The sequence below is a fragment of the Dipodomys merriami genome, unplaced genomic scaffold (assembly GCF_024711535.1).
Source record: "Dipodomys merriami isolate MVZ:Mamm:240054 unplaced genomic scaffold, mDipMer1.0.p SCAF_91, whole genome shotgun sequence".
NCBI lineage: Eukaryota > Metazoa > Chordata > Mammalia > Rodentia > Heteromyidae > Dipodomys > Dipodomys merriami.
The window spans coordinates 1,920,028-2,208,385 of NW_027206524.1; the positions used below are offsets into that span (position 1 = coordinate 1,920,028).

The window sequence follows — 288,358 nt, forward strand, 5'->3', positions numbered from 1 at the left end:
GCGCTCTACCAATTGAGCTACAACGCCACTTCCAGTTTTCTGGATGTTTATTGGAGATCGGAGTCTCATGGTCTCTCCTGCCCCGGCTGGCTTTGAACTGCGATCCTCAGATCTCAGCCTCCTGAGTAGCCACCAGCGCCCGGCATGCCCTGGTTCTTAACTTTAAGGAAGAATACTAGGTCTTTCCACTCAGAGTGCCCTATCTAGACTATATGCTCCTGAACAGATTTTTGTTAGTAAAATGGCATTTTGCTTTCCATTGGGTACCCTTTCCTTTATGTTCATCTCTTTGGGTTAGTACCCAGGGTAAGATTTGGGTACCAAGAATCTAGTCTGAGCTGCATGATTATCAATGTGAACTGCAAAACATTAGCCAACCTGTGATGCCACAATCTTTTTGGACTCTACACAAAAGAACAGAGTAGGGTCAATTTGCCCTTGATAATAACCTCTCGTCTCTCAGCAGTGTTTTGGCTGAGTCCCTGAACTCTATCCTCAGAGGAGAAGGGAGAAAGTTACTTTCTACAGAGTCCTAGAGAGAGCAGAGACGAAGAGCACAGAGCAGAGGTACAGAGAAAGGGGACGTTGTTAAGAAATGCTATGAACTTTTTTGGCAGGAAGCTATCACTTGAACACTGAGTTTCATTATCGCTTTACAATGTGCACAGAGGGAACACATTTGTACTGTCACCTTCGGGGCAGAGAATAAGCGACCGTTTTATCAGCACCTGTGACGCTCCACTGCCGACTCTTTCTCCAGAAAAGCTGTTGCATTTTGATAGACTATCAATCTTAGCTCCTGGGCAATTGACTTCCACCTATGCTGATGTGGAAAATCAATCTTGATTTCCAGAAGGCAGAGCAACTGCTACCAAAGGTCGCGCACAACAATGGTAGGTGCTTTTCCTTAGGAGTGTGAAGAGAACTTCTGCTGGCCTTGCATGAATTTATCTCTCTGTGGTGCCTGTAGCTTCTCTGCTGGCCAATTCAGGAGAAGGAAAAATGGACTCCAACCCACTGACGGTGGGAACGTCACCACAGAAAGACTATCCGTTTTTAAAGGTTATAGCAGAGGTTAACTTGAACTTCAAATTATGGAAAATTAGACTATTTCAAGTTTCTTATGTATCTGTCATGGATTCTGCCTAAAGCCAAGTTCAGCTCTCTTGCTCATGCTGATTTCGAACAATAGACCCATCATTGCATCACAGTGCTTATAATCAACCAAGCCTCATCCTTCATGCAATCCAATTTCTGTCATTTTCCCCTAGCTTCTCCCTATTTTCCCAGTTTTGCTTTCTCTCTGGTGAAATCATAATCCAGAATTATACTTAAGATCATTGAGATATCTTGCTTAAAGAATTAATACACCAAAGTCAGGTGCCTGTGGCTCACATCTCTAATCCTCCCTACTCAGGAAGCTGCAATATGAGGATCGTGGTTCAAAGTCAGCCCAGACAGAAAGTCTGTGAACTCTTATCTTCAATAAACTACATCCTCTCCCCACCCCCACCCCCCAAAAAAAGCCAGAGGCAGAGCTATGGCTTAAATGGTAGAATGCTAGCCTTGAGCAAAAGCAGCTTAAGGATAGTGCCCTGGCCCTGAGTTCAAGCCCCAGAATTGATACACATGTATGCGTATGCATACACACATGCATGCATACACACATGCACAAAGACATCCTAAACTAAGACACTTGCTCAATGCCCCATCGAAGGCCTATTTTGTGCCAGGTATTTCTCCTTACATGCCAAGTGAGGGATATATATATCTATATATCTATATATATGTATATCCCATTTAATTGTGAAACTTTTCAAGGCTTATAAAGGTCAATTGTGTTGGTCAAAGTGATACATCAAATACTTGACAGGTCAGAATTTGAGCAAGGATCTGGAGATACCAAATGCCATTGTTACCCATCCTACAACAATGATGTCCCTTCCCTGCATCCCTATTGCTCTTTCTAAAAAGCTCCACAAAATCTCCACCGGCTCCTCCATCCATGACTCAAGTTCTCTGTCTTCCATTAATATAAACTCAGACTAACATCTGTATGACCATCTTTAACCAAACATCTGCACAAGAGTGCCTTCACTAATGAAATTTCATTTCCTCACAGTAGTGGGGGCTGGAAAGTCCAAAGTCTAGGTACCAGCAGGGTGGTTTGATGAAGGCTTTCCTCTTGGGTTGAGGACAGCTGCTTTTGTTCTTCCCGTGTGCTCATATCCCTTTCCTCAATTCTTGCACACACACAGAGAATAGCTCCGTGTCTCTCCTTATATGGACACTGATTCCTTCAGTTCCCAGCCCACGCCCCCTAGCACAGCTAACAATAATGACTGCTTTACAGATCCCATTTCTGCCAGGGGATCAGAATTGGATGTTTGTATTTCGAGGACACAGAAATTTTGAATCCAGAACATAAAGTAGCCCAGACAGTTGCATTCCTCTCCTCCCTGTAAGGATGCTTTCCAGCTGAAAAGTCAATCTACAGACTCCCAAGGCCTTGTCACACCTGGTACATTTTCTCCCCTTTCCACCATTGTTTTCTTACAACTCTGTAGCTTTGGAAACCATTTCCCCACAGTGTCCTAATCAGATCCTACTCATCCTGTGAAGCCAAGCTTAGCCCCACATTTCCCTGAGAGTTTTTCTGTTTTTTCATGGTTCTTCTGATCTCCAATGATTTTTTTCTTGCTCAGAACTCTAGAAGCATCTACTATCTGCACACATGACTAGATACAGAGCATGCAGATGAGCTCCCAATATGTAGCCTTCCTGGGGTGCATCTTACCCACCAAACTGCACTGCCTACAGAGCATGTATCTGGAAAACGCCGTGTTTCTTGAGAAATGTGACTAGTGATTCCCTAAAGTATACATTCTGTACTTCTAGGACTTGCTCCTTCTGTTGTGGTATGCATTTCACAGACTATCATGAGGCTCACATCTATCAAGCCTCTTGGCATTCTCTTTCCCAAGTCCAATTCATCTCGAATTTTACCTCCTCTGTTCCAGTCTACTTACTCTCTTCCTTTCTTCTTCACACATCTGGAATACAGTCTCTAGTTATTCACAAGTCTCTCTGTGATGCCATTTTCTATTACAAGCTTTAATGCATGGTTTAGCTCTTTATTTCAGATCGTCTGGTTCACAAACTGGGATGTGTTCTAGCTGCTAGATTGTTGCTAGATTATGAATTCCGCATGATCTTTGTGTGTTCACTGCCACACGGGCTCTGCTTCACAGAGACGTGTCGCCTGGTTGAACATCCTCCCTGTCATTTCACTCTTCATCTCCAAGTTCTGTGATGTGCACATTGCTCATTTTAGCATCACATTTCCACTTGTCTGGCTCATTGCAAAGATCTAAGATCAATTCTCTAATTCTAAGTCTCAGTCGTGCTTTGCCAAACTCCTTCAAACTCTTTTTCCACCACTGCCTCACTGTTCCAAGCAAGCCTGACTATTTCTTACCTAAGGGAGGCCACCCTGCATCCTCAATTGGATGTCTGAATCTCTGCTGTTTCAAGCAGGAAGGTTGCATATGTATGACAAAAACAATCCCGTTATAGTGAAACGTGACAAGACAACATAAGCAATAAGAACAAAACAACAAAGAGGGTATGTCTGATGTATGTTTCTTGATAACTTAATTAGGAAATGTCCCAATTGAGATCTGGCTCATAAATCCAGCCCTCATACCAGCCAGAGCAGTTACATTTTACATAAGGATGCAGACATAAAGCAAGCATGTTTGATGGAAAGTATGCAGAACATTCTTTAAACCATGTTGGAATAATACACAACTCCTCCCTCCCTCTCCCAGCCCCCCCTCCCACCAAGTTTCTCCTGTTTTGTAATTGGAAACCAGATGAAATAGTTGGCCTGAGTCCGAGACATACTGTTTTATAAAGTAACTTAAAATAACTAGCATCATTCCACTCAGAAAATTCTCCAAGTATCAAGGTCAGGTGAGCCAGAAGCTAGGATCGGGCCAAATAAGAGTACAGATTCATGTCAGGAATTGTGGTCTTGTTCCATGTTGCATGTGGCTCAAAAACCTGACTGCTACTTTTTCTCAGGGCACAACATAGGCCACGATGCGAGTTGCCACAAATACTCATGATTAAATTCATTTGTGTCCTCCTCATGGTTGAGAAATCAAACCTCCCCGTGGTCCCTCCCTCTTTTCCCCACCCCCACACATCAGACACCTGTGCAGGGCAGAGAACTCCCACCTGGGCCATATTAGCCAGGAGTTGATGATGGGAATATTTGTTCTCATTTCCTGCATTCAAGGCCAGGATGAAGAACTAAAGGCTTAGCCAATTAGACTCCTTAGGAAAGTGCTTGCTAAGGGGACAGGAGTTCATGGAAATGTTGCCTGTGATAAAGTTCTTTAATAAAACCATTATTTTGTAGGTTTTAGTAAAACCATGTTATCCTCAGAGATAAAAGGCCATGGAATCTTTAAATTGCCGAAATTCTGAGAAGTGTTCACATTTTGATCCTCCCCTTAGATTTTCATTACGGTAATGTAAATGTAAACTCTTGTCCTATCTATGTAGAGACTGTCTCAAATGGATCAACCAGGAAGTCCCCAAAATGTACTTGTAATTTCTTTGGATTTTGGAGCCATTTCTCCCATAGAAACAGGGTATCCTGTGGCAATTTAAGTCTCAGGAGCCCGCAATGACTGAGGGTAAATTGGATAGATTAAGACTGAAAATGACTGAGCATAAATTGGAAAGATTAAGACTGAGAACCTTGAACAGCACTAGACCTAGCCTTAGTTTGGCACAAAGCCTCTATGTCTGAACCAGAAATCATGAAGAGGCTGAGCCTAGGGGCTCATGAGAGGAGATCTCAGATCTAATGGTGGAGCTAGAAAAGGCTTAACAAAAGCAGGTGTGTTGCAGAGACACTGCTATTACGTAATAATATCTCAGGTGCTTGAAATTTCACCCTGAGAGGGACTCATCCACTCTTTCTCTTTCTTCCCAAGTGATTTAAAAAAAAAATAGGGCCTTTGAAATATTTTCTGTCTGGGTGAACTTAGCTATCTTTCTGGTATTTATGTTCTTTTAGATGTCATAAAGAAATACTCCAATCTGCAAGTCATAATAAATATAATTTAGTGGGTACAGAGTAACATTCTAGTACTTAGTAGCTAATGTGACTATTACAATTCTGCTTTCACCCACTGAACTGAGTAAGAATCTGGAAACGTAGGCATTTTTTACAGCAGGCCCTGCTGCTGTAGTATTTCTTTAAGCCAAATGCTCTGGGTGCTAAATGAGAGTACAGGTAGCCCTGGATAAAAAACAAGAAAGCCACGGGGAGTGAGTGCCAAATGGCTACGGTGCCGCCAGCCAAGGCAACTCAGCCTTGTGCTTTGAGCGACCCTCAGGAAACCAAAGTTCCAGGACAGAGCAGCTAGCACCTGCCCTAGCAGGGCACTGAGGGGACCCCGGAATATCACCTTGCCTTTCACAGGCCACTACCTCTTTCTTTTGCCTGGCAGATGGCTTAATGCCTGGTTGTGGGCCTATCACTTGGGAGTGGGGTGGAGTGGGGTGGGGTGGAGGGGAAGGTGGGGGAGGGTAGGGGAGGTGGGGGGGTGGGGAGAGACCATATTGGAAAACCTGTTTATACTGGCCAGTGCCCTGTTTGTTTGGGCTCCAGGATTTGCCCATTACTCTGGTGCTAGGAGCCCCACTTTCTCCTCTGCACGGGAGTGGGGCATGGCCTCTGGGGCAGCGGAGGAGAGGTCACAAACGCAATGTCCCATCAGGTCAGAAAACAAACTTGAAGATGTTTACTCACCGCCTCTAAGCAGGGACGTGGTGTGCGGGGGGAGAGCATTTCTCCCTGGCAGCTCCAGGCCAGGAGATTGAGGCAGGAGGAGGAGGAGGAGGGCTGGGTGTGGCCGTCCAGGCTCTCGGGAGACTGGGCGGGGCCACACTGTCATTTCAAGTGCAATCACCTGAATAGTCCAAGGAAAGCAGCTGGAAACCCGGGGCAGGCAGCTAGGCTGGAAGATGCCTCCAAGTTGTTTCCTCTGACCACACACACACACACACAAGCTTGGGCTTCCTGAATGGCTTGGGGTGTCCACCTGGTAAGCTGTGAAGGGCCACTGAGCCTTTCAGGTACAGACCTAGTTAAGGTTGTTTTCAAACTGGATGCACATCTTAAGAATTCCCTCCACCTGTGTAAGGCCGGGCAGCCTCTTCAAATCACAGGCTCCAGCAGGCAGAGGTCAGGCCCCAGAGGACAGGGTGCTGTCCAGAACCCTCACCCTCCCCAAGCAGCCCATCACTGAGATCCCGTGTGAGATGGAGCGGGAATGGTAACCTTGTCTATTTGTCTTTCACGATCTCGCCTCTCCCTTCAACCCCTGTGCCGTCCAGGGCCATCTTCTGCAGGCCAAAATTCAGTGCCATGGATATTTCAGCTTACTCTGTCTGACAGGCTCAACAAAGCTATCCTATGAATAAAACTCTTGATTCCTGGTTGGCATGCACCAAGGAGTTCTGGAAAAGACAACTGTTTTCTGTCTCGCTTGGTGACCACTGCTCCCTTCCCTTCCCTTCCCTCCCCTCCCCTCCCCTCTCCTTCCCTTCCCTCCTCTCCCCTCCTCTCCCCTTCCCTCCTTTCTCCTCTAACAACATTCTCTCTCTCTTTTTTCTTTCTTATGAAATTCAGAGCTTTGCAATTGCTAGGTAAGCCATCTACTATTGGAGCTATATGCCTTGCCACTTAGCTTTTAGTTTTTTAGGAAGTGTCTCAGTAACTTTGGCTAGTGCTAGCCTCAACCTATCATCTTCCTGTCTCTGCCTCCCAAGTAGCTTCCAAGCTCCCCTGCCCCCACTACATTTTCACTACTGATGACAGAAACACACCTGGCACATGTGCTGACCATGGCAACAGACAGTCTGTTGCTTTTGGGGGAAAGAGAGCAAGGTTGGGCTTCTGTATAGAACAACTGGGCTCTAATTCTGCCATTCCTTCAGGTGTGGCTGGAAACAATATCTCATCTCACTGGACTTCAGTTTCATTATCTGACATAGATGTCTCAATACTAGTTCCAACTATCACTATATTATCATTTGGATCAAATTAGATAACAAGTGAGGATATATTTCTAAAACAGAAGCAAACAAGGAATTATAGTGTTGACCATCAATATAAAATTATTCCGTGGTCTCTGCTTGTTCTGAAGACAAATGCCATGCTGCTCCCCACTGTATGTCAGCTACTTCCCCAAAGGATACATTGACCTTTTGGATACAGTTTTCTATTTCTTGGTTGACTGCATCCTCTGTGTCTTGCCTTACCAGCAGTGATCAGCTTCAAGCATGGTGTATAAACTCCAAACTGTGTGTATTTCTTGAGTATATGTTGTCATCAATTAATCCATGTTTGCTGAATGTATTAGACATTTTCCTAATGCCTGAGAATGCAAAGATGACCAAGTCCCAGTCCCTAAACTCCAGAAAAAATAGACAGTTCACAAAGAATATTCTCAAGAGCTGTAGTGGGAATAGCTTCTTCATTTCCATCCACACTCCATTGGGTAGAAGCCAGAACACACAATCCCAATACAGCAATAAACGGAAATGGAGTGCTCTTCTCCTATGTCTAGAAGAAAGAAAAACGAGACAATGTGCTGAACACTTAGCATTGTCTGTGCCAGATGATGGTCTAATAAACTTCACATTGACTATGGTATGTATAAAATATTAAAGGAGCAGATGGGCTGCAGTGATCCAACTATGTGGAAGGTTGGCGGTGGAGCTTGGGAGTTGTGTGCATGGATGGAGACAGGAGAGCTGAGGGCATAGACGGATGGAGGAGAGGAAGGCCATGTTCCATCAGGGACCAGTGAGGACTGCTAGCCAAGCTACTGAAACTTCTAGGAAGAGAGTGAGCTTCTTAAGTTGAATTCCATGGTTGTATGATAAATGGCCAAGGGTCAAACTCGAAAGATTGATGTGGGGGCTGATTTCTGAGGTCCTTCAATGCCCTATGAGACCTGAACCCACTTTCTTCCATGCCACGAGAAGCTAGATAAGGTTTTTAATGAGGAATTTTGGAATTAAAGAACAAAGAATCTCCCGCTGGTGACAGAACACAGAGGAAATTGTAGAGTGGGAGAATCATTAAGACATGAGCTGTACCCACAGGTTTCAAGCATAACTAACTGCATGCTAGAATTTCACGAGAGGATTTGCAGTACTAGGGTTTTGACTTCATCTTCCTTTTTTGGGGGGTGGGGTGGGTATCACAATTTCAAATGTTCCCCCTGAAAGAGCTGACATGCACTTTCCCTTAACAGGGTCATCCAAGATGGGGGGGGGATGTTCTGGAAATTCCAAGAGCAGATGGGATCCAGATATTCTTGCAGTGTTCTTTTTCTCTTGGATAATCCTAAACATGTTGTGCTTGGCCCCCTGGATGGTTCTTGCTACCATATTCTCCTGACATCGCAGCCCCTGAACACACCGTCAGCTCCAAATGATTCCCAGTCTCCATGTTTACCATCTGGTCTGGAAGGTCTCTTCTCAGCAGCTACACCCATCTGTGAGTTGAGGGAATTCTGCTCTCTCCAGGGCAGTGCCTCCAGTGCCTTCCTGAGCATTACATAGCTTTAAAATAATGAAATCTCCTAAGCCACTGTCATCTCATATGGGAATCTAGACTGCATGGTGCCACACGGTATCAAGTTTTACCCTGTAGCATCCCCACCCCCCCTGCCAAGCTGATCACTGGCTGAGGTAACAGAAGACTTTGTTTTCTCAGTGCCACCTTCCTTGCTACCCACTCCTTGTGCAGTGCAAGGCACACGGTATCTGCCCAGAACAAGCATCTTCAGGTTCCTTACAGTAAATATGCAAATGAAAATGCAATCATGTCTAGGTTGCAGGGTTCTTTTCTCCATGAACACATCAGCCTCTTGCAAGTGTCTCTTAGGTTTTGTGCTCTCTTTGCAAGTATAGAGGGAGACCTGAACAAAACATGCCAGAAACAAAACATGGTCTCTAAATCTCTTCCCTAAATTTTGAATGATTCTCAGAGAGCTGATCGCTTATACAAGAACCAGCACCTCCAGCACGGCCAGGGGCTGCAGACTTTCCAGCTGTGTGCCAGCGTTCACTAGCTTGTGACTGTGTTGTCACTTTTCCCTGGTGCGTTTCCCATCTTGGGGGGAAATTCTCGAACTGCAGATGTAACAAGGCCTGAGTTCTGGTGAGGTAGCTCAAGGCTGCTGGTGTATTCAGTGGTGGGAGATCAGCTGCCGTGATGAACAGCTGGGAAGGAACCTGCTAGATTTTTGATTCTGGTGATCAACAAGTTATGGGTCTTCAAGTCCCAAGTCTTGAGAAAACATGAGTGGAATACAAAGAGGTGACATCACACTTAACAGCTTTTGCAATCTTTCAACATGGTTTTCAAGGCAAAAGCATTTCCATTTCACAGGAACACAGAAGCTGTCAAGTGTGAAGTCTGGTGTTCTCATTTGCATATCAGTGTCAGCATGCTTTTCCAGCCTCAGCTCTTCTGAACTCTGCAGTTTTAGGTAGAATAAAGAAAAGGCGGAGGGAGCTATGTGCTTTTCCAGCTTTGTATAAATTGTACCCGAGAGGTGCTAACAAGTAGAGATTTCTCCCTTTACCCTAAGCTTGATGTGACTTGAAATGAAATAGTAAGAGTTTACAGCAAGCAGAACTATGGCTGCACATTCACTTAGCCCCCTTCCAAATAGCACCTGATTGCTTAGTTGTGGGTTGGCTCTAATTAGTTTTTCTCTCTCATTTCAAATGCATATGTTACAGATTCAGTGATGTTAACTGGAAGAGACTTCCCAGATCTCCTCATCTAGGGTGTCTCCATTAATGACTCACCACCATCTGTGTGGCCACAAAGCCAGTTACTGCTGCCAACTCCGCTGTCCTCCAAGTGCCCTGGCTGACATGGCCTCCCGTGCCAGCTGGAGGGAGGCATGGGTCAGCAGGGGCCATGTCTCACAGCCACATCTACCACCACCGCCTGCCTCATGGTGAATAGCTCTGGGGACATGGAATCTCTACAGCTTTGATTACAAAAAGGCCCATTGTCTTTTGATTGCTGTTTTAATGGGAAGAAGACCTGAGGCTTGGGTAAGGCTTGTCTGAGGGTTTATGAAAAGCTGGCAATGGAGTCAAGATGTATACCTATGTCTCTGAGTCTGTGTGTGTGTGTGTGTGTGTGTGTGTGTATGTGTGTGTATGCCAGTACTGCGGTTGGAACTCAGGACCCAGGCACTGTCCCTGAGCTTTATTGGGGGCTCAAGGCTAGTGCTCTACTACTTGAACCACAATTCCACTTTTGGCTTTTTAGTGGTTAACTGGAGATCAGAATCTTTTGGGTTTTCTTTCTTGAGCTGGCTTTGAACCATAATTATCAGGCTTCAGCCTACTGAGTAGCTAGGGTTACAGGTGTGAGCTCCTAGAACTAGGCAGGTCTCTTTTGCATTCCACATACAGTGGCCTTGGGCAGCTGTCATGTTATTCATTGCCTCAAGTCTGAGGATATAGCACTGACTGAGAAAGAGACAGAATTCTGCCTTCAGAGCACTTACACTCCAGTGACAAATACGTGTAAGAGTCATAAGTAATTACCATGAATGGTGAAGAGTGTTATCTTAGTTGAAACGACCTTGTCCTCATCTATTCAATTAGAAAAAAAGAAAGCATGCCAGTATATGTTCCTCTATGGACATTCAAAATATCCAGTTAATGAAATTCAGTCCCAGTGACTCAAGTGTCAAGCTAGAGCATGATTTGATTCATTGCTTAATTAACTCTGTTGACCGGACATATTTTATTTACCACATTGTATTACGCATTAGGAGCTCGAAGATAAGAAAGGCTCCCTCCTGGAGAAGGCGCAGACAGGACAGGGTCACATGAAAGGAGGATGGAAGGCTGACAGCACTATTGAAACATCTGTCCAGCAGGGCTGACCAAGAGGACTTCAGGAGATAGTGGCATTCAGCTGGACTTTGAAAGCTAAGGTGTTGAGCTGTGTGTGACTAGGACTTCAAACCAGTGACCAGCACAAACAAACTCTGGGTGTCTTGATGGCCTTCAGTGCTGATGGCTGATGTGCATTCTATTGTTCTACATCCAACTGTACATATTCCGCAACTAAGGCTATGTCTTCTTCTCAAACATCTGCGTAATGTAGCATAGCATTCAAAGGCACAGGTCCCCAAACCAGACTTTCTGGGTTTCAGCTGTTGAAACTTTTTAGCGTTGAGGTCTAAAATATTCTCTCTCGTCATTTTTTTCTCCTCTTTAAAATGAACATGATAAAAGAACTCTTACAGAGTTAAGAGAATTAATGCTACCAAGTATTTGGAACTATTTCTACTCAAGACATTATAGCTATTATTGCTTGGGCCATGTGACAGCCGTATTAAATACTTTGCACTCCCTTTGTTCACCCAGGATATCTGCCACCGTGTCTTCTTCCTGACGTCTTGAAGGACAAGGCTCTATGTGGAGGTCATGGGTCAGTCACTCTACTCTGCAGAGGGAAGGGAAGATGTGTTCTTTGTTGCTTGAAAATTGTGTGCATCTGCTGCAGGAGATAGACTGCCATTTCTACATCAGTTTACTATTTTCTCCAACATCTACTTATCATGTATGAAATCTCCGATGAAGATCAGACAGGATGATGAAACATCTGATAACTGGATTCTCTTCCATGGGGTTGTCAACTTCCTTATATCCCAGGTCTTCAGCTACTGATTCTTTTCAAATAAAATTTTACCATAATCATTTGCCTGTCTATCAGTTAAAGATTAGGTCTAAATATTTGAGGTGTGATTTCAAATAAATTCATAATTTTGGAGAGAATAAATAGCCTTTCATTAGGAGTTTAAGTTCAATGCAAAAAGACTGGCTGACTGTGAAAATACTGACAGCTAAACACAGTTGTATTTCAACAGCAATGCAGAGACAGTATTCTTAAAGGATACACTCTATCTGAAGAGATAACCTTGCTTTGTGCTTCCCTGAAAGGTAACTAGTTTATTTTCCTTAAAATAGTGTGTACTATCTCACAGAAAAATCGCAACTGTGTTTATAGGATGATTTTCAAGAGGGACCTTGTTTGAAACAGGGATGAATTACATTAACAAGTAGTAAAAATGATTAAAGGACTCACACACATATATTTTTTAAACACAAGCCTTGTAGTTCTGAAGGGAGGTTTAAAATCATGTTTTGTTGAACAGATAAACAACTTTAGTGTTCAATACTATTCTTCCATTTTCTAAACTGCTCTTCCAATTTTTAGGGGTGACCTTGAACACACACAGCTTAACAAAGAGGTGATAAAGTCAGATCTTTCCCTCTCTTCCCCCCCATCCCTTTCCTTCTACACCCCCCTCCTCCCCAGACAGATGGAAGGATGTTGACATGCTTAAAAAAAGTTAAGCCCAGGGCTGGGATGTAACTCAGTGGCAAAACAATTACCTAGCAAGTGTACTATCCTGGGTTCAATACCTAGTACCCAAAAAGAAAAGACAAAAAAAAAGTTAAGCTAGGTGTGCATTGCTCAGGTGTATAACCTTAGCAACTCAGGAGGCTGAGATCTGAGCATCAGGGTTTGAATCCAGCCTGGGCGCAGAAAAGTCCTGTGAGACTCTTATCTCCAGTTAACCACCAGAAAACCAGAGTGAAGTTCAAGTGGTAGACTGCTAGCCTTGTGCAAGAGCTCAGGGACAGCACCTGGGCCCTGAGTTCAAGTCCTGTGATTGACCAAAAAAGTTACAGTAAAAACAAACAAAAACAAATAAAAGGCAAGGGGTAACAAGTTAGACAAGAAATGTAATCACTACTTTACTTATATAACCTTAGCGCGCATGCCCCCCTCCCCCGCCCACCCCAGTTCATTACTTTAACAATAAATTTGTTTAAAAATACCCCAAGAAAGTCTTGCCTTTAAAATCACTGGGACTCCCAAAGTTTGATTTTTCCTATTCATCTCACTCTTATGTCTTGAATCCCATTTCCTGACCTTCAGATCTATTCATGGGGTCGCTGACACAAGATTTGTCATACGCTCTTTGGTGTTTGTGCTTCGCAGTTGTGATGTCAAACTACAGTTTGTTCAGGTGATTATGAGTTTCGAAGTCCAGAGAATAAGGATGGGCTGTGGAGACAGGAGGAGGGCAGCTGCACAGGAAGGGCCTCAGATCCTGAGTCTCTATGGCCACTGTAGACTTTACCTCCTGGTTAACTTCATCAACGAATCCCTCTTTTAAACATGAGCTTTGTTTAATACAAAGGAGAGAAAAATTCAGCATTCCTGTCAATTCAGTGTCATCATGACATAGCTACTGAACATCCAACTTCTGTAAGTTGCTAGATACTACAATAGGACTGCTATATTTTTGAGGTGAGGTGCTTTATATTCTGTGCATATTCTGCTAAGTGTATATATATATATATATATATATATAATGTATTACAGAGACAGGATTTTTTTGATTAGATTCAGAGAATAAAACTTGCTTAATCTTAGTTATCTCAAAGCTTTTGCAATATGAAAAGAAAAAACCCCAAGAAATTATATCATAGAATTTATGAGTTTAGCTGAATTGAATCCGGAATGTATCATATCTACATTAATTTTTAACAGCCTATTATGGAGGATTCTCGAAGTTTAAAGTAATAAGCTGGGTTTATCCACACCTCCTTAATTTTTATCACTTCAGTGACATTATTAGCTCACTGAAATATCAATTAATCAGGGAATATATATCGTGATGGTTCATTGGCTTTTCTGGTTAATTGTAGGTTAAGGAGAAAATGGTTTGTGCATCAAGACATACTGAAATTGTTACTAAACTTTTTCCTTTTTATGATATAATGTATTCAAAATTCAACAAATAAGGTTAAGAGATTGCTCTCCTGTCAGCTAGGTATGATACTGGATTCAGATACTGGATACAGACCCAGAAATCTTTCTGTCCCAAAGTCAGACAGATGGCTCTGCTTTGTGACGCAGGGGGCAGGAGGTTTGCTAGGGCAGCTCATAGTCTATGCCTGAGGATACCAACCCAGAGGCCTCTGCTCAGATCATAAACTAAGAAAGGACTTTTCAAAGAAAGAGAAACACCATGCTGGATGAAGCAAAATTGTATTCAGTGATAATTCAGCCTATCTGAAGCTCAGTAAGGAAAACCAAGAATTGGTAAGAGGTAAAAGAAAAAAGTTACCAAATGTGGTCTTTAATGACCACAGGGCTTCCTTGCTTAAGGAAGTGATCTAATCAAGTTTGTATCTTTGAGAGACCTCTTAGGTAGCTTTGCAAGTGATTGGTGAGGAAAGGATAAAAACAGGAGGGAGAAGAATCAAGGGATGTGGTGGCAACTTGGCCAAAAGACAAGAGGACCCAGAGTAGCTGGGGATGGAAAGGTAGGAGAGGAGAAATCTCTTATTGTCCAGCAGTTTCTAAAGTGTGTCCCAAATCCAGCACCATCTGAAAACTTGATAGGAATGCAAATGATCTGGTGACATCTTAGATGTATTAAGTCAGAGCATGCTGGGGTAGGGACCAGCATCACCAGATTTTTGGGTAATTCTGACACATCTTAAAGTCTAGAAACTAGGGCCCTAGATTGGGATATAGGATTTCTAGATGACTTGGTATTAGGAGAAAAGGAAATAGGTGTCTTGAGTAACTGCTTACAAACTGAACCACTAATGACTGAGTCACTTCATTAAATGTTTCTTAGGATCTTTACAGAAACCAGGATAATCAGAAGCTTGTATATAATTTAAAAACATATTTAACAATAATCTCCTAGCCTTCTGACACACACATTAATTAGCTCTTGTCCACAGCATTCTACCAATGACTTCCAAATGTTGAGTCCAGTAGTCATCTTTAAATGGCACCATGTGTTTTTAAACGATGGGGAATGATGGAAGAGGTGATAGATTAAGATGCAGTGTACTAATAAATGGACTTGTCCAACTATTTAAAGATAACAGAAAAATTTTTAATAGATAAGGATCAAAACCTCTGCGGATAGAGCCCAGTACTCCATGTAATAATCTTTGTAGGTTTGAGAACCCTGCATCTTATCTCACTACCTTCTTTCCAATGTCCTGAAGGTCCTTTACATTAGCCAAACAAATATGAAACTCGAGGGAAGAGGAACTACTTTTATTAAGGTCAGCCTCTTGGGACAGAGAGCCAGGTAGAGAATGATGGAGAAAGCATCTAGTTATACAAATACAAGCAAGACACTCAGCACAATCCCATTCAGCAAGACACCCGGCACAATCCCATTCTATCTAGTTTTCTGCCATCACACTGCTCAGTTATGTTGGTTTCTCATTGTCCACTGAGTTCTTCATGAAGGCTACCTGACATACAACTCAACCCTTGAGTCTCATTTCTGTCTATCCTTAGTCTCTTTTTGCTTTACTCTCATTTCCTGACTATAAATACAATCTCCAAATACCAACAACCTGCCAGAGCAGATCTCATCAATGAGTCACAGCTTCTGTATTTGTGAATTTGCCTATGTTTATAGTAGGCTTTGCACAAATCAATAAGCAGTGTCTTTGCAGTCATTCAGAGTCATGTGTAGGGCTTTGACAAATTAGAAACACACATTCTGAGCAAATGTCAATCATTGTATCTTATTTCAGCTTTTGTACTGTACACAAGGGTTGTTAGATGATGCATTTAGTACTGTTCTATCATATTTCTGTACTTTTTGGTGGTGATTTTGCTAAAGCAAATCACCCTGTTAGCTGCTCAGTGGGGGAAAGTGTGCATTTGATCTTGAATGATCCCCTTGTCTACCAAATGGTGGGTAGATCTGGTGAGAAAGAGGAGTAGGTCAGTCATAGGGAAAATAGGACTAGAAGAAGAAAAAACACATGTGACTTCAACCACAACGAGACTGTGAAATATGAAGAGACTTTGTATTGCACATGTTATCTGAAATGCAAATTGAATGCAACAATAGCATTAATTAATTAATTAATTGATTTTTGGACACTAAACCTAACAAACAGTATCTAACAATTTAAAATAATTAGAAAGTCAGATAATTTAGTAAGAAATGAAGATTTCTTAAGTTGCTGCTTCTATATATTAACCTTCATTATGGACTAAGCCCCATCACCTTTCATATGATCTCCTTAAGAGTTTGGGAACACTTCTATGGAAATGACATTTGTTTTTAAAAGATACTGATTGATTTGTACAAGTTAGAAATACAAGTTAATAGCAAGAAAAAGTCTTAAATCAAGCATTTAGCTATATCTCCACTGAGGTCTAACTATTTTATTTGAGACCTTTCAATATGCTATGTTAAATTTTGAAGGCCTGTAGAATCTTTAATTTGATCTTTAAAAACAACAGAATCTGAGCAAATGTCAACAAAATCAGTGAATTAAAATATTCTATCTTTAGCCTATTTGACCAGGCCTATCAATAAACAAAAATGTATTTCCTAGGATTTTAGGTGTGAATAGTAATCTATGAGTTTTAATTTAATATTCTTACAGGTCCCTAGGAACATATGAGCCATCTGGACATCTGTTGAGTTATTCTACACACACACACACATACACACACACACACACACACACACACACACACACACACACACACACACACACACACGCACGCACAAATGCACTATTTAAGAAATGAAATAAAACTCACAATAGATTTGCACTAAAATCCTGTTTATGTATAGTTATGTTTTACACAAAACTTGTTTTGAAAATTAGCTATTATACACAGAATTACTGCATCTCTCCCCTACATGGTTTATGCACACATTAGTATTTCTTGTCACTGAACACAGATAACTCTACTTCTGTTTCCTGAACTGCTAAGTTCAAATGGCAGTAATTCACTCAATACTTTACTGTTTTTATTAATGTCTAACCTTTCTATCTGAGGTATCTTGATGCACTATGCTAAGTTCTAAAAGCCCATGTAGTAGTTATTCTTTGTTTAAAATATATTAAATAATTTTAAGTATTTGTCACAGGAATTAGCATTTAACAAATCAGTTTACGAACACAATGCATCTTGATTGATGCATCCCTATGATCAATGTTCCCAGCCCTCCCAACCCAATTCCTTCCCTCAATTTTCTTACTGTCATAAGGAGATGCATTGAGTATTATGACTGCCTGCAACCCCTTTCCTCTTTTCATTTGTATACCCCTTCTTTCAAATAGTCATTATTCTTGATCTTTAGAAACAATACAATTTGAGCAAATGTCAATGAAATGCATACATTAAAAATAGTCATTCAGATACATCAATATCTCTAGTAGGATGATAATAATGATTAAACTAAAAGCAACAGCAACATTTCTTGCAGCTAGAAGACCTCTCTTGTGCTCTGTGCTCACTCACAAAAAGGTAAGTCAAACGCTAGAGAGTAAATGTGATGCCATAATAGTCTCCCTGACCTAGTGTTAGCAGAGGGTGTCAATCTGGAAGGGAGAAGAGGGAGGAGGGACAAATGGAAATGATTTCAGATCCCAAGGAAGGGAGAGCGAGGCAACACTCTGACATGGGCAACATCAGAGGTGAATGTAATTCATTCTAAGTCCTGTGGGGGAAAATACAAATGCAAAGTCAACAGCAGCAGCAAAATCACAAAACCCAAGTCCTATCTCACAGCATGCCTGCAAGGTGGGAAGAGGCAGGAGCCCGTGCCCGGGGATCAGGTGCTCAGCATTCCAGCTCTTAGGAAATGAAGCTCAGAAATCATCAGATCTTGGCATTCTCAAAGACTCGGATGTATCTGTGAAAGTACTTTTATAATATTGTACACCTTTTACAACTACAATTGAGTACTAAATAATAGAGTCATTTTGTTCAAAAGCAATATTTATTTTTCATGAAGATAAGAGACATATTACATTTGCTATAGAAAAAGCCATGAGAGGAAAAGGCTGCATGTTACTGATACGACAAAAAAAAAAAAAACCATAAAAACTTCACTTCTGAAAGTGTTCTTCCCTGTAAGGAGATATTGCATAAAGGCATTATTCCATGTGACTGAGCTGTGCACTAATGTGGATTTAATAGGGTTTGTTTAGAAATGAAATTTGTACAATGGCTTTTTTTTATGCCTTTGATGGCAACGAAAACAGATTTATTGGCTACGTGTTAGAAGTATGATAGACAACTGATAACCAAGGGAGAAGTTTTAATAAAACACTCAGAAAAGGAACACAAAAGTGAGTGGATGATGTCTGTTTATATTTCAGCTAATAAATACAAAGTAAAGAGAGGGCTTCAATTGAGAACCGTTCTGGTTATTGCAGTCTGGAAGGCTTATTGAAAGTTGAGTAGAACACTAGTTTGTCACAGTTAGAGCTGTGATGTGAGCTGTACAAACCAGTGAGTGACGAGGATGTTCAGGAAACTGATATTTTCACAGGAAACTTACAAGTGGCCAGGAAGGGGAAGAGTGGTTCCTGATTACTAGTGTCTGCCTGGGCTATTTCTGAGTGTGCTCTGTGATTCTAGAGAATTAAAACAATGGAGTATTTAATTTGAACACTCATGCCCTGAGTAAAATCACCAGACACTTTTGGAGAAGCTTTATAAGGTCTATATCAATAAACACAAGTTTCTCATCCCTAAGAGCTGAGAAGAAATAAGCTACTCAAGTATAGTTAGTTTTGGAGGTGAGAACATCAAACCTAGCCATTTAAGTGGTTTGGGGGCCGTTCACCTGGACATCAAAGATTTAACCAGCCCAGGTGTATATATCAGGCAAACAAGCATGTTTTGGTCAGTAGAATCCTGGACTCACAAAGAAGGCAAAAATGTAGTTCCCAGTAAGCCCCTGGCTCTGTTGGTTTCAGTGTTTCCCCTTACGCTTCTTACTACACAGAATGATGAATCACTTCCTACTTCAGGAATCAGTCTCTTTACAATAGACATGAAGGAGCCAGAGAGGAAAATTTCCTCTAAATATCAATAATTAATGCAAAGCAGTTTACTAGTAGGAGACCAGGGTCTTGCTTGGGCTTCTACCTTGGAGAGCTGAAAGCACCACAGATTTGAAAAAGAGCCCCCCTGATCTGATTTCACTTGCTTTAGAAACAGGAATTCTGAATGGTGAGTGAGTCTGTGATTAGGGATTTTACATCAATAAAATTTGGTGGTTCTATTACTGCACAGAAGCTTTCAGGCTATAAATAATCCATTGTGGCTTGCCAACAAAAAATGCTATTGTAAGTCCATGTGTACATACAGAGGAGACAGGAACATAAAGACAAAAATGCATGAAATTACCAGCACAGTTTAGAAGAGTTTAAACCCATTATTAAATATGGATTCTACCAAATATCTCGTCTAATTTCCAGTTATGTTGATATTTTAATGCTTTATTTTTTTGTTTTATTTTTACTGTCCAAAACTTACAATCAATATCAGTTTAAAAGATATATCCATAATCCCCAGGACATTCTTGAAAGGATTTGTTTTTGTGGAGAAATTTTGGAAAGCAAAAACTAACATCCATAATTCTGTTCTAACTTATATATCATTTCTTGATGGATCATAATAATGAACCTTCTGAGGTTTCTTTTAGAGATGAATATTAAATGAATTAGGATGCATAAAAAGAAAACTTAAAATGACTTTAAAACTCTTATCATGTTATTGTGGCACCATTTTAGAGACAGGCAATTGTGGTCCATGCTGGTAGGTATGTAGTGCATCTTATGGGAAAAATGGTTGTATATTTACCCTTTCCCAGAAACCATGCTTTTCCTTTCTTATAATTAAGGCATATATATATAAGAAAAGCTCATCTTTTGATTCCTTATGTGCAAGACACTCTCTTTAAGAGATCAAGAACAAAAATGCAGTTTGAAAATTTACCTTCTGAATTTCCTTAAGATTAGTTTGGTGTATTTAACACATCCCTTATTTTGGCAAATTATCAAGGTTGTAAATAATTCAACTATATGGTCATACATACTAAATAAACCATTTGATCTATTTACACGCAGGCATGGATATATAGCGGTACTGCGTATACATATATATCCTCATATACTATCATTAAATGCAACGCTAGATTCTTGGATACAGACGTTAATACACCTTTCTACTTGCCATGGCACTAACAAAGCTAGGTTGCCTTGGCAACCACTTGTATTTCATTGCATTGCAGGCAGCTAGCAAGTTTGGCTGTTGGGGGGAAAGGGGTCCCTTTACCGCATCCTCTTTAAACTAAAGTTTCTTCCAGGCTTAATGTAAGGATGTTGTTGTTCTTTTATCGAGGCGGTCTTGAGCTGCAGATGCAATCACATCGTTCATGGTGATCCAACTGGATGTCCACCAGAGCCATGTTCTTAGCTCTGCCCCTCCTCTTGAAAAGGCCAGGCTCAAACCTCAAAACCTAAGACAAGAAGTAGAATTCCTGTTAGAAAACTCTTGGAATGTAATTCAGTTGGATGACATCTAGTCATCCCTTCCCTAAAAACTGTTTCTTAACCCTTTGATAAACTCTGGTATCTCAGCTTGATTTTCACTAAGTGCTGTTCCACATATATTATTCCTCTTCTGATCAAAGCATGGGTTTAGAAAGCACATTATTGCCTTAGACAAGGCAATTTTATCAGTATGAACTCAGCACTGGATCATGGTAAAGAATTTTGCCCTGAGAGGTCTTTAGTGGCCATAAATAAATGACAATATATTCCTGTTCTTGTTTGCTTGTGAAGGCATATAATGCCTTTGGCAATTCGAAAGAGATCAAGCTTCATTAAAATCTTTGCTCATAATAACTCTGTGTCAACATACCATTTCTTTGGTCAGTAAATATATCCTTAATTTTTTACTTAGTATACCAACATCATTTCTTAAATTTAAAGTACTGAGAGCAGTGTGGCATTTGATTCTTCTGGCTCCTCTATTCTCTCCTGCTGCCCACCTATAGAAAACAATAACGGGTATTTTTCAATGAAGACCTAAGTAACCAACTCACTAAATAAACAATGTATTGCATTTAGGGATTTCAAATAACCTTGCTCATGGCAGATATAACATCCCTAACTCTACCACATTTGCTATGAGTGTTTTAGAAAAGATAGGGAGTGGATTCCCTACCTAAAGCTTTGCTGAGAAATTTTCCAAAAATAAATATAGCCACTATTGTCCAAGGCAACCTGCATGTAACCAGATTTAGGTGATGGAGGATGCAAGAAAGGAGAATGATTTCTAAGAAGCTGAGCATGTGATAAATCTGCTTTGTTTAAATAAGTCCATCATCAAGGCCTAGCCATTTTCATGACTGGCATCTGTAAAATCAGCACTCAGTGGATTTGCTTTCACATTTGATGGCAAACAAAAGCGAGTGCTTTGGGGGTGAAAGCAAAAGCCTGAGCAGGTTTTTGTAACCGGCTTGATTGTTCAGGGATTTTCCCTATGTTTTATATTAAGCAACGTGAGCACAGTATATATGTGTTTTGCTGATAAGAAGAGAAAAATGAATTCGCAGACACTTTTCCCAGACAAGACAGGAAAGCACTATTTGGACGAAGTGGAAATTGGACTGCTTTGCTGGTTGATCACAGCACTGATGTTCAAAGCTTTCAGACCATGTAATAGTCTTAGGTTCAGGTACACAGCATTGAAAAGAGGAAGAAAGCAGGGCTGATTTGAGGGAGCATGGAAAGTTAAAAGAAAAATGAAAAGCTTTTCATCAGAGGAAGCAAACTAGTGGTTTATGGGTTATCTGGTCAGCTTTAAAGGGAAGGAACCACTGAATTAATTATAACAGCTGAAGGAAACTTGCTAATAGGTACCATCAAGAAATCCTTTCTTATTTGCTAAGCTATGATTCACAGCTGCAAACACACAGGGAAAGATAAAAGCACTGAGGGGCAGTCAGCCATTTCTTAGCACCTATGGGTGAAAATGGAATTCACTCCCCACCCTGGAAAAGTCATGTAAAGCTAGGCAAAGTTGACCTCTATTACAGGGAGTGACTGGGCCACTGGTGTATTTTATACACACCACTGTACAAAACAAGGGATGCTCAGTTTTGCAAATTACCATATCACCAAAGATATTTAACTACAGTTACTTGCCTTGTTGCCAATAAACCACTGAATGAATCATTGACATAAGCTGTTATACTAATAAAACAATACCAAGCAGAAAAGCTATCTGCTGAGTCGGGCTCTTGTTTATTGGGAATATAAAAAAGGTTGTTAAGGCCTTGTAACAGTTTCCAAATTAATGGCTGACATAGGAACACAAGCAGGCATTTCAGGGAAAATGCACTGTATAAACCTGAATCACTACGTGTTTATTTAAGATGCTATCCAAACTCTAAAACAGGCGGCATTCATTACATACACATAAAAAAAGAAACATGATTCTTAGTTTTGCTTCTATTCTGATTTCTCTCATGTGCAAAAAAAGAGAAAACCCTAAACAGAGTCAAGATTTTTAAGCGATGGTTACTGCAAGTAAACGCATTTGGAGAAAGGATAACCTGTTATCTCCCTGGGTTACAACCCAGCTGCAGGTGGCAGTCTAAACAGAGGCTGAGCCCTGTGACTAAAGGGCCAATGGGAGTCTTAACATACAACACTCAATAAAGTAGCTACTAGTCTTGCGTGGGACTTTCCATCCCCATTGGTTGAAATTAAATAAAATGAAAAAGTTCAGCTTTTCCTTGCATCATGTATATTTCCCTCAGTCCATAGTCACAGGTTGCTAACAAATGCCACTCGAGACAGTGCAGGTAAGGCAGCATTCATTCTGTTACTACAAGAAGTTCCACTGGATGATGCAAGTGGCTAAAACGTTGTGACAAAATTCCTGGAAGGCAGGCCAGGGAAGATTCACTCCTATCATTCTCTCTCTGCTGCCTCCTAATGGGTTAACTGTTAACTAAGACTATGTCTGTAGCCTGGGGACTAAAGGAAAAATAGATATTATGTTAAAAGGTTACCATACTTCTAGGGGATATCCATTTCCCTGTCCACTATGCATTGCCAAGGTTAGACGAGACCTAAACTAATAGTACCCACGAATAGTCTACACAAAACATTTTCTGAAGCCTGTCTAAAAACAACCATAACCCAAAGAATCTTTCAGAATGGTAGAAGCTGCTCCATAGATTTCTCTTGCCATCTATCAATCACCCTTCTCCTCCAGGTTGTAGGATTTTCTCACTTTTCCCTGAAGCAGGATAAACGAGACTTCCTGTGATGGTACCCTGCCTGTGCCCTAGAGTCTTGGAGGATCCTGGGACAGGAGAGCCGGCTGAACACACAAGGGCCTTGTGGTATTTCTCCTGACTTACCTGGAGCTCACATTTCTATCTACCATCATCAAACCCACTACAGAGAAAACACTCAGGATGAACTTCATTTCCCAAGGAAAGGTCTTGTGCCACAGAAAGTGTATAAACAAATTCAGATTTTTCTCTTAGTTGTCTGACTTTTGTTATGGGGGCCTCAGATATTTTACCTCGATAGAACAATGGCTGAAAATAGGTTAAGAGGGAACTTACAACCTTTTGAGAGCAAGAAATAATAATGCATAGTGCTACTGCATTATTGTGTCAGTCGCTGGCAGAAGATGCCTGACCTGTGAAAGAGCAGGGTGTTAGCTTCATTAGGAGTGCTCTGATTTGCCAGCTTTTAGTTCCCTCCCCTCACAGAGAAATATGTGTGGCGAAGCACGCAGGCTTGTTATGCGACAAGTTCTTGTTATTCCCTTAAGGGTGTCATCTCTCCTAGAAACTCATTTCACATATCATCAACTGCAACCCGGGGGCTGGAAAGCTGCTTTTTCATCTTTCAGAGGTAAGGAGACAGAAATAGGAAGAAGAGAATAAAGCACTAGAATTTTTTTCCTCGTGAGATTAAGCTCAAGCAACACCCCCGATGCTAGAGATGGGCTAACCCTTCTGCTGTATCCATGGAGGGGGTTGGTGTCAGCAGACAGTGATAAGTTGACACATTTCAAGGGAGTTTCAGGAGTCTAGGGAACTCTGGCTGGAGTGCTTGTGGCAGGTGTGCAATGACTGACTGAGTGATCCATGCTGCTCTGTCTTGTGTCTGGCATTCGGCAGAATGATTTTGTATAGAGCTTCGCATAGGCCTAAGAGTAAAAACATTATGAACACATGTTTTAAAGAGATGCTTTAGGGTGCACTTTCCAGAGGATGGCAACATTTTATACCACTCATGACTGAACAAAGAAACAAAAGATTTTTTTCCCTCTAGATACTAATTATGAACAGAAACCTATTGTGTACAGAGACAAGAAAGGAGCTTAGAGAAGGAAGGTGGCTGGGTCCTTCAACCTTCATCAGAGGTAACTGGGAAACTAGGAGGCAAGCATCTTTTGGGGCATAGGATAAACTTTTCTCTTTCTACTATAAGGAATTTAAAAACATGCTGAAACTTCTGTCTGAGCACAGAGTCAAGATAAAAATAAAACACTCCACAAATACATCAAAGGCTTGAGCTTGGAGGTCGTTCCCCAGTTATTACTGGTTGAGATCTTGTCACTTCCTGATTATTTCATTCTGCATTTATCCTTGGAGTACCGTTCAACATGACAAAACTGAGGTTCTTCCAATCTAGAGTTCATCAGTTCATGCAAAAATAAAACACAATGAACACAGATGATAGCATTCTCTAGATATGGAAACAGCTTTCTTCCTTTGAAAACAGTGGGCCAGTGTAAGCAATTCTTATGAAAAGAAAATAACATTTCAGGGAGTTTTGAAGACTATGCCCCCATCTAAGGTGGGCCTGGAATTTGTGTCATGACCTTCTGCATTTTCCAGATTGAAAACATCAGTTCTGATGGACCATTTTCGTATAACCCCCAAGTTACCTCTTACTAATGTATTGTTTTCAGGAATAAAAGAGACATTTTTGTCTCTTTTTAGGTTTTTGCCATAATCCAAAAGCCTTTTCCAAAGGTCAGTTTTACAGAAGTGGAGGACTTAATTTAGAACTATCTGACTTCTCCTTCTACTGGGTCTTGATGGAAAAGCAACTTGAACAATAGTTCCTAATAATAATGTCTGCTTCAAGTTATAACATACATTTTAAAGATATTTCTATATATGTCATATCTTACAAGGCACACTTCATTGGGATTATTCTGTGTGATGATATTCAGGGCATCCCTGGAAGGGGTTACCTGGTATAATACCTTAGCCTCGTTTGGTATATTTGAAAACTGAGTCTCTAACATGAGTTGCTATCATCATGTACTTCCTACAATCAGCAAGGAATGGCAATGTCAGGAGCAGCGCCAACTCCTCTAAATCCTGTACTGTCTTAGATGCTCAGTAAGTTGGTATATATGTCAACAGAAAGAGCGTAGGATGTCTAGGGATTAGAACTCAGATTCTGGAAGGAGCAGCAGCAAGTTCAGGCCCTGGCTCTGTAATGTACTGACAATGTCTTGCTGTCACCTTGTTGATTGTTCCAGGAACTAACCGACTCATCTACAGAGAGAAGCAGAAGAGTAAGCTAAGAGCACTGCTAAGTGAGCTAATGGTACTTACCGTACAGTGTAGCGCCTAGTAAACACTCACACAAAATCTGCTTTCTTTTCTTCAAGGCTGCTGTTCTTAAGTTTTGTCCCTCAACTTTTATATGTATTTTATTCATTTTTTGATAACACCAGAGCTAATTATTCAGGTAGCATTATTTAGGAAAAGTAAATTCCAAAAAACCCAAATGAAAACAAACAAAAATCTACCTAAACATTTTAGAGAATATTTAAAGGTCTCTGACAGTTTTGATTCTGATATCTTTACTATGTTTACTTTTAAAAAATGATTTCAGTGAATTAAAATTTGGCCCTTAATAACATCTTAAAGTAATATAAACTTGCACTCATAAATCCTATTGCTGGGTACTGGCGGCTCATATTTATAATCCTAGCTACTCAGAAGGCTGAGATGTGAGGATTGTGGCTCAGTTCAAAGCCAGCCCAGGCAGGAAAGTCTCTGAGACTCATCTCCAATTAAACACACACACACACACACACACACACACACACACACACACACACACACACACACACACACACACACTTTCTAGAAAGAGGTCAACTAAACTAAAAAACTATTGTATCGTTCATGAGGTTCTACATTGTAACAAGACTCTTGTCTCATGTGGTATACTGTGAGGATGAAAACAAGGAGCTCTTTCTTCAGGATGGAATTACCCTTTCCCTAGGACATTGAGCTTGGGGAGAATTCTAGTCTCCTAGTCACCCCCCTGGCTGGATGTCCTCGTGATATGGATGACCTCTTTTACAGACTCTGACATAGACAATTGAGCTGCCCGCTCAGGAGGGCTGACTGCAGCCCTGGGACACAGGATCCCCGGGCGACGTACCTCATGATACTTCTTCACCGTCTTCCCTGAATTGCATGTGCAGGATTTCCAGTTGTTGGCGCCTGATCCACAGCCACAGTTTCCTCCGCAGCGCTGCACGAGCAGGCAGCGTGGGAAGAAGACCACGCTGGACAGCTTCAGCTCCTCTCTGAGGTTGACGGAGTAATTCCTGGGGGTGCAGCTGTAACGCTTGACGTCATCGTTGAGTCTGTCCAGGTCCACTGTGGACAAATGCACACATAGCTGTGTAAGCAGATGCAAGTGTGAGCAGAGATGCCCAGCATGTGACCTCTGGGATGCAGTGGGAAGAGTTTGTTGGGACAAATTCAGCCCAAGAGTTATAATCTGGCATTTTGTGATGGGGCCTCAAAGGTGGGAAACCTAATTTCTCTTTAAATCCTACCTGCCCTTCAAAAATAACAATAAGAATCTTTGGTTAAAATTAGTGTCTTTGCTTAAGTTTCCTGGTACCTATTTTTATTTTTCCATTGGGGGAAAATGACTTTAGACAAGAAATGGAAACATTTGGTAATGTAAAATGATTGTCTTTTATCTTAAAATACCACATAAATTGCTGCTTGGTTCTAAATTAATTCTGAATCTAAGCCATTACTGAAGTACAACTTGAATTATATCAGAGCTACATTAGAGACAATCGCTCTAATGAACATACTTGACAATGGGATTTGGTTTTTTGGGTTGTTTTTTTTTTGACGGTTATGGGACTTGAACTCAGGGCTTGGGCATTGTCCCTGAGCTCTTTTGCTCAGGGCTAGGGTTCTACCACTTTCAGCCACAGTTTCACTTATGGGTTTTGAGTATTTAATTGGAGATCAGAGTCTCACAGGGACTTTTAATGTCTAGGCTGGCTTCGAACTGCAATCCTCAGATCTCAGCCTCCTGAGTAGCTAGGATTACTACAGGCATGAGCCACCAGCATTCAGTGACAATGGTAAATATGAAGAAGGCAAAAGTGCTAGTTTCATTTAACTCCAAAGGCCACCAAAGTCTTACTGGAAATGGCAGTGCTGTGAGCACAGTGCACATTAGTGTGTCAGGTCCTAGGTAGCCGTGCTTCACTGCGGCTAGGTGCTTGAATTCTGCTGAAAGCTATAGATTTCTCATCATGGCTCTGTCTACTCTCAGCTGCAAAGTTATTTAACAGCTCTGACCCTCTGTGTCCTCATGTATAACATAAATATTTGAAGGGTTGAAATGAGTGTGTGTGGAACTTAATTAATGCTGACTACTTTCACTCATCTTGACTCTTGGGTCCCTCCACCTTTGTTTTCTTTCCTCTTAATTGTTAATCTATAGTTAGTTCTTTTTCTCTTTTGGCTATGTCTTACATAAAAGATTATCAAGGAATGTGGTTAATGAGACTATTATGAGTTAAGGATGTTCTACTCAAACGGCAGAGCTAACACGAATATGCTTGAGTGAAATTTGTATTGTTGTTATATAAATTATGTTTTAAAATAACGTTATCAAATCTACCCAACCATCAACCTATTTGGCCTGGAAAGCCACTGACTGGTGCCCACTCACAGGACTATGTTCTCACTAGACTGCAGTTACAAGAAAGCCCTTGGCCGGCACAGGTTTTGCCACCAAGTAATTCTCTCCATGCCAATCTCGGCCACTCCAGGAGGACTACCACAGATACCAGGAAATTATTGTCACATTTACTCTGGCCCCAGTAAGTGCCTTAGTCTTAAACCAAAGCTTCTTCAGGAGCAGGAAGGCGTGGACTCTGTTGACACCAGTCAAAGGCCAAAAATCCTGTCAGTAAAATGCACGGAGAAAAAAATGGAAGGAAAAGGCACAAGTGTGGTCTGAGTCCATTAAGCTCTGATAATAAGAAAATACCATTGAGAGTAAGAAAGAGAACGACCATGGGGCCAGGTGACCCCCTGCAGTAGAGCATCCACTCAATAGCAGCAGTCCCGGGCGCCGCCTCCCAACTGTGGCTGTGTTTTGATTCTCAAGGGCAGGGGTTTGTCCCTATCTGTTCTATGCTGAGCCCAGGATGCTGAACAGACTGAATAAATGCTAAATAATCACTGTGCATAATTTATTGCTGTTTTTTTCTTCCTTTGTCAAGGCACGTCATAAGTTTAGCTACAATCAATCCAGATTTAAATTGAATGAACTCTGTCTTGGGAAAGGAACCATTTTATTGCTGCTAAAGCTCTGGAAAATAACTGCAAGCCAAGCAGGAAGGATTACATAAATGGATTAAGAAGTGCAGCCATCATCTATTACAAGTGTCACCTTGAGATAAATACTGATGCTGGCCTGTGCATTACTGGGCTGGTGGACAGGGCTGATGCAGCAGGCCAAACCTGCTGCTTGTGATAATGAGAGTGCATTTGTTTAACTCGGGGGTGTAAAGAGGTACAATTAGCAAGAAAGGACAACGGTGCATGCGTGTGGAGGCAGAGGGACCAGAACGAAGTACCAGTAGTAAGTTTCTGCTTCTGGTTGGGCCTCTGCTAGGCATTTTCATTTGTGACTATAGTTGGTTGTTCCTCAACCTTTTAAGAGACTAACCCAGAAGATGAGTAAATAGCAAAACAAGGATTAAAGTCTTTCCCCCTCCATCAAACAGAACTGAGGCGTGGTGGGACTCCCACTGCAGCAATATCACCCGGTGCCGTTGGCTTTGCTACAGGGTGTTAAACTGAAGCTAAATGTTGAATGTCTGCCTCCTTATCTTCAGGATGTATTCCAGCCAAATTACAATATGTCTTTCCTACAGGAACCAAGTTAAACTACCAAGTCCCCCAACAAACCAAACAAGGCAAACATGACTCAGTCTCCTTGAAACCAAGCTCCTCACACTGTGTAACTGTCTTACTGACAAGCTCTGGTTACTTCTCCTTCTTAGCCCCTACAAAGAGATTCACAATGCTGTCAGTTTTCTGCATCGACTCACTGGGGGGACGAAGGACGGCTGTGAATTCCAGTTGCCCTGCTGATCAGGGGATTGAAACCACCAAGGTACCCAACTTAGAACTTGAACTAAAAGGTTCCTCAGACTGGATGCAAATGAATTCAAAGCACGAGTACAGATGTTCTGCAAGGGCCTTTGAATTTCCAGTCAGAGAAGAATGACTAGACAGCTCAGCAGAGCGGGGAGCCAGACAGGGGGCTGAGCAGCAATTAAGGCTTCCGGTGTTGCTCCGGTTGGAAGGTCTCTGTCTGGTGTGAGGCTTTGGGGAGGGAGCCAGCCACGTCCAGGGAGAAAAGCTGCACTTTACATCCCTCCTTCAGTCTCCGTGGCTGAGCATTACAGACCAGAAAAGGGTGTTCCAAGTTTGATTCAAAGGCCCATTAATTTCATTTCATTTCCCTTCAGCACACCCAGGTGGACAGAACATTATAGTATACTATCATCTTCACTGTCCTTTTGGATTTAAGTCCCGTTTCTTTTCCTAGACCTTTGATTGTATGGAGAATGCTCTGTGGAGAATCCACTTCTGGTCACAATGGTCCAGGGTGAGTCGGCACACAGTGCACAGGAAACATCATTTCTTCTGTGGCTCCACCCCTGGCATGCAAGCCCAACCTCAGGCTGTTTCGTCTGTGCTAGGAATTCTGGGATTGAAGAACCAGGGATCTGAGTTTTTAAAAATCTAGAATGAGAGCACAGGGCGGGGACCTGAATGGGCACCCTGGCTCAGTTTCTAATAGTTTAGGTCTTAGGTTCTGGGAGGGACAGTCAGCTTGGTCTTCTTGATCCTCTCTATGAGATTACCAGAACTGGAACAGTGGAAAGTTCTTCTCCTATAAGACTGCATGAAATCTCATAAGTGCTAAGAGTTGCCCTGACTTTTACACTGGCCTTTGAGAAGTTTAGGGAAAAACTGGTCCACAGCTTCTCACTCACTGATCTGTACAGTTCTTGGTAGCAGTGCAGTCTTAATCATCTTTATCTCTCCTCACATAGTACCTAACTGCCCCTCCCCCCAATAGAGGGCTGAATGAAACTTAAGATCCTTTCTACTAAAACCACTGATTTTCAATAATGAGAGGCAGATGTTGCCAAAAATAAAGATAGATCTGTGTCCGATTTCTTTGAAAGGAGTAAGAATTCAACCTGATTGCATCAAGGAAAATGACCAATTTTTCAGTTTAGGTTTTCACAGCATAAGGAGGGAGAAGTAATTCTGAATAGTATTCAGAACGTGCTCTTATCTCCAGCCTTCCCTGGGGTATAGTGTAGAACAAAAATGATAACAGTGGGAAACTCGGGTTCTAGAACCAGCTCTATCGAAGATGGACTATGGTTCACAAAGATGACTGGCATGAAGACCCCGGGGAGCTAGAAGAGGGCCTTGGAGCAGGCGGCCTGACTTCAAGAAGGCTGCGTCTCACATACATATCTCAGGGTACAAAGGGAAGTGTTCTGGTCATCTGGGGAACTTGGCCCCATAATCTGTGATGGAAGTGCTAACTACTGCAGTGTGAAATACTAGATTTATGACACTTGATGGGGTGGGAGGTGAGGAATTTATGAATGATTGTATTTTTCTACCGAGCTACTAGGGGATCTCTGATGTTTTCAAGGCTCATAAATTTCCAGGAAGAGTCTGTTCATCTTTGTGGGCTTTATAATCTCAGTGTGATTTTTTTAGGTCCCTTCTTCTCTAAATCCCAGAGAAAATATTTCTGCAATTCAACTTCAATTTGGAGGTTCAAATAAATCTGGAAATAGCAATTATCTTATAGTTGTTAAGGTGGGAATGTTAGGATATTTTAAATTTAAAAATAATGAAATACCCTAAATTTCCTAACTCCATATATCTCCAAATGGAAATATTTGCCACTTGAATTTATGAAAATTAAGCTAAGTCACAGTGAATGCTCATGAACAGAGTGCTAATTTTCAAAGGTTAAAAAAAGATTGTGAAGCACATTAACTAAAGCATAGTATATTCAGGAGAGGGTTCCAATAGTGTAACTCCTTTAAACAAGTAACTTAGCGTTTAACAAAATGATATTGGGAAGCTGGAGCATGTGTTGTTGGGACGGGAGTAGCTAGATGGGGAGAGGTAGGGTTAGAAAATGCAGTTATGGGGCTGGGAAGGTGGCTCAGTGGTAGAGCACTTGCCTTGCATGCATGAGACCCTGGGTTCGATTCCTCAGCACCACATAAGCAAAAAAAAAAAAAGCTGGAAGTGGCACTGTGGCTCAAGTGGTAGAGCGCTAGCCTTGAGCTGAAGAGCTGAGGGACAGCGCCCAGGCCCAGAGTTCAGGCCCCATGTCCGGACCCCCCAAAAAATGCGGTTATAAGATTCAATGTACATATGTGAAAATGGAATTAGGTAAACTGAGGAGGGGGGTGGTGTTAGATGGGAGAGAATGATGACAGGGTGACACTGACCAAGCTGTATTGCACTCACAAACTGACTGGTTACACTGAAACCCCTTTGTACAACTACTTAAAGATAATACAAAAAAATAAGCAAATTAAAAAAATTATGAAGGGAGGGATGGTGGGAGAAAAATGAAGGAGTGGGCAACAATGTTTGACAAGAAGTGTACTCATTACCTTACCTATGTAACTGTAACCTCTGTACAACACCTTTACAACAAAATAAAATACAATTTTAAACAAATGTGGTTTTTTAAAAAAAAAAAACCAAAACAATGTGAAGCAATGGAGATATGGAAATTTTCTGAGCACCTACTATGCACCCAGAACTGTGGTGCAGTGTTTTCAGAAAAATCAAGTCTCGTTGGTCTTATAACAAACCTCCCTCTTAGCTATTACTATTCTAGTGTTGCAAATGTGGAAACTGAGAGATCAAGGGTTAGATAACTTAAAGTCACTTACAACAAAATAAAATACAATTTTAAACAAATGTGGTTTTTTAAAAAAAAACCAAAACAATGTGAAGCAATGGAGATATGGAAATTTTCTGAGCACCTACTATGCACCCAGAACTGTGGTGCAGTGTTTTCAGAAAAATCAAGTCTCGTTGGTCTTATAACAAACCTCCCTCTTAGCTATTACTATTCTAGTGTTGCAAATGTGGAAACTGAGAGATCAAGGGTTAGATAACTTAAAGTCACTTGTCATTCAGTAGACACTCAGAAAGTACATGCTGGAAACCACTGAATGACTGAATGAATAACTGGAGGAGGATTAGAACTGATGGCAGGTGACACCATCACATGACGAGAGTGCCAAGAATTCTTGGGACTCAGTCCCAAGGGACTGAGGGAAGTCAAGTATGAAAGAAAGGAAGAAAACCAGTCAGGGGCAAGGCTTTTACCTCTCTCCTTTAAGACTAGTGTTTGAGCACTGAGTTCCCTCCACGTGGGCTTGCAAAGAACAAAGCCAAGTGTAGGCCATGGTTCTCTCCTCCCGAAATGAATTCAGAATTTGCTTCTTTTTCTGTAAAAATGAGAAGTAGAGTGCTCTCCTGCCAAGAAATTGATCAAGCTTGAATGAGGTTAAGAGTATTTGAAACACAGGTCCAAATCCTGGCTCTCAGTAGGTATGCTCCAGATTATTGTTGCCCCAAGTAAGACAGATGAATAAGGAGAGCCTAGAAGAAGACGCTGAGATTCTACAATGGGTCATCATCAAGGAATGAGAGGTCAGAGCCTTCTTGATATAAGGCAAAGGGCCATGAGTGCTCAGTGTAATTTCATGGGACATAACATCATCCTTTGCAAGTAAAGACATCTCAGCACCTGCAGTTCCTGAATGGATGCATGCTCTTGGACCAGGGCACTGTCTCCTTAACCCCAATGGGGCAGAAGACACAGGAAGCACACACCCCATTCCAAGCTGTGGAAAACACATGTTCTCTCACCTAGATACTAATAGCAATCTGTGTCTTTCCATGGCCAAATGGATTTTTCCTGTTGATTTATGTTTGTGTGAGAGGCCTAGACCTGGATGGGAGGAATCACTCTGAGGCTGAGAGGGGGTTTTGCACATCTCCAACCTCAACTAGGAGAGTAGAGGTGGCATCAACACTTGGAGAAGAACAACAAAAATAGCAACAACTGAATGTGTTCTTGTTTCTCCAAATGTTGCTTGTGGCCTCATGGAAATGTGTTTTCAGTAATACCTGCTCGCAGACAGAGTTAGAGGGGAAATCTAGAGAATTACAAACCATATAGGTCTTAAACAGTGGCTAACATCTTAAGAAAAAAACCCAAACCCAGGCTTAGTTGCGGGAACATCCAGTGAGCAAGATGGTGCCATAGAGTTTAAGGGTGAACAGGATCCTGGAGAAGTTTAGAACTTGGCAGTTACTTTGTAAACTGTTAATGAGTGTACTGATTATGCAGATACTTAAATGCGACAGTATTTGGATACTGTGTATGAGGATCTCCAGATTGCTGATGGCTATTTCAGAACCTCACGGAGGAGGGCAAAGGAACTCCGGGAAGTATCCTAGCTTTGTGCAGATGTTTGTAGGCAACTCAAGAAATAATAGTAGCTATCACTCATTAAGGGTTGACCAGGTATTAGAAGTTCTACCATCTAATCCTAACACATCTCTGCAATATTGATATAATTACAGGCATTTTACAGAATGCATTAATAAAGATCAAGGGTATGTAAGTGAAATCTCCAAAGCTCCTGTTCTAGGATTTGAGCCCTAATTTTATCACATTTGCTTGACTACAAATAGTTTATGCTCTTTCCCCAATAGTTTCTTTCTTGCTTTCTTTTTTCCCTTTCTCTCTCTTTTCCTTCCTCCCTCCCTTCTTTCTTTCCTTCCTTCCTTCCTCCTTCCTTTCCTCTCCTTCTCCCTTCCTACCTCCCTTGCAGCAATACTGCTGAACTCAGGGCTTGAACTCAAGGCTTGCCACTCTACCACTTGAGCCACACCATCAATCTTTGTTTACATTTGCTATTTTCCAGTTATTCTTTATGCCTTGGCCAGCTTAGGCTGCAATCTTCTAACTGTGCTTCTCTATGTTGCTGGGGATGGATGGCAGGAATGTATACTGTAGCTGACCATTGTGCTTTCCACTGTAGCTGGTGTGATAGGTGTGTGGCATCCTTGTGCTCAGCCATTAAGATATAGTCTCATGAACTTTTATACCCAAACAACTGTCTCTGAATCACTGCCTCACAGCTAGCTCAGATTAGAGGCACCCAGTTACATTCTTCTTTCTTTGATTTTTTTTCCTTATCCAGTTTATGGCAACAATTTTAATACTGCTAAAACTTTGGTGCATACTGCATGGTTCAGGAAACCCAATGAAGCTGATTCTCTTCTAATAATAGAAATTAGAGAAGCAAATCCACGGTGATTTGATGTCCCCAATACTACTGTTTGTTTAATTTACTAAGAGGTAGCTGCAGAGGGCTGATAGCATAGACTGACCTAATTCAGTGCTGGTGTCAGTCAAGAGCTTTTGAAAAATTCTCACCAATGTATCAAATAAGCAGACAGAGAAAGTTTTCAAGCCCTCAGTTTCCAAATAATGTTCATGCCTTAATACATTCAGATATTATTTCCTGAACTCTAAATCATTTTCATAAAAGGAAAAGTACACAATGCAGTGGCATGACAAAGAAACAGTAATACATGACTAACTTTTAAAAGAAGGTATCCTGAACTAAGGGAAATAAAAATCACTTCATTTATTCTTCAGTTTCTTATGTCATGTATTTACCTATAAATAATTTGCAAGCCAGAGATAAATGGTTAAGCTCCTGAAGCAAAACTGGAAATAAAGAAGATTGGCATGAGAGCCTCAAAATTGGATGAATGACTGCCTTAGAGTTACACCATCTAACCATTTAGAGGCTACACATTATTATTAATTAATTTCAAACATTATTGTTGGTAATTAGAGTCAAAATATTTATTACATCCAGTTGTAGAATGTTGAATTTTTTTAAAAAGAGAAGTACTGTTATTTTGGGCATTATATAGCTTCAATGGACAATTCTTTGAAAATTTTGTGGGGTCTTGTTTGTTTTGTAGAACTGGGGTCTGAACTCAAGGCCTCACACTTGCTAGACAGGTTCCCTACCACATGAGCCTTTGTCAATCTTTTTGGCCTTAGTTGTTGTTGTTGTTATTATTATTATTATTTTGTCAATTGTGGGCCTGACTCTGGGCTTGGGCGCTGTCCCTCAGCTCTTCAGGTCAAGGCTAACGCTCTACCACTTGAGTCACAGCACCACTTCCAGCTTTTTCTGCTTATGTGGTTCTGGGGAGTCGAACCCAGGGCCTCATGCATGCAAGGCAAGCACTCTACCACGGAGCCACCTTCCCAGCCCCTTTTAGTTATTAAAGTACAGCCTCACATTTATGCCCTGGCTGGCCTGGCCTGGACTGCAGTCCTCCTGTTTACCCTTTCCGCGTGTCTGGAATGACAGGCATGCACTCACACACTCCAGCTTTTTATTGATTGAAATAATACCTCACAAACTTTCAGCCTAGACTCATCTCAAAACTGCAAGCCGCTCAGTCTCAGCCTCTGGACAAGCCAGGATCACATACATATTTTTATTAACAGTTTAAAGTGATTAGTGTGACTCAGTAATTTTACTCTTTTATTTTTCCTGCCAGTCCTAGGGCTTGAACTCAGGGCCTGGGCAATGTCCCAGAATCTCTTTGTGCTCAAAGCTAGTACTCTACCATTTGAACCACAGAACATCTTCTGGCTTTTTCTGGGTAGTTTACTGGAGATAAGAGTCTCACTTTTTCTGCCCCCCACCGGCTTCAAACTGTGATCCTCAGACCTCAGCCTCCTGAGTAGCAAAGATGACAGGCGTGAGCCACAGGCATCCAGTGATTTTGCTCATATTTAATCACAAACCTTAAACTGTGAAATCAGCCTTCCTCCCCATTAGTGTTGGATTTTTCTATGGCAAATGTGTTATCATCTATAGTCAAGTTCTCTTGGAAGAAGCAAAGTACTAAATTTCCGTTACATTGTTACTCTCCATAAATCTCTCAGCTAATGTTCAGTATGGTTGGCTCAGGGGTGATTACTTCATGATAAATGTTGAGTTACGTGTTATGAACTGGATGAACTATATGTTCTCCCTCAAGTTCATACTATATACTTTCAAAGAGTTATAGTTTAAACTTAGTTAAATTACAGTGGTCATACCATGAGTTAGGTGGTAATTACGCAACTTCTAGCAAGAACATCCATATAATTTTACATAATTTTGTACAAATTTGTCGTATTCAATATTATACTCCTTAGAAAAATAAATAAAAATTGAACTTAAAGGATTTTTTTCCTTTTATTATGAATCTTTGATGTTGAAAGCATGAAGCTGAAATGAATATAGAAACTGAGTTTAGGAACTGTTGTTATCTACAGACTTTGATTGTACACACTCCCCTTTCCCCCTACTCTCCAGGAAACTGATAGCTGGATATACTTATTTGTCGTATTATCTTTAACTCAGAAGCTTTTACAGACAAGTTTGAGCTTCTCTGCTACTTCTGAATTTTAAAAAAAGACCATCTCTGGTCCTTGAATAATCTGTCTTTCTCTCATCTCCTCAATTTCTACTGTCCCCTTGCTTCTCATTTTTAACTCTCCTCTTGAGGAGAACTAAAAACTCACACCACCTATTCTCCCTTGCACCAAGGAAAAAGCAGAAGCATATAAACGATTTCTGGCTTGTGATGTAAGCTCTTCAGCCAGTTTATCTGTGCTTTAGGGTTCATAAAATCATGCGCCTTATCTATTCATATTTAACTATATTCTTTTGATTCTTGATCCTTGGAAAAATACCCCCTTTTGATCTGTCTGGACAAGCCAGAGGAAAGTATGTTCAATAGATTAACAAATGAAAATAATTTTTCTATACAGACTCATTCACCTATCAGCATGCAGATGATGTGTTAGAGATCATTTATTTAGAGATCTTTTAAAGTTTATGCTTCTCTGATGCCTAACAGTTTCCATTAGCCCTGATTTTCTGTTTTCAGTCTTTAGTTGCTGTTACCTTCTTCAAATATCGGGCTACAAGCCATATGTCCATGTTTTCAAGTTCCAAAAGAGAAAACAGCGGCTGAAATATCAAACCTGATTTATCTTGCCTTTGTGAAACATCCGGGTAGCTTACCCGCAGTAGAGAGACAAACAATTAAACCAGTGCATTTATACAAGTACAGGACTATGGGGACTTGACAGTGAGTAGAAATGGTACGAATCTGTTTCTGAGATTAAGAAATAGAACCTAAGCCAACAGAGGGGAGAGATGATGTTTACTTTGTTACAAACATCAAGTAGAATGTCACCTGGAATGCTCTTCAAAGGTTATTTCAGAAACCCTCTCTCTTTTGTTGGTTGTGAAGCTTGAATTCAGGAACGCTTTTCTCGAGCTTTCCAGCTCAAGTCTAGCATCCTACCACGTTGAGCCACAGCTCCACTTCTAGTTTTCTGGTGATTATTTGGAGATAAGAGTCTCATGGACTTTCCTGCTTGGGCTGGCTTCAAACTGAGATCCTGAGACCTCAGCCTCCTGAGTAGCTAGGATTATAGGTATGAACCTTCAGTGCCCTGCCAAAGACATTCTTAATATAGCCATTTTCCTTGGTCACGCAGTGGGCTTCTGTAAACTTTAGAGATATACCAAGCTTGGGGGGTGGTTAGCTCAGTGGCATATGCAAGACCCTGGGTTTGATCCTGAGCACTGTAAGACAGGCGGACAGACTGACTGAAACTTTACAATTGCAGGATTAATACCTTCCATGCTACAAATATTAGCTGAACACTCAAAATATATTTGAAACGGTGTCTAATGCTAGAGATACAGAATGAACAATCTAAGCCAGAGGCTACTTCAAAAAGTAAAAATGTAAATACCATTAATGTCTCAGCCCTACTTCCCAAAGATCCCGAATCAAAGTATCTAGGTGTCTGTAGATTTCCAATGTTCTCATGTCATTAAATATCTAGTTGGAATTAAGACCCAACTTAGAACATCCTGGAGCACATATTCCCTAAAAGAAAGCACAGGGGTAGAATAACAGTACGGCTGGGCCTAGGGTGCTCCTAACTCTGCCTGAGGTATGGGTGTACCACAGAGACAGGACAAGGCATGAGGAGGCTCCAGCACAGCATCCGTGCTGGGCTATTTCAGAACTGCACACGGTCACAGATTGCTAACGATTCTTACACAGGTCATATGGCAGGTGCTCTTGGGAGTTCCATGAACAACCCCCAGAGTGAGTACTGCTACACACACACACACACACACACACACACACACACACACAATGAGGAGACAAAGACTTAGGATCAACTGACTTTCAAAACACAAAACTTGAAGGTTAAGTTTTGAATACGGGCTTCCTGTTTCTAACACAACAGGGAAAATTGACTTCAGTAATTTTTAAGTTTTAGTATTTCCAGAAAAGAGATGCCAAGGAAAGCCACTGTCATGACTAATGCTAACTTGAGGGTTTAGAATTTGTTGCTTGTTTGTCCAGTATCAATTTTAGTATTTTCCTGGAGTTGACAAAATGTGAATATTTGACTTCCTTTCAAGTTGACCTGGTAGAGACCTAAATTCAGCAATGCCTTACAGGAAAGCAATTTCTTCTTTGAACCAAATCCAACTTGAGCCCTGAGGAGGTTAATTTTGAGCGCTGGTGACCTGGAGATGGCTGGTCTCAGTAACGTCAGGGCCTCCGTGACCCCTTTGTCCTCCCTTAGCTGTACATTCTAAGTGTACAAAATTTATGACCTAAGCCACAAGCAGACGGCCCAGGGAGAAGTCTATTAATTAGTCATTTGAGCTCAACATTTCCACTGGTTGTGCTAAAGCAGCCTACATTCAGCTATTTGTAAAGCACTCTTGATATTATGAAATGTGGGAAACAGGCATAACTTAGCTAACTGCCTTCCCAACTGTGGAGGAGAGCCAGCCTTGGAGGCTTGCTGGAGAAAGGTTAGTAACGAAGCTTAGCCAATGATTTGAGGTCTGCATTCAAATAGATACTCTCAGCCTAAGAATGTATCATCCTGATGCATTCCTCTGATATTTATTTATTTTTATTGTGAAAATACCGTACAGAGGGGTTACAATTACTTGACCAAGGCAATGAGTATAGTTCCTATCAAGCATGGTTGCCTACGCCTTTGTTTCCCCTTCCCATCCCTTCCCATCTACCCCTCCCTTCCCTGCCCCTTCTTCTCCCCACCCCCCCACCCCGCGCCAAAGTTGTTAAGTTCATTTTTCAACATAACTTCTTGTACATTTCATTATTGCAATGGGTCCACCTGTATCCCTATTTAAACAATTTGTTTTTTCCCTTCCCCTCCACAAATTACACCAACATCAAATACAGTGAAAGCAGGGGTTATACCGTGGGGGAGGGACATACAAAGCAATAAAGAAATCATCTTATAAATATGTTACAAACAATAGCAAGAAAAAAAACCATTTGAGTCAAGAGTTTCAGTCTTACTGTTTCCCCTCATGATGTTTTCTGTCTTGCATTTTCCTCTCAATGTATTTTCTCCCAAACTTTCAGTTAAACACACACTCTTGTACGCTCCAAACTGTGCCATGCCTAACTTTCCTCTCCACTGGGACATGTGCCTCCCAAGCCCAGGAACCACCCAGAAACCAAGTGCATAAAAGATTTGGATTAAAAGATAATGTAAAATGAACAACAAATGGGAAAATCTGAACCCTTGCCAGAGTCTTGTAACTTCTAACCAAGGTCAATACTGACAGTCATGGACTCAGCCGACTGTCATGTCTATCCGAGAGGCACAGCCCACACTGCACAAGCACAAGGGCTGTAGGCCAAGAACCTAGACTCTCATTTCTCCCACTGTTAACTAGCCAGGCAGCTTTGAACAAGTTAGTTATCCTCTGACTTTGGTTCCCTCTGTTATCGGGGCTAATAATGCTTTGTTTGCCAAGAAGATAAGGAGCCGGTCCAGGTGCTTTCATGACCTCTCCACACATACTGTGACAGATTGGACCAAATCTTCCTTTGTCATATGCAGATGACAAAGCCTGGGTTCCATATAGAGATGAATTTGAAAGTGCTGTGGAACATATTGTGGTAACAGATTGACAGTAATGATCTGATTTGAGTGAATCAAACGTATCATACTGCCAATCTTTATTATTACTGTTGACACTACTTACACAGAACCACCGAGCCTCTGTTTCTTACCTTTTGACTTCCGGCCATAGTAGAGCCTGCCTCGATATTGAGGAAGGTCCACATATAAGTTCTCAAGATCTTCTTGCCACGACTCTGGGTTGAAGTACTTGAGCACATCTTCCACAGTATCAAACTGTGCGACTGTTTTGTCCAGAGCATCCGCAGTGAGATTGGGGTCCGTTACTGATGGGGAGTTATAGGATACCCCCTAAGAGTGACATACAGCTCAGTGTACTCAGAAAAAGCAAGTCAAACAACTATACGCAGACTTCTGATTACAAGACATCACCCGGGTAAATACAATGCAAAAGCAATCTGACATTGTCTGGCCATATTCCTAAATAGGAGCAATTAATTAATAAAAGATTAGACAACCTATTTTGGAAGTCAAAGCCATGCAGACCATCAAACTTTCAGTCCATCTAAACTGAAATCATTAAAAAAGATATAGGCTGAGTGGAAATATGAAAATGAACTCCTCTCATTTCCTGGCGTAAGGTCCCAGATCATTCATCTATCAACTAATAATGGTGAGAATTAAAATTCTGAACTTCTTCCAAGCATGTTTGGAGAATTCAATCCATTCTCGCACATAGCCTCTGTGTTCCCATTTATAGGTCACCTCGCATTGCAGATGTTGTTTGAACAGTGTTTAACTCTACTCTGGAGACATTTTGATAAAATTTGGCACTTTAACCAACTTATTTACTGTCAACAAGGATAATTAGCCATGAAGCTGGCTCTCTTGACTTAAGAGTGCATGATTCACATGGGAAGCATATTAAAAGAAAAAAAGCCTGCCTGTTGCTAGTGATCCCAGTTGCCATTAAAATAGTCTTAGAATATTCTTTCAGTGGGGAGCATGGCACCATTGAAATAGTGGAAAGGATTATATATTTTGCCATGGAAATAAACCCCAGTAAGGTTTCCAAGCACTTACCTCACTAACCCTTGCACAATCTAGAAGTAAATGAGCCATGATTCAAACATCTCTGTAAAAATTCATGACCCATTAAGAAGGAAATAGAGAGCACATAGTCTCAAATGATTTCTAAATGTCATTAAAGAAATTGCCAAACAAATAAGATCCCCCCCCAAGGGCAAATATCTCCTATCACTAAGAAAAGAATGGAAATTAATGAAAACTTACTTTTCCAAAACCTAACTGCAGAATCCTATTGAGAAATAAATAATATACATTTATAGAGCCTCAGATTGCAAAGCTCACGAGTGAGAATGTCACTCCTGGACTGTGCTTTCTCCATTTAACCAGCCAAAGTCCAGAGATAAGTAAGTGACTCCAAGATCACTTGTTCTTACAGGGATGTGCCCTCTTCAGCCCCAAAGCCCAAAAGCATTAATTTAATCTACCACTGGTATAACATAAGGGATAGTTTTCATATAGGCTCTGCAGGGGAGGGAAGTAAGAAAAGATGGAAGTAGGGGAACAGGATGGAGGCATGGTAGAATGATTAATGTGTCTACCCAGGTGCCTTTCCCTTCCCTCTCCTCCCTTCCCCTAGAAATCATACATCTAATTTTCAGCCAACCTTGTCAGAATAAGTAAACACCTCATCCTGACTTAACTTTTCTTTGATGCCATCTACATTACCAACATGAATCTATGTTATATTCTGCACAGTTGTAACCAGATAATTATTTATCTGGCCATGTGTTCTATGTCAGGTATTCCTGAAGAGTTTAGGAATTTAATTATAGTACAAGCCATGATAAATGCGTCATCCTCTACAGTCCTTGGTGATAATGACATAGCTGCAGCCATATTTGTTCTTTTTGTTCTTGATAGGCCAGCTCTGTGATCTGTCTCTCTCACTCACGCTATCTTCCTCTAAACTCCGAGGTTTTTCAAGTTGTGGAAGTCCTTTGAAAATGCACAAGTTAACAGCTTTTTGTGGGATATTCAGGAAGTGATTTTCAATTTGCTCACTTGAACGAGAACCAATGAATCAGTTCCCTACGTTGCAAAGTCCTTTTGTGGGAATGCTCTGCTGTGTAACTGACAAATACATAAACCTTCTGTCTAGCCCAAGTTCCTACCATGGGATACTGGTAATTCCTTAAAATTATTCTGAAACACAGGCTGTGTCATATAATCCCCCATAACCTGAAAGAAATGGACAGATTCATCATGTTTGAGATCTGGTCCTTCAGAGGCTGATCTTGGCTATTCTGTCAGTTTGATTCACTGGTAATGGTATCATAAATTACTTACGGAGATAGGGCTTGTGACTGATTCCCAGTTGTTCTCTGAGGCTGCTACCGGTTGGAAATCTTTCTAGAAGGAAAAGAAACATGGAAGTTAGTCAATCATCTGTTCAACTCATCATGCAGATTCTTCCAAATAAGTGATAGCAGAAATTGGGCTAGCATTCTTTTTGAACAGGTTACCAGTTGTCTTAAGCATCTCTCTTTAACAACCATGCTCACTTCATTCCAGACCTGGACCACTGCAGGCTAAGAGAGCTGTTTGAAATTTAACTTGGCCATCTACTGATGTGTGACCTCGGGCGACCTCCTTATCTGTTCAAAGTCATTGCCTTCCTCATCTGTCACATGCTGGGATGTTTAAATTACAGGGCTGTTTCAAGAACCGAATGCACTAATTATGTAATTATAACTGGCACTTAATACAGAACTTCGTACAGAGTAATAATAACAATTATCATTATTGATGTCCTTTTGGTTTCAAGTAGATTTTATATCATGTTCAATGCTGCCTTCTGTTACTCCACAATATGGGTAATCTTTTCAAAGATAAAACTAACTTCCGAAGGCTGTTCCTGATTCTATCAAACAATGTCAGGAAGACTGGCAGGAGGAAGAAAGTGCCTGTGGTGGTGAAAAAGTCTAGCCATTTGATGCATCCAGTGAAGAATAGAGCTGGCAAAGTCATCTCAGACTAGCTGAGAGCTGAAAGGATTTGAGATAGCCGTAGACCTCACAGAAAGAAATTTCTTCCTAAAGGCAAACCTGTCTCCATTATGTATGTGACTTTCATGATAATCACTCCAGTTAAAAAACTTAATGAGGAGGAGAGCTGATTCTACTTTTTTTAAAAAACAGGTCACAGATGGCTTCTTGTCCTTGCTAAAATAAATTACCTTGGTCAATTTTTCACAGCCTGGCCAGTGAGTTGTAGATATTTTGTGATGATACAGAGAAATAATGAGCACTCAAATCTGACAGCTTATTTACCCAAGTATACTCATGAAATATGAACTACGTATCAGCTCTAAATTTCATTACCATTTTGAGGAGCTAGAAGAGCATTCGTTAATTGCTCATGATGAGACTGGTTTATATATAAATGCCTGTTTTGAAGAAAATTTGAGCTGTTTTCCAAGAGAGCACAGAGTGGGGTTCATGGAATGAACCTGTATTTAAAACCAGCTATCCACCATGATTCTCACTCAACCTCAGGGAAATACCGTCTTCGTACTCTGCAAGAAAGAGTGTATGAAAAGGGCTATGATTCCCACACTGGAGGGTGCGAGTGAACAATACAGGCTGGCATTTGTGTATCTTCAAAAGGAGGATAAGCAGGTGAGACTGGGGTGGAGGCAAAGGAGCCAGTGCTTTTCCTTGTCTAAGTATCAGTGGGAGGAGGATACATGGCAGGTGTATTAGTGCATTTCCCATCACTGTGATAAAACACCTGAAGGTGAGTGAGAGGGAGAGATCTCATTATCATGACACCAGAAGCCACAGGGTTGGGACCCTAGAAGAACTACATTACCCTAGTGTCCTAATGATCCTACACTAGGCCCCGTCATTTGAAGGTTCTATTAATGCTGCCACATGGAGGATCAAACATCAAACATATGAGCCATTGTGTTTCACACAGTATACACACAAATCACTGTACCAGGTACCATAATGGCACAAGAAACTCCTAGGTCATACAATTTTCATTTCACTTGTTCATATACTATTTGTTAATTACTTTCAATTTCAGAGGCTACTTTCTAAGCTGAGATTGAATCACAAGGAAATAAGAAGCTACTTCTTCTTCAAGGATTTCAAAATGTAAACCAATTATTAAAAAGCAGACTCAATAAACCCATGCAGATGCCCAGATACCAGCCTTATCAGTATAATGGAAGTTGGTACACAACTGTACCTGGAGAAGGGATGGGGTTGGGAAATTTTTGTGATTTTTTAAAAAAATCTTTTTATTTTATTTTATTGTAAAGATGCTTTAAAAATTTTGTTTTTGAGTAAAGTCTTGGAAGCACATGTTTAATCATGGGAAAAGTGGAGGAAAAGAAAGTTGTTTAGAAAATGTGAGAAGAAACAAGTTCCCAGAGATGATTGTGAATCCTGTTAAACATTCTCCTATGTGAGAATGGACCTCATGAGCAAGATTGGAACTGTGGTCCTCATATCACTGTAGCTGGCTTGGAGAATGTTTGCCTGGGGAAGTAAAGATGGAACCATGTTCAAGGTGGGAGTCAACCCAACCATAGACAAGGCATGGAGACAAGTCTTAATGAAAATACTGTGAGAACATCCTCTAAAGGACATTGTTACTGCAATACTCACTATAAACCATGACATGAGGCAAAAATATGTATTTTGAGTATTAAAAACTTATGTGTAAGTACCCAGACAAATGTCACACAAAGCAAATCTAGCTTCTTCACTGATTGACTACCACAATACTAGCCAGAAACTTTAATAGAAACAAATGATGAAGGGTGTCATTAAATCCCAAGTAAAAATATAACTTTATCTTCACTTAGTAGCATGAATATTAGACTTTTAAAAGAAGCTGTCTTTCTTTTATGTTACTTCACATCTCGCCATTCTTTATAAATGACATATTTAAAAGGATCTTATAGAAATAATATTCCTTATGACACCAAGGTTTTAGCTCTAAAAGAAACTCAACATAGGAAGGAAATGTAACAATTTAATTCTAAATATATCTTCAGTGTGATCACCTCTCACTCTTTCTACTGTAGCTTTCCAAGTCCAAAAATAGCAGCATTTTCTCCAGTCCCCTATTAGCTTTTACCCTAAAGTCCACATTCCTCACGGCAGCTAGAATCATCTTTTGTATCCTTAAATGAAATCATTTCTGTCTTCTCCTTAAAAGTCTCCAATACCTTTCCATTGTTCTGTGTCTCTCCTTGTAAGGGCTGACTACTACCTGCTTCTGTAGCTTCATCTTCTGGTATCAGGCTTTGATTCGACATTCTACATTTCCACCAATTCCATATGGCTGGACTGGCCGCCTTCTCTCAAATATTGTGCTCCGCTTTTGCTCACCTTAGGGTTAACCCCATGCTATTCCCTTCCTCAAATGTTCCAAGGATTGGCTCCTCATAATTTTTTCTTCAAATATCTAGAGAATTTCCCTTGAGCATTCCACTTAAAATAGCCACATAGTTGATCACTTTATCTACTTAACTGCTTAATTTTATAAAGTTATTCTCTGAAAGGATCTTTTGTTTCTTTGATTATTTCTTTTCCCATTGAGGAGGCAGAGACATTGTTCCCTTGTTTTCTTCTGTAACTCAAGTTCCTAGCTGGGCTTTTGGTACACACTCTAAATTCTCTACTTTCCAGTGTACATACAAGAATGGTCCGAGTCCATTCTGATGGATTGATGCCTATATCCTATTGTGTTATATAATTTAAATATCACCCTGGTTAGACTGCTTACTTTTTCAAGCTCCATGTTACTGAAAGACAATATTTCCTTTTTCATGGGTGCTTTTAACAAAGCAGTGTCCTTACCACTGCTTTAAGACAAACAATGAACAATGAATAATCATTTCAAATAAGTGAAAACATTCCAGCATATAAAGAACACATTTGCTGTTAAAGGAAACTCACATGCTCTGTAAGTCATGTCCAATTTTTTGAAGGAGAGACTCTTGGCTAAGAATTTGGTGTGTGCCTAGTTATTGATTCCCTTATCTGATGCTCTAGTACTACAGAACCTTCCATCCTAAGATAAAGGAACTGATGCTTGCATCTAGGGGATCTTTAAAACTGTGGTATTGTGTATCTTACTGCACTTTATAGATGGCACCCTGGGAGTTGAGTGATTTTCCTAGACAGGTGAGCCATCTGAAGCTGAGAGGCACATGAATTGTCCAAAGTAATTATCACTGGGATCAGGACTAGAGCTCCTAGCTTCTGGGCATCTTGTAGTCCTATGGTTTTTTTTTTTTTTCAATCCAGCAAATAATGTTATATAACATTATATAATTGTAGGCATCTTAGCCCACATTGCCTTATTCTAATAAGAACTAATTTGAATCACTAAGTAATTTCTTAACTTACATGTTCACATTAAACTAGTTAACTATATTTTTGGCAATTAGAATCCCTATTTGGTATGTTAGAATGAAATCCACTCTCTCATTCTCTGTATTTTACTATTTGGAATAGTTTTGAACCTATACATATGAGTCTCAGGATGCATAGTTTGGTTTATATGAGAAAAGTCTGATGTACTAGAAAATTAGGGAGGTATCTAAAAATAAAATCTTGAAGTAGTACATGAAAATAAAGATAAATATATGAGTCTAGTGAAGAGCCTTCTTAAGCACAAATGCTATGTCAGAAAATAAAAAAGTCAAAACATCTTGCATATATAAACATGTTGTATAAATCTTAATGATACCAAAACCAAAATTTAAAAATACCCTGCAACAGATATAACAGGAAATAAGTAACATGACTAAAATAAAATGAGCTCCTATAGATCAAAAGGCAACGGAAGTGTTCTATATTATATAGTTTTACTAGGAAAATGTATCTATCAATCTGTCTGTCAAAATTGATGTTAACACTGAATGATAATTTTATTATCTTTTTGTTTCTATGTCCTAAAAGTGTCATAATGAATATATTTTAATATGAAAATGGTAAAATTTTAAAGCAGCAATTAAAAGTGTATGTTATCACATTTAGAGCCTTTTGTTATTATATTATGTATTAAATGGTGTCACCCATGTATTACCTATTGGAAAATAAAAGCCTCCTCATAAAAATGCTAGTCATCAATTATCCAAAGAGAGAATATAAAATATTCTAGAACAATGACCCTTGGCTCCATCTAATGCACCAATGTTTTTTAATGTCTTTAAAAACCACCATGAACTCAAGGTTAGACAGGTACCAGTTTGTCAGGCTCTATTTGACTACAATTTATTCCCACAGACTGAGAGATGATAAAATAAGTAGCATTTTAGTATATTGGTAATGAATGTTTTCAATAATCAACTCTGCTGGTAAAGATTCAGATGCAAATGAAAATGTTCATTTTCATAAGGGAAATCTCCAGACATCCCTTCCTTGCTGTTGGTTCCTTGGGCCTATCTGAGGGAACAGGTGGAACAGACAAAAAAAAACCCACCGGAGCAAGTCAGCACATGTTTAACCATGAGTGCCTCAATGGATGTCCAAGGGGATCCCTCCCTTGTTCTTTGACAGCAGAACCAGGGACTCCTGTCTTTGGAGACAGCTGCTGCAGGGGCAACATCCGGAACATTTGGGATGATTAGCTGTACCACCTGTTCGTGGGTCTCACAGAGGGTGGCTGTTCATTTTTATCCTAGGTGATTATGCTGCATTTGAGTAGATGAGCCATAAACTATTCATTGCTAGAGGGATGTATTCTATCATCACTTAAAACATAGACATTACTTGAAAAACTGTTTAAACCTTCAACCAAAACAATCTAAGCTCATGCTTAGAGGTGTTTCTTTTGCAATTTGAAATATAAAGGTTGTTTGGATTCATAAGATAATATTTAACAAATACACTGTTAACACTATTCTTCAGTGATCTCTTGGTCTGTTCATGACCCATTCAAGGAAATTCAAGTAACTATGTGTGTGAGCCTGTGCCCTGGTCATTTCTTAGAGGAGATTCATTAGATCAAGGCTTAGTCTCTGAACTGTCCTACTGTCTATATGGGTAGAATAAAGCCAGTGTTTAGAAACACAAGATCAGACTCTGATTTAACCAAACTCTTATTTTGTTACTGCTACATCATCAATCAAGCTCTTCTATTAATAATATGAGAATGGTCTTGGCAGGAGGCCGAATAGTTTTGCCAAAATATTTAATGCAAAGATAACAAGAGTCCAAGTTAATCTGAGTAACCAAACTCAAAGTCATATTCAAATGTAAAGAATCTGCCAGTAAAATGTAATAAATTGTGATTCTTAGACTAGAAACTTAGGTATGAGTCATGTTATTGGGAAAATATCATTAAATAAGTATCTTTAATGATAATTTCTTTCATAAATAAGACATGCTTATAGATTTTCACTGGTTTGAGTTAATTCTTATCATATGTATAATTTTATCATGTATAATTACTAACAATAAAGTACAATATTTTAACCTACAACTTCTAGGATTCATCAACTAATCGATGCTAATGTTGATTTATTTATTTAGGGTCCAGTCATGGGGCCTGAACTCTGGGCCTGGGCGCTGTCCCTCAGCTCTTCAGCTCAAGGCTAGCACTCTGATACTTGAGACACAGCGCCACTTCTAGCTTTTTTCTTTGTGCTTATGTGGTGCTGAGGAATCGAACACAGGGCCTCATGTATGCAAGGCAAGCGCTCTACCACTGAGCCACCTTCCCAGCCCTTGATTTATTTTTTGTGGTACTGGGGTTTGAATTTAGGGCTTTGTGCTTACCAAGCAGGCTCTCTACACCTTCAGCCATCCCTCCCCCAGCCCTTTTTCTTTAGTTATTATTCACACAGGCCTCAGTTCATGTCTAAGTCAGCCAGTACTGTGGTCACCCTATATGTCTTTCTCATTTAGCGGGGATTACTAACTTGACCACAAGGGTCAGCTTTTCTTGGTTGAGATAGGATCTCCAGAATTTTTTTTTCCCTTAGGCTGGCTCAAATAATGATTTTCCTGGTTGCTGCCTCCTGGGTAGCTGGGATACAGACATGAGTCACTGTGCCTAGCCTAAGCTATTGTTGGAAATTTGTCACTACAGCTTTGAGGAGACATTTGATATCTGGTAGTTTCTTATTGCTTGAGACTGAACTTAGTCATTAGCTAAGATTATGGCAAATGCTAGCTCCTTGTATAAAGAAGAAATTTTCCTCCACAAAGCTGAGAAGAGGTCATTAGAAGGGCCACAGGAACAATACTTGAAGGCTAAAGGAGTGTTTTCAGGTAGAGAGAGGGTATCTATTTAAATGAGAAAATAAAAATGCTATGTAGTTATTGCTTATGCGCCACAGAAGAAAATAAAGGTCCTAGTGAGGAGAGATGGATGGACACGAAGTTTGGTTAACATCTACCTTTGCCATATGATGAAGTCCTATTATGGGTTGTGCAGGGAAATTAGCAAAAGACAACCACCCTAACATCTTCGATCACACGTGCAATCACACGTCTCTACAATATTGAAATGGTTGGTCAGTTACCTAGAATTGAGAGAACTCTATTTTGCAGCAATGGGTTCTACATGTGGACATGGAATTTTTGTTGGGCTATGTAGAAAACCCTTTCTGTATGTTTTCTCACTCATCATTCCCTATAGTAGCTTTAAAAGACAAGAAGGTGGAGAGATAGAATGCTTAAATGATTTTTTCCTCATGAAAGTGAGCCTGATTATTAAGAATCTCCACAGATAGCAGTGCCTGAGGCTGATTCTACTCTGTCAGCTTTGCTGAACTCTTCTCCTTGTCATTTGTAAGGAATCTATTTTATAGGACAAACAAATCCCCCTTGATTTGTGTTAAGTACATGCTTTCCTAAATTTCTTAGCTGAATTTCAAAATGAACATGTGGTTCAGTTCACCAGAAGCCTGAAAATGATTAAAGATTGTACTTTTGATAAGAAGAAGCTACTCTTAAAGCCTATTTACCCTACCAAGCTAAAATGGATGGGCGAGGAAATTATTCTGCTAACTTAGGAAAATTACAAGTTTATAATGGAAAGAAGATGAAATACTGGCCTGGATTACTCATGTTTTCATTTCCTTGAAATTTTATTTCCTAAGCATAATGCCTGGTACTTAATAAGCACTCTTTTCGCTTTGCATGCTTAATTTTTATTACTGAATTTGAGAAAAGAAACCTTTTCTTTTTTTGGGGGGTGTGGGTAGGGATACAATGCTAGGGATTGAACTCAGGGCCTTCCTTGTTCATGCTAGGCAAGTGCTATGCCACTGAGCTATACTCCTAGCCCCAGGAAATCCTGTTTCATGACCAGAATTCAGCAAACCCTGTCATGACTGTGCTGAAATTCATACTCCTAAGAACAGTTAAATTTCTTCATACTTGAGTGATGTTATATAAACAGATTACCCTTGATGTGGCCAAAAGCTAGCTACATTATTAAAACTAACATTAGAGAAAATGGAAATTACAAACAGTATGAAGATTAAGGCCAGTTACCAAAATCCCTTAGCTAAAATCATTATCTCCATAAACTCCAGTTATTCCATTGCTAATTAAAACTTGTAAGATTTGACTTTAAAGAGAAAATACCACTTGAAGTCCAAAAACAACAAAAACCTAATAAACATAGCATGCATAGTTCCCAGAAGAAAAGGATTTATTAAATGTTACTCAGGCTAAGTGAAACTTTCCTAAGGTAAAAGGGAAAGCCTTGTAAGGGAATCATGAGGGGAGCCAACCACAAAGCATTCCAGTACAATTTCGTTCTTTATACAAATGAATGCTGAAAAAGCAGAGCACTGTGTCCTCTACACGTTCATTCCTACCCTCACATCCATCCATCAGAGCTGGCACCCAGCACAACTGTCATTGGCACTGCAGGCTGAACACTCAACAGCTCTGTGAATATGCTAGAACCACCTAAATGACATCAGCAGTTCATTTAAAGTACTTTCGCTTGATCTGGTCATTTTCCTTAGGAGATTTCTAGATGTGGTTAAATTAGCGACATAGTGAATATAAAGTTCGAAAGGAACATAAAACATTCAGAACCTTGGACCTCACTCCTCTGGTCACAGGTGAGACTACTATGTTTGTGACCTCAATGTTCTTGGGTCCATTTCCCACTCAACTAGCAAAGAATCCAAGCCCTTGCCCAGTTTCAGATCTCAAAAGCAGGCTTGGACTTTGGTCCATTAGCTTGAGCTTGTTGGAGCTGAGCACAAAGCACAGCTCAGGTCTTATTCTGATAAGAGCTGGTTTATCTTGGCACTGTTACCAAACTCTACGGTTAAGACCAGTGACAGAGACCTCCAGGGAGCAAATGTGACTCAACCCACGTAACTTCCTCATCTCTCATGGATAAACAACTCAAAAATCTGCTTCTGAATAGGCTAACGGGCTGTTAAGTGAGTCTATACTTGGAATCCTAATAGTACGTGTTTTGGGGTGTTGAAAATTCCCTTTTACTTTTAGTTATCATCAGGTACCAGTAGCTTCCTGTTCTTTTGCCTGTCATTGTATTAGTGATTCTTATCAGCAGGTGTATGCTATGCTTTGCATAGCAAAAATTAAAACCCTCATTTGGTTCTTCTTTGCTTCTTCCTACACTTTTTTCATACTATCCCATGCTATGAACTTAAGAGAATGCAAATTCACTGCTGTATTCATCTAAGCCCAATATAATTACAAAGATAATTTTGCTGCCAACAAAAAAGTAGAGTGCATCTCAAACACAGTAGGAAAATACTCTAGGGTTGGACCAAACTATTGCTTCTCTGTACTAGATCAGGACCTTCCAGAGTGGACTGTGTTGTTTCAAAGGCCCATGGATTGACTGAGATGTTTCTTGGACAGTTTTTATTGTCTTCTTCTTCTTTCCTTTTTTTCTTTCCTTTTTCTTGTTCTCTTTTTCCTTCTCCTTGACAGCCTCATGTCTGGCTTGTAAACATTTCTTTTTCTGGTGATCCTTTTTTAAGAATAGGGTCTGACTTGCTCAGCTAGTTTGCTTGTACTCTTTCCCTTAAGCCATGCCTACAGCTTGGGTTTTTGCTTATTGTTTAGAGATGGAATCTCATGGACTTTTCTCTTCTAGCTGGCTTTGAACGATGATTCTGTGATCATCATTCATGATCTCAGCCTCTTGAGTAGCTAGGATTATGGGCATGATCACTGGCACTTTGCTTTTATCCATTTCTGTATGTTCAGTATAGTCTAGTAGCTGGAAGAGATCATGCAAATAATCAGTTAAAAAGTTTTGTTCACTATTTAAGATTCTTGAGTGACCAAAGTATGTCTCTTGACAAGGCAATGGATGATGCATAGATACACAGGAAGGAGAGATTCCTGGGGGAATGCAGTATCTTAAGTTAGTTCTGTTTCCCCACTCATCATTCTCTTTTACCTGCACAAATTTTATGTCCTTAATGGTTTATCATTATCTCAACGACTTTGTGTACCTATAAAAAAAAAGTCGAAATTTATTTTTACAGTTCTGGTGACTGAAGTTGAAGATCAGAATGTCCGTACGATTGAGTTTGGTTGAGGATTCTCTTCCTGGTTTGTGAATAGACAGCTGGCCATGGCAGGGAGGCATCCTTTCTCTGGGCCTTTTCTCACAGATACATCCTAAAAGGGGGCTCCCTTCTCATGCCATAAACGTCTACTGAAGGCCCTATAGGTAAATACCATAAGATTCATTCATTTCTGAACTTGTTTCCACGTGTGTGTCAGTTCATTAGAATGTAAGATCTTTGAGAATGGGGTGTTTTTAGCTTTCTCACAGCTACAACAGGATCTGCTACCAAAAATTCAATTAAGTACGTCAGTGATATAAAAAGGACTCATTGGATTACTGTGAAGACCAAATGAGATGACTTCATTTGAAGCCATAGCTCATTAACTGTGATACTGTTGGTGTGAATAAACATCTGTGAATAAATAAATAAATAATCCAAACTTATAGAAATAAGTGCTCTGTTGGGCCCACAAGCAAAGTACTGTAGATCTACTCAGGAAATAATGACTTAACCCATTAACAGAGGCTGGTATTGACAGTTGAATGATATTCAGGGATTTTAGCAGTTTGGAGGGCAGGAAGGTGAAGAGGAGAATGTGCATATGTGTGTCATGTGCTCAAAAGACAAGGAAGAAACTGAGGCTGACAAGACAGGAATAGGGCAGATTACTAGGCTTGGCTTTGTTGTGAAGTGGACCCTGAGATGGGGCCCAAGCTGGTATGATTCCATTTTGAGCTTTGCTTTGGTTTTAGGGATTTTAGACTCGACAGGCTACTTCCCCGAATGAAAAAAATGCATCTGGTCCCCCTCCCCCTAATAACCTAACACACCCTTGATTGTTGAGTTAAAGTTGTAATCTGGCTCAAACTGGTGATACCTCTTGCTTACAGTAAACCCCACCTTTTGTTTATGGTAAACTCCGCCTTTTGCCCACCAAGAGGTAGACTCCACCTTACCCGCTCAATTTGCATGCCATTTTAAACCAAGGTGATAGGCTGGTTTAAACAGCCATTACAGACAAACTGTAACCTCATTGGCCACTTGGGTGTGTTCTGGCATAACTGTACAGTCCTTTGTGTGTGTTACCATCCCATTGGGCTCAACCTCATGGATTTTGCCCTTAAAAACCAATGTACGTGGGCAGCTCCGGGTTGCAGTATCAGCTCCCGAGCCTGTGCTGCAGCCCTGACCGGTCAGTGGAGGAACCTTCTCAATAAAGTTGCTTCTTTGTTAACAACTTTGTTGTGGTGGGCTCTGTCACTCTGGACACGCCTGCCTGAGTAGGGGTCTTCCTACTACAGCTGTTCCTATTTCTTTCCACTCATTTAACATATTTATGGAATTGTATTATTTCTAATTATATGTTTGAAGGTGTTGAGGACAAAAGAAATAATCTCCAGGTCACTGATGTCATGGCCCTCTTCTTGACCATCCTTTGCTGCACAGAGGAAGCCAATCATTCTCAAGTGTTGTCCGTGTCACTGGAAGATCCAGGGCCTGTAGCCCAGGTCTCCGAAATACAACACTGCAGAGCATGTTCACATTAGGGAACTAGTTATTTAATACAGCCGCATTGTCCACTTATGCATTCATTTGTTGCATTAAAATACACCACCAAAAATGACTGGAGGATGGAAGGGAAGGAGGAATGGACAGAGGAAGGGAAGGAGAGAAGGAAGGGGAGAAAGAGAAAGGGAGGATGGGAGGGAGGGAAGAAAGAGTAAGGAAGGAATGAAAACTAAGGACATCTTTATCATTTTGATTGTGGTGAACTTAAATCAGATAATGGATTTCCTAGAATACAAACAGTAAACCACAGACAGTTATTCTGAGGCCTGAGAGAAGGAGAAAATGCTGAAGACAACAAATGCAGTGCCCTTGGTTTAAGAAAATGTTTTTGAAATGTCCATAATCTCAGGCAATCTAGATTTAGGAGTCAGTCTTTATTTTGGTAATCAAATCCTTGAAATGATAATAACGTTTTCCACTCGAGTACATTTAGTCCTTTCTATCCCTCAGCAGGGTACAAAATTACCTTTTTTTCTTCAAAGAAGAGTGCAAAGGTTTCCCTGATCAGAGAATGCAGTAGATGAGAATTCCTTAAGTACTTTATGATGACCCCTGAGGTTGGTCAGCAGGAACTGAATTGGTAGGATTACTAGAAGCTATAGCTCAGCCTAGCAGGGATCATAAAGATGCTTGAATACATAAGGCCCTGGATAGTTTTCATCAGAAGATCTCTAAGTACAAGCCAACAAAAGCAAATCCCATGCCTTTAAATGAGGAGCAGAGAAGATAGAAGCACTCACTGTCACTCACCTGGCTGAACCAGGACCGCCTCAGCTTTGCTTGGTAGGAGACACTGATAATGAAGGAGTTAAAGCATTTTTTTTAAAGTGGCTTTTGGGGGGCAGAACATTCAGAAACAAATTCTACTGACTGTGACTTTAGACAAGGATAACTCTATGCTTGAGATTTCTGGTGTGTAAATGGAGAAAACAGCTTTTTTTCCCAACAGATTTGAAGATCAGGTAACTTGTGAAACTAACCCAGAAAAATCCTCAAGACCACTTCTCAACAGTGGCTTCACGTAATGGTGTGTACCTATGCCTATTATTCTAAACTCTGTGGGAGGCTGGAATTGGGAGGGTTGCAATTCTAGTCCAGCCCAGTAGAAAAGTCCACAATACTCCATCTAAGGGAAGAAACTGAGCAACTGATTGCCTGTCTAACAATTGTAAGACTCTGAGTTCTAACACCATACTAACCAAACCAAACCAAACCAATACCAGAGGCCTCAATCCAGACACTGAATTCCAGTCCACAAGCTCTGTCTACATTCATCTGTGAGAAGCCAGAGGAACATCCTAACAATTAAGATTCCTCTTTACCAGCCATGTTCAAAGCATTATTTTAAAAGCAATAATGAACATATAATGCATTACTACATTATCTTTCCTTTTCCATAGAAGACTAAGTTACAGTTCACACAGCAATATTTTATTATCATCAGAAGTGGTCAGCAAGGTGGCACTCGAAACTGTCTTAAATCCAACTGCTGTGTATAATGCTCTCTTGAATTGTATTCAAATTAGATGCCAAGTTTTGCACAGCTTGCTATGTACTTCCATATAAATGGAATACTTATGTACAGTTATAATAATGTAATCGGAGTTGAAACCCTTGTCTCCATACAGACAAGAATTCAGCAGCTGTAAGGGAGAGGCTGGATAAAGTCAATGGCCCAGTTCCTACCCCTCTGTGCTCAAATTCTAACCTCAGGCCTCTCAGTCTTAATGTGACAGTCCTTGCCCTGGAGAGGTCTTCAGTGAACTCCTGTCAGAATGATTGACAGGCTCATAGGAGTACTTTTCAGCCAAAGAAACACCTGCATTGAGCAAAATAGAAAAGCATGACCCTCCACTGAATTCTTGATGTCCAGCTCAGGGGCTGGGAAGTTCCTTCACTGAGAAGACTGCCCAGGAAGCGGTGGCCACATGTCCGGCTGCTCTCAGTTCCTCAGCAAGCTGATACCCTGAGCGCCCCGGCCAGGAGCATTCACCCATCCTCAGAGCGAAGCAGGAAAACATCATGAGCTGTCTCATCATGAACGACACAGACAACTAGGCCATAACACTTAGTGTTAAAACAAAGCCAAAAACTAGTTAGCTCAGCTCAAAGCCCTCTAATTAGAATCACTTTGTCTCCAGCTCTGTGTGGGAAGCCTCCTGATGTGTTATGGAGGAGAGGATAAAGGACTAAATGGAAAAGGAGAGAAGAAAGATAGTTCAGAAGAAGTAATAGTGGATTTAACCAGTGTTAAGTGATGCTGAGTTAGGGTACATAGACACTTGGTACTTCCTGTGGTTTTTATTTGTTTTTGCTCATTTTTCCTCAAATAGGTCTAGACAACCACTACAGATATGTTCAGCCTGATGCATATATTGGATTTTATCAGCATAAATAAAAGAAAAACACCCCCAATAATCCTGTGTGGACAGTGGAAGATACTATCTTATTTTAAGAGCCACAGCAGCAACAAAACACCATAAACTTTAAAAGAAGATAAGAATATAAGGTAACAAGAATCTCTGCTCTCAAGAGAACACTGCATTATCTTCTGCCAACTTGGTAGTTTACTGATGGAATCTGAAGCTGATGATTTATTGTAAATGGTAAAGAATATTGCTTTTGGGAGCTCTTTTATCCTGGACTCCATATTCTCCACAAAAATAAACAGGAAACTTTAAATTGGATTTCTGACAGTGCTTGAGTGTTTTCAGTCTGAAATCTATTAAGTAGATTAATTTTAAAATGGGGCACCATAACCACAATATTACTTCTGAGATGCTACTGATTTGTTTTGTGATGCCTTTCCACCCCCCCTGAATCGTTACAGTCATAACCCCAACATCCTTGGAGCCTTCACTGATGGATGGCTCTCCATTTTTCTGGTAGAACTAAGGCTTCATTCCCATCAGAAAACAGGAAAGTAAGACCTCTCTCTCCAAGATACCGAATGAGAGCCTCTTCTCTGCTAGGCAGAACAAACACAGAAGTGAGCAACCTCCTTCCAGCTTCATTCCGGTACTTATAAACCTTGGAAATTTGTAATAGGTGGTGTATTCATCCAAGAGTTATGAAAGGAATGCCACTCAAAGGTGGCCAACACTACCATTTCACATGCATTCTTTTAGAGATATTGCAGGCATCACAGGTATCTCATAGGTAGTCATTTCTTCGGAAACGTAGGTCACTCACTTACCATGCATGCATTCACTTCGTGTTGTTGCAGCTACCAAAGTCCAGATTTCTTCCCTGTGTTCACTAAACATTATGGCATCTGGGCTTTTAAATTTGTTTCTGTCTCTTGCTGCCATTAATCTGATGGTGTTAGGGTCCATGCCTTTGGTTTGCAGGTTCTCTTTTGACTCAAATATATTCTTCACATACTCTAGCAATTCGCTCTTGACCTGAGATCTTAAATGCAGTCCACTCTAGATCAAACCTTGCATGTGCCTGTATGCTTGTGAATTCTGCTCTGCCATTCCTCCCCTCCACCCCACCAAACCCTTCACCAATCCCACTGGGCTCCATGCTTGGAGAGCTCGCAGTCCATCATGAGAGCCTTCTCTTACCACTGTTCTCCAGGTGTTTCGCTCTGCTGTTGTGGCCACCCTGCAGAAGCCCTGGAGCAACCTCATCCCCAGCACGTGGACAACTCACCTCAACTCCTGAGAAGGAAGTTACAAGCCCAGCACACTATGTTGCCTCTCTTTCCTGAGTCTTTACCTCTACTTTTGCTTGTTTGTCTCTTCCAGTTTTAGAAAATTGTTTACATCTAGACCTTCAAAAGTATATCCTTGATTCTAATCTTCTCTCCAGGCAGTGTTTCAAAAAGAAAAAGAAATGGTAGCCCCTTTGTGTTTGCATTTTGAAGTACTTCACTCTTCTTGTTGGCTGCAATCCTGAGTCAGTCTTTATCCCCTAGCCGCATGGTTTTTACTCCCCTAGGCTGATGGAAAAACTCATTAAGATCTGTAACAGCCTCTGAATGGCCAAAGCCAGTGAATCCCTCCTAGACATTGCTTTATGTGACCTTTGTCTCATATTTAACATCCTTGATGACTCCCTGGTTGACCATCTCTCCATTTGGCTTTTGTGATATTATGTTCTGCTGATCTTTCTCTCTTTCCCCCTCCCTACCCCCCATTACCTCTTCAACTATTTCTTCTCTGTATTCATTTCTTTTAATGCATTTTCAAGTAATGTCTACAAGGAATTCTGAGGCTCCATACTTGGCACCTGAGTCGATTCATTGAGTACTTTGGCTTGTACAATTATTTATACATGAGTGAATGCTGACTCTACATTCTAGGCCAGGAAATGTTTGTTGAGAAGCAGATTATTCTGCCAAATTCCCTCTGGCTGCTTTTTCCCACTGGATGTCTTATAAGCTCCCAAAACCCAAAGTGTCCAACATGTTACTTATCAATTTTCCAACAAAACCTGCTCCTTCCCTTGTGTCCCCTTTCCTAGAGAAATACCATCACATTCATCTGTGGGTGTGGGATACACCAGCAGTCATGCAGAAACATCCTCCAATTGGTCACTAAATCCATCCCATTATACTTTCTTAATCCTTAAAACCCATGTCCTCAAACCTACGTCTTGACCCAAGTTTATCACATCTCTTCTGGATTGCTCTGAAAGTTTGCTAAGTGGTCTATGTTCATTCTTGGCTCACTGCTATCTCTTCTCCATTGACTGGCTGTTATTGATCTTCAAAAGCCAAAGTGAAGCAGAAAGCAATAAACTATCCATCTACAGCCCAAATTCCTCAAAGGATTTGAATCGTCTTAGTCCTTTGATAAATGCATTAAAATCTCCATAATCTGGCTCTTGTCTTGTTCCCTAATACCATGTCCATGCAGACACTTAGTCCATAGTATTTCAGAATGATTTCATAGGTTAATAACATTCTTAAATTTATACAGGCTGTTTTCTTTTGCAGGGCACTTTCTCCTAGCTCTTTCCCATTCTGCTACTAACTCTTTCTCATTAGTTAGAACACAAATGCAATCACTTCCTTTGATGAGCATCATTAGGTATGATAAAGATGTTCCCTTCCTCTATGGGACATTGAGATTTTTTATACTTTTTACAGAGGGAAGAAAGGACAATACTCTGGTCTGAACTCAGGGCACTGTGCTTACAAGGCAGGTGCTCTACTATTTCAGTTACACCTCAAGCCACTTTTGCTCTGATTAATTTTAAGGTGCAGTTTTATTTTATTTTATGTTTTGGGCTGGGCCAGCTTGTACTCAATCCTTTATTTAAGCTTCTTACATAGCTGGGATGAAAACTCTGTGCCACAGAGGTCATATTTTCCTGTTGATTTAGGCCTTATGAGCTTTGGTGCCTGGCTTGGAACCATGATTCTCATCTCTTAGCCTCCTAAGAATATGGAACTAAGTATGAGCCACAGGTGCCCAGACAAGACTTTTATAGCTCTTCAGTAACTTTCAAGCTACATTTTTTGACAACACTTTTATTAGTATGAACTAGCTATAGGGGAGGATTCATTGTGATATTTTCTTATAAGCATGCAATTTATCCTGATCAAATTTAGTCCTACTATTACTTTTCCTCATTCGCCACCATCAATTCTTAAAACAATGTTGATTTTATACATATACTTTGAACACATATAGAATATCTGACCATATGTGCTCCATTTTCCCTCTCTATTGTTCTTCCTCCCTCCCACTGATACCCAGTCTCCCCAAAGAGTCTGTTGTACTTTCCTGTCATTCAATATCTTTAGTGTATATTAACTAGATAATAGGTTGTACCATGGTGTTTAACACACAGACACCAATACAATGTCTGGGATATAACAGATTCTCAATAATGCCTTCAAGAATAAATGGGCTCTGAGGGAACACTGTGACACTTGCCATCCTCAAATTCTTAATAAAAACCCATTATCACCAGGTGCCAGTGGCTCATGCCTGTAATCCTAGCTACTCAGGAGGCTGAGATCTGAGGATCATGGTTCAAAGCCAGCCTGAGCAGAAAAGTTTGTGCGACATTTCTTCAACAATCTACTCAGAAAAAGCCAGAAATGGGTCTGTAGCTCAAGTGGTAGAGAAGCAGCCTTGAGCACAAAGAGGCTAAAGGACAGTACCCAGGCACTGAGTTCAAGCCCCAGGACTGGCAAAAAATAAAAACAAAAACCATTATCATCTGAAAATATAATTAGTAAATTTAAATATCATATTTCCATGTGGTTAACTCAATTCATTTCCTATCACTGGCTTGAAGTTAAAGGTTGGACTATGTGTTAATATCATTTCTATTCTTACACATTTCTAAATGTGTGACAATGAAGGTTCTGTGAAACCACTTTCTTGTTGACCCCTTCCCCCACAGTTAGCATTTAGTTTTATCTCAAAAATGTTTTACCTCTTGGTAAACTGTTGAGATGTCACCCTAACATGAATGCTAAGAGGGTCATGTAGCAGGTTAGTAATTCCATTATTTTAAGGCTGTGTGAAAAGATATTTTCTCTACGATCATGTTCATTGCTATCTCATATTTATTCCTTCAGGGGAATACAGTATTAAAATTTAGATGCTACAATGATTCTCTTTAGCTCAGCTCTATTAACAGAATCAATGTCTTTTGGTTTATGATGAAAAAATATAGACTCTAATAGAAATAAAATCCCCTGACAAAATGACATGCTGTTTATAATCATACTAGTTCTAGGGGTAAAGAAAACTAAAGTTTAAATGATACTAAAATAAAAGATCATCTTAGCAGATAGAAGAAATTTATATTTATAAATAAAGACTTAGGACAAATGAAGAAAAGAGGTGGGAAATGCAGTCAAGAATCCAATGTGTATCCCATAAAACTAAGAAGAAAGGAAAGGTGAATAGGGGAGGGATGGGTAAGAATGTAAAGGGGGTGAAATTGATCAAGATATATTCTATTTATAAACTGCTTTGTTAAATGGAAACTCCTTTGTACAACTACTTAAAGATAATAAAACAAAGTCTTACGAATTGGAAAGTAGAGTTTCCCTGACATAGATGATCATGTTCAATCAATGGGAAGATACAGAGATGTTTATGCTAAGTATATACACATTAAACTTCAGAAAGGATAAAATACTTGCCTTATGAAGTTTTTTAGTAGCTTCAATAATTTGTGTAATGCACATGTATGGGGTAGTTGTGGGAATAGATTTACTGGGATATTTTAGATATTCTTTATATGGAAATGTTGGTATTACAGTGGATATAGACCATTTGAGAGCTGAGAGATTATAGAAATTAGTGAAACAGCTTCTGTAAGGATCAATAATAGATATAAAATGGCTATTATAGCATATCAGCTATACCACGGTTAAAAGCAAATGAATCTTACAAAAAAAAAAGATGTCTTAGCTTCCTTAGTAACATTGAACGTAGATATGTAACTGCTCTATTAGAAATTTCAAAAGAAAAAAGTTCTGCTTTGAAATATAGCAAGTGATTAAGAGCTACAAGGGAAATGTTAAAACATCTCAAAGGCATCAAAAAAGCCACTGTAGTTTGAAAGTGGAAATCAATTGTTGACCTGTGAAGTACATTGATAAGATGGGAACCAGATGATCAAATCATCCTGCAAGTACAATATAAGATGTTGACAAATGAAGAGAAGCTACAGAAAAGCTGATCGATTAACAGGCTTGGTAGAAAGGACTTAGGAGATAAGATCATAAAAGCTCATTGACTAAAATATTAAATACTTGGTGTACAAGTCTATGTAACATTTTTTTTTAGAATGTGACTTAGGTTATATGATACAAATTGCTCAGATTTCCAAATACATCACCATGAAGGGAGGGAATTGTTTACTATGCTCCCTGGGGGCATAACTAGGAGTCAGGGCATGAAATTGAATAAGAGAAAATGTAGGTTCCATATCTACAAAGTTTTCCCAAGAGTGATATCTATTAAACTTTAGAATAGCCTCGCAAGGAAAGAAGTGGAAAAGTCATCCTCTAAGTCATTTCACACAAGAGTGAACAAAGTATTCAAAGATATACCTGTGCAAAGAAACCAGCCTAGCTGCCTGGATGACGAGCATGATGAATGACCCAGCGGAGCTTTTGGTGTCTGCAGTTAGCACCATCTTTACTGTGCGCATACAGTCATGTCACCGTTTTGGCTGTAAGGTAATCACTTCAGTCTTTCTTTTTATTTTGTACAAGTCTTTTAGAAAGTGTGGGAAGGAGTGACACTGTTCAACAAGAAATGTATTCATTATCTGACTTATGTAACTGTAACTTCTTTGTACATCACCTTCACAATCGCAATTAAAAAAAGGAGAAGCTCAGGGACAGTGCCTAGGCCAAGAGTTGAAGACCCAGAACATCCACAAAACAAAACAAAACAAAATCAGTTTGCTAGGCACCAGTGGCTCACCCTGTAGAAATCCTAACAACTCAGGAGGCTGAGATTTGAGGATCGTGGTTCGAACCCAGCCTGGGCAGAAAAGTCCCTGGGAGACTCTTCTCTCTGATTACCCACTCAAAAATGGGAAGGGAGCTGCGGCTCAAAGCAGTAGAGTGCTAGCCTTGAGCAAAAGAGCTCAAGGACAGTGCCCAGGCCCTAAGTTCAAGCCCTATGACCACGACCACCAACAACAAAAAGCATAATTTGAATTGCAAGTCCAAAATGGGAGATGAAGGACATTAACCTATGTATCCAACAGGTTAAAATAATTTTGCACATAAATGCATCTATTTTAAAGTGAGGAAGAAACCAGTTATAAAACACTAATGATGACCATATCCAATAAAAAGAAATACAGGGGTATTGAGGAAGATGGCGGAGGTGCAGCTGGGGTCTAACTAAGATCTCTCCAAGAAACCAGTTTTTGCAGCATTCCAGTGAAAAGTCCATGGCTGGAGAATCATACCAGCTGAGCCATAAAAGTACAGAGATTCTGTCCGGAGAGGAAAAATTCAGGCAGCCTGCTTAAGAAGACAAATTGAGCACACGCTGGTATCAGTGTCGCTGGCTAGAAGGAGCAAGAACCAACGTTCCTGGCACAGAGCACATGGCTTTCCACTCACCGCAGCATGAACTGGATGACTGGGAGAGAAACCCGCATCCTGCAGGCCACAGAAGGGCGCCGAGCTCTGAGCTGTAGTTATAAAGAACTGCTTGGTAATGGCACATAAACAGGCCTGAGGACCAATGGAATAGAATTGAAGACCCAGACATGATTCCACAGACTTGTGAAATCTTTGATAAGGGAGCCACAATTATCAGATGGAAGAAAAACAGCCTCTTCAACAAGTGGTGCTCACAGAATTGGCTGTACACATGTAGAAAACTAAAATTAGATCCTTATATAACACCCTGTACCAGAATCAACCCCAAATGGATCAAAGACTTCGAGGTAAGAGGGGATACCCTGAAAATACTACAGGAAGGGATAAGGGATGCACTAGGGCTCCTTTGCACAGGTCAGAACTTCCTAAATAAAGATCCAGATACATAACACAACAAAGAAAGACTGGATAAACGGGATCACATTAAACTGCAGAGCTTCTTTATGGCAAAGGACATAGCTAGAAAGAGAAATAGAAAGATTGGGAGATCTTCACTAACCATAAAACAGACAAGAGCCTTATATCAAAAATATATCTAGAGCCAGGCACCGGTGGCTCACGCCTGTAATCCTAGCTGAGATCTGAGGGAAGCTGAGATCTGAGGATCATGGTTCAAAGTAAGCCTGGGCAGGGAAGTCCCTGAGACTCTTACCTCCAATAAACTACCAGAAAACTGGAAGTGGTGCTATAGATATACATATATATATATATGTATACATATATATGGTGCTATATATATAGTGGTGCTATATATATATATATATGGTGCTATATATATAGTGGTGCTAGATAGATAGATAGATAGATAGATAGATCTATATCTATATATCTATATATCTAGAGCTCAAAAAATGAACTTCTAATGAAACAAATGCTTAAAGAAACCACCTCATGAATAAGTAGGCTAAAGAATTAATTATTTCCTCTGGAGAGGAAATAAGAATAGCCATTGGATACATGAAGAAATGTTCAATATCTCTGGCCATAAAAGAAATGCAAATCAAAACCTCATTGAGATTCCACCTTATCCCAGTTAGAATGGCAATTATCAAGAAAACAAATAATAGATGCTGGCAGGGGATGTGGCCAAAAGGGATGGCTACTACACTGTTGGTGCGAAAGCAAACTTGTTCAGCCACTCTGGAAAGCAGTTTGGAGGTTCCTCAAAAGACTAAACATAAAACTCCCCTACGATCCACCAACGCTGCTCTTGGGCATTTACCAAAATGATCACAATAAGGCCACAGTAAAGATACCAGCACAACTATGTGCATTGCAGCATTATTTACCATGGCTAAGATATGGAACTGACCCAGATATCCTTCATTACAAGAATGGATCAAGAAAATGTGGTATGTATAGACAATGGAATTCTATGCTTCTATCAGAAAGAATGACATTGCTCCATTCATAAGAAAATGGGAAGACTTGGAAAAAACCCATATTAAGTGAAGTAAGCCAGACCCAAAGAAACATAGGGTCCATGGTTTCCCTGATTTGTAACAATTAATATATGTGAAAGATAGTCCTAGCAGAGGATCACAATAGCTCATATGACCATATAAAAGATTGCTAATTGAAATGATCTTCAACATATGGAAACAAGAGGTTTTTTTTGTTGTTGTTGTTGATGATGATACTGTTTTTAATGTACTGATGATTTTTTCCTTCCTTCCTTCCTTCCTTCCTTCCTTCCTTCCTTCCTTCCTTCCTTCCTTCCTTCCTTTCTCCCTCTCTCCCTCCCTCCCTTCCTTCTTTTGGCTTATTATCCCCTGTAGTCACTGTGCTGGATTCTGGTAGCCTGTCTCTTGAATATACGTTTATCTGATTTGGGGAAGGGAAGGGGAATAACAAAATGGTGAAACAAAGGATGAAGGATGAACCAATGCAGCAGCGATACTCACAAGATGCTGAGTTGGAAATGAACTCTACAACCTGGGGGTGCGGAGAGTAGGAGGAGGAATTGAGAGAAAAAGGAGAGAAGAGGTAACAATGTTTGATAAGAAATGTACTCATTTCTTATGCAACCGTAACCCCTCCTACATTACTTTTACAACAAAATAAAATAAAATTTTAAAAAGAAATATCTCACTGTTTTGAAATGCAAAATATCTTTATTTCCTAACAAGTATGAAAATAATAATGTACAAATTCAAGACTATGAACTTCTAGAGTATGGAATAAAGAGATTTTATTCTTTTTAAAAATGTCATTTAGTTTATAAATCTTTTGATCTTTGCCTAAAATATATTTTAGGCAGATCACATTTCTAGTTTGTATACTGAGCTCAGAAGATAACTGTTCTGAGAAAAAAAAGGCAAAGAACAGAGTTCATGTTTTCATCTTCTTTATAACATTTCTTAAAATGTAAACATCCATCTCAAACTGGTGGCCTTTGAATGGTGATGGGAAGAATGGAAACTTCCAGATTTTATTTCTGCTATGAATTAGGACTTTATTTTACTATAAATTTTTTTTTGCTAGGAATCTTTCCTTTTATTCACTCACCATTATACAATTTCTCCATATTTTATTGAAAACCGTTATTTTACTTATGAGCATTTATTAATAGCAATTTTCCTTTTATGAGAAATGAATTAAAAACAATATTCATAAAGGGAAGATATATTTGAGACTCCATACACTAAAAACAGCTGCTTGATTATTTACATAAAATTTAGAACTGATGCACATATATGAAATAAAATAGCTAGATGAAAATTTTTTAGATTTCAACCACTGCCAAAGCACAAGAACCTTGCACATTATCTCTGTGTAAACGTTAATATTTCAGCCCATGGTAAGTTGCCTCCTACTCCGAAATGACTATATCAACACTTTAGTTGCAATATGGACCACACGCCAGATACTTGTTTAATCCTATCAACTTCACATGACCCACTTAGCAAATATTAACAAGACGATAACAAGCATGTTTACAGAACATGTTTACAGTGGATCCTGAGAAAGGGCTAAAAGAAGAGACAGTGGTGGAATGGGGGAAGGGTTGTGGGTTGTTCAGATTTCTCTCTATATTGCCCTACATTATAAAATCTGGGTCCCTTCCCTCATTGTTTAAATCCTAGTAGGTCATTCCATTCATCTATTCATTCCTGATCTGCATTTCCCCTTCAGCTTCTGTCTCTAAAACACTCTAGGAAGTCACAAGGTTACCTTTGAGCAGTTTAACGTGTACAAATGGCTGAGAGCAGGGTTTTTCAAATTCTGCAATACTGACACGGTGTGTGGCACAGTTTCTTTGCTGAGGTGGGGCAGTAGTCACCTGGACAACCCTGAATGTTGATTACAGTTCCTGATCTCCACCTATGGGATGCCAAAGCATCCCTCTTTCTATTGTCACAGCCAAAAGGATGTTTCTCAATTGATTCAGTATCTTGGGCTGAGGAGGGAGAAAATCACCAGTGGTCCATGAGACTTTTTATCTCCAATTAACCACCCCAAACCTAGAAGTAGCGCTGAGGCTCAGGTGCTAGAGTGCCAGCCTGAATTGGAGAAAGCTCAAAAACAGAGCCCGGGCCTTAGTTCCAGCCCCAGGATTGTTGCTGTCATGCACACCCACACCCACACCCACAACCCTTCCCCACCCCCCACTCACTGTGGCTAACTAAGGCCCAGTCCAAACAACAGAAGGAAGTCATCACCCAAACTGAGTGCTGAGGAGCCATTAACACAAAGGTTATTCAGTTATTCCAATTTGGGAAAGGAGATTGGTACTGTATAGCAAGTACTTAGGGAAAAATTCTAAAACTCACCTCAGCTCCCTGAAGGGAGGGTCTTGGAGATGGCACTGAAAGAGAGCCTTTTCTAAATAATGAAAATTAATTCATTAAAGGGAGGGAAGAAAGTGGACAAGCTGTAAGGATGCTGCTGCTTTGTTTTTCCTATTCCCTGGACACAGCAAAGCATGAATATCGTCTTTCACATTGGACCACCTGGGTATTTCCTCTACTGATGGCCCACATAGGCATTCAATTCATAGAATACATGAAATAAGCCACTGCTTGATGTGAAGATGTTGCAGAATGAAGAGCGTTAATTAAGAGGTCTGTTTCCACAGGACTTAAATATGCATAATAGATGTGGAAGTATCCATTGTCCTGAACCCTCCAGGTTACTGAGATGTTTAGGGAATTAGGAAACACCCTGTGAACAGGGTGTTCACAAAGGCTGCTGGAACAAACACATGAAGTCATGTAGGAAATTTAGACTGAGTAACTGTCTCCTTGCTCCCATCCTACTGATGTCATTGTTTTTGAAGTGAGCCTAGTCTAGTGGCAAAAACCTAACTGTCATAAAAACAGGTCTTCTGAGTTTAAGTGTCATGGAAGCCATGAAGCGTGTAGCAAATATAAACTTGAGATAGAACTGTCAGAGGAGCGGACGAACTCAGGGGCAAGGGCTTCTGTATAAAGAATTCCTATTAAGGAAGAACACTCTTAATGTTGGCATACAATAGAATTTTGCATGCTCTTTCTCCTAAGAGAGTCTGATTCAGTCATCTAGGCTTAGTTCTGGCATGTAGAATTAAAAATATATCTTACGTGGTTAAAAAAAAAAGGAATCCCTTTGGTTAACACATCATTTTCCTGGAATTGTGTTGCCATCTGATGTCAATTTTACTCTACAGTTGGAGCCTGAACTGCCTTTGGGCAACTTTCTTCCAGGTTTTATTGCTTTGAAATGCAAGTAGGCCGGGATGAGTGCGGTATCAGCCAATGACATTTTGTTCTCTTCACTTGGAATGAAGGATTTACCCACAAATCCATTGGGTCAGTATTGCTTTTTCTGTTAATCATCCTCAGACGATGTCATCTTTTCCTGAGTACAAATGTTCTTCCTTTTCACTCCTTTCACAAACTCCCTTTGCTTTTCCAATCTAGCTGATCCCTCCTCTGTCTCCTTGACTGTCTAGAGGTTAGGTTTTAAGTCTTATCTGTATGCTCAGGACCTAGGTTGGAACCTGGCCTAGAGACAGACCTACAAAAAACTGGAAGTGGCGCTGTGGTTCAAGTGGTAGAGCACTAGCCTTGAGCTGAAGAGCTGAGGGACAGCGCCCGGCCCAGACATGAAGTCCCATGACTGACAAAAAAAAAAAAAGTTTACAGAGTAGTAAGTGACTGGATTATTAGAGAAGAAATTCATAGGCCAAGGGACACACAAGATCTGCTGTCCTTTTGATTGCTGAGTGAGGAACTTTTGGGTGGAGTGATGTACAGGTGTGGTGGGCAGGTCTGCAGATGACGGCCAGAGAAAACAGGCCATGGAAATCCAATTTACCTTGCTGTTTTGCCTGCAATTGATTTTCATATAGATTCCATGCACCCACAGACCCACATTTACACATATATTTCTTACACAAGGACACAGGGACTACTCTTAGAAAAAGCTCAAAAGAAAATGCAATTAATACAGTTGGCTCATTGTAACTTTAAATCGAAATTAGGTGCTGGCCTTCAGAAATTTCTTGGCTAGCACTTCATATTTACATTTTTTTAGCAATTAAAAATGACCTCTCTTGGGCTGGGAAGGTGGCTCAGTGGTAGAGCACTTGCCTTGCATGCCTGAAGCCCTGGGTTCGATTCCTCAGCACCACATAAGCAAAAAGAAAAAAGCCGGAAGTGGCGCTATGGCTCAAGTGGTAAAGTGCTAGCCTTGAGCTGAAGAGCTGAGGGACAGCGCCCAGGCCCAGAGTTCAGGCCCCACGACCAGACCCCTCCCCCCCCACCAATGACCTCTCTTGGCTAAACGAAATCATCCATGTTAATTATATTCATATTTCCCTTTTACTTTTATAAACATTCTTATTGTATGGATTAAGATCCTAAGAAGTTTTAAGTTCCTTTTTTCTTTGTAAAAATACCAGGGTTATTCATTCAGGGGAAAAAAAAAAGAAAATACCAGAATATCATGGGAGTCCTTGGGACCTAGAACAACTATTCACATCAGAGATCTAGTTTATCTTTGAGCCAAAGGAGTTTATTAAGGACTATTTGCACAGGTTTTTTAAAAGAAGGATATGGACACTGAACACCTTTTTACAGCAGTGACACCAAGGAAATTTTCAAATACAAACTTAACTATGAACATTGGAATCTTAATATGAAAGGTTCAATTCAAGAAATACTCATTAGCAGTTCAAAAAGGGCTCATGGAGGCACAGCACATGTAAGGTAGCAGAGCTGGGTGAGTATATCTAGTTAGGATTTTAGTCTCTGGTCTTCCCAGCACTGCTTCTGACTTGGAACTGGATTCACCTTGAATAACAGCTGTTAAATAGAGGATCTTAGTCTGAGGGTCTCCCCAGTGTTTAGCTGGTTCCATGCAGTTTTTGAAGGATCTTAGATAGGTACATTGCAATCTTACCCTTAATGGGATAGTGTGAGGACACGGGGTGTTAGGTTGCTAATTAAGTCATGCAAATGGAGTTTTTGTGAATGGGATTAGGGCCCTTGTGAGAGCCATGCCAGGAAGATCTCTCACCCTCTTTCCCTCATGAAGTCTGCCATTGGTAACTCAGAAGAGAGTCCTCACCAGAGCCATGCTCAGAACTAGATCTCAGATTTCCAGACTCCAGAACTTGCATAATACATTTTGATCACTTACAAGCCACTCGTTCTATGGTACTTTGTTACAGTGGCCAGAACGAAGGCAGATACTTAACTTGATTTTAGTCATCCGAAACCTTTAACGTTACCTGTGATAATAGTTCCATCTTTCACACACAGATTATGTACTGAAGCCATATAGTTTATAGGCAATCCTCAAGCAGCTTGATGGTATGAGGGAATCCTTCACAAATGAAGAAATATGTGGGAATATTCAAGAGGGGAATTATGGAAGTAATTTCCCCCCTGTTCCTTTTCTGTATTTTATAGAAATCATCTGGCATATGCATATATTATTTTTGCTTTGAAAACCCTTAATATTTATGAGGGATAACAATCTGGATGCTCAACAGAAAAGTGTTTATATATTTTAAGTCTTAAGTACAACAGTATTTCTGGAGCAAATATGACATCGGCATGCAGAGGAGGACTTGGGTTCTTGAGGAAGTATGTTTGGGATCTTCCAGGGATTTTAGGTGTGGAATCCTGAGGTGGTGGGGCTGTGGAGGAGAAGGCTGGACTGAAGAATACACTCACAAAAAAGGGAGGCTTGCAGATAGATACTAGTCTGGGGTCAGAACATGAAAAGTTCTGAGTGTTAGAGTAAGATATCTGAAGAGATTTCCTTAGGAAAATAGAAGTCATTCACCATTTTTTTCAGCTGGAAAATGTAACTGCTGCTCTAACTTTAGTTGACAGCCATGTGTAGGACAGACTGAAATAAAGGTAAGGGAGATAGGAGGCAGACCACAGGACATGATTAGATGATTAACAGGGTCCAGTCAAGCAGTGATGATAACTTGGTTATTCATTCATGTAGTTTCACCCCTATACACACATTCACACACACACACACACACACACACACACACACACACACACACACACACACACACACACGATTCCATCCCTTTTACTCTCACTTTTTTGACATATACATGTGTGTGTTGTATTGTATTATATATGTATGTGGCTGTCTGGGTCCAATTTTCAATCACAAGGAAAGAGTCACTTTGAATCTGTAGCTCCATTTTCTCATAGGTGAAAGCAAGAATCTTGAACAAGGGCCAGCCTTAATCTGTCACATTCTTTCTGATAAAGAGAACATTAAGGACAGTTGTTTTCGAGGCTGGAGGAGTTTCATCTACGGGATTGATTTCTGCTTCCTGACTGGCATCTCTCCAAAGTTCAAGGGATCTTTAACTTCCAGTCAAAACAGGTGATTACTCTAGAGTACACAGCAGGTCAGCTAGGTCTCCGTAGAACCAGAGTAGATACGATTGAGCTGCCAAAGAATGTTACCAAATGCAACTGCTTGAAAACTAAGATACAGGATCACTACGTCCTGGTCCCATGTGGGCACCAAGCCCCGTGTTTGCATTCCCAGCCAGAAAACTCTTCTTTCTGTATGAGTACCTCAACCCACAAGTACAGCAATATGGGAAAATAATTTGGGAATCCTTCTTTATGTATTTCTTCCCTTTTGCTATTTCTCCATTCTCCTGTCTTCCTTGATTCTTGTCCTCTTTTCCATGTTTTTCTTGGGCTGCCAGCTTCTGGCACTGACTGTGGGAAGGGTCACATTTCTCTCCCACTTCCTGGGTTCACCTGCTAAGCACTACTCTGCTTGGCACCTACCACCTTGCCAGCTCTCCTTGTCTAGTGATTTGCAATCAAATCTGTGATCTCCCATGCAGGCAGTAGAAAAGCAGTGTGCCCATGGCCTCAAATCCTTTGGTCTGAATTTGCATTACAGTTAGCACATCCCTATTCATTTTGGCTTTTTGTTCCAGCTAAATTTCATCTCTAGTCTTGCTAGGGACTCCTGAGCTTTGGCATTTCTTGGACCCACCTTGATAGAACTATTTTTTCTCCCTTTATAATCCTGTTTTATAATCAATATTTTATAATCAGTATTGCCATAGAATGCAGGCTGGCCCTGAGCTCATGATTCTCCTACATCAGCCTCCCAAGGGCTGGGATTAAAGGTATGCACAACCATACCCATTTCAATAACTATTTTGGAATTCTTTTGGCTTGTTACAACTCTCTTCTACAGGTTAGGATAAAAAAGATGGTGACTGGTTAGCACCCTCAGCCTGCAATGAATTAGTACATGGGATATTCTTGCATTTTGTCTTTATTTAGGCTACACCCCTTGTAGAATGCTCCTCTTTTTCTGACTCGGCCCAGCAGCCCCCTTCTTAATGAGGTTAGACGCCTTTCTTCCTTATGCTACAAATACTACACAGAATTTTGTAATTGTGGTCCTATCTTCCTCCACCTGCCAATTCTTTCTAGTATATTAATTGTCAGCAACATTTGTCCAATTCATAGCATTAGGGAGAGAGAATTGTTGAAGTACTAGTTGTCACTGGCCTATCTTCCACATGCAAGACATTTTCTAATACAGTTAAGCAGCTTTAATCTCCTTCATCGTTCCTCACTGGCTTCATCTTCCAAAAGATTAATCCCCCAAAAGCACAGGTAGAGAGAAGAGGTTATATGGAGGTTATATTATATCATCTAACATCACCACATCTTTCTGCTTCTCAAGGATAAAAGTTTACTTGTCACATGTCTATATAATTAAACACAAGATAAACAGGATACTAGGCTTTCCAAGTGTCACTGAACACATCCCTCTCAAAGCTGGAAATGTGTTTACTCAGCACATGGGGGAGTTATTTGCTCATGTGGTTAGCAAAAGGGGTTTATGAGGAAAATTAATTACAATAGTAAAGTACTATTCCAAACACTGCTGTTTTAGAAAGGACTAAGTCTACATGCAAGGAGACATTCCCATACATAGGAAAGGTTTGTGTGGTTCTGACTCCACCTATGGACCCATAGATACCTTGGATGAGATTGGGGATGGGCATTTCTTGAAATGTTATTGCCATCTGGATGGTCTTAGTTTTCTTTGAAGCTGGCATGCAGCTTTTCATTGTCAGGGATGGCACACGTGCATAAGCTCTGTGGCCACAGGCTGTGGCTCTGTGTCCCCTTTAAAAAGTTACCTGACCTGAAATTCATTGCCTCCCTTTGACAATAAGAGGGTTGGCATAGCGACTGGATGCCTACAATGTCACAGCTCTATTTTCCCTCTGCCAGTCTCCACGGGACACTTACCTCCTGCGTAGCTCAGTAGCAGATTGAGCTACATTAGGCCTACATTAAATACCTTGTACATCGTGCCTCATAATCTAATCCTGACACTGATTCAGAGCATTATATTCTCTTATGATTCCTTCACCATTGTTCCTTTATGCTGGATTTAAATGATCATTGCTTTCAAGACTGCACCTACAACAAATCCTAAGTTCTATAATGGACGTTTGCTCCTCTGTGTGTAATGTTTCCCTTAGCCCATGGCATGCAGCAGGTGCAAAGTAAAAGGATGTTGCATGATACACTGACACGAATACATGACTGGGCAGAGCCAAGCAATATTATCAGTGTATTTCATCTATATAATTTTTTTGTAAGTGCAGATTATTGAGCCCTGGGCCTGGTACATACTAGGTTAGTATTCTACAACTCAAGCTGTAGCTCCAGCCCTTTCAGTTTCATTTTTTGTCTGAGACAGGGTCTTCATTTAGACTGGCTTCAACTTGCAATCCTCCTGCCTCAGCCTCCTGAGTTACTGGGATTACAAGCATGCATCATCAGGCGCAACCCACTTAAATTTTGGTTTCTCCCTATTCTCTTTTTTTTTTTTTTTTTTTTTAATTTTTTTATTGTAAAGATTCTATACAGAGGGTTACAGTTACATGAGTGAGGTAAAGAGTACACTTCCACTTCCTCTTGAACATTGTTACCCCCTCCATTGTTTTCCTCCTACTGTCCCCTCCCTCCCTCCCTTCCCCAAGGTTCTTTTTTTTTTTTTTTGATTGTGATTAAGTGATTACTTAATTTCCGGAAATTCACAGTATTGTGGAATAATGATGCTCGTTTAAAGTCACAAGTTCATTCTAACTTTCCTGGAGCAAATTGTCTATCACAGTCTGTAATATATAACGGTGTTCATATGTTATATACCATACACGTGATCAGCAGCATGGGGATATTTAGTAGTGGTTCAACCAGATGAGTGGGAGTTCTTTGTTTCTTAAGTCCTGTTAGTTTTGTCTTATCACCTAACATTTTGGATTTATCATCCGCTTATCAGGGAGACCATGTACTGTTTGTCTCTTCGTTCTTGGCTTACCTCGCTCAACATGATTCCTTCTAGCTCCATCCATTTCCCTGCAAATGCCATTATTTTGTCATTTCTAATGGCTGCATAATATTCCATTGTGTATAGATACCACAATTTTTGGATCCATTCATCTGTGGTGGGGCATCTAGGTTGTTTCCATATCCTAGCTATTGTGAACAGTGCTGCAATAAACATGGAGGTGCACGTGTCCTTGTATATTGGTTCCTGTTGTTCAGGGTAGATGTCTAGAAGTGGTATGACTGGGTCATAAGGGAGGTCAATCTTTAGCTTTCTAAGGACCCTCCAGACTGCTTTCCAAAGTGGTTGTATGAGTGTACATTCCCACCAGCAGTGTAATAGCGTTCCTCGTTCTCCACATCCCCTCCAGCATTTGTCGTTGGCTGATTTGTGGATGTGGGACATTCTGACTGGGGTAAGGTGGTATCTCAGGGTTGTCTTTATTTGCATTTCCTTCACCACCAGGGATGATGAACATTTCCTCATGTGTTTCTTTGCCATTTTTATTTCTTCATTTGAGAAGTCCCTCTTTAGTTCCCTTGCCCATTTAGTAATTGGTTTGTTAGGTTTGGGAGGGATTAGTTTCTTGAGTTCCCTGTATATACAGGATGTTAACCCCTTGTCTGATATATTGCTGGTAAATATTTTTTCCCAATTAGTTGGTTGTCTTTCTAGCTTGGTTGCGATAGCTTTATCTGTGCAGAAGCTTTTTATTTTAAGGTAGTCCCATTTGTTGAGTCTCTCTCCAATTTGTTGTGACCCTGGGACTCTGTTCAGGAAGTTCCTTCCTGTGCCTATTAGTTCAAGTGTCTCTCCTACTCTGTCCTGCAGTAGTTTCAGAGATTCAGGTTTAATGTTAAGGTCTTTAATCCATTTTGAGTTGATGTTGGTGCATGGTGATAGGCTGGGGTCCACTTTTAGTTTTCTGCATGTGGCTGCCCAGTTTTCCCAGCACCAGCGGTTGAAGAGGCTGTGTTTCTTCCATTGTATGTCTTTGGCTCCTTTGTCGAATATCAGCTGGCTGTAGGCCTGTGGATTTATTTCTGGATCTTCTATTCTGTTCCATTGGTCTTCGGGTCTGTTTTTGTGCCAGTACCATGCTGTCTTTGTTATTATAGCTCTGTAGTAGAGTTTGAAGTTCGGCATGGATAGCCCTCCCATATTGTCTTTATCCCCTAGAATTGTTTTGGCTATTCTAGGTCTTTTGTTGTTCCATATGAATTTTTGGACTGTTTTCTGTATTTCAGAGATGTACGTCATTGGGATTTTAATAGGAATTGCGTTGAATTTGTATATTAGTTTTGGAAGTATTACCATCTTTACTATATTAAGTCGGCCTATCCAGGAGCATGGGAGGTCTTTCCATTTCCTAGTGTCTTCTGCAATTTCTTTCTTTAACTTTTTATAGTTCTCATTAAATAGTTCTTTTACATCTTTGGTTAGGTTAATTCCTAAATATTTTATTTTTCGGGAGGTTATTGTGAATGGGGTTGCTCCCTTTATTTCCCTCTCTTCCTGTACATTATCAGTGTATAGGAAGGCAACTGATTTTTGTGGGTTTATTTTGTATCCTGCTATTTTGCCAAAGTGATTTATGATTTCTAAGAGTTTGGGGATGGAGTTTTTGGGATCTTGGAGGTATAGTATCATGTCGTCTGCAAAAAGGGATAGTTTAACTTCTTCTTTTCCTATGCGGATCCCTTTAATGTCTTTTTCTTGCCTTATTGCCCTGGCTAAGGGTTCTAGGACTATATTGAAGAGGAGTGGAGACAGTGGGCATCCTTGCCTTGTTCCTGATTTTAGGAGAATTGGTTGTAGCTTTTCCCCATTAAGTATAATATTGGCTATTGGTCTGTCATAAATGGCTTTTATTGTTTTTAGAAATGTTCCTTCTATTCCTATTTTCTCCAGAGCTTTTGCATGAATGAATGTTGAATTTTGTCAAAGGCCTTTTCTGCATCTGTAGCGATAATCATGTGATTCTTGACCTTGGCTCTGTTGATATGTTGGATTACATTTATTGACTTACGTATGTTAAACCATCCCTGTGTCTCTGGGATGAAGCCTACCTGGTCATAGTGAATTATTTTTTTTATGTGTTTCTGGATTCTGTTAGCTAGAATCTTGTTAAGGATCTTTGCATCTGTGTTCATCAAGGAGATTGGCCTGTAATTCTCCTTTTTGGTTGGGTCTTTGCCTGGTTTGGGGATGAGTGTGATATTGGCTTCGTAGAATGAGTTTGGGATAGCTCCTTCCTTCTCTGTTTCTCTGAAGAGCTTGAGGAGTATGGGTATTAGTTCTTGTTTGAAGGTCTTATAGAATTCTGCTGTGAATCCATCTGGTCCTGGGCTTGTTTTTGTTGGAAGACTTTTGATAGCTTCCTGTATCTCATTATAGGATATTGGCTTATTTAATTGGTTAACTTCTTCTTTGCTCAGTTTGGGCAACTTGTATTTCTCTAAAAATGCATCCATTTCTGCCCGATTTTCTTCCTTTAGAGAGTATAGCTTTTGAAAGTAGTCTGTTAGAATTGTTTGGATATCTTGGGTACGTGTGGTGATGTTTCCCGTGGCATCCCTAATCCTATTAATATGGGTTTCCTCTCTTCTTTTTTTAATTAATCTAGCCAATGGGCCATCAATTTTGTTTATTTTTTCAAAGAACCAGCTTTTTGTTTGGTTTATTTTGGTTATGGTTTTCTGATTTTCTAATTGGTTAATCTCTGCTTTTAATTTGGTTATCTGGCTTCTTCTAGTAGCTTTAGGTCCCATTTTTTCCTGTTTTTCTAGCTGTTTTAATTGCAACATGAGATTATTTACTTGGTCTGTCTCCATTCTCTTGATGTGGGCACTGAGGGCAATAAATTTGCCCCTCAGGACTGCTTTTGCTGTGTCCCACAAGTTTCTTTGTGAGGTGTTTTCATTTTCATTGAGTTGTAGGAAATGCTTTATTTCTTCTCTGATCTCTTCTTTTATCCAGGCATTGTTAAGGAGTGTGCTGTTCAATTTCCATGTATTGGAGAAATTTCTGCGGTATGCTTTGTTATTGAGAGCTAGCTTGATTCCACTGTGGTCAGATAGGATACAGGGGATTATGTCGATCCCTTTGTATTTGCTTAAGTTCCTTGCATGAACTATGATATGGTCTATTTTGGAGAAAGTTCCGTGAGCTGCTGAGAAGAATGTGTACTGTGTTGTTTTAGGGTGAAATACTCGGTAGATGTCAGTTAATTCCGCTTGCAGTATGGCCTCTCTTAATTCGGTAGCTTCTTTGCCAATCCTCTGGTTGGTAGACCTGTCCTTTGGTGAGAGTGGTGTGTTAAAGTCTCCTAGTATTATCGTATTGGGATCTATTTTATTCTGTAAGTTTGAGAGCATTTGTTTGACATATCTGGGTGCACCAATATTTGGGGCATATAAGTTGATGATGGTTATATCCTCCTCTTGGATTGTTCCCTTTATTAATATGTAGTGTCCGTCCTTGTCTTTCTGTACTGATTTTAATGAAAAGTTTATTTTGTCAGATATCAGGATAGCTACACCTGCTTTCTTACTGGGGGCGTTTGATTGGTAGATCCTTTTCCACCCCTTCACTCTGAGTTTGTTTGTATGTTTGGCTGAGAGGTGGGTCTCCTGAAGGCAACAGATGGATGGGTCTTGTTTTCTTATCCAGTCCTCAGTTCGTTTTCTTTTAATTGGCGAATTCAGCCCATTTATATTAAGAGAAAGTATAGAGAGATGCATTGTTGTCCCTGCCATTCCGTTTTCCTAAGTTTTTCTTTTTTCCTTTCCTCCTGTGCTTGCTCAGTTAGACTTTGAGTAACGCCTGTTTGGGGCAGGCCCCAGTTCCTGGCTGCTTTCTTCAGGTTGTGTCCCCCCTCTTAGAATTCTTTGTAATGCTGGCTTAATGTTTATGTATTCATTTAGTTTTTCTTTGCTATTAAAAGTTTTCAGTTCTCCATCAAATGTGAATGCTAGCTTTGCCGGGTAGATCAGTCTGGGTTGGCAGTTATTGGCTCTCAGGGCTCGTATGGTGCTTTCCCAGGCTTTTCTTGCATTCATTGTTTGTGTGGAGAGATCTGCAGTAATCCTTATTTTTTTCCCATTGTAGTATAGCTCCTTCTTCATTTTTGCTGCATGCAGGATTGTTTCCTTATTATTCAGATCTATCATTTTTACTATAATGTGTCTAGAAGTGTTTCTCCTGGGGTCTTGCTTGTTGGGTGTTCGATAAGCTTTTGTGATGTAGTTAAGATGGTCGTTTTTGAGGTGGGGAAAATTTTCATTGATTATATTGTTAAATAGGTGGTGCATTCCCTTGCTCTGGAATTCCTCACCTTCGTCCACTCCAATTATGCGAAGGTTAAATTTTTTAGCATTATCTGCTTGCTCTTGAATATCCCTTTGGTTTAATTTGAGTGTTTTTTCCATATCTGTCACTTTTTGGTCCAGTTGGTGTATTCTGTCTTCTGTATCTGACACTCGACCTTCCATTTCATTCACTCTGTTGACAGTGGCTTCTATTGTGGTTTGCATGGAGGAAATGGATCCCTTTATGGATTCAATGTTGGTTCTCAGAGTACTGATCTCACCTCTCAATGAGGTATGCATTACCTCTAATTTGGCGTTTATCTCACTTCTTACTGAGGTTTGTGCAGCTTCTATTTTTGCATGCATCTCTTGTTTGATACCCTGTATCTCTTTGGATAGTTCATCCTTGTGCTCTTTCAATTTCTGATCAATTTCTCGCTTTATTTCTTGAGTCATTGCCTCCAGCAACCCTTGGAAGTAGCCTTTGTCTTCCATTCCTGCTTTGCTCCCACTGGGGCTCTCCCCTGTGTGGCTGCTGGCTTTTGAGGTGAGCTTGCTGTCCTGGGTGGTAGTAAACCTTGTGATTTTTCTCTGTGATTTTCGCATGGAGGTTCAGGAGACTGCTCTTCAATTTTGTTTTGGTGTGTCTGTCTTTGCTTGGTTGCTGATTCTGTATTGGTAGAGAGAGTCTGTGCCTGATCTGGGTTCTGTTGGGAGCCTATTTCCAGCTGCTATTCTGACTTACTTAGGATTCTCAGCTCTCTGCTGTAGATTGCTGGCAGTTCCCGCCTTTGGAAGGGTTGAGCAGCCTAGACTGCTTGTGTTTGCTCCTACGGGTGCTCTTGTGAAGAACAGATGCTCTGGATGCACTCTCCCAAATGCTGGAGTCTGCTATGGGCTCCTGATGTGTTTTTGTTTGTTTGTTTTGGGCTGGTTGTGGGCTTGAACTCTAGGTTTGGGTGCTGTCCCTCAGCTTTTCAGCTCAAGGCTGGCACCCTACCGTTTGAGCCACAGCACCACTTCTGACCCTTTTTGCTTTTGTGATGCTGAGGAATCAGATCCAGGGCCTCATACATCCAAGACTATCACTCTATTGCTGAGCCGCCTTAACAGTCTGAGCTCCTGCTTACTATCAGGTGCTGGCAGCCTGTGTTGCCCAATTCCCAGTCTAGGGTATATGGGTGGAGTTTTGGTGGGGTTTGGGCTTCTCTTGTCCTGGGCCTCCAGGTCTTTTGTTGTCACAGGCGTGCTTCCCGGGGGAGTGTTGTTTCCTGGTTTTCTCCCCTCTGTTGAGGCGTATGCTCAGCTTTTTACTTCAATTGGGAGGAGTTGGTTGTGTTGTTCAGGCGCTGGATCCCCGGGCCTGGTTCCAGCCCCAGCCTGGAGTGCGCTTGTTAGGCCTGTGCTGATGTGTATACCACCTAGGTTATGCAGCCTGGAGCGCACTCGTTAGGCCTGTGCTGATGTGTATACCACCTAGGTTATACAGCCTGGGGGACACAGTTCAAATTTCTTCTACTGTTGGTAGTCTTGACCCAAGGGCGCTGTTCCTGGCTTGGGCATTTAAGCTCCCTTCCAGGGGTGCTCTTGCTCTAGCCTGGCCAGCTGAGTGTGCTCCACGGGCTGGTGGAGCTCTCAAACAGTTCCCAGTTTTAGTGGGTCCTGTGGTCCGGGTGTTGGGGTAGGGAGTCTAGGTCAGGGTCTGGGGATTCCCTCCAGCTCTGGTCTCCCTTGAGGGATACACTTCCCCTGTGGGGTACTCACCCTGGAGCTGGTTGTTTCTGTGTGGTGTAGGTCGTCAGTTGTTGTTGCAATCCGGGCTGGGTTGGGCGGTGGTGGCTCTGTGTGATTCTTTTCTGTCTCTGCCTCTGTCGAAGCTGTCGGGTCAAGAGTGTCCCCGCTCAGACAGCTTCTTCGCGGTACCTCTGGGGCCCGAGTGACCCCGCCGGGTCGTTGCGATCGTGATTGGGCGGGCGGGTGGGTGGTCTGCAGACAGTTCCCTTTGCGCGCTGCTGGCGGTTTTGGCGGGATGGAACCTCCTCTCTGCTCGGGTGGAGAGTGCCGGGTCGTTGCGATCGCGATCGGGCGGGCGCGCTGCTGGTGCCGAGCGGCTTTGGCGGGATGGAGCCTCTCTGCTCAGGTGGAGAGTGAGGGGTGGGGGTGGGATCCTCGTGGAGACTCCCGGCTGGTAGGCTTCTCTGTTCCTGGCAATCCGCTGTTCTGTAAACCAGTACCTGGTGATCTGAAAGTGGCCCCCTGTGTCTCTGCTGTGTCTCTTGGGGCTCCAGCAGCCCCCGCCGGGCCGGCTGGCCGGCGGCTTGGCGCGCTGCCGCGCGGCCAGTAAAGGTTGGGGGAGGGGTCTTCGCTTTTCTTCTGAAATTCTTCTTTTCCTCTGTTTCTTTTTTGTTATTCTCCTCTGGTTTTTCTCTGAGTGTTCGTCTTTTTGTTGTTGTCGGTCTCTTGGGGGGATTAAGCGTTGGAGCTCGAACTCTCTTTTTGGTTGGAGAGAGCTGTGGCGTTTCCCTACTGCCCCGTCGCCATCTTGGTCCCCCCTCCCTCCCTATTCTCTTAACAATTTACCTACACTCTCCTTTCCTCACCAGAGAAGCACAATTTCTTTATTCCCTTCACTCATTTGCTTGGAAACCTACCTACTTTGAATATGTGTGCATGCGCAGGCACACGTGCGCGCGCGCACACACACACACACACACACACACACCTGTGTTTGAAAAGGAACAATCTGATGAAAAAACTGATTCACTCAATCTCCCCAAAGAAAGTACTAATCAATCAAGATAGTCTTTGTAATTGGTCACATTTTAGATCACCTTTCTTATAAAATGCTATAAGACAAGACTGATGATAAGAACGCATGCTTTTAATAGTATCCATCAAAGTTTCCAGGCTTGCTTGGCTGCCACATCATCCACTTGGGGATATTGCAACTTACCCCTCCCCATCTTGTTCTGCAGCCCCACTGTATGGCTGGGTTTTCCTCTGTGCCTCTGGTTTTCTCTCTATGAACCCACTGTTTAGTGTCTTCTTGATATATATATATGTATATATAATATATATACATATATACATATATATACGTATATATACATATGTGTATATACACATACACATAGCATCAAGACTAATTATAACTATGTTAGTTTACCTAAGTATTAAGAAACTTAAGAAATAAGGTACTGAGATAAGGGTAAGCAAACTTCCTCACACTTAAGAGTCAGCTATGGTTCTGTTTCCGCCCTTCTGTCTCCCTCTTCAGCAGCCGGAATGCCAAGGCAAGAGCAGCACTAATACAGAGAAGGTATCTTCTGTTTTAGCTTTTTCTGTTATAGCCTCTTCTGTTTCTCATCATTTTCTCATTTTTTGCTTAATGTACTCTTCTCTCCTCAGTTTGCATGGTAGGTTCCTGCTGGTATTTCAGGCCTCAGTTGTAATTTTGCATCTGCTAATCTTTCTTCTTTTAGGGACTGTAGTGGATGTGTTCTGGTCACTCTCCATCATTTGCTCTCTTTTATCAGCCATTATTGAGGTTCACACAATCTATGTTGGTGCAAACACTGTACATCCCTGCTTGCATGTTTCTGTTTCCTTGCATTACCATGAGGATTTCCAAGGGCAGATCTGTCTACCTTCAGCCTGTCTTCTTCAGCGTTGTATCTTTGGATTGATGGACATGCCTTGTCTGGTAGACAAGAGGTGTTTATGAAACAGCTCGTATAACTCCCTAGCTTCCTAGGAGAATCTGTAGTGGGAATCAGCACACACACTTTGACAGTCTTGGTTCTTTATACAGTTCTGGCTGAAGTGGCCAGAAAACTAGGGAGCATTCAGAATGTTCAATAACTTTCAGGTGATTGTGAAAATCAGGATTGAGTTTTCACACATCTCAGAGAAAAGTGCAGGAGTTCTTATTTGCTATAGTATGCTGAGAACTCAGCTGGGAGAATGAGATTGAATTGCCCACATTTACTTTGTGAGTGATACTTTTGTTTCCCCCCTAATGGAAGTGTTAGGTGAGCAGAATTAGAATCTGAAATATTATTTTAATTAAGAACCTTACGATGCCCAACTCCTAGAATGTCCTATGTCCATTCTCCTCTTCTTTCTCCCTCCAGCTTCTTCCTCTTCTCTTCTACTTTCTCCTTTTTCTATCTTAAGTAGCTATATTTATACCTAACCATATATGTGAGTTTTAATCTCAATGGAAATCTTACTTGTACTATTTTAAGTTAATTCTGCACACCTAGTTAAGCAATCTGTAAATTGTTTTTTTTCCTAAGCAAAAACTGGGAAGTCTTAATACTAGGTATTAGCAAACTTCAATTTGCAAAATAAACCTAATCTTATTAATAAAACAAGGATATTTTTCAAGTAAATTGGTTTATTTTTATATTTTATAAAATTTACCTGTTAAGTACATACAACAGATCTAAATACTGCTCTGTAAAATAGAAGTTCTTTTGATTATTAGGTTGTAAAATAAAATGTTCTTACCTGAAGAAATGTCGAATTATGGGCAGAGTACACACACACATGTGCTTATACACCCAGAAAAACAAAAAACTGGGCTATTTTTAGAAACCCACCAAACTTACCTGTTACTCAATATGTTAACAATCATACAAGTGAAAATGAAAACAATATTCGGGGTCTTTTATTGTTCCATATGAATTTTTGGATTGCCTCTTCTATTTCCTTGAAGAATGAGGTTGGAATTTTGATAGGTATCGCATTGAATTTGTAAGATAGCCTTGGGAAGTATTGCCATTTTCATGATGTTGATCTTTCCAATCCAGGAGCATGGGAGGTTTTGCTATTTTCTAAGTTCTGTTTTGGTTTCCTTTTTCAAGTTTTTAAAGTTTTCATCATAGAGGTCCTTCACTTCTTTGGTTAAGTTAATTCCTAGGTATTTTATTTTTTGTGGGGCTATTACGAATGGAGTTGGTTTCCTAATTTCAGCCACACTTTTCTCATTGTTGGCATACAGAAAAACCATTGATTTTAGGGGGTTAATATTATACCCTGCTACTTTGCCAAAGTTTTGAATCAGCTTGAGTAATTTGGGAATGGAGTCTATGGGATTCTTTAAATACAAGATCATGTCATCTGCAAAGAGGGAGAGTTTTATTTCTTCTTTCCCTATTTGGATCCCCTTTATGTTTGCATCTTGTCTTATTGCTGTAGCTAGGCATTCTAATACTAGATTGAAGAGAAGTGGAGTCTTGTTCCTGAGTTAAGAGGAAATGGCTTTAGTTTTTCACCATTAAGTCTAATGCTGGCTGTAGGTTTGTCATATACAGCCTTTATTATATTGAGATATGTTGCATGGATTCCTAATTTTTCCAAAACCTTCATCATAAAGGGGTGTTGGATCTTGTCGAATGCTTTTTCTGCATCTATTGAGATAACCATGTGGTTCTTATCCTTGCTCCTGTTGATGTGATTAATAATATTAATTGATTTGCATATATTGAACCAGCTTTGCATCCCTGAAATGAATCCTGTTTGATCGTGGTGTATGATTTTTTGGATGAATTGTTGAAGTCAATTGGCCAAAATTTTCCCCATTTGTTAGGAAATGGGAAGGCTTGGAAAAAATTATATTAAGTGAAGTAAGCCAAGCCCAAAGAAACATAGGTCCCATGGTTTCTCTTATTTGCAATATCTAGTATATGTATGAGTCAAGCAGAAAAGGTCAGATAATGTGATGTTAGGAAAATGAACCCTTAGATATGTATTTAAATGTTTTTTTTCTTTCATGCATTTGTTTCTAACGCATTTATAAGATTATTTCTTTGTTGCTTTGTATGTCCCTCCCCCACAGTATAACCCCTGCTTTCACTATATTTGATGTCGGTATAATTTGTGGAGAAGAAGGGGAAAAACAAGTCGTTTAAGGATATAGGTGGACCCGTTGCAACAATGAGAAGTACAAGTTGTCATGTCGAAAACGAACTTTGCAACTTTGGTGGGGGGATGGGGAGGACTGGTTGGGGGTCCGGGAAGGGATGTGAAGGATAAACAAAGGAGGAGGCTGCAATGCTTGATAAGAAATGTACTCATTATCTTGTCCATGTAATTGTAACCCCTCTGTACAGTATGTTCACAATAAAAAAAATGAAAAAAGAAAATGAAAACAATAATAGCAGAAAGTATCTTAGTAATCAGTATATTTTAGGCTTAATAGTTTACAAAATGTATCTAGTTTAATCCTCATAACTGCCTCGTCAGGTAGTATTGTCCTCATTTCATAGACAGGAAACAGCCAGTAAAATGCATGATTAAAATGCATAGTGAAAGCTGTTCTTTGCACACTAGCCACTGGGTAGACATTTTCCCAATAAAATAGTTAGTGGTCTTAAAAAAACAAAGAAGAAATGATTTCTAACTATGTAATCATTCTTTTATTCCCCAACAAACATGATCTGCAATAGTAAGAACTAATTTATTTAGATAATCACATCTAGCCACTGTTTGATAACATTATCCATTCTGCTTAATTATGCATCCTGAAGCTATCTATTTCCTCAATAATGTGAAGTTAGAAAAGAAGGCTTAGTAGGGGAGTAAGAAAATGAATTTAGGCAATTCTTCTTAATAGTCATATTTTAAGGGTTGACAACAGTCAGGTGCAAGGCTCCTGTAGACTCTGTAGAGGAACAAGATACTTGCCTTACACCTGCCCTCAAGAAAGTTACCACCATTTATCTAGAAGAGACAGACACAGACATGATTTCTGACAGCATAAAGAGGATCTTCACCATTATTAATTGAGGTTTAACCATGTCCTAGGCACTATGCTAAGTACTTCTGTCTTATAAAAATAGCCACCAATTCGAATTGCAAAACTGTAAAAGCAAAGAAGAGATTTGTCAGTATCATAGCATCAGTGGCTAGTGAAACCCGTGTCTAATATGAAGTATAGGTCTGCCTAATGTGCCAATGCTGCCTGTTCTGGGAAGAGGCCATGACAGGTGCTGGAAGAAGGTAGAGGACTACATCTCAAGCTCACCATACCAGGTTGGAGTATAAGAGTCATTCCTAGCCAAAATGAACTATCTTAATGTTATTCACTAGGCTCCCACAGTCTGTTAGTGTAAAAATCAACTGAAAATAAACACCGTGCATTTCTAAAAGCATATGACCATGGACATGCAGATTTAATTCCAGTGAAGTGAGATCTTATGTTCCTGCATGCCTACTCCATCGGCCTTGGACACCTGACAGTCACTGAGGATGGAAGAGCAGGGATATTCAATAGAGATAGACGTGAAGAAAGGAGGTGAACCTGACCTCTCCGAACTGGTCAAAATGCTGTTTTCCAAGGGCGCCTTGACTCTCTGGAAACTATTCTTCAGCTCAAGTTTCCCTAGAAGCCAACATTCCTTTAATAAGGGGGTTAGAAAACAGCTGCACCTGTCCCCCATAAATTAGTGGCCTTCTCAAAATCACTATTTACGTATACTTTATCAGGGCTTACCATTTTAATACCTTTGTCTTCCTGCCAATTTATGTATCCTACTTTTAGTTTCAAGCTGAATCTGCTGAGTTTATAAATCCTTCATTAAAGTCTCCACATAAAGTGGAGACATGAGCAAAGTAACTTTTTAAACACCATGGCCAAGACATATATGATAATCTATAAGTATTAAGCAAGAGTCATAATTTTGTCCCCAAACCACAGTCTATATATACCTAAGCTCATTTTACCTCTTGAAATCCAGCTACCAAAGTCCTTTGGTCCTTGTTGATCACAGTCAATGCCAGAACCTAAGGGTGATGGTAGGGGGTGGACGCAATGTCCTTTGATAGAACAGAGTGAGAGACCAGTAGGAAAACATACAAAATCCCATTTTCGCTGTATTTGATGTTGGTATAATTTGGGGAGGGAAAGGGAAAAAAACAAATTGTTTAAATAGGGATACAGGTGGACCCATTGCAACAATGAGATGTACAAGGATGCTATGTTGAAAACTGAACTCTACAATTTAGGTGGAGGGCAGAGGTGGTAGGGGGAGGTGGAGGGAAGGGACGGTAGGGGAAACACAAATGAGGAGGCAACAATGCTGGATAAGAAATGTACTCATTACCTTACTCACGTAACTGTAACCCCTCTGTACAGTATTTTCACAATAAAAAACTTATTTAAAAATTATTATGAATATGACATTTCTTTAAGGCACAATGGAATGTACAAGTAGAGGTAAGTGTGTCTGTTTGGGACACCAAATAGTTTACAACCAGACTACAGGAATTGTCCAACATATCAATGAGCAGATTCACTGCTATGAGTGCGCTATAAGCTCCAATGCCTGAAGTCTTCTGCCAAAGGACTTATTTTGCTTTAAAGACATTGTGTTATTGTTATTGCTTCTAATGGATTTATGGGCCACTCCACTTAGTCATAACCAAAGCATCATAGAAAACATATACACTCATACCAACAGTGTTTGATATTTTAAGGGAAAAAGATCTTTCACTAAGCCATTCATCACCATTCTAAGATGTCAAGACTGCTTTGTTCATGAACAATTGAGAACAGATGCATCACTGAACACACTGAAAGGGAAAGAAATGTGAAAAGCAAATGTTCACACTTCAATTTTAGTATTGAGCATCAACGTGTGAGTTTGCAATAATGTCAGTCATACCTGATGGATTATTTTCAAATTAGAACTGGAACCAGTGTTACCATTATTTTGTTTTCATTTGTAATGTTCTGGTGCAGAATCCACTTAGTGTTTAATAGCTCACCATAATGCAAAAGATAATAAAATAAAAAAGAAGCTAGATTTTTCCTGCTCTACATTGAATTCTTAAGAGGAAGATAAAACACAACAAAACAAGAGATATATGCCATTTACAGTTCTGTGCTTGATCTTGGCAGTGATGCTTGACACTAAATGAATGAATGAGCCTTATGTAAAGAGAAATAAAGCTAAGAAATGGATGTAGCAAACCGGAAGCAGGCTCCTGGGTCCTGTGTGGGTTCTTCTTATCTTAAAGATACTTGCTAATTGTAGAGCTCTAGGACTGCAGAGAAATCCTTTCCTAACTTCTGTCACTATTTACACTAAAACCATCAGGACGGTTTCCTGTGATGAAATTTATGAGCAACTTTTTCAAACAAAATGGGGACTATTCATTTTTAGCTTCAATTCTAACTGCCTGTTTTTCACTCATATACCTTCTATTCACTATAGCTGGCTTCAGTTGGATTAAAGCAATTTTATAAATGCCTCACTATAAATCATTTCCTTTTTTCTATTTAATATTCTCACATTCAAGATGCATGGCCAGAGATTGACTTACTAGATCCACAGTGGTATTCATTACAAATAAAGACTTGAATATATTGCCCATAGGGTAGGAACAAAAGAATTAATAAAGTTCATTTACCCTCACGCCACTGTATTTAATCCTAGAAAATAACCTCTTTGTTTCATAGAACCAGAGTCTGCTTTTAATCACAGGGTGGTTTTGCTACTTACCACAAAAGAATAATAAATCTTGAATCCAGGTTTTGCCACAAAGTAGTCATCTGACTTGAATGTTATTTTAATTTGGTTTGTCCTTGATGTGATCCTTGGAGGAACTTCTTTGTGTCCACACCACCGGCCTCTAACAACTGTACTGGTTTCTGATACATCTTCAACTTCCACAAAATCATACCTAGAATAAGTTTGGATAATTAAATTTTGCTGAGAAATTAAAATGTGATTTCTCATGACTTGTCAACTGAAAACTACAGAAACGTTAGGAGGAGTTTCCCAGTTAGGTATCCAAACTTGATTGTCAATCATCTATTCTGAGAGAGCCCTTATATACCCTCAATTATGACTATTCCCAGATGATTAATAATTAAAGTGGGTGGCTTTTTCAGCATCTGGCATAGGAAGTTATCATAGAAAAATTAGCAACTACAATCTGTCTGGCATATTTCAGATATGGCATAAGCTATATACCCAAACATATATTTCATGAAGTTTTCAAACAAAATCCCACTTTGAGTTAATATAGCATATTCAGGATTTCTTGGGACAAACATGATTGATATCTATTTAGCTTTATAATAAGGATAAAAATTCTCATTACAGGGCATACCTGTCTATGGACATGATTTATTCTTTTTGGTAACTATATTTGGAAGCATCACATCATAAAATATGACAGTTTTCATAAAGCAAACTATATAACCTTTAAGGAAAGTTATCTGCTAACCAATATCCAAAATGTCTTGGGGTAGTTACAAGGGGTGTGAATATGCTCAAGATCCTCAACTCACACTCAGTACCCAGCAAGGAGGAAAGCAGCAAAGACATATTTATTCTGTGTGACCATTTAATACTCAAGTTCCCCCACCCATTCCACCCAAACCTATTCCTTCCCACCACATCCCATCATCCCTTCATCCAGTAAGGCATCTTCAATGACAGCTATTTACATCTCTCAGGAATCATTGATTCTATTTTCAGACTCCTCAGGTCTTGGAACATTTTACTACCTGTCATTCTGTTCTGGTCATCAGTATCTCACTGTTCCTCTCTAACTTTCCCCAAATGACTTTAAATATTAAAGTCACAAGCATTCTAGGTGAACAGTGGGCATGCTGGATGAAAAGTGACAGAAATCTCCTATCTTATCATTTTCTGTCAAAATTACCATAAAGAAGCAGCATAAGAAACATCAAGTCTGAATAGGAAGATGGACCACTTTGAATTGGGTAATTTTATCCAGGTGCCCCACAGTCCTTATTGCATTATGAAGAATAATCTAAGGAGTAGGTGAGAAATAAGACATTGTGACTAAATTTCTTTGACAGTGATTTATGTGATTCTCGTGTCTTATGCCTCAGTTTCCTTATGGGTGAAATAAGAAGGTTTATATAATTTTGCCAGCTGGATATCTCTCATGTGCCATGTAAATTACTTTATATTTATATGGTGCTTGGAAGGTGAAAAGCCCTAACAAAGAATCATTATTCAAGCAATAAAATATTACAATGTAAACATCAAGGAGGCTTTGGAACAGATGGTAGCAAATCAATTACATTTCATTTTATACATAATATGTATAAATCATGTTTACTGCACAAAGCTGAATATACTTGAAACTTTGCTAATAAACAATAAGCTATTTTTATTTAAAACTACACATCAGTGTAATTTTAATTCTTGAGTCCAAAAAGCCACCAGAAAGTGGCTTTGTGGCTCAAATGGTAGGGTGCTAGCCCTGAGCACAAAGAAGTTCACAGATAGCACCCAGGACGTGAGTTCAATCCCCAGGACTGCCCCCCCCCCCCACCCAAAACCAAATAGTTTTAGCTGGGTACTTCTGGCTCACACCTGTTATCCTAGCTTCTCAGGAGGCTGAGATCTTGGTGTTGTGGAAAGGGCAGGAAAGATTGTGGGACTCTTTATCTCCAATTAACCACCAGTAAACTGGAAGTGGTGCTGTGGCTCAAAGTGGTAGAGTGCTAGATTTGGGTGGAAAAAGCTTAGGGACAACACTCAGGCCCCGAGTTCAAGCTCCATGACCCATGGCTGACAATAAAAAAGAGCACACTATCATCTTCTCCTGCCCTTCTTCTTGGGGAGTTTAAGGCAGGTCTTGGATCTGTTTCTCTTCTTCCTCCTCATTGCATAAATTTTGGGAACAATTACATTGAAGGAGCAAACCAGAAATGATACTATCCTAACACCTGATCAGAATCTTAGCGCAGTAATGCATTCCCTCCTGTGATTCTGCATATAGCAAGAAAAACATAATAATATATTTGGTGTTTATCTTTGGTCTTTTCCTAAGTCTGTCTGAATTTCTGCGAGATGGGATAAGACATGCTTCTTTTGTTATTCCTAATACACAATGGATGTTGCTATGGTTGATCCTACATAACTTCAGAATGGCATCAGGTCATCAGCCCAAGGTATGAGTAGAGCATTGGGACTTCCAGCCCCACCCCTGAACTTCTGGGGAGAAGGAAGGGTCTGGAGATTGAATGATTACATCAATAATGCTTACATAATAAAACCTCTGTAAGTCCCCCTAACTATGAAGATCAGAGAAGTTCTGGATTAGAGAATGCATCAAGGCTCTTGGCCTGTGACACATTTGGAGAAATGTGCCCTTTCTACTCACTTTGCTTTACTTAGCTCTTTTGTTTGGCTCATTCAGAGTTGCAACCTCTATAATAAACTAGTTGTAGTAAATAATGTGTTGCCTTGAGGTTCATGCATTGTTACAGAAAATCACTGAAGACAAAGAAGAGGTTGTGGGTCTTAGGGGAGGCTTGGAACTTGAAATTGATAGTTTATGTAGTGAGTCTTGGGGGATTGAGCCCTTAAGGGGATCAGATGCTAACACCATCCAAGTAGATGGTCTCAGAATTAAATCCAACAGCAAGGTGCCCAGCAGGTGTTACTGAATTGGTTGATGCAGGGAGACCCCCGCTAGGGGTCAGAATATTCTGTGAGGTACTGACACTGGTGTTTTTCATGTCATCATCTTAAACAGTCTTCAATAGGGTTTTTCTTCTAAACTATGTTTTCTTTTCTTTTTTTTTTTTAGCACAGAAAATTAGTTCTCCTTTTCAAGGTTGAAAAGACACAAGATCAGCTTTCGTTTATTCTCTTTGTAAATATTAACTGGCTCTCTGTGCATGTATTTGTCTCTGCTTTCTGGCATACATTACCCTCTATGGTCCTAGAAAGTAATAGTCACTGCTGTTATTCTCCAAAAAATAGCAACATAATAAAAACTGTCAGCATAATACACATGCAACAAAGGACGATCAAATTTGAGGCACTTTTTATTATTCAAGGGAAAATAAACCTGCTGGAAGGATTTAGCAGTTCAGTAGTTCATTGGCAATGCAGAACAAGTACATGCAGTAAAATATAAAAAGGGAAAAAAAAATCCTCCTTAAGTCTTATACATGATAATTAGGCACGTAAAATGCTGGGCCTGGACAATTCAAAGAGGAGCAGCTTGGACTTTCTCTGAGAAATGTGCTAAGGGATAGGATTATCAGGCCCAGCTTTCATCTTCTACCATGACCCAGAAATGACAGGAAATAGACACCTAAGCAGCACACACACTGTGGGCGCGCCTGCCCTTTCTTCCACTACACACTCGAGGCATAAAGCTAAAATGGTCCTCAGCCATCTCCAGCACTAGTTACACAGGCCCTGTAGCTGAGCTGGGTTCTGTGTTCCCTTGGCCCATGGCAGGCTTTGGCCAGTGTGGTGAGGTGCAGCTCAGTGTGATGGGAATATTATATCTGTCTACCTGTTCACAAAAGCCGCTCTGGGCTTGGAAAAGTCACAGATGTTGACATTCCACCTGGCCTATGGAGTCCAGCAAGGTAACCAGGCCCTATGCAGTACAGTCCATTTGTCTGCTAGGGTGCACACAAGGGTTTTTGATGAAGAAGGGACACATCTTGGGTAGGTCAAAGGGATTAAAAGGAATGTTGTATGGGTTGCTTTAAATTCATCTCTTTTGTTCAACTTTGAACAATATCCTTTAATGGAATTTTTTCCTCACTTACCTACAGATATCATTTTCTGCCTCCTCTAATCCAAACTGATGGTCAAAAGTGAGCTGTATCCTGGTTTTCTCCTGGGAGTGGAGCCGCCAGGTCAGAAGCAGGTTCCTGGGGTAGCTGCTGGGGAAGCGGGGGCTCTGCACGTGGCCGTTGCCTGTCACCTGGATGGTCTCATCTCTTCGGTACAAGTCTGTGAGGTGATTGCCCTCTGTTAGTAGTCACAACTTGTAGAAATTAGTATGTTGCTCCAATTACAGGAAAGCAAAAAAAGAACAATTTATAACACATCACATCACAAAGGACTTTTCTTGACTTTGGTTTACAAATTGAAGAACGAGTGGCAGCCTTCGTGGTAATAAACAATTTGTACCTGTTTTCATCACTTCCTCAAGAATTTCAGGCTGGCCTTCCTTACAACTTTTCATGTATAAAGTTTCCTGTTTTGAAGAATTTCCTATCACTTTAGAGCTAGGATGGACCCCGGGCTTCAATCATGCTAGGTATGATGGCTACTGAGCCATATCCCAGCCCTCTCAATCACTCTTAATAAGCAGGAACCTTAGATGGGAATTAAAATCAGCAAAGAATTTCAAATAGTCCATCCACTTTTCTGTGTAATGTTAATAAAGGAAGCAATTTATTACTCAGAATGTGTAAAACTATATTTCTAGTGACTAGCACTGAAGGTAATCAATAATGTTAAATGAATGAATGATTGGGAAGCAAATGAAAAGAGGAATAGTGTTCAATGGCCATTTGTGTGATACTCAAATGGCATTGTTTAGCTAGTTTCTTTACCACAAAAATGATATTTTTTCTATGTTTTTCTTTCTTAAACAGGCCCATTTCATTTGCATTTTCTGGTTGTTGTGGAATAAAGAGCTTATTAGATCTTTATCCTGGGTTCTTGGGAAGATGCTCCATGCCACTGAGATTTCTCTAGTGGTAAGAATATCTGTTGTCATTGGAGATTCCTTAGGATCACACCTCAGTTTATGCTAATGTGGTGGTTTACTACATCCCTAGATAGTTCCAGCATAGGGGCTATTCATGCCAGAAAAAACAGAATATGGCTAGAGTTAGGGCTTCCAGCCATATGAAATCACTGATCTGCCAAACACTGGCAGGTGGGTGGGATTGAGTATGGACTCCATCTTATTGCCAGTGTTCCAGTCAATCATACCTACATAGGAGAATCCAACAAAAACCCTAGACATAAGGCCTAGAAAAGCTACCTGGTTTGAGATAGATGTACCAGGAAGGCGATGTATCCTGAGGATACAGAAGTGTCACACATGAAACCCTCCAGGTATTACTCCCTGTGTCTCTTCATTTCATTGGTCCTGATTTCGTTCCTTTTTAATACAGTTTTATTGATAAGGATAGTGCTTTCCTGAGTCCTGTCAGTTGCTCTGGCAAATGATTGAATCTGAAGTGTTTGGAAAACTTTTGAATTTGGTTTTTAGTCAGTTGAGGACCCTCAAACGTGCAACTAAAGTCTAAAATGGGGGCAGTGTGTGAGGCCTGTGTCCTTAACCCATCAAATCTGACTGAGTTTAAGTTAGCATGCATTATACAAAATACTATCTTTTCCTAACTCCCGTATTTGTAGTTCTTTGCATTTTACATGTTCGTTTTTTAAGGCTCCATCATAAACAGACCTCAAGCCATAGTCTATTTGTGCGCTCCCACGAAGAATTTACTGAGAGACCTATAATTCAGTGAGCCTGGCAAGCAGGCTGAACTGGTGGGTGGAAAGCTTTGTGGGGTAGGGCTGCAAAGGGTGGCTCTTAAGACTTCTAAAATGAGAGAGGGAGGTTAGACAGGAACTGGCATGTAATACAAACCCTCTTCTTTTCCATGTTGCTGTGGATAAGGAAATGTAAGATTCTTTTCTTTGAAGTCAGTACGTGATGTGTTGCAATTTGATCAGTGAGACTTGGTGTAGGAGAATCATAGGTAGAAAACGGGGGAAGGGGTAAACTGATGAGCTCATATTCCCCCCTCAGGATCATAACACTGGCAAGGTAGTAATGTCACCTGTACCAAGCTCAGCAACCAGACAACCTCACAGCTACTGGAAAACAGTGTTTGCCATTTGACCTTGTACTCTTCTCCCTTGATCTTTCACTGAAAATGTAGCAGGGAAAGTTACTTGTCTGCTCATTGTGTCATAAGGGAGTCTTAGGAAAAGTGTCTGATGGATGTTTACTAGGTTGACCAATGTGAACTACAATTATACCAAAGGCAAAACACACACCTGGGCAATCTAGTCCCACAGCTAATGCTCTACACAGCGTTCTTCCTTTTTAGTTTGAATTTTCTGGAGATTGTTTTAGACTCTAGGCTATCTGGAATACACTTTAACTGTGAGATTACATTGTTTCAATATAATTTATAACTTCATGCCAATTCAGGGCTATTCTTAGCAGAAGAGTTATACAGAGCTACATCCTATCAGGTTAAAGCTGAGATAAATAACAGTATTATACACAAAGTCACATTCCTGAATAAAAGCATTTACTTTAGTGTTCCAATAATAGCTAAGATTCGTGGAACAATGATTATGTGCCAGACACGGAAAACGTATCTTAAAGGAACTATGTCACTTAACTCTTGCAATGACAGTATTCAGTTGCCAATACATTCCTACAAATGAAGTTCTGGGAGTTTGAGACACTTGTGGCTCATGGTACAAAGCCACAATAGAGCCAACGCAGTCTACTACCTTAGGCTACTTTCAGAGCACACAACTTAACCAGAGCTCTGAATAGGCTGAGGGCTACAAAAAAGTAAATGAATCAGTTCCCATTGAAAGAGAATAGTTTCTATGCATGTTTCTATTGCAAGATACGAACATCTTATTTTGTATCTTACAGAAAGAGGTGCTTAGCCTCATAAACTCTGAACTATGCATTTGACTTCAAAAGACTAAAATATAAAGAAGCTAAAATATATTTATCTATTGTGCTCCCAATGCTTTTAAAACCTCCATTCATCCAATAAAATTTTTCCAGAAGCTTTTAAGAATCACTCACTCCGGTGTGGGGGGGGGAGGGGGGTATAATTGGGTGGGGGGAGGGGGGTAAAATTGGGTGGGGGGAGGGGGGAGGCAGGGAAGGGAAGTGAAGGGTAAACAAAGGAGGAGGCTGCAATGCTTGGTAAGAAATGTATGCATTATTCTGCCCATGTAATTGTAGCCCCTCTGTACAGTATGTTCTCAAATAAAATAAAATACAATTTAAAAAAAAAAAAAAAAAAAAAAAAAAAGAATCACTCACTCACTCATCTCTGAAATTAGACCCAATGCCTCCCACAGTGACAGCATCATTGGCATGAACAGGAGTCTGATCAAACTGCAAATTTCTAAGTCCTGTCCCATACTTACTCAATAGAAATGTAAAGATGGAGTATAATGCCACCTGTGTTAACAGGCTGTCCAAGCAATCCTGATGCAGCCTAAATCTTAGGATTTAGGCTGTATATTTGCTACTATCTTGTTTTTTTATCCTCATCTTCCTTGGTTCTGTCACTTCCTTGCTTTAACTCTGTTCCTCATATCTGCTTTTCTATTTCACCCCCTAGACCAGTGGGTGACCTGCCTTGGGATTGATTTTCCCACTGCTGGACTTCGGAACCAACTGTAGGGTATATTGATAGTGCACAATGGCCTACAATAAGGAGCTGCCTGATTCTGAACCCATGGCATTAGACAGATGGGTCTCACCCCTCAGTTTAGCTGTCTTCATTCATGGAGAAGTCATCATTGGTCTCAATGTATTTAGTAATCCAACACACACACACAAAAGAATGCTTATGGGAAATGAAGTGCTTAATAATGGCAGTATTTTATTCTTTTTTCCCTGCTAGACTATGATATTGTCTACAACATCATCACGAAATGTAAAGGGTAAACACTGAGAACAGCATTAGATATACCATGCCATCTTGCTCGTATCGGTTATCTAACCTAAAACTTTAGTAGTATGGGAATTGTAGCAGTTCAGGTTTTTTTTTTTCCTTAGGTACAAGATTATGTAACAGGTTTTTTGTTTTGTTTTCCTAGATGACTGCCAGTGGTTTGACCATGTGTAAGAGGCAAAATGAAACAACAGGGGGACAATAGAATCTGAAGTTTAGGGTTTTCCCTGTGAACAATGGCTTGAGAAGTTCATCTAGAAAAATGATATAGTGAATACTTGCATGCTATTATCTATAGGATGATTTTATTAAAATGGTCAAACACATTGTTTAGGAAAATATTTGTCACCAATTGGAAAATTATTACCTCACATAACTATCCACTTAGCATATTCATTTGTATCGGAGATGCTAGGGAGTAATTAAGTCTTCAAATTTAGACACAATGCACTTCATAATATGTTTCTTTTTTGTAAACTAAACACTTCTCTCTGAGGGTGGTTATATGTAAGAGATAAAAAGAAATTTCTTCAAAAGTTTAATAGAAAAGTAGGAGAAGAAATGATAGCACAGAATATTAAATTCTGAGAGAAAAGTTTATGTCTTGTTTATGTAATGCCAGTCTTTTGCCAGTTTAACTGAAAAGCAGAAAGAAGAAAGCAAGGTAACAAAAGACAACTTAATAAAAAATAAAGTTGTAAAAGGCCTCAGATATTTATTTTGAAGAAACTCAATTCCACTGTAGCCAGTGGGCATGACATTTGTGCAAACACAAATTTAATATGAACATTAAAGAATTATTTTTTGAGAGTTCCATCAAAATGATCCTGCTTGATGTCTGGTTTAGATATTCTCAAATTCTCAAATGACTATCTTTTATATGAGTTATCTCTATCCAGTAATCTATGAGTTCTACCATGACCAGGCCGCACCACACTTTAAAAAGCTGTGATGCCATAGAATTATACATTCCAGGTTATGAAAGAAAAGAACTGTCCACTTAGACTAATATTTCCAGCAAAGTTATCCTGCATAATTTAAAGAGAAATAAAAACCTTCTATGATAAATGGAAATGAAAGAATTCATGACTAACAAACCAATACAGCAGAAGACAGTTAAAAGAATCCTATATACACAGAAGAGTAAGAGAAATGCAACAAAGAAATTCAGGAAAAAATCACCAGATGAGATTAATAAATACAGATTTGAAAAGAAATAAACAAAACAACCCATCACAATGAGAGGAAATACTACATACTTTCAAACACATCTTTCAATATTAACATTGAATTTTAATGTTCTTAATTCTCGAATCAAAAGACAGAAAGTGGCATTTAGATTAAAAATCAATACGTGACCAGCTGTTGTTTATTAAAAATGCATTTCATCCAGGCGTGGATGATTCTCACCTTTAATCCTACCTACTAGGGAGGTTGAGTTCTGAGGATTATGGTTCAAAGCCAATCTGGACAGGAAAGTCTGTGAGACTCTTAGCTCCAATTAATCACCAAAAAGCTGGAGGTGAAGCTGTGGCTCAAAAGGTAGAGTGCTAGCCTTGAGCACCCAGGCACAATGCTCAGGCAATGAGTTCAAGCCCAGGACTGGCAAAAAAGAAAAAAGAAAAGAAAAAAGAAAAAAGAAGATTTCCTTGACAAAGTCAAACATTGGCTGCTGGGGATGAAAGAAGGATGGGAAATATTTTCTAAGCATATGGACCCCAAAAGCTACACTCAGATGTGATTAAACATACTTCAAATTAAAATTAGTAAAAACATCCAAGGCTATTTCATATTAAAGATAACAATGTGTTAACAGAAAAGAACAGTTGTTAACGTAAGTACACCAAATATTGGCACATTCAATTTCATTAAACAAGCACTACTGGACTTACAAGCATAGATAGATCTCAACACAATAATGGTATGGGATTTCAATGCTCCACTTCAAAAATTAAAAAAAATAAATAAAAAATAAAAAAAGGAAACTTCATAAATTAGCACTATAGATGAAATGGATTTAGCCAACATCTACAGAATATTTCATCTAAGAGCTGAACAACGTAAATTCTTTTCAGAAGTCCATGGAACTTTTTCTAAAATAGGTCATATTTTAGGACACAAAGCCAGCCCTAGCAAATACAAGAACATTGAAATAATCTCTTGTATTCTATCAAACCACAATAAAAGAAGTAATCGATAACAAACGAAAATACAGAACATAATCAAACACATGAAGACTGAACAATTCATTGTCAAATGACCAGTGGCTCCTCTAAAAAAATAAGAGGGAGAGATTCTTCGAATCAATTGAAAATGAAAACACGCTTTACAGGAACCTCCAGGATACAGCAAAGGCATTGCTAAGAGGAAAGTTTAGCGCTATGGCTGCCTATACCAAGAAAGCAGAGGTATCTCAAATAACTAGCCTAATGATGTACCTCGAGCTCCTAGAAAAACAAAAGCAAGCCAAACCCTGAATTAGCAGGTAAAAAGAAATAATGGAGTAGGAGATAAATCAAGAAAATGGAAATTAAAAACAATGCAAAAATTACTGAAACAAAAGCTTGTTCTATAAAAAGATAAGTAGGATTGATAAATCTTTAGCAAACTGATTAAAAGAAGGCAAGAAAAGACCCAAATCAATACAGAGATAGACAAGGGGATATCACAAGCAATAAGATACAGGAGAGCATTAGGGAATACCTTAAAAACTTATGTTCAAATAACCTGAAAATGTAGAAGATGGATAATTTTCTAGACATATTTGTCCTATGAAAGTTGAACCAAGAAGATATAAACCACTTAACTAAGTTTATAAGAAGCATGGAGAGTAAAGCAGTAATAAAGACGCTCCCAACAAAGCAAAACTTACGACTGTGTGAATTCATAACAGAATTCCATGAGATCATAAATGAAGAATCAATATAAATGTGCCTTGAAGTATTCCACAAAAATAGAAAGAGAAGAAAACATGCCAAACTCATTCTGTTGCTCTGATAACTAAACCAAATATGAAAATAACAAAAAACAAAAGTGCAGAGCATCTCCATTGATGAATACAGATGCAAATATTCTCAATAGAAAAATAAATTCAAAGTATATCAAAGATCTTAATGTAAGATCTGAAAATTGAAAACTACAATAGGCAAACATAGGAGAAGCACTGGAAAATATAGTCATGGGCAATTATTTCTTAAAGAAGATTCTAACTGCTCATGAAATAAGAGCAAAACATGGACAAACTATAGTCAATCAAACTAAAAGCTTCTGTACATCAAAAAACAATTATCAGCCAGGTGCCGGTGGCTCACGCCTGTAATCCTAGCTACTCAAGAGGCTGAGATCTGAGGATTGTGGTTCAAAACCAGCCCAAGCAGGAAAGTCTGTGAGACTCTTAACCACCAAAACCCGTAATGGCTATGTAGCTTATGTGGCAGAGCACTTACCTTGAGCTGAAGAGCTCAGGGACAGCGCCCAAGCCAGAGTTCAAGCCCCATGACTAATAGAAAAAACATTACCAGGATAGAGTCACATATAATGGGAAAAACTCTATTAGCCATTCACCAAATAAAGTATATCTAGAAAACATGAAGAGCTCAAAAAAAATTAAATAGCTACCATCTACCATGAAGGAAATACAAATCAAAACTGCCCCAAGGTTCCCAGTTACAATAGTTATTAAGAAAACAAGTTGGGCTGGGATGTAGCTCAGTGGCAAAAGGCGTGCCAAGCAAGTGCAAGGTCCTGGGTTTGAAAGACAAAGAAGGAAACAACAGCAAGGGATGGTGAGGTTGTGGGAAAAAGGAATGCTTGTACCATTGTTGGTAGAAATGTTCAAGTGCAACTACTATGGAAATTAGGTACAGATATTCATTAAAACCTAAAAACAGACCTACCTTATGACCCTGCCATACCATTCATGGACATAGACCTGAAAGATTAAAAACAAAATACAAGAGGATATCATGAAATCCTTGTTTATCCAGCTCCATTCATAATAGGTAAGCTGTAGCATCAGTGTAGTTACCTATCAGCCATTAAATGGGTAAATAAAATGTAATATACACACATACACTCACACACAAACACTCACATACACACACTATGGAGTATTATTCAGCCACAAATCAGAATGAAATTATGTCATCTGCAAGAAAATGTATGGAACTGGTTATCATATTGAGATGAAAAAGCCAGGCTCAAGAGGCAATATATGATCTGTTGTTCCCTCATATGCAGAACATAGACTTAAAATGATGATGGTGAGGGAGGGGCTGGGAAGATGGCTCAGTGGTAGAGCGCTTGCCTTGCATGCCTGAGGTCCTGGGTTCGATTCCTCAGCACCACATAAGCAAAAAGAAAAAAGCCGGAAGTGGCACTGTGGCTCGTGGTAGAGCGCTAGCCTTGAGCTGAAGAGCTGAAGGACAGAGCCCAGGCCCAGAGTTCGGGCCTCACGACCCACAAAAAAAAAAAAAAAAAAAAAAAAAAACTAAAAAAACCCAACAACAACAACAACAAAAATGATGATGGTGATAATTAGTAAGGATATAATAATCAAATAATAAATAATGGAGAACTATCTAGAGGTAGAACAGCAGGTGGGAAGAAACATAGGGTACTGGGGGAATTAAGAAGGCAGAGCACTTAATATACAAAGAAATATATTAAGATACAGTAAGAAAACCCACCAAAGGCTACTTGAAAAAAGCAGGGGAGAAAGGTGGGGAGTTAGGGAATATAACAATAGTGTTTTGAACTTGTTCAAAGGACACTATCTCTCTTAGAAACACAACAAAACTCCCTTGTACTATTAATCTATGCTAATTAAGCAAATGGCCCAGAAAGAAATATATGAACAAGACTACAGTAAGAGCAGGAGAATTTGCTATTGTGTTTGAAGTCTGTTCTCAGGTTTATTATAATTGATTATTATTGAGCAACACTTGAAATCAGGTGATTAACTACCCACATGTTCTCAACTTATGCAAATATCTGAGACTAGAAATCTGAGGAAGCTTAGTTCTCTACTTTGCAAATGCATCTATTATTATGATTGTTGTTGATTTCATATTATTATTATCATTCACCTTTCCAATGACTTTTGTACTCTCCTTCAACAAATAAAGTATTGTATAGAAGAGTATCCTAGGATGAAAAACAGTACGTCAAGTGGTGAGACATGCTGTAGTGTATTGTTGAACAGACATAAAAGAAACTTGAAATAGTTGTCGAACAAAAAGAAAGTAGGACAAGAAATCCCTAATTTCAAAATGAATAGGTCAGTTTGTGAAATGATGCCTAAAATACTCTAAATTGAATTTAATTAGGTAATTTTATATGAATTATCTCCTAACTTAAAAAGTACAAGGTTGTGGTCGCACCATGTGAACTGGTACCAGTAAAAAAATTAGAATTTAATAATGTTAGTTTAAAGATCAGCATGAAAACTCATTTGACATTTTTCTTCCTCAGTGTTTGCTAAGACTCTGAAGCTTGCAATCAGTGAACTAAATTCCTTTTGTGACTACTAAATGGGACAATCTTCGTTTACCATGTTACTTGCAGCATTGTTTGCATAACCAAGATAGGGAATTGTCGAAGGCGAATGGATCTAGAAAATGTGGTATATATATACACATTGGAATTCTACACTTCCATCAGAAAGAATGATATTGTACCATTTGTAAGAAAATGGAAAGACTTGGAAAAAATTTTATTAAACCAAGTAAGCCAGACCCAAGGAAACATAGGATACATGTTTTCCCTCATTTGTTGTAACTAGAATGTGTCTATAAATCTACAAGTAAACACACTGGGTGGCAAAAGACAAAAAAAATTCCCTTGGACAATCATAAATTATACAGGGCTCTAGGCATTCAAACAGTGAGCCAAAGAAGGATATGCATAGGAGAAAATCACCAAAGCTCAACAGCTATGTGTATATGATCATATAAAATAAAGTTTATTGAAATGAACTCCAAGAAATGGAAGCATTTTTTTGTTATTTTGCTGTTTGTTTTTGTTTTTTTTCTCCCTTGTCGTTGTTTTTGTCTTCTGTGCCTTTTGTTTTGTATGTAAGTATACTGTTTGGGAGAAGGATGGGGGAAACACAGAAATGGTAGAACAAAGGGTGAACAAATGCAGTAGTGACCCTCACTACACACTCTGTTGAAAATGAACTATATAACTTGGGAAGGAGAGTCAGGAGGGAAAAACTGAAAGAAAGTGTGGGAAAGGGTAATAGTGTTCAAAAAGAAATGTACTCATTACTTATGAAATTGTAACCTTTCTGTACATTACCTATATAATAATAATTAAAAAAAAGAATTTTTGGATTGCAACTAATACATTCCCTGCAAAAACTAGTTTTCCAATAGCTCACATTAGCTTTCTCCAAACAGCATTTACCAGTGCTCAATCTATGGCCTACTTTTAAGCAACTCAAGTTGAACAAACACATGTCATTCATCTAGAATCCTCCATTTTTACTACCAATTTTATGTCTGAACTACAGAGTCCAAAATCTCCATAGAAGCACATTCTTTCTCCATTGATCAATTCTTGAAGGGGAACTGTCAAGAAGTACTTGCTACCTAAGTCTTACCACAATTCTGCACCGAGGGGCCTTTCCATTTATCTGCACAGCACTCTGTTTAATCAACCCACTGATCTTGTAGGGTAATTTTGGCAGTCAAGGAAGAGAACCAAGCTGAAAAGTGACTTAAGCCACATGGAAAAACATGCACCACAGGAAGTCAGAGATAGACATTTCTGGGGTTGGTTCATGCCAGACACTGCCAGGCAAAGGTCTCTGGGTATGTTGGTTGCTGTCTCAAAACCTTCCAACATACTATGTGGTTATAACCACATAGAATGTAAAACATTATGCTTTTTTTCTCAAAGGTTTAGGGCTTTCTTCTTCCAGATATCCAAACATGAAAACTATAGAACAACTACTACCCAAAGGGGAAAAAATATACACAATCCTTAGATTTGGCAACTGTAGCCAAAGTCTGTGGTAGCTCACTGAATAAAATGGCTACAGTTTATAGGGTAGCAGGGTCTCTTGGGTAAAATGTTCCACTTCTTATAGTTTGGTATACAATTAAAAATCTGCTCTAACTATGACCTTGAGTGTCTTTTGGAAAAAGGTATAATTAAATAACCCAAATCTCTAGTAAGATAACAGCTGCAAGACAAGCAACAAAAGTGCTTTCTGAGCAGTGTTTTATTTACATCTTCCTGAACTAGAAACATCTTGGCTCTGATGCATGTCAAACAGAATGTCAGCCAGCCTGTCTTTGCAAGGAGCTGCTGATCTCAAAGGCTGCAGTAATTTCTGTTATTGGTTTTGTAATTCAAGTGAAGTTTCTCTCTTTCACTGTATTTACCAAATACACGGAATCAACCTAGACCTGCTATTTCTATGCAACATTTAAGAACTGTTGGTTTTGTGCATGTGTGTGTGGGGGGGAGAGGTAGAGGGCCATGTTTCCTACTTTTGAATATAAAAGCATATTATTGATTTAATTTTAAGAAACTGCACATCTTTTTAAAAAAACATATTATGTAACTATTAAGTTTATGTAAGTAGCAGGTACAGACCCATATGTTCAGATTTTTTCTCTGCCAATAAACTCCTATTGCATCTATTTATTTTCAAGAGGAAGTTACAGTGTGGTTAAAAAGCCAACTGCATCTCATCTGTACTCTTGAATTTTTTATGAAGCATAATTCTCCTGTTATGTCTAAAAGCCAAATTCCAAATGAAGTTACCACAACCTGTGTCTCCATCATTAGCTACATTTTAATATATGAACATCGTTCATTTAATTGAAATGGTGTACCAATGTGGGAAACAATGACTTCACATGGACTCTAAACATTCCCCCCAAATCTTTTGCTCTTCACAACCTTTTGTAAACTTAAACCTGTGTGCCATGTGTGTAATGGCTCCAAGGAAAGAAGTCATCTGACTGAAGAGTGGCTTTCTGTCATTCCACCGAGCATTATGGTTCTATAAAATACACATTTGGACATTATTGTCAACAAGATGTTTTTACTTCATACCACAGAAAAAGATGATCGAATGGGAAAAATGAGTTAGTGTGTAAACTAGGGTGAAGGATGAGGGTAAACAGGGTAGAGAAGCATGAAATGGTCAGTATACCTCATGTACATCTATAAAAATGGAACAATGATACCTGTGGGGATTTGGTTGGGGAAAGGGGTGAAGGAGAGTGATAGAGAAGGTGAGACTTGATCAAGGTACATTTTATGTACAGGTGAACATTTCAGAGTGAATTCTTCTTGCACAACTATTAAGGCTGGTAAAACATTAATATCTTCAGTTAAATGCTTCAAGAATACATCTGAAGGTGATATAGTTCAATGAACTTGATACTTTTGTTCTGTGATTATTGTATTTCAAGTCATTTTGCACATGGTCTGTATGAATGTTTCTTCATGGTATCACAGTACACTGACAGAATTGCGTGCACTAACTCTCTCTAATATTTGCTATGTTCAAAACAAGGAGAAACACAGGCCTGTCAAAAATGTGCATACAAATTATCTATATGCACACATAAGTGTCAAATTTATATAACCCCTACTGAAGTACTGACCACAAGAATTTGTGACCGAGTATAGAATGTGTCTTACCAGCCTTACACGGTACAATTTGCCTTAGGAGCCTAAGTGACTGGTGCTTTAAGTTAAGTCCCCAAATCCGTAGCAGGTGAATTTCTCAGACATAAACAAGATCCCACCACGAGGATATTTTAAAATGTGAGCCTACAGAGAAAAGAAATAAAAGTTTTAAAGTAGGAAATGGAACCTAAGTATACACAAAGTACTTATCCTTAAAAAATTGATTCCAAATTTATTATACATTCTAATTTTATATATGTTTACTTATATGCATGATTATACTAATATTGCCCGCCTATGGCAATGGTTGAATTGTGAAACATGTAGAGTTAGGAAATCTTGATCCAAGAACCAAGATTTTTGACAAGATGGTGGAAGGTGCAAATCCACTGTGATAGTCAGTAAACATTTACATGCATTATTTGAAATTCTAGAAGAAATTATTGAAGAAAACCAAACACAATACAATGTAACTCCCTCCACTCTGCCAAATAGCATAAGGAATTCTTATTCTTCCTCAGAAGCGGATCTGAGAGAGGGATATGGATGTAGCTTGCCTTTCTCTGGTACTGAGACAAAAGTAAGACTTGAGAGCTGTCCCTGGAGTGTGGTATGGAACAACCAGTGACTGAGGATGTCTGAGAGAACTCCCTAGGGTGCTGAAACCAAGACACAAAGACAGCCCCTCCCCCACAGCCCTCCCGAGGAAGAGACGAGAAGTTGTCAGCATTTATAGAACATAAATGTGGGCCTCGAGAGATTTGGCCCAGCAGAGCCGTAGTGTCTGCTCACAAAGTTGTAGTGCTGTTCATTCACTGGTACTGTCTCCCAGACAATGGAGAACAGCAGTCAAGTCTATTAAATTGGTTTTTCTATTCTTCCCTTTCCTCTTGGACTTGCTCATATCACCTGATAGCAGCAGGGTGGCTCCCATATGCTCTGTGTGCATAGACAGCATGTGATGAGGCTGGGGTAAGTGGAGTTGTGTTCCTGATTTTCCTGCTATTGCTTTGCTTTTTCCATAATCCTTGCCAATATGAAAGAAGTCTGCTCCGTGGCTATGCCTTCAAAGGGTCAGAGACTAAAAGTCTCAGAAGTATGGTTCATTTATATATATATATATATATATATATATATATATATATATATATAAATGAACCATATATATATATACACACACACACACACACACACCAGTATGAACCATACATATACATATACATATACATATACATATACATATACATATACATATATGCATTGGGAAAGGCAGAAAAATATTTGAAATTCTCTTCGGATTTTTTTAACTGACTCATTTATAGACTATCTGTCATTTTAAAGTAAGTTATGCCTTAATATACACAGTTTAAGTACATACAAATTGAGTTTGAGTTTGAAAAATAAATTCATAAGGCATATGATCAAAAAAGATTGAGGTTCCTGTCTAAGAGACTCCAACTGTTTTCTCAGGGTCATAGGACCAGTGACCTTGATCAAAGTCCCAGTTCTTTGAGGGACTGTATAGGTAGATGGCTGCCAGACTATCTAGAGGAAAATCCTATGGCATCCTCATTAAACCACTGGTTCCTAAAGAGTCTGAGCTCTACTCTCAGTATTGGATGTGCTCATCTCTGTCACTTTCTTCGCAGTGCCATATGGAATGAGGCTCTTTGTTCTAACAATCATCTGCGGGTGATTGGGACATATCAGCTCCAACAGTAATAGCAGCTCTAATCTGACTTAACAGGAAACACTTTTTCATTGCTGGGAATAAGTCTTTTTACTATGTTCTTTTTCCATTTCTCAATAGCTACAGGCATCTTATTAGCAGGGACCTGGCTATTTTCTCTTTAATTTTCAAGAAGACTGCTTCATCACTTTTGAAGGACATGTCATCCTGGTTTTGATTTGGTAAGCAAGTCTTGCTACCTACTGTCCAGAGCATCCTGGAAAGCAAAGATGAAGGGTGGAGTGACAGCTCTAACAGCACAACTGCATCTACTCCAAGTCACCGAGGAGTTTACAATTTAATCTACGTTTCATTTAAGATTTGCCAATCCCAGTCTTTCTTCTTATTAATGGTTTTTACCCATAAAAGAAAAATAACTGATTTTGTTAGAGTGCCTTGCTACTTACAAGACTACAAAGTACTGATTGGATCTACAACTAAATCCTATGGAAAATAAATTGTTGTCATCACCACCATTTCACATAAGAGGATAATGAAGCTCAGAGAATTGATGCTTTGTCCAAGGGCATTCAGGTCAGAAACAAATCCACAGAATTTAAGCTATACCTTTCTGACTTTAAAGACACAATAGGCTTTATCATTTATCTGTGTCCAGTTTTGGTCAACCTACTGGGGTGTGCTGAGAACACCTTTTCCAGAATATTTTGATAGAATATTGCCATTTTATACAAGGAGAGAATAACACATATTTGTTGCATTTTTCCACTCATCTTTAAAGATTCCTGTATTTTGTTGACTATTTTTTTGGTCACAAGGGCAGATTGGGACTTTTGAAGAATGAATCTCATGTTTTGGGGGTGAGCACTGATTACTACAGAGCCTATTAGATTGAAAGCATAGCATTATGAATCTGTTTTTTTTCCCCCCAAGGGAGCTACCTTATCTCTAGAATTGCTCCAGTTATTTAAGATGAAAAATTCTATTCAATAAAGAAAGATCTTTCCGATAAGAAGCAGGGCAGAAACCTGTGAGGACTGATGAATAAATTTGCTACATTTCAATTTCTGCATATACACATCACTCCTACTTGATTTGATCACTGTTTCTTTGTTTTCAAAATGGTTCCCGATAAGGTGGATATTCCTGCTTGCTTTAAACTTTCTATAAAAAATAGCTCCTGAGCCCAATTCTAATATCAACTATGCTAACTTTGATAGAGCTTTACTTTTTGATGTCAATCTAGTACTTGTGTATTTCATGTAGTATAAATAGTAATTTACGATTATGCTTAGAACATCAGGTCCAATGTCTCTTAGCCACAGGCACAGGGACCCACAACAGCTCTGCATTCTGGATAAAAACACTGCTGGGAGTGCCTGAAATAAAATCAAGGCTTTGTTTAAAGTTATAGTGTTTTGAAGGTTTTTTTTTTAAAGGCATTGCAGAGGCATAAAACTCAAAAACAGTTTTGTTAGGGTTGCCTGAGACATTTTGTTCCATTTCATTTATAGTTTGCAAAGAAAAAAAATCAATAATGTTATCTTTTTCTCCCTCAATGTCATAAATTGGGTCTCTGATTTTGAAAGCCAGCATACGCGGTGACTCTGATTAGTTCTTTTACTCGGGGGGCTTCAAAGAGAGACGTCAATGAACAAGCTTCAGTGAATGATTTTTACCAATCTAAAGTAAACAAGAGCCTGTCATTGGTTAAGCACATGTTCTGAGCTGGGTGAAACAGAATATTCCTAAGTGGAATGGAAAGGATAATGGAACATAGATGGGTAAGAGAGTTCTACATCTAGTAAGAGAGTTCTACATCTCCAAGAACAGAGACAATCCACAAAAACTTTCTACAGCCATTCTAATCACATAAAGGAAACGCTGTGGACCCGTGTAAGTTGGATGGTCTAAGCATTCTCTTGATATGTAGACTACTACATTTAATTTTTCTGAGAAAAATAGAAGGTGAATTAACTCATCTTTTAATTATGATCTAAAAAATGAAACTTTTGTTTATCAGGCTTTGTTTTTCATTTTCACGGTTGGAATATAATTAAATTCTATAGACAGATGGGCTAAAGCCACACTAATTACCACAACAATCAGTTAACTCAGATGCTATTTAGAATAGAGAAAGCTATATAAACAACAATCTGGAAATTTTATCTTTTATGAGACAGTTGTAAAAATATCATCTATCATGCTTATAATTCCTGAAATATCCAAATGACCATGTTCTTGTGGTATAATGAGCTTTTTTTGTTTATTTGAGATCTTTCAATTTACCTCAGTCCTGCCATGAAATGAAAACAAAGATGATGTATTTCCATATATTACCATACACTACCTATTGAAGCAGAGGTCCACGGCTGGAGGCACAGGGCCCTTCCTGTTTGGGGCAGATGCATGCCATTTCTCCATGCCCTAATGTAACAGAAGGTGAGGTTTGTGGACAACATGAAAACTGATTGCTTTAAGAGACTATTCTATTATATCATTGAGAATATGTAGCACCCTTAACACTTTAAATTAACATATGACATCCAGTAAATATTTACATTCATATTGAGTATCCAAAAAGATTTGTAAGGATACCAGCTAGAGCCTCTTTCTATTTTCCATTAAAATGTTCCCACAGGTTGGAGAATAGCAGAAGCTACGATGGAAGGGCACAGTTAGGAAATCTTCATTTTGCTAAAACAGTGACAGTGTACTGAGAAAAAGCTACCCACATTTCAATTCAGGACCCTACAAAATGTTGCTGTATTTCAATCATTGGAAATAAACATAGCAGACCAATATGAACTAAATTCTCAGCTCAATTATATACATATATTTATATATTTATTTTGCTAGTGTTACTAGGGTGTTTAAACTTCAAAGTCTGATGATAACAAGCCTTTTCATTTTTAATATATCCATTAATTTAATGTATCAATTAAACAACTATATTGAAGTACATACTCATTTATGAATGCTGTGGCACCACTTATTTTATGACTATAAAGAAATAAACATGGGAAATACTTGTTTAACCTAAAAGTACAATTTGAAAAATTCTGAAAATCTCAAGTGATAGCTTAATTGTATAGTAAGTATTGATCACACTTGAAAAGTGACATGAAACCATATTTAAAGGAAAGAATCTCAACAGGGCAACAAAAATATCTATGCCTAACATGTAATTATTGAATATATTTCATAATGATATTTATTTACATGTTTTTCACAAAATAAATTCCAAATTTATTGTTTCATAAAGCAATAGGCAGCATTTTAAATACCAACTGACTCTAAGTGGGATCAGCAATGATCTTATTCTTTTTTATTGTTACATTAAGTTTTTAGAATGAGATAAATTATAAAAGGTATTACTGAAGGTTTACTCCACAAAATAACTTTAGAGTTACTTACTTAGCTAGTGTGAAATCACTGCCAACTCTTCTATTTTCTGGGTATTTAGGCTATACAATGAGAATCGATTTTCTAAGTGATAGCCCTGAGACTTCCAGGAATCTCACTTATCAAAGAAAGATTCAATTATGTTCTCATATTGCACTTACCCAGGAGGGAAAGTCTGGGAATATATTTAAAGAACTCCTCAAGAGAACTTTCCACAACCTTCAGTTATCTAGATTAACCCACCCAGACCATTCCTAACCCCCTTTCATCAATTTCCTGTGCTATAGGGATTAACGGCCTAACACAATGCTTATTTAAGCAATATTTGTAGGTGCTACCAATGATCCCCTGGTCTATTACAGCCTCAGGTAAGTGCTCAATTAAAATTGTGAGTTAAGAGAATTATATTTATGAATTATACTTGTGGCATTTGAAATACTAGCAGTGTTGAGGAAATGAAAGAATCAAACAATACACAAAACAGAAGTACGGAACAGCCCCAGGAGACTGTCTGTCTTTTCAGACTCTAGCTGTTTTTCAACAGAGGTTGAAGGCCTGGGTGGATAGCTTGATCACAGGGTCTGAAGGATTCCTGACAGTTCTGCTATACTATGATTTATAGAGTGATGAGAATAAATTGACCAGATCCTGAGGCGTTTTGATTTCCAGCATGTGCTCATAGTAAAAAAACAAGTAAAGGGCTGGGAAGGTGGCTCAGTGGTAGAGCGCTTGCCTTGCATGCCAGAGGCCCTGGGTTTGATTCCTCAGCACCACATAAGCAAAAAGAAAAAAGCCAGAAGTGGCGCTGTGGCTCAAGTGGTAGAGCGCTAGCCTTGAGCTGAAGAGCTGAGGGACAGCGCCCAGGCCCAGAGTTCAGGCCCCACGACCGGACTCAAAAAAAAACAAAAAAACAAGTAAAATAGTAAAAAGGACATAAACATAAACTACCACAAAAATAGACAAATAATTATAGAAAGATAAAAAGTATCACATGAAGTTTGATTATGTTCAGTATTCAGGCAATAGGAATATGGAAAAGAGACGCTTATTTTTCTTAATAAAAGCCCTCAATTTTTGGTTTGCCAGAGAAAAAGCTTATGCCACAAAAATAATTTCATCTCATAGTGAAACAACAAAACAAAAACCCTAGTATTATCTCCCTAACTTAATGTGGTTTTAGGAACAAACTGTGCAAAACTCCTTGGAAAATTAGAGAGAGAAATACTGGGTTCCCAGCTGTTCTTTAGCAGAGTAGTTTGAGTGTGATGTCTGACATCACAGGAGAAACAATTATTGATCTCTGAGGAAATGATGACTAGGATGCTAAGAACCACAGAAACAACTATATGACTTAATTGTTCAACCAAAGAATGATTTATATCTCTGTAACTAGTGAAAATAGCTTGAAATAATTATTGCTTGTCTATAGGAAAATTCTGGGCCACATCCCCCATTTTAAATAAAACCTTCAGTATTACAAACTGGCCTTTCCAAGCTTTAACCATCTTGAGCTTTTGTTTCTAAAACACCACCACACTCAGACATGGCAAACTCCACGTTACATTCTAAGTCCAGTTCTTTCTGGAAGCTTTTTACTGCCCCACAACCCTTCCCACCTTCTAATTTCTCCCATGCTGTGCAGCCTGCTAGTGTGGTGCAGTTAAAAAATCTCCCCAATGTGTGTATTTGTGTGTGCATGTGCGTGTGCACATACTTTTAACAGATCATAGCACTTTTAACAGCACAGACTGCATTTAACCTTAGTCATGTCTGAATCCCTAGAACCCAGCACATGCTTCACATGTACTTGGAATTCAGATAACATTTCTAACAAAAATAATGGGGATATGGCAACCAGGTGATAATTAAAGCAGTAAGTGAGACATAATTTTTCATTTGAGAAAGACACATGAGAAGCAGGAGTCAGAATAACTGTAGACAGATGCCGTATCCTATCCTCTTCTAGGCAAATGTGCAGCCCTTCCAAAACACTAAACCTAATCCACAATGAAAGCCCCTCTAATTATGGAGGAGGTTCTGGCAGAGAACATTGTTGATCTCTTGGTTCATGACTATCTTTTTGGTTCACATCTGGGAGGAGTCAGTGAGCCAGGGGCTGTGGGCTCTGTCCAGAGCAATCACTTTATGAAATATAGGAAAAATAATGGGAACTTAAGGATTTCCCTTTAAGTTAGTTAAATGAAAATTAAAGCCAAAACAAGTACCTGCCCGAAATCTCTTCCATTTCTCTTCCTTTCTCATTTCCCCCTTTCCTTTCTTCCCCCAACCCTCGTCTTCCTGTTTCTTAAATTCTTACTCACCATACATAAACTCCTTAGATTCCTAAGTGACATTTTATAAATGGATTCAAATAGCTTTCTTCTTCTTTCTACACCACAACTAAAATCCACATGCAAGTGTTTCCTATTGCATTGAACATTTCATCTTTCTGGCCTTGTCTAGAAAGGTTGTCTTTGAATACACAACTCCATTTGCCTGAATGAGTCTCACCACTGCTCATCCAGAAAAATTCATCCTCCATTGCACAACTGTTCTCCTCTTTGGAGAAGTATCTTATCAAACAGGGTCTGTACATGTACTTAGCTTCAGCATTGTGCTTGTTCTATATACACGTTTATCCTTTCACAGAATGTGAGATCCCCAAGGGCTGGCATCAAGTTCAACAAATCTTTCCTAATAAGAACCTAGCATAGCACTTGTCATGGTGGATATAAGCTCTTCTTGTTTCATGAATAAGTAAAAGTACACAGCATACAGCCCCAAAATGAACAAAATGAATTTTGACATGTTGTTGAGGAGGACTTGAATGATATTTTTCAGATCTGGTGTCAAGTGGGTCTTGAATGGCTTGCCTTGGAATCTAACAGTCTGTTTTCATGGGAACAACCTTCTAAGTTCCAACAGCACACATAAAAAAGAGCCTATGACCTCCAAGTTCCATGTGCCCTGTGGCTGGCACTGAGGCTGGGAGAAAGCCTCGGGACTGGTGAGCAGCTAAGGCCCTCTGAGATCAACCCTGCAGGACATAACCCCGTGGGGAAGGAACAGCCAGGCTATCAGGAGCAACCAGCCCAGTCAGCCAGTGAACCACACCCATGCTCCCGGCCCACCTGGCTTTCCTGGGCCCGTGTCATGCTGATCACGGTGTACTGCGTACGGAGGGACCTCTCTGAGCGAACTTTCTCCCTCCATGTCGCCCCTGACTTTGAGCTCTGCAACTTCCGAGTCCTCTGTGAGATCGAGTCTGGAGTCCCTGCTGAAGAGAGCCAGATCATCTACCTGGAGAGACTCCTGGTGGATGACCACTGCTCCCTGGGCTCCTATGGCCTCAAAGATGGAGACGTTGTCGTATTACTTCAGAAGGATAATATGGGACACCGGCCTCTGGGAAGGGCTCCAAATCACCACCATCACCATCATCATCATCATCACATGGAGTTCGGTGGGCTTGCCACACCCGGGCCCTCCACGGCCCGGCAGCGGGCGCCATCCGCCCAGCTGTCCCACGGCTTGGCGTCTGGGGAGAAGGTAGGTTCCGCTTCAGGTCTAAACAGCCCTGCCTTGATTCGCAGCATGCTGCTCTCCAATCCCCATGACCTGTCCCTGCTGAAGGAGCGCAACCCCGTCCTGGCAGATGCTCTGCTCAGCGGCAACCTGGACACCTTTGCTCGGGTCTTGAGGGAGCAGCAGAGGGAGATAGCCTTGAGGGAGCAAGAGAGGCTTCGGCTCTACACGGCTGATCCCTTTGATCGGGAAGCTCAGGCCAAAATAGAAGAAGAGATTCGGCAGCAGAATATCGAAGAAAACATGACCATCGCCATGGAGGAGGCCCCCGAGAGCTTTGGACAGGTGGCGATGCTCTACATCCACTGCAAAGTGAACGGGCTCCCTCTGAAGGCATTTGTGGACTCGGGCGCTCAGATGACCATCATGAGCCAGGCGTGTGCTGAGAGATGCAACATCATAAGGCTGATGGACCGACGCTGGGCTGGAGTTGCCAAGGGGGTGGGCATACAGAGGATTATGGGCCGCATTCATCTAGCTCAGATTCAAATAGAAGGCGATTTCTTACAATGTTCTTTCTCTATACTTGAAGAGCAGCCCATGGACATCCTCTTAGGGCTAGATATGCTCAGGAGACATCAGTGTTCCATAGATTTGAAGAAAAATGTGCTGGTGATTGGCACCACTGGCACACAGACTTCCTTCCTTCCCGAGGCAGAGGTTCCAGTGTGTGGTATGTTAAGTAGTAATGAGGACGAAGAGTCTTCGCACAAGGAAGTAGCAGAAAAGATTAAACATTCAGTCATGGATTCAGGACGGAAAAAGCACTGAAGCAGGATTACAGATATGTCACCATCAGGTCCCAGGAAATTATTAGACACGAACTCACTGGCAGTGTAATCATTAAACACATCTGTAACAGCTGAGTTCTCAGATGGGTCAGTGTGTAAATCAGATGGCTCTTGTGGGTCCCTTATCCACTCCCATTCAGAAATCACTGACCCTCAATGGGAAGGCTCTGGAAACCGGTGGGCTTCCAGATACCCCTTAAGGAGGAAAGCCAGACTCCTGTAAGATTATAGGGAGGCCCGTCCAAGTAATCGCCATTTTGCAACAAAATGATGAAAGCCACTGCTGCAGACTTTATAAGGCATCTATAGAAAACAGTTTTACAAAAGCACTAACCTATTTGTTAGTTGAGTAAGGATCTTGCTGTGTGACCCAGGACATCCTCAAACTCATTTTCCTGTCTCTGTCTCCTGAGTGCTAAGATTACGAACATGTGCACCATGCCCGGGTAATAGGTTTTATTTTATATGCCTATTTTCACAGATTGTATTTTCTTTGGGATAAGTATGAAAAATGGCGGAGCAATTATAGTCTCAAACTGATTAATGCTTACAAATATCTATTTGGGGCAGCATGAGGGTTCATTTCCTCATATTTTAGTTCTTTCTTTCTCCTATAATCATGCTCACTACAACCCCTCCCTAACGGTCATTTTTGACATAGTTGAGAGTAGTTTTCTCCTCCATTGTTATTCTGTTTCCTGAACTCAGAGAAAATACAGTTATAAAACAAGCAGCGAATTAGACTTTCTTAAATTATGGCAACCTTTGGTAGCTTAGTGATTTTATGAGAGTGGGAGGTGGGGCAGCAGCAATCCCAGACACACACCTATTTTGACATTTCAGTTAATGCTTAATACAAAAGTGTTCATTGGCAAAATCAATTTGAAAACTTCATAATAGGAATAGCTATAAGGCCTCATTCAGAAATGTGATCCATTCTGGGAACCGAAATGATGAGTTATAGCCCCCAGTTAAAATACCTAATAAAAATGGTCAAGTGCCTGAGACCATCAGAAACAGGGGAAAAAATCTTTCAGGACAGTAACTCATCAAGACTTTACTAAACAACCAGATTCAAAGTTAAGAAAAAGATGCTCTGGTGAATAATGTTGTTAAACAAAGTTGTGCTTGTAGCTTTAGTAGGGCCTTGTTTGTGATCGTTCGGGTTAATGCCCAAAAGTGGGATTGCAGGGTGGTAAGGAAGCTCTATGTGTAGTCTTTTGAGGAACCTCCATACTGCTTTCCAAAGTGGTTGAACAAGTGTAAATTAACAATGCAGTAGGGTTCCCTTTTGGCCACATCCCCTCCAGCATCTGTTGTTATTAGAGTTCTTATTACAGCCATTCTAACTGGGGTGAAGTGGAATCTCAATGTTGTTTTGACTTGCATTTCATAACCAAGATATGGAACCAACCCTGATGCCCCTCAGTAGATGACTGGATCAAGAAAATGTGATATATATAAAAATATATGTATATATATATGAATTCTATGCCTGCATCAGAAAGAATGATACCGCATCATTTGTTAGGGAATGGAAAGACTTGAAAAAAATTATATTAAGTGAAGTAAGCCAGACCCAAAGAAACATAGGTCCCATGGTTTCCCTTATTTGCAATAACTAGTATATGTCTTGAATATTCTTACCAGACAAGCAGAAAAGGTCAAAAGCTATGTACATATGCCCATATAAGACGATGCTAAGTGAAATGAATCCCAAGATAGGGACACAAGAAGGTTATATCTTTGTCGCTGTTGTTTTTAATGTACTATGTGATTTTTGGTTTCTTTTGTAGGTTCTTCCCTCATGGTATAACCCCTGTTTACACCATATTTGTATATACACTGCTTCCTGTACATACATTCTTTCTAATTTGGAAAGGGGAAGGGAAATAAAAAAATGTTGAAACATGGATACAGGTTGACCCACTGTAACAAGGAGATGTACAAGACACTATGTTGAAAACGAACTTTACAACTTGGGGCTGGGGAGGAGTTGGGGAGGTAGGGAGGGAAGGTAGGGGGAAAACAAAGGAGGGGGTAACAATGCTCGATAGGTAATGTACTCATTACTTTACTCATGTAACTGTAACTCCTCTGTACAGTATCTTTACAATAAAAAAATCTTAAAAAAGAAACAGATGCTCTGATCTTAGATCTTTATTACTTAGATGAATCACTGATGAATTGTTTCAAAGCAGGAAACCAGTTTTCAAGTGCTAAAACTACATTATGATCAAGGACATGTTTTAAGTTACTCTAATTCCAAACAATATCCAAAGCCACTTGAGGAATTCCTAAAAACTACCAACAACAAAAAGTCCTCTTTTGAGAGCCAGGCGCTGGTGGCTCATGCCTATAATCTTAGCTACTAAGAAGGCTAAATTTTGAAGATCAAGGTTCAAAGCCAGCCTAGTCAGGAAAGTCTGTGAGACTCTTATCTTCATAAACTACTCAGAAAAACCCAGAACTGGTGATGTGACTCAAGTAGTAGAGCACTAGCCTTGAGTACAAAGAGGCTCAGGGACAGAGCCCAGACCCTGAGTTCAAGGCCCAGGACCACTCTGTGTGTGTGTGTGTGTGTGTGTGTGTGTGTGTGTGTGTGTGTGTGTGTGTGTGTGTGTGTGTGTGTGTGTGTGTGTGTGTGTGTGTGTGTGTGTGTGTGTGTGTGTGTGTGTGTGTGTGTGTGTGTGTGTGTGTGTGTGTGTGTGTGTGCGCGCGCAGTGGGGAGTCCTCTTTTCTAACCTCTAATTTGTTTTGATTCCTCATGACACTCCCACCCACATTCTAAAGAGAGCCATTTCTTTCAGTCCAGACTCCATTGGTTCACCTTCCGCTTGCCTGCCTGCCTGCCTGCCTGCCTGCCTGCCTGCCTGCCTGCCTGCCTGCCTGCTTTCTTTCTTTCTTTCTTTCTTTCTTTCTTTCTTTCTTTCTTTCTTTCTTTCTTTCTTTCTTTCTTTCTTTCTTTCTTTCTTTCCTTCTTTCTTTCTTTTTTTTCTTTCTTTCTTCCTTTCTTTCTTTCTTCCTTCCTTTCTTTCTTTCTTCCTTTCTTTCTTTCCTCCCTCCCTCCCTCCCTTTCTCCCTCCTTCCATCCTTCCTTCTTTATTTTTTTAATTACTGTAAATGTTAAGTACAAAGGCATTATAGTTCCATAAGTCAGGTAAAGAGTACATTTCTTTTTGGCAATGTCACCCCTTCCCTCCTTCCCTCCCCCCCCCCAGTTTTTCTTTCCCATCCCCACCCACAACCTATATAGTTTATTTTCAACACAGTGTCTAGTGAGTACCACTACTGAAGTAGTTCAACCTTTGTCTCACCATTTCTGGGTTCCTCTTCCTTACAGTCATTCTCATATTCACCCTCCCAAGTCTTTTGTACATTTGTTTCAAGGTTGATATACAATAGAGGTGCTGAAATGGCCAAATGGCCAGACTTTTTCCACTACTTTGTTATCTCAATAAGCACTCAAGACAAATGCAAGGAATAAATGGAAAACATACAGAGGAAAGCTAGCGATAAGAAAAGCACCTATGAATATATAGAAATTTTGATTTGGAAAAACTCATGACTGGTTTTTAGAAAAACACACAAAATTCTTAGCATATTTTTAAAACATTTGCATATGTCACATAGGATTCCTGAACATCATCTAGTAGTACTTTCAGGATGTATAGTCTATAAAAGTTGGTCTAAAAAAAGTCACAAAATCCTTCAGATAAAAGACAGTTCACCTGATATCAAATGTGACCTGTACTCACATTTCTGAGTGGCCTTGGTGTTTTGGGACAAGTCTTGGGTGTATTTCTGTCTTATTTTGAACTGAAATCTACTATCTCATAACATTGAATAACTTCATCTTCATTCTTTCTCCTGCCAAGAACACAATCCTTTTGGCATGAGGATATCTTTTTTTATAGGAGATCAGTGCTATCTTAAATAATAATTCTTTTTTTGTAGGCTTTCACTTGGTTCTTCAACTTTCTGCATAGGACAAGGTAAACTCTTCTAAAAATTGGACATGTTCTTTGGGACATATTCCAACTTCTAAAATTTTTACTTGAGTAAATGGATAGTTAAATTAAGTGCATATTTATTGAACAGAAAAGGAATGATCTCAAAGAAAAAAATCAATAAACCATGAATGAAGCCATGTTTTTATTAATCTTTTAAATCACTGCCTTATAGATAAACATATTTTTTTAAATTAGCTCATTGGATTTAAAAATCTTAATGCAACCTTATATATGCTTCTCAAAGGTTCCTAATGAATTAAACTTTAGATGTATCAGTTTTGATGAAAAGTAACATCTTTTGCTTGTATTCTATGTAAATAAGTCATGATATAAGAACATTTGGGTATATTAGAACCATTAATCCTCTGAATAAAATTTCAAATAGTTATCAATAATTATCAAATTTCCATTTTAATGGAGATTTGTAAATTTGAAATGTTTGGATAATTCTGGGCATCAAATTTGACTTCAAATCATTCAATTTTCAAAGCTGAATATTTCTTTTATTTACAACACTAAAGTTTACATTGGGACTTACTTTTATACAAATATTCAAATATATAATATGCAATATTATATATAAAAGTATATATAAAAAGTATATACATATACATTTACATAAAAAGATCTGCAACAATATATGAGCCTATGAATATCAGGAAATGTTTTACCCTTTCCTAATCTAGTTCTTTTAAAATTATATTGTTATTTAAAATATTCCTGACATGTAATCTGCTCCTCTGCTCATAAAACCCTGACTGATCTACTGCATCCTCTACTATTTGAGAAATAGTATATTGGAAACTACCAAAATACTTCTATAACAATGACAATAGAGTAGCAGAAATAATACTCACAATATTTATTCACTGAATGCTCATGAGATAGGCACTAAATTACGCTTTTATAAATTTGGAAATGAGTCCAGTATCCAAGATGATTATAAACTTGAAGTAGGATGAGGACAGACTTAAATAACTGAGAACAAACAGGATAGGCATGAAATTATTAATATACTGGTACAAAAGAATGAATTTTAACTTAGAGGTTTTTAAAAGTAAAGCAAGACAGTAAATTCATTTTCAATAAGTATAAAGGGTTCATCACTGACATTGAACAAAACTCTCCTTAAAATTCAGTTTGCTAATATATAGCTTATAAATATCTACCAATGGGAATTTACTCTCTAGAAAATGAACACATCTCCATTTTCTTTATTTGTATTAAATATTTAAACTGTTTAAAATAAGCTATTTAACAAGTCCATGAGGCTATTCATGTCACCTAATTCTCATTTCAATACCCATTTTACCTAAAAGAAAATAACTACTATAATAATAAATGCTGCATTTCTAGACTACAGTAATGCATTCTGCTGTAATGTATAAGAGTGATAATGCTCACACTAAATACAACATACAAGCTTAATCTCTTCCATAAAATTTCTCCTGTTTCTGGGGAGATATCTGCACCCCAAAGAGAAAAGACAAATGGATGTTTACATGTATAAATTCATCTTCACCACAAGTATAAAATGTTACCGTTTTAGTTACAAGAACATTGTGCTTATTTTGGAAACCAATTATAGAAAGGTCTCTTTGGCTCTCTCAACATCCCATAAAAAAAATGTGAGTAAATGATGTGACCTGAGTGATCTAGGACTCATACCAGGAAACTGTTGTGAAGGTATTAATCAATGATAACATTTCCTGGTTATTCTCCTATTTATTCTCTGAGATTATCAAGAGCCCAGACAACCAAGTCAGAGGAAGAAAGTCAAAGATAAGTAGAAAAGGAAGAAAGCAACAACAACGTATTTGGGTTGATATGAAATGGTTCACTCTTTAAGTACTCTTTTAGATGGCAGGTAAGGATAGGGCTAAGATAATGGATTAGTTATGAATCCACAGTAATTTATTATAATTTATGACCATATTCCAGGCAAATCATCATTTAAAATTCACCAATGTCATACCATAACATCAATATTCACTCTGAAATTGTATTCTACCAGAGTTTTTCAACAAAGATTTCTGACAATAAAGATAATAATTTAAAATGATATTCTCATATACTTTATATAGAGATATATAGAAATATATAAAGTACCAGTGTTTTGAATAACTAGGTATTGATAAAAGAGTTAACTTTTTAAAGAGTTTTGTTCCTGTCTTTTGTTATATAGAGAAACAAGGAAATGTAGGCTATAGTCTTAACTTTTACAAAACCTGAAAGCCCAATTAGAAGAACTGGGAGAAACGCAAAATTAAATCGTTAAAAATGCCGGGTGCATGTGGCTCATGCCTGTAATCCTAGCTACTCAGGAGGCTGAGATATGAGGATCATGGTTCAAAGCCAGCCTGGTCAGGAAAGACCATGAGACTGTTACCTCCAATAAACCACTCAGAAAACCAGAAGTGGCACTGTGGCTCAAGTGGTAGAGTGCTGGCCTTGAGCTGAAGAGCTGAGGGACAGGGCCCAGGCCCAGAGTTCAAGCCCCAGGACTGACAAAAAGTAAAAAATAAAAACAGTAACAAAAGAGAAAAAACAAAAGCAAAACAAAAAGTAAAATAGCAAAAAAATCTTGTCTCCATGGAGTTCACTTCAACGAACATCATATTCTATGATCATATGCACATAGCTATTAGGCCTTTGTGATCCTTTCCTAAGAATATCCTCCTTTGGTCTCACTGTGTGAGTTCACTAGACACTTTGTTAAAAATGAACTATACAACTTGTAAGTTGTAGAGGAAGGGTTGGGAGGGAAAAACTGGGAGAAAACAAGGGAAGAGGTGACACTGCTCAAAAAGAAATGTATTCATTACCTGACCTTTACATAACTGCAACCCTTCTGTACTTCTCCTTTACAATAAAAATAAATTAAATACTAAACATAATATTAATCAAAAAGAAAAAGTATATATGTAATCTTGTTGAGCACTGGATGGATCACAGCTCACAGGAGACTGAGAGCTGAGGCCTGAAGTCAGCCTGGGCAGAACAGTCCATGAAATTCTTCTCCAATTTATCACCAAAAAGCTGGAAATGGAGACCTAGGTTTGAGCAAACAAGGAAAAAGAAAAAAAAAGAGAAAAGAAATCCTAGGGACATTGTCTATATCCTGAGTTCAAGCCCCAGGACCATCACACACATGAAATGCACACACACACACACACACACACACACACACACACACACACACACACACACATACACTACACTACACTATATATATATATGTATATACACTATATATGTATATAATACACTTAAACATATACCTACATATATACCTACATATATATATATATGTATATATACACATACATATGTGATATATATATATATATTAAATCATACATATATAATTTAGTGCTGAATCATAAAATACAGAATATGGGGTTGGGAAAACATAGCTGCTCCTCATGGGAGACACCAGAGCATGGCAAGATGTGTTCTCCCAAACCTTAATGACCGCCTGTTATATGGCAGGTCCCAGTTCAGGCTCTGGGTTTCCCCAGTGCAGCTGATTTCTGATATTCATCTGTTGTTGTGAACTCTCAACATACATATTGAACCATCTACCACCTCCTCAAAGTTTGACTTGACTTTAATATCAAAACATGGAATAGATTCAGATGTAGACAGCATTCTCTTTGTCAAATTAGGATAAATATATTCTGGGTTAACAACATGACTGGTACTTATATGTGTTGATTTAAATATAAGCAAAATAACCCCTTAAAACGTTTTTAATATAATAAAGTTGCCAACTATTCCCAGTAAGGACAATATAACTAGGATTTGCATGGGCCAATATCACAATTTCTGAGATTGTTCTTGTTTTTAAAACTGATTATCTCTCATCCTGGTTAACTCTTCAATTCTGGGTGAATGAGAACAGTTGAAAACAGTATTAGACAAAAGGTGAACCAATGCAATAGTAATACTCAAAAGACAATATGTGGGAAATGAACTTTAAAACCTTGGGGGGACATTGCAGGGGAGAGAACGTAGGAGAAAAGGAGGAGGGTAGTAACAATGTTTGACAAGAAATGTACTCACTATCTTACATATATAACTGTAACCCCTCTGTACATCACCTTGACAATAAAATTAAATAAAAAATAGATTTAAATGTAGATTTAAAATGTTATGCTCTTAGGTATGCCGTATACCTCCAAACAAGATGGACATTTAAAATGCCTCAATGATCAATGATCCCCACGACCAACCATGTTCAAATATTTAAAGTAGAATGTCCTGATTTATTTGTATACAATAAATATAGGTATTTAAAATTCACCCACAAACTATTTCTAGAATAGTTATTCATTTTAAAAATTGTAAGAAAATATTTTTAAAGAAATATTTTTAAAAACTTGGAGAATAAGACAGGTAATGGGGTTGTATGTGATCAAAGTATATTGTATACACACGTGAATGTCATGAAGAAAACTATTACGTATACAAATTTTTTGAAAAGCAGTCTATACGTTTTTTCTAGAAAATTCATACTATAGCTGGATTTTTCCAATCTTCTTGGAAATTATATATACAACTGAAAATTTAAACCTGTAAAAATGGGCATCAGATAATGTGGACAGAAGATACTCAAATATAATACTTAAATCACCTATGAATTTGGGTTATCATGCAAAAACATGGTATATACCACATATATCATATATATATACTATGTATATGATATATATATATATGGTATATATATATATATGTTGGTAATGATATACTGAATTCATGTTAAATCCTTGATTTTGGGATTTTAAGGAAATATTTGAACATATAAGCAGAAATTTCAGAAGCAGCACAAATATTGCTCCCTTCTCTTGTATCCATGGAGCTGAGATGTAATGCACAGAAAGTAAGGTATAATGATGCAAAGGAGAGATGTAAAAGACTCACCGTTTTTCAGAAAGAAACAGTCTACAGACCACAAATGATGCCTACTTCCCATTGTATTCATATGAAGAAGTCATGGAGTGAACGAAGGCTGATATGTAATCAACAGAATACAAAGAAGAGCAAAACAAAGGAGTGACATGAAAAGACTCATCCTTTTCAGAAAGAGATGAGCCAATAGACAGCAGGTGATAATCTAGAAATCCTAGGTTCACTAGGTGTCTGGTTGGGAAAGAAGAAGCCTGGAGGCCCATGATCTTTGATATCTCTGTGATATGTGTAAGAAATTCATGGACCAGGAGGCAAGAAGAGGAAGCTGTGAACAAACTGTCATGTTGTCATGACAAAGAGGTCCAAGAAGATCCTAAGGAAAGCAGGTCAGCTACTGACACTGGCATAGTTAATGATGTGGAGACAGCAAACTGGCAAAGCGAGACCTTTGCCTTTTCCCAGAAGGAAGTAAAGCCTATGCCAAGGGGAGCACTCACACTATGCCATCTATGGAACACAAACATACAGAGGACATTTTTGTTGCCAGTTGAGCCAGCTCTGCAGTTCACTGCTTCATAATATTACTTCTAGCATACCTCATTCAAGAGTTTAAAATTAAATGATATTACAAGAATTTTATAGAAATATGTTGGAGCCAGCCCTATAGGCATCTATCAGAAATAAGCTCATAAAGTTAAAACAACAGATGGGCAGTTAGAGCGAAACAGAAGCAAAGATACCCTCTGTTCAAACATTGCCAACTGCCATCACTTGGGTTCTGAGTAATCCACAGAAAGTGATCTCATTGATAGTCCATGGCTATAGGAATTTATGGTCCCATATGGCGTGGTCTATCTTATCAACTCACATGAGATGATGGCTCCTAGGTGTCTGGTCTAAAAATATCGTCATCAGTACAAGAATCAACAGTACTAGCGCTTTCACAGTAAGTAGTTATTAATAAAGGGATCTCTTGAAATTTTGTGAAAAAAAAAATACCCAAACCATTTTGGCTACCTAAACCATTCTCAAGAATTCAGGCTAAATTATATCAAACAATAAGGAAAAAATCCAAAGCAAGAACCATGATGATACACTTTAATGTTCTCCCCACCCTTTGGAAAGACATTTAAGCAAAGTTCAGGTGTGGTGAAGTCCTATAAAGGAGTCATGTGGACGTTTCCGTTTTCCACTGCAGTATAACTTTCCACACTTTCTGAAGGTTTAAAAACTTGGCAGCAACAAAATGGATGTGTTAAAGTCCTTCAGCAAGTTAGTGATTCAGTGTCCTTCAGTGGTGATGCCTCGGAGAGTGGGTGGGGGTGATGGATGGAATGAAATACATTACATCCCGTCACAGTTGGTCGAATGATTACTGCACAGAGCTAAGGTAAATCTGCTATGTCTTTGATGGTGATTAAGGAAGTAATTGATTTATTTCAGTCTGCTAAAATACAAATGCAGAATTCAAGCAGCAAAGTCCTTGTCCACAGGGAGGAAGCACTGGGCTTCGGAAAGGAGGGAGAGTCCATGGCTTGTGAGCAGAAGGGATGCAGAAGATTTGGGTATAAATGCAGGTCTCTGGGATGCTTGATGGTATGAAGACATAGACAGTGTTATCTATCTTTGTCTTTCTTGGCCAAAGAAGAGCAAGAAGTGGAGAGTAGTAAGGCAAATTGAAGGGCTGAGGAAGGAGGTCTCAAACCATGTGGAGAGCAGGAGAGTAAGCCCTGTAGGAAAGATACTGGAACCTGAGACTAGTTTGGAGGGCTCATTTGAGATTCTAGGAAGCAAAATTAAGTGAAACTAGCTGTACCGATACAAAGACCACTAGCCAGGTTTTGACATGGATTTTCCTCCTTCCTTGGCACGTGACCATAGGCAAGGCCACAGAGAACTAGCTGTACTGATAGAAAGACCACTAGCCTGGTTTGACACGCATTCTCCTACTGACTTGCCACGTGACCATACGCAAGGCCACAGACTTCTCTGGGCCTCAGTTTGTTCGCGTGGAGTGAGAAGATCATGGGTCACCCATACTGGGAAACCACAGGCTGGCCTGGTGACTACTGGCACATCAGGTCCAGGGATCATCCATGTTTAGAGTATGGAAGCTTCCTGTTGAACAAATAACAAATAAATACTCAGTTGTACCCAACTCAGAGAGCCATGGGGAAAGGATCATGCCAGAGGCCTCTGAAGTCTAAGACTCTACTTGCAACCTTGGATATCTATCTTTTGGGGAACTAACTTACACTGTAGGATAAAAGCACAACTCCACCTAATTCACCACTGTCAATCCTCATTCTTTTATGCCAACATGTTTTAGGCTGAAAACAGGTCACTAGCCAGGCAAAATGAACCAAAATCGATGTTGCCCTTGTTATTTCTTCAGGCCTCAGAGGTACTAATGAACAGTGAAACAATTTGCAGATTATAGCCAAGGAAAGGAAGAGTGACACGAGTGATCCAGAAATGAAAAATTAGCCCTCTATGATTATGGGAACTATTGGCATTAACTATCATAATAATTATGGCTAAGTACTGCCAGCAACAGTGCCCAAGGGTCACAAACAAAGTTTGGGTCCCAGGTGTCACCACTGCAGTATTTGATAACATCTCAGGACAATAAACTGAGAAAAATTAATTTTAATTGCATTGACCACACAGCCTCCCACATGAACTGAGAATTCGTTGACAAGGACAGGGCAATTATTAAACGTAATATATCAACTTCTATTCAAATGATCAGTGGGGTTCAGCAGCAATTGCTGCAGTAACCTTTCCGGCTGACACCTTCATTAATGATGTGTGAGAGGAAGAGCAGCATGTGAATGGTTTTCAAAGATTACTCTTCCCTGGTAATTGTTCCAAATGGAAACTCCCAGTTGGACAGCAATCACTTCACTAGAAATGAACACATAGGTTCCTGTGAAGAGTTAAAATTCTAGGCAGGCAAATGTCTCCTGAGATAACAGACAGATGGGGAAATTTTTAGGTGAAAGGTTTTAGTAGTAGGATGGTAATCCCTGAAAAATACCTCAATGATTTCACAGTTCTCAAATAGTCTTTATTGGTAAAGGATGTTTGCCAGATATTACAAGCAGTATAACTTCATGTATATGATGTAAACAAAGCACACAAATAGTCAATGTGTTTCCTTTGGGCCTTTAAAAATATTTTTGGTACAAATTCTTAAAGTTTAAAATTTATGTATTATAAAATGGACCACTTGAAAGTGCACAATTCATCAGCAATTAATTTATTCATGACATTTCATGACCAATGTATCTGTCTAGTTTCAAAACATTGTGAACCTGTTTAGCAACTGTTTTATATTCTTTCCCCTCCTGACCACCAGTCTTTTCAGATTCATGCATTTTGGATATTTCATAAAAATAGAATCATACAATCTGTCACCTTTAGTGTTTGGCTTTTTTCACTTAACATGCTTGTAAGACTCCTCTCCACTGAAGCAAACGTCAGTACTTTGCTCCTTCTTGGAACTAAAGCCAATGTGTTTTCAAAGCATGACATGAACTGAGCTCTTAGTTCTGACTAATGACCCATAAAAATCTAGTCTATGCTGACAGATAAAACTTGTAAGAAAAGAAGGATAGAAATGGGCTTATTTAAATAATTTTACTACCAGAAATACTTTATGGAACTGAAGAAGCTACCCTTAAGAAAGCCCTTTCTTTACTTTCATATGACATTTATATTTTTACTGATGAAACACAATAAACATTTATTGATTGCTGATGAGATGGAAGGTTCAGAATTCCCATGCATGCTACCTATGATGTTGAAGATGCTCAGTAAATAAGTCTCATTCATTGAATGAGTTTCAGTAGATAAGAGGGACTATCAAGGTTTTTGTCTAATTGGGCATATATGACTGACAATTCTTTCTACTTTAAGCATCAATTTTGTTGATTCTCAGTTACCATGAATCTGTTTTAAATCAACATCCTCTACATCTAAGTAGAGTCAACAGTGGTTGTTTTGTATGAAATTCCCAGAGCAGACTGAAGAAAATCAGAAAAGATCTTCCATCTCCCTTTTTAAAATCTCTAACATAATCTCCTTCCTTCCCTGATAGTTCATTACTACAAAGACCCTGTTTTGTGTTTTTTTTTAACTGTGGATTTTTTTTTTAGAATTTTTATATTTTTATTCATTGCCAGGAAAAGAATGAAATCATTTATGGTAAAGTTTTGGACTTAACTTTTTATTTGTTGGTCATGGGGCTTGAACTCTGGGCCTGCGTCTTGTCCCTTAGTGCTTCAGCTCAAGGGAAGTGCTCTCCACTTTGAGCCACAGCACCACTTCTGGTTTTCTGGTGGTTTAATTGGAGATAAGAGTCTCATGGACTGTCCTGCCCGGGCTAGCTTTGAACCACTATCCTCAGCTCTCAACCTCCTGAGTAGCTACGATTACAGGTATGAGCCACTGTCGCCTGGCTTAACCTTTGATCTGTGATTTTAAAGTTAGATTTCCTCTATTATTGGCCTAAATACTAAAGATTTAATGAACAGATATCTTCTGGTAATTGTACCTCTCTGAAAAGACCTAGTCTATTACACTGAAGTAAGCCAGCAATCTCATCTGGTTTCTTGAGGACATATTTGAGAGGACAAAACAGGCACATTTCACAGTACAAGGGTTTGAATACTAAACATGAATACTAAAAAATCTGAGAATCCATTTACAATGAACAAATTCTCCTCTAAAGAGGTATTACCTTTTCCTCTTGTGTTTTAGATGATCGGGCAAAATCCTATGCAAAGTAACTGAAACTCAAATCTTCAATGTGCTTGTCCTTTCAAAGCATGAATTGAGAAAAATACAGTGGTCATATTTCATGTGAGATGGTAATTACTTCCCCCTGAAATTAATGATTTCCTGAAGACCTTCTCCATTGTAGTGACTCCACTTGGTAAACTGCCATGGTTTGGACACAGCTTAAGTCGAGTCTCTGAAGGCTTTATGTGTGAGGTATTCGGGATTAAATGTCAACTCCAATGTCAATATATATTAGTGTATTTATGGATGAGGCTTTTGGGAAGTGATTGAGATTAGGTAAATCCTTAGGCTTCAGCCCTCATGATCAAAAGCTGGAGGTTTTAAGAAGAGGGACAGAGACTAGACACACACACACACACACACACACACACACACACACACACACACACACACACACACACACACACACACACACACACAAATGTGTGTGCTCCTTATCTCTTACCATGCAGTGTCCTGCACTGAACTGACTAGTCGAGAAGGTAATCACTCGACATGGCTTCTTAATCTTGAACCTTCAAAACTGTGAGCCAAAATAAACCAGTTTCTTTTCAAACTTACCCAATCTGTAATATTATCTTTTTAACAACAGAAAAAGGATACAGAGATACGATGTTCCTATAAAAATGTAGTATACAGCTGTAAGAGCTTCAAATGACAAATTATTTATATCCTTTAGTATAATTGTGGTCATCTATAAAACTGAATTGCATTCACCATTTGGTGGCCCACTTGGTTGTCTGGAACATAGTTCACTATATCTGCTCCAGACGGTTCAGAGCAACAAGTAAGTATACTCAGTGGGAATAAACACTTTCATAATTGAGAGAAATCAAATCAGATATAATGCTGAGACACAAAAGAACACATGCTCACTGTAAAGTTTGACAAATCTACAAAATCATATGCAGGCTTCCAAATTTCAGGGCAGTCTTGGTTATGATGTTACTTTGCCACAAAGTAGGTATAAAAAAGATTTATAGTTTAGCAAAAGGCAGAACAAAGACATTTATGAAGGCAGAAGACTCATAAATTATAGAAAAATCAGGAGGGACAGCAGAGGAGGAGGTATGGCATTTTTCACAACAGGGCTTTGCCAGAAGCCCACAGCCTGAATCATTCCAACACACCACCAAGAGACACACAGGTCATTTTCCAAAGAGCTCCAGAGCGAATACTGCAGCAGTGAGTACTGGAAGAAACACAGCACATGTGTACTTCTTAACTGGATTCTGATGACTGGGAAATGGTTTCTGCAAAGAAGGTGAGTTTCATGTTGCTAGGAAATATGAATGACAGCTGCACGCTTATACGGTATCCTTCATAGTTGGATTGTTGACCTCTGCCAGTCAATTAATTCTGACCGTTGGTAGTCAAAGGGTGATGAGATCATCATTTTTCCCCTTCACATAGGTGGTCATTTAAGAGAACTAAAGCAACACCAGCAAGTACATAGGTGAAATAATTAAGTAACATACACATATGAAAAATAAGGACCACAAAAGTATGTGTGTGTTGTCATCCTGGCTACACTGGGAAGCAAGAAATAGGAAGGTACTTGCCACCTTGTGTTTCTTCCTAATGACATGTGCTCACAGACAACTAGTGGAGACTTGAATCAAAAGCACATGGCTTTCAGCAAGAATACTACAGACATTATGTTCTAAATTACATTCTGACTATATCCTGGAATCTTTTAGATCTGGATTTGGTCCCAGGTGTCCAGGTAATAGTCCTGGACCAGTTCTTCCTGGAGCATGGCTCATTGCTGTTTTTGTGGCCACAAAAAAGGCCAACCCCTCCATCTGTTCCTTACAGTCTACCGTGTGGCCTGGCTTTGTTTCCTTCCTTCCTCTAGCTAATCAAGATTTTTCACTATACAAATAAAATACATGGAACTACACAGAAACGTTATCAATTTGATATGAAGTGGCCCATTTCGGTTTGGAATTAAATTAATTCTCTTCGTTAGCCTGCAAAAACATACAGATTGGCAGGTGACGACCCAAGGATATTTTAGAAAGAATTACTTATATTAATTAAATAAGCATATCCACCTACTGTTATATCCTCAATCGACTACAGAACTAGTTGAGAATTGATACACAAAAAGAATAGATTATTATGTGGCTACAAACACTTTCTCAATGTCTGCAGTAAATTGTTTCTTAATGGAGAAAACAAAAGGTATTTTCAAAGCGGCTTCCTGCTATCAACAGCCATGCTTGAAAATGCAAGTTAAGGGTAGAACACAAAATGTCTCCAATCAGATTAATCACCATTACCCACAACAGTTTTGTTAATGAATTCCCTGATCAGACATCCAGTCTCACTTACAGACACAAAATGATACTTTGTGAATCTCTTTCTTCTCTGATCAACAACAACAAAAGCCTTTAGCTTTGAACATTCATAATTTTGAGGTTATATAATTCCTTCAGGTGCTTCCCCTGAGACTAAGTAAAATAGGGCAATTGTTCCATGCGTTAGAAGGGACTAACAGATATGCATTCAATTATGTTGCTTCGTATTACAGAATAAAAACAGACTTCTGGCTGTAAACAAGAAAAAGCAAAAGATCTTGAGGCCTTTCTACAAATGCAGGTACTCAGATAATATAAATCTATATCACCATCATTGTGAAAATGAAACAGAGTCCTTTTGTGATTCATCATCTTCCTTTCCTTTTTTTTTTTTTTTTTTTTTGTTGTTGTTGTTCGTGGTACTTGAACTCTGGGCTGGAGTGCTGTCCCTGAGCTCTTCAGCTCAAGGCGAGTGCTCTACCATTTGAGCCACAGCGCCACTTCTGGTTTTCTGGTGGTTAACTGGAGATAAGAGTCTTGTGGACTTTCCTTCCTGGGCTGGCTTTGAACTGTGATCCTCAGATCTCAGCCTCTTGAGTAGCTAGGATTACAGGTGTGAACCACCAGTGCCAGCACATCATTTTCCTTTCTCTCACTCTGATTTAAGTATGTGGAGAGAAAGAAAAATAAAAATAGCAGAAAGGGAGAGGAAGAGAAGGAAAAGGGAGGAGAGAAGGAGAAGGGAGAGAGAGCTCCAGATTGATAGCTAAATAGAGGGGAAGAAGTAAATAAGTCTGGGTTGTGCAAGAGACAGGTGCAAAACCTGACAGGCTCTTCATCTTTGTAATTAGAATGGATATTGTTTTCATCACTAAATCTGACCCCATAGAAATGGATGAGGATGGAGAACTAATGGAAGGAAAGGAACAAAGTAAGAAACAAGACAAAGTGGATTGTGGTGTAGCTGAAATGATAGTGTGCATACCTAGCAAGTGCAGAGGTCCTAAGTTCAAATCCTAGGACAAGGTTTTATGGTAAGGGGTACAGCCAGAATTTGGGGCCTAGCCTCCTATGCTTCAAAGCCTTCATTCTGAACCCACTGAGTCTATCCACATGCAAACCTGGACTCTACCCACCTGAAATCAATGATATAATTACCAAGATAATTTGAGTTGTACATCTTCAAATATTTCAAGTACATCTTCAAATACATCTTCCACACCAAGTCATATAATTGACTTCTCATAGTTCTGGGGACCAAATATGGCCCATGCCTTGTGCTAGATGCTGATAAACAAAGATGAGAGTGGTATAAGCTGGCAGATCTCAGCTCAAGACTTGTAGGGCAAAGATTATATTTCATTTACTTAAAGTATATGCTGCTTACATGAATATATCATAAATGAAATGCTATGTGTATGTTAGTACCATGGCAGCTCTTTAACCATATATACATTTTTAAACATCTGTCTAGAAACAAATAGCTTAAAGAAAATATTTCTGTTGTAGATATTTTTAGAGAATATGACAGATTTTTTTCAACAGAATCAAACATAGTTTGTGTTTCTCAAGTATACTTGGAAACTTCTTTTCAAATTGGCGGTATCTGCTAAATCTTTATTAATATATAATTGTTCTGATAGTATTAAACAGCCACTCAAAATGTTCTTAGCACTTTTTTCTTTTTCTAGATATATAAAGAAAGAAACAAAGGTACTTTCTATTGGATTACAATCAAATTAAACACTAGCACACACAAAGGCTTTTATATTCTATTCAAAGCATTACAAATATACTATAAGAATCTCCTGATCTCCCATTAGTAAGACTCAAGCCTCCTGGAAGAAAACAAGGAGATCAGCCAGGTGACTCTATTCCTTTAGCAAGTCAGGGAAATTTTAAAGAACATGAGATTCAAATAGAAAATCAAAATTCTTTAGATATTTTGAAGCTTAAATGGCCTCTGGTCATGCCCATGTTCTAACTAGAACTAGATAAATTTCTAAGCCTTGACTTCTTTGCAGCTGCCTGTCTTGATCAAGAAGATGGTTTTAGAAACAGAGCAGTAATGCTCATCTGGTATCTGCAGCCAGAGCAGATAAAGAAATGTATTAAACCTGCGTTAATTAAAATGCTTCCTCTTCCATTCTTTGGTTGTTTCATGGGAATAAATGCTAATAAGATTGCAGGGAAATTATCCTGCCCATGTAATTGTAGCCCCTTTGTACAGTATGTTCTCAAATAAAATAAAATACAATTTAAAAAAAAAAAAAAGATTGCAGGGAAGACAGAATTATGTGTGTGAAACTGTCGTGAACATTTCAGCTAAATGAAAGAGAATAGTGTGCTACCATACACTTAAATGTAAACACACTCGAGAGTCAGTTTCTCTCCCACAGAACTGTTCTCAACATAGATCAGAAAGCAGCTGCTGAAGTGCTGTTACTGTTTTATTTTTTTGTTCTATTTGCTTCATCCTGTTCTGTTTCTGGTGCGTGTGTGTGTGTGTGTGTGTGTGTGTGTGTGTGTGTGTGTGTGTGTGTGTGTGTGTGTGTGTGTGTGTGTGTGTGTGTGTGTGTGTTTGTGTGTGTGTGTGTGTGTGTGTGTGTGTATTTCCTGAACAACTTGTGAGTAAGCTGCATACATGTCATCCTTTTACCTTCAGGTGATTTGGGGAAACAAAGAATACTCTTATATAACATAGTGCAATCATTAAAATCAAGAAACTGGCATTGACATGTACAAACCATTTTCAGTGTCTACATTGTTCCAATAATATCCTTAAGAACAGACAAAAAATCCAAGATCATGCCTTCAATTGTCATGTCTTTTTAGATCCTCTTAATTTGAAATCATTCATGCCTTTTTCATCACATTGATATCTTTGAAGACTACAGGCCAATTATTACATAAAATAACCATAATTTTAGTGTTTCTAATGTTTGCCATGGACAAGCTCTCTCTAGAAGGTTTATGAGCAACTTGTCTCTCAGATTAGTCCTTCTCCAGGGCTGGCTATATCTAACCTGCTAGTCCCCTACCTATGCTTGCTTATTCTCTTATTTTCTTCCTCCATCACTCTCTCCCTCTTTCCATGAACTAAACTTTCTTTTCCTCTTCCCTCACATCTTCCATAGGTGCAGTCCATATTTTCCTCCTCCCTAGGTGTTGTTTTCCCCATATTGTACAGGAAGTATAGAAGGTAAAACCAACTTGCCCATAAAGGGAGAGAGTTCAGGAGGTATTTTAAAACTTTAAATATCCTTATCATCCAAAGAATAGCTTTGTAAGTACTTTGCTTCCTCTTTCCAGGTGAGCCTCACCGGGGCTTAGGAACTTCCCACTCTTGCAGAGCAGTACCAGACATGTGCTCAGATGTGGAGGTTGTCCAATGTGATCCAGACACTAATGTGGAGGTTCATACATATAATCCTTGCTACTTGGAAGGCTGAGGTAGGGGGGAATTATGTTCATGGCCAGACCAGACACCTATACAATAACTGGATGCGAAACACCATGCACCTGCCATCCTAGCTACATGGGAAATGTAAGAAGGGAGTAGGTTTTAGTCCAGGCACTTCCTTCCCTGGCAGGAAGCCATACCTTGTCTCAAAAGTAAGTAGTGGGAAAAGGGCTGAAAGCATGGCTCAGTGGTAGTACAGCAGCCTGGCAAATGCAAGGTCCCAGCACCATCGAAAATGAAAGTGATTTATTTCCACTGCTTTTCGCTGAGTTTAGTGGGCCACTGCGGTGAGGCACAGCAGGCAATGTAGATCATGGCTCTTATCTGAACCATATATACAGCAGAAGAAAATGGTACAGCTTCAGGAGTATTTTATTCCACACTTGCAACTGCCCCTCTCACACATCCTGCTGTTGCCTATACACACAGTAAAGATGGCCAGTGCCTGTGGAATGAGCAGTGGAGTGAGCGTGAGCTCTCCTTTTGCTCTATTAATCACCATTTTGAACACGTCTACTTCTTTTGTAGTTGTTTCTTCAACTCAGGCCCACATGCATGCCAATTCCACTCTACCACTGAGCTAAATCTCTAGCCCCTAAGTATATATTCTTCCTTTTCGCTGAATAATTTACTGTGTAGCTTATGTGTCTTAGCTTCTCAACCTGAAAGTAAGATCTCACTCAAAATGCTTGTTAATGTCAGTATATAATTAATGTTGACTTGGAAAGCATTCTGCTCAAATATTATTTCATTTTTCTAATGCTATTTCCACACACATACACACACAGTCTCTAAAATATCACTTCTCATTGAATAAATTACTTGATGTTTAGGCATTTAGCTATTTACCAAGGAGGGAAAACATTATACAGGTCTAGTTGTACTTCAAGCTTCCATTGAACAATTGGCAGGTTAAGAAATGAACTTCTGGGTGGGGGGAGGTTTGGGTGGGGGGGCGGAGGGAGGCTGGGAAGGGATGGGAGGGGGAAACAAAGGAGGAGGCTACAATGCTTGATAAGAAATGTACTCATTATCTTGCCCATGTAATTGCAACCCCTCTGCACAGTATTTTCACAATAAAAAAAGAAATGTAAAAAAAAAAGAAAAAAAAAAGAAATGCACTTCTCCTTATTAGGCTCATTAAAATTTTCTTTGAATGTGGCTCTAAAAATAATTGGCTAAGTTGCTGTTTTCACTCCAATAGATAGTGTAATTTAATCATTCCCAATTATGGCAATAGCAGGAACAGATTGGGATATCCAAAACAGACTCAATCAGTGAGTGCAAAGCAATATAGACATGCTTGCTTAGTAAGCCAGGCTCCACTCCCCACGCAAGGGTCCCTGTCACCTTAGCACCACAAGAAAGATATTGTACTATGCCATTCGGTCACCTCACTCGACTTCTAAAATAATTATGAAATTGTCAGCATCTTCCATTTCTTGAACAGAAATACTACTTCAGGACTAAGACATTTTTGCTTTCTATTGGTTAATCCCCGTATAAATACTCTGTCCAGTGTCACCCAACACATGCAGAGTAACAGAGCACTTGCAATCTGAAAATTTAATCTTTACATGAAAATGTACATATTATTATATCCACAAGCCAATTATTAATGGCAAAGGTATGTAGAAGGGTAAAATATGATTTAATGGCATTTAGGCATACGGTGAAGTTGGGACCCTCTATCTGCTTTGCATATGCTCTGAAATAGAAGTGATACTCTCAATTCAAATCAATGGTGCTGTCAGTATCATCACCTGTGCAGAAACAATGTGGCATAAGAGTCTGATGAGTGAATACTACCTTCTAATCCTACAGTAATGGGGGATAAAGTGAAATAAAATTGTTCTAGGGTGCCCTGTATGGAAAAGAGGGCCTTTTCTTGTCTGAATCATTAAACTCTGTTGTTAGCACTGTCATGATCTCAAGGCAGCATTTCCAAAGATTATAGGTTCATTATCACTTTTATCTTTTACGTCTTTAACTTTTAAGTCCAACAAAAATAAACATTTCATAATAACATAGGCCATGCAGGGTATGATGTGTTCACCAGAAAAAAGTAAGGCAACATTTCAGAACAACCTTTAAGTAATAATTATCCTCTAACTGAACTAGAGGCTAAACCCTATATCATTCAGTAATTTAGTTATTAAGCCTGATACAGCTCACTACTTCATCGGACATTTTAAAGTGTTCTCTCTAATCAGACATTGCAAGGAATATCATATTGACACAGTCATAGAGACCAGAGGGCCTGCAAAACTGAAGAAAGTTTTATTGTTCATCTTTCAGAAGGAAGGAGGAAAGACGGGAGTGGAGAAAGAGAAGGTGGACTGAATAAAGCCAACTGATCAAAATAAAAGCAGATCTCCAGTAATCAAGTTAAACTATTCTGACTCATTCACAATCTCTGCAATCACATTACCCAACAATAATGTAGTGAACTTGGTGCTATAAGAATTCAAAGCACGGGGCTGGGAAGGTGGCTCAGTGGTAGAGCGCTTGCCCTGCATGCCTGAGGCCCTAGGTTTGATTCCCCAGCACCACATAAGCAAAAAGAAAAAAAGCCGGAAGTGGCACTATGGTTCAAGTGGTAGAGCACTAGCCTTGAGCTGAAGAGCTGAGGGACAGCACCCAGGTCCAGAGTTCAGGCCCCACGACCGGACCCTCCCCCAAAAAATAAAATAAAAAGAAGAATTCAAAGCATAACCTTGTCTTATGACACTTTATTGTTTAATTAGGAAACCAAGAATTATTCAAGGAAAGATTCGATTTAATTGATAAGTGGGTGGTACAAGCAGTAAAGCACTATAGAAAACAACAGAAAGAGTGATCACTGGTGTGCTTTTTCCATAATAAGTACAACATTATGACTAATACTTCTGTCAATAAAAGCAATAATGCCAAGGATTATATGAGTATGAAGAACCAAAGTAGCAAATCTTTAATGTATTAAAACCAATTACACTCTAAACTAAGATCAATGAGCAACAAATTGCGGAGTTGAACTTTTCATTTTGTGAGTTTTGCCTTCCCTGATAGAAAATACAAGCAAGCATGGCTATGAAATTCTGCTTTTCAAATCATAAGCAAAAAATGATGTACATTACTGAATATAGACTCATTCATTCATTGATTCATTCACTACATATACTCAATAAAATATCAGTGGCCCTTTTATGTATGATAGTGACACCACAAAGTGGAGATTAGGACTGAAAAAGTTAAGTCAATGCTATGGATATTTCAGACAAGTCTGCTATTACTGCTGACATATCACAAATCTCTCCATACCCCATGCCTTCACTCAACTCAAGGTGGCACAAAGATCTGCAAGGGAGGTATAGAAGCCACATGGAGATCTATGTAACAAAGCATTCAATCTTGATTTTGAAACATGGAAAGAGACAGGTGGATGGGAGTCATTTCAGGTGAGTGAAAAAAACTAGATTATATATTTCAAAAAAAACAAAGAATAAATATAGGAAACATATTCAGGACTTTTCAACATAGAGTTCTGTTGGACTTAACTTCAGATATTTAGAATTAGGCTACCAACTTTTCTAAAAGAGCTTTTAAAGTTAAATGCTATTTATATTTTCTTTTGGTCATCGTGGGGCTTGAACTCTGGCCTGGGCACTGTCCCTGAGCTCTTCAGCTCAAGTCTAGCACTCTATCACTTGAACCATAGCACCACTTCAGGTTTTCTGAGTGGTTTTGGAGATGAGTCCCACAAACATTCCTGCCTGGGCTAGCTTTGAACTGTGATCCTCAGATCTCAGCCTCCTGAGTAGCTAGGATTACAGGCGTGAGCCACCAGGGCCCCAGCTAGAATTGCCTTCTTAATTTGACCTTTCCAATTTTCAGTCTGAACTAAATATGATTTCCCTCCAAAATTTCTTAGAAAGTTCATTGAAAACTTCAATTTGGTATTTAAAAAGTATATTTTAATATTAAGGTAATTGCTTAAAATATCTTCCAAGAAACAAATAGAAATTCAGATGTAATTTTGGATAATACAGAAGATACACTTGCATTGGGTTCAAAATGTCTAGAAAATAAGACTAAGTTGAAGATATTGGGCCAAGATTATAGTTTGCAGTTAGAGTTCACTTTAATGAGTATGAGTCTAGATAAGTGCCTAATAATATGTAATCATAATTATAGTAACACACAGGATATATGCACTGTCCTAGAACATTCTTTGGGGTCTACCTATTGATCTCTTCTCCTGCTGAGCCCCATCATCCACTGATCTTCTTTTTACCTTCAGAAGTTCTAGCATGTCAGTCAGGTAGAATTCCATAGTTCATAGCCTTTTAGGATTCCTTTTTTCCAATAAGTAATAAACATTTAAATTCATATCATGCCTTTTTATAAGTTGCCTGGTCATTTAATTTTATATTCACTACTGCTAAATGTCATTGTCTGGATGTACTATAACCTTTTTCACCTACTGAAGGTCATCTTGGTGGCTTCCAAGTTTTCACAATTATGATTAAATCTGTAAACATTCATCTCCAGTTTTTTTCCTTGGCATGAATTTTCAACTCCTTTGGGTAATTACCAAGGGATTTCTAATTTTCTTAAGTCACTATATTTTAGGATAATACATTATACACAATAGATGTATGATATAGAAGTTGATATAGGTGACAAAGTCTGTTTACTACTTTATGAGCAACACCAAAACAACACCTAAGCAAACACTGGCATAATCATAATGATACATAGATAGAGTTATATCTTCAAGCTACTGTTGATGGAAAATTCACTGTTAATCTTCTTGGTGAGAGGTGAAGTTGCTTGTTTTGTGTGACAGATTGAAAAATTCTCTGAATCCCTGCTCAGTTTGTTATTTAATGTCTTGGAAAAACAAATCATCAAAAGTTATTCTTCTTTCACGAAGAAACCATAATTTTTTATCAACTCAAAATGAGCTAAGAATCACAAAGAATACATAGTCCCTATGATCAAGTCTCGTCATCCAACTATAAAATTTCATGTTTATTGCTGTAATGTTGACATAAACAGTAAAAAAAAACAGTTTGGTTTGGCAATTGCAGCTGTGGGTAAGGATATTCAGCTATGAAAAATCTGCAGACCTAACCATGTTTACAAGAACAGCAAGATCAGCCATTAGCACAGTTTTGTTTTTTTTTTTGCTTTTTCTCCTGATACAGGATATATTGTCCTTGTTAAAGGAATATAATAGTTTTTATCTAAGCTTAAGCATCTTAACCATTTCTCTTACCTCAATGTTTGTATTCCATAAATAAGCTTTTTAATTAACTTGACAATTCATTAGTATTCACATAAAATGACCTAGTTATTTGAAAAACTTGATTTAATAAAATATGAATATTGTTAATAATCCCATTAAAAACTAAGAATCACTTTTTATTATATTAACTTTAAAGAATTGTGGATGTCATTATTTATGAACAGCTTATACTTGCACATCGCAATGTATTTCAGTCATACTCTCTCATACTCTCTCCTCAACCTATGTTGCTTCTCCTCCTCCCACTGTCCTATCTCCTCCCACTGTGGACCCTTTCCATTTTCTTGTCTTGCTTTTAAATCTAGATCTGGCATGTGAGAGAAAATGTATGATTGTCTTTCTGACTCTGGCTTACTTCAATTGTTTAGATATTAAGTTGGATTTTAAAGGAAAGAGGGTCCATTGTAGGATCATAAACTGGAAGTGGCATGATTTGATTCATACCTTTGGAAAGATCACTCCTCGGGATAATAAATGTGTGTGGTGGGTGGTGACAGTAAAAAATACAGTGAGAGAGTCAATGGACAGGGGATGGTTTGACCAGGAAGTTATTAATGCTGTCCTGGAAAGACTGGTAGTTTGGATAAAAGGGTGGTGGTGAAAATGGCATTGAGGGAATACATCTTTGGTAAATAAAGTCTAAATACTGCCTATTTATTGAAGCAGACATAGGAGATAAAGGAAAGATGGGAGACATGGATAATTTATATATTTTATCCACGGTCTGTTTCTTATGGGGAAAACATAGAGGAACAATAACTTTCAGAGGATAGCAGACAAAAACAAAACGGTATGAGTTCTTTGTTTTTTCCCCCTGCTTCTTCAAGAGATACTCTTAAACTGATTGTCTATGTTATAATCAATGACATCTGACATGTAAGGGACTAATTCCTTCTCTATTTCAATATAGATCAAAATCAGAATATTACTATGTATAGATTTTGATAGCAGTTTTATAGGTGGGAATGCACAAATGCTTAATGGCTCTAATTTTCCTCTCCATGTCATAGTTTCTTAGTCAGAAATAAACATTGCCTCAATGAACGCCAGGTAAACATATCACCCAAACTCTGTAATAAAACTCACTTTTTTTAGATACTCATCTTGCTCAATCTCTTTAGAGAATACCACATAAAATTATTTCACTGAAGTCAAAACTGAAGCATATACTCAGACCCGATGTAAACAGAGATGCCTCAGGACTGGAAATAGCAAACCACAGTGTCCTTCTGTGTGCCAGGTAATGTTCTTATAACAGATTCCAGAAAAAAAAAAACCAGATTCCAGGTCACTGGGGAGATAGTGCTTAAATCCTTCAAAAGTAAATTATAAGCACAGATGTAGAATAATGGTCTTTATTTATAATGCAGTGACCATTATTCCTTTAACTGAGAAAGAACCATTCCCTTTTATAAGGAGGCTGTTTTCAGCATCTTTTCTATGTAGCCAACAGAAAGTCTATTTCTAATTTATCTTATTATGACCATAGGGAACCTAAAGTCAAACTACTGCCCACAGATTTCTGTTTGCTCATTATTTCATTCTCTTCTAAACATCTGCTTGGTCAGATCTCAGATTCAGATTTCTCAGGGATAAACTTGTGAAATATTTTACCTCCACACCAAGCAACACAGCATAAGAACAACTCAGACAGATGACAAACGCTGTGGCTCCCTTGAGAGTTAGGGAAGAAGTTAAACTAGCTTTGGATGATTAGAAATAAGGAAAAGAACAGATTAGGGTGTCTTCTCCTCCCTTCTGAAAAGTCAGAGCTCCCACACCCAGCATGCAACTTCTATACTAAAAAGCCAAATTATTCACAGCAGCACTGTTAAGCAACAATGAATAATTAGCTGTAACACCCTCATCTTTCTAGATACAGAAGACTAGAACCTTTTAATATAGATTTAATACTAGAAACTGCAAGTTAATACAAAGTACAAGTTCAATTGTAAGAGTAAAATAATAATCATAAATAGAGAACTTCAATCAGGTCAGAATTCCAGAGTTTATCAAGTGCTATGGCAAGAATCTTATCAGTTGTCTAGTCCTTTTAGCTGGACTAGTTACCTTCCTCCCCTCAGAGCTGGGGAAGTGGATCACAGAAGGTTCGTAGGTGTATCCATAGCTGGCCAGAAAATATAGAGCACCAGGTTTCAAAGGTGTATGGACGTTCCATGGAATGCAACTTTCTTAATATTAAGAGAGAACTTACTTAAAGACTACTTTAAATAAAAGCTTTCCATATGTAGGTGAAGTATAATCAATAATAATAACAACACATCAGTGGCATGTCAATTACAATAGAGAAAAGAAAACACAAACAGGATAGATTTGACAGGAATTGACCACTACTCCCTAGAAACAGAGATCTATCAATTGACCTGTCTTAGATCTAAAGTACAGTAGAACATTGCAACTCCCTTTTGCTAATTAGCAAACGTCAACAACATAAAACCATTAATGTCCTTATCACTGAAATTTATAATTTCCAGAAACAGGTTAATGTATCTTTTCTTCTTCAACAGACAGCTATGAAAGACAGGAAAGAGATCTTATTCATGGTACTTCCTCTTTCTTTTCTTCAGCACACTGTTCTTGGCATCACATTAAGATAGCAAGAAGAAAAAGCAATGAATCTTACAGAGACTGATTTTTCACATTTGGGTTTGTGGTTTTCATGACTGCATGAAATTTACAAGCCAATTTCTGCAGTTGTAAGATCACTTTCAGTGCTTGGTAAATGTTCGGTACCAGCATATGGGAGAATAGAGAAATTGCCATTAATTGAAAAGAGAAAGAAATTCAGTGCTTTTTAAAAATATAACTCCTCAAGAAACATTTGCCTGCCATGGAGAAAATGATTAAAATGGCCTAAAGGACTCTGGTTTGTTGTTGTTGCTGCTGCTGTTTCATCGTGTGCTCCTACAACAGCTAAGAGACGCCCACCCTCAGCTCTGCGTGGAACATGACTTATGGACCTTATGGATCTTTTGGGTCTCTCACAGGAGTGGTCCTCACAGATGCTGCAGGAGTCACTGTGTTCCCCATGCGGTTTCCATTACGGCTCTGGGCCAGTTGTAGCAACTTGGCCTGCACCTAGTCTCTCTAAAGCCCTTCAGGCAAGCTAGCAGGCCAGTGGTGAAATCCTATAGCTTTCCCCAGGGCCTCCTAGCTAGTCAGGAAGTCAGGGTAATTTACAGAGTTATGTAGCTGATGCCTTAGGTGTAAAAAGAATGAGGCATTGTAAATTTATCTCTGACAGTCTTTGGCCCAAACTATGCTTGCTTTTACTGTATAAGCACACAGTGGAAATAGTTTTACAAACAGTGTTTCAGCCTGAATATATTAAAAAATCATTCTGATAACCTATATTTCCCTTCTTAAAAATAAAATTCCTCATTTTGTGAGAATGTAAATTAGTACAGCCATCATGGAAATCAGGATGGAGATTCCACAAGAACAGAAAAATAGAATTAGAATATGGTCCTGCTATTTCAACTCCTGCGCATATTTCTGAAAGAATGTAAGTCAGCAAAGAATAGACATACCTGCATACCTATGATTCTTTCAGTAAACTATTGAATCAGCCTAGGTGGCCAGCAACATATGAATGGGTATAGATGGATAGACGGAGAGAGAGAGAGAGAGAGAGAGAGAGAGAGAGAGAGAGAGAGAGAGAGAGAGAGAGAGAGAGAGAGAGAGAGAGAGTGTAGTGTATTATTCAGTATTAAATAGATCAAAATGTTAGTGGTGCTGTGGCTCAAGCGGTAGAGCGCTCACCTTGAGCTGAAGAGCACAAGGACAGCGCCCAAGCCCAGAGTTCAAACCCCACGACAAAAAAAGAAAAGAAAAATAAATAGATCAAAATGTTAAAAAAAAAAAACAAAAAACCAAGTCAGACTGAGAAAGACAACGTCAAATGCTCTCTCTCATATGGGAAATCTAGAGCATAAGAACTGATTTACAACAATGATGGCTTAGAGAACAGGACCAGTATAAGAAGGAAAGGGAGAGAAGAGGGATGAGGGTGATTATGCTGAAAGTATTTTATATACATGCACAAGAACATGTATAAGTGGCTAAAAAGTGGTAAAAAGGGAGAATGAGAAAGATGAACAGAGGGGGTGAATTTGATCAAAGCACTTTATATGTGTGTATGGAAATAGCACCATGAAACCCCTTTGGGCAATTAAGACTTTGGTTTATTTTATGGGATAGGAGAAATAAAGTCCTTAAATTATATCCAAGGAAGAGAAATCACCCCTCCATGCAGTGCACTATAGCTCTTCTGCTTTTCTGTCTGAACCCTACTGAGCTAGCATTACAGGAAACATTTTACTCAATGAGATGGAGCTAACAGCCTCTAGGGTGTGCATTCCAACCCTGATTCACATTGTGTTCACTGCAGCAGCATGCTATGAGATATGCCTGGCATGTTCACAGGGGACAGGTGGACAAGCTGTCCCTAGGGAGTTCATCTTCACAGTGTACTGATAGGTTAGGCTTTCAATGGGTGCCAAGACTTACTTATTGAGTTAGGTGTCATATATTTAGAACACAGCCTCCACTATTTGTGCAATAAATAACTATAATGACTATTATATAACTAATGACTTCATAAGCTTGATCTTGGCTTATTCCAAAATGTACACCTCATTGAGAAAGTGATCAAATATTCAGGGACTTGTAGGTGCAACAGACCATGGGGATTGAGTACGCTGTCAGCAATAACTACACTGGGTTCTATCAGGAAGGAAACAAGTCTGACTGGCAATATGCCATTACATAAGCATCCGCAGCAGATGCTAAGCAAACCTTAGACCTAATGTCTTTTTATGTAGTTTCTACATATAATTCCACATAATTTTAACACCAGACCTAAGAAGTAAGAATAAATATTTTTGTGTTAGGATGAAGAAACTAAAGCTGAGAGTAAAAAATAGAGTTTCTAAGCTCAAAAGCTTAAGGAAGCCAAGACCTAGAGAGAAAGATGGCATCCTAAGATTACACAAGGATTTGACTTCAGGGCCAGAAATGGACCTCTGACTCCAAAGACAAGGATTTTCCAACTTCTGTATGTGGCCTCCTCTTGGTTTCTGTAGTTCCTTCCTATGCTTCGTCTTTGTTTGCTTACTGATTGCCAGGCAATATCCATAAAAACTGCGGGCTTCTCAAATCACTAAATCCTTGTGACAGCCTCATGGAAGAGGTAATTTTATTACACTTATTTTAAAGAGTTGTTTTCGCAACCAGAGAAGACTCTGCATTGTTTTGGAGCTCTATGTACAAAGACAGCAAAGCAGACTTGGAATTAAACACAACTTGGATGATTTCCAAGTTAACTCCAATGATATTCTGATCAACAGAACTTTTCCTTACAGATTAGAAAGTACCTAAATCAAAGCTGAAAAAATGAAGACATGTCTTCAGAAAAAAGAAAAGTCGTACTTCTATTCCTCTTGAAATAAATTATGATAGTGTACAAAACATATGATATAGACACATACTAGTGCACAGATAAAGAATTATTATTGTAATTATGACAAACATAATCCCTCTTATAAAAAAAGATCAGAATCTATGGTGTTGGCTTTCCTAACATTCACATCAGTGTAATAACGTGCACAAAAATAGGGAAAAGGGTTGAATAATAGAATATAATAATACTGGGTTTCTACAAACATCCTGAACTCTCATTCTCTCTCTTTATTTTTTTTGATTGACCCAAGCAAAGAATGTGTCATTCCACAGGTAGGCTGAGAACATGACTAATGCTTTCCTGTGACATTAAACAATAGCCTAGAAAAAGCAAACTCATTCCAGCACAGAATTGTAATGTACTAGGTTTGGTGCAGATCTTTTCCCACTTACTTTCTGAGTGAGTGGATTTTCTACACTGTCTCCCCAAGTCCTTTGTACCTGCATTCATCTTACTTTCAGCTCACTTACACTTACATCCTTCTAATTTTCACAAGCTCGTAGTCCTTCTAAGAGAATTTGGCTGTGTATTGTGAATTCTGGATGTGTTCAAGATAAAAACATAAATTTCACTGATAAAATTTTAAGCAAAAGTTACTCGGGTGGGGATGAGCAATTTGAATCATACTGTAGAGCTCAGCCTGGAGAATCAGGCATAAATGTACACACAGTTACCTTGTCTGGGAGCTCAGTCTCTTGAAAAGCATATATCTCCTACCTAGGTGCTAAAACAACTAAGTGCTTTGTTGCAAGATTGATTCCTCTGGGATCTACTGCAATAGTGTGAGCACAACTAGACAAAACTGTTCTTCCTCTCCCATCTTCATTTTTTCACTTGTTTTCTTTAATTTTACATGTGAAGGTTCTGTGGACTTGTTATCAATAGTGTGGTTTACTACTTACTATTACGAGTAAGTTTCCTGCTTTTGCAAATTTTTCAATTCCTCTAATTTCCACATTCCCTTACTTGTAGCCAATGACTTCTCTCTTGACTGAAAAAAATAGAAACCAGCTGGGTGCTGGTGGCTCACACCTGATATCCTAGTTACTCAAGAGGCTGAGATCTGAGGATTGTGGTTCAAAGCCAGCCTGGGAAGGAAAGTCCGTGAGACTTTATTTTTAATGATTTTTTTAATTGTGAAAATACCATACAAAGGGGTTACAATTACATGAGCAAGGTAATGAGAGTACATTTCTTATCAAGCATTGTTGCCTCCTCCTTTGTTTACCCTTCCCATCCCTTCCCATCTCCCTGCCTCCTCCCCGCCAAAATTGTAAAGTTCATTTTTCGACCTAATGACTTGTACTCTTCTCTTCAATAAACCACTCAGAAAACCAGAAGTGGCGCTATGGCTAGCCTTGAGCTGAAGAGCTGAGGGACAGTGCTCAGGCCGAGAGTTCAAGCCCTGCAACTGACAAAAAAAAAAAGAAAAGAAAAGAAACCATGACACTTTACTTACCTCATCAACTTACATCAGCAAATTACAAACAATAAGGGGTTTCCACCCATCTCCTCCTTTTCTTGCAATAACTGGTGCCTCCCATGTTCTGAAGCCAGTATACGGATTTCTTCTCTCTTTCTACTGTAGCATTTCCCATCTTTAAAATATGTATTCCTTTTGATCTCATAATCTCTTCCAGCTTCTGCCCAACTCCTCAACATTTCACTGAGGTTGAGATGAAGAACAGTTTACCCATGCTTAGTCTCCTCTCATTCTTCACCTTACTCTAGTCCTGCTTCAATCTTCCTCCTTCCATCAAATCTTTGTATCATAAACCTGTTAAATCTACATGGTTGTGGTCTGCTTCCTAAGTTATCTGCCTTTTCAATACCAGGAGAACAGCAGCTACCTCCTTTTTCTTGACCTCATATCTTTCTTGGTCAGCCTATCAGTAAAGCTTATTTTCCTTCAGCCTTATAACCTCCCTCCTTCTCCCATTTCCCCTTCCGGTTGCCTCTCTTGGCTTTTCCTCCACTAACTCAATTGTGAATAATGGAATCATTTGGGACCAAGTCCTGCCCCTTTTTTTTCACTGTTTAATAACCTCCCTAGGTTGTTTCATTCAATATAACTTTTAGATTAAAAAAATTCCAAAATTTACATCTGAGCATTAAAATCATATATTCATAGACATACTTAAGATGTTTGCATCTCAAATTTCCTTTGCTAAAATTAACATCTTTACTTTCCCCTCCTCAAAGCTTTTCTTCCTGCCTAGCAAATCACATTGTCCTTTATTAAGGTACACAAGACAAAAATCTAGGGTTCAACCTTAAGATCGGCTTCTCTCTTTAGCAACTTCATTAATCATTTACCCACCAGTTCCCACAAATAACTACTGTATCACGGTTTTTGTTTAGTTTTTCTCCAACTGTACTGCTCATATTTTAGTCATGACATTGTAGTTTTTTGGAGGAAGTGGCACTGGGTTTTAAATCAGGACCTTGCACTTGCCAAGCAAGTACCCTATTGGTTATGCCATGTCTCCAGCCCTTTTGGGTAGTTTTTCAAATAGGATCTTACATTCCTGCCTACAGCCAGCCTCACTGGCAATGTACTTGTCTCTGCCTTCTATATATCTAGTATTATAGAAGTGAACCATACCTAGTTTGATTTTTAAGATAGGATCTCATTAAATCTTGTCCAAGCAGACTTCAAACCATGATTCTTCTACCTCTACCTCCCAAGTAGCTAGGCCTAACCCCATGCTATTATCTCTTAAATGGATAAATGTTAATAGTCTCCTAACTGGATTCCTTATTCCCATTTTACCATGCCAAGAGGTACACTGCCAACTGATACTCTTATAATTTACACCATCTTCTGTACTCTTTTTTAAAGCCCTTGGATGGATTTTCACTAATTTGACAACACAATTAAAACTTCTAAATATGTCCATAAATCTCTGCATTATCAGTTAACTGCCTAGGTCTCTAACCTTCATCCAAGTTCATAGAATGCTCACTGGATTGGTGTACCTATGGCTACTCAAGACATGGCTGTCTTTTGAACCTCATTGTTCTTTTCTCTATATGGAATTTTCTGACTAGAGATCTCCCAGCTGGAGAGACCTTCACTGTGCTGTTTACTCCATTCATTTCTATTTCAGTTGAAGTATTACATCTTCAGACAGTTCCTGACTACCTAACTTAATCCCAACTAGAAAGTTCAGAATTCTTCCCCTGTAGTACCATTCATTTTATGATTGTTCTTCTTTTAGTGTCCCTTAATTATAGTATCATTTCCATGATGACAAGAGTTAGATTTGTATTTTCTCAATGCTTTATACCCAGTACTTGTCACAGTCCAAACACCCCCAAATGATGTATAATTTTCTTGGAAAAAGCATTTTGATGATTTTTCCATCTTACTCAAGTGTACAGACCTGTCAACCTTCACCTGTAAGGAGGAGGTAGGAGGGAGAAGTACAAATTCCTGCTTTCAGTCATAGTACACTTTGCCACTCATACCTAAAATTCCTACTTTAACATCTGTTTCCTGTCACACTGCCACTGGCTACCTTAGGCACACAAAAAGGGAAAGAAAACAAAAAGAAAAGGGAGGAAAGGGAGACTAAGGAGGGAAAAGAAGAAAAAGATGAACATTTTTTAGTTGAAGCACATTTGGTATGTCAGAAATATTCTCACCATTACACTTTAAAATTTGGTCTATAAAACACCCTCTACAGAAAAACCCATCATCTCTGTAATGAATACATGCATATGCAATCTCCATTACTGTTAGTATTTGGAACGGCCAAATATACAGCTCTAATCTGCAGAAGGAAACATCCTACCAACTCCAGGATCGTATTTATCTCCCCATAGTTCACACTTGAAATGGAATTGGTGCTACTGATATATGATGAGATAAAACTGTGAGTTAGTTCTATTACTTCTGGAGATGATTCCACAGCCTCTCCTTTGAAGCCATAAGTCATTTAATACTCCCCGAGTGGTCCAAAGGAATTAATACATTTTTCAGATATATCTAAATGTATTCCCTAGGGCATTACTTAGGCAATTGCAGAACCTGGTATTAAGTTCTAAATCTCCTGTTGTTAGTAGAGTGACATTTGCTATAGTATGTTCCTTGCAAAGACATAATTATAATCTAAAACAAGCTGTGAGACAGTATCTGAAAAATAACTAAAGCAAAAAGGGCTGAGGGCATGGCTCAAGAGGTAGAATACTTGCCTAGCAAGCTTAGAGAATTAAGTTTAAACTCCTTTACTGCCAAAAACTTTTTTAAATGAAGGAAAGAAAATTCAAAATTGAATGTGATCCAACGGCTGAAACTTTTTGAGCTCTGATGGGACTCCACCTTGAGTGAAAACTTCTACCCGTCCTTGTTTGACAGGTCAACCTATACCGGTTTTGTCTAAATCTGTTCTTACTGTAAACTGAATTGTTCTGCCTCTCTTACAGACAGAACATTCTTGAGTGGGACATACTGTAATTGTAGGGTAAATTCCAGACATTTACAAGACTGGGCCAATTTAGAAGAAAAATCGCAACCATCCCCTCCCAAACCCCTAGAATACATTTTTCATGCTTAAACATCATTCTCCTTCATTGGGGAATCCAACGGCTTCCTTAAAACAGCCCCACAAATAGCCCCATGAAGGAAAACATTTCTATCATTGTCAAAATGCATACCAAACTGCAAGGAGAACTAGCTACTTGAGCAAAGTAAGATTTCTCTACGTGCAATGCACACAAAAGTGTCTGCCTAGTGCCTCTTACTTGTTCAGCCCTGTGCTAGGCATTTGTTTGGTATGGGGAAATCAAAGATTAGACAAGGTGGCTACACTTGTACAATTCTCAGGCCTCTTTGCTGGCCTTGAGGCTGTTGGAGATGCCACAGCACAAGGTTTTGGCATTGAGAAAGGGTGGAGAGAAAGGAAGAGGGAAGAAGAGCTATCTCTACGCAGTGCCCAAGGTAGAGGCAGTTTCTTTTAATTACCTTTAGCTGCTGTGATAAGAAACATTAGCACAATCAAGTAAATCTAAGAGGCCATGAATCATATAGATGGACAAAAAGGTTTTACCCTTGTGATTTTTATTTTATTTACTAAATGCAAAAGGGAGGTGATGAAGTATGAAGTATGAAGTATGGGCAGACCACAAAAATCATAAAATCTGTTGAAGACCATCTGTGCCCTATTTCCAAAAATGTGAAGGAAACTTCTTATGTAAATTATTGAGTAATTTGTTTAAAACCATCATCTTAAAGCAACAGGAATGCACTTAAAGTTAAGTAAAAGAGTAATTCTGTAGGTTCTCTCAGCGTTTTCTCAAAGCTAGTTTTCCCAGGAACACTGGAGCTGGATGCATGAACTTGTCTAGTTGACAGAACTGAACCACAAGGAGTTCAAGTAGAGCTGGAGTTGAATCTAGGCAGTCTTGACAGTAGGAAGGAACTGTGTTCTTAACTGAATTCCTGAATCTTACTCCTCAAGCTGCTAGCCACAAATACTACCTATCATAAAAGCTGAAATGCAAGATAATAATAGATGATATTTAAGATCATCTAAAGTGTCAGTCACTATGCTAAGCGTTTTCCATGCCTGATGCATAGAAGCCACCCAGCATCCTCCCTTGGGGAGTTCCAGGGTCATCAATCAAAGGATAAAAACATGGCTTAAGAACACCACAATGGCACTTGCCTTGGATCATCCAGAGCTATTAGCTGGGTGGGCAGCTGAGCCCTTGTCTCTGATTTGAAGTCTATTCTCCACATGGAGTTACAGCAAGGAAGAGGAAAAGCTAGCATTATGTGTATAAATTCTAGTGCTATGATAATATATTTGGTCAGCAACTAGCTTTATGAAATTACACAAGCTACAATAGCTCTGTACATATGACCATATAAAATGTGCTAATTGAAATAAACTCCAAGATGTGGAAACATCTTTGTTGTTGTTGTTTTTAATGTATGGTGTGAAGTTATTTCTTCTTTCTCTCATTTCCCCCCTGTTGGTTTATCCCCTGTTGTCACTGCTTTTTAGTTTAGTACCCTATGTCTTGTACATATGTTTATCTGATTTGGGGAAGGGAAGGAGAATGACAAAATGGTGAGACAAAGGAGAAAGGGTGAACCAATGAACAGTGATACTCACAAAACACTATGCTGGAAATGAACTTTACTAGTTGCAGGGGGAGAGCCGGGCAGGGGGAGGGGAAACGGGAGAAAAAGGAAGGAGGGGGTAACAATGTCCGACAAGAAATGTACTCATTATCTTACATATGTAACTGTAACCCCTGGGTACATCACCTTTACAATAAAATTAAATTTAAAAATTTACATGAGTTAACTGACAAGTGACAGCTTCTAAATAAATGCCTGTTGAATAAGGGCATGTCACTTAGACTCAGGAATCATAGCAGGGAATAGGTCATAGGAAGAAGAAAAATAAACCTTTTTTGCCTATGTAAAAGAAAAGTATCTGGCAAGTGCATTAGATCACATAAAACTATTTCTGTACAATTTAGAAAACTTGCTTGTATCTCCACTCATTCAAACTATCTAGTGGTAAATACTTTCATATGTTCCAAATGCTTATTCATCTTTACACACCATTTTTCTCAGTGTGGAATCAGTGATACTCTGTAGCAAGGTGATGGCTCATATTATTCAGCTGTGATAGCCCATAATTTCTAAAATAACAGGAGGAAAATCATATCCCAGGGAGATTCAGGAGATGGACAGTAAAAGCAAATGAGGTTCAAAAACTACTCTGTGAAAGAATTCCTAGAAATTTTTGAGTTTTGCTAGAAAAACACTTCACACCTCTTCAAAGGAAAAGTAACTCTAGGTTGGCTATAAGTAAATAAATGTTAGTATTATCATGAAACAGAAAAAAAAAACTTGAATTCAAGACAGGACTACAAAACGAAACAAAACAAAAGCTCAGAAAGTTCTTTCTGGTTGTCAAAAATTCCTGACACACTGATTCTTTAAAAACATTATGATGTGTACAAGAAGAGTTATTTTAGAAAGTACTGTGAAAACTTCACTTAAAAAATTAGATCAGCACCCCAGGGAATTAAAATAATACCTATTGTGTATTAGAATCACACATTTTTGCTGCAAAGCAGTCTCAAACATTGGCAAATGATTTGAAAGTATTCTGACAATGTGCCTTAGGAAACTATATAATCTCCAGGCAAGCCAGTTGTAAACAAGATGAGGTAATTCCAATTTTTCAGCACTTTGGCATTGACTGTTTACATAATTCCTCATTGAGCAAGCTAATTGATAGCATATGCTCACATTTTTTCCCTCAAAAGAATGTGAGTGGTCACCAAGAAGCATAGCCAAACACACAACAAATAACTTATAAAATTACTATCCCCCCCACAGAGACAAAATCAGCATAACTTTCAAGAGAGAATGCAGAGACCTCTGTTCCTATTTCTAAAAATAGGAAGTGATACTAATACAGACCACATGCCTATTAGGACTGTGGGCAAGATACAAGCCTATTCAGCAACTATTGGCCACCAATTCCGTGCAAGGGATTTTGTCCTATACTGTGGAAAAGACAGTTCTAGCCCTTGCACAAGCATGAGGTATAGAAGTGTAAAAGAAGCAAGCTCTCATTTGAACTTACTATACCCAGAATGCTAAAATACCCCTCCAACACCCATGTGTTTATGATACAATCCCTTCCCCTGAATGTGGGTAGGACCTGTGAAGAGAAGATGTGACTCTCATGTTTAGGTTACAAAATATGGCAAAGTTCAAAAAAAGATAGATTTGCAGATATAATTAAGGTACCCTTTTCCATTGGCACTGAGTTACTCAAAAATGGACTAAATCAGATGAGATCCTTAATAGAGGGTCTATGTCTAGTTAAGAGACCAGATAAGGTCTTACTGGTCTTGAAGCTAGCTGAAACAGAATTCTATGGGCAGGGAAGAGTGGGTGGCTGGTTGCTGTGGTTAGCAATCTTAACAGCAGAGTTCTGCCAACGAACAGTGAGATGTGGAGGAGAACTTCCTGCCTCAGCTGAGCCTATAATCTCTGTGACACCTTGGTCTGCCCTTAGAACCCAGCCTGCTCTCAGCCACTGAAACAGTGAGATAATTAAGCGAGTTGCTTCAAGCTGCTACATTCGTGATAATTCATTATGCCAAGATTTAAACCAATATATGTCTTTGTAAGCTAAAATTTCACAGGAAAAATGATGGATACTGAGTTTCTGAGAGAATAACATTTTTTTCCAAATTCACAAAATTCACCATTATCATCTGGGTGCTGATGACTCATGGCTCGAATCCTAGCTATTCAGGAGGCTGAAATCTGAAGATTAAAACCAGACTGGGCAGGAAAGTCTGTGAGATTCTTTTCTTTTTCTTTTTCTTTTTTTTTTTTGGGTCCAGTCATGGGGCCTGAGCCTGAACTCTGGGCCTGGGCGCTGTCCCTCAGCTCTTCAGCTCAAGGCTAGCGCTCTACCACTTGAGCCACAGTGCCACTTCCAGCTTTTTTTCTTTGTGCTTATGTGGTGCTGAGGAATCGAACCCAGGGCCTCAGGCATGCAAGGCAAGCGCTCTACCACTGAGCCACCTTCCCAGCCCCTGTGAGATTCTTATCTCCAATTAACCACCAAAAAGCCAGAAGTAAAGTGGTGGCCCAAGTGGTAGAGTACCAACCTTGCAGGCAAAAGCTAAGGGATAGCACCCAGGCCCTGAGTTCAAGCCCCAGTACCAGCATACACATACAAAAAAATCACCACTAAGTAAAAAGCTCTGGATCCAGATTTATTAGCGATGTAATGTTTGAAACTTGTCATTTTACCTCAGTTTCATCAATTAGCCATGGGTGGTGGTATTAGGTGTTTGTGAGGGAACAGATTTCTGATCAAAGTCATACAGTAAGCTTTACAAAGTACTATAATTCATTAGTTACTAGTACAATTACTACCAATTTTATTCATTTAATTAAGAGAAATATATCTATGTTGTTTACTCAATGATAAGGAGACTGTGAAAGTTTTAGGAAAGAGCCCAAGAATAACAAAAATATCAGTGCAACTAGAATAGAAGGTATAAAACATAAATGTTTTCCATCATTACATACATTACTTAAAGTGCTTCTTAATCTGAGCGCAAACAGTTTTGACTAAAGGAATACTTTGCCTCTTTTATAAGTAAAATTCTCCAGGAGGAAAAATATTCCCATAGTTGTTATTATTTCAAAACACAAGAATTTTAGGTATTTATAACTATACAAACATCAGGAGTTGTGATAGATTTCCTACCTTTCTCAGATCTCAAATTTTCCATTCCACAGAAACTGAAGTTCTATAATTAAATAGTTTGAGAAACACATCTATCAAGTTCTGTAATTAAATAGTTTGAGAAACACATCTATCATATATGATTTGTGTAGTGATTATTTTTCCATATACAATTAAAACCTAGGTCCTAAGTTCTGGGTAATTTAGGCAGCATGACATGAAGAAAAACTCAAACTAGGTAATTTTTTTTTTAAAGGAAGACATGTTGAAGATGAGAAAAAGGAGGAGAACGTTTCCAATGATATCAAATACTACCATTTGATAATGTCATAAATATTAAGGCATTGATTACTTTCCTATTTCAATTAATAGGTAATCTGAAGTAGAATTAGAAAGATTAAATCAGTGATTTGATATTAAAAGGTAATAAAAGGAGTTAGGAAACAGTGGCTTACTCCCCTAAGCCTGGCCACACAGAACAGTGAGATCCATAGTAAATCAAAGTCTGCCTGAGTGATTTGAAAAATTAATTTCATGGGAGAAAGTGTCTATATAAAGATTATATAACTTCTTTAGAAGTCAATGGTATTGCTAACTTATTTTTCAAACGTTAATAAAACACAATGAATTGAGCATCTTTTTGGCTGGACATGGTACTGGCCACACAGAGGTGACCCTGGATCACAGAGACCCAGCATGCAGCCTGGGAGAAATGGCAAAGAAACACATACTATATAGGAAAAGAACCCAGAGTAAGAGGCATTATGGCAGTATATCCTCTGGTTGCAAGATGCACCAATATTAATGCAAGTTGATAAAGACTACACAATCAGACTGTTGTGTTAAAAAGTTGAGTGCACCAGAGATTTAAGGTTCAACACAAAAACAAATTGATTCAATTAATTTACATTTCATTAGGAAAGACTACTGTTTCCAAAGCCTAACCAATAGGAAGTCCTCAATTACCACTTGCTGAATTCATGAATCTATCAACCAATACAACAAAAACTGAGCAGCCTATATTTATAGCAAGTACTAAGAGTAAGGCAGGAGTAGAGGAAACAATTCCTTCTATAAAGGAACTTAGAAGCCAGTAGCCAATATGAAACAAAATGAAGTGTAAAAAGAATAGTTCAAAGAAAGAATGGAGATACATTGTTGGTTCTAATGGAAAACCTAAGACTGGCTTTAGAAGATGGTAGCATTAAATAAGCAGTATGGGGAAAAGGGTACATGGAAAGCAAAGAGTAGGATTTTTCAAAGCACTCAGAGGTGAGAAGACCTCTTCAGGCATGAAGTAAATAGCTCTTGGCTATTAGCTCTTGGCTAAACAGCTCAGTTCTATTCCTGTTCAGAAGGAGTCTGACTGAAACATTGTTTTCCCCCCATTCCAGCTTACCAGGGTTCTCCACTTTTCCTTCACATTTGGAAAAGTTCTGATCCTTCAGCTCTACTAAATGACAAATGACTAGGTAGGTATAAGTATCTATTTTTTAAAAAGCCACATTTCAAATGAAGCCCAGGGTATAATAAAAATAAGTAAAGAAAGCAAAGGGACACATCTGCATTAAGGATATATATTTCAGTCAAACCTAGAGAAAACACCTAAGAAAGGTTCTTCAGACACAAACAGGCCAGAACACTGCGTAATAGCTGGCTTTCCAGGTGAGGGACAGTAGCTCTTTGAGAATAAATGTTTGGGCCACAGGATGTGATCCATGTTTCTCAATTATTTCTATATTTGGAATTCCAGAATCATGGGTTGCAAAACTTTAAAACCAAAAGAATTCCAAGATGCTGCCAGTGGATGGACTCATGTGCTATCAGAGTGCTTTGTATTAAGAAGCCCATGATATGTAAGGGCCCCTCCCTGGCTGGAGCTCTTTCCAGGGCCCCAAGAGACACTCTAGTAATGAGATGACATAGTCATGTTTTGGTAACATTTGTGAAAGTAGGGTATTTTGAATCCAGTCGAAACTGCTGACTGTTTTTCTTCTTGTTATGGTCTAACGTGACAGGTCAGTGGGGGTAGGAGGGAAGGAGAGCTGGGGGAGGGGGTGGAGACAGAGTGTGGGTGGGCACTACAAAATTCTGCTAAGGTTACTTTGACATGGGGATGCATTTAGTTTGGGTTAAATGGGTTTATTTCTATGTTTGTTTGTTTATTTGTTTAGCCACTTTTTGGCAGAGTCAAATTTTGACCTGATGTAGGAATGGCTTCTAGAAATGTTTCCACAACATACTGCACTGTCCTCAACCACTGGTCTCAGAATGTAGAGGCTCCAAGCCAGTCTACAGACATGTCACAAAGTCCTCTTGAGTCTGGTATTAGAAGAACAGAGGTAGAGGAGAAGTAAGGTTTGCAATACATGGAGCCAGCAACAGGGCCATGGAAACATCAAAACCTGGAAGCTTAATTAGAATGACATTGAATAAAAATTGGCAGCCATAGGTGAAGGGTAAACAAAGGAGGAGGCTGCAATGCTTGGTAAGAAATGTATGCATTATCCTGCCCATGTAATTGTAGCCCCTCTGTACAGTATGTTCTCAAATAAAATAAAATTAAATTTAAAAAAATTTTGGCAGCCATCTTAAAACTTATGCAGTATTGCTTCGAGTCATTTCTTCCTATGTCCATGGTTGTGTCTTTCATATTCTGTACAGAAAACAATCTAATAGTACAGTCTTCTTTCTAGTATGGTAAACCAAAATTTTGTGGGCATTTTTTTTCCTTTTATGGGATATTTGGAAAGGTTTCTCTTTGAATCACAACAGTTCCTTAGCAACACCAATAATTCTGAAAAACAGCAAAAATAAATTACTATGAAATGCAAAACCTACAGGAATGTAGTTCCATTTTTAGTCATTAAATTTGGTGGGCAGTTCTCTAGTAAACGATGCAAATTTTTTGAAAGCAAGCTTTCACTAGAAGGTTTATCTCGTCATAGGCTAGTTAAGTTCTTGGTCCCTTACTATGCAAATCATAGTTTGAATAGCATTGTATAATAACTTGTTTTTCAGATAAGCACAGTAAGATCCATAGTATTTTTTCTAAGATAAGACTGTGTACTAAGCATTGATTTCTACTCCATATATTTATATTAAACCTCAAAGCATACATTTTTTGGATAGACACTAATCTCATGCTACCATTGAGGAGATTTAGGCACACAAAATATAGTATACTTGGAATAGTGTAATGAAACCAAGGATAACCAAGAATCTTTATTCTAGTCCTATGCAATACTTAAAATATCAGTTGCAGCCAGGTACCAGTGGCTAATGTGTATAATTTTAGCTACTCAGGAGGCTGAGATCTGAGGATGGCAGTTCAAAGCCAGCCTGAGCAGGAAAATCCATGAGTCTTATCTCCAATTAATCACCAAAAGGCTGGAGGTGGAGCTATGGCTCAAGTGGTAGAGCACTAGCCTTTAGCAAAAAAGCTCAGGGACAGTACCAAGACCCTGAGTTCAAACCCCAGGACCAGTACACAAATGTACATACACACACACACACACACACACACACACACACACACACACACACACACACACACACACACACACACACACTACAAATTGCAATATAATTTGTACTAATCAGGTCTTACAAAAGGAAAAGTAAACCAATGCTCAATTGCAGTGCTTAGATTATAAATCCTGGAACGTGTATGCCTTGCCTGGATCCTGATGATTCTGTATAGATGAGAGGAAAGTGGAACCAAAGTCTATACGTGGAAAGGAAGCAGTCTCAAGGACTATTGCCATTAGCCTAAATTTGCGTATGTGGGGGCTGGAACCCTGATTCAGGTCCCTGCCTCTCCTACCTACTGCTCCCAGCTGTGTTTACATTTTATTTAATCCCTGCTGATGCTAACTCCAACAATTTAACCCAACAGGGAGTATGAACAGTTTTGTTATTATTCTTTCTTCAAAGAAGTTTTTTTTCCTGGAAATGTCCATGGTAGTGAACATTTAATAAATATTGTGTCTTACTTGGGAAAGCTGCAACTTTTGTTTAAAAATATAAATAAATAAAATAAGCTCTAACTCCAACAATTTACACCACCAGGGAGTGTGAAGAGTTTTGTTATTCTCTCTAGACCCCCCCCACACACACCCTTTGTATGCCAGCAAGGGTTTGAATTCAGGGCCTGGGCATTGTCTCTGGGCTTCTTTTGCTCAAGACTAGCACTCTACCATTTGGGCCACAGCTCGACTCTGGCTTTCCTGCCCTGGCTAGTTTCAAACTATCCTCAGATCTCAGCTACCTGAATATCTAGGATTGGCCACCAATACCCATCTTTTTCTCTTTTTATTAAAAGAAGTTTCTCCTGGAAACTTCTATGGTAGTGAATATTTATTAAATACTCTGCCTTACTTGGGAAACTAGAGACTTTTGTTTCTAAAAATTATAAGTAATAAATAAAATTTTAAAAGACAAAGGAAGAGACAAGCGATATAGCATTTGGCTCAGAACTGCTATTTAAAAATGATGTCTTTATCTCTATAAGATGGCATCTCAAAAGAAGAAAATTTTATCATTTGCATCTTGGTCTACATATGTAAAGCAAACAGGTAGCCAGGGCAACTGTCTAGACAATTCAAGAAAGAAGGTTCTTCAAATGTATATTTAATTGTCTTAAATCACTGCTTGATTAGTCTGTGCAGACAAAACCTATGGGTGCCCAGTGAGCAGTAAATAATGATTGCATGCATCTATTATTAATAAGCATTCTATTAATTTTTAAACCTAGTAAACTCTGAGTCAATATTATCCTGAAGCCATGAGTTCAACTAATTAAATATGTTTTAAGTGGCATTCCTTTGTCTTTATTTTGAATTCATAAATTCAAAAGAAAAATAAATAACATGTCAGCAATGCTTACAAATTTAATGCTCACTTTGAAAGGTTTTTCAAATGTTCTTTAGTTATAGATAGTAGATGTAATGTTTGGTATTAAACTCCTTATGGGTTTTTGTATTCTTTTGCCTTTTCTGTTTTAATCTTTAGAGTACTCACTGGATGCTGAATGCAGATAATTGAGAAAAGTAATAAAAATTTTGCTTATAATTTGCAGACTCAGCTACAATAGTCCCGTAGTTACTCACAAGACACAGAAAGAAGAGAATATTAGGCAGGAAAGAACCAATTATTCTGTCATGTTGAATTTATAAGACTTGGTGAGATTTCCATGAACACTAGTGCATTGTGGAAGTAGAGATGTCTAGGATGCAGTTAAGACAGAAGCTCAACTCAGGAGTGGTACCTGGAATGAGTGTAAGGGTGTTACTAGCAGGAAATCAGTATAAACATCACCTCTACAGGCATACCCAGTGAGAAGAGGGTCCAAACAGAATCCTAGAAAGCGGCGGCCTTATGTTTATCAATCATGGATTTTTTTTTTTTTTTTTGCCAGTCCTGGGGCTTGTACTCAGGGCCTGGGCACTGTCCCTGATCTTCTTTTGCTCAAGGCTAGCCCTTGACCACTTGAGCCACAGTGCTACTTCTGGCTTTTTCTGTTTATGTGGTACTAGGAATTAAACCTGGGGCTTCATGCATGCTAGGCAAGCACTCTACCACTAAGCCATATCCCCAGCCCTAGTTTGTTTATTTTTATGGGCTGAAGCCAAGTCCTTGCCTTCCTCCTTCTCCCCACCCATCTCAAGGCAACACAGAAAACTTCTGTACCAAGTCACCTTTAACTCAGACATAAGAGGGATAAAAGGCACAGAGCCAAACAAATGCCAACATATTTCAAGAGTTCCCAGATAGGAGGGAAAAAAGGTTAAATTTTGAATATGCAGCAGATGAGAAAAAGCGAGAGCATTTTCAAGTGCCAGATTCTACCTCAAGACAAGAAGGGACCTTCTTATTTTGCAGGGGCCAACTGTGGGTGGGCTAGGCAATGGGTGGTGGGTGCCCCTACTCAGAAGGGGTTACTGTATGCAGCAGACAGATTCCACAGCAGATATAAACATTATACATACTCGTACTAATTAAATCATCTGCATGTTTTGTTCAGATTAAGTTCACAGATTTATTTTTACTCATCAGAGCTTCTAGGAAAGGTTCCATAGATGCTTAATGTTTGATAGAGTTTTTAATAAAACCTATTTTTTTTGTGGTATTGGGAACTGAACTCAGGACTTGGTGCTTCCTAAGCAGACGATCAATCACTTGAACCAAGCATCCAGTCTTCTTTTGTATTGGTTACTTATTTGCACGGGGTCTTGCTTTACACCTGGGCTGCAATCCTCTTACATGTGCTTCCCATTTTCAATAGGGGTGACTGAGCCCAGCTATTGGTTGAGATGGAGTCTCTTGGGCTTTTATGCCTTGGCTGGCCTTGAACCTTAATCCTTGAGCAACGTCTACCTCCCAAGTAGCTAGAATGATAGACTTGAGCCATCTTGCCTAGCAAAAATAATTTTGATAATAAAATGTAACTGTTTATTTTTATAATATTGTCCAATGCTGAAGGACTCTGCAAAACTTTTTGCATCTTACAAGCAATCTTCCCTTTCACACAAGCAGCTGAAGTATTAACAATAAAGGATTTTAAGAAGTCCCTATGTGCCAATAAAATAGCTTTTGGTTCACCTTCAAGGAGAATACAATAAAACATTTCTTTGAAGGAAAATGTGTCAAAAGTACTAATTTTCAGACTTGCCTTCCTTTACTGTGAAAATCAGGAACAGCAGTAACTTAGTTGTTTCTTCCTTTAAGCAGCAGAGGAAAGAAAAATAGGTATAAGGCTGGTAGGTTAGTAAGGAGCCTCGCAGACAGTTGGAACAGGTGTATCTTCTGCAGCATGCCTTGAAGGCCAGGAAGCCAGGGATGGGGACTGAACATTATGCTTACCAGGGATCTGACTGTAAAATAGTAACTGTCATCTCTCATTTTTAGTGTCCTTCTTTGATAATATGGTTAAATACAGACCTCATATGATTATTTTTTATACCAGAAGAAATAATGAAAAGGCTTTACATAAAGACACCACTCATGGACTTTTCATTCTTTCCATGCAATATGGCTGAAAGAATTTCAGCTTTAAATAAAAAGCTTCTGAGAGATCTCAGACTTTTAAATGGTTTATAGGAAAATCATCAGGGAATCTGATTCTTCTGCAATAGTAATTATCCATTATATGTATTCAGGCCAAGGTTCAAAGAACACCATATGACATCCCCCACCCCACCCCACCCCCAAATTGCTCCTTTACAGACTCTTAGTAATGTCTAACTATTAGGAACATTTTAAGATTCAAATTACATACTAATACTTTAATATATATTTACCAATATGCTCGGGGAAGAGCACAAACTTCTCTTATGACGTGATTTGCAAATATCATACTGCCTACAATCCTCCTAGCAAATTCACAGCATGGAGCTTTATGATGTTGAAGTTAGGTAGCTGATGGAACTGTCTGTACTACTGTCAGCTGCGATGTTGTCACTGTATGCGTGAATGCGGGGGTGCTCATTTCAGGACACTAGACCAACAACAGTGACAGCACTGTGGAGAGAGAGAGTTCGGGATCTCACATGTACACATTGCACCGGGAAGATGAAAGTTCAGACGGAGATGGTGGCACACATGGACCTGAAGTGGTCACAGTGGTGGTAGACGGAGCACGGAGGAATCAGTTCCCACCACCCCTCATGTTTCTTTACACATGGAAATAGCTCAACCGCTTTGCCACTCTGGCCTCTCACTGTTTTCCTGTTCACTCCCAAAGAACAGTGACCTGGCTTGTACTAAATGAGTTTGAAATGAAAAGCTGAGGCTCCCGAATCCTTATGGTCCTTGCTCTTGGAGCAGGAAGGCTGCAGGTAGCAGGTGTATACTCAGCTGGACTCCTGGAGCAGACCATTGGGAAGGCAGATTAGTCAGTCCAACTGGGATCTAAGACTAGGACTCTGGAAGCAATATATATATATATATAAAAGCCTCACCCCCTCAAGAGCAGTTTTACTGATATTATTTGCCTGGTTCTTTTGCTTTTTTCTCAGTGGTTTCAAAACCTTGCCAGAGAAAACCAATATGATTCATTGGATCTCCTTAAACTCAGATGAGATTCACTTGCTGTTCAGTTGATTTTTAAGGAGTAAATCAACCTTAGTTGAGTGCTTACGTGCCAGGCATTATACTGAATGCTACAAATATAAAGATCATTGAGATATAGTTTTAGAAGATTACAGTTAGTAAGAGAGAGATGCCCATGTAGAGCACAGCACAGGTGTTGCACAACTGGCATGCTCATGCCAATTTTGTGTAGAGTTCCCCTCTACCAGGGGATTAGATGCACTGTCCATAGGCACCAGCCACACAGCCTTCTTCTGCACTGCATGAGAAGGGAGTATTTATAGGAATCCGTGTGGGAACACTCTAATTTAGGTGGGAAGTCATTTGCAAATTATAATGCCCTTGGAGTAACAAATCAGGTGTGTTCTCACAACTGCACAGGAAGCTTTGGTGTCAGAGTAGTCATGTGTTAATTCTGTTCTGTGAAGGTTTGGGGAAGAGGAAGAGGATAGAAAGACCCTCAAGGGCTCAGCGCCCTCTAAGAGCAGGAACTCCTTGTCCACCCCCAGAAATAACAAGCTATTCAGAATAGCTTTGCTATTTCTGGTGTCCTATGAAGGAGTTTCTCAAAGGAAAATAGGTTAAAGATAAGAGTCTGCTATATAGGAATTTAAATCTGAGTCATGGCAAGGCCATGACTGGATAGACACACAGGCCAGGGCATAATAGGCAAATTGATGCTAAATTTTGCTGAACATGGCATTGTCTGAGTGTCTTTGGAAACACAGATGCCTTAATCCCACCCAAAGAACTTCTAATTTAATTAGTATGGGTGTGATATGGACAAAGTTGGGTTCACTTTTTGAAGGTCTTGAATTTGTGTTGTATGGAAAATCTGAATTCGAATCTGGTTCTAACACTTTATATTACACCCTGATTAACTTTTGACCTACACACATATAATTACACAAAACAGACTTTAATATCACTTTTCAGTCCTGGGACACTGATATACTACCCTAGGCATTGCTTGGTTTTTGTGAGCAATAAAACAATGTTAAATTTAAACTTGGAACTGTTAATGTGCAAATGCAAAAATATGAAATCAATCAGTGCTAAAAACAAGGCAAGGAAAGCTCTGAAAACTTCAGAACAGAAATCATAGACCTTCTCTTAGTTACCAGCACTACCTTCTACTTCTTTTCTGCAGTAGTATTAATATTTCCCTACATATCTTTAGGTTTCTCCTCATTTTTGTTACAAATTCCAAAACAGAAAGCCTATAGCTCAGCATCCTGGCTTACCATGGTCATCTATTACCATTCCTAGTAATTGTTAAATGCACACAAGGTCACCTGATAGAGAATAAGATATAAAGGGTCATGGGGCTCTACCTGTGCCCATTGGTAAGATGTAGATTCAGGTTTTCTAGTTTGATCATATTTTAGAAAAGAATATATCATCTTGAATATGGTGATCTACATAGAAACAAACTACTATATAACAATGCTGCATAAATTTAAAGTTTGTGTCCATACACAAGAAGAATATGAATGCCTTCCAAATGGATAACATGGGTAGACAATGTACATGAAATTTTTGACACTTTGTGCTTAGCAAGTTTTCAATGAATGGCAGTGATTATTTTTTGCTGCTGTGCCTAGCATTTCTGTTCACAAATCTTAATTACAATATTGCATTCAGAATTTAATTATCCTCATGGTAACCTAGAATTGCCAAATTCATACCACTAGTGATTCAGCAGAATTCCAAACTAATTCTGTGGCCACGAGTCTTACAAAAAGTGCTGCAAATGTTTTATGTGAACATCTTGAAATTTTTGGAAGAAAACCTGCATAGAGTTAAACTTGAAGAGACACCTAAAACTGCAAGGAACCTGTCAGCATACCAGCACAATGCAGCATGCAGTTCAGGAGCTCTGTGGGTGTTCACAGCAACTAAAATCCTACTTTATCACTGTCACCTCTTTTTCGTCTCTGTTTTCCCCTCTCTTTTCTGAAATTTCAAATGCTTTTATTATACTAGCTCTGTGTGGTAGCTACTTAGAGGCCTGGAACAGTAGTTTAATGATAAGGAAGTATATGTACCTAATTCAGACTTCATAGCACTTAGGTGAACTTTGCCCTTTACCTGCAATGCAATGTCTCCTCTGTGATCATCTGGAATCAGGAGTAGGCACGTGCAAATGAATTATGTGCCTTCTTAGTCATGTTCCCAAGAGATTTTCTCTTCTAATAATACAGAAGAGACAGGAAAAACTAAAGAATAAAACCTTGCCAAGAGCATTTTAGGGAACACTTGATGGCATCTTCAGATCATTCTTGAGGCAGCATGATGGAAATACCATCTTAAAAGTAGGCACTAAATACATACACAGTGGAATATTATTCAGACATAAAGAGAATGAAATCCTATCATTTTCGGCAAAATAGACCAAAATGATTCAGTCAGCCAGACTCAGAAAGGCAAATACTACACGTTCTCTCTCACATGCGGAAACTATAACAGTTTATCTGAATGGCTTTTGCTAGAGGCTGGGAAAGGTGAGAATATGGGACATAGAGAGACTTTGGATAACAAGTACCAAAACACAGTAAGTACTCATGTTCCACAACACAACCGAGTACCTACAGTTTACACATTTTATAAATAACTTAAAGAGCTTGAAGTCTCAACAAGAATAAGGAGATAGAAATATTAAATACCATGTTTTAACCAAATAGGTACAAATACTGTACATATTTTTTAACAGATATTTACAACTGAAATTGAAATCTGGGTATAGTGGTTCATGAAATAATTCTAGCTACTTGGGAGTCAGATTTGAAGGATAGTGGTTCAAGGCCTGCCCAGGCAAAAAGTTTACAAGGTCCACCTTAGTCAATAAGAAGCTAGGCACAATAGTTAATACCTGTCATCCATCCACACAGGAGGAGTATAAAGGCTGGCTCTGGCCAAAAAAACAAAAACAAAAACAAACAAACAAACAAACAAAAAGATTGTATTCTAAAAATAACAAAAGAAAATGGGGGTGGGTAGGCTGGGAAGGTGGTTCAGTGGTAGAGTGCTTGCCTTGCATGCCCAAGGCCCTAGGTTCGATTCCTCAGCACCACATAAGCAAACAGAAAAAAGCCAGAAGTGGTGCTGTGGCTCAAGTGGTAGAGCGCTAGCCTTGAGCTGAAGAGCTGAGGGACAGCACCCAGGCCCAGAGTTCAGGCCCCACAACCGGACCCCTCCCCCCCAAAAAAGAAAAGAAAATGGAGCTGGAGGTGACTTAACTTGTAGAGTACCTATATAGCAAGTATAGGGACCTCAGTGAAAACCTCAGTATTCATTCCTCTATTTTGTCATGAGTTAGCCAAAACTTCCTGATAAAGTAGGACCTGTGCTAAGTTTTTGTTTGTTCCAGTTTGGCTAACAGTGTTTTGAGCATATGTAAGGTGTGCCAGGATGTTACTATGTTCCGTAGTTGGGGTAAGTATATTAGATGCAAGGCATTTTTGACCTGTGATATTTTCAGCTTAGGAAAGATTGAATAGGATTATATATAACCTCACCGTAACTGTAAACTTGATCCATTTCTTGGAGGTGGAAGGTGAGACATGAAGGTAAGTGTTAGAAAAAGATAAGAAGAAGAAAAAAATAGGTATCCAACCACTCTGCCTACCAGGAGAGAAAGGCTGTGGGTGAGAACTGCGCTTAGCCATAAGGAATGAGAACACAGAGAGTTAGGAGGGGATGCGCTCCCGGGCAGGAGCCTGAGGGAATCCACGTGGGTAGAAGCGCAGGAGAGACACCATGAAGCAAAACGACCATATACACCCTCAATTCATTTTGAATCGTTTAGTTTATTTTTTGGTCGGTTGTGGGGCTTGAACTCTGGGCCTGGGCGCTGTCCCTGCATTCTTCAGCTCAAGGCAAGCACTCTATCGCTTGAGCCACAGCACCACTTCCGGTTTTCTAGTGGTTTATTGGAGGTAAGAGTCTCATGGACTTTCCTGCCCAGACTGTCTGAACCGAGATCCTCGGATCTCAGCCTCCTGAGTATCTAGGATTACAGGTGTGAGCCACGGCCTGGCTGAATCATTTATTTTTTGAACCAAAACTTCAAGTGAAGTTAAAGTTCTTATCCTTGGAGTTCCATAGATCTCTGAGAGGGGACAGCACTGATGTCACCAGGAAATAGCAGACCGTGTAAAGAGCAGGGTAGATGGTTGGGTGTGTGGACAATGGCCTGTCTCAAAGTGAATGAATAATTGTCACAGCCATGCTGAGGGTACTACACAGAAGTCAGAGGCAGCTCAAGTTACATAGCTAATCTCTCTGGCTGCTGAAATATGTAAAGGAAGACTAAAAACATTCCTAACATCAGCCTTCAGACAGTTTTTCCTTTTTGAATAAACCTTGTGTGTATACCCCCAGGGCCTTTGACCTGGCTGTTCTCTTCTTCCAGACCATTCTGCTTGGGTCATGGATTACTGTTGTCATTCCAGCTTTGGCTCAAACAGCCCCAGACAGACCTCACATTAAACCTAAGTGCCTCACCCTACCATATCTCCAGCTATTTCCCAAAATGTTGTCATCTTTTATTCTTTTTCTAGACCTTCTAAACATCTGATTTTTCTTCATTAAATCTATTTCATCGAACCTAAAAGGCCATGTTTATAAAATGTGCTATTATTCAGTGTCATACTAACCAAGTACGATGCAAAATTTTCCTACCAGTTTGAATTTTGATTATATTTAATTGGAAGAGCTCTGGTAGACTCATATAGGCACTGAGATGTTCATTACATACCACTTCATGATATACAGTAGGAAAATATAAACGAGGCACATTATTGTTCTGCAGTAAAACATGAAGTTGCAGTCACTTATACTTTAAAAATGAATATTAGTTTCATGGCTTTCAAACTTAGGTCCCATTATTGTGTCCTGTCCCATCTGTAGTGGAAATAACTTTTGCGTAATGTGCAATCACAACATAATCACCTCAAATATGTCAGTTAAACTGAATCTGCCCAGTACTCAAAATGTACATCACTAAAGGGCAGCAATAAATATTTCCACCTTTCAACAAGTGTAAGCAGAAGGTAAAGATGACACTTATAGCACTGCTGATTCTTGGACAATGGATGAGTTTGAACACAGCTTTATGAGGAGCAGGATTCAAAATGGCAAAATTGTGTATGTTAGAACTAGTACAACCAGCTGATTATTTTTTTATCATCTCCCTACCTTTTCTTCCATCATTAAAATGTGTATCCTTAGAACCTAGAACATAGGAAGTACTCAAAAAATATCTATCCAAAGGCAGATGAACCCTCTCTTAAAGTTGCTGCTTTGCTATCCAGAATGATGTAGAAGAGAACAACAGCTCTAAAGGCAATTTCTCTGTCAACTGACAACAAGTGGCTTTTCCATTCTAGTAATTGTGTCTTGCAGGTTTGCTGCCACCAATGAGGAGAAATGCTATCTAATGTGGGTAGACAGAGACATCCACCCAGTGTTTTCTTTTAAATGTCCTTTTTTAAATAACCTCCAGGCTGAAATTCTCATTTGCAGAAACCTGGTGGAGTGGAGATAAAACTAGCAAGTGACAATCTGATGAATCTTTGTATGTACCTATGTACCGGAGAAGTTCCATTAAAAAATAAAAAAACAAAATAAAACCAATGTTTCCCCTTCAGGTTCAACCAGTCTAGAGATACAAGTACCTGCTGACATGGTGAGCATGACAAAGGAAAGGACAGTATCCAAAATTCAGGGGTATTAGGTAAATATCTCACCTTTCAATGCAACTGTTTGAAATTCTTATCACTCACTCTTAAGTCAGCTTCTCATTATCCTCTCTCTCTCTCTCTCTCTCTCTCTCTCACTTTCTCTCTCACTTTCTCTCTCTCTCTCTCTCTCTCTCTCTCTCTCTCTCTCTCTCTCTCTCTCTCTCTCTCTCTCTCTCTCTCTCTCTCTCTCTCTCTCTCTCTCTCTCTCCCTCCCCCTCTCTCTTTTGATCCCCATTCCTCTGTGATCCTTAGTTATAATTAGCATGGAAAAACTGTACTTGAATACATAACCAAGATCTTATAAAATTCAAGTAATACCCAATTCTGCACAAGTAACATTATCTTAACAGGGACATACCTGGATGAATTTCAGATATTGCTGTATGAATTTTTAAGTTTTTTTTTCTCGGTGCATCCATTCAAAGATTCATCATAGAGCTACTTGTCTCCATTTGATAAGGCACCAGCAAATGAGAATCTCACCTAGATGTTATCTAATCAGAGAGATCACCAAGCATCTGAGTGCTCTTCTTTCCTAGCTTCTGCTTTTGCAGTTCACAGCCATCCAAGATATTTAAAACAAAAAACATTGGGTCAATGTGGATGTCTCTGTCTAAGGAGATTAGGGAGCATCTATCCTCATTGGTGGCAGCAAATCTTCAAGGTACAATTACTAGATCAGAAAAGGCACTTGTAGCAAGTCAACAGAGAAATTGCTTTTACAAGTACTGTCTCCTCTTACATCACTCTGGATGACAAAGCAACAGCTTTAAGGTAGAACCCATCTTGTCCCCTGTATATTTTTGGGAACCTATGAGAATCTCAGTGCTGGAGTTTTAAAAGCCTTGTATATAATCATTAATCATTCTCTCATCTGCTTTCCTATGTAGATATAAAATGCTCAAGCTCTGAGTTTGGGTTGCTTGTAGCTTCTTCCCAACCTCTTTATCCAAGGGCTCTACCTTCATAGTGATTTCTTCCCAGTATCTATTCATTTTATTTATTTATACCCATTATATCTTTTAACATGAGTAAAGTGGGTTTCTAAAACCTTTCCATTAAGAAAGTAATCAGCTAGTCAGTAGAGACCATATACATCTTCACTTCAACACTTCAATGCTTTATTTGGAATAGTTAATTGTTCATCAAGCTCTGGGCTTGGATTTGTTAGAAGCAAAACTGATACTAGCTCAATTTAACAAAGTAATAAGAGAAAGGTGAGCATTATTATGGAGGTCAGCATTTTCTGAGGAAAAGAGCATTTAGTACAGATAATGTCTCAATGGACCAGCCATCACTGGTACCAGACAACTCCAAGTGTACAAATACCTTTGGGCATCTTTGCTCTATGTGCCCGAATAAAGAAGCTGTAACTATCATGAGAACTTAAAAACTGTGCTTGTCACTCTGCAAGCCTTAGTTTAGAATCTGACAATGGTGGGTAGTGGACATCCCTATGGTCTCCTGTATGCAGTAAAAGATCTAACATTGTCCTTGTGATTCAATCCTTGGATGGACAAGACAACTAAGATTATTAATGATCTGGCTACTACCCTCGAAGGAGTTTGTTAAGAAGAAAAATGAAACATTCCTAAAATCACATTTGTAGGCTTTTCTTTAAAAGCCTGACAGATGGACTAGCCTGTTTACCTTTCTTGCATCACAAAACTCACAAACCAGGTTAAGTGCAAAAACTTAAGCAGTATCTAAAATGGACAAATCTGGCAATAATAACACACAGGAAGAAATAACAAAATAAATTCCACTTGAAGATTGGGATCTGGTACTTTCACATACAAAGGAATCAGAAAAACCAATGTTCACTATTATAGATGGTGAGGTACTGATTTCAACTTTTAAACTAGGTACATGTTACATTTTTCTAAATTATAGCATCAATGAATAAGGATTAGATTCAGTTTGAACATAACTTTTCACAAATACGCCTTTGCCAACAGTAAATAACATGAAAATATTATTGTCATCATTTTGGGTACACTTTTATTGGGTTTCATTATGATATTTTCATATATACATATAACAGTACTTGTAGCATTGTCCCATTGTCCTCTCATATACCTGTCCTCCTCTTACTAGTTTCCTCCTTTTTCCAAATATCCTTCCTGCTATTTTCATGTTCTCTTCTCAAAAAAAATCTAGATTCTGTGTATAGGAGAAAACATGTAAAGTCAGGCTTATTTTGTTTGATATGATGATCTACAATTCCATTCATCTTCATGCAGGTGACATCACAAAATTTTCCTCCCTGCCAAACTATGTACTTTGTAAAAAAGATTTTGTTGTTATTATAAAGGTGATGTACAGAGTTGGAGTCATTTCTTTTTGGATAATGTCACCCTTTCTGTTGTTCTTTCCCACTGACTATGTACTTTTAAGAAATCATCAAACATTTGGCTCATTTCCCCTAAAACATTTATAGTCACACTTATAATTGTATATCATATAATTTTAGAACTAGAAAGGATATAAGGATGTACTTAGTTCTAAGTCTAACATACTAGAGAATTTTCAAGAAGACAAAAGCAGCTGTACACAGACAACCAAGAGTTTCTCTACCCTGCCAATCATTACTGGCTTATTGAACACTAAGCATAGTATCCAAATGGCCCAGATAAAATATTAACAGTATTGACGAAGTTTTAATTGGATTTTTTAGTTTAAGATAATTGCAAGGTTTCTAAGCAGTTATAAGAAATACTACAGAGAGATCCTACATACCACTGGGTCCCTTAGAGTACTCTTGGGAGATGGGGCTGGATTCAATTTGGGATAGACAAGGCTAAAAGGTATAAAGAGTAAAAGGAACAGACAATAAATTGGAAAAATTATGTCCTGGGAGAAATGACTCTTCAGTAAGTGGTGAAACAGCAGGTTTACATGACTCTGAGATAACAATCTAGTCTTGAACACTGGAGAGTAAAGATCAGTCCAATATTTATATGTATAAGCCTTATTTTCAAGTGGATGTAGGATAGTTTAGTGATTTTTCACCATAAATGACAAAACTTCATACCTAGTAATAGCACTGGAATCAGCTTTATATCCTCTTAGTTAACAAAGAAAACTCTATTGAAATCTACTGTTAATGCTATATGTGGTGACAAAGTTTTGGGATCTTGTCGTATCTTGAGAGCTTTCTCTGAACCAAAAGAGCAAAAGGATATATCAGAATAGACAACTCCTCAGGCTGGTGTGCAAATTAAATCCTAATTAAACCGTTTGAATATCATGATAAATATAGCACTAAATTGTAATGCCAATTAGCATTTTGTTTATCAGTCATTACCATAAAACAAAGAGCAAATATAACCATGTTACTTTAATAAGGTCATAATTAGAGGAAATTAGTTTAGCAGAAAATGCAAAGAATCATAGCGGGATTCACACATCAGTATTTGGGCTGAGACAACATAAAGAGATTCAGCTCACATGCACTCATGTAGTGCCTGAAAAAAATCCTATAAATTCAGTAATACTCTATCCTACCAATAGTTCTCTGTGTAAGAAAGTGCTAAAGCATGCACTTTTTGAAACGTAACACAAGAATGTTATTTCCCTTTTTCTTTTACCTTATGTCTAAAAGAAAAAGTCTTCAAGATTTTAAGTTTGAAGACATTGTGGTTTCTGTCTTCCCTTCCTCCCTGAGGAAGCCTCACCCTTTGATGTAGAGAACTCAAACAGCAAGTTCTTTTTGGAGGTCACCTTGACATTTCTACTTCTCCATGGCCCTCTCTGGTCATTACACTAGCAAATGAAACAAAACAGTGGGACAAAGGGTGAATCAATTCAATAGCGATACTCACTAGACACTACGTTGGAAATGAACTTTACAACTTGGGGGGAAGGGAGTCTGGAGGGGAAAAAGTGGGAGAAAATGGAGGGAGTAACACTGTTCAAAAAGAAGTGAACTCATTGCCTTACTTATGTAACTGTAACCCCTCTGTACGCCACCTTCATAATAAAATTGAAAAAAAAATCAACATTGATCATTCTGGTCTATTTTGTTCGTGTGTCAATCTCTGTTCGTGTGTCAGTTTTTCCCCCAGTGACAAAGGCACCTGGAAGTATCTCCAGTGAAGTCCACAGCCAATCAATGTCAATTTTTGTTTGCTGAGTTCACTGTAAACTTCCCTACCTTTCTACTCTCAGAGCTATGAGATGGGTAAGCTTTTGTGATGTCTCAGCAGGACTTAATGAACAACAGAGGCTTAACAAATAGTTGTCTAATCAACTGGCCTTCAAGTCTTGTGTAACTTCCAGGTTTTTGATTTGGCTAAATGAGACTTTGAGGTGTGACTGATGATGCTTTCCAGAAATCTAAGTCCTTAGCACTTCTCTGTGAATAGAACAAGAAGATGACTCCCACGAATTAATGGTTGTTCTAAAATCCCCTGGAACATACAGACTGTTCCTCTCCTAGGCCCTCCAGTGCGGAGAGTGCCTTCAGTGGGATTCAATGTTATAATGCATCAAGGGACTGGGAGGGGGCCGTGGACTACAGCTTCTTTCTTTTTTCTCTTTGTCACTCTCCGCCCACCCGCATCAGACACTAAGCCTCACTGTGGTCTCTCATGTTGTGCTTTGTCAGCGAAGGAACATCTGGTTTGCCTCTATGTCAGGTATGTCACTTTAGCTCAGCTGAATATTTGAAAATCTACACCTTAAAAACAGATGAAATAGGTAAGCTGAGGCAGTCTTGGACGGCATCTTCTTTGTGGTTTCGAAGCCACCTGAACTCTATCCTGAGCTAGGCCAGAATGCTTCCTGAAGAGGGCTGTTTTCTAATTGCATTTCACCTCTCATGTCTTTTCCATGTATTTCTCAGAAAGCTCACAGACAGATGATGGCCTGCTGATTTTTAGGAAACCATAAAGATTTCCTTATGGTTTATAATCTTAGGATATACAAGGAATAGGATATGACTAGTATTAGGTTTCTCTATTAAATACACAACTTTAAAGTTCTACATGTGGGGACTTCTTGTTTGCTTTGATTTTTAAGGGCAGTTATAATTTCCTTCTTGGTACAAGGAACACTTTTAGCTTAGGAATTATTTGTGAGCCTGCTTTACAAAATCATTTGTTAAAAATTAAGCTTCATTATAAAACAATACTAGTATTCCATTGTCTCACCTACACAATTCTGCACATGCTAATGTGGAGCGACATGATTAGAAATGGAGCTTGAACCAGTGTTTGTAGGAGCCCTGTGCTTTTTGAATTCATATTTGCCTTTGGTTTCCATACTATAAAATCTGGCAGTCAAAGTCTTGTTGAACCTATTTCAGTCCTGTTGGGCAATATCTACCTTAGGGCAGCTAAAATTCTTTGGGAAGCCTTACCATTTCCCCATTAGGAAAGAGGCTTCTCCTTGTTCTCATCACATTTAACTGTGATCCATATAATCTACTAGTCTTGGTAATCTAAAGACCACATAGGTTTCATTACACCAAGAACTGTGTTTCTTTTATACTACCATGGCTCTATCAGATAACAGCACACAGTAGGGACTCAGTAAATAATGGGTGAATCAAGCAAAATTCACTTTCAATGCATTACTAAAAGCCAGGAAATGTTTTCTATTTTTCTCTCGATTCCATTATAAAAGTGATTTGTCTACTTTTCAAATACAGCTAAGGTTATTTAAAACAGATTGTTTCTGTCCTTTTCCTTAATACCAATTTCTATTGTTTTTACACATGAAAGCTTTGAATGGCAAATGAGGAATGGATTTCATTCCAGTGTTCAATTGTATTTAGATTCATGTTTTTATACACAGAAAACAGACAGCTGAAAAAGTGAAGCATTCCATGACCAGTCTGTGAATTGGCTCGACCTAAATTTTCAAGGTTCAGATGAAAAAACAACAATAAAAGGGGGAAAATCCCTACAAGTTCACAATTCTTACCACTACTTGGTATTTAATATGCTGAAAGTAATAGATACATATAGCATATAAAAGTCCAAGTTGAATACACCTTTGGGGGGAAACAGCAGACATACCAGTGATTCAACAGTGACATTTACTGCACTGTAGGAAGAGCAATACTGTAGGTCAGTCAGCACGGCTGTGTGGGAGACATTAAAAAAATCAACAAACAAACAAATAAAAACTCATATTTAAAATCTGTACTGAACTACTTTGTGACCCAGGCTTTATCAACTATAAGGCAAGAAAATGGCCAGGATTTCTCAGTGGCCATCTAGAGCTCACAAATTATTGAGTCTAAGTAGTCATTACAAAAACACACCAAGTCACAGCTGCTATTACTACCTGTAGTAAGACAGGCCCCAAACTTCTACCATTTAAATTTACTCAGAAATATACCAAAATACCCTCAATACAATAGTCAACTTAGTATAAGTATTAAATGCCCTATCATGTGCTAAGCTGCTGTTTCCCTGACATGGTGCTAAATTCTTCACACAGACTATTTGATCTTCACATTCACTTCATAACATAGGAAGATTTGCTGTTGATGTTGTTTACTCTCTGAATCCTGAGAGGGTTGAGTAATTTCCCAACAATACATTACCAGCAAGTTGTGGGGGCAAGATTTCAGCTAAGGTCTTATTACCCTCAATCATTATTCTATGCAGTTCTTTCATCAGGCTAATTTTTTTTCAAGTTAATGAATTCCATTAACCTCTGTTGATCTGAACTGGATGGTACGTGGTACAATACATGCATCTCTTTAATATATTATTTTCCCCATGTACATGGTGAAAACCCTCTCATTTCACATACTTGAAATTGTCCTGGGATTGTTTGTTAAAAGTACTACTTGAAGTGGGGAGCTTTGTGTTTCATTCCAGCTTCAAACATACAAATGTACATTCCTGTGACCAAGTTCTGATGAGGTACAAAGGCCTTTTCTCTGAGCATGCTTCATGCTGATAAAATGCTTTATAATCACTTAACTGACCCCCATGCATAACTTATCCAATCGTACTTTCTTGAAAGCACAGAAAAACACAAAGACACTTCAGACATTTATACATGGAGCCCTTCAGACTTTAAAGATTTACTTAACTTTATTTTTACCCTCGACAGAACAGCTTCGTTTCCTCACTCATACCTTAAGTGTTAGGGTCTGAGTCATATCCCTTCCATTCTATAAGCCCACAATTCATGTGTTGAATTCCTGACCTCCAGTGTGATTATATTTGGAGACAGGAACTTTGGAGAGGTAGTTAAGGTTAAAAGAGGTTCATAATGGTAACTCTCCTATTCAATAGGGTGAGTGTCCCTGTATAAACAAGGCACCAGAAATGTCCTTGTCTGCATATCCAGAGAGGAACCACCACATGAGTTCACAGCAGGAAGACAACCATCTGATCACCAGAAATAGTACCTCACCAGAACCTGAGTTTATAGGCCCTGTGATCTTGGACATCCCAGCCTCCCTCCTAACCTCTTCATAATGGGGAGAAATAAGTATCTATTGTTTAAGCCACTAAGTCTGAGGTGCTCTGTTGCAGGAGCCGAAGCAGACTAATATATTAGTTCAATAACATTTTTAAGCAATTCACCATTAAAGTTTGAACAATACATTGAACTAAATAGCGATAAAGACAAAAACTCTATTACCTCCATACTTTGCTGTATCACAAAATATTTAATTGAGTTATGTAATGGTTAAACTAGAAGACATATGTTTGGGAGTAAACACATATGTATGTCTCCTGAGTAGGAGCACAAATGTGGACCAGGGAAACAATATAGGAACATCACAAGCACTGAGGCTCCGGTCTCTGAGGATCTTTCCTGTTCCATTTCAGTGTGGTTAATCCAGCTCTGGAAATGATAGGTTTCCTGCTGTACTAATTTGTTCATAAAGTGCATTTTCACTTCTTTCCATAGTATTTCAGAGCAAAGCTCAGACGGCAAGATAGGTACCTTAAAATCAAAGAATTATGTTGACTTTGTAGAGTCTGACACATGTCTATTAAATGTCTATTAAAGACAAAGAACACCAAATTATAAATGCTGCATTAAGTAGTAGGGCTTTGTAGGGAGCCAATCAAGAGACCTGAAGTTTAAGCCTTACTAAGCAACCAACTTAAGCTGGCACTGTCATCTTCCTCCTGTAGGAGTCTGAACTTCCTCTGGAGATACTCCACTGATGTTCATATCATCAGGCAGCACGTATTTACTGAGTACATCCTCTCCCCTAGCCATTATTCAAGTAGGCATATCCTTTCATAGCTGATATCCTCCAGGGAAGACAGAATACATGCAAATACAAATAAATGATACAATTCTAAGAAGAGCTAAATGGGAATGATGTATACCAGGTACCAGTGTGTACTAAAAATGTGACTGTTCCTTAAAATGCATGTCCTTGCTAAACAATAGAAAATGCCTTTTGAATAAAATGTTTCCAGCAACATAAGAGTCATGCTGTGTACTGACACAGAATTGTTGAAGGGATTCTAAAGGAGTTTCTTCCTTTGGACAGGACTTTCAGATTTAACAGTTGTTTTGAGAATGAGGCACATTGTATGTGGATCTTCGTGTAATGAGACATCAAAATAGGCAACTTAGTTTGAGTTCTTAGCAAATAAAAGAAATGAATTTTATAGCAATGAAAGTTTTATAGGGCACCATTATATATGGGAATCTTCTGGAAGAAGAATCTAACAAGATGTTTCAAAACTCAGTTTAAAAATCCAAGACATCTTTAAAAGACATTTTGCTAGATAAAATAATATTTTTGCTTGCCTATAAGTAAAATAAGTGTCTTGTCAACAAAGAATGAACCAAGAGGGGTAGGAGTTGTACTGAGATTCTTAGCAAAAATGTAAATAATTTATACTTCTATGTGAATCATTATTACCTTTAAATTTTGGGCAACAAATCAAGTATAAGATCTGAAAACCTAAAAGTGTAATAGTTTTTGTAACATTTAATTTTCCTAAAAATAGCAAGCAAATAGGAAATAGCAAGTCTGAATTAATGCAGACTAGAGCTCTAAATCCAGAGATGTACTGTTCTGTAAAAAAATTGTATTAAATAAATAATAGGTTACCACTCTCCAAAAACAATTCAGATGGCAGGATTCTGCTTTTCACAGATCTTTTACTGGCTAGTCAGAAAGAATAATTTTATAAAATGGTCAAATGTTTCACCAAAAAGAACATTATTGTTGACTAAGACAAATTAACTTGGAAATAACAAGGAATGAATGCTGATTTAACAGCTCTACACATTCAGGGCAAAGGAACGGAGTGCCAGCAGTTGTTTTCATAAGACAGTTCTCAAATAGGAAAAAAATGCACCTGGCATAAAGACCAAATAGTTTGAATTTATTAGGTGTCTGTAAGCTTTTCTTTTTCTTTAAAGGAATACATGAAAGTAACTAGAAATATCAACTCTACCAATGTTGGGATAATAACTAGACAAAATATACCTCACATAAAACTTGCCTGTGCTGTTATTACTCTTCTTAAAAAGTGACTCTATTGATTGCAAGACTGAAACAAGGAAAGGGACACAGAGCTTTTATAAATTAAGTTTTTCTGTTGGAAATAGACCAATACTAATTTGGATCGGTCTAAGTAAATGACTTTATTATCCAAGAGCTTTGCTGTCTAAATTGGTCATGACTAGCCACATACAATATTAAATATTTGAAATCAAGTGTGTTTTAAGTATAAAATGTATGGCAGCCGTTGAAGGTTTAGTATGATAAAAAAGAATTTTAAAAGAAATCTCAACATTTTTTAAAGTTATTGGACATTCAAAAATATCTGAATACAGATTGAGTTAAATAAAATACATTAAATTTAATTCCATGCACTCTTATTTTTTGTTTGCTTTCTGTGCTGGGCCTTGGGCTTGAACTTAGGGCCTGAGCATTGTCTTTGAGTTTTGGGTTCAAGGCTAGTGATCTACCATTATAGCCACAACTCGTGTGTGTGTGTGTGTGTGTGTGTGTGTGTGTGTGTGTGTGTGTGTGTGTGTGTGTGTGTGTGTGTGTGTGTGTGTTGTGTCTGTGGTTTAAATGGAGATAAGAATCTCATGGACTTTGCTGCCCCAGCTAGCTTCAAGCCTTGATCTCAGATCTCAGCCTCTTGAGTAGCTAGGATTGCAGGTATTAGCTACCTGTGCCTGGCTCACAGTTTGTATTTTGACTTAGACTTTCTTCGCAATGTTTTTCATAGAGCAGATTTTAATCTTAGCAAATCCCAGGTTATCCTTCATTCATCGGCATCATTCATTCCTTTTTGCTTTTCCTGTGTGGCTAATAGAAACATTAAGATAAAGTTCACTACATTGGATTCAATTTCAGCTAAGACCTAAGCTCAGAAATTCAACTGGAATTCTTGAATTCTATCCTATCCACAAGATTACCAGTAATATTAGCATACACAAACATTTCATCTACATCTATTTCGAACATCATTGAGCATGTTTCTATCAGTGTATATACAGTACATTCTATCAGCAAATCCTGTGTAGCAATGGGTACTATTTCATGGTAGCTATTGTTACATGATTATCACTGATTGATTAGCAAAATAATTAGTGCATCATCAGCACACTTCACTCACATAGTGAACTCACAACAGAACTTCATGGAATAAACAAATGAATAAACAGATATGCCAAAAATGAATGACACATTGGGTTAAGAGGAAAGTTTTAATAATCAATTATAATAAAGTAGGATCATTGCTTGCTCCTAGCATAATCAGAAAAGTAAATATTTGGATCTAATATTTTCATTTTTTTCTGATCAGGAGGTAGAGTAGAAATGTGGCTTATCATATAAATTTCTCAAAGGCAGAGAATAAACCCACTATTAAACAAAATATAAAATAGTAAATATCTTTACAAGGCCAAGAAATTTTATAAATGGTTGGGAAGGTTGGCTCAACCAATTGGGCCATTCAATTATTCAACTTTCATAACAAAGATCTTGTATTAGTTTCCTGTGGCTGCTGAAACAAAATATCACAAACTTACTGGTATAAGACAACTCACGTATTCTTTAATAGTTCAGGAGGTTAGGGAATCTGTGATAGACTTCAGTGAGCCAAAATCAGGCCCTATTTGTGGGGCCTTCCTCCCTCTGCAGCCTCCACAGAAGAGCCTGGCCTGTCTCAGCTCCTGGTGACTGCCAGCATCCCTTGGATTGTGGCTACATTACTCAAATCTCTGCCTCTGTAGTCACGCTGATATCTCCTCTGAACCTCTTCTAGAAGGGCACATATGATTCAACGTAGGTCCTATCTATACAATCCAGTGTTATCACCTCTCATAATTTTTAACCAAATCACATCCACAAACTCTTTGCTATATAGAATGAATTTGAATGGCTCCTGGATGAAAGTAGAGATTTTTGAGATTCTTTATTCACCTAGTATAGTCATTGGTATGTGCTTTTGCAGCCCTCTCTAAAAGTCTCTTGAAATGGTCAGTTTTATACACTACTTTAAAATGCTTGTCAAAGACAAACACATTGTTTATGTGTACCAATAATTAGATATGGTTCTACAATTTTCAAATTTTTCTGACTATGGGAGGATGCCATTCAGCATCCTAGTAGTAAGTGACAGGAACTAACTGTATGGCTGTACAATTTCTTTCACATGCCCACATTCTGTGCCAAGTTGCCCCAGGAACACAAAAGTCACAAAGTTCTCAGCAGATGATTTCCCACCTATGATATTATAATTATGCTTTTGTTCCCCCAAATAACTCGTTTTTGATAAATTCATTAGCCTAGCTAGTAATAGCAATGGCCAGCTACTTGATCACATATCCAAAGAAAATTTGTTAACCCATGGCTGAAAACATGCATTCACCATTTTGAAAATTACTTATAACTAGTCCATGTTTCTAAAGTGGATTTTAATGTACTTTACATATGCATAAAAGTAGACATGTTAAAAGGTCTAAAATAGTTATCAGTAAACTGATAGCTGTAAAATAGTTATGTCCACGTTTTAATCATCTCTAACTTTATTGATATCATACATAATGGGATAGTTGAATATTAATGAGAGATTTCCATTTTTGAGTTTTTTAAAAAATAAACTGTATTTAGAATACACGAGAGTCCCTTAGTTTATTTTACTTCCATGACAAGAGGAGGAAAAATATATATAGTTCTGAAAGCTGTCTTTGTCTACTGCCATCCAGCGGTCAAGTAATCATACTACATATCACACATTAGAAAGGTAAGTCCTAGGGGCTGTGAATGGGCTTGGTGGTAGTATTTGCCTGGCATGCAGGAAGCCCTGGGATAGATTCCTCAGTACCATATAAATGGAAAAGGCTGGAAGTGGTTATTGTGGTTCAAGTGGTAGAGTGCTAGCCTTGAGAAAAAGAAGCTCAGCGACAGTGTCCAGGTCCTGATTTCAAGCCCCAGGACTGGCCAAAAAAAAAAAAAAAAAAAAATCAATTAGAAAGTTAAGTCCTATTGAGGTAGGAATTGAGTGAACATACTGATATGTATATTTCAGTAATATCTAGTTTAAGATCTGAGCATACATAAGAGGACATAAGGACACATAAGGGCATTCTGTTCAGGTGTTAATTAAAGTAATAATAGAAATAATAAATTTGCTTCTCCTCTTCAAAAAGATTGTGCTGAACATAGCCCAACAAATACCATTTTATTTTTTCTGAACTAAATATTAGGACCCATGATTTATGGTTATAATCTTGATATTAAGAATCTTAATATTGAGAGTCTAAAAATAAAACAATCTAAAACATAAACCGTAGATCACATAATCGTGACACTATATGATACTGGCTTAGGTTGTGTTTATTCACAAGTTTATTTTCTCTGTTCAAATTAAAAAGCTTCCACTGAGTGAAGACTGTGCCTTCACACTAATCGTTGCTGTGCTATAGCTCTTTCTCTGCATGTAGTCAGTATTTTACAAACACTAGTTGACTGAATGAATAGCATACATGTTCACTGCAGCTTGGTTTGGTAAAAAAAAAAAATCTAAATAAAAGATATAAGATAATAGAAAGACTTTTGAGGCTTTTTGAGCTATTTAGATAACCTCATGACATATTATATATAAATTCCAAGTAGCTCTTACTCCATTCTAGCTCAGTTCTTTTTTTGAAAATTAACAAATGCTTTAAGATCTTTTAATTGTATGTTTATTCACTTTGCCAGTGTAGTTTAGTCATTAAGGAAAATATATACTAATTTCATTCCATTAAATAAGAACTCTCTTGTTTAGTATTGTGTAAATAACACAGTGTAACAAGCTTCTTTATAACCATAAACAGAAGGAAAATCTACAAATCTTTCTTTACTCTTCCAAAGTTCAGACTCACATTTTAAGGCTTGTTCTTAATTTAGTTTTACTTATTTCTTTTGGATCCTTTCATTAAGTAGCAAAAACTTCATGAAAGCATTCAAATACTATACTAAAAGGATCCATTTTAATCCGTATTATGTGAAGAGTACTTTTGCTATTGCTTTTATATGCTAGTTAAAAATCCTGCACATTTCATTCTCATAAATTTGAAATTAGATATGCTGATGCCTAAGGTAACAGTCTAAATGGTAGTGCCATTTTAGGATTGTGTAATGAAGACTTTTAGAAAATGTAACCAATCTTTTCATCCCAGCCACTGTTTCCAACAGATATGAAATCCCTTTGCCATGCTAAAAGTAGAGGAGAGATATGAGAAGTGATTATGTATACTCACAATCACGAATACTATTTCCTTTAAAAACATGAGGATACATAGTTGACTGCTTCATGCTCCTGTGAAAGCATTCCATAACTACATAGTTTCTCATGCCTTTTTACCTCTAGGCTCTTATTGCTCCACAGCCATTGCAGCATATCCTAACGGGTCACAAACTGATTTTCCATCTCTATAATCTTTTCATTCTTTTTTCTTTTATTTCCTATCTTGTCAATGATGTAACAACAACCCAGACAGTTAAGGCAGAAATCCGTCACTCTAGACTCAGAGTTTCAACTCCCTTTCCTTTACAATCTGATCATGAGAGAGTGCTAGTGGCCAAAAGATCTGTTGTAAAAAGACACTGACTGATCTTCTGATTCATGAATCCTTATTGAGCTGCTTTGTGCTAGCCAAGGAAATAGGCAGGATGCTTAGCCACCATAAATCAGTCAGCTCATCTATACTGGTTAGCATACATATGTCTGAAGATATCAGCTACACAGATGAAGTCCCACCATAGGCGTCCTGATAAAAATGGGGATCAACACCTAGGGATAAACAGCTGGGCATACAGCATTTCCTGCAGGGACTGGGAATCTTTTTTTTTCTACCAAGGACCATTTGGATATTTATAACATGATTCTCAAGTGGGCCATACAAGATTATCAATAAAAACAGACATCTGTGGGCAGCTGATGAGAAGCATATAAGAAAGATATATGTCTGTCCTTGTAATGTGCCAAATGATTTCACTTGCCCCATACAGCTCATGGGCTGCATATTTCCTACTCAGGGATGAAACCACCTGATCAGTACATTCACTGAACATTCACTAAACAAAAAAAAAATCATGATGCATCTGAAACAACAAGAAGAAAAGGATTAACACTAGTAAGGAATTCACCAGTGAGTAAATAACCCAACATTTAAAAAACAATTTCCCATTTACATTTACTATATTGGAGAATCTCAGTTTCAGCGGAACCACTCATGACAGACTGGAAGTACTACAGTGAAAAGATAAGTCTAGAACTCAGTCAAGAGCAGGAGTAGAAAATTCAGACTTACGTGTCATTTGTACACAAGCAGTAATTAGTACTCCAGAGAGGATCAGTGAGATGACTAAGAAGAAAGGTTGAAGTTCAAGCCTAAGGAAACATACCAGTATTTCTAAGGCAGTCAGGAAGACCCAACAGGATCCAGCCAAAGAAACAAAAATAAACAAGCCTCAATAAAATAAGGAAAATAATTCTCTCTGTTCAATATCAACTTTTAGAACATACTATTTGGTCCAAAAATGTTTCATTTGTAGAAGTTGGTAAGTTATCTTTTTTTTTCTTTTGCCAGTCCTAGGTACTGAGCCTGAGCTTCTTTTTGCTTAAGGCTAGCACTCTATCACTTGAGCCACAGCTTCACTTCCAGCTTTTTGGGAAGATTATTGGAGATAGGAATCTCAAAGATTTTCCTGCTTGGGCTGGCTTCAAACTGCAATCCTCAGATCTCAACTCAGACATAAGCTACAGTGCCCAGCATAATATAACATTTTCATCTTCAAATGTTGGCTGAGAGGATGGAGACAAATGTTTGAAGACAGAAGAGCAGTGGACCTTAGAGATCACTTCATGAGACTAACAAAGACAGAAAGACAAAATCATGCAAAGGACAACATACTCAAACACAGACTGGCCAGTATGCAGTATGCTTGAGTGCAAGAACACTGCTGCTTCCTTGACTATGACAAAGTAAAGGTAATACCAGGTTTATGCTACTTTATTATTAACATTTAGCCACATCACTCCCTGATGAATCCAGCTAGAAGATAATGATAGGTACACATATTATCTACCTACCTACCTACCTACCTACCTACCTACCTACCTACCTACCTACCTACTTACCTACCTACCTACCTTCCCCCCTCTCTCTTTTTTTTTCTCTCTCTCTCCTATCAATCATAACACAGAGCTTGATGCTATGATTAGGTAGCTCTTCTAGCCAAAAAGTAGACTTTGTACTTGTCACTGCTGAATTTGATCTTGGTATAATCAACCCAGCATTGCAACCTCAGAACATGTGGATTCTCTGTGAAATGTGCTCTACAGGTCCACGGTCTGTTGGTATAAATAAAACTTAGAGACTTCATTAAAGTTTTATTAGCTTTTAAAAAGTCTTACAACCATCCAAATAATTTATACAATTTATGTGGGTAGTTTTATGCTACAGTGGTGCAATTGAGTAATTACAACAGAGACCATCTGTCCTGAAAACCTAAAATACATACTGGCCCTCCATAAAATAGTCTACCAACTCATGTATCTAAACCAGCCTATTAACTATTCTTTCCAATTAAAATATGCAGGTTTGGCTGAAGTATTTTCTGTCCTTTCATTTAAGTTATTTGGCCCTAAAACATTGTATGAGGAGACAGACCATTCTTAGTTCATGTTTATCTTGTATTCGCCCCTTTTGTTATTATATATTAACCACTCCCCCCCTCCCCCCGGTGTCTTTAGTTTTTCTGCTCAAATTGTGCCTCTACAAAAGTTAATGCTCCCTCCCTTTTAGATGTCATTAATGGTGTAATGGGGGTATGTGGCATGATTTAAAATATTTGTCTAACACTAGACAGGTTCCTTTTACACTTTTGACTGTGAGCTCAGCTCCTGCTTAGGACAGCATGTCTACCACACTGAGCTTCAGATAGGCATCTGGGATGAGGAGACACAAAAGTATCAGGATGCACTGGACATGGGTGTTTGGAAATTCTACACTAAGGAAGCTACTCAAGTCCTCCACTATCAAATTGCAAATGAAATGACTCTGTGCACAAATTCCTCACACAGTAGACATAAAACAGTACAGGCCTGGCTTTCTCCTCAGGAACAACAGCACTGAGCCTTCAAACAGAATGGACACGTCAGCATCCTAATGTCATCTTTCAGTGGCTTCCCACTGTGCCCAACAATTTAGAACTAAATTCCCTCACTTTTCCCTAAGATATGTATTTGAATGTTTTTTTCTTTCTAACGCATTTATATGATTATTTCTTTGTTGCTTTATATGTCCCTCCCCCACAGTATAACCCCTGCTTTCACTGTATTTGATGTCGGTACAATTTGTGGAGGGGAAGGGGAAAAACAAGTCGTTTAAATAAGGATACAGGTGGACCTGTTGCAACAATGAGAAGTACAAGTTGTCATGTCGAAAACAAACTTTACAACTTTGGTAGGGGAGTGGGGGGAGGTTTGGGTGAGGGGGAAGGCTTGGAAGGGATGGGAAGGGGAAACAAAGGAGGAGGGTACAATGCTTGATAAGAAATGTACTCATTATCTTGCCCATGTAATTGTAACCCCTCTGTACAGTTTTTTCACAATAAAAATTAAAAAAAATAAAAAATAAATAAATTCCCTCACTTTTCTTCCTGGGCTGTGCACTAAGCAAACTGGTTTACCTGAATTCTCTCCTCTGGATCCTGACAAGTTATCTCTATTGTTGTCTCCGCTGTTATCTCTACTGGAAAACTCCACTTCCTCTTCCCTCTGTCTCTAATGTCTTAACTCATTCCTCAGTTTAGAGGCTTTTGCCTTCAGGGAGATAGTTTCTCTATTCTGAGTTAGGAGCTACTTGGGGAGTCCTGTAACTCACTATCTTTCCTCCATGAAACTACACTGTGCTTTCACAACTTCAACTGAGAATTTTTTTTTTCAAATAAAAATCTTGTTATTGGGGTTGGGAGTATAGCTCAGTGGTAGAGTGGTTGCCTAGCACAGGCAAAGATCTAGCTTCTGTCCTCAACACAGAAAGAAAAAAAAATCTTGTGATGAACTCCAACATAGTATTTAAAACACAAGTCCAGACAAATGTAGGAGGATGTTCTCCTGACAAAGAGGTGGAAAACTAGAGTTACATGTTTAGCAGCCTTGGTACTAGTGTACTGAGTTAGAAGATTACCTTTTTTTTTTTTTTTAGCTTGCCCTCAGATATTCATGCCCGCTATGCAGATGCTCTACCATTTGCGCCACAACTCCAGCACTTTTTGTTCTGGTTATTTTTGAGATACAGTCTTGAACTTTTTCAGGGGTAGCCTGGACCATGTTCCATGAAGTATACTTCCTGTCATAGATGAGGTGATAGATACTATGACCATGCCTAACTTTTTGCCTGGGTTTGCTTGGAACCACCGTATTTCTGATGTAAGCCTCCCTTATAGCTAGATGACAGACATATTGTCTAGAATTTTCACACTATGCAAAGCACCCAAGAAGTCAAATGCAATTCTTGTTAATGATCACATTGGTCTACATAGTTGTAGACAACTATCTCTATATTGTCCACTGGACTATATCTTCCAAGATGGCAGAACTTTCTATTGTACCAGGTAACTAAGCATCTAGCAAAATACATGGTGGACACTACAGAAGAAGGAAATAATAAATAAATAACCACTACACTAGAGCTCAGTTTCAGAATTCAGGATAAAGAACTGCTATGTTACCTTTCATGTTTGTAAGATAGACCTTTTGTGAAAGGTCAATGTCACACTTAAATGGTCAGCACAGATGAGCTGGAAACAGCTTGCAACTAGTTTTACTAAAAGGTTTTCCAATTTTAAACAAAAAGAAATGCTTTTATCCCATTATTCAAGAACTGCCTTTTGACACTAACTAGATCAATTTCACAATGGAAAGTCAAGAGTATTTTCCAGAAAGGAGATGATCTGCACTATGACTCAGCTCTCAAGGACAAAGGCAGAAAGAGATCCACATGTCCTTCCCAGGTTGGAATTGTGGGCTGTGAAGCCAGAGACCTGTATGACAGCATGCTTAAGTTCTTGCTGGCCAGAACTGATGACTGGCTCCGGGGTTCTGTTCATCGTCTGACTCTTATTGCTCTGAAATAATGTGGTTTCACTTTCATTTAATGAAGGGTAAAATCTTGTAGGCAAATCTCACTGTCATTCAATGACATTCATTAATTCAGAAACTAACAGTTTCCTGTACTACACAGCATGCCGACACCTGGTAAAACCCTCTCTTCAAAATGAACCTGGATGGATAGTGGATAATGATGGTTCATGCATGTAATCCTAGCTACTCAGGAGATCTGAGGATTGTGGTTCAAAGCCAGCCCAGGCAGGAAAAATCTGCTAATCTCCAATTAACCAACAGAAAACTGGAAGTGGAGCTGTGGCTCAAAGTGGTAGAGTGTTAGCCTTGAGTGAAAGAGCTCAGACTCTGAGTTCAAACCTTAAGATCAACCAAAAACAGAACCTCCATTAAATATTATCACCTACACTGGCCATGTTGTATTTAAAATAAGTAAATAGTAGTGTCACTTAGTTGCTACCTTTACACTTCTGGACCCACACTCTGAATAGTAACATCTGTTGTGGCCAATTAGTGTCATCAAAGCACAACTGCAAAGGCATTAAAATAAGAGGATGTAGCTGTTACTGCTAAATCAAGATTTTTCTCTCAGAGACAGAAAGTAAAACCAGTATGAAACAAGAATGATGATGAACACTTAATTACTGAAAATTATTATATTTTAAGCTTTCTTAGCTATAGAAGATCTCATTTCCTCCTGGAAGCAAGGGCAAAATTCAACTACTTTTCTCTATTGGGCTGCCTTCAGTTATTCTGCCAGATGAAAAGGTCTCTTTGGAGATGTCAGTTTGTAGCAAGGACACATCATGATGGAAAATTTTAGAAGAGTAGGAGATGACACCATATACACTCCTATGACAGTAGGTATTCCACTTACATCAGTAACACTGCTTCCATATCATGTCATCTCTTAGCTACTCTGGGGATCTGGAGCCATTAAGCATAATGTTTAGTGTCAGACTACACAGAATCCCACACACTCACCCTCATGCTCTTTTTACTGAAAACCTGCCAATACTATTCCATTCTTGACTACAACCCAACAGTGGGTAACAACCAACCTGGCTATCAGGAGCAACCGTATGACACAAAGAATGCTTTGTTGTCACCTCCTACATTCTTCTTTTTTGGTGGCTAGAGTGGAACTTGAACTCAGGGCCTTACAACTCTCACTTGGCTCCCCTGCTTCTTCCCCCCACACTCACACAGCTGGTTCTCTACCACTTGAGACATACCTTCACTTCTGGCTTTTTTGCTGGTAATCTGGAGATAAGAACCTCAAGGAGTTGTCTACCCAGGCTGGCTTCAACTCCAGGCTCTCACATCTCAGCCTCTTGAGTAGCTAGGAGGATAGGTGTGAACCACTGGCATCTTGTCTTAACATCTGAGAACCAAATCTTCTAACAGTCCCAACTTAATGTTTAGAGATTTTCATTTTTCATCTTACCCTTGAAACTATTCCTTACACATGTTTACCTCATTCTTTCTTTTAATTATCTTGCTTTGTATGTATGTATGTATGAATGTAGTATGAATACATGTATGCATGTATGTATGTGTATTATTGGACTTGAACTGAGGCCCTGGGCACTGTCGCTGAGCTCTTTTGTTCAAGGTTAGCTGTCTACCACTTTGAGTCAGAGCTCCATCCTCACCTGATTCTTATATTCTGACTTAATCTGATACTCAAAAGAGCAAGAAGAGTGTCTTCTTCAATGATCTTTAGGAAAATCTGGGACTCAATCTTACCTCTGTGGGTACATCATTGCCTGTCCTGTCTTTTGGAATGCACATGCTTTAAGAAAAACCATGTCATTTCAATTTTTCTAAAACTACCACCATTATGAGCATTTATTATTACTATATGGAAAATGATTTTTGCATCTACCTTTCTATCCTTCCCAGTCTAGTGTGTAAGAGGAGATTTCTACTCAGTAAAATATTGAGCAATCCCACCAAAATGTGTGTGTATTGAGCAAGTTCAAAACAACTTTATCTACAATATGAAGAAAAAAGAAATCTAGAGGTATGTTAAAAAAATGATGAAACAAACCATTTATCACATATACTAGGTAGATGTATAGAGATTTAACAATACAAACTAAAATGGGTGATATGTCCAAAAGACAAAACTGGGAAAAATCCAGAAATGTTATTACTTGGATTTAGTCAGAAGCCTGGGTTAATGGCCAATGGTTGCATTTTCTGTCCTTGACTTCTTGTAACTGATACTTGGCAGGCTAAGGATTACAAAATTATGGCTGTGAAGTCATGCAAATCATGAAGGGTATTTTACTCTATGCAGTAAAAAGGGCATATAAAGTACAAGCTTAGAAAATCTACCAGGAGAAGATCTGCACCTATAAGAAACATTATAGAGCAAAAAAAAAAAAAAAAGTTTGATCTTGAGCCCAAAACCTTTTTGAAGTTTAGTAAGAAGTATCTATGCTTCAACTAACATGGAAGGTCATCAAAAATTCACTGCTGAACTATTTTATATAAATACACAGTTCTAAAGTTTCTGTGAATTATCCTGCTACATATTTTACCATTTCAAATTACAAGAACAGGCTGAAATCCAGCCTCTACCTGTCATCAGAAAATATAACAAAGTTTCTATTTATTTCTTCCAACACTGAAAGTCTTTCAGTGAAGTCTAAATTAAGAACCTATCAAGAAAGACATACAACAGTCCAACATTATCAGTTTTGACTGTGAAACCATTAAGTACAGCTTAATGAGCTCCTTGAAGAATGTTAGAACTTTAATCAAGCAAGAGAGAAGGATCTAATGTAGAAAAACAAAAACAAAACCCCAAACCCACAAACTGTGGGAAGTTCAGGTACACAGCAGTAAGAGTTGCAGTTGCTGAGGAGACCAGCAGGGAATGGAGACCAAATCAACTCCAGATGTTGATAGAGGCCCCAGAAGCAAATTAAGCAATTGAGTGTTTGGACCCAATGACCCAGATGTCCTCCAGATTAAAGGAACACAAACAATCCTGCCTGAGACCTTGCTTAGGCTGTCTGGAGGTGTCAGGAGGTGTATTCTTGGCAAGCAGTTGCAAAAACCTTCCATGAAGGTCCTTCCACGGTACAGACAACAGCCCAGAAGCCTGGTCTAGATTCCTGAGTGTCTAAGCCCTACGGCACTCCAATGGGGAAAAGTCACTTAAGAGACTTAAAAGGCAACACACTCATCTAAAACTATTAATATATACTCGCTCAAATACAACTGCATTGCCGAAACTCAGCATTCTCCTCCCCCACTCCTGCCAAAATACATTTTAAACAATAAATCACTCTATCAACTCCGGCACCTAACCCCAACCTGGTCTCTGCCAGTTGCTGGTCCAAAAGGATAAAAGCCTGACCAAAGGGTGGCGCAGCGGCAACCTTTGCCAACTGTAGAGGTTTGGGGTCCTGGCGTCCAACCGATTGTGCAGAGGTTTCTCTAAGCTTCGGTCCCCCTGGAAGGAGGGGACTCTCAGGACTGGGGACAAGCAGAAAACCTCCCTCCCCAACCCAGAGCGTTCAGTCTGAGTTTGTGTGAAAGACTGAAAAGAGGAGGGGGGGGGCAGGAAGGAGGAAAAGTGCAGTGACAACCACCAAGGTGCTGTTTTTTTAATTGGGGGAGAAAGTAAAGGCGGCTGTCTTACCGTCTCGCCGGAGGTTGGCCTTGCGCAGAGCCTTGAGGGATGCGCTCTGCGCGGTGGCCCCAGCGTCCCGCTGGCTGCAGAAGTTGGCGCAGACCAGAGCGCAGAGGAGGATGAGCCGGTGCATTTGGGATGAGCGACCTGGGGACCGCGTGGCTGTCGGGAAAACACGCGGGTCCGCTGCTGGCCCGCCGCCGCCGCCGCGCGCTCGCCCCGCCGCCCGGTTACACGCCGAGCCCGCTCCGAACTTCCTGCATGCTGAACTTTCCAGCGCGTGTGCGTGCCGCACTTCCTTGTGGCGCCGCGCTGATAAACGGGGACGGGACAAACAACAGGTTGACGTCGGGTCGCCCCCTCCGGTGGCCGGCCGCCGCAGCACAGCTGCAGAGGCGGCTGGCAGCGCCCCAGCCGCCGCGGGCCCCGGGGCTGCGCCGCGCTCCCACCCCGGAGCAGCCACCTCTGCAGCCTGCGGGCCGAGGCCCCGGGACCTACTCCGCCACTGAGCATGCCCAGTGGCACAGCGGGCCAGGACTCGTCCAGCACCCTGGGTTTTGCTCTACTTAGTGGGACCAGAAGGAGAGCAGGGAACCCGCTGGCCGGGAGCAGTGGGAGATGGGCGGAACCCAGCCCTCCCCGGGGGGTGACTGGGGCATCCCCCCACAAGCCGCTGCCCGGCCTGGGTGGGGATGGGGCTTGGGAGGGGGGCTGGAGCCAAGAGCGTTTACTGTACCCCGAGGCGCATCGGAGTCGACCGAGCCAAGGTTTCTCTGTACCTACCATGGAGAAAGGCGATCGCAAATGCCAATGCCAAAGGAGCTGGTTCTGGGCTCTCCTTTGGGCTCTGGGCTGAGCTAAGGGTAATTTCTGAGAGAGAGAAGCCAGCATTTCTTCCTACTTCCCAGAGCTGTAGCGGCCCACCGCCGGCGTGAGGGTGTGTAGAATAAGGTCAATAATCAATAGCCGCGGGTGGTTTCCCTGTTCCACCCGCCACCCTGCACCGAGGGGCTTGAATGCTGGGCGGGGCGGGGCGGGGTGTCCCGCCAGGTGAAGAAGTTGGGTGAGAACCTGGAGTTCCCTTACCTCCCCGTCCCACAGGAAAAGGGCAGCACTTTTAGGATCCTCCCTTCTCGCAGCAGAAGAGCCGGCCCTGCATTCCAGGACCTCTAGGCCTCTGTCGCCCCAGGACAAGGAGCTGCATCTGCAAGGAGGAGTGAGTCAATTCTGCTCTCGAGATGAGTCACTCTGGACACAAACTCGGACCTCTTCAGACTCACTCTTTTTAACTTAAGACCATTGACTTTAATTTGTATGGTCGCAGTGAGAAGTACGTGGAATAATTACATTGTTCTCACTGTAGCTGAATCAAAATACAAACTCACATAATTTCTCTACTTCTTACCAATGGTATCTAGAAGGTAAAATTTCAGACCCCTTTTAAAGGCTTCGAGCTACTGAAAGTCCAGGATATAAAAGGCAAGTGATATCTATCGACAGGCTGAACAGGCAGGGGGGTTCAGGAAAATATACCCTTGATAAGTTGATTATACACCCACCCTGAGTAGGACATGTGTTTCATCAACACACTAAAAAAGTTAATATGTCTCATCTCTACATAGAGTTCACAGACTAAAATTGCTTTATGAAATGCATATTGGGGGATCATAGAGTCAGTTCCAATACCAGCATTATTTTCTGACTACAATGAAAACCACTAGCTTGGAAATTCAAGCATCAGAGTTCATTGACAGTAGTAAAATAGTTTCATGCGTATTGTTTCAGGTGCATGCACACACATGGCAAAATAAGAGAGTTCTGTAGTCTACAATGAAAATTTTGAAAAAAAACCCACTGCAAAAAAACAGATTAATCATATTGTTTCAAAACATTGCCAACTCCAAAGAGAGGCAGGAGAGGAAAATCTAGGTTTGTGTTTAATCCTTTATTCATTCAGCAAGTATTAATTAAGCATGAGTCTTTCCTTTTGTTCCTTTCTCTTAAAAAATCTTGAGGATAAAATAAGACAGAAGAGAGAAAGGTTCTTTTTGAGCGTTTCTTTACATTTTCATTAGCATCACTTGGTTATACAGGGGGATTTGTACTTGTCCATAATGCTTACAGAGAACTTCAGTGAGACTCACCTCCATCATTCTCCTACATCCCCTCTCCTTATTCCCAAACATTCTCAACAAGCTTCATTATTCCACTTCCATATGCGTATAGGAAGAATTTTGATCATAGTCCCCCTTTCCTCCCCCCTCCTACTAGTCCCTACCCAAGACAGAACTTAATTGCTTGAGGTTTACAGTCTACTAGAGACCACAGTAAATAAATATATGACTATATTAGTAAGACAAGATAAGGCAGAGATAAATGGGATAGGAGGAGTCAGTGTACAAAGTAATTGAAATATATGTTACCATTTTGAAGAAGTTTGCAAATGCTCATTAAATTTTATACCTACCTTCTGAAATGTAACTATAGGAAAAAAATCAGACAATATGCACATCTTGGGTAATTAGAACAGTGTCAAACTGTTAAAATTGTTTTCACTATCTTAAGTCTTATATAAAATATTAAAGTAGTATTATTCAAAATATTAATACTGGGCACCCTCAAGGCATTGTGAATTCATGATATCAAATATTCAAGCAGGGAATAATTAAAATATGTCACATATAATCAACATAGTATTGACCTTTAGTGTCAGGGAAATCCAAATTCAACAATAAAGTAAAATATCAGGCACCCGAGCCTAATTATTCTGTACTTTGTTTTCAATATTAATTAATAATACTTACAAAGTAGGTCAACTCTATCAGCTCATAATAGGCTTTTAAGAAAAATATATTGAGTGAGTTAAAGACCTAGTACAAAGACAAGAGGATTTTTTTCTGGTTTAGTTTTCATATGTATCTCTTACCAAAACAATGAGTTAGCCTCTTTATTTTTAAATATTATTACAATATTATTACTATTTCATTTAATACAAATCAACTAGTGTTTATTTAACCACTTAGATAACTTTAAAAAGTGCTATTGTTTAGAAAAATAAAAGAAATGATAGCAATTATAGTAAGGGGCACATATGAATGGCATTTATCCCAAACAAATATTTTGCAGTAAAGATTTGATAAAAGTGTATATTAGAGTATGAAACTACCTTTATCATATTCTCTTTTCCTTATATTAATATAGTCCAAGAAAAACATATTTTATTACATTTTCATATAACCTTGACTTCTTTCACTACCTCAAAAAGGAGTGAAACAGCACAACCTTTTCAAAGCTTTCTCTCCAAGTGATTCACCCCAATATTATTATTATTATTATATTAATATTCTTTTTTCTTTTCTTTTTTTGTTGGTTGTGGCGCTTGAACTCTGGGCCTGGGCACTGTCCCTCAGCTCTTCAGCTCAAGGCTAGTGCTCTACTGCTTGTGCCACAGCTCCACTTCGGGCCTTTTCTGCTTATGTGGTGCTGAGGAATCGAACCCAGGGCCTCACGCATGCAAGGCAAGCACTCTACCACTGACCACCTTCCCAGCCCCTCACTATTTATTTTTTTGTTTGTTTTGGTTGGTTGTGGGGCTTGAACTCTGGGCTTGGGCGTTCTCCCTGCGCTCTTCAGCTCAAGGCGAGCGCTCTACTACTTGAGCCACAGTACCACTTCCAGTTTTCTAGTGGTTTATTGGAGATAAGAGTCTCATGGACTTTCCTACCTGGGCTGGCTTTGAACCTTGATCCTCAGATCTCAGCCTCCTGAGTAGCTAGGATTACAGGCATGAGCTACCGGCACCTGGCTCCAATATTAATTCTAAAGCTAAACTTGCACTAATCATTCACTTATATGTCTTTACAAATGATTGTCATTTCATGAAGCCTGCTTCCTTCATTCCTCTGCTGTTCATCTCTATGCAGTATAGCTTAAGAAATAAGAGCACTGTGCAGGACTCCTTGACTAGACTACTATACTACTTTCCCACCGGACTACTGAGCTTGTTCAATGATAAACTTGTAGATTTTTCAATCCTTCTCTATAAAATGGAGGCATTATATTAAATCTTCAGAATTCTGAATAGTTTTATTTTCATTTATTTTATTTTATTTTATTTTTTGGGGGGTCCTGTCGTGGGGCCTGAACTCTGGGCCTGGGCACTGTCCCTCAGCTCTTCAGCTCAAGGCTAGTGCTCTACCACTTGAGCCACAGCACCACTTCTGGCTTTTTTCTTTTTTGCTTATGTGGTGCTGAGGAATCGAACCCAGGGCCTCAGGCATGCAAGGCAAGCGCTCTACCACTGAGCCACCTTCTCAGCCCCTAGTTTTATTTTCAAAATCATGCCTTCCTTTAATCATAATCTTCATTATATACTACATGTATGATTTTCAAAATCAGAACCAAGTACATTTTAAATCATTGTTGGTTAGAAAGTCTGAGTATACATTTAAATAAAAGGTATTTTTGAAATCTCAGTAATCTAATATATAATAAAGTGGTCACTCAAATATTAGACTCCATCTAACACTTTGACTTTCATTTTTCTTTATTTTAAGAAAGCAATTCAGCAAGTGTGCAAAAACCTAGGTAAGTTGTCTTGGTGGTATAAATAGGTAAATTAAATATAATTAACCAAAATGATGTAAACTTAGACAAAGAAAATAATAACTGATTCTTTAAGACAAAGCATCAACTGATTTAGGTCTAATCAATGATTTGGTTTCAAAGAATTGGATTAAATTTAGTTTCAATTAAGGGAAAGAATATATGAATATTCTGGATGCCAAATAATAAAACTGAATATTCATAAGGTGTCTGATTATTGTAACTTTTCTAAACACCTTCACAAGACTTGAAAGTCTTACAATACTGTCATTATTATGGAATATTTCATTGGATGTTTCTACAAAACACATTATTAAATTGTCTTATCCACAAACTGAATAGCAATTTTAATAACTCACCCAATGATATTTTCTTTTAATAATCAGATACTCTTTTATTAAATCTTACATATTTTAATTGACTGCCTTGCCACATGTCACATTTATCCTTTTATTCCATTATTATTAATACTGCAATCCTACACAGCAATTTCAAATTCATCAAGCTATAGTGTGACACAAATTTTGAGCAGCAACTTCTGATCATTTGGAATTGGTTACAGTTGAGACTATCAGCTTGGCCTTTTGACAAGTAATTAGGCCCAATCAGCTAATCAGGTAGCAGTTCAGTAAATCATGAGTTTTCCATTCCCATCTTAGAATGAATCGATGATTCAGTTTAATAAGTCATTGAGTTCTAAGTTTACATTGTGTTAAAGAATATCTCTCTATATACTTTTTCTTCACTTGTATTTTTTGTTTCCATTTACCCATTCTTGAGCTACATGATCTAAATTTGGGATTTCAAAGATGAATATGTTGCCTATTCTGCAGGGTTTCTTCCTTAATTGATCTGGGACATCAGCCAGTCTTCTTCAGAGTTCTGCAATTTTATCTTTATAAGATTGGCTTATGGCCAGCCACTTTTACATTTCAAGTTCTTTTTTACCTCACCATTTTCTCAAACAAGAAATTGATATGCAGGTCTTTCACAATGTTCTTTTCTTTGAGGAAAGATTTTAATTCATTAAAGAAAATCTTTTCTTATATTTATATTCTTTGGAATTATACAATACATATTTATTCTCCTTTTTATTTGAGCTGATAGTGACTTTATAGTAAGACACTATTTAAAACTTGAGCAGGTATTTAGCCCTTATTAATTTCTGATCCTTGAGTTCTTTCCAACGAATTTAACTCCTGTGATATTCTCTTCTATCACTGAGTACCTTTATAGTTGGAGATTGGATCCATTTTCTGTGTTCCAAATATTGTTTTATTTCTTGACTCCCAGCCTTGTATGAAGTCTTTAAAAAGAACAAATTGTGTTTGTATAAGAAAACTAAGTATTGAAAATGCTGTACAAAGTGAATAATACAGTTTGACCTTTAATGAGCAAACCTCTGGTAGGGATGATTACATCATCAGATGTTAGCTCTGATTCCTTTCTTAGACCTTTTTTCTTTTTAGGGTGACAAGCTATTTCTTTCTTAAGACAGGGGAAGTCCCTCATTTAATAATTATAAATTTGCACAGAAATGATAGATCATATTGACTAGATACATCAACTAAAACATGTGTTTTCAGGATTACATACTGAATGATTACATAATTTTCATGTAACTCTAAAGTATAATACAATATCTTTCAAATATTGTAATTTATTTTATGATCATGTGCTTAATGATTCAGCATAGACTACTTTCAAAGCTATGAAGAGCTATCTCTGATTCAAACTGTTGCCATTTATGAACCCAATAGCCTTATTCGTGTAGCTCTCAGGAAGCCTGAAAGAAGAAATATGTAAACTTATTGACTTCAGGTATAATAATCAATGAGATGACATCTTAAGAATGGACCAGAAAAAGGAAAACAATTAAAATGTGATAAAGAAATTAGGTGGGAAAGAATTATAAGAAAGAATTAGGTTATTTCAAGTTAATGAAGTTAAATTAATCTGTCATTAAGTGTCTTCAGAGACAGTATCTTAAGCAACATATCTTTAAAATCTAGCTGGATACCACATAAAGGAGAATGTGGAAAGGCTAGCGTGCACACTAAAGACGGCACAGGAATAGTGAAGTACCTGTACAGCAACATGCCTTAAGAACTTGTGAAGATAAGTTTATCTGTTTTGGGAAGGGTAAGGGAGGGCACAGAAATGGAGAGACAAAGGGTGAACAAATGCAGCAGAGGTACTCACTAGACACTATTTTGAAAATGAATAATACAATTTGTGGGTGGGGATGGGAGGGAAAAACTGGAAGAGGAAAGAGGTGACATTGTCCAAACAGAAATGTACTCTTTACCTGACTTATGTAACCGTAACTCCTCTGTATATCATCTTTATAATAACAATGTTTTAAAAACTTGAGATGAGTGACAGTGGCAGAAGGGTTAGCGATGGGAGACACTAAAATCATATTAAGAACTTGAAGATTGAAAACTGTCATAGATAAGAATAAGCAATGTACTCTGCCTCTGTCATGCGTACAGAACTACTGGGAGGGATTTGTTAGAAGATACATTCTAATTACATACACTTAAAAATTACCCCTGAGCTGTTTAACACTGAGAATTGCATTTTAGGCAGACCTGCTTTGTGTTTTAATTCTAAAACTGTTATAATAGGAACTGCATTCATATCAAGACACCTCAGAATGAGGAGGGAAAATTTTGAAAGGCCATAAAAATTTCTTCCTAATTCTGGGATTATGTGAGCCTAAAATCAGATCTCACTAATATTGTTTAGTTTTGGAACAATGGTCAAAACTTGGACTTGGACTATTGTTACAAAACTTGGAATTTGAAATACTTCTTAGATCTTTCCAAGTGTTCAGTTATTAGGAGTGCTGTGTAGAACCATAAGGGCTCAGAAACATTCTTACTTGGTCCTAATTCATATACAAAGGATAGTGAAATGTTGAGAATATAAATAAATATCTAAAATAAATTTCTTCTTAATTTGGCCAACATAATTGGATATGATTATGCATACATTTCCCCTAATCCATTTAAGTTGATGGAATTATTTCTAACACAATATTAATTTCTAAAAGCTCATGAAAGTTATTAAGTTCATTTTGAAGTCAATAAAAATGTGATGTTTTATCCAGAAAATATGGAAATAGTAAGCCCAATGATATCTGGTATCACTTTTTAAAATACTGTTTCAAAAATAATTTATTTTCTAACTTGCTGACACTATAACAAAACTGAGGAACAGTTTCTGAGCAGCCAGAGTAGATTCCAAAGTTATTCTGTAAAGTCATACATTTTGTTCTCTGGGAAACTTGTAAGTGATATTTCCTAGTCAATTCAGTCACTTTGCATATAACCAAATGAAATATCTGGGTCCTCTGTTAAATAGTAAATTTAAGGTGTTGTAATAAGTGATACAGAGATATATTTAAAAATGTGTAAAAAGAAGAAATAAAAAGTCAAACTGGTACTAGTGCGATTACATAAGGGCCCTGAACTGGTGGCTCATGCCTGCACTCCTAGCTACTCAGGAGGCTTAGATCTGAGGCTCGCCGTTCAAAGCCAACCTGGACAGGAAAATCCATGAGACCCTTATCTCCAAGAGCTCAGGGACAGTGACCAGGCTTCAAGCCCTACCACCGACAGAGAGAGAGAGGGAGAAAGAGAGTGAGAAAGCGAGAGAGCGAGAGCGAGAGAGCGAGCGAGAGCGAGAGGCATTACATAAGGCTGTTAAGCTTATAATAAGTTCTACAACTATAAAAACTGATTGTTTTGATCTTTTTCACTAATAATATTCATAGTTTTTGTTTATATACTCTTCCATTGTATTATAACAATATAAAGGAGAAATATGCGAGAAATATCATTTAGCCTTTTTCTACCTTTACTGTTATTGACTGCTAATATTTACCCCCAAATTTAGCATGTGCCTTGTAGCCTCATCTGCTTTGCCAGCTCATGGCACAAATCTATGTGTAACGGCACTGCATAATAAAAGGCAAATAACTTTGTGCTTAAATAAAATTCTATTAGCTTAAGATTAACATTGTTGGATACATACAAGCTATCTGTATTAAAATATCATTCTCATAAACTTAGAATAACACATAGCAAAGGGAGAAACTAAAAAAAAAATAAGCTAATTGCAAAGGTTGTTTCTCAAAGGGTATTCTTCAAAATGCAAATTTTATACTTAAAATTTTTCTGTGATCAAGTGATTCAAAGAAATATGCTACATAATTTGCTGTTATTTGACACCTGTAATATATATCAACATACTTCATGGTTCAGGGATATTATATTAAAAAATCTTGTTACTTGTCTTCTTCAAGCATCTCTGTTTAGTCAGTATTAACTTGAGAGGTGCTAAACTAGAAAGAACTCAAACCAGAATCTTAGAATTCTATAATCAGAATTTGGAGAAAACACTGATAAACTATGCTTTAAGAAGAAAAATTAATGACATTTCCTAATACTATTTTTTTTGCTATGTATAACTATGTTAATTATCCATTGGATGCTAGCTTTTAATATATCACCACCGACATCATTTCTCAAGGGATTCAACAGCTTTACTATCTATATAGCTTTTATTTACCAGCACACAGGTATGTATGCTCAAATTGACCATTTGCAGGACTTCATAGAGACATAGAAGAGACTGAAAGATTCATGATTAAAGTACTGATGCTTTGTCTAAAGTATCTATAATTTAATTGATTTTTTTCAGTATGTTGGATGATGCTACTGCTGGTGAAGACAGTAAAACTGACAAAATACATTAAAGAATTATTGCTATATGAAGCTGAATTTACATGATAAACTCTTGTTTGAAATTGGGCACATGATTTTCTTTCTTATACTCTGATGAGATTTCGTTCTATTTTGGAGCACTGGATGATTAAAGCTGCTTTTAGACTTTTCATTTTCTCATTCTTTCTTATCACTGTCAGTTGCATTACAGTTCAGTAAATTTTACATTTAATACTAGAAAAATTATGGCCTCAAGAATATATATATTATTTTCAAAATTATTATATATTTTCTTCTTTTACAAATCGGCAATTTTAACCTTTTTCCTTTTCACAGGGAGTTATTAAAAATGAAAATCTTATCATATATTAAAGACGTTAGGCTTCAGTACAATATTACTGTAAAATCCATCTTCATCTCTAGGGAAGGTAATGAATTAATTTTAGTGCTTCATAATCCAGTCTCTCACCCTCCTCCCTTTTCTAATAAAAATTTAGAGAGAATATTGTGATGCTCAAGCTGACTCTGAGGAAGGCAGGGCTTTATAAAATTGATCCTCAGCAGATTTGTTGGTGAATTATGGTGGAAAAAAAGATATTTATTTTAGAATCATGAACATTAAAATATTTATTGACAATTAGACATTTGAGCAATGTCAGAATTCAGCCTCAGCAAGAACATCATTAATTTATTAAATATTAAGTCATCATGATATTTTCATTATTTTCTAGCACTTTCCCCATTAATGTCCCCATTTATGATTAAAAGTAAAATCAAGATACAGATGTCAGTGTCCTTTTGAGTCTGTTTCATCTTAAAATTTCATCTTTATTATATTATCCAATAGATATCTACCCAACAAAAATTTACAGTGGTAAGCCTGGCACAACTGTTAGTGCCTTTTCACTATGCAAATAACCTTGCCAGATTAATAAGCCAATAAGTCCATTTTGAAACAATGAGGTTCTCCAATTTTCTGCTGACTTTCACGATTATCTGCTACTGTATTTAATGAAGTTGGAATTTGAGATTTGCTTAACTACTAAAATAGAACGAGTGCAAGAAAGAAATGGAGAGCCCTCTGCAGTTAAATGGCATAGGAAGTACTTACAGTCTTCCTATTCTCAAGAAAGCTTTAAGTGAAGTATAAATATAAGGTTAGGTTTTTAAACCCACTACTGACAACGCAGGTAGATGTACAAGAAGTGAATCTTGGGAGGTTGGTGCATCACAAGTAGGATCTGAGAAGGTTTAAGAATGTAAATCATTTCAGGCAACTTGCTCAAATATTACTTTCTTCATATATAAAATAGGAAAAATACCATGTGGTCACACAAAACAAATAATAAAGGGAACCATTTTTATTGTAAAATTTTATCAGAATAGAAAATAGAGTATTTTATTTGGTCATTTAATACTATCTGATATTTTTATTTAGGGGAAAAAGAGATTGGGAAATGTAAAGGAGACAATAAAGTAAATACTGTAAGTAAACTGAGTGGAATTAAAAGATTGTTCATTTAATCATTCAATCATAATTTATAAATTTGCTATGTCAGATACTGCTCTGGATGCTAGAGACATAGCAAAACAAAACACTTAGTAAACAAGCATTCAAAAAATGGTTGCCGGGCGCCAGTGGCTCAGGCCTGTAATCTTAGCAACTCAGGAGGATGATAACTGAGGATCGCAGTTCAAAGCCAGCCTGGGCAGGAAAGTCCGGGAAATTCTTAATAAACCACTCAGAAAACTGGAAGTGGCACTGTGGCTCAAGTGGTAGAGTGTTCGCCTTGAGCTGAAGAGCTGAGGGACAGTGCCCAGGCCCAGAGTTCAAGTCCCACAACCGACAAAAAATTAAAAAATAAAGGTTGACACTGACACAATGCCTACAACTTAGAATAAAGAGAATAATAGGACAAATGGGAAATTAAGGTAAGGAAACAAATCATACAAATACTAGATAGAATAATTTCCCAGATAGTGGCTGTTCTGGGAATATGTCAACATGGTCAGGTAATGGTGTAGGCAGTAATGGTGTAGGCAGTGTGTGTGTGTGTGTGTGAGAGAGAGAGAGAGAGAGAGAGAGAGAGAGAGAGAGAGAGAGAGAGAGAGAGAGAGAGAGAGAGAGAGAGAGAGAGAGAGAGAGAGAGAGAGAGAGAGAGAGAGAGAGAGAGAGAGAGAGAGAGAGGAAGAGAGAGAGAGAGAGAGAGACAGGAAGAGGGGGGGGCTGGAACTGAAGGAATAAATGGAATAGTAGTAGAAATAGGAAGAGGTCACTGCTGGGCAGATTCTCGGAGGTGCCTGAATCCCATGGTACTTAGGCTTTTGCTGTGCAATGAGGAACCACTGATTTTGAAGAGTGACTGTTATTGAAATATGTTAACAAGCTCATTCCAGATGCTGCAATGAGAATATTTAAGAAGTGGGGGTGGGGGGGTTGGAGGGATGAATGCAAGACTGCAGATCATCTAGGTGACACAGGGTGGGGATTTGGACCAGAGTGGTTGAGTATATACACATGTGTTCATATTGGAAATAAAAAATTAAGGGCTGGGATGTAGCTCAGTGGCTTGCCTAGCAAGTGCAACGTCCTGGGTTCGATCCCTAGTTCCAAAAAAGAAAAGACAAAAAAATACAGTTTAAAAAAACAAGAAATAAAAAATTAAGTAATGCCAATGGTATTTGGATGGAGAATGCAATAGAAAAAGACTTGAAGATAATTCTAAGGATTTTGTCCTAAATGACTAGAGAAATGGAGGAGAACTGGGTTTTGAGGGGGGATTGGATTCACAGTTCAGGGAAGGGAAAGTTTGAGATGCTTTTAAGACAGCAATGTGGAGATGTAAAGTAGGCAGTTGGATACACGAGCCATTAAATGAGTAAGACCACTTAGAGATTGATTTTTTAAATAAAGAAAATGACTGGTATCCAAGGATTGAGCATTGTGTGTGTGTCAACACCAAAAAATCTGGGAAGATAAAGTGGGACTAACAAACCCTGAGAAGCAGCCTGAAATACAAGAGGAAAACCAGGGAAGAGTGGTTCTAGAAGCTGAATGAAGAGGTTTTTAGCATACACTATGAGAATAAAAAAAGCATAGGGGCTGGGAAGGTGGCTCAGTGGTAGAGCGCTTGCCTTGCATGCATGAGGCCCTGGGTTCGATTCCTCAGCACCACATAAGCAAAAAGATAAAAGCTGGAAGTGGTGCTGTGGCTCAAGTGGTAGAGCACTAGCCTTGAGCTGAAGAGCTGAGGGACAGCGCCCAGGCCCAGAGTTCAGGCCCCACGACTGGACCCCCCCCCCCAAAAAAAAGAAAATAAAAGCAGAGTGGCAGGGAACACATAGTGCCTTTTACAAATAGGGGAGAATGATAAATTTAAGAGAAAAGATTAGAGAATGTTGGGACAAAGGGTGAACTAACGCAGCCACTCATACTCACGGGACACTACGTTGAAAATGAACTATACAGCGTGTGGGGGAGGGGGTCAAGAGGGAAAAAACTGGGAGAAAATGAGGGAAGAGGTTCAAAAAGAACTGTACTCAAAACTTGACTTACTTAACTGTAACTCCGCTGTACATCATCTTTACAATAAAAAATTTTTAAAAAGAAAATGTTAGATAAAAAGGGAGACATGAATGGCATCTTCCTTAGAAACAAAAGACAGAAAGACCATGGACCTTAGTAGTTTCTGATACTTTCTGCATCAGAATAACATGCAGTTTGGGGAATTTATGTTTTTCAAAGCCCCATACATGATTCTTATGAAAATTACTATATTAAAGTAAAACATGGAACCAGATTCTCAGATGTGTGAGAGTGCAACTGCAGGCTAGTGAGTATGAGGTCGATTCAGCACATGTGGCTGATCGAAGAATGGGATTAGATTACAGCCATGAAGAGAAGGAATGGATTGCTTTACTTTCAAACTTAATATCCCTTCCTGCCAAACATATTAGAAAGCTCAAATGGATGACATTTATTTTTCCATTTCTCCTACATACTCTGTGGAGGAAGAATTGCAAATTGAAATTTGCAAGGCCTCCCACAGGTTTGCCACTGCCTCTGAGGTACACTTAGCCAATACATAGCAGAAACCATCATTACCTTGCTCATTATTCCACTGATGCAGTGATTTTTTTCTTGCCAGAAGAATCCACCTTTCTTCTTGTACTCCCTTTGTCCCATTTCAGGTAGCTATAAAAACCCTAAGATTTCATGTGGGGCTTGCAGTTTTCCATTGCAATCCTCCTTGGGAAATTTCAACTGCTCACATATCCAATGATCTTTTACTTTAGTCTTAAGGTTGGGAGTGATCTTGATGATATAGTGTTGGTCAAGAAGCACTGAATACCCACACAAAAACAATTATACAGAGGAGCATTAAAACCATAACGGTTTTAGTTTGGTGAATTGTAATTATATTTGAAAAAATGGAAGGGATAAAGAAGGTCAATGTACACATTAGAAAATAAGGAATAGGGAAACCTAAATGCTTATTTTGAATTTTCTTATTCCAAATACTGTCCTTAGTGCTTTCTATTTGTTAGATGTTCATGTCTACATAATTCTATAACTAAGTTCTATTCCCAGCCTTGAACATGAATACATTTTAAAGTTGATTTGACCAAGACAAATACATGGCAAAATTAGAATTTCCATGTCAGATGGTGATTTCTATGTTTATATTTACTGTACTATTCAAGCTAATTTGCAATTCACTGTTACCTGGAATTGTATTGTACAATAGATCTTGATTTACAATGTTGTGTGGTGTACCACTCATGTGTTAGCAAATATCTGTGAGATAGATGCATTTATGGCAAAATCATGAGACCTTATCAGAAAAATAAACTAAAAGCAAAAGAACTTGGAAGTGACTCAAGTGATAGAGTACTTATCTAGTAAATATAAGGCACATGATATACTACCCACTAAAAAAAATAAATAAATCCAAAGTAGTAGGAAACTTTTTTTTGCCATCCATCACAGCCATATTATTTCCTTTAAAAAATCAATTATAAGGTTTCTTCTCAAAGGAGATGTTTCTGGTGGTCAGAAAAACAGCTGAATATAAGAAGGGAAAAGGGAAAAAGAATACTTAATTATACAAAATTGAATTTCCTTAAGACCCTAATTCTCCTCCCCATAGTATATTAAGGATAAAACAATCATAAAGCACATCAACATAATTCAGTATCACCATCAGGACTTATATAAATTTCAATAAGCAAAGTATTAAGCTAACTTCTTTTAGCACATTTAAATGAAGAACAAGTAAGCCCATTGTAAGCAATCATGCAGAAATATCCACATATATATTCAACCATAAAAATATCACTCCAGAAAATGAAAATGAAGCACTTGTCTGGTCCTGATAATTGCGGCACTTAACATACCAGAGAATCAGGCATTCAACTTAGATGAATATAAATTATTTATGTCTAACTCAGTTAGACTTGCCTAACTACAAGCTTCATCTTAAAAACTGTAGTTTCTCAGAATGGGAAAAAAGTATATCAGCTTCAAGGCTATGTATCTCATAGTACTTTCTAATAGACTTCATGTTTGCAGTTTGCATAAACAATTCTAGTATTATACTCTGAGGTAATTGTGCAGTCTTCTAGAACTTACTATGAAGTTGATGGGCATGAAATGGAGCAACTGCTATTTGCTTCAGATAAGTTCATTCTTCCAAATCAAATCATAGAAACAAAGCACTAGGCTTTTGATACGTTCAAATCTCTCGCAAATTATAAATCACTTAAGTTCATAGAAATATGTTTATTATCAAAATGTATATTATGAAGATATCTTTACTTCTTTCCTGTTATTATATTCAGCTGCCTGTAATTCTAATGTAAATCAGGAACAGATTAGAATAAATTGATTCTTAGTTACTGAATCAACAAATAGTCAATGAAAGTTCTTTGAAGATGGTCCCTGGAAAGTGCATTATGTACTTGTCCACATTAAGATTCCCAACAAACAATAATTACAGCTATACTTCTGCTCAAGTCATTTCTTTATAGAATCAATTTCTCAACAAATGAATGGGTTCTCAGAAATCATCTTGTCTCTTTTTATCTTAGATAGCTAAAACTCTTCAACATGGGCAGCACTGGGCAAAGCTATTCATTTTGACAGATGTATGAGGAGTAAAACTGAGAGTGCTAAATGAGAACAAGAGGCCCATAATTCATGCCATGAGTCCTACTGTAAATGTAATTTTCATCCTAAAAGAGACTCACGGGCCAACCATATAAAACAGTAACTGAGGTTTCTTGACGAAATGCAAAATTTGAGGCCCAGTTTCCTTGCTCATGTTTGGTTTACTCTTTTGTCACCAGTTGGGATCAGATTCAGATTTGGTATTTCCCTCCATCCATCCATTCTTATGTGTAGTATGAATGTTAACAGTACACAATATCGACTCTGGGGTATGCATGGAGGGTCTTGTGTCTCATTTCAAATATGAATTAAATGTGTGGAAAGTATTAACCTTTCACGATCCTTGTTATCTCTTCCTTCCTTAGTCTGTCTGTCCTGCTACAAAAGACTGAGACTGATTCACAAAGAACAAAAACCTAGTTCCCACAAATGTGAAGGCTAGTCACCCAGCCAAAGGGGCCAATAGAGTTGTTGTCTGGTGAGGACTGACTTTCAGCTTCCAGAACATCCTGTGAATCTCTGGAGAAGAGGAACATTGTCCCTCTTAGAGATGAAGAACAGGAGAGCAATATCATTTCTATATGTTTATTTCAGAAAAATGATACTATATTTTAAATGTGTTGATTTACAAATAGATCATGTGAAGACAGTGTAATGCAGTGTGAGATTAAATATTTTTTTGGTTTATGTTCATGAACACTGTAATTGAACCTGATGTCAGAGGCGATACTCATTCAAGTATTGGCAGGCTGCCCACAAGCACCAGCCTACTGATGCGGTTGATTCCTAAGCATCTGAGCCGAGGAACTGGAAAGTTGGAATTGTGGAAATAAGCTCTAGTTTTGACTTTTTCCCCTTTAACTTGTTAGCTGAGTATGTTGCCCATGTCCAAGAGTCATTCTAGGTAAAAATTTCTGAGCTGTGCCAAATAATTAGGCATGTGTAAGCAGTTTGAGAACTACAAAGCTCTAGTAAAATATTAATACTCCTCCCTTTCGGGATCCAGCTAAAAGAACAGTGGTGAAGGAGACTCTGTCTGGTCCCATTCCAATGCTCTTATGCAGACATCATCTATAATGGATAACCTGTTGTCTTTAAATCATTAGAAGGATCGAACACTATAATTATACCTATGACTTGCTGTGAACTCATTTATTGCAGCATTTAATCTTGTGTTGTTCAACAGAAGGGATTTAAAATCTTGAGCTCATTTTCCAAAGTTAATGAAATTGTTCTATGAGAACAAGAATATCCAGGGTGATGTTTCCTCTAGTCTAGTTCTTTGTGTTCTCAAGGTCAAAAGCGTTTCTTGCTAGGTTAGTGGAGCTGGTTAAGTGCTAAACATACAGTGCTTTGGTTAGTTCGCATAGATTTAATCTTGACTCCACAGCAGCCTTGGAAGTTCAAACACATGGTGTACTTTTTGTAATTTATATACACATGTCAACTATTATTTAAACATGAATGGGAATATTTTCAGCTAGAAATCTTTATATTCTAATACTGAAGACAATAATATCCCTACTCTGATAATTTCTTTCTTTATAAGTTGAGTTTAAATGTAACACTTACATTTTGTAGTCAAGGTTTAAAGAGAGATTGCTCAAGTCCCAGCAGGGCAAAGCATTTTAGGGCTTTTTAAGCAGCAACATGGCAGGTGGGGAGTGGAGAAGGGCAATAAAGGAGCCACAGGAAATCAAGGAGGAAGGGTGAACAAATGAGGGTAGAAAGTGAGGGAGAATGATGGAAGGAATGGCACTGAGCAAGGTGCACTGTAATCATAACGTGACATATGGAATAGTAACCTCTTCGTAAAGCACCCAATAAGAAAAAAAATCATAAAGAAAAAGAAGCAGTAAGGTGAGCCACTTAAAAAATTATGTTCTCATAAGATTACAATGGAGCTGAAGAATTTCTGTCACCTGGTATTTTTACTATAGATGTTTGATGTTTAAGTAAACTTAGATACACAAATGTATATATTTATGGCATTATTGCCTACAGCTTAAAAATACTTTTAAGACCCATGATTTGACCATTCAGCTAATAGTGACTGATTTGGTGAGTGATTAAAAGCAGCATTCTTTAAAATACTTAAAATTGTATTTCTAATGCTACGATGACCCAGGACTGTACAGAGCAGAAATCCCACGGCTTGGCATGGTCCCTTTGGCACAGGGGACGGCGGCGTTGTGAGGCCCATCATGACCACAGGGGTCGGGTGCTCTGCTGCCTCTTACAAGAGGGCAGCAGGGGTCATATTTCTCCACTCTTATCTGTGTCTTGGAAACTTTCTCAGGATGACTTATTAGCAGCCTTGGGAGTAAACCTTGAGCAAAGTCCAAATTTTCATTTTTGTCCTCCTCGTTCTGGTGGCTCAGACTCTAGTCTGGTATAATAGAGTCTCTTAAGGTTTATTCTTCTAATGAAAGCATGCAAAGAATTCCTGGAAATATTTTCCTTCCATCCCATTCCTCTCCTGCTTCCAACAGTTCTCTATGATAGAGGTGATTCTATTGTTGTTTTGTTCTAATATGAACTTTCTGTTTAAGATAGATCTCAAAAGAAATACTTCTCCCTCCCAAGAGCATATTACATTTAAAGGTAGAAATAATTCAACTCTGTAAAACCTAAGCATAGAATCTATGGACTGAAGAGAAAAGTACTTTTTGTTTTTTTTTTTCCATTTAGCCTGGGGATTTCTAAAAATATGGACCTATGGCTGACCTTTTGATTTTAAATAGCATCATTGTTGGTTAGTTATTCAAGTATGTGGGTGGTGGTGTGGGTGGTGGAGTCATATTTTTATTGGCATAAAACCTGACAAAGTTCTAAGATATGTTTAGCACTATATTGTGGCTTATTATTTCTACGTGACCTGTGCCTCCCTGGTAACAATAAAGCAGCAACCAAAATGGAAAAAATGTTCTCAATTAATATTGTCAAAATAGTCAATTTAACTCTAATTTTATTCAAAATTCAACATACAGAGTGAACTAGAAGGGAAAAAGAAAGGCAACGGAAGTAAAGAGCACAGGAATCATGCTTTTAGCTTAAAATGCTTCAGTGACTTTCCTTCTTGCTTATAATGAAATTGAAGTCTGGTAATGTGTCCAACATATTATGCCATTTGGATCCTGTCTTCCTGCTCCACTTAAGCATTTCCTCTAATGTTCTCAATGTTCTAGCCATACTGGTTTCCTTTGCTAAGAGTGAATGTCTCAAGCTCTTCTTTACATAGCACCTTTCACAGGCTGTTATCAATTTCCCCACATTCAGATTTAGTTGATTATATTTTGGTGTCTATTTAGAGGCCCTGGCACATATGATATCATTAGATATGACACTGTGACAATAAAGAGGCTTTTCTCCATGTAACATGACAAAACTAAGAAATGGACTAAGGAATCTGCAAAACTAGTATGTGTATTGCATCCTTTAAAGTCTATGTTTCTGAATAAGAGGTGAATAGAAAGGAAGGAATAAAGGTATGAATTAAGGCACTTACAATAAGAAAAGAGCAATGTAAGTGAATCTTCACAGAGGCTGAACAGGGCTTTGAGTTTCATTACTTTGGGTGGTGCTTTTTCCTCATTTCACGTCAACCACTCATGGAGATGGTTCTTGAGACTCAGACCATTTTTCCTATATAATAATTCAAGACATGAAGCTCCAGAGGCTGTACTTTTAGTAAACATTTGCTGATTCTAACATGGACTATAGTTTGAGTTTCCTTGCTCCATTTATTTGGTTTCTTCCTTTCCTTTCTGGTATAGCCTGCTCTTCTATCCAATATGATTCCAATTCCTTGTTTACCCAGCTTTTGACCAACTGTGTCATTGTATTGAAACTCGCTTGTCACCAGTGTTTCAACATTCTAGCCTTCATCCTTTTGTGGCATCCTCTTGTAAATTATTGGTTCAATGTCATCAGCCTTGTCCTGTTTCTATATCTCATCTCAGAATGTTGTTTATGGGATTGTCACCAGGGAGGATGGAATTTACTAATAAGCTGAAGTCAACAGCTCACCTGGATTCTATGAAGCATTTTTGTATGCATCCTTAAATGTACTTAACATTTTAAAGCAAAGATTACATTTAGAAGCCTCCTTTTCTGTCACCCTCTCTCTTTTCTGCTTTGAATAAGTTATACTTGCTCACGGCCCTGAAATTCTGCTCACAGTAATTCTTCTGTCTGAAGTGCCCACTCCTGCCCTTACCTTGCCAGCTCATGGTTACTTTTCATATTCAGCTTAAATGCTTCCTCTGTATGAAATCTTTCTCAAACTCCTCAGGTAGACTTAAATACTCTGTCCTTTAAAAGACTTTCCACTAAGACTTCTATCATAACACTATTTATCATTCAACCTAAGGACACGTTGGAAAACAAAAGGATACTAGGGGAAACTACATTGATCCAACTGGCTTAGATTAGAATTGTCCTGAGAACTTGGAGTGCGTGCTTCTCATTTTGACTCTTACTCGTGTGTTTACATGGCTTAATTCTCCTATAAATATCCTAACAGATGGTGCTATATTTATCATTTTACCCCCAATTCCTAGCATAGCCTCTCATTGGCCAAATGATAAATGCATTCAGTTGAATCTATAACTCACAACAAAATGAGAACAAGAACTTCAGGGGACCAGGTACCCCATGAATCAGGCTGGTAAGGTTTCATTAGTTTCTGCCCATCATTCTTTTGCCCTTCCCCTCTCTCTGGCACATTATTCATTCTGCTCATTCTTCATCATTTTGTTTTGTTATTTGCTCTTAAGCTGGAGATTTCAAGCTGAAAATGATATAACAGAGATAGCTCTTAAATGTCAAATAAAAATGTTCCTCTCCTGAGAGTTTTCATAATATTTGAGTATTTTCTTACTTTTGTTCTCCTTCACCAGATATTTTAGAGGATCAAAGATGTTTTCTTCTCTCAAAATTGCTATACTTGGAAACACTTTTTTGCTTTCTTTGAAGCAATCTTTTCTAAAGTATGATGTTGGTTTTGTCTCTTAGTGCCTTAGCAATCATGCCAAACTCAGTGAATAATTAGGAAATAACTGAAATTGCTGACTTTTTTTTCCTTTGGATGATACTGTATTATACATGTACCAAAAAGGTAAGGCAGGGGATTGTAAATTCAGGGGATTCATGGATCCTACCCTCATGAGTTCATAATTAACCAAATAGTTTCACTTAACAACTTAAAAACAGGTACCTCAAAACACTGCTTTAATCTGTCAGTGCTTAAGCTTCGATATTTATTATCATTCTTTCAATTTTCGCCTCTTCCACTGTATGAACTAACATTCCTGGTACTAATTCTTGGTATGAATAAGAAAGTCTATATTAGTGTAGATGATGGTTTAAATACTCTTATCAAAAGAGAATACAATATAGCTGTGACTTGTCAATGGGGGTGAGAGGAGAGGAGAGGAGGCATAGGAAGAGGATTTCCAAGAGGCATAAAAACACTTTTGGGAATGATGGGGTCATTCATTGTTGTGATCGTGGCGTTGATTTCACATGCATGTATCAATAAGCCTGATAGAATATAGTGGCTTAAACAAGATAGATGTTTATTTTTCTCCCACGTATAGGTTTCCTCTATGTATTATGGCTTACAAATCCCATTCTTCAGATTGTCCAAGGACCCACATTTTGTATATCTTTTTGTTTCTTCATTGTTACCATGAAAACACATTATCTTCATCTGCATAGTAAATTTGGGTTTCTGCATTTTCCTGAGCATCCTTCCTTACTCCATAAGACAAAAAAATTCAAGCTTCAGAGGTGATGGATCTTCTAGCAGAGATGATATGACAGTTGCACTTACTTTCATTTGTAACCCTTTCCCCAAATTTAATCATGTAGCCAACACCTGACTGCATAAAAACTAGAACACATAGACCACCACCAGATACTTTTGTGTCCAACTAAAGTTGAACTACAAAAGAAGTCAGCCATGGTAACTTCATTTACTCAGTGCCTACTCTGTGTCAGGTCCTATGCTAATTATTATATTACATAATTTGTTCTTTTCAGCGCTTCAATAAAGAGGATGTTATCACTGGCTTGACTTAGCAGATGCAAAAACCACATGAGCCACACAGGTTGTGCTTTGCATAATTCCACGGTCATCTTTCATATGCACTGTGTAATGAAAGTTGCCCCTGGAGTTGTGCGATGAATGGGTTTCACAACTAAATGTCTGACAGTGTGCAGAATTTATTAATGTGAATAATATGAGTCTTCCAAGTTACCTGCACAACAGATAAGTGACAGAGCTGGGATTTGAGACCACATGTGATATGTCCTAACTTGTGCTCTTGTCACATTAAATTGCATGTGTATGTTTTAAACAGTGACTATAGCTTAATGCATTACCTCTCTCAGCTAATGAATTTTTAAATTGAGACTTTATAAAGAAAATTGCTTGCAGTTAGATCAAGAATTGCCAGGTTATTTTCCCCTGTTTAAAAAAACAGACTTGAAAGTGGTGCTGTGTCTCAAGCGGTAGAGCGCTCACCTTGAGCTGAAGAGCTCAAGGAAAGCGCCAAGCCCAGAGTTCAAGCCCCATAACCAACCAAAACAAAAACAAAAACAGATTGTGTTGGTTCCATATCTTAGCTATGGTAAGTAATGTTGCAATAAACATCGTTGTGCTGGTAGCTTTAGTATGGCCTTGTTTGTGATCATTTGGGTAAATGCCCAAAAGTAGAATTGCTGGGTCATAGGGGAGCTCTATGTGGAGTCTTTTGAGGAACCTCCATACTACTTTCCAAAGTGGTTGAACAAGTTTACACTCCCATCAACAATGCATTAAGGTTCCCTTCTGTCCACATCCCCTCCAGCATATGTTGTTATTAGATTTCTTGATGCTGTCCCTTCTAATTGGGGTGAGGTGGTATCTCAATGTTGTTTTGATATGCATTTCTTTTATGGCTAGGGAGGTCGAGCATTTCTTTATGTGTCTATTGGCCATCCTTCTTTCCTCTTCAGAGAAGTTACTCTTTTAGTCTTTAGCCCACTTATTTATTGGGCAGTTGTTTCTTTGAGAATTTGTTGTGCCCCTCAGTAGATGAATGGATCAAGAAAATGTGGTATATATACACAATAGAATTCTATGCCTCCATCAGAAAGAATGACATTACCCCATATGTTAGGAAATGGAAAGACTTGGAAAAAATTATATTTAGTGAAGTAATCCAGGCCCAAAGAAACATAGGTCCCATGGTTTCCCTTATTTGCAATTACTAGTATATGTCTGAGACAAGCAGAAATGGTCAGATAAGTTGATGTTAGGCAAAATGAACCCCAAGATAAGGACTCAAATTTTTTTCTTGCTATTTTTTCTAATATATTTATAAGATGATTTTTTTGTTGTTTTGTATGTCCCTCCCCCACGGTATAACCCCTGTTTTCACTGTATTTGGTGTTGGTATAATTTGTCAAGGGGAAGGGAAAAAACAAATTGTTTAAATAGGGATCCAGGTGGACCCATTGCAACAATGAGATGTACAAGACATTATGTCAAAAAACAAACTTTACAACTTTGGTGGGGTGGGAGGGGGGCGGGAGGGAGATGGGAAGGGATGGGAAGGGGAAACAAAGAAGGAGGCAACAATGCTGGATAAGAAATCTACTCATTACCTTGCCCATGTAATTGTAACCCCTCTGTATGGTATTTTCACAATTAAAAAAAAACAGACTGAATATTTTTTTTGTATCTCATATGATCTGCCACAAATATTCAACACTAGCATGTGAGTATCATTGACAACTGTAGAATGAAAGTATCATTGGCAATATGTAAAAGAATGAGAATAGGTGTGTTCTAATAAAACTTTATTGGTGCTGGGACAAACTACTGATTCCAGATTAGATACTAATTTTAAGTCAATACCGTATATATTAGGATAGGTTGATATTTTCTTCATTTTTCATGTGAAACACAAAAATGATTTTTATTTGCATGTGTACCATCTGGATTTATGGCAAACATCGATAGTAATTGGAACTGTAGGCTGACATGTTAACTGCTGCCTTGAGTCATTCTACTGCATACCCAAAGAACATAACTCTAAATTTTAAACTTGATTTTCAGATTTTAAACATAACCACACAATAATCTGTTCAGGTTTCTTCTAAATACCAAGAATAGCTAAATATAAACTAATTCATGCATGAGATTAAAAATTCTAAGAGTCTGAAATGGTGTGGATTGTCTTTCTTTTTAGGGGCAGGAGTAAGATGGATTTTCCTCTTTGGTTCAGCCTGGCCTAGAACTCAAACTTCTCCAGCTTTAGTCTCTTGATTGCTGGATTAAAGGTATGTGCAGCCATGTCTGGCTGTTTGTTTGTTTGTTTGTTTTTGTTGGTTGTGGGGCCTAAACTCTGGGCCTGGGCGCTGTCCCTCAGCTCTTCAGCTCAGGCTAGTGTTCTACCACTTGAGCCACAGCACCACTTCTGGCTTTTTCTGCTTATGTGGGGCTGGGGAATTGAACCCAGGGCCTCATGCATGCCAAGGCAAGCACTATACCACTGAGCTACCTTCCCAAGCCCCTGGCTGTTTTCTTTTTTACTTTAAATTTATTTTTTAATGATTTATAAAAATATAACATGTGGAATTTGTGGGGTACCATGTGATGTTTTACATACATATACATTTCATAATATTTAAATCAGAGTAAACATATCTATGTCCTCAAAAACTATTATGTTTCTTTTTTACTGGTCCTGGGGCTTGAAGTCAGCGCATGGGCACTGTCTTTGAGTCTTTCTGTGCTCAAGGCTAGCACTCTACCATTTGAGCCACAGTGCTACTTTTGGCTTTTTCTGTGTAGTTTATTGGCGATAAGAGTCTCTTGGACTTTCTTACCTGAGCTAGCTTTGAATAGCGATCCTCAAACCTCAGCCATCTGAGTAGCTAGTATTATAGGTGTGAGCTACCAGCACCTGGCATTATTTCTTTATGGTGATAGCCTAGTGAGCTAATGTTTTGAGCTACAACCTCACTTCTTATTTCTGGTAGTTAATTGGATATGAGAATCTCATGGACTCCCTGGGCTAGTTTTGAACTGTGATCCTCAGATCGCAGCTTCCTGAGTAGTTAGAGTTACTGGCATGAGCCATCAGTTCCGAGTAATACTTTTCTATTTTTAAGTGTATCCTATATTCTATATTGAATGTTTTAATGGTATAGTACAATATTTCAGCACTTAGCACTGATCACATCAGGGTAATTAGCTTTCTCCTTTCTTATCACTCTTTCTTGGAGCCTTTCAACTTAACTATTCTACATCTTCAGAAAGTAGATAGGTTATCGAGAACTATGGTCATCATTCTATTCAAATCCTCCTTCTTCATATGTTTCTATTTGTTTTAAATCAGGCTACACTGCTTCTGCACTCTCTACACTCTGCACACCCTGCACTGTCTTCCCAGTAGCTCATTATGTATTCAAATATCTGTATCTTCTCATGCCTCTTCCTTGTCCTCTCCCCCCACCCCACTGTCCTTCTTGCCATTCCTCCAAGTTGGAAGAAGCTTCCTCTCCTCTCTGTTCCTTCAATCCCCAATCACCTTTTCAGGCCTGGGGCAAATAAATTTTTTTCTCTAAAGTTTCTATCACTGACTCTCCCCTGGCCTCCAAAAGTAGGTTATTCTTGTCTTTGTTCATACAGAATTTCTTTTTCTCCCACTGATCAGCTGCATATGTGTCTACCCCCTGATAAATGGAGAACATCTTTGACAAGTAGAATTGTAATGGCTCATTTTCATCTTTATTCCACATATAATAGTGCTTGGCACATTGTGAGCACACAAACAGTGCTGCATAAATGAATGATTTGTACTTGGGAGCATGCTGTGGGACTGTGGTATCTGAGGAATACATATGGAATGGAGGCTGAAGTGTTTACTAAACTGCTTCATTAAATCTGACAAACTCAACGTGAATTGTTATTCTTTATTAAAAGGGGTTGAAACCTCAATAATTAATATATAACATGGAGGACTTGTAACTTTATCAAATAAGAACTTCACCTTGCAGTTTAAAAACTCATAGTGGTTGCTCATTCGCTGTCAGAATGATGGCCAAGCTCTTTAGCAGAACCATTCTGAGCAATAGCTGCACATCTGTATCAGCTGAGAAGCTGAGATGTTCTTGTGTAAGCTCCACCCTAGACTCAAGTGATTCTAATACACAGCCCAGGCTAAGCAAAACTTAGCATAACATACACTTATGATTCAGATGGTAAAAACTTTGAATTTTAACTTTAATCTGCTGGGAACCAACATTGTCTGCCCCATGTCTTCAAAGAATCACTTGTTGCTGTGAGGCCACATAGTAGGTATGGGGTAACTGCTGGATAAATGGACCAGTATTTCAGTAAGTTATAATAATAATGCTCAATGATTCTACAACATTGTTTTCTGCTTAATTCTGTTATCCATATAATTGGGCTAATGAGATGAACGTATTTTCAGAGCACTATAGGAAATTGCAACTTTATTGTACATACATGATACATTTGTCATGCCATATGTTCCTTTTCAATTATTGAAGGACCTCATGCAAAATAAACATCAAAAGCTTTTGCTGTAATTATGCCTGACTTGTAAACATCTCACATTTATAATCTGATAGCCACTGACTTATAAACTTTTATGGTGCATTTTAGAGCATGTAAAATTTAATATGATTCTGAATAATCACTTTCATTTAAAATTTCAGTAGTTAATATGCATGTAAGTTAAAGTTTATTAAGAAGGTAAATGGTAAATGTGTAATGAACAGGGAGCAAAATGAAACATTACTAAATTAAGAAAGAATTTTATCACACATTTCATTAGGTTTCACAGTGATGTGTAATTTGTGCACACTGATGCTTTCAGCATGCCCTCCAATTGCTTGAAGGCCTGTCAGAATGTGTCATCTAGATTCTTTGACTCTTCTCTCCATACCTAAGTGAGGCTTCCTCTAATATATCCCTCTTGATCAATGGATGTACAACCTATGTACTCATTAAGAAACTATCTTATTGAGTATCTGCTTGTATTGTATATGTCCCGTCACTGGCAAAAGTAGATTAATCCTTCCTTAATAGAAAATAAAATGTAGATGATATATAGTCTGGTAACTTTATGCATTCAATAAATATTTTTTGAGTGTTTACATGATTTAAAGCATGTACTAAAAGTTTGGGGCCTTAAAATTGAATGTAGCATGAAAAGAAAAACCTGTCACCAAATAACATATGATAAGAGAATTAAAGCAAGAGTGTAAATCAGTGGTCCATAAAGTCAAAAGTGTTATTCATCACAAGGCCAGCACAGATCAAATACTATGGGAGTATAAAGGAGGAGAGAGTACCACAGCTCAAGTGTTGAAGAGACCTGGGAAGACTTCATGAAGCTGAAATCCTTGGACGTGAACCCTGAAGGAAATTAGTGGTAATGTGTTCTTCCTAAAGGACTTAAACCAACCAAGGAGAGAGAAAAAGTACAGCATTAAAAATAACTAAGAGAAGTTTTAATAAAAATGTGTGACTCAAATTATAATTGTTTCTTAAAGAAATGTACCTCTACTTTAGAAATTAGGACAAGTGACAGTCTTTTCTAGAAAGTTTGGCATGTCAAAAAAAGTGACTTTATGACTACAAAGCAGACATGACTACAAAACAAAATGTGTTGAGAATTAAGAAAAGCCAGCTCTTTTATTCCCAGGTTTCAATTGCCAAGTCTGGGTTATATTTATATGAGGTTGTTGAACATAACCTAGTAATTCTCAAGCAGTTATAATTATTTCCCGTTTTTGAGTACTTGCTTATCTTCTTGTTTCTGGGTAACCATCAGTCTTACATTTATGGTCTAATGCCAGATTGCCTTCTATTTGTTTTTGTAGTATCTAGATAGTTCTAGCAGCAGCAATGAACTAGAGAGTTGTGTTTGTTTAACTATAACACTGTACAGAGCTGATGGCTAGAACATGTTACACTTCCTGGTAATCATAATGCTTTTTTAATGGTCTTTCCTGTGTGTCAACACTTTACAAGGAATTTGACATCACTATTTAATTCTCACCTTTGCCAGGTGAAGTAAATACTGACAACTGTCTCATTTTAGAAAGAAGAACACTGAGTCTCTGACAGAACAAATGACTTTTATCAAAGTCACACAATTATCACAGAGCTAAAGATGACTTCAAATCAAAGTCCATAATAAAACCAAATGTTGTATCCCAGTGTGCTAGTTCTTATAAGAGTTAAAACTCCATTCATTTGCCTTAGTTTATTTTCATGTCACCATACTAATGGTGCCCAGTTTCCTCATGGATACAAGAGTTGGACTTATTGCCACAGCCATTCTATTTGAATTCAGCATCTCCTGAGCATCAAGTTTGAGCAATTTTTAAGGAAATAAGGGATTGGGACAAAGTCAAAAGCTTTCTCAAACAAGAAGTCAGCAGTAAATCAACAAACTGATGACCTAGATGGTCTCAAAATGCAATATTCTGATGAAATTAGTAATTATATGGTACCCTGGAATGGGGAGAACTCAGGTAGGTGAAATCTGAGCTCTGAAGAGAGGATACAATATACACTCCAAGAAGCATAATAGTCCTGGCCCTGGATAAACAGCAAGTAGCTACACAGATCCATAAGAAGAGGTATTGCAAATTCTGGCATTTGGCTTTTCTGGGTGTAGAGCAGTAGTTTGTCAGATAGCAGCCTGATTTATAGCTATAGAGAATGCTAATAGGGAAATATGAAAGCACTAAAAGCTAAGTCATCATGAAGAGAGCAAAAGGAAAAGCATGGCTTGCATGAGGCAGGTACTAGAAAATGAGAGGAATCAGACTGTGTAGCCAGCAGTCTGCCTCTATGGATTCCAGCTTTATTGAGTCATTGTATTCTGTCTCAATATGCAAAATGGCGTGTTTGGTGAGGGATTTGCTCTGCTACTTTCTACACTTCCACTGGCCTGAGTGACATACAGTATGATTGTTGTAAGTACAAGTCAATTCAAACAACAGCCTTGACAGGACTCTACCATTTCTAATCCATTTCTGAAGAATCTTAAGAGGCTTTTAGACCTAACATAGTTTAGGAAAGAGACAGTGAAAATAAAACAGAACCAAAAATAAATGAAATTTATCATTAAGAAAATAGATTCTGAAAGCAATCTGGCAATAGAATAATGATGAAAATACCAGCATTTCCATGTTAAAGAGCTAATAATTCGAGGTGGGGGAGGAGTTGGATAGGTGCGAGGGATGGGATGGTAGGGAAAAACAAAGGAGGGGGTAACAATGCACAATAGACAATGTACTCATTACTTTACTCATGTAACTGTAACCCCTCTGTAAAAATCTTAACAATAAAAATATATAAAAAAGTAAAAAAAAGAACTAATAATTAATGAGGGAAATATCCCATTTTGTACTGAAATTTTACTAAACTCAGCTAACAACAACTTGTGAGTTCAATGAGGTTAATTCTAAAATCAGGTGTAATTCAAGGCTGATGAATAATGAAGACCTAATTTTTAAAAAGTATTTTAGTTCCTAGGTGATAATACTGAACACCTGCTAATTATTTTAGTTGAAGAGCTGAGGTATTGCTATGTTGTCTGGCATGTGCTTAAACTCACGGACTCAAGGGATCCTCGTGCCTCCTCTTTCCAAGCAGCTGGGACTGGAAGTGAGCCCACGGTGCCTAGTACTCAGTACAAATATATTCATATTCAGTACTAAATGTAGAAAAGGTTTTTATGTGTTTGAGCATCAAAACGAGTTACCACAAAGTGTCATTTTCAGAGAGGATCCATGTAGACAATTTAAACTGAAGTTCACTTAAGTGGATAAGTTTGTCAGGCAATGACTTGGACCATAATGAAATTCTATGTTTACCACAAAACACATGGAAAAGGCAGCATGCTGCCTATGCCATGATCCATTTCCTCAGGAGTATTTCAAATCTCCCTTGAGGAGATCCAGGCTGGCAGTAGCGAGCTGCAGGATAATGAAAAGGTATCAACAGACAGCTTACATGTGTGTCTGATCTTTCTTTCTGCATTCTCTCCTCAGGTTATATCATCTAGTTTGAGATTTTATAGTGATGGTATAGGGCATGTCAGGGCCATCAAAACTCTCCAAAGTTATTGCATAAACACCAACAAGATAGCATTTTTATACTAACCTGGCCTATATTTTCCCTACATATATTACTTATGGAAGACTCTCTGAAAATGAATTGTAGCAGATGGGAATTCCATTACCTGATGTGGTAATCAATCTATATATCAGAGACATATATTCTACTCCCTGCTTAAAAAAATTATTTCTTGGTCTTAGAAAGAGGTAAGCTAAATCAGAAACCACATAAATATAAGAAAAAGTATAAAAGCAAGATTATTATTTATTTAAATCATTACTAACAATGAACAATACCAGACACCAATAATATATGCAAGGAGGGCTTTTGCTCTAATTATTTTTAGTGCTGAACAACTCATTAGTAATAGACAACTGGAATAAAATATTCAAATGACTGCCATTGTCTATATTTGAATCATGAGTTCTAATAATCTTTTTCTACTAATTAAACAGAAGAAAATTTATTTCCAAATGGTGTTACTTTAAGAAAAGATCATAAAGAGTATATACAAAATAGGCTTATATAATATGATATTGTCAAAACAATTTTTGTCTAGGAGGAAAAGGAATATATAAATGATTTGGATAGATAGAAATATTCAGGTTGTTAAAAATATTATCTTTCAAGCCAAAGAATTCAGAAAAAATGCAAACCCAAAGACAGCACTTCAAGCAAATTAATTCAGATTATACATTGAATATGCATTATTTTCTCAGCACTGCACTCACATCATCACTTGCCTCTACCGTTTATTTAGATTATTTGGTTTTAAGGGCTCCAAGTCTTCACAGCTTTACAAACTCAGGCAAGACACTGAGAAGTTGAACTTACTATTGAAGTTCATGGAGAAATTCACAACTACTGGAGAAAACTTTAGTGACAGAACAATGTAACAAAAGCAACAATATTAGTGCCATAAATAACAACTTTTCTTAGGTATGGTGTTTGTTTGATTGCTTTTAAACTATGATAGACTGGAAAATCTGTTCCAATATTTCTTCGTCAAGAAAGCACAATTGAATATACTGTGAATTGAAGTAAAAAGGCCTAGGCCTGTGCCATTTTTATTTCTTCATTAGTAACCACAGTCTCTGCATTCTCATCCTCTTAACTTCTGGGCTGCATTTTATGCATTAGTGAGTATTAGAAAATCCAGGGTGAATCGATTCCAGTGTCTAGTAGCCAGGTCAGGCAGGTTAAAAGCCAAATGGAGATGGAGTGAGGCACAAAATCAAGAACAGGGTAAAGAAAATCATTCAGGACAGATGCTGTGGGGCTAAGTTTGTTGAATTTTATTGGTGATCTTCCTTTTAGTGTGCAGTGAGCTAGACCCTATTTAAAGCAATCATCGAGTTGACAGTTGGACCACTTATTGCATCTTTTTGAAAACCTTTTGCCAAAAATTAATGGGAACACTTTTTTCTCACAAAAGAAAGGTATATTACTTCTTGAAATATATATATATGTATATATATATATATTATATATATATAAATATATATGTAATAAGACATTAACACACTGAGTTTCCATGCCACCTTACTACACTACTACCCTCAGCTTCTAGTCAACATGGATGTGTTTTTTAAAACAGAATGGTGTTTTTAAATAAAATATAGACATTTTGTTGGTCATTCATTAATTAGTTTAACAAATACTTAAGGGCTTCCTTTGGTACAGGCACTGAGCCAGCTCCTAAGATCAGGTGGTCAACAAATAGACCTGCTGCTCTGCAGGAATTAAATCAGCTGTAACCTGATTAAACATGCTTATCCTAGGTTATTCACAGACTCATGCTTGCATTTAATATATCCCTTTCCCCATTAAAGGTTTTTTCTATATTCCAGTTTTTACATTATTTGTTTTAACATTCATTGTCTATCAACAAAATTGCTTATAAAAAGGCTGTTTGAAAAATATACAAGCTACTCATGAGGTGAAACTAACAGGGTAGGGTTGAATTTCCCAAACCTCAACACAAAATTAAACTGAATGTACCCTAAATTTTACTCATGTTTATTTCTCTCTCTGATCTATAAGCTCTACCAAAAAGCAGAATTACTTTCTTATGGGTCAATAATAAAGTTCAAGAAAGATGGATGGTAATGACAAAGCAGAAAATAAAACACTCTAGAAATTTCATTAGTGCTGCAAATGTGAATGAAAATATAATATTTGTACTAAAATGTATAAGCTGCAGAAGTTTTCAGAGAGTGCACTTGTAGGTGAGCATTATTAGCTTGTATTGACAGACAGCATTCAAGGTTTGATACTTAGATAAATTGTTGCAGAGTATTTTATTGCTGTTAAAATTTAGAATAAGCTGGGCACTGGTGGCTCAGGCCTGTAATCCTAGCTACTCAGAAGGCTGAGATCTGAGGATCTCGGTTCAAAGCCAACCTCGCTAAGAAAGCCGTGAGACTCTTATCTCCAATAAAAACCCACTAGAAAACCGGAAGTGGCACTCTGGCTCAAGCAGTAGAGCTCTTGCCTTGAGCTGAAGAGTGCAGGGACAGCACCCAAGCTGAATTCAAGCCCCACGGCCAGCCAAAAAAAAAAAAAAAAATAGAATATAGCCAGGGGCTGGTGGCTCACATCTGTAGTCCTAGCTACCCAGGAGGCTGAGATTTAAGGATTGTGGTTCAAAGCCACCTTGGGCAGAAAAGACCCTGTCAGACTATTATCTCCAATTAACCACTCAGAAACTGGAAGTGATGCTGTGGCTCAAGTCATAGAGTGTTAGCCTTAAGCACAAAGAGGCTCAGGGACAACACTTGGACCCTGAGTTCAAGCCCCACAATCAACAACAACCAAAAGAGTGAGCATACTTTTGCCTCTTAATGAATACCATTGCTGCATTGTGACATGAGTAGATCCTGAAGCACTTAAGAGCTCTCCATAGCTAATGGGAGATATTGATAATAAAAGTGATAAAGAAAAAACACATCCTGATGGATCATGGTGGAAGAATCTACAGCTATTAATCCAGATTTGACTTAAACTCAGCAAGTCCAAGGACCAGTTACTGAGCTATGACCATGAGAAATCCACGGGATCACTATGATTGTCTCAAGTTAAATTCTCCACCAGTAGGTTCTGAGAAAAGTTTGGTATGAGTAGTGAATTTGGGATACAATTCCTGGAAATGTCAGATAGTGGCTGCACAAATTGTCAGAGAAGAGGATAAGGCCAATAAGTGGGTTGAGTATTATCTGCTAGGTTACTCTATGCTCAGTCAATCTCACAGGGGACAACTAGAAGATGGGATGAAATATAATCCAGAGTTATCTATGAAAGGGTAGAAATGTCAGTATATTTCTTTTTCTCCAGCTCCTCACATATCATTAATTTGATGGTTACTTCCAAGAATATTAATTTTCTGGCACTTCTAGCTTTCTGTGCATGCAAGACAAGCATACTCCCTCAACCAGAAATAAAAACAACCTGTAAGTAATTGAAGGAAGAAAGCTTGCCAGCTTTTGGAAGTAGATTCTGATGGTTTCTCTGTAGTGACACAACAGCATAGTATACAGAGGCATAGGACTGGAATGGATATGTCCAGTAAGATAGAAGAGCTAAAGGATGGATTTGAGCTGAACAGACCTGGAATATATCTTGACCTATTTACTGATTTGCAAATGGCCTTGGAAAAACTCCATAAAAATTGTAGTCTGTTTCCTTAATTACCAAGAAAAATACCTATAATCAGAAGGCTGAAATCTGAGGATTGTGGTTTGAAGCCAAACCAGTCACTTAAGTCCATGAGACGCTTATCACTAATTAGCTATCAAGCCAGAAGTGAAGTTGTGGCTCAAATAGTAGAGTGATAGCTTTGAGCAAAAAAAAAAACAAAGGTCAGGGAGAGTGCCCAGGCCCTGAATCTAACTCCAAGAAAGGAAGAAAGAAGGAAAGAAAAAGAAAGGAAGGAGGAAGGAAGGGAGGGAGGGAGGGAGAGAGAGAGAAACTAAAGGGGGCTGGGAAGGTGGCTCAGTGGTAGAGCACTTGACTTGTGTGCCTGAGGCCCTGGGTTCGATTCCTCAGCACCACATAAGCAGAAAAAGCCAGAAGTGGCACTGTGGCTCAAGTGGTAGAGCACTAGCCTTGACCTGAAGAGCTGAGGGACAGCGCCCAGGTCCAGAGTTCTGGCTCCATGACTGGCAAAATAAAAAAGAAGGAAAGTTTGAACATAGTTTAATCTTAAATTAATTCAGCAAATATCTTATCCACCATCTATGAGAACACATTAGTGAATAAAACATTTGCTAACATTGGGAAAGAAAGGGATAGTATGGGCTTGAGCAAAGTTCTGGTTCAACTAAGATATGCAAATGTCAACTTTCACAATTCCAACTACAGAGGAAAAGCTAACTGAGTTCCATGAATACTGCTTTGACTAGAATGATCATAAAAGAAAATAAAATCTTGATAATTTGTGAGGATGTGGAGCAGCACAAGGCACTAGGGTAAGTTCAATATTCTTATCTGTCAAAAACACTGCAGGAAAGAAAAGTTATTTAAAAGAAAAGAAGAATGGAAAGTGTTATTATCCTGGGACGCCAATCTGGTATAATGAGAGATGGCTTTGAATTTTCTGCTTTTGAATACAGGGTGCAAGTTTTACAGGTTTGAGTTTTAGAGTTTTAACATCAACATAATATGACTCTAAAAATAAGGAGGCTTTTCAGCAAATGACCCCAGGGTTTTTAATACTCAGCACTATTGACCAGCCAAAAACCACCAGAGTCATCATCCTTTCAAAATAATTGGCTTTGCATTAAATAACATATCTTCCCTTCTCATCTCTTTCCTTCCTGTGGTTTTGCTATTATTAATACGGACCAAAAGTCTCTGCACATTTTAGTAATGCTATCATAACAATTGTGGGGATTACAATTTCTTACTTTACTAGTTAATACCAATATAATTATTGTGAGACATGTAATTGCATTATTTAATAAAACATAGTAACACTAGACATTGACATTCATATATTGTCCAAATAATAAGGTAGAAAATAAATGGGATTAAAGTACTGGTTTGTATGATTGTATTGAAGTCAGTTCCACTGGGATGACTGCAAAGTACATTGACAGGTTTTCATCTAAGGATGATGAAGAAACTTTCCCAGACCCGAATCACATTCTTCCAGAATGTCTCAAGAATTAATGTCATATGACTTCTTTTTAATATTGTTTTATGGATTGCTAGATTATCTGATGGACATGGACAGAGAAAAGGTAGAGTTAACATTTATTATATGTTGAGCTTCAGTAATTAAAAAGTAATAAAGAATCAGGCATGGTGGTTTATAATTATAATTGTAGCATTTAGGAGACAGAAGCAGGAGGATCATGAATTTGAAGTCAGTCTGAGCTACATAGCAAGTTGTAGTCCAATTGTTGACTACGTAGTGAGACAAAGAAAGAACGAAAACAACATATAAAAATATTGAAGGACAGTAATAATATTTCATGTCAGAGACTACAGGAATCAAGATATAATGTATAAAGTTACTATGTTAAGAGGAACTTACATTACTGGCAGGAATTTCTTAGCTTTTCCTGATACATAGCTAGATTTTCCTCATTTTAGCAGAGAATTGCTGAGCTTAATATCCAATCTAGTTGACTCAACATTCAGTGTAGCTTTCAGACTTTTCTCTAGGCTAGTACTCAGATTCCATTAGACTTAATGTCCTCTTTCTGTAATAATTCTCCAGATCAGTGTTTGGTCTTACTAGACTTAATATCCTTTTTTTATAACAGTTACTTTTTTATGCCTGCATTACAATTCTGCAAGAATTAGAAAAATCTTATGTCACAAATATATTCCAGAGATACAGTTATTATGAATTTCAAAAGAAACAGAGGGAAACAGGGGAAAACATAGAACAGTAGGACCCATCAGCTGTACTGGACACTGATCAAAATGAACTAAGCAACTCAAGGGCAGCAATGGGAAGGAGGGAATGAGAGGGATAGGGGGACAGGTAACACCAAGCAAAAGGAAAGAAATGTACATATCACCCAATGTGGAAGAAATGGCTGTGTTGCTAAAGTTCATAGAATTCACCAACTTTATAGACCATGTTAAAGACAACTTGCCCCATGAAGGTTAGAATGTATTTGTGACTTTAACTAAGTATCACTATCTCATAAGGCTATGAAATTTGTGAAATTTATGTAATCACTTAATCACAATAAAAAGAAATTGTGTCTTTGTATTATTGTACTATAAATTGTAATTTTGGAAAGTCACAACATCTATGAAAATGCTTTTGGTAGTATTTGAGGACACAACTGAAACAGTATAAATTTGAAGTCACAGGTAAAGTCAAATTTTTGACTACTTCAGTAGGTCTAATGAAGCCAAAGCAAAGTGTTTACATATTGAAATGCATATATATTATATTATTCCTTTTATTCTCCTTGTATTATAATTAAAGCAATTTCATTCCATGTAAAATTTTTTGTAGGCAATGCGCTATCTACTAATCTCACTGCAGACCTGTAAAGCAGGTTAGGAATGTATTCATCTGAAGATTCGGTGATACACTTACATAATATTCTTTTCTGTTGGCCCATGTGCACAGTTGCTCACAATATAGGAAACCTGATTTCCCCAGAGAAGGGAGAAAGAGAGACAGAGAGAGAGAGAAGAGTAGGTCCATAGTACACTGGAACTGTATGAGTTTGGGAAGATGTGGTATTACATGCACAGCTACATGAAATGCATCTGTAAATTAGATAGGCAGCAGGGGACAAAAGTCATCTAAGGTTTATTGTAAACTGACCTTCAGACCCAGAAAAGTGCTCGGGGTGGAGACTCTACTGCCTATACCCCACTTAAAACTGCAACGGAGGGACCCTATAAAATAGTTACCCAGAGGAACCATAATTGCTGAGCTAAATGACAACCACAGGATTGCCTAAGCTACTCTGCCTGTTCCTCTTGTCTCAGGATGTAGTTATCACCAGTATATTTTTATAGTTAGAGGAATAGGAAGGGTTGTCCCACGGACACCCAGAGAATTGCTCTGTACACATCAAGTCTTATTTTAATCATTTATATATAAAGGAAATCACGACCTCTGAAATGATAATTCCTAAGATGTTCCTCCTAGGATGAACAGAAAAAAAAAACAATGAATAGTAACATGTAAGACAACTGTATCCATCAGTTTTACGTAACTATAGTGAAATATCCGAGGCAATTAACTTACATAGTGAAACAATTATTCAGCATATATTTCTCAAAGTTCTAGTTTAATCTGTCAAATGCATTCTCATTGTTTCACTTCTCATTCTATGTTGATAATATTAAAATATCTGCATTTGATATGTACCCTCTGGAAAAATAACTTTCATTTGTCTATATCAACATGTCATACATTTGTGTAGGTAGAACACATTTTCATCTCTTACCTTGCTATTTCTGAACTCATATACAGAGATACTAATTTTATTTTAAATTCTTAACTGATAGTGATAAGAAGCTTTATGGGATACGTGGGTTTGAGATAGATGAGGAGGGGAAATGATACAAAGAATGACACTGATAAAAATGTACTGTATTCGTGAATTGGCATGTTGAGTCGAAATTCCTTTGTACAACTAGATAGATAATATAATTATTTAATTATAATGGTATAATCAAAATAAACTTACAGGAATAAAAATATCAATTCATATAGATATGAAAAACCAAGAACAGATTGTTAATACTGTGAGAACTTTCTAGAAAAAAGCCTGATATAGCCAAACAACTAAAAAAGAAAACTTGCATGTTTCTAGAATTTATAGAACCTTTGCCTTCATTTCTCTGATTTCAGTAAGAAATAGTTGATAATTTATTTTTTTGATATGCCATTTTCAAATGAGGCAGGAGACTCTCAATCTATACCATTCATTAACTGTATTTTCTTCAGAGATGGGAACAGATTATGAAACTTTGGTATTGTAATTACATAAATTTGGAAGGTACTTAAAGTTGGTGTTTTCTGCTGATAAATGAATAGAAGTGAAAACACTATGCTTCTTCCATACCTTAGGGAATTTTATTCAGATACTACTATAGTGAAAAGAGTAATTTTTGCAATAAGAAGTTCTGGAGAAATTTCTATTTTGCTGAAAGTACACAGTAACATTTTCAGAAATGTAATCTCTCTTTCTTTCTCCTTTTGATATGTTGACCTTTGTCCAGATTTAAGCAGTAATACCAAAAGAAGTGTTCTTAGTATATTTTGAATATACTTTGATCTGAAAGTAAAGCGGTAGTATTCGAATAATGTAGTTTCTATCCTAAAGAGCCAATGTGTAATGAAGCCAGTATAGGATGGCAGGGATTAGAGAACTGGCATGTCAGACAAAACAGTGAGAAGGTAAAATGTGCAGTGGGCTTTCTTATTTCATTATACCACCAAAATCCAAGGATCATAGGAGTCTGCTTCATTTGGAATGCAGATCAGCTTAGCTTTGAACCATTCCTTTCATTTCTCTGGGCATTCTCCTGTTGCACATGTGCTCTTTCTTTATAAGCATTTTTATAATAATTTATAGTATAATCTGACTTTTACTCTTTCCTCTAGGAAACCTATTTTCAACTTCAAGAGGCAGGTTTCCAGTGAAAATTAGCCATAAATGTTTGACTGAGTTAGGCAGCAGTAGTGAACCATTCAGCAATCATATATCACATTGCAACTTCCTATCTAAACTTGTTTAGTTTTGGTTTTGGTTTGGAAGTTACCTTCAGTAAAAGCCCATTTCTTGACATTTTATCAGGGTAATTATTTGAACTCTACAAATTTTGTTTTTCTTCCTTAAGCCAATTATGTGGCCTTGACTAATGTGAAAGTGTGGGATTGTTTGTTTAGGTTACAAAACTAACTAAGCTCAGTTTCCTTGAAATATTCATTTCATTCAAAAATATCTGTATATATTTAAAATATACATAGACACACATACATATATTTGGAATCTACATACACATCTGTGTCTATGTAGATTTTAAATATGTACAGAAGCACAGAGAATGTCAATGCTTCACTCAGGGGGAAGCAGGTGGAGTAAGTGAATAGTGACTCAAGTGTTTGTCACACATCCAGTCACCATTTACATATCCAGAGTGGATACAGGCTTCACAGTGCTGTCTTTTACAAATGTCTTGTCAATGACTGGAAGTTAATTCAGTGACTATGTATGGCATAATTATTTCAGAATGTTATGGTACAAATCTCTGAAGGGTTATTTGATGACTCAAGTTTACCTATGATTTCAACAAATAATGCCCTCTTCCCATATGTCTGACACTGTGAAGTCACAGTTGCTCTGTGTTATACAGAGGAAATGTCCGGGGACTAGAGAACCAATTTCTATATGTGTGTTATAGAATTTCCTTATATTGTCAATGTACACTTATGTTTACGTATAACTTCAAAGTATCAGAAATAATAAAAATAATATCAAATATAAAAGTATCATATAGTATTCAAAATATTTTATGAAATATGTTTCTATTCCACATGTAACATATAAATGTTATTATTTTGAAAGGTTATAAGCGACTCTCAGTCTATTAAAGTCTTCACCTAGAAAAAGCAAGTTCTCCTCTGAAGTTCAATTACCTTCTCATATACATACATACTGCCTTATTTGGGTAGAATTATAGGAATAAACTGTCAAGATTTCTTGTTCAAGTTGAAGTAGCTGATATGCACTCCAGCCAAAGCATATTCATTAATTATGAAATCACACACTGGTATAAATTGTTTGCTATTTGTTGAATTGATCTCTGCTAGTTTCATTCAGCCCACTCTGTTCTAACCTACTGATACTCGCAATTATATGATTGCATCTTAGAAACATTATGTTGGGTGCAAACAAAACAACATATAAATGAAAGGCACCAGACTATAGTGACAGAGGCAAATTGATGATTGTTAGGAGTTAAGGGTAGAAAGGGACATAAGGAATTTGAGGTGATCAAAGTGTTGTGTATTGGGACTATAGTGGGGACAATGAAATGGGAATTTATCACAACTTATTGAAATGTTCAAATAAAATACATGTATGTGCATTTCATGTTCATTAAAACATGTATTACATTTTGATAACATTTATTTCTACACTTGTTTATAACTAATCTTATTATAAAAATTAAACTGTTTGCTGCCCTTTGTGGAAATTTTACAAACCACAGAAGATAATGAAAGTACGAGAGGAATCACCTTACTTTCAGATTAAACAAAAAGACCATACAGTATCCCAAGTCTAGACACTGTTTTTTTTTGTTTTTTTGGGTTTTTTTGGGGTCCGGTCGTGGGCCTGAACTCTGGGCCTGGGAGCTGTCCCTCAGCTCTTCAGCTCAAGGCTAGCGCTCTACCACTTAAGCCACAGCACCACTTCCGGCTTTTTTTTTCTGCTTATATGGTGCTGAGGAATCGAACCCAGGGCCTCAGGCATGCAAGGCAAGCGCTCTACCATTGAGCCACCTTCCCAGCCCTCGACACTGTTTTTTCTCTTCCTTCGTCTTCACTATACTTTTCACTGCACTATCTCACACTCAATCTTAACTTCCTGGGATGAGAGGTTTTACCTGGTATCTCCTAATGATGTCCTGCATGTAATCTGCCTTGGGAAGACAATACTTTTCAAGTTTTATCTAAGTTTCCCTCCTTCATTAGAAAATTATAAACAATGAGATGTAATTTAAAGAATTCAATGTAAGCATATTTAGATTTACTCTCCTTTAACATGCCCTATCTGAGATGACCTGTTGAATCTCCTGACCATCAAATCTGTGACTACCCTTGAATTTCTTCTGCTAACCCTTGTTTTAGTTTTTGTCCTGGTATCATGTGTACTTGTGATTGAATTTGGTCTGTGCCCTGCTCCTTTAGCATCTCTCATTCTTTCATCCCCTCTCACCTTTAATTTGTTACAGATACAAAAATAAAACATAAACCCACCAGTCTTCTCCTGACCTCTATGTGGATGACTCCTCAGCTATGGGAGTAGAATTTGGGGAATGTCTGCTGAACTGTAAACCTAAATTTTTAATGCCTCCTGTTGCCTTCAGATATCTTTTTATCCATTTCTTTTTGGCCAGTCCTGGGGCTTGAACTCAGGGCCTAGGCACTGTCCCTGAGCTTCTTTTGCTCAAGGCTAGCACTCTACTACTTGAGCCACAGCACCACTTCTGGCCTTTTCTGTTTATGGGGTACTAAGGAATCAAACCCAGGGCTTCATGCATGCAAGGCAAGCACTCTACCAGTAAGCCACATTCTTAGCCCTCTTCTTATACTTAACTGCCATCACTGCCCTCCAGCTCTTGGCCAGGAAGCTTTTGGCAGTAAATTCAGATTTGCATTCTTAGTGCTTGACTTGAACCAATGATGCTATTGCAAGCATACTTCATTTTTATACCTTCAATTACTTTCTTAGCTTGAACTCTGGTTTTACCAGCTCTGGCTTTCTTCAGGGTAAGAAAGCACAGTTTCATACAGAAGTCTCTAACACTTCACTTCATCTGTCATTGTTCTTATCTCTGAATTTAAGATAATATAGCAGCAGGCTGCTCACCCTGCTTTCTGGATACTTCATAGCTAATTAAGATCAGGCCTGTTTTTACTGAGATACATTATTTGTAAATCCTGTTCTCCAATCACTTAGATTCTAATGAATAGTTAGGCAGAATTAATCATATTTTTTAATGGGGAAAAACCAAAATGGAACAACTGCTTCAAGATCAGGTCAAATTTTACTTCCAGAGAGCTGACCTTTAAGGCTAGGTTACTTGTTTTCTTCTTTCATAAGTCTTTATGGACAGAGTAACTTTTTTTTCAAATTTTTTATTGTGATTAAGTGGTTACATAATTTACCACATTTCCCAGTATTGTGGGATAGTGATGTTTAGTTAAAGTCACAAACACATTCTAACTTTCATGGAGCAAATTGTCTATCACGGTCTATAACATTTATGAGTTCTATGAGCTTTGCGATACAGTTATTTCTTCCACATTGGGTGATATGTACATTTCTTTTGTTTGGCATAGCATCAGCTGTTCCCTCTTTCCCACTTGTTCCCTTCCTCCCATCGCTGCCATTGATTGCTTAGTTCATTTTGGTCAATGTCCAGTACAGCTGATGGGTCCCCCTGTTGTATGTTTTTCCCTGATTCCTCTAGTTCGGACAGAGTAACTTTTAAACAATGATAGACAACAGTTTTCCAGTGGTTGTGTAAGAAAGTAGAAGAAACCCACAGTGCATCTATTTGTTTATATTTGAGGTAAGAACTTTCATTAACAGTTAAGAAAATGAGCTTTTTAGTCTCTGCTAAAAGAAAAGAAGAAACACCCACAAAATGTTTTAAATCTTCTTTTGAAAGAAATTTTTGTTTGGTTCTGATACTATTTATAAATTTATGTGTGAAAAAATCTATAAGCGCAGAAGTGCTATAACAATGCCATCTATTATTGCCTTAATTAGAGCATATTCAATGGTTGGGTCTGAACTTGGATGGTAATAGATTTATTTAAACTTTGAAGTATCAACATAGGTTAAAATTAATACAGATAATTATGAGCCATGAGACATTATTCCAATCAGTAATTCAATCTACTCACTTTTAATTAGGTAGAACTTTCAACTTAGCAGGCTGGAAGCCAGAATTAACTTCTATAAACTTATAGATGTAGGTGAATACTAATGCATGTGATGTTTATTTAAATAGTTTTAAAATAGAAAAGGCAGAAATAAAGTATTCATATTTGGGGTAGAGGAAATGATACTACTATAGTGTTCTATTCTAGTATAGTACAACAGTATCCTTTGGACTCAGAGTAAAGTATAAAAACGTATCCTTAATAAATTATGTAAAAAAAACTGTGGCCGATTTATATTAATGAGAAGTAGATAGAGACATAGATAAGCAGACTCACAAATCTACAGGATAAATTTGAGAGAAGCAATGTTGACCAATTATCCTTGGAAAATAGGAAAGTAAGATGTTTCTCTTTTATTGTTATAAATTACTTGGCTGCTCATAATTTTATAATGTGAATTACAGTATATACTTTGTGATAAAACACTATATCAATAGTTTATTTATATGTGTGAAAATAAAACAATGGAAACTGCTGAAATTATTTTAAGGGGGAGAGTGGCCAGAGAGAGTAATAGAAAGGATGAGTTGTTTGGATGTATGGAAATGCCACCATGAACAAATACACCTTGTAAAACTAATGTATGTCCACCACAGTGAACAAATCATAGCTATGAGACCACTTTCAGAGTAACTCCTGGCTAATGAAAAATGAGTCACTGAGACAATTCTTTCATTCACTAATCATTTTTTGGTATAAGAATTAAAAATACAACTGGCAAGAAATAACCAACTAAAAATAAAATGTTCATCTCAACTATCTAAACTATATGATAGTTAATCATAAAAAAACACAAAGTGCAAACTATGGAGCCGGTGCCTTAGACTTCATAAACTGGCCTCCGTAGTCCTTTTCCTTCTCCTCTACAAATCCCCAACTGAAGCCTTTCTTCTAGGCATCCAAAGAACACAAAGGCACAGTAACAAAATATGTGATAGTATGTCTTGTTGTCTTTGCTCCTCTGTGGATTATGCCTTGATGTCTACCTAAGAAGGAAGAGCTTATGCCAATCCTCAATTACAGACCCACAAGCCGCGGTCCTCAGGGACCTAATGTACCCCCACTGCAGCAATTGTTTCCAGATTGCTATTGATGCAATTTTTACTGCAACTATACTTTTGGAAGAAGGAATTGTATCTTTTAATTTGACATCCTGCTATTAAATTGAATAAGAAAATAGGAGATTAAATTTAAAATGTATAAATAGCCTTTTTTTTTGCTACTGGGGCTTGAACTCTGGGCCTGGGCGCTGTCCCTCAGCTCTTCAGCTCAAGGTGAGCGCTCTACCACTTGAGCCACAGCACCACTTCAGTTTTCTGGTGGTTTATTGGAGATAAGAGTTTCATGAACTTTCCTGCCTGGGCTAGCTTTGAACGGTGATCCACAGATCTCAGCCTCCTGAGTAGCTAGGATTACAGGCATGAGGCAGCATCGCCCAGCCATAAATAGCCTTTTTTTCCACTTAATTCTTTTACCAGTTTAATTACCCTTATTCCAACTTGGTTATTTTCTATCAGGTTTTTTTTTCACTTTTGAAAGATCTTCTGAATAAAAATGTAACCTAACAATGCGAAAATTCTATGGATAGACATCAATTAAAGATTTTTTTTTTAATTAGCTAGTCCTGGGGCCTGAACTCTGAGCCTGTGTGCTGTCCCTGAGCTTCTTTGGCTCAAGGCTACCTCTCTACAACTTGAGCTACAGCACCACTTCCAGCTTTTTCTGAGTAGTTTATTGGACAAAAGAGTCTCACAGACTTTTCTCCTTGGGTTGGCTCTAAACCATGATCCTGAGTAGCTAGGATTACATTGAGCCATTGGTGCCCAGCTAATAAAACATTTTTGTAAGTCATATAATCCATTTTTCTCTCTTTCTCTATGTATATGTATATTTATGTGTACATATTTACATATATATCCACTACATGGCCATTACATATGCATATAATGTATATATAATGGCAATGTATTGGATGTATATATGACATATGTATTGTGTATATGAGATATATATGCTCATATATATGTGTTATTGAAAGAGAATTATACAGGAAATTGACAAAATTCTTAGAGAAATATAGGCTAAAAGTTAAGTTTAAAAGTCTTGACAAAATAAATTAGGAAGTTTTCTCATCACCACAGCAATAATTACAACTATATTTTGCATTTCTGAAAATATAACCAGTAAAACACAGTTAATTTAACTTGAAAAGAGTGCAAAATTGATATTTTTAGAGATGCAATTAGGTTTTAAAATTAAGTAATGAGATGAAGAGGAAATATGAGATATATCAAAAAAGCAATTGATTATTAGATAAAGTAAGGCATGTGAAATATGTTATTTCCTTATGTTAGTGTTATTTGCTTGTTTGAAATCTAAGATAGTTTATACACACGGTATAACTCCATAACTTGCTTTTGTTTTGACCTTCATAAAAGCTTGTCAATTATTTCCTAACTCCTAAAGTAACTTGTTAACATGTCTTGATCATGTAACTTAAAATACACGTGGTTTGCCTTGAAGAAATGCATACACACAAATATATTACAAACAAAAATGGGGCTATGTGACAGAACTGTGTCTTTGAATTCAGAAATATTCAAATTCTATTTTATTAAATTCTACTTATATTCTGCAACCATAAATGGAAAAGAGTAACATGATAATTCTTAGATTTCGATTCTTTCACTGAAGATTGTATTTCAATACAAAATGACATGAGAAAATAAAACATTGATGATTTGTTCTGTCTGCTTATTAATTTATCTAACATTTGCCACAACTCCTTTGATTTTTTCAAATTATAGATTATTTTTTCACGAATGTTCCAGAGCATAAAGATTGTGTGTGTGTGTGTGTGTGTGTGTGTGTGTGTGTGTGTGTGTGTGTGTGTGTGTGTATCCTCCTTCTAGTTCCCACATGTTCAGGCTTATTAATGGAAACCATGGCAGCAACATGTTCCTTATATTCTCAATGAGGTTCTCAGCATATTTTATGTAAGTAGCAATGGATTTCAGCTTAATATTTTAATCAATAGAATTTCTTTGATAACTCATTTTATCAAAAGGCAACACTCACCTTAATTATTGGTTCTAATTTACAGAAAATAATGAAATAATTTCAATGGTGGCTTTTAACTAGCCACACATAAACTTTTCAAACTGATCTAGGAAACAATTTCTGCCTAAACAGTAGTAAAATACCTTACTAGAATTACTAAAAATCTAGATACAAATACTCATTTGTTTCAATTATACTCTTTGGAAATTTGACATATGCATATGAATGATGCCCTCAATAGAACTAATTTTACTCTTTGGAATCAACTAGCTATTCACTGAGAGTTGTAATGCTCTGAAAAAGACAGAAGCAAATTATATAATCCAGTTGATAACCAATATATTCATTTACTAAAATCTTTATTCCTTTACATAATTCCATAGATTTTGTGTTTTAGCATTTAAACAAGTTTTGCTAGGCTTTTGTGGCCTGTTTGTGTTATGCCTTATATTTTTTCAAAGGCCTAAAACATTAATCAATTCATTTGATGTGAATCACTAAAACACAATATTCATCAGTTACATTTAAAAATGTTAAAGAATTTTACGTCTTTGTCTAGTGAAGATTTTTCCATAATGTGCTATAATAAGATGATTAATGGCTTTGGTGTCACTTCCTGTATGACCATCAAGTGACTTCACATCTCTGAATTTCACTTTCATAGTCCACCCAAACAAAAACGTTTTATAAAGACTAATACCTATCATGGTTGTGTTAAGAGCCTAGCATATATAGCATACTCAGCATCTCTCTTGTTCAGAATCAGCTTGGGGACTGTCTTATTTATGCACAAGTTAAACTAATTAAGGTGTCCACACTCTGGTACTAAGTTGGTCTGAATCTAATCTTTCTATTGCTGTGTATATCAGGAATAACTCATCCCTCTCAGCTCCATAGTACCCCTCACTGTCCTGCTTCATCAGCAGAGGGTGCTGTAAAGACACCGGAGGAGACAGGGCTCTTTATGGTTCAAGTTAAGCTCAATACCAGCAGGCCTCTTAAAGGGAGACTGGAATCTTCTAGTACACTACTTCTTGAAACACCAGAGAGTGAATTTCCAGTGAGGTCTACCATGCAGCACTTTCTTAAATGCCTGCACCATTTAGTGGGCCACACCTGACTTCTTCCCACCAATGCCTGGATGTTTGCTGTTGGAGGGCTCTTCCAGATGGATCACGCTTCTGGGTGCTCTGATTCATCTCTACTGACTATTCTTTATATTTTCTAGTCTCATATACTTTAGAGTGTTAAGTCCTGTTTATCCTCTGAAGTAGGTAGTTTCCTTTAATTGATAATAGTTTATATCAATTCTTTCCTACTCATGCTTTAGTTGATACCCTGAGCAGAAGAGTGAGTAGGTTACAAAATTTTTCAGTAAATGTTATTATATATAATCTTAACCTCTTATATTCAATGTGGTTAGATGGAATATGCTCCAGTACTTTCTAGAATTATGCTTTTTGGGGGTGTCCTATGCAAGCCAATCTCTGATCTGGGTGTAGGTTGCTTTGTTGTATTGCAAGGGAGTAAGGAGAAGTTGAAAAACATGAAAAATGATATGAATGAGATTTTATAAAGCAGGTACATATATGATTATGCTTGAGAAGCAACCAATTTATTGGTATTCATGGCTCCCTCAAACAGTGATAGTTGTAATTATACCTGCAAGATTATAAGCTGCTGATAAAAAGGATGCCTAATTTCATTAAGACAGAAGTCACAGAAACATGTATTTGAAGGGTATTTTAAGGACATTGAAAGAGCTGTTGATAAAGTTGGGGACACACTAAATTTGAAATATTCATTATGAAGTTTTCTAGATAGGGCCAGCCATGTATACCCTGAGCCTTGGAGAGGGATGAAGATACATAAAGTTGTGCTGGTATCTTCCGTGTCCAGAGAATGACTAGAATCTTCACAGACTATAAAATCACCAAGAGAAAGCCATATAAAAGAGAAGTGGTGTTTAAACTTGGAAAATATATATGCCTAGGGACTTAGAAGAGGAAGTGGAGTTAGAGATTGAAGTGAGATTATCAGTCTTGGAACAGGAGAGAAGGACAGTGTGCTGTTAGTGGAGCTGAGGGAGGAGAAGGGTTTATGTTGAGATTTGAGACCGGCTGTTTCATTTGGTGACATTTGAAAACATAGTTTTAGCACATGTAGAGGTGAAAACCATATTGCAAGGGATTAGGTTTTTATTGGGTAATGAAGACTCAAAAGCTGGAAGAAGAGCTGATCTTACAAGAATCTGGAGCATAAAAAGTAAGAGCAGCTAGAGAAAAACTTTTCTCTAGCTAGTTTCTAACACCAATGGAAGATGTTTCTAAGATAGAAACAAGCTGGATATGTCCAGGAAAAGATAGATATATGATAGTAAATATTTTGTTATGAAAAAGTACCAATGCAAGGGTTTAAGTAAGGGCTGAAATATGGGTCCAGAATAGAACATTTGTGAAGAGAGAAATAAATTCTGCCCCAAGCATTTTTCTGAATCAAGAAGGAAGGTTATATCCATCCTGGCAAGTTTATTTTTAATGATTTATTTGTTTGGAGAACATTCTCTGTGTTCCTCTTATGTTCTTCCAATATTGAACAAGAGTAAGAAAGAGCATCCATGTTTGAACATGCACATCAGTGTGCACAGAAAAGAGAGAGAGATGATGAGGAGACACAGAGAAAGAGAGTGAGTGAAAGAGAAAAACAGAGAGAGAGAGAGAGAAGAAAAGAGGGAGAGAAATAATGACAGAGTGAATGATAGAGATAGAGACAGAGGACCAGAATGTTCTAAGAATATAAACCTAATCAACTATGTCCATAAGATCCAACCATACTATGTTGCTCAGGTAGATGACACCTGGAAACACCTTAAAATTAGATGCATTCCTTGAAATTCCACAACAGAGCGTTCTTTAGAAAATGGAATTCCAACAATGGTTCTATCAGAAACTCTTTAGCAAAAAGCCTTGTGACTGCTAAGGATGTCTTCAACGTGCTTGAAAGTGCAACCTCAGTAGTGTATCAGTACACTCAGTACAGTCTTTCCTTGGTCATCAAAGCTTTGGCACCAAAAATTCCTCCCAACCATTCTAAACAAGTTATATGTCTGCTGTAGAGCTTGGTATGCCTTTACGATTATGACTAGCAGTATGCCTTTACACTAATCAGGGAAACATTCCTGACTGCAATGAGAGATTCAAACATTTCTTGAACTCTCCTTCAATTAAAGAGCATGACATTATTAGTAATTGATGGCAGAGTACAATACTACATTGTATACTATAACAATCTTTGGATTTCCTGGAGACTGCCTTCTTACCTAGTAAATGCTATGTTTTAACTAAAGAATAGATTAACTAGAGAAAATTATGTTCCCCTAAAGTTTTATCCTAGACCAGAGGATATGTGTTTATGTGGATGTACAATATTTATTCTACCAAAAGTAGTGTAAGTTTCTTTTGGTCATTATGTTTCCTTCTCAGTGGACCTCCTTAGTGGAGGCAATAAAAGCCTGGCCTGTCCAGCCAGAGGAAGACGATGGGCTACCTGCCAAAGAGAACCCCAGTGCTTATTCCATCGCTGTTATTTCAGGGAATCACTCATTTTGAAGGCATTCTGTTACACACCACTGTCTGCTTGAATCTTCCTTTCCACGTGGAGCAGTTGGGTGTAGTTTCTCAGATAAGGGACTTGGAGGTAAGCCAACAACAGACACTCCCAGTCAGCCTCAAGTGCTCACAAGACACTGAAGGGACACACCAAGTGGGCAAGGGGGACCAAGCCCTCTCTAGGTGTGAGGTTGGTCATGTAGATGGTGGTCATCTGATTCTAGAGGTTCTGGTTTTTCTTCCTGTCCCCTCCTGCCCTGGGCACCATTATTTGTACAAGTTTTGATAATTTGTTACTTTTGTCATGGTGTTTTGAGTTCTTCATTGTAATAATCTTACATTAGTGAGTCTTCATTAGCTTATTTTTAAAGTGTCTAGAGTCTTTAATTTTGGACTTTCACCAAAAGCTTGTTTTACAGTTCCTTTTCTTGATCTGGAATTGCATTTTTAAAAACCTGCCAAAATCTTAGTGGAATTTAAAATTCTAATTTAAAGGATCTGGAACTGGCTTAGGACTGGGTTTGAGTATATGTTACACAAATCCAACCATGACTCAACTATAAAAAGAAATGTAGAGGTACACAGTCCAAAGTTGGTGCTTTGGGATAGCATATCCTTTTTCAGACTCCCTTTCTCTCTATTCTCCCTCTGCTAGGCTTAGTGTGTAAATTTGTTCACATCATTGCCTATGGCAAGAAATTGGAATACTGACTTCGTGTCTTACCATCAACACTCAGGAGAAAACTGAAGAGACCAAAATGAAAAAGGAATAGTCCTATGTTAGGAAAATTACAGTTCTCTAGAAGTCACCTCCACCTGTCTTACCATCTGAATTCTCCCCATTACCACCTTGCATACTTGAGGATTCTGCTGACATCTTATGTTATTCCAACAAAATTAGACTTTAAGAATAATAATGTGGCCAGTATCTTTTTGTAAGAATATCCCTCTAAAACTTCTGTCTAAAATTACAAGGTAAAATAAAATATTAAGAGAAAACAGGGAGAATATTAATGTTAAAAACTCAGAAGAAGTGATTATATTTGATCAGATTGGATCAGATTTTAAAAAACAGGATTGAAACCAGTTGTTTTTATGAAAATGTAGTGACAATATTACTGACCCAATTCATAGCATATCACGTTTATCTGACATATTTTGGTCTCTAATGGGACTTTCCAACTAAAACTAATTCCTTTGTCCTTGAATAGAATTTCCTCTGGATTGTTATTCATTTCCTTGACTTCTAGATATAGTAGTTTCAGGGTGCTACTCAAAATGTAGACATCATTTATCTGATTTGATTTGAGATTAAAGTTGGTCTCTTACTTAAAGGTTTTATTTGAAATAAATCACACTCACTATATATGACTTCTTAAAATGATTTTGAGTTTTTCTTTATTATGTCAATATATATAAAACAAAATTTACCATTTTAATTATGTCAAATATGCAACTAAGTAGAATTAATTATATTCATATTGCTATTTTCATATTGTTGTGCAATCATTTCAACTACCCATTTCCAGAACTCTTCCACTTTCCTAAGTAGAAAATCTGCATCTATTGAATTATAACTTATATTCTTTCCAATTCCAGTTCTCAGAATTACTTTTTACAACAATAGGTCTCTGTGAATTTTGGTTTTTCAATGTACTTCATACAAGTGGTATTAGTCAATGTATTTACAATACTTTTGTGTCTAGCTCATGTCAGTTATTGTGATTTCATAGTTCATATATATTGAAGCATGTACCTGATTTTTAACTTTTTAAGGCTGAGTAACACTCTTCTTTTTTTTTTAGTCGTGGGGCTTCGGCGCTGCCCCTGCGCTCTTCAGCTCAAGGCGAGCGTTCAATCGCTTGAGTCACAACGCCACTTCCAGTTTTCGAGTGGTTTATTGGAGATAAGAGTCTCACAGACTTTCCTGCCCGGGCTGGCTTTGAACCGCGATCCTCAGATCTCAGCCTCCTGAGTAGCTAGGATTATAGGCCTGAGCCACCACAGCCCAGCTCTGAGTAACACTCTTAATTATATGCGTTTACCAATTTTTGTTAATCCAGTCATAATTTCATAGGCAGTTGCATCATTTCTGCTTTTAGTTATTGTGAGTAGTGTTGCTATGGGCATAGGTTTAAAATTTTCTGTTTGAGCCTTAGCTTCAATTCATTTGGGTAAACAGCTAGAAAATGAATTGCTACATCATCTGACACTTCCATGTTTAACTCTCTAAGAAGATATATTGTGTTGAATTATCAAACTGTCTATGTGATGTATTTCTTTTCTCAGTATAAAACTTTGATTTGTTTGAGCAAATTTTTCTCTCATCATAGAATGCAGAACTGATGAAGTAAAAACTTGATTGATAAAACTCGAGGTATTAATTTGCTATCTATCTTGCTTTAAGACATTAAGCCATAGTTTGTCAGTGAATGTATGTAAGAAAAAGTCACACTTTGCACTATGTGAGGAATTGTGTATAGAAATTAAATCTTTATTTATTTGAAGAGATCTCAATATTGAGATTGTGACATCTTGTTTCTAATCTAATACTAGCTACCATACATAACTATGGTCTATGGAAGATGAAGACTTTGCTGTTTATAATGAAAGAATGAAAAGTTCTTCTTTCCATAATCAGATACTGTGAAGACAAGGGTTATAGCTCTAGCTATAAATGTTGTATCTTTGTGGTTCTCCTTTTCTATTGCTTCTTAACACACACACGCACACACACACACACACACACACACACACACACACACACACACACACACACACACACACACACACACCACCTTTCCTTACTTATTGGAAAAAGAACAGGCTCAAATGCATCTTTGATATTCCCATGCTACTAATTAGTGAATTTAAAATCGTTGGTCATCCCCAAAGGCAACTCAACACTCAACTAAATTATATAATGCTTTTAAGTCAACATTCGATGAATTGATTCTTGTTGACATCTATACTATGAAAAGTTAAAAACAAAGTAATTTTGGACAGTATATTGTTAAGTTTTATTCTGATCAAATCGGTAATTGGTCAAGAGCATTATATAACATTGTAGTAGGTTTTTCTAAATTAAACGAAGACTTGCAATTCAGTGCTTTTTAGAACTAGCATAGGTTCTGGGGAGTGCCTATGATAGGAATATATGCATTTCAGTTGAAGAACGTGCAATATACAAAGAAATGCTTATTACCTTTATAGAAATAGTAAATTTCCATCATTTGGTTGGAAAGCTGGAAAATGGGAAATAAGGACTCCCATTGGGAAATCAATAACAGCAAATGTTAATTCACACCTGTTAACTAGAATGAATTGGCTTAGAGACAGCACCAGGTGTGCCTTTATTTACTGCTTGAAGTAACTGAAATAGATTGTTTACTGTCCTTTAAGCAATTTGATGTAAAATTGACCCACTGAAAATCACTTTATTTTTTCTCTTTTTCTCTTCATTTTGTAAACTCTGCACATTTTCATCAATAAAGTTAAGTAGTTTTCTCCCCAAAGTATTAAAACACAAGCACTGAATATCTGCTTACAGTATTCATGGACCTCTATTTTCTGAAATAAAATCAAGTTGAATATCTAAAACTCTGTCTTGATCAGAGCTTATTTGATTATATCACAGACAGATTTTTAAATTGTGAGGCAAGTAAAAATGAATTTGCATTTATCTTTAGAATAGTCTGACCTAATGAAGTTGAATCAAGTTAGCAAATATGATGGTAAGAATACCAATCACTTTTCTTCTGTCTAGGATAGTGTTTCCTTACTATTGCATAATTGAAATATACTAGATAATGTTTGTTTATGATGGATCAAAAGACAACACAGTGTTGTAATAGGAAGGTGTAAGAGATTGAGATGGATCTAGCCAGAAAGGAATTAAACAGGGGAAAGGACCCAAGTTAGAAGATGACAGTTCACACAAGAATACATACAAGAATATGCCCTGTTCAATCTCAGCCCTCCATTAGTCTCCTTCACCTCCTCTTCTTCTTAGGACAGTTTCAAGGTTTCCATGTTCTATTTTCATACTTGCATACAATGTACCCTCAATCCTCTTCACCCTCTTTTACCCTCTCTGTTGGCTGCCCCTCTTGCTGACACCCATCCCCTCCAAAAGAGTTTGTTTTACTAGAGAAATTAACATTAATTTTAGTTTCCATTTTTCCTTCAGTAGCCTTGTTAATACAATAAATTTTCCTTATCTGTTCATAGAAATATACTCTTCCTCTATCAACACACTTTTTTGCAAATAATTTATTTATTTTTTGTTTATCAAAACTGTGCAAGATTATTTGTATTAGAATCTTCTGCTTTTAAGAAAGGAGAAAAATTGAAGTTCTGAAGAATTATGTCATTGTTTAGATTGACCATGAGTTACATACAGCCAGGCACAAATTGTCCTTTTCCCATCTCTCACAACCTGTTAATGGCTACTACTTTTCTTTGATGACACAGGGAAGAAGATATAACTGGAAAGCTCAGTTCAGTTTAGTTTATCCTTTCAGAAAAAATGTGATAACATATTACATTGAGATGAATTCAAGAACATACTGGATAGAATACGAGAAAGTTTGAGCTGCATGTAGATTTATTATGATGATATGCTCCTTGGATATAGAGACCCTTTTCCATACAGCTTATCATATCTGTATTTATTTCTAATGTACATTATTTTGCTTTATATAAATATGTATGCACATGCATTTTCACAGCACAAGTGTTTCAACTCAAGACCTTGTGCTTACTGGGCAAGTGTTCTACCACACAAACAATGTCCCCAATGCTTTTGGCTTTAGGATAGAGTCTCATGCATTTATACTGTACTTGACTACCAACATTCCCCCTTGGCTAGGATTAGAGATTTGACTCACAAATCTTAGCTTGGTATTTCAGATAGGATCTTGTTACCTTTTACCCCAGGCTATCCTTGAACTGTGATCCTATTTCTGCCTCCAGTACATTCTTTTCCTGATTAAATATTTCCCTAAGGATGTGTATTTCAGTGTTTGGCTGAAAACTCAAGGAGCACTCCTATGAAAGTTTTTTGCAACCATTTTGTATTCTCTCAGCCACTGTGCTCCATAAATTCCAGTTCCTTAGAAGCCCAGAACTCTGATTTCTCTTTTGAACTCACTCCCCCTGTATATCCGTCCAGCACGTGGCTGCAGGCAAAAGTAGGAGCTATTTTGAAAGTGATTTTTTAATTTTTTTATTCTTTCTAGGTTACCATTCCATACTCCAGGCTATAAAACAACTGGAAACATTTACTTCATAAATTTGGTTCAGTTTTATAGTTGTTTATAGTTGAGCACAGTTCATCATGGATAACAGGAGAAGGAAAAAGCAAGTTTTAAAATGGATTGTTCGGGTTCTATCTTGAAACACTTTTTCCAAGCTCATTTACATTTCTAGTCTTATGATTCCCTTACTTTCCCTTTCTTTGACCCTAAGAGAACATTACTTCTCCTTACTTAGGATAGGTCTTTTCAATAGAGATAATAGCTGCTCTGAACATAGTTTGCTTGAGCAATTTACACAGACTTATACATCCTCTTCAGAACTGGGCACAGACATGTTAAATCAAATCATCTAGTTATTGTCTGTGAAAGGTAACAATATTTATAGATCTTTCTTTCATGGTAAAAAATAGTATATATTGAAATTTCCAAGCAGGTTTAAAATCTAATAATTAAATCTACTTACAGTAGTTATGTGCCTGTCTGGGGAAAAAAGAAGGAAGAATTAGATGGGCTGAAGTTAGTTATAAGATGGGTGGAATTTGTAAATCACAGATTTACCAGAACAAGCAGTAGTCTTTAAATTTTGTGAGTGTGTATAAAGTTGATGCTAGATCAACTTGTGATATTATCCTTGAATAAAATGGTCTGATTGAGCTGATATTCAAAGTCTGCACTGGAGAATAGGACACTGGAGAGACCCCCAGCAAATCTCTGCATCTTGCTAAGTTCGAAACAAGGTGCATGGCAACAAGAGTTGGATGAGATAGAAAGAAAAGAGAGCAACACTCAAGTGTAGGGAGGGACAGAGCAGCTGAAATTCAGAGAGTCTGCATTTAGCTTGTGGTATCCATCCTAATCTGGTCTGCTAGCTCATGTATTTTGTTAGGCAGAGATTCTTTAGTACTTGAGCCAAGTCCCCAGCCCTATTTCATCTGTTTTGTCAGTTAGTGTATGCTATGTGGGTTCATTTCTCATTCTTCTTAGTCCAGAAGTAAGCATGGCCTTTTCATTTTGTCCATATCCAAAAATCACCAATTATATTGTCAGTATTGCATAACTGAATTTAATCTAAAAGTTCAGAAAGAAATGAGGTATAACCAAACTCAAAACCTTAAGAAAATGTCTTTATGATTAATAATACTAATTTTCTGACAGCATTTCAGAATTATATTCATACCATCAGACATATACTGAATGGATGAATGAATATAGTTTTCAAAAGTTTATGAGACAACAGACAGAAAATGTAATGTGCATAATCTTTTATCCTTGTAGACATAATTTAGTGAGACAAATATATGTGAAGTATACCATATAAGGAACAGTATAAAATTCAGACAGTTAATACATCAGATAGTTTTCCATGTGAGAGAGTTAAGGCACATTTGCAATGAGTCACCTACTTTGTTGTAGATTTGATGGAGAGGCAAAGAGCAAGATATGGAGAGTTGTGTAGATACTGGTCATTCTGTTATTGTGAGAATTTGGGGAACTAATTATCTCTCATAGTCTCTGATCCTTCATCTGAAAATTCACACAGAAGGAAGAGAAGTCAATGATTATTTGAATTTCCTAGGCTCTTTGTAGCTGCCCAGGAAATGCTACCAAGCTTCATCTTCCCTTTTCATTATTGCAATCAATAGTCAATAAACAATACAAGTATTAATAAAATTTATTAATAAAGATACAATGACATAATTAAGATTTTATTAATAAAACAATTTATTACTCTGTGTAAACAAGATGTCTGTGCAAAAAAGCTACATTTTTGAGAAAAAAAGAGAACAGAAAATAGAAAAGAAGAGCTGGGCCCCAGTGACTCACGCCTGTAATCCTAGCTACTCAGGAGGCAGAGATATGAGGATCGCGGTTCAAAGCCAGTCTGGGCAGGAAAGTCCCTGAGACTCTTTTCTCCAATAAACCACCAGAAAACCGGAAGTGGCTCTGTGGCTCAAGTGGTAGAGCGCTGGCCTTGAGCTGAAGAGCGCAGGGACAGCGCCCAAGCCCAGAGTTCAAGCTCCATGACCAACAACAACAACAACAACAATAGAAAAGAAGGAAGAAAAGGGAATAAAGGAAGGAAAAGAATGCTGTTTAGATAAGTAAAATTTCTTCCCAAAGTTTAGTCACATCTCATGTCCCAGGTGTTTTTGCTTTTCACTTCTGGAACATCTAGAAATACAAATTGTTGGCACATATACAAAGCAGAGGTATAAACAATCATTTCATTGTCTCTGACAGTTTGTGTGAATCAGTATTTGGAAAGACTTGGTTGGGTGGTACTGCTGGGCTTACTCATCATTTTGCATCTAGATAGGAGTAGGCATAGATAACAGGGAGCTGCATCAACTGGCAACCCCAGCCTCCAGCCCCAGGGCTTCAGCATGATGGGCATCCTGATACAGGGGTGGATGGCTTCCTCATGGAATGGCAGCTTTAGGAGTCTACTGTTTACCTAACGGCTTGGGCTCCTTTCCAAGTGTTTTACTGAGAACAATGGAAGCTGTATCACCTTTTCTAATATAACCTATAATGTCACTTAGTGACTTTAGTCACTAATAGATTTCTCTGTTTTGTCAGTTGTGGGGCTTGAACTCAGGGCCTGAATACTGTCCCTGAGCTCTTTTGCTCAACTAATAGATTTCTTTGTTTTGTCAGTTGTGGGGCTTGAACTCAGGGCCTGAATACTGTCCCTGAGCTCTTTTGCTCAACTAATAGATTTCTTTGTTTTGTCAGTTGTGGGGCTTGAACTCAGGGCCTGAATACTGTCCCTGAGCTCTTTTGCTCAACTAATAGATTTCTTTGTTTTGTCAGTTGTGGGGCTTGAACTCAGGGCCTGAATACTGTCCCTGAGCTCTTTTGCTCAAGGCTAGTACTCTACCACTTTGAGCCACACCATCATTTCCAGTTTTCCAGTGGTAAATTGGAGAAAAGAGTTTCATGGGCTCTTCTTTCTGGACTGGCTTTGAACTGTGATCCTCAGATTTCAGCCTCTGGAGTAACTAGAATTACAAGAATGAGTCACCAGCACCTGGATGACTAATAGAATTTTAAGTGAGTTAAGACTATTCCAGATTTCTAGAGATAGGGCAAAATTATAAAAAGAACACAGAAAATGAAAGATGGCATCTTTGCTACCTCTGTTCAATACAGTCTGCTCTATGAGGAAAGTCATATTTGACAACAAAACATAAAATCCTTATCAAGGAATGAATACATATTTAACAGACTAAAATAGAAAGTAACAATAAGGGCTATATTTTTAAGATCATGATATTTTATGCAAATTTGTCTGTTAAAATACACAATTCCTCCAGAATAATGAGTTCCACTCAGGTTTGTATGTCTGAATGTTAAAATAAAAGTTCCTATAAGTATGAATAAGCAAGTTATGTTACAGTGTTGCTTTTGAATATTCAGAGGAAGATATCTAGAGAAAAGTTGAAAAATGGGATTCTAAACTTGAGGAGAGAGACCAGGATTGGAGATTTCGCTTTTGGAAGTGTTCTAAGATGTATTTGAACTTTTACAAGAAGTCCAGTTCTTTTTCCAGTCCAGTTTTCATACAGGTTATCCGCATGAATGTGTTTTAGTTTGTAGTTACTTTTACCTGGTTATGCAGATGCACTCTCGATAACTTGCTTACCTTTTCTCATCTAGAGTCACATGGTCTGTAAGAGGTTATGTTGACATGTACTAAAAGGCTAAGTGCAGGCTCAAGACTGATTCCTCTGTCTGTCAGGACAAAGATGTGCCCATCACCGTACTGCAGCTATCCAAAGTAGGTTTTGGTAAAGAACAAACAGCCTTGTCTTGAATCCCGGCTCTATTCAATATTGCTAATGCGTCCTTGGCCTCATTATTTAATATTTACAGGTTTATATTGTCATTTGTAAAACTGGTAAAAATAATACATGGAAGAAATTATGAGATTATAAATATAAAATGTACTACTATACTTGGTACACAGAGGTCAACCAATACAAATGGGAAATTTTGTAGTATAGTCTGGTTATTAGGATGATAGTCTAAAAATGTTCAGTCTGAATATTTAGGCATTAAAACAGTGATATTTTTATCAAATACAATTTAATTCATGAATTGTGAAACTTTGCCTAAAGCAGTTCAAAGAAACTTCCCAGAGTTTGCCTTAAAATATTAGATTTCATGCCTGTATTTGCTACTACCTAAGTGAAATATTGAATGACTTTTATGAAAATTAAAGGAATATTTTGCTTCCCTGGAGTTAGCACAAATTCTGTAAAATACTTGACATAATATTTGCCTATATAATTGTTTTGATTCCTTAAAATTAATGTACTGTTTTTTAAGGGCTTCCTTTGGATTTAAGCTCATCTTTTCTCATCCTCATGACACATGTTATGTGCACAAAAGATTAGATCATGCTTTCATGTAATACTATGCTGAGAGGGGCTTAGAAAGCTCTTGATTTACATTTGACAATGAAGCCTTACTATGCATCACTTGATTAAGATGGAGTGCTCTCCCTAGTACAAATTCCTTTTTTTAGGTTACATAAAACATCAGTTCTTAGAAGGCATATCTTTATGGGAAAAGTTATCCCGTGTACTCTATCTGAATATTATTTTAAACCTTCTAGGCCTTCGTTTGTGGATTCTATTTTAAAAAAGTTCTTAAAGTACTATTTTTAGAAAACAGCATGGTTTCTATTGACCTAAACTCCACATTTAGCAGGAAATTTTATTTCACTAAATAGACTCATAAAATAAATGGAAGGGTGACATACAGGTTTCTGATGATGACCTGATTGATATCTCATTGGAATTTCCCTGAGGCATAGGCCCTTGATAGACTAGAAAATTGTCTTATTCTCTAGTTCTGCCTCTATTTACCAGCTCTTTAAAATGATTCATTTACTCATTGTACTGATCATTCAAACCAGGGTTATTTCTACTCAGCTATAGATGCCACCAGCTCCCATTCTACCCCTATCTTATTAAAGTACAGAAATGAATATTTAATATCATAAAGAAATTAAAAATGACAACAGTGATAACACAACACAAATGTCACAATGAAGTCATGGGATTTTAAACTTACTATATGTATTATATGTATCATATATGTTTTAATTTTCATAGCAATTTTAATTTTAATTTCACAGCAATTTAATATTTTTCCTGTTACTTAGATCTGTATTCTGTAAAAGATAATTGACAACAGTATTATAATATCATGTTTGATAGATGATAAGCAATAAAATTTTGCACTAGGTGAATTGAACTATTAATAATTTGAAAACATTTTTCCTTCTCACAGCTCATTACTAGTGAGGTAATATAAATTTTTAGGATAATTGTCCAGTTTTGAAAACCTTTGTTGAAACAGCCTTGTTCCTTCCTTATCTTTGTATCAGAATTCCAACTGACCATAGGTGATAAGGTTTCTGCTGCATCTGGCTGAAATTCACATTTTTATCTCTCTTATCATAATTAAATCTCTCACTATCTTGACTTACTCTTATCCATGTCATAAAATTGCCACTGCCACTCCAAGGCCACTGGATATAAGGGAAGGTCTGATGGAAAGGAAATGACATTACAAAAAGAGACTGGTCCCTGACAAATGTCATACTTTGGAAAATCTTTACAAACTACTAGCAATGTGAGTATCTTGTGGGGCTTTCCCAAGGCCATGAAAGAAAATCATCCAAGTGAAGGATCCTGAAGCTCAGGCTTGGCTTCACTGTCTTATTAGCTTAAGTACAATTCTTGAGCTTTGGCCAGATGACTACTTATTACTGAAGCCTTCTTCAGTGACAAGAAATATAACTACCAATATATAAGCATGACCCCTGGTACCCAGCTAGAGTTGATTAAAAAGTTTTGTTTTTGACAGTGCTGGATCACACTAGCTATGCAGGCTCTTCTTATCATTGAGCTATGCCTCCAATCCTCATTCTATCTTATTTATACAAGTATGTGTAATTATATCTGAATAATTGAACATTAAAAATACTTGATTGCTGACAACAATGGAAGTGATGGCATTTGAGTTAGGTCCTGAGGCAGCCAATTTCCATCTTAATATATGAAAGTGTACATCTGACCCTGCTACCTTCTGTACGTACATAAAAGTCAGAGACAAATAGTACAGAGAAAGATACAGTGCATGTTCTGCTGAAGTGGTTAATCGCCAATGAATTAGCAAAAATGGCAAATGTATTAGTAAGAGCATGAAAGCCTGTTTTCCAAATGTATTCTATTTAGCCATTCACATATCAGATAGGAATACCTCCTGGGAAATACAAATACTTCTTAAGTTTCCTTTCATATTTGTCAAGATAATGAAGATCGGTCCAATATTTATGTAAACCCATTAGTTCACTTTTGAAATACTGCCATAAAAATAATTAAATATTATTCGTAGGTACCTTCATTGTGATTCCAACAGAAATGCCTTAAGTATTAATTTAGTGTTGATACCTAGTTAAGCTAAATTAAAAACCATTTAAAATTAAAACCTAGAATGACTACAATACTGTGAAAGCAAAAATAGTATTGTGGAAATATGACCATGAAATGCTTGCCAGAGCAGATGCTTCAGTACAGCAGATATATGTTTGGACACATCTTTATGTATTCCTGCTAGTCAATGTGTCTTTTCATTGTCTATGCAACTTGAGAGTCATGTCTCCTGTTCCATGTGTTTCCCCTTGTCTCCTCATGACCCATATTCTCTAAGAAAGTAACTGTAGATCTGATATTGTAGCCTTAATTATTGAATGTGGTTCTATTATCACATGATATACTAAACTATAGAAAGATTTTCTGCTCTTCTTCACTTGTAAAAATGGGCTCTCTGCCAGCCCTAAAATGAGACATCATGGCATCTAGAGTCAGGATCTCAAGTCAAGTCCCTGTTTTGCTATTCATCAGCTCTTAGATAAAATACTATCTTAAACGTCAGTTTCTTTAACTGCTAAGTGAGGGAAGTAGTTCAATCTATTTGCTTATATTTCAGAGGTCTTGTGAAGATACAATTATAGATATATACGAGTGTGAAATGTGAACCTAGACAAAGACATGGTATTATGTAGGTACAATTACTGATTATTATTATGAACATTGATTGCATGATATTTAATCCCCCATCATCTCATTTAATTTTCAGATATTCCTACAGTAGCTATTGTCAGTCTTGTACTAGATGTGATTATAGATGATCTCAGAACTATGAGCCTTGTGGCAGTACAACCAGGAACTGACACCAGCTGTTTAATCCCTAGATTGGTTCCAATGCACTATAGACATATGCTCACCAAGAATTTATCATCCAGTTAAGGATGGGAAGCTGGGCAGGTGGCAGGAAGCAGAGGTCGTGCCTGTGAGATTTGAAGAAGCTCAGGCATATGTTTTGCTTTAAGGAAAGTTAACTTATCCAAATCATAAGGTATGAAAAATGTCAATTAGAGTTTAGTGGTATGTTTGTAAGTATAGGACTTTCTAAGCTGATATTCTAAGCTGAGCTATTTAAGAGGAGATTTCCCTTTATATAAAATTATTTGCATCTGTAAAATGATATCACTGATGTCCATTAGTTTATTTATATACAACTAAGTGTTCATAGAATTATTTTCTTAAAATTAGGATAAAGGATGATGAAAGCAACAGGTATAAATGGTTGTATTAATTTCTTTTCTTGCTATAACAAATTAAAATGCATTTTGTGACTGAAAACAATGGGAACTTAATACAATCCTTGAGGTTAGAAGTCCCAAGTTAATTTCACTAATCTAAAGACATAGTGTTAATAGGGCTGGTTCTATTCAAAGGAAATCTTCCAAATGAATTTACTCTTTCATACTTTTGAACTTCTAGAAGAGAGGGACCTGGCCAATTCCTAAAATGTCAAAAAGGCATCTTTCCTAACCTATTACCCAGTAATACTACACCTGGGCATTTATCCAATAGAACACAAAGAAGGTTACATTAGGGCCACCTGCAAACCATGTTCATCACAGCACTATTCACCATAGCTAAGATATGAAATCAGCTCAAATGCTCCCAATGGATGATGAATCAAGAAAATGAGGTATATATAAACCATGGAACCTTACTCATCATTAGAATGATCTTGTACCATTCATAAGGAAATGGGAAGACCTGAAAAAGTATATATTAAGTGAAGTAAGCCAGACTCAGAGAAACAGGGCTTGCTTGTTTCCCCCCATTTGTGGTAGGCAGAATGTACCTATAAATCTCTAAGTAAACACATTGGGTGGTATGCAACTTGTTACAAATGAATTAACTGAAGTATAACAGACTCAAATAGTATAATCTTTTGGAAAGACTAGGTCAAAACCCAACAAAATCAGTATGAAGAAACGGGTAGGTATATGCTAGAGGGGGGGTGGGACCAAGAGCGAAGGGTAGATGAGTGAGCAGGGGAATGGGGGGAGGAGAATGCAGTCAAGAATTTATTGTATATACCATAAAATTAATGAAAATAAGGAAAAGGTGGATTGAAGGGTGATGAGAATGTTGAAGGGGTAACACTGATCAAGATGCATTATATTAATAAACTGCTTTGTTAAATGTCATCTCCTTTGCATAACTACTTAAAAATAATAATTTCTTCAAGTACCTGGATTCCTTTCAAAGGTTCTAATCTCTTCTACAACTACTATTTTTCTAGCCCTGACTTCATTCAACATTTTCTGATGAAACTCCAAGGTTTTCAAGTCTTTCTGCTCAAATTCTGTTTCAAATCCTCAATGTAAACTTGGCTAAAAGTGGCCAGCAAAGAGCCATGCCACAACCTGAATGCTAGATTGCCTTGGAATTTCCTGTCAGATGAACTATTCCATAACATTTGGAGTTTGCCTCTTTCCAAATCTTAGAATGTGGAGAAAATGTTGACAAGTTTTTTTACTAGATTGGAACATGAATGGTCTCTAGTCTAATTCCTTATAGAGTCTTTGTTCTTATCTACAACCTCAATCAAGCTTGTAGTCTCCAAGGCCCACATTTCTCTCAGGATTGCTTGGAACCACTACCTTCAAATCTCAGTCTCTTGAGAAGCTCGGATTATAGAGACATTTTCTTCTCAGTGTACTAATCTTGCTCTGTGGTGGGCCACTAGCTGTTAGGTGAATACCTCATTCTTAAAGCTTATAAAGACACATATTTACTGGAAAACATGAAGTGAAGTACAGTAATTGCTTTTTCATGCTGCTAGATTCTCTTCAGGAACTTAAAGCATCTACATTTAAAAAAATAACAGAAAACATCTATAATATTAACTTGAGGTGGAAAAGGGAAGCAATCATTCTGTTAGTCTAGACTAAGAAAGTATAGCAGAACACAAGATAGGTTGTTTCATAATAATTCAAATGCACTGAAGAGCTCAAAAGGAACAGTGAAGAAATAAAATGTGTAATTACTTTTTTGCTGGTCCTGGGGCTTGAACTGAGGGCCTTGGCACTGTCCCTGAGCCTTTTTGTGCTCAAGGCTAGCTCTCTAACACTTGAGCCACAGAGCCACTATCTGTATAATTTTTTTCTATGTAGTTTATTGGAGATAAGAGTCTCTTGGACCTTCCTGCCCAGGCTCACTTCAAACTGTGATTCTCAGATCTCAGCCTCCTGAGTAACTTAAGATTATAGGCATGATACACTGGTGCCTGGCTCCTAACTGTATTCCCACCCTAACTAATGGAATCTAATGGAATCAAGTCCTCTGAAAGACTGGATTACTGTTATAAAGTCAAAAATACTTTTGGCTTTCCTCTTTTCCAATCATAAAAATATTTCTTAAGGAATATTCTGTTCCTTCTTCTGTCTTTCTTTGTTTTCCCTCTTCATCTCTTTTAAATTTGGAAACCCCAAGACAAACCTAAGGAAATATCATTAACCTAATAAGATTATTATTTATAAGATTATTTCTTTGTTGCTATGTATGTCCCTCCCCCACAGTATAACCCCTGCTTTCACTGTATTTGATGTCGGTATAATTTGTGGAGGGGAAGGGGAAAAACAAGTCATTTAAATAAGGATACAGGTGGACCCATTGCAACAATGAGATGTACAAGTCATTATGTCGAAAACGAACTTTACAACTTTGGGCAGGGGTGGGGAGAGGATTGGGGAGGAGGATGGGAAGGGATGGGAAGGGGAAACAAAGGAGGAGGCTACAATGCTTGATAAGAAATGTATGCATTATCTTGCCCATGTAATTGTAACCCCTCTGTACAGTATTTTCACAATAAAAAAGCTTTCCAGACATAAAAAAATATATATGGAGTGTTAGAAATTACTATTGGTATTTTGAATCCCTTCTACTTCATGCAAAAATTCCTGCTAGTGTCAACATATAAGGAGGCTATTGTGATGCTTGAACAATTCCGATATTGACAGATGACTGGGAAATTAAAATACACACACAGGCATATAATACACAAAATTATCTTTCCCTTAAAATTATGGAATTTCAATATTTCTTCATGGTCTTACAGTTGTGGTAAAGAAACTCAGGGAAACAAGATGAAAATGAGCTCCAAGAATGATGTAATAAAATATTTCTTATACATTGTTATACATGGGAGCTTAACATATGTCACTCTAAGAGTATAGCTGCTAAAGAATGAGTTCATCTTTTATAGATGGTGAACTCTGAGACTTTTTTAAAGATAGCTGGTTGAAGAGCTTTCTTCCTGTCACCTTTTCACTTGTCCTAGATTCTTGTTATATTCTTTTCAACTGGGGAACACTGAGCTTAAACTAATGTAAAATATTAGTTGAAGTAAGTTAAAAATAAATTTTAGGCTTTATACATTTTAGGCTTTAACTCCTTGAATATTATTATGTAAAAAACTGATATTGTTCAGAAATTTGTTGCTTTCTTTAATGAGTCCATCTTAATCTACTATTGATGGATATATGATATTTTGATTTTTGCCAAGAGACAAAGTATACTTTAACACTAAATAGGCTAAGTAAATAAAAAATCTGCATAGTAAGATTTGTTTATATGGTGGTAAAGTGGATCACATTTTAATATGTAACATATTCTTAATCTGTCTCAAGTGACTTAAATTGTTATCCTGTTCATTAAATAGAACATTTTACTGAATTTTAGGTTTTTAATGTTAAAGAATGAGTGTCAATTATTCACTATTTAATATTCAAACAGTATACTGTATGAGAAATAAGAGAGTCATGAACTCAAGAGTCTGGTTGCTAATCCAGTTCAGCTATGTGATCAAAAATGGCTCTGCTTTCAGAGCCTAACTTTTCTTAAAATAAAATAGAAATAATACCTATTATGGTTCAGCCAATTTCACAAGGCTATTTATTGAACCAACCAGATACCATCATGTGTAAAAAAGCAGTTTTTGCATGTACTTACAATTGCTTTAGATTATAAAGACAAGGCATGAGAAATTGCTTGATTTGAAGAACTGCAGCTATATTCCCAAGAAGCAAAGTTAAGCACAATCCATATAAAATTGTAGGAAGTGGTGCTGTGGTTCAAGTGGTAGAGTGCTAGCCTTGAGCACAGAGAGGCTTGGGGCCCAGGCCCTGAGTTCAAGCCTTAGGAAAGACACCCCCCCCAAAATAAAAAGTTTTACATAAAATAACATTATCAACTGTGGCCTGAGAGGCCACCTGACATTCTAAAATTGTGAGTTGATGGCTAGTTCAATTTAATATCATATATTTTGGGAGAAATTATTTGTATTTGTTATTATACTAGACACTAAAGTGATTGTAATTCCTATTGTCAAGAAATTTATGCTACAGCTGTCTTTAGGGAATGGTTTATTCCCAGAAAACAATGCAAGAAGGTAAAATATAATAATGATAATTATAATAACAGGTTTACAATCAATGAGAATAATGATTCAATGTCTGCTTGAAGCTACAGTAAATATCAAACAAATAAGAACAAGTGAAAAACTCCTAAAAGCTCTACTTAAGGTCCCCTCTAGAATTCAGTTGGGAAACAATGATCAATCCTCAGAAAAAGTACTAAAAAATCTTTATTATGTATTTCTTTTTCAAATTTGCACAAAACCCAAATTTTATTTTTTTGACATTGTCCTTCATTCTCAGTCTCATAAACTTTCCTTTCTGACACAAAGCGCAGACAATTCTCTTTTTTTTTTTAGATGCTTAAAAAAATTTTTTTAATTGTGAAAATACCGTACAGAGGGGTTACAATTACATGGGCAAGGTAGTGAATACATTTCTTATCAAGCATTGTAGCCTCCTCCTTTGTTTCCCCTTCCCATCCCTTCCCATCCTCTCCCGCCCCCCCTCCCCAGTCCTCCTTCCCTCCCCTTCCCCGCCCCCCACCAAAGTTGTAAAGTTCGTTTCGACATAACAACTTGTACATCTCATTGTTGCAATGGGTCCACCTGTATCCCTATTTAAACGATTTTTTTCCCTTCCCCTCCACATATTATACCAACATCAAATACAGTGAAAGCAGGGGTTATACCGTGGGGGAGGGACATACAAAGCAACAAAGAAATCATCTTATGAAGTCAGGCGCTGGTGGCTCACGCCTGGAATCCTAGCTACTCAGGAGGCTGAGATCTGAGGATCGAGGTTCAAAGCCAGCCTGGGCAGGAAAGACCTTGAGACCCTATCTCCAATAAACCACCAAAAAGCCGGAAATGGTGCTGTAGCTCAAGTGGTGGAGCGCTCGCCTTGGGCTGAAGAGCTGAGGGACAAAAGCTGAGGCCCAAAGTTCAAGCCCCACGATCGGACCCCCCCAAAAAAGAAAAGAAATCATCTTATAAATATGTTAGAAACAAGACAATTCTCTTTGGCTTTCTTTCTGTTTTCAGCTGTCACAGTTTTATTATGAATATCCATTTCACATTTGTAATTTCTTTGATTCATTTTCCCTCTTAAATTTTTCCCCTCACTCTCAAGCTTGACCATTTTTACTTGGATAGTAAACATACAAATATTTTTAGTGTCTTCTTATGAATTCCTAAAATTCCACTTATTACAGAATTAACTTAAAGAGTATATAAACCTAAATGGTTGTATGATATTTTCTCCCAAATAGTCATGAGTCAGTGTGATTAACCTCCTGTCTGATAAATTTGGACCTGACTTGGTATACATATCAGGATAAATGAGAATAGGATCAGATTTAATCAAGTTATAAAGCCTTCCTAAATGGCTTTTATGTGATTGGTGATAAATTATTCTGAAAAATGAAGATGAAAAACAGTCTGCCACTGTGTTTACTACTCAAGGTATCTTTGTCTAGTTCAACTTAGAATTTTGTAAGGAAAGCCACAGAATATTCCATTTCCCATTGGCATTTATTTTCCAATTTGCTTCATAAAACAACAACATTCTGTTTGCAATTAAAAACATGCATATTTTCTGAGTAAACTAAAAAAAAATTCAGTTTAATCCCATATATGTAATAAAACAAAAACATTTCTCATCTGTTTACCTATACAAACCAGGTTCAAGTCATTCAATATTCTGCATGACAGCTTTTACTTTTAAAGGATGTCTTTTCAAATCTAAGGAAACAAAATTAAAACTAATAAATACTAAATTGTAAAGTGGCCACCACTATCTCGTGCTGGTGATGGAAGTAAAATGCATGCAGCAAATTTCTGCAGAAATCTGGCTTCATGCATCAAGAAAATTAAACTGTTATCTACATTGTTTTTACTTGGATATGTAGAAACCTGGAACCAGTGCACCCCTACCAGTGAGAACTGAATCAAATTGTCTCATTATGTTGAACTCCTCATGTGAAGTATCTCAGGCCCATATGTGGAGATAAGGCAGTTAGAGTGGTGATTAAGTTTAGAATGAGGAGACATAACTGGCCTTCATCCAATTTGACCAATGTCCTTAAACGGGGAAATCTGGATGCATGGACAGAGAGCAGGTATGTTTTCAAGCACAGAAAAGAGTCCGTGAAGACTCAGTGGTTAGTATCTGTAAGCCATTTAGGAAGGTTTCAAGAGACATTAAATCTGCCAACACCTATGTCTTGAACTTCTGATTTTTTCAGCTACTTCAATTGTAGCATTTTATTTTGGAAGCCTTAGAAAACAAATAATTAGCTTTTAGTGTAATAAAACAAAACAAACAAAATGAATCAATAACAAAAAGAACAAATTTGTGAGTATTCTTGAATCCATCAAAAGCTGAGGTCACAACGAAACCAACTTGATCAGTATCTGTCCTTAGATCATTAGCTCACTGACTGTTGTGCACAAAGAAGAAATTGGAACTTAAAAATGTAAAACTTCATCTTTTACAACAATAGCAAAATAAATGAAATATTTTGGTGTACATATAACAAAGTATGAGTAAAATCAGTAGACAGACTTTGTGAGTAATCTAAGCAATGTAAAACACACCAATTAAAATTCTCCACTTTTTAAACAGAGTTTTAACTGTTGTGTTTTGCAATGTAGTAAAATCAAGACCCACAAGGAATCTACATGAAACACAATAATAGGCTAAAAGTCATATTATAAAAATGCAAAGCAAAACCATCAACCCAACAAAAGTTGGAGAAACTGTAATAAAATCAGACAAGCATTAGGACAAGGCATATTGCTGGTGGCAAAGTAACAATAATAATATGATGATAAAAAAGTCAGCTCTCCAAGAAGAACATAGGATTCCTATAGGGATATGGAATATCAAACGTGGGTGCCTTCTTCTGTCTTAGTGCCAATGTCTCCTACACTCCCGAGGCAAGAAAAAGAAACCAAGAAGGGTACTCTCAAAATGAACCTGAGAGGATGACGCTTGGATCCTGACTTTCAAGACTACAAATTCCTTTGTGTAGTCTATTATGGAGTTTTGTGCAACTGGAAAGTTGCCAGTCAGAATGACAACAGGTCTTTATTTATTGGAAATTGTCAACACAGTCTGCAGGAGAAGACAGCCAGCAACTGAAAAAGCTTATAATTCTAGAGGAAGATGGAAATTGTGGCCATTCTGCAAGTCCATTTGTAACAATAATTAGATACTAAAAATAATTTGTTGAAAAAAACAGCCAAAGATAAGACTGTATCTCTATGTAGTAGCTAAATGCTGTAATCTTATCTTTAGTGGAAGGAGATTTGATTTGAACAAATATCTTCATTTATAGATTAGTTTCCTAAGTGAGAAACAGGTCCTTTGAAACAAATATAGGTCTCTGTAAATCTAAGGGCTCTGGATGGAGCAAGAATGGAACCAAGTTTACTACACTAAACAATGTATTTATGATCTCTCAATAAGTCCACAGAATGTACAGTGGGGTGGGATAGGTAAGGTGAGGGACTGTAGAAGCCTTGCTAATTGAGATTGGAGTGGGGAATAGAGGGGCATGGGAATTTGGTTAAGAGGTGCTAGATCAGGAATCAAATAAACATCATCAGAGAAATTTCTTATGAGGGTCCACAGTCTTAAATTATTTTTGTGTGATAATCCTTGATTTTTCTTTCTTTTATGTTGCAAATTTATTTAATTTTTCAGAAAATGATTTTGCTGAAACCAGCTCAGAGAGCTTGGGGAAGTAGGAAGGTTTCCATACACTCCTTAATTTTGTGGAGGGGAACTCTTACTGGACTACAAAACAAAACTGTTGATGGTAAAGGCTAGAGGGGATAGGCAGACCCATAATGCTCAAGAATGGCAGGCTGGTAGAGACAGAAAGGTGGTGCCTTGCTGGCTCATAAACTACTGGCTGAGTCATGTCAAAGGGAAAGAGAAAGGGCTTCGTCAACAGCATACTCCTTTCTTATGTTTCCTGAGATCATTTTTAAAAGGTTTGTTTATATATTAAAGTAGGCTTATTTCCTGGTTATAAAGGGCTAGTCATGCAGGCATTTTAAGACTTGCCATTCTAAATATTTGGAAGGAACCACACTTTGAATTGTTTATGTGTATATTTAGTTTGAATAGGTTGTATTGTATGTATTTGGTGGCCATTTAGGGATCAGAAGGCACATTGTGATGTGAGCTGAAGGAAATGTGTGTGTGTGTGTGTGTGTGTGTGTGTGTGTGTGTGTGTGTGTGTGTGTGTGTGTGTGTGAATTACTGGCATAAGTATGGATGTGTGATATTTAAATATGTATAAATATGTGCAAATGAGCACATACACATTCAGTATGTACCTCTGTCTTTTAGTCTTTGTTAATATAAACTTTATTTACTGCATTCACTTCCAAAGTTGAAAAAATAGATAGAGTTAAATGGTCTTCTAATTAATTCAGTTATGAGCTATAAGATACTCAAGTGCTCTTGTTCAGCAATGGATTGCTACAAGTTGAGAATTTCATAAAAATGTATTTAATATGTTTTATCTTTTGAAACTCATATAGGTGTGAGAGCTATGTCTTATATACATTTGTATTTCCCTTTCCTTTACCAAAATCCTGAGTACACAACAAGCCTGCACTTAATTAATCAATAAGTTGTCTGAGTTAACAGTACAGAAATATTATATAACTAGAGGACTAAACAGGTTCTATATGATGAATGAAGGTCTTAAAACATTGCAAAGAATATTTCTTAGGTATCCAGGTTCTGCCAATTTGATACATAAATTTATTTGCACATAAAATTAAAATTAGGCTAGTAAAATTAGTACAATGTATGTTCATCTTCATCTGAAAACTTGCATCACCAAAATTCAACAGAAGATTTCATTTTAGTTAAGTGGGAGAAAACATAAGAGACTTACAATGTAATTTAATGGAATAGTCAACAGTATTGAAGAAATCTAGGCTGCTGCAAGTTCTCTAAGTGATCCTTACTGGTCACTGTGAACCAGAGCCCAGAGTTGAGGCAGGGCCTACATTTGAATTTCAGCTCTGCAACGTATTCACTATATGTGATCCTGGGCTGATTGACAAACCTCTCTGTGCTGCAGTTTCCAGTTCACTAATGGGGATATTAAGAGCACTTGCATTAGTTGTAAGAACTACATGTATCTATACGTGCGTGTGCCAAGTGCACAGGGAAGACTCAGCCATGAATTAAATTCTCAGAAAGATTATTTGTTAAGATAACTACACACATTTCTTATTGTTCCTTCAACAAATTATTACAAATCCACATGCTTAAAATAGCCAATTTTATGATCTGAGTTCTGTAGTTTATGATGTTGACACAGGAGGTTCAAATAAGGTGAATGAGGTGTTGTTTGGCTGCACTGCCTTCCATATAGATTCCAGGGAGGATCTGTTTCTTTGTTCATTTGAGTTGTTGGCAAAACTCACTTCTTGTGGCTTATGATCTAAACCTCTGCACTCCTCCTGGCAGTCTGCAGAGGGCTGTTTCCAGCTTCTAAAAGCTGCTGCATTCCTTGACTCATGACCTCCTTTACCAGCTTCAAAGCCAACAGAGGAGGCCAAGTCTTCTTCGTGTGACATCCTTCATGGCTGTGCATCCACCCAGGGCAGGTCCTTCATTTAAAGTTTCAGGTGATTAGATTGGGTCCAACTAGATAATAGTATCTCCTTTGTTGTAAAGTCCTTATGCTTAATTAGAGATTCAAAGTTCCTCTGCAAAATTAAATAAGTCACAGGTTCTAGAGGCTGTTCAGTGATAATTATTATTGAGGAGGAAGGGTCATTATTCTACTTGCACCCATCTACTGTACAACTGGGGCCAAGGGTAAGATTTAATCATCAGAAATCATGGCATTTGTCAAGTGATCCATGGAGACATTTATCAATTTCTGTATATATTTCAATGTGGAAAGAAGCTATTCTAAGCTCTTTCTCTAGAAGAATGTTTATAGAACATACTGTTCAGTACAAGTACAGCACGGTATTTTTGTAAGATAATAGACATGAAATTAAAAATAAATGTGTATGTTGGGTCTATAACCTTTGTCAAATAATATTACTAAACAAGATAGATTCAATTTGATTTCTTGACAAAAAATTTTTCCTTTGCCCAATGTGTCAATATGCCTTGTGATTTTCCAAAAGGGGAGGATAGTATATTTATCATAATTATATTTGATTATAGAAATTTCATTTTTATTTGCTGAAAAAATATAAAATAACTTTTAGGAGTAATATTCTCAGTACTTGCATGATACTAAGACATTTGGCCAGTAGAATTGAGAAACTTTCCCACTGCTTGGGAGGCAGATTTGTAATGAGGTTCTATTCTGGTCATTAAAAAATGTGTTATCTATAATCCCCTTTAAAAGTTTACATTTTCTTTCAAAAGTAGGTGATAAAAATATCATATAATTATGATATTTTGTGTATTTAGAAGCATTTATATTATATGGACACAGCGTTTGGCCATTGGAGAAATAATAATTGATAATGTTTAATATTTTATGAATGTTTAAAATGTCTGTTACTGTGGGAAAGTACTTTATAAGAATTATTACATTTAATCCTAATAACAGTGCTTATGAGATAAATACTATACTCATGAAGAGGCTGAGATTTAACAAAACACTATTTATTTACTGAGACTGAATGGAGACATTTGTGACCAAGTCATCCTTGTACAAGGACCATAGGGGATAAGACAGTATCTCTTGGAAATGGCATTGGAAGTAGGTCTCCTCTTCATGCTTAAAGAAATGGGAACTACAAATTTAAAGGAGTCTTGGAGTCAGCTAATAAATACAAATTTCCATAAAGGTAGTGAGAATATATAGGTCTTCTGGAAGGGTTAAGAGTTGCTGTGGGGCTGGGAAGGTGGCTCAGTGGTAGAGTGCTTTGCCTTGCATGCATGAGGCCCTGGGTTTGATTCCTCAGCATCACATAAGCAGAAAAAGCTGGAAGTGGTGCTGTAGCTTAAGTGGTAGAGTGCTAGCCTTGAGCTGAAGAGCTGAGGGACAACGCCCAGGCCCAGAGTTCAAGCCCCAGGAACGGCCAAAAAAAAAAAAAAAAGAGTTGCTGTGGTCTTGAGTAGGGATAAGAATACCTTTGGGTAGTGTGGTTTATCAAGCTTCCATTTCTTGATTAAAACACCTTGTGAAGTCTTCAGATTTCCTTTGTTTTGATTTCATATTAGCTAAGCAACCTTCTCATCTTAATTTGCTTTCCTGCAGAAGCTTTCCTAACAAGCAGTGAAGGTTCACTCTGGCTGACAGGAACATTCCTCATAGTGAATTAAGAAATTGTCATTCCGATGTATAAATCGGCCTCTCCTCAGCTGGGTCAGGATGAATCATCAGACTTGATCCCCTCTGTGTGAACTAATGGAAGAGGACTCTGAACCCCCTGAGGTGAATGGAGAGCGGATCTGACATCCAGATAAGAACATGCCTATTAGGTCACAAATTAATTCCCCAGCAAATGCTTGATGGAACTTTCTACATGCCAGACACTACTCCCAGCCCCAGATCCTCTGCAAAAGTGAGAAGTGTACTTTGCTCCAGAGAACATATAGTTAGGGAAAGGAAGAAAAACTTTAAAAAATACAGAAATAGAGATAGATAAAATATAAAGATATGAAAAATATCAGGTAGTGATTGGTGTTCCCAAGAAAATGAAATAGAGTGACATGGCAAAGCGTAACTAGGTGACAATTTTTTAAGGGAAGTGGCTAAAATAATGGACTACAGGCATGAGGTTAAATTTATCTCCATTAGTTAATAGTATTTGACCTTGAGCAGTTTTCTTAGCATCTTTGGGGCTTACTGTCTGTAAAAATTGAGCTTGTAACCATATACTCCACTTGTGGGGATGCTAATAATATTTAATGAGTTAATATATACAAAGCATTTAGAATGGTACTAGATATGCTACCAAAGTATTTACTACTATTATTGTTCATGTTTATTTAAAGATGCTTAACTGTGATTTGATTGAGCAGAAGGCTAACCACATAAATCAGAGAGAACATTTAAAGCAGAGGGAAATGCTAGTGCAAATACACAAAGATAAAAATGTGTTTAGCCCTGGTAAGAATCAGGTTGAAGGCTGGGGAGCAGTTCATTAGAAAGGTTAGACTGAGGCAGGTCATCTACTAAACCATAGTAGAACATGAATGACTTCCAGGAAGTGAAGTTTACATGCTTTGAAACACACAAGATACATTTAGTTTGTTTGAGGACTACTAAGAGAGTAAGAACAAGAATTATCAGGACATGTCAACAGCCATGTGGAAGACTTTGTCTAGTTTGAAACAAACATACCATCAAGCACCTCTCTGTATAGGTGTGTGTGTCTGTGCCTATCTAACCATCCACCTGTCTATCTATAAAATAATCACATTATAAATGTTAACTCTGGACAAGAAAGTTTCTACTTAGATATTCTCATCTCTGTAAGGCTGAATCTAAGAACAAATCAGTGGTATTTGCAGTATATTCTGAGTTGTAATTTATATGTGTCTCAAAGATGCTTATATCTCATGGTTAGCATTCTTCCCATTTGAATGGATCTTTCATCATCTCCTTTGTCTGTGAAATAATTGCTTAGGCATTAATCTTATATATTTATCACACCAATCATTCTACTTTCATATCAAAATGCATGCACTTTCATCTGGAACAGGATATGTTGTGTGTATATGATCTATCATTATCAATCTAAGGCAGGATTGGTCGGCTTTCTGTGTGTTCATTTGTTTCTCTGGAATGCTGTAGCTATAGTTTGAATAACATAGTTTTGAAAGACTTCCAACTGGATAAGGTCAGGTTGGCACGGATCTGTTCAATATGCTTGACAGTGAGTCAAGGTGACTTTGTATTTAGCTTAAATCACCAGACTTGGGAACTATTCTTATTCTATCTACTCTTCCTAAAGGAAATTTAATATCTAAAAGCTGGTCTTATTTGCTAATATATTCAGATCTTATCTATTTATTCAGTTCTAGTTTTCTTTACACTTAATTGGGGCTGCAGGTCAACTTATTCTTTTCTCCTAAATAATAACTAAATAACAATAAAATAACTTTAATAGCATGCTTTTTATTTTGCTAGTGCTAGGGATGGAACCTAGGGTTTTGGTATCACTTGAGCAACTCTCAGCTCTTTATTTGATTTTTGAGACAAGGTTTCAGTAATTTTGCCCAGGCTGGCCTTGAACTTCAGATATTCTGGCTTCTGCCTAGCAATTAGTGAGCATTACAGGAATATGTTAAAATGAAAAGCTTACTTATAATCTTTTTGTATTATTAATTATCTCTAGAAGGCATGTTAACATTAAATGTGACTTTTCAAGGATCTAAAGATTTCCAAGATTATTCAAACATATTCTTAATATTAAAATATGTATCTTTAATACAATACTCTCAGGAAGATATGGTCTAAGGAAGACTGTTGAGACTGCATTGTTGCCTTGAGTTTTCTTCTTCACACAGATCTTATAAGTGCTAAAATTCAAATTAGTGATTAATTTATTTGTTATCTTTCTTCTGAGATTAATAAATTAGAGGAGCAAAATTTTAATAATAAAATCCTTCTCTTTGAAGGAGAAACTGGAATTAAAGATAAGTCTGAATTGCAACATGAAATAAGATGGAATATTCAAATAAAAGCAATGGCAATATAAAATGAGAAAAATTCATCTTTATTAAGGGAAGTTTCATGCTGTTACCTATCACTCAAAACTAAGCAGACACATGGTTGAGCTGAGCAGTGTAACATGGGCTCCTTTTTTCAATGGGCAATGACTCTAGCATCATCAGGATAAAGTCTACATTATTACCTGTTCTCCAACATTATGACCACTGCTCTAAGATGAAACCTTGGAATATATATATATATATATATATATATATATATATATATCCATTATTCTGTGCACTGAAAAGATAAGCAGACAAGCAATTTGGCTAAAGTGGGTAGAAGGTGAGACAAAAAGCAATGGGAGCATGTAAATGTTTAAGAAAGAATTTCTCTGTGACTTGCCAGTGGGAATAATCCGGGTGAGCCCTGCCACCTGCAGTAAATGCTCATAGTAATATCAAATCAATCTTCATTACACATGCTTTAAGCCTCTGTAGGCTCTTTACTACTGTCACAACAGATGGGCAAGGCAATTTGCTGTTTTAAGGCATGCATGCTTGTATGTTCATATACATGTACATGTAGAGACATGCGTACATTCATACCTACTACAAACAAGGCACCATATGGTGGTGAGTAGTGACATTTGAAATGTTAGGGTATTAACATGCTATATACTTATTTTAGGTATAAAACTCAGCTTTTTGACTTCTAATGAAGACTATTACCATTCTGAAAGTCTGTTTTAGGCGCTGGGAAGGTGGCTCAGTGGTAGAGTGCTTGCCTTGCATGCATGAGGCGCTAGGTTCGATTCCTCAGCATCACATAAGCAGAAAAAGCTGGAAGTGGTGCTGTGGCTTAAGTGGTAGAGTGCTAGCCTTGAGCTGAAGAGCTGAGGGACAGCGCCCAGGCCCAGGGTTCAGGCCCACGACTGACAAGAGAGAGAGAGAGAGAGAGAGAGAGAGAGAGAGAGAGAGAGAGAGAGAGAGAGAGAGAGAGAGGACAGTCTGTTTTAACTTCTGGTTTGATTCTGAGCCCACTTTTAAGTGTTTACTGCAACGTGAATGTCCTAAACAGCCTAAACTTTTTCCATAGAAGATACATGCTTACATCTAGTGAGGCAGGATAACATGGCTCCAATGCTGGTCTCTCTTCTATCCCTCTGAAGCACATCCCTCTTCAAGTTAGGCAAAGGGAACTTACTGAGCCCTCCTAGTAACCATTTGGTAGATAATTTTGTCAGACTAGGGTATGCAGGAGAACGGAAAATGATAGATTGGCAATTTTGATTACTTTTGCCATGTCTAGGTCATCATAGCAATATGGAACTGGATTCGAACAAGATATTATTTCTTCATAGAATCCTTGTGTTGGCTTAGTATAAATTCACACCATGTTATCAAAATATCTGTCTTCTAACCAATCCAATGCAATTAGGAAAATAATTCCTATTATTCTAGTTTATATGAAAAGTCTTAAATTCTGTGTATTTGGTATTATTTTGGGGCAAAAAGTTTCTGGAGCTTGAATTTATCCATATAAATTAATAATGGATTGAAATACAAAAGGCAGGGGCAATTTGTTGCTATAAATATAGCTAATTAGCAGCCTATTTTAGGCTGACTTGAGTCCTCCTTGATGCTGTTCCTAGGAAATTTTCAGATAAAAGGTAGAAAATAATCCAGGGGGGTTCAAGTGCTTTCTGCATGATACTGAAAATGAGTCTGTCTTTGAAGATAAGAATTCAGAGTACAAAGTTAACTTACTTCTGTTCTTTACTACCCCCATGTGACTTATCATTTTTTGTCAGTCATGGGGCTTGAACTATCCCTTGAACTATCAGGGCCTGGGTACTATCCCTGAGTGGAGTGGTAACTTTACTACTTTCTGCCACAGATCCCATTCCAGTTTTTTGATGGTTAATTGGAGATGAGTCTCATGGATATTCCTGTCTATGCTGGCTGTGAACTGTGATCCTTAGATCTCAGGAGGTTGAGTAGCTAGGATCATAGACATGAGCCATAGGCACCCAGCCTGATTTATCATTTTTATACTGGGGAAAATAGAGGACAAGGCTTTGCATTGTATAATTTAGAATATTTCTAGTGTTTACTGCCTTTTCTCTGACTAGGCTTCTACTTAAGATATGAGGAACAATAGAAAGCTCTATTTTCGAAACTCAGTTTCATGACATTGAGCCAATGAAAATCTGAACCAAAAGGTAGGTAGATTCTTAAGCCATGCTATCCATTGGTTACAAATAATTCCATATCTAATTTCAGATATTCAGCAAATATGTACAGAAAATTTAGTAAGAGTAAGGATTAACAGAAGACTCACTCATCACCAATGTTATCCTTTGTCTAGAGTTTGCAAGAACTCTTAGATACTTTCTGGCAAGCAAGGTTTGCGCTAGGCTTATCTTGGTTATACATATGGCACTTGATTTCAAGAGGTTCATGGCCTGAGGGGACAAGACCTGTACACAGGGCATAGGCACTGTGTGAATTCACAGATGCTACAGTGATTAGTATGAGGAACAAGGGGTTGTGAGTTGGAGTTGACAATGGTACCATCTGGCCTGGGCTTGGGTAGCCATAGCCTACAGACACTCTCGGTAGGGGAATAGTAACACATAGCATTCTGAATCTAAGACACCATCCCTCTCAAATACTATTTTAGTGAAAAAAAAGGACAGAAGAAAAAACCAGCCAGGTAAGTTGAATCTTATTATTAACAGATAAAAACCAAATAACTCTTCTCTGGACAAAGACTGGTGTATATTCTGGGAAACTACAGAAAATGGAATAATGTCCCTGTTTCCATGAACCTTATATTCTAGGAAAAAGTGATAGAAGGCAACCTATAAGATGGTTCTCATGATCTCAACTTTCTGAGATTAATGAGCTTGTGTAATTCCTACCTTCTTGAGTATATGATAGACCCAATCATTTCTAATAGTAGAATATGGCAAAAGTGATGAAATGTTACTTTAGAGATCAGGTGACTTAAAGCTTGTGAATTCCACTTTCCTTGCTGTCACACTTAATTTCTTTCTTAATCTCTGTGAGAAAAACCAGCTTCTATGTGGTAAGCTGCCCATGTGGCAAGCAACTGGCCAGAGGTCAACCAGAAGTCTTTTGAGTGAGCTTACAATGATTCATCTCCAAGTTATGCTTTGAAATAATCAAAGCTGAACTGCTGGACTCATGATTATAGGCCAGAGACTGATGAATTAGAGCCATCCAGAGCAAAGCCTTGATCCTACCCCACAGAGACATTGGCGATAGTGTTAACTTGCTAAGTTTTGGTGTTATTTGTTACACAAGCATATATAACTAAAATGAAAGAAAAATTAATCCTTTTCTCTGCTATATATACGTGTGATAACTTGGAAAAACAATTATGATAAAGAGGACCATTTAGTCCACTACTTTTTCATGATGTTTGCTATAAAGAAGAATAAGTAGTAGTTGTGAAAACATCAACAGAAGTATATTTATGTGTTTCTGACTTTAATTTAGTTTTGGTGTTTAAATTCAGGTCTTCACACTTGCTAGGCAGGTGCTTGAGCTACATTTTTTGTCCCTTTGTCTTTAATTTTTGGATAGAATATCCAATTTTTGCCAGTTGTGGTAAGTGATATTCCTACCTATGTCTCTCATATGTCTGGGATGATAGACTTGTATTACTCTCCCAACTTCTTTGTGAAGATGTTGATTCACTACTTTTGTACCTGGATTTACCTTGTACTAGTTTTCTGCCTCTCTGGTTGTTGTAGAGCTGGGATTACAGACATGTGTTTATCCATCATGCCTGGCCCTAATTTTAATTTTCAAGATAAAAATAACAATGTTTTTATGTTAATGGAAAGAAGGTGGGACTTTGATATATGTCCCTCTACTAAGTGAAACAAGTAAGATTTAGCAAATAGAAAAATGGAAATGGAAGACAGAATTTGGTAAATGATATGTATGGACTAAGAAAAACAATTAGTAAGCACTGGACCAAAATCACAGCTAGGGTCTACACTATAAATCTAGGAAGTTGAACCTCCTCCTTCTTTTCTCAAGGGAAGGGATATCTAAACAGGTGTTCCCATCAGGTCATCTTGATAGTGAAATGCAGAATGATGCACATGGGGTAGGAGAAATATGTAAAGGCCAATATGGTATTAAAGGCCAATATGGTATTAATTTGTTGTGTTACATCTACTTCACCTGAGAAAGTTTATTGCTCAATCATTGTTCTATAAAAAAATTAGATTTATTTCTGTAGAGTAGCTTTTGTCTTAGTCCACAATCTTTTAGTAGCTGTGTATGAAACAGAAAATAGTCAAGTCTAATTAGAGAACTGAATGTTCTTGGGATTGTATGTTTCCTTATTATTTCTAACAGTAAGTGGGTTTACTCTCCTTTCCTGCACTCATGATGATTTGGGGAAGGTGTGTAAATCTAGACATACATTTAATGTCCATGGGAAAATATCACTGAAAGGAAAGCCCATTCTTCTTTCAAGACAAAAATTAAAAAAAATAATCATGCTGTGGTATAATGTATAACTGTTTTTTGCTGTTCCTGGGCATTGAACTGGGAGCCTGGGAGCCTGTGAGCTTCTTTTTGCTCAAGGTTAGCACTCTACCACCTGAGCCACAGCACCATTTCTGGCCTTTTCTGAGTAGTCTATTGGAGATGAGAGTCTCACAGACTTTCTTGTCCAGGCTTGCTATGAACTGTGATCCTTAGATCTCAGCTTCTTGAGTAGCTAGGATTTTAGACATGAGTCATGAGTGCCTGATTAACTTTAATGTTTTAGGAGAGGGTATTGAGGTTTGAACTGAGGACTTCAAGCTTATAAGGCAGGTGCTCTACCACTTAAGTCATACTTGTAGTCCAATGTGAATTTAATTTTAACATTAGCATTTGAGAATATTCAGAAATCATGGAATTAGAAGAAAACTTATGTAGGGCTGGGAAGGTGGCTCAGTGGTAGAGCACTTGCCTTGAATGCTTGAGGCCCTGGGTTGATTCTTCAGCACCACATAAGCAAAAAGAAAAAGGCTGGAAGTGGGGCTGACACTCAACTGGTAGAGCACTAGCCTTGAGCTGAAGAGCTGAGGGACAGTGTGCAGGCCCAGAGTTCAGGCCCCACGACCGGACCCCCCCCCCAAAAAAAAAGAAAACTTATGTAGCCTCTTGATTTCTCACTTAGAAAGATAAAGGATTCTCTTCTTTTATAATCTCAGTTGCCCAGTAATTTTAGTTATTTTGAGACATGAGTATTTGCAGAAAAAAGGAGTCCTCAGGTTTTTGTTTTCACTTCTGAAATCAGTCTTCCTCACATTCAAGCTTGCTCTATGTAAATTCAGGGCCACATGGATTCAAATGGTTAGGCATAGCTTTTGAAAATTTATTTTTCTGCATTAACCTAAGATGATTTTTTAAAAAAAATCTCAAGTTAGTAAAAGGGTTAAGTCATTGAAGGTTCTAAAGCAATAACATTTTTAACTTGCTAAAGGATTTGAAATTTTTTCCATGAACACTTTTTAGAAATGTTTTTCAGTTTTTCTATGAAACCATAGCCATAAGATAAAAAAAAAAATTAGGCATGTCCCAGATCACCAAGGCAACAGAACATCTGGTTGAATGGAATGAAACTGAGTCTGTGCTGCCCTATTCCTCAAAATAGCTGCAAAGATAACAAATAGAAATCTTTCACAAAGAGGTTGCAATATTCTTAACTCATAATTACACCAAAATGAACAGATGTAGTAGAAAATAAGCAAGATCTAGAAGAAAGAAAAGCCAGGCAATGGTAGAAATTCACGACCTAGTTTTCAGGAAAGCCTTAGAGTACTGATTTCCTGTGTCTCCAAGAGAAGATAGCACAAGTATTGATGCCTTCCAAAAAGTATAATGCTCTTGTGCTGCGCCAATCAGAGTATGCTTAATTATGTTTATTTGTTTCTTTTCTCTCAAGAGAGAAATTCATGAATTTCTTTCACCTCAGACTAGAATTAGGAAGTTACTTTTTGCTTACAAAAAATAATTGCCCACCATTAAATGTGAATAAGAAAAAGCAAACCTCGTGAAACTGGGTAATTGAGATCCAAGTGCATGCAAGGAAGCTATTTTAAACACAATGAGTAATTAGAAGCAGATATTTTGCAAGATATCGTGGAAGGAACAAGTCATAGGGCAAACATTAAAGTTGAAAGTTAAAAGGAGCTTTGGTTAGTGCTAGAGGAGGTTGAGAAAATCTGAATAAAGCTTGGATCCCTATTAAATGGCAGAAGCCAATTCTAGTGAAGTCAACTTGGATAAAGAAGCAGAAGGGAAAAAAAAGAAGGCCAATTAATCTTGAGCTATATAATATAAGTACTATTGCTGAACTGTCAATCATAGCAGCAATAGTGACTGACACTGTTCCTAATGCTGGGAACCACTTGAGTATGCATGAGTTATTTTGCATGCATTAATAATTTAAGTAAAGGAGGAAGAACTTATGTATAGAGAGACTAAACTTCATTCAACATTGTAGTAAAGCTAATAAGTAAAGGAAGAACACAGAGCAGACAATGAATATTCTTAAAACAAACTAAAGTATAATCCAGGATAGATTAAAGCTTGATTAATACTGCCCAATAATTTTGCACAACTCTTTAAATAATTGATTTATATTATCTTTAAGTAGTTGTACAAATGGTTTCAATTCACCATGTCAACTATGAGTACAACCCATCTTGAACAAGGTTACCTCTCCCATCATCCTCCCCACCCTTCTTTTCTACTTTTAATAATGAACTTAGTCTAAAAGTATTTGTGATTATTAGCATTATTAGCATGCTTTTTGATAAATATCTTTTGAGAAATCTATTGTTTGATGCAATTTTATAGTTATCTTGTATACTTTGTGTAAAGTTACTAATGTTTTGTATCCCAACATACTGGATTTAATCCTAGTATATCTAATAGATTCTTCTTCCTGATGAAACAAGAGTTATATTTACTTACATAAACTCATCAACAAATCAGTATAGAAGAGCAAGTTTTGGTATATTACATAGTTGAGTACAACATAGCAGTAACCTAAGATATTTTTAAATTGTTCCCCTCCTTTAATTTCAGATTAATTTTATAAATGATAAATATTTATAAGCAAAGAACAGACACACTAGAGAAATAACTGAGGTACCTAGTTTTCTAGTAGAAAATATTAATATATCATTGCCATATATAAAAAAAGATCAAGTATTCAGCCACAAGGCTATAGGGAAGATAAGAGTACTATAGAGTACAGACATAAATAAAAACGCTGGTATTTCGAGGAATTTATACATAGTTATCAGTTTTAAAACATAAGTACTTAGTGCTCTTATTTTCTAAATCTGTATGCATTTATATCCTTTATATTTAAAAAATAAATTTACTATGTTTCCTAAAATTTTACCCAATTTGTATTGTCTTTAAGTCCAATACAATCTATAGCTTTATGACATAGTACATTCCTCATAAACATTAAACTTTGATGTGGCTATGTACCTATATGATTTTTAAATGCTGCTCTTAACATAAATGGTATTGATGAAAAAAAATCATTGTTTTTATTTTTAAGTGATTATATAGTGTAATATATATTCTCTCTCTTAATTGAAGTTAGAAAATGAAAGAATTACCTGGTAAAAAATTAAAATGAATAAACAAGAGTCCATTATTAAACAGGATGGTAATAATTAGATAGACCAATCATATGATACAATACAACATGCACATATTTATTTAGGAGTAAAAACAGATATGTAGCAAAAATGCCTGTTTTTTGTGTTCATGGTAAGCCATGAATGAGGATATTTTCGTACAATTTACCAGGCAGCAAATGGAATCTTTACATGCTTTGGAAAGATAGGTTTTCTCCAATCGTCTTCCCTAATTTATGGTTTCTTTGCTACACTGTCTTTATGCCAGGAATCTCAGTTTCCCTTACATTACTCAGGTACAACTTGCCACATTATGAATTGCCACAAATATTGGTACATCCTATAAAATTAATGAATCACCTTGGGAAAAGGTGAGACAGAACAGCTCTAATGCTAGATCCATCAATCTTTTACCTGGGTGTTGAAAAATGGAACTTCTTTGATAGGTTCTAAATTGAAACATAACTCAATGAAGAATTGAAGAGACCTCTTCTTCTGGAGTCCTGCTGACAAGGTCTTTTATTCTACCAGGCATAACCCAAGGAAATATGCTTCTGTTTGCTCAGGGAGATGTCCTGGAATTCAGCTTCTCAGACATATTACCTTTGGGCATACTTCCTTGGGAGGACCTAAAAAATCAAAAGCTATTTCTCTGCCTATTCCTTATTATTATCGATTCTTATTTTTTTACTTTCCTAGGTTGGAATCTGACTTAAGTCCTGATTCATTTCAGGTGTTAATTATCTTCAGTAGATATGAGTAGATACAAAATGTTAAGAGTTTAATCTTTTTTAATTTAAATTTTACTGTAAAAGTGATATAGAGAGGGGTTACAATTACATAAGTCAGATAATGAGTCTATTTCTTTTCCAACACTGTTATTACCCCATGCCTCATTTTCTCCTACTTTTTCTCCTCCCAAACCCCCTACTCCTAGGTTATAAAGTTCATTTCCAACATAATGTCTAGGGAGTATTACTGCTGAATTGGTTCACCCTTTGTACCACCATTTCTGTGATTCCCCTTCCCATAACCAAGTCAGATATACCTATATATAAGACAAAAGGTACAGAAATAAAAAATGAACAAAAGGTAATAAGCCAAAGGGAAAAAAGAAAAAAAAACTGTAAATAGTACAAAAAAACCACCTCGTTTCCATTTTGGAGTTCATTTCAATAGCATCATTTTAAATGGTCATATGCACATAGCTATTGAGCCATTGTGATCCTCTCCTAAAAATGTACTCCTTTGTTCTCACTGTGTGAATGCTTGGAGTACTGTTTATCATGTCTAAGTGTAATTATTTTAAATGACCCCAAAGATACATGTGCTGAAGGCTTGGTGTCTAGTTTGAGGCAATGTTGAGACATAGCAGAACTTTTAGGAAGTTGAGCCTGGTAGATGGGAGTTAGGTCATGAGGCTGTGTCCCTCCAGGAGATATGGGGACCTGTAGGTCTGACTTCCAATTCTCTCCGCTCTCTCTCTCTCTCTCTCTCTCTCTTTCTCTCTCTCTCTCTCTCTCTCTCTCTCCTCTCTCTCTTTCCCTCTCTCTCTCCCCCTCTCTCTCTCCCTCTCTCCTCTCTCTCTCCTCTCTCTCTCTCTCTCTCTCTGTCTCTGTCTCTCTGTCTCTGTCTCTCTGTCTCTCTGTCTCTCTGTCTCTCTGTCTCTCTCTCTCTCTCTCTCTCTTTCTCTCTCTCTCTCCCTCTCTCTCTCTCTCTGCCTAGACACACTGAGGAGAAAACCACACATACTCTGTCATGATGTCACAATCTACAGGCCAAGAGACAATGGACTGAAAATTCTGTAACTGTAGCCAAACTCAATTACTTCTCCTTTTAAGTTAATTTTTAAGGTATTTTGTCACCATAATGGAAGTTGACTAACCTTCCTTTCCTTATGAAAGTGGAAAGTTTTCTGCTATACAGTCCAGCAAATAGCTGTGATCTGGGAGACAACTAAGTAGAGAAAAAAAATCTACTGTTCAGAAGTTTCACATACTTTTTTATTTTACTTTTTGTAGGTCATGGGGCTTGAGCTCAAGGCCTAAGAGCTGATCCGGAGCTCTTTTTGCATAAGGCTAGCACTCTACTATTTGAGCCACAGCTCCACTTCTGATTTTTGAGTGGTTAGTTGGAGATGAGAGTCTCCTGGGGACTTTTCTGCCTTGGATGGCGTCAAACAGCAATCCTCATATTTCAGCCTCCTGAATAGCTATGATTACAGGCATGAGCCACCAGCACCTGGTTTCACGTATTGTTTTAAAAGTAAAATTTGATGGTGAAAAATTTCTACCTTCCAGAAAATGAAATATAACTCTGGTTTTCTTTTTTCTTTTTTTTTTTCTTTTTGTCAGTCTTGGGGCCTGAACTCTGGGCCTGGGTGCTGTGCCTCAGCTCTTCAGCTCAAGGCTAGTGCTCTACCACTAGAACCACAGAGCCACTTCTGGCTTTTTCTGCTTATGTGGCACCGATGAATCGAACTCAGGGCCTCATTCATGCAAGGCAAGCACTCTACTACTGAGCCACCTTCCCAGCCCCTAGGGGTTTTCTTTTAGTATGACCTTTTTCTTGTAAAAATGTACATGGAGATGTTTGTGGTTGGTGTGACACAGGAAGATAGCATGTAGTATTATTCCAGGGCTGACCTCTCTTTTCAAGTTTTGTGCAGCCTGAGATACTTTTACTCCTTAAATATATACCATATAAATGAAAAAATATATCAGTGAGTGTTGTTCTTAATCCTTATCACCTTCTAATAAGCTACGTATTAAGGCTGAAAGGGGAACTACAACCAGAGTCCAGTATACCATTGATCCTATATAGGGCATCTTGTATGATTACTATGTTGCGCAGAAATTTTTATGAAGAAACATCTACCGATAGGCACTGGTGGCTTATGTCTGTCAAGCTACTGTAATCCTAGCTTATGTCTGTAATCCTAGCCTCAGGAGGCTGAGATCTTAGTATTATGGTTAGAAATCATCCGGATAGGAATGACTGTGAGGCTCTTATCTCCAGTAAAAGACTCAGAAAAAGCTGTGTCACTATAGCTTAAGTGGAAGAGCACTAGCTTGAGCACAGAGAGGCTCTGGACAGCACTTAGGCCCCGAGTTCAGGCCTGAGGACTGGAAAAAAGAAAAACAAAAATGAAAATCATCTATAGAAGTCATAATTTGAATTACTTTTCACCAAATATAACAGTTTGGGGAATAATGCTAAGTACTTTTTTGCTGGTGTGTGTGGGGGGGAGGTATACTGGAGCTCACACTTGCTTCTCTCATTTTCTACTTGAGCCATGCTTCTAGCTCATGTTATTTGCTGGTTATTACAGAGACAGAGTCTAAATGACCTTTTCTACCTGGCCTGGCTTTGAATCACAACTTTCTAGATTTCAGTTCCCTGCATAGCTAGGATTTTAGGTGTAAGTCACCTGTGCTCAGCGTGTTCAATACTTTTGAAATGTGTTGTTTCCATAGAAATCCTTTTTTGGATATACTTATCAAATAGAATATTAAACTTACATTCAACTTACCTGGAACTCAGAATCTATGTAGATGGTATAAACATGAATAGATATGTTATCATTTACATAAATAGGATCATATTTCCAACCAACAGTTGCTTCTCATTATCAATTAATGTAATTTAGTAACTGAAGTAAACTTTGGACAGGTCAAAAAAGAACCAGGAAAGAAAAATGGTTTTTATGTGATTTATATAGACTTCTTGTGCCTCTCTAAGATAAATCAATTTATTTACTGTGGTCTTAAGTAAGCAAGTATTACTGTGCAGTTACTGTGCAGTATTCTTTCGCCCAGCCCCAACAACTATGTAATTAGTATAGGGGAAATTGATCTCAAGAGCTATTACTCTATAACAAATACAATTTCTAAGGACATCTGTGGCAAGTCTCATTTACCTAAAATTTGGTACACCATCTGCTGCTTTAGTGTCTGAAATTATTGTAGTGGACATTACATAGAAGGCACTTGAATATATTTCTAAGAAAAAATATTGTACTAACACAACAGTTTTTTTTTATCAGATTAGTCAAAAGAAATTAGAAAGATTGCATTCTTTCTAAACTCAGTAAGTTAGCTTTGTTTATCAGGGAGATTGGGTTCATGCTTTAGTCTCTGTGTTAAACCTCACATATACTCAGGTTCTTTTTTTTCTGATAAAGTTCTCTGTATCAGTGTTGACTCTGATTTTGATTACCCTAAACTGTCTGACTGGCTCTTTCCTTGGCTCATTTTTTTCCTTGTCTCTCCAACTAAATTGTCCTGAAAGCCTATTTTCTAAGAACATTTCAACTTATTTTATGACCTTGGTTTTTTTAATAACATATCTACAATGATAGAAAGAAAAACTACAGAAAAAACTATAGCAAGGAAGATTTCATTCTTCCACATCCTAGACTTAGTTTTAGGAGATATCTGAGGTCAATGGAGCCAGAAGAAATGGAGATAATAGGAAGAACAGTGGGAAAGAGGGGAGAGAGAAGAGATGGGAGAGAGGAGAAGGGAGACCAGAAAGTGATACATACATGGAGAGCATTATTAATATGTGACAGCATAAGAACATTAACCATTGGCTATGATTCCAGAATGTTCTGGATGACCAAAATGTTTTGCCCATTTTCTTTCTTTTCTTTTCCGAGCCTACCTGGTTTACTTGCCTGGTAAATGGCAGGTCTCAATAATAGTCACTTAATGAATTATAACAAGGTCTGAATTTTTGTATCATTTTCTCAAAGCTTCTAAGGCAAAAATTTAATTTTTTAGTGTAATTGCTATTCTTAGTATTTAGTATACTAAAAAGTAGAGGCCAGTAAAATATTTTTCAAAGAATGTTTAGTTACTACTCACATTTGGAATTTGATTTCTTAGTGCCAAGCCTTTGCAGATGTTTATTTTGGTTGTAGAAAATGTTTATCAACAGCTCTTGGATACAAACTTGAAAAATAGCATCTTTTAAAAAAATTATCTACCTTACTATTCTGAAAAACTTCTGTGATTACCATACATACTTCCTAAAACTATAATAATACTCAGTAGTTATTTTTAGGTATATGAATACATGATGAGCACAGATAATAGCATTTCACATTTATTTTCACAACTGAATTTCATGATTTTAATGTGAGAGCCTACGTGGCTTGGTTTAGAATGAGAACTGATATCCATTGCTTATCTTTTTGATTACATTCATCTTTTGACTAAAAGTACTTTTTTTTTGCTGCCAGCTTTTTCACACTTCAAAATAGAGTTTGCAATGAATGCCTTAAGAATAGTTACACTAGTAGAGATAAACTAAAACAAAATAAAGACCCTAAACAACTGCCTGAACTTGCACTATTTCCAAGGGCAAATTCTTCTCAGTTATTGTATTGATTTAATTTGCATTCAAATTGCTCAGGATTTTGGTGATGTATTTTCACTTGAATGATTTGCTATCAAGTGGGGAATGAATAGATGACACGTGCAGATTCAAGCATTGAGCTGAATTTTAAAACATTTACTGTTTAAAAGCACCATATTCATAACAAAATTGAACAAAAATTATGCAAAAGGAGTTTAAGATGATGTCTTAAATCTCAGAGAATTGCCTGGTTTGTGCCTTTCCTTTAGGAAGTTAATTTTAGTTAGCTAAAGGATCCATATGTTGTATGTATGCAATTTTTGATTTTGTAGAGTTTACAATTTTTAACTGGAAAATAATCCTGACAAAACTAATTTAATCCAGAAATAGTTGTTTTGCTTCATATTTACCACATGAAGCAATAGCTTTCATTAAATGTCTACTTAATAGTTTTAATATTTAATTTGTGACATAGTTCTCATTCTTATCATATGACTGTTTGAAGAGTATGTAGGAGAAATCTTTCATTATTTTGTTTGTCACATCTGTCAATAGTTGAACCTCTCTTGGGACCTACAGAAAAATTTTACTGTCAGTAACATTATCCTATCATCTGTTACCACCCTGTGCCAAATATTTTCCATGTAGTAATTGTTTTTGGCTTTTCTAGGGAAGGATAATACAAATTTCCTAAAGTAAATAATCTCATATTGCACATATATTTAGTGTTCTCTATCCCCTATAAGGTAAACTTTGTCAATGTATATGTGTTCATAAATGAACTGGACAAAAAACTTCTCCTCTCAGGATCATACTATTTCATTTAGCTAGTGTTCAGGAAATATACTAAAGGAAAATGTCCCTACTTTATGATGTGGCAGATGGCAACAAGCTCAGTGCTAACTGTTTAACAGGTGCTCAAATATTTTATAAATGAACAAAGTGGGGAAACATGAATAAATGAGGAAAGCAGAGAGGCACAGGGGAAATCTACTGGGCTTGACCCTGTGCTGACAAGATGAAAACTCACCTCTTTCTTCTTCCAAGAATTCAGATTCAACTAAAAGATAAAAATGAGTATAATAAGTTCACAGTTGAAAATATTTTAAATCACAAGTGTTGCTTATTTGAAACCAACATGGCATCTGGAATTACCCAGGGGAATCTTCAGTGAGTGCTTTGTGATAGCCACCAAGAGTGCTATTTTTGCTAAAGTATAGAAGGCTTCAGTGATTTTTCCCCTGCCAGTCAGATTTAATTTTTGGTAAGACTAGAACCATATATAGAACTGTCATATAGGAATATTCTGCAAAGATAGCTTCCTTTTTTCATGTAACACTTGTATCAATATTTTATAATTTGACTTATAATTACATTTAATATACTACTAAGAGAATGCTTTTGAATTGATCTAGTCTCTCATCCTACTGATTCCTTCAGAACTGGAGGTTAATATCAATCTTATATTAGCTCTGAGGCAGCATGGGGAGTAAGGTAAGAAAACACTTAGATGAACCACAGGATGTGATGAATATTTCAAAAAATGGCTGAATTCAAGGAGTGCATAAAAGCCATGGGGCTCAAGGATTTACAAAATTATAACCATAGCATAACTTGGCAGGGGATGCTGCCACGTTTTACAAGTTGAATTGAATCTTTCTAGAATTAAAACAATTTTCAGAAAGGGTGGGCTAATTTTATTAGTTAAAAATTTCACAATTCTGAGAACTGTTATCTAAATCATCATTCTGAAATGGTTTCCAAATCATTGAGCAACAATGAGAATACAAGCAGAAAATAAATTTCAGGTTTCAAATGGGCAATTTTTTCCTCTGGTCACATATAATCACTTTACATGCAGATAAAAGCAATTATTTTATACACAACAAGTTCATTGACTCACGGAATGAGTGAAAAGCTTTGATAAAAAAATATATATGAGTGAAATAGATAAAAATAATAGCACACATGTGGTACGGTGAACAAAACTCAATTTTACTAGAAGAAAATATCTATCAACTTGTGAAAACAATCTACATTGCCTCCTCACACACATTTATTGTTTTGTTCTATAACATTCAGGTTTTACATTTAAATTCGGTAAGAATTCTGTAATATTGGAAAATATCTGAAGACACTAGATCTAAATTCAAAGAGTATGAAACTAGCAAGTGTTGAAGCATGGTCAGAAACCCATAAACCTACTTTTTTTTCTTAGAGTTTGAACATAGGATCTTACATTTACTTGACCAGCACTATACTACTTTTGCCATGCCTCCAGTCCTACTTTTGCTGATTAATTTGAAGATTGAATTTCATGGATACTCTGTCTGGGATGGCTTCAAACCAAGATATGAATTTCATGGACACTCTGTCTGGGATGGCTTCAAACCAAGATACTCTGGATCTAGTCTTCTGAGTAGATACCATCATAAGAGTGAGCCACTAGCCACTAGCAATCTCTCAAGATCATAGTTTCCAATTTATTGTTATTAAACTCTCTATAAAATACATCAAAATTTATTTTGAAAATAAAAACTTCAAAATTATATGTCACATTTTATTACCATTTCCACTGTGATTGAATCTCTGCTTATAAGAAAAAACTGGATATATAAGCAAATGGAGTATTTAGACTTAACTTTGTGTATCATAGCAGCAGAAGATGAGGAAATTTGGTTTAATTGAAACAAATGTATTTGTTTCCTACTAACTACATATGTAAGAAGAGGATGACAAATACAAATATTGGTGTTGATCTTAGAAGTCTTCCCTATGAATAAAATTTCAGTGGCTTCCATTGCTTATTTAAGAACAAAGGTAATTGGAATTAGATTTATTGAATTTCTAAACACTTAAACACTAAACCTGCACTAAAACTCTATAGTATAGATAAAATTGTCTCAACGGAGGAGTAACCCTAACCACAGAAAGCCAACAAATTTGACTAGGTTTTAGTTCCTGTCAGATGAGCTCTGTCATCACAAATGTTTCATCTGTTATGCTCACACTGTATTTTCAGAACCCATTAATCTCTGGAAGATTTTCCAGATCAATTAGTTGAATGAACATATTACAGAAAACTGTGCCTAAACTTTTTCCATTAGTCTATATCAATTTAATGTGTCTACTTACTACCTGCTATGCCTGTATAAAAATTACATAAGCAAGATTGGGATAAATATTTGGCTGTTTTTTGCCTAAAGCATCTCTAAGATCTCACCACATTGAGTGCATTATGTAAGCCACAGGGAAGTACTTCGTTCAATAAACTTATTGCACAGATCAAGTTGTTCCAATCTATGGTTCCTAAATGGTTCTCATGGTTCCTAAACTGTTCTTTGTCTCTGTCTATCTCTGTCTCTTTCTCATGATATATGCAAATGAATGAGCATATTTAAATCCATATAGGAAGCAATTTAAATTCAGAATCTCCAGATATTTCAATATTATTCTGCCTCCAGCTACTACAATGACTATTAATAGTAGTGATTTCCACATTTAATGAATCTGAACCATTTTCAATTTACCACATCATAAAACTATCCTTCTTTCTGTAATCATTCCATTGTTTTTATTTCAACAACATGCAAATGCAAGCATGTTAACATTTGTGCCTATGGGAAGAAACCCCAGCTACAGTAGTAACAGCTTTCAGTTTGCATAGGAGTTCTCAGTAGATCTTCTTAAAGTACAAATTTTGATTGAAGAGGTCTGGAAAGATAGTCTGACACTGCATTTTAAATAAGATTTATTTTTTTGTCATAGTTGATGTCTGTATTACAATTTGAATAGCAAGGCCATAAGCTATGTTTCTTCCAGAGTTTACAACAAAATCACTACACAATATATAGAAACTCAATCAAAGATAACCATAAGCCTTATCAACATTATCACTAAATATGTGACCCAGGGACTCAATTGTTAGTAAGAACCTATAAAAGCTTGAGTTCAATTTGGCAGCTATAAAAGATTGAATTTGGCACTTGGAAAACTAAGGATCTCGGAAAGTTGACAGAATAGTTAAAGAATGAAATTCAGACAAAAGACAATATTCTGAAAAAGAAATCAATATGAATGAAATGATTGCATAATATTTCAATGTCTTTTTATTTAGAAGCCAGACCATGCCTCATACTGTGTTTTCATTGTATAATAAGAACGATACCAATGGAAGGGAAACATGAAATAAAATAAGAAGAAAGCACAAAGGAGTGGGTAACAATGTTCGACAACAAATGTACGTACTTAATCTTGTAACTGTAACCCCTCTGTACAGCATCTTTTCAATAAAATAAAAACTTTTTAAAAAAGAATATCTTCTGGTAAATTTTGGGCTAATACATCTAGTGATTCTCCTGAGTGAGATTTTCCAGCAAATATATATGAACACTTTCGAATGTGGATCTTGCTTTTGGATAGGGAATGCACATTGAAGAACCTGTCCATTTACGAGCAGGAACTAATGTGAAGTGAGTGGCAAAAGCAATGCCTAGACTATGTGAAGATATTTAAGGGTTCTAATAAAACACACTGGTGGGTTTTATACACAGTTAAGTATAATAATGCTAGTGATCATTATAATGCTTGTTAAACAGAATAGTATGGTTCAAGAAATAATAATTAAGAAAGTAAAAGACCTGAGGAGTTCCGGGAAGATGGCGGAGGAGGAGCTGGAATCTGAACAAGCTCTCGCATAGAAAGGAGTTTTAGAGTTCCAGTGAACAGTCCTAAGCCAGAGAATCACACCAAGTGTGTCATCACAGGACAGAGAGTTAGACAAGAGAGGGGAAGCCAAGGAAACGCAGCAGCTGCCGCTACGGCTGCGGGGCCGCGGTGGCGGCGACCACCGCCGCGGAGACATACCTGAGACACAGAGAGTCGGGGACGAAGGAGCCAGACGCAGCGGACGAGCGGATTCTACTCAACACCAACAAGAACTGACAAGGAGCGAACATCTTCATCCTGCTGTTTGCAGACCAGAGACGACCCAGGATCCAAGACTCGGCGTGAGTACAAGCCCGACATCCTCACTCCTCAGGGAGCAGAGGAGGGAAGGCCACCCCTCCCCCCCCAGCACCGGTGATCTCCATCTTGGATACCGACAAAGTTCGGAGGAGCTGCTAGCTCCAGCTCAGGCCTTGGAATAAAATGAGTCATTTAGCAGGTCACAAGAACTTAACGGCGAAGTGACCTGCCAGACTCAGCTCCATCCAGGGAAAAGTCACCCAGCTCAGGCGCCAGCCATCGGAGTGCCTTGCTTCACTGGGTAACCAGAGCCAGAGGCTGCCCCTCCCTCTAGCAGCCTCGACAATCAATTGAAAAACAGAAACCCTGAGAATGGCTCCAGGCTGGGCGGCTGGGCGCTGTGAGCTTTATCACAAAATAGCCCCAGGGAAAAGCTACTGTTTATTGAAAGGCCTCAACTCTACCCAGAACCTAGCCTCATCACCACATCCCCCTCTTTTGTGACTCTCAAAGCAGACCACCCTCCCAGAAAACTAACCTGGGAGGGGGATCTCAAAATCTTGGGTAAAGCAGAGCATTTTTCTGCCTCTTCCAACCAACCGACTTAAGAAACCAATCAAGCCACAGGACCTCAAGCTGACCAGAGACTCCAACAAGAGACTGGTTGCAGACAAAAGGGAGATACAGGATTCTTCCCACTCCTCCCCCCCCCGCAAAAAAAAAAAAATCAAAAGACTTTTTTTTCTTTTTTTTTTTTTCTTTTTCTTTTTTTTTTCTTTTTTTCTTCTTCTTTTCTTTTTTTTTGCTTGTTTTTTGTTTTTTGTTACCATAATATATATATATATATAAATTTTTTTCCCTTCTAAAACTTTTATTAATCTTTAATTTTTGCCTCTTCTGAAAAAATAATTGTTTTCCAGTAACCTTTTTTTTTTCTCATCTTATAATTTTTATTTTAGGAATACGTGAATAAGAGTTTTCCTTTCTTTTCTTGTCTTCTTTCTCTTTTTCTTTCTTTCTTAATTATCTTTTTGTTTTTTATCTAGCTCTACTGAACTTCTGATCTTTTCTTCTCCTGTTCCCATCCTTAAAGCTTTTCACAACTCCTCTATGTCCCTCCCCTTCTCTGAACATATTCACATTCCTCTCTAAATAGACGGTCTTTTAACCTCTATAATAACATTAATTTTTACGTTTCTATTCTTTTTCTGGTCTCTCTTTATTCCCCTTTCCGTCTCTTCTTTTTCTCTCTCTCTCTACTTGCATCCTACCCAACTCATTTCCTGCACTGTGATTAGGACATAGTTAACTCTCCCTGTGCCTCCCCATACCAATCTATTCCTATTTTTTACCCACATCTCTCCCTAATCCTAATAATTTCTGGTTTTCCAAATTCTTTTCTGTGGTTCGAAGTCCTTTAACATATAGTCGTTTGATGTTGAATAGATGTATCTGTTGAACTAGATTGTATCTGTAGACTATTGACTGTACAAATGCAAACTTTGGTTGATGGTTGCCTTAAGATAGTGTTCTAGCACAAAACTGGTGCAATCATTATCTCAAATGGGCCAAGTAAGCCGGAAAAACACAACAAAAATGGCAAATTCGGGTATCTCAATTCCCAACCTTGATAATCAGGGATTAGAACGGATAAAGAATAATCCAGAGGAGAGTTCCCAAATAGCTCTACAAACACTAATAGCAAACATGATAAATGAGAAGTTTGACAATGTACAAAGGACTCTGTATGAGCGTGATAGGGAGAGAGAGGAGGCATCCCAGAAGTTTATACAGGAATATCATAAGCGTGAGGAAGCTTCTCAAAAACTGATACAGGATTTGCGTGAACAACTTGAGAATACTCAAAGAGAAAGGGAGGAATGGCGTGAGCAGGCAGAGAACACTCAAAGAGAACTGCAGGAATCCCACAGAAGGGAGGAAACTAATCAAAGAGTAATTCACGAAATAAGAGACCAGGTAGAGAATACACAAAGATCACTAAAGACATTCATGGAATCCATTAACAAAGAGCTGAAGGAAGTCAGGGAGACCACAAAGGGAATGCTGAATGGAACCCAACAGAAGGAATGGGATTCCAAAGAAACCATAACCAATCAACTAAGTGATTTGAGAACAAACACTGAACACCAAATTAAGGAAGTAAAGAAAATCATACAAGACCTAAAACAGAGCTTCAACAAAGAACTTGAAGCCATCAAAGCTGACCAATTAGAAGGAAAAGAGATAAAAAACAAAGTAGAGAGTCTTGACAGCAGGTTAGACCATGCAGAAGATCGAATCTCAGGGATTGAAGACAGCTTAGATATTATAGAGAAAGAACATACAACCATCCAAGACAAGTCCAAGAAATATGATAGGTCTATCCAACACCTGGAAGACACCATCAGAAGGCCCAATCTAAGGATAATGGGTGTAGAGGAGCACCTAGAAACAGAAGTTAATGGTCTAGGAAATTTGTTTAACAGGATCCTAGCAGAGAACTTCCCAAACATACAAAAAGATAGGCCTATTCAGATACAAGAAGCTTTTAGAACCCCAAATAGACCAGACCAGAATAGGACATCCCACTGTCACATTATAATCCACACAGGATCAACCCAGACCAAGGAAAAGATCCTTAAAGCTGTCAAGGAGAAAAGGTTAATCACCTATAAAGGGAAACCAATTAGAATTACCTCAGATTTCTCAGCAGAGACAATCAAAGCAAGAAGAGCCTGGAATGACGTATGCCATGCCCTAAAAACAAACAACTATCAACCAAGAATACTGTACCCAGCTAAACTCTCCTTCATAACTGAAGGCCAAATAAAAACCTTCCATAGCAAAGAAAAATTGAAACAATACATCTCCACCAAACCAGCCCTGCAAAAGATTCTTAAAGATGTCCTACACATAGAAAACCAACAAGACCGCAACAAAGGCCAAGAAACTGCACCCAAACTGAGAATCCAAGAACCTTAGGAAGAACCCAGTTTTCACAGCCCCCAAGAAGGTGGATAACATGGCAGGAACTCCCAAATACCTCTCAGTCCTATCTCTTAACGTTAACGGACTGAACTCTCCAATTAAGCGACATAGACTGTCTAGTTGGATTAAAAAACAAGACCCCTCTATCTGCTGCCTGCAGGAGTCACATCTTGCCCGTAAAAACAAACATATTTTCAAAGTTAAAGGCTGGAACAAAATCTACCAAGCAAACGGCCCTCATAAACAGGCGGGAGTTGCAATCCTAATATCAGATAAAATAGACTTCAAACTAAAATTCATGAGAAGAGATAAAGAAGGTCGCTACATACTAATTAAAGGATCTCTCCTTCAGGAGGATATTACAATTCTAAATATCTATTCGCCAAACAATGGAGCACCCAAATTTATCAAAGAAACACTACTTTCCCTCAAATCCCATATAGATCCAAAGACATTAATTGTTGGGGATTTTAACACACCACTCTCCCCACTAGATAGATCAACTCGGCAAAAATTCAACAGAGAAACCGCAGATCTAAACAGCTGCATAGATCAACTAGACTTAACAGACATTTACCGAACATTTCACCCAGCAGCAACAGAATACACGTTCTTCTCAGCAGCACATGGAACGTTTTCTAAAATAGACCACATTTTAGGCCACAAAGCAAACTTGTCTAAATTCAGAAACATTGAAGTTATACCTTGCATTCTCTCTGACCATAAGGGAATAAAATTAGATCTCAACACCAAAAGCCACCAAAGAAAGTCCGGTATCACATGGAGGCTGAACAACACACTGCTGAATCATGAGTGGGTCATGGAAGAGATTAGAAAGGAAATTCAAATGTTCATGCTATTCAACAAAAATGAACACACAAATTACCAGCTCCTCTGGGACACAGCAAAGGCAGTACTCAGAGGCAAGTTTATAGCTCTGAGCTCCTACATCAACAAATTGGAGAGATCGGAAACTAACAATTTAATGACACATCTAAACCTCCTTGAAAAAGAGCAGCAAGATAAACCCCAATCCAGTAGACGGAAAGACATAATCAAAATTAAATCAGAATTAAATGAATTAGAATCCAAAAAAACTATAGAAAGAATCAACAAAACAAAGAGTTGGTTCTTCGAAAAACTTAACAAAATTGACAGACCCTTAGCAAACCTTATCAGAAAAAGGAGAGAACACACCCAAATTAATAAACTCAGAGATTAGAATGGAAACATCACCACGGAAACAACCAAAATTCAGAACATTATTAGGGGATACTTCTCAAAACTTTATGCTAATAAGTTTGAGAACTTGACAGAAATGGACCTTTTCCTAGCAAATATTGACATGCCAAAACTAAACCAATATGAGTTAAACCAGCTTAACAGGCCCATATCAAGCATTGAAATAGAAACAGCAATAAGAGACCTCCCAGCTAAGAAAAGTCCAGGACCAGATGGTTTTACAGCGCAATTTTACAAGGCCTTCAAAGCAGAGCTCACACCAATACTCCTCCAACTCTTCAATGAAATTGAAAGAGAAAGCTCACTACCGAACACATTCTATGAAGCCAT

The 288,358-nt window shown here is 38.0% G+C and overlaps 2 protein-coding genes and 1 long non-coding RNA gene across 5 annotated transcripts in view; 1 reads left to right on the top strand and 2 right to left on the bottom strand.

The window, feature by feature from the left end:
* Positions 1-17,920: 17,920 nt before the first annotated feature.
* LOC138821387 (platelet-derived growth factor D) lies at positions 17,921-190,857 on the bottom strand. 3 transcript variants are annotated; one of them, XM_070013581.1, is made up of 8 exons: positions 190,841-190,857; positions 190,067-190,369; positions 92,439-92,643; positions 88,381-88,561; positions 42,838-42,900; positions 40,614-40,812; positions 26,461-26,681; positions 17,921-20,471 (listed from the first exon to the last, which is right to left on the bottom strand). In XM_070013581.1, the coding sequence occupies exons 2-8, from the start codon at positions 190,188-190,190 to the stop codon at positions 20,346-20,348; spliced, it is 1,119 nt and encodes a 372-aa protein (XP_069869682.1). In that variant the 5' UTR covers positions 190,191-190,369; positions 190,841-190,857; the 3' UTR covers positions 17,921-20,345. The 3 variants fall into 3 exon arrangements, with proteins under 3 accessions (XP_069869682.1, XP_069869683.1, XP_069869681.1); XM_070013582.1 differs by lacking the exon at positions 190,841-190,857 and having other exon boundaries at positions 92,439-92,625; positions 190,067-190,498; XM_070013580.1 differs by lacking the exon at positions 190,841-190,857 and having other exon boundaries at positions 190,067-190,498.
* On the top strand, positions 108,510-114,541 carry LOC138821293 (protein DDI1 homolog 1-like). The gene is made up of 2 exons (XM_070013420.1): positions 108,510-108,591; positions 112,942-114,541. The coding sequence occupies exon 2, from the start codon at positions 113,254-113,256 to the stop codon at positions 114,454-114,456; it is 1,203 nt and encodes a 400-aa protein (XP_069869521.1). The 5' UTR covers positions 108,510-108,591; positions 112,942-113,253; the 3' UTR covers positions 114,457-114,541.
* An 89,003-nt stretch (positions 190,858-279,860) lies between the features above and the next one.
* LOC138821326 (uncharacterized) overlaps positions 279,861-288,358 on the bottom strand; it is a 14,580-nt gene continuing 6,082 nt past the window's right edge. Inside the window, exon 3 of the long non-coding RNA XR_011370131.1 lies at positions 279,861-279,890. This is a non-coding gene — a long non-coding RNA (uncharacterized lncRNA). The remainder of the gene's footprint in view (positions 279,891-288,358) is intronic.

Bases quoted from the DNA above. Each gene is read 5' to 3' on its own strand.
- LOC138821293 (XM_070013420.1), top strand. From the start codon at position 113,254: ATGCTGATCACGGTGTACTGCGTACGGAGGGACCTCTCTGAGCGAACT.
- LOC138821387 (XM_070013581.1), bottom strand. From the start codon at position 190,190: ATGCACCGGCTCATCCTCCTCTGCGCTCTGGTCTGCGCCAACTTCTGC. The intron at 88,562-92,438 runs GTAAGTGAGGAA...AACTTATTCTAG, and splicing joins GCAGAAAATGATATCTGTAG to GTATGATTTTGTGGAAGTTG. The intron at 26,682-40,613 runs GTAAGAAACAGA...ATTTGTCCACAG, and splicing joins CTATGGCCGGAAGTCAAAAG to TGGACCTGGACAGACTCAAC.